We start from the raw sequence: 288,358 nt of genomic DNA on the forward strand, positions 1-288,358 counted from the left end.
AACATTTGTAAAAATGACTTTAAGTTGCTCTTCTACTTCTTGTCTGTGATCACAGAACACAGTCAGAAGGTCTTTCACATGATTACACACCTTCAGGATATCAAGCTGAACAGCTTGTAAAGCCTAGTTTACAGACTCCAATCTCGATGAGTAATCTGAAATTAGGGACAAGCGAAAGAGAAAGCTCACTGTGCTAGAGGAACATTGCAATTGATATTCATTCTGACGTGTGTTCCATGATGTTGCAGTGACGAGTAAGCTTAATTGCTTGAAAATTTCTTCAAAATGTGAGCTAAAAATTTTAATGCTCTTGTATTTTGCTGTCCATCGTGTTTCACTCAGCAATGGCGCATTGGAAATAAGAGATCTTCTTTTTGGACTCTCAAGGAAAACCTTGATGTTGGCTTTCACTGTGCCAGTAGAATTCTGTGTATCAGGAACAGCATTCAGGACTAAGGGTGGGCGACAAATTCCGTTCCGCTTGCGGAACTTGCGTAATTTCATAATTTTCGCGTTCCGCGTGGAACGTTAAAATGTCTAAACTTCCGCAATCCGCGGCGGAACAGAGGTATTGCACAGGATTCATTCTGGCACGATGCTCCTGTCACAAAAATTAAACCTCAACGGGAAGCACTTACAGATATATATAACGCAGGGGCCCGAGTTGAAGCTCAAATTCAGTAACGCATTAATCAGCACAAAACATTTGTGAGCACGGTCGAGGCTAGGCAGGTGTGCTGTCTCCCCATATCTACCATCAACAATTTGCTGTAATCCTTGATGGAGCTCTGTGCATCCATGAGTTTCTCGAGCACAATCCCCGTGTAGTTCCTGACACCAGGAGGTTCTGTCTCCTCATCTGCTGCTCTGATCGGTCTCTGGCCCTTTATAAAAAAGAGGCATGTGAACTGCATGGAAGCCCCGCCCGTTTAGCCCCGGACCACACACCAGCGGTGTGCAACGTCTTCCCGCCCTTTCCCCCACTATGAAGGACAGCTCACTCGAGGGACCCCGGCACCCGTCGGCGCGGTGGCAAGGTTAACGACACACATGGTCACTGTAAACAACTCTTCTGGCCCTTTACGCAGCTGTAGTGTAGGAAAATCACTAAACATTTACCCAACGAGGTAGCGCTTACTGATTAGCCAGTAGAAAGTACTCCAGTTGAGTAGAGGTATTGCAAAAAAAAGGAGGCATCTTCTTGGGTAAATATGCAGGGCAGGATTCATTCTGGCACGATGCTCCTGTCACAAAAATTAAACCTCAACTGGAAGCACTTACAGATATAAATAAAGCAGGTGCCCGAGTTGAAGCTCAAATTCAGTAACGCATTAATCAGCACAAAACATTCGTGAGCATGGTCGAGGCTAGGCAGATGTGTTGTCTCCCCATATCTACCGTCAACAATTTGCTGTAATCCTTGATGGAGCTCTGTGCATCCATGAGTTTCTCAAGTGCAATCCCTGTGTAGTTCCTGACACCAGGAGGTTCTGTCTCCTCATCTGCTACTCCGATCGGTCTCTGGCCCTTTATAAAAAAGAGGCATGTGAACTGCATGGAAGCCCCGCCCCTTTAGCCCCGGACCACACACCAGCGGTGTGCAACGTCTTCCCGCCCTTTCCCCCACTATGATGGACAGCTCACTCGAGGGACCCCGGCGCCCGTTGTCGCGGTGGCAACGTTACAGACACACATGGTCGCTGTAGACAACTTTTCTGGCCCTTTTACGCAGCTGTAGTGTTGGAAAAACACTATACATTTACCCAACGAGGTAGCACTTACTGATTAGCCAGTAGAAAGTACTCTAGTTGAGTAGAGGTATTGCAAAAAACGGTGGCATCTTCTTGGGTAAATATGCAGGGCAGTATTCATTCTGGCACGATGCTCCTATCACAAAAATTAAACTTCAACAGGAAGCACTTACAGATATAAGTAAAGCAGGTGCCCGAGTTGAAGCTCAAATTCATTAACGCATTAATCACCCCAAAATATCTGCGAGCACGTGAAATTTCATGTGTTTGCGTCGATTTTTTGCTGTTTTGCAAAATTTTGTGAAAGGCAACTTCGCAAATTCCTCCCACCCCTATTCAGGACATTAACAACCAAATTAAGTTTATGTGCAGCACTGTGAACAAAAGCAGCTTTAGGATATTTTATCTTTATTATGGCTTGAAGCCCACCTTCGTTTCCTGCCATCGTTAAGCATCCATAATATCCTTGGCCATGACGTTTTTTCCAAATGTAGAACAGGTATCCATATTCATATTTGCAATTGAGATAGCATCCATTTCTTTTAAGGTTGCAAAGCCAAGGAATTATTTTCTGATGACAGCTATGGTGCTACTTGTTTCTACAAAACGTACTCCAAGTGACATCTGGTATTTTCTAGATATGTCGGCACTTTCATCAGCAATGATTGAAAATCTATTTGGCATATTGACTAAGGATACTAGACCTTCTCTTATTATTTCTTCACATTATGTAATCAATTCATGTTCAACTCAAACTTATGTGTAACGTGCATTAATGGTGTATTTTCCAGATGGTTCATTAGGATCACATCTCCTGCTTCGAAGCGAAATTGGTACAGACTTTGCACATTTCCGGTTGTACTTTCCACCCCATGTAAAGCAATGTCATGTGTGGCACAAAATAAGATAGTAGCCAAAATTGGAAAAACATTTTTCTGATTTTCTTCAACATGCCTTTTCACAGTGCTGTCTATTTGACAAACAATACTTGTTTCAAGTTTCATTCTGATCGCCAAAAAGTGAATTGCATCCACTTGTGCGTTCTTATGCCAAGACAATAAGACATGCTTGCATGCAATTTCAAGGAAGTCTTTATATTTAGTGAAAGGGATAGTTAAGAATGCTCTTTTCTATCCCATGATGAGCTGGCTGTGGAAAAACTGTGCAAAGCTTGCAAATCACATCTTTCAGTTGTGAAGAGTAGCTAAGCTATGGTGAATATTGATTAATCCACACATGACGGAAACAGAGTGTTCGACCTGAATCATTCTTGAAGTCATACGTTTCTGGTGGAGTATAGGTATTTATTATAAGATTGTATTTTAGATCATCTGTTAGTTTTTTTGATGAATTAAAATACAATCCACTATCATTTACAGGAGCATCAATATAATGGCTAGATTCTGTTGGGGTTGAAACTGGTCCTGCCGAATTGCTTGTGCTTGCTTCTTCTGCCTCCTGTTAACCATGTCTAGATTCTTTTGTTTAGAAAAAGATGTGCGGATGTCCATTTCTAAAAAGAAATGGGGATCATTAAATACTCTGCTCATTACCAGGCTGACTGTATCGAATAAACTGATTTGTAGATGACTTGCAGGGAGTTGAAAATTCCCTTTAAATTTCTCCTGCAAGGAGAACAAAGCTTTCCTTGCATAATAATTATATTGGTAAGATGAGTTTTGGGAATGTTAAATAAAGCACCTATAATGCACTATTTATTGAATATAAACATCCCTGTACGTAGTAATAGAAGCTTGAAAAAAGAAGTGTATGTGTGTGAATATATGTACGCACATTGATAGACACAATATATATATATATATATATATATATATATATATATATATCCAGATTTCACTTGTCAAAGCACCAGACTTCACACACAGCAGTTGCTACAGCAGCACTAGATTGAACACACAGCACCAGATTGCACCCAAAACCCTTGCCACTGCACCACCACCAGCTGTAAACCCACCGCACTTACCTTGCCAGTGGCACTGGATGGCATTCACATCATTCACCATATATATTCCCACATCACCAGGTATAACCCCACCACACCAGACAATCATATAACCCCCTCATATAACCCCCATGTCGGCACAAAAGACAGACCACTGCTTTCTCCAGCTTTTGTCTCATTTGTTTCTGCTTTGCCCTTCCTCTGCCCCTGTTTTTATGACTGCTTTCTCCTGTTTTTGCCTTGTATTTTAATTATTTTCCCTTCCTCTCCCCATTTCTCAAATTGCTTTCTCTTGCTTTTACTCTGTTTTTTACTGCTTTCTCCATCCTCTCCCTTATTTTTGTGAGTGCTTTTTCTTGCTTTTGTCCTGTTTTTTAATGCTTTTCCCGTTCCCTTGTTATTTGACTGTTTTTTTCCTGCTTTCGTCCCATTTTTTTACTACTTTCTCCTTCCTCTCCCCCATTTTTGTGAGTGCTTTTTAATGCTTTCCCTGCCTCACCATCCATTTTTCTGACTGCTTTCTACTGCTTTAGCCCTGTCTTTTTTTACTGCTTTCTCCTTCCTCTTCCCCATTTTTGGAAGTGCTTTCTGATGCTTTTGCATTGTTTTTTAATGCTTTTCCCATCCTCTCACCCATTTTACTGACTGTTTTCTCCTGCTTTTGCCCCATTTTGTTTATTGCTTTCTCCTTCTTCTTCCCCATTTTTGGGAGGGGTTTCTCATTCTTTTGCCTTGTTTTTTTTAATGCTTTCCCTTCTTCCACGACCATTTTTCTGACTGCTTTCTCCTCCTTTTGCCCCATTGTTTACTGCTTTTTCCTTCCGTTTGACTCCCCACATTTTTTTGAGTGTTTTCTCCTGCTTTTGCCATGTTTTCTACTGCTTTCTCCTTAGTCTCCCCCATTGTTTTGACTGTTTTCTTCTGACTTTGTCCCTTTTGTACTACCTTCACCTTGTTTTTACTGCATTTTCCTTCCTCTCCCCCATTTTTCTGACTGCTTTTGCCTCGATTTTTACATTCCTCTCCCCCTGTTTTTTTTTTATTTTTGATACGTTTTCTATAACAAACTGAGCCCAGACAGCAAACTATAACATATAGCTGGCCGCCACTGCTGCCAGGAGGTTTGGAAGCAGTACGTTGGTAGAGGCCAAAAGGTGCCTACGTTTAGCAAGAAGTAAAGTGAACGTGGCCCTATGCTCTGCAGTGCTGTGCACGGCATAGACGCTGCTTCTCTGAACCCTCTCCATCTCTGTGTCTCTGGAGCCTGCGCAGCTGCAGTATGCACTTGCTGGGGGCTGGGGCCGGGGGAAGGTTGGACCATGATTAGTCTAACTCATGTTGTCACAGTTAGGAAATGCAGGCAGGTGGTTTTCATTAGTTGCGCTCAGCTACCAATGACAGTGCTCCCTGCAATGGCGCCGGATGCAGACCACGGGTGTTACCATTGGTAGCTGAGTGATACGCTACTGAGAGATGTCTCACTGCTACCAATGACAGTGAGGCACCACATCTGGACTATTTATGCCAACAATAGCGCCTGCACCCCCCATTACTAGAATCTAGTTACGGGCAGCTCAGGCGCCATTGTAATGTTGGGCTAGACTAGAGTCGACTTGTGCAGCGTAACACTATGGAGGACTGGATGACGGCCGTAGTGTTACTGCAGCCGGCCGCCCCCGAGTGACCTGGGGGGGAAAGCACCCCTCCTTGCCCCCCCTGGGGATGCCCATGAATATGGAGGGTGCTTCAGGGCCAGTCTAATGGTAAGGGTTTGCTATAATGGAATAGCCCTGAGTCAAAGTCAGGCAAAGAAAGTAGTAAATCTGCTCAGGTTCCGATAAGGCACGTATAGGAGTTCACAAACATGCTGAGTGGCACGTCTGGTAAGCTGTGCTACCCATGGGATTCCAGGTGTACTACAGAACATCTTCCTAGGCTTCTATTTCCCCAATAGCACATACAGTACCCCAATACATAGCATGGAGACCACTGCCAGCTCTCAATGAAGTTTTCCAAGACAGGAAACTTAGTGGTGTATTTTCCAGATGGTTCATTAGGATAACATCTCCTGCTTCAAAGAGAAATTGGTACAGACTTTGCAGATTTCCGGCTGTACTTTCTACCCGGCTCACAAACCCAATTTGTGATTCTGTAATACCTTACTTAATCGCAAACAGGGCTTTGTATATTTAGAAATGCTTTTTTCAGGTTGCAAATGGCCTGATTCTGTGAATCAGGCCGTTTGCAAGCTGAAAAAAACGCTTGGTACATGTGGCCCTAAATTAAGGTCATGAAAAGCTAGTGCTCCATTTGCACCTTCTTTCTGTTACCAGCTTGCTCATACATCTGGCACCATATTCGCCTGCTTCGCCCTCCTTCTGTGTGAATTAGCACAGTTTATTTCTCTGCAGGAGTGGGAAAAATTGATCCGTGGTAAACCCATTCATGCCTGCAACAATTCTTTTTGAGTGTTACTTGAAGGCATACATGTAATTTTTATCTGCCATAAAGAAAAACCTTTGCGAATTGCCCCAACAACGTACAAAAATGATTGCTCCGCTGTGTGTTGCTGTTTCATAAGGTCCTCCCAAACATTAGTTTTTGATGGGCCCGTTCAAAAAGGGTGGAGTTTCAAAGGTGAGTGTGATCTGCAACACGATCTCCCTTCTACTTGTCTGTGGCAGGCACTGCACTGTATTCCATAGGCGACTAGCGCCGCCCCATCGGCTTTCAAAGCAGGAAAAATGAAATGATAGTAACCACGCTATTATCATTTTATTTTTTGCTACCGGGCTGGGTTAGGGTGAGGCGGGACTTGGGTCACAAGGGGAGAAGTGGTTGGTACATTAAGTGTGCATGACGGTTTGCCAGCCGCCTTGGGCTGGCCAGCCATGCATGCTTTGCATGTTCCCCAACAGGCTGTAATACACAGCTGACTCACTGTGCTTAGACCAATCACAACGCTGTATTGCAGCATTGTATTTGGCTTAGAGGGCCTGTGTGCTTCCAAGACCTACGATGAGGAGATGGCGGCCGTGAGGCGTGACCGAAGCTGAGGAGAGACGGCAGCCGTGAAAAAATAAGTGATTTTTTCCCCATTTTTTTGTGTCCAATCCCCTTCACCACCCCGGTTCCCTGCCAGCCGCCGCTGCTGTATGCTTTGTAAAACAGGCTAGGTTCAAGCCATAGAAATATCACATACATACAAACATACATACAGGCAATTACAGTTGCAGTTTTCATCAGCACAAGACACCACTCCGTTTTCATTGAAATGAAACACACAGCACTAGATTTCTTATGATATTCACTCTTCCTCATATGTGGGTGCACAAACGGGCCATGCCGAGCACGGCGATGTGACACATCGTCCCGTGTGTGCTTTTAAACTTCATCTGAAGTACAGTAAACCATGAGCACTGACAAGAAATGTCAAGGAAATGCGAACGCATATTTACTGGACCTACAAAGAAGCTGACATTTTAGGTTTTCTTTCAATTTAGGGAGATTTTGCACCCAAATGAACTCTGATATTAGCATAGAGATGGAAATGCATGGCATGCCACGAGTGATTGACAAATGCGATATATGCCCAGCTGCTTCTTTAAATGAGTTTTACATTTTCACATGAAGGATATCAAAATGTAAAGCAGTGTTCTCTTCTTTTGCTTCTGAAAGTGAAAGAAGCGCAACTGCTTAGCGTAAACTAATCAGAGCTTCTTCTATTAAGATGTGATTGGCATGGGGCCAAAACATCCCCCTTTCATGCAAATAGTCAACTAGCAACCGAATGATGTTGACTTAGTTTTTGCCTTCAGGCTTCCTTTGCTATAACATAATTGATTTATAAGAAACCTGTGCAGAAAGAGAATGGATTTTTTCTTGTCTATATGGAATTCTTGTGATATTGTGCAGTTGAATCTGTTGCAAATTAAATGCGAAAGCATCCTAAGGCAAGTCGAGTTTATTTTAATTTGTGAGATAGTTCTTAAAAATTAATGTTATACACCATGGACTTCCACGGACTTCCACAATAAAACCAGCAATGGATGATGTTTGCCTCCTCTGTTTGTATTAAAATATATTTACACTCTCTATTCTAGGCATACATTAGCAATGCACTGACAAAAGTCGTGTTAACCTTTGTTATATTAAGATTGTGGCCTACCACACTACATCGTACCAGTTTAATCCACAAGACAGTGATATATACAACACCATCTTATATATAACTCATCACAAAGTCGAGCACCACACAGCAGACCACATATATCGAAACATACTGCAGAGCAGAACACCATAACACCCTGCACATGCTACATGACCCAGATAAAAAAATAAAATACGTCTGAAAATGCCCTTCTGACTGTACCACAATGGACTACAACTTAGCATACAACCTTCTAAATGTTGTGCTTATGTTATTCCACAGTTTACCTTTCTTACTACTTCACAAACCAAATTAAACAACACACGCTGCCACATACAGCTTCTGCCAAACCTTTTGTTGCCAAATCCACCATGCCAGGTTAAGCACTTCTATACACATCTCTGGACATTTCTCGTAATACACCACATTTCCAGGAGCCTACATTTCACACTGATCTATAATCCTTCATAAATGTGTGTGCCACACTGTCATGTTACATGCTGACCATCCATTCACATTGCTATACAAACATATGCCAATTTGGGTTTTATAGTAGAACTACATCCATCATAGCAGGTAAAATACTTCTCAAAGCAGTTGTGTATGTCCAAGTACAACACATGAACTGCAGCTTAATTTCATACCACAAAACATCACCCCATATATCTGCACGCCACACTGTCCAGCTACATGACCAAAAGTATGCTTCCAAATTAACCGTAGATGACAACTTGGACTTGTAGATGTGCAACGTTCAATACTTATCAAGCAAATCTTCAGAGATCCTTCATAGAGAAATCTCACACCAAGGCCAGTCTTGTTGTCTCATCCACCATACTTCCAAATGTACCCTTATATTTTGTTTTCGCACAAGTATGCAAGAAATATATCCCACACTCCTGGAGCTTTCAATCTTGAATCTACACTAGGGGTGGGCGGAATTTGCGAAATTCACTTTCGCAAACTATCGTGAAAATGCTGAAAATCTCCGCAAACACGCCGGAAATATCGCGAAGACGCGGAAGTTTTTTTCCCGCCTGTTCGCGGTATTTTTTGCATGATCGCGGCTCGCAAACTTACCCATGTGGTTACTCACGGGCGCGGCCATCTTGTTTTCACTTGTCCCGCCCTCTTGCAGTGCTTACCTCCTGGTCCGGGTCGCGCAATGCATGTTCGCGCCCGTTCGCGGTAGATATTTTCTGTTTGCGAATGCTTTTACTTGATCACGTTGCTTTTTGCTTGCTCGGGGAGAAAATATCGCGCGGACTTGCGCACGTGGTCGCAATCGGCGTGCCCATCTTGTTTTTCACTCTATTGCATGGTTCTGGGGCCTGATTTTGAATCCTCCTTGCATCTTTTCAATCCTTTGTTTAAAGCCACTTTTTTTTTATCTTTCTAATTTATTATTTCTCTAACTATTTTGCTGCTTCTATATTTTTTGTTTTGTCTACTTTTTTTTTGTTTTTTAGCTACTTTTTCACTCTTTCTATTGCCTGCAATTTATTTCCTTTACTTCTATAATTTTATTACCTTTTCTTTCCCGCCCCGTCCCAGAACCATGTCAAAGGGTAGTAGGGCTCGTCGTCGCAGGCAAAGCCGCGACCGCCTTCCTTGCGGAAGGCGGCGCCCACAAGGGGTGCAGGCACGGGCCTTATTTGGGGAGGTGGAGATGGCTGCACTCATTTTCTTTGTGCAGCGCCACCTCCCCTCAACCCTGACAGCAGGTGGCAGGCCTGGGTCCGGGTACGGCCTCTGGGAGTGTCGGCAGCGGTGGGGAAAGGTGCGCCGGGCAGTGTTGTGCTGCTCTGGGGTCCGGCGCACCCAGACACAGTTGACGCACCGGTGGTCCGACATCCTGGACCGTGAGCAGGACCTGCTGGACCTGCTAGGAGTGGAGGTCCCGGGGCTTGGTGAGTAACTATTTAATTATTACTACTTTGTGTCTGTTCTTCTGCTCTGTGTTATATATTGCGAATATCTTTTTTTTCTTCCAACCAGCTAGAATGTTGCTGCTTACATTCCAGGTTAATTACGTTTAAAAGTCTTCTGTGATTATGACACAGGTGCTCCTCTGCGCTACTACTAATCTTACTTGTTTGCAACTTCGCGTTTGCGCTTGCTTAGCGTGATTCTGTTAGAGAATATTTTAGAGAAATTAAGTTACGTAATGCTACAGTGACTCTAGTCCACTCCTTACTTTGTCCTGTCACTGAGAGATAGGGGCGGATTGATACTTAGGTTTAGGTACTTTGTATGAGTTTCTAATTTGTTAGTGGTATGCGTGATGCCCCCTCAGTTACGTGACGTACTGCTAGTACGCCAGTTTATTAGAAACTTTTCTAGTTTGTTCAATGAGTGGTGGTAATTGGCTTAGCACTAGCAGAACATCAGCATCAATCAATCAACCCAAAATTTGGTGTATACAAAAAATGTAGTCATGTGTCCTCCATTTGACCATATGCATTGTTGAGGAATAAAAGATGTGGAAATGCATACTTAATGTACAATTGGCATGCCTGGAATAGGTGGGCTAGGTCGGGTGGTATGTCGTACTTAAGCTTAGTTCTAACTTTTTAGCGTGAGGATGGCGGGCGGACAAAGTCCGTCCGCCATCCGATGTCCTAAGTAAGTATGAGTTGTTGTGAACCTTTGAAGAGTGAACTAGAAGACTAGAATCCCTTTAATTGGCATAGGAGCGGGAGTACTGAGTAACCAATGGCCTCATCTATCTGATTTCAACTCCGCTTTGAAAGTTTTATGGAGAAGAGCACCTGGTGCACTGTTCAACTCAAAAGTGAAAGACGGGTGGAAGGAAGAAGGACGGGCGAGATTTAAAATGTGTACTACTGTGCTTTATAGTGCTACTCTACCATGCCACTATGTGTATAAATAATTAACTTGTCTTACTGTTTTTCTAAGAGTATATTTTACAATTATCTTGTTTTTTTCTTTTTGATACACAGTTACTCCTAAACTCAATCATAAGGAGTTGGCCGCCAAGGCACGGCGCCGGAAGCTGGAGGCAATCCAGCGTGAATACCTGCGGCTGGTGGTCTTGGCAGAGGAGGAGGAGGAGACTGCAGCAGCACTTGAAGCTTCCTCCAGTGCCCCGGGCCCCAGCCACCGCCCTCCAGCGGTACGGCGCCACCGTCTGGCGGCTGCCCGCCGCCACCACAATGCCATCTCTGGTGCCCCCCCACTGTGACTGCAACTGCCGCGCCCTCAGACGCCTCGTCGCCCGTTTAGAGGAGCGACGCGGTCCGCCCCACACCTTAGTCCCTGTCTTCTGCCCCTTTTTAATTCTTGTTTGGGTGGGTGGGAACTGGTTTGGGAGTTGGGTTTTTGCTTTTCGGACTACTATTTTCTCCTGGACTTTCCTACGGACATTGGTTGGGGTTAGGGATGGGGGTGGGTCAGCTTTTGTGGGTTTTTAGTTTATTTTTGTTAGGGTAAATTAAATATATTTTTCTACGTTACATGCAATGTTGTTAATGTTTTGTAGGTGGGGTTACTGTTTTACATCACACTGTTTCCCTGCTGGTGCAGGGCCGCCCATAGCCAGTGTTTGATTTAAATAATTGGCTGACTGTGTAAGACACAAACAGATAGATGCGACACCCCTCACTGATTGACTTGTCCTACTAGTACTTTCAGTCTCTCCTCTAGTCTATGCATTCTTTATCTGGACTCAAAGGGGTGTGTGAAATTGAATTCATTGAAAACATGTCCATTATTAATTCTGCCTCCCCCAAACTTCTCTCTTACCTGTGCTTGATGTTTAACTTAGGCACAGCAATGGCTGCATGGTGAAGATGGTTTCCTTTTTCTAACATGCCATGATTGGGGTGGTGATGGTAGTATAGTAGTAGTAGTAGAAACTGGCAGGGCAGCAGCATTTGCAAAAAAAGAAAAGGAGACAGTCAATCGCCTTTGAGAGACTGTTAGAGGAGTAGTAGAATGAAGTACAGTACAGAACTTACAGACCAACAATAATATGCTAAAATATTTTACAACAAAACATAATGGTGGTTGGGATAGCCTACTAGACAGAGTTACAAACTATAGTTGTGTCGAGCCACTTGACTAGGCCTACAGCCTAACAGTTAGTGCTGTGTATGAGGAATGACAACAAACAAATCCAATCAATGCCGGCAATTAATGCTGAGGTATATGTTCCTTGGTTAAATAAAATAACCTCTAAAATATCCTACTCATGGGTGGGCAAGCAGAAGAAGATCATCGCTCTGCCTTGAAATTGAAATACTGTTGCTTTCGCCACATCCGCCCCAGCAAGCGTGTGATTAAGTATTGGTGTACATTTAATTTAGTCACACCTCGAAAAAAAGTCACACAGCCCGGGGGAAGAGGGTTAGGGTTTGTTGAATGGATGGGAAGGGGGTTTTGGGAAAGGTTTGACATTGAAAAACAGTATGCATGGACAAACGACAATCTTTGAAGACTACCATATCCATATGTTAAGGGAGAAAAAGGAAATGCATGCATGATGATGAGAGTCCCGGATTACATACACTTCTTGTTCTGTTGTTCCGGCATTAATACTTTTACAGATAGCAAATAGAAATTTTAAATATTGGTTGGGAAGAATCGTAAACAGAGAGCAAACCTAATGATGATAATAACAACAACAAGAACACACTGTTGTAAAGATTGTATACAAAAAAATGATTCAAATTATTTAAAAGAAGATAAAAGTTGATACTGTTACTGTGTTATCCTGGTAAAAAACTGTGGACTGGATTTGCATCTCGGCATTCCTCTTGGTCCTCTCGTCCATCAATCTTGGGTGTGTCGCCACTCGCCACTGCCTGGCTGGAAAAAAAAAGTCGATCTATTGGTAAGGTAAGTGTGCATTGTAATGTTTTCCCAAGTATAGGGCAAGGCCCGGCCTGTAATTGTAGATGGAAAAATAAAGGGAATATTGAGAAACAAAGTTGAAACAAATGCACAAGTTATGGTGTAGTGCAAAAAGGACACTTTCCGAGGTGGCATGTATGCATCATCTCTACTCAAGTCTGTTTCCAGCATTGATCTTCAACAATAACAGGAGAGAGCAGGCCTACAGGGACAGGCCTGACGGCACGTTGCTTAGCAGTAGGACACATCCTACGTTTAGACTTTAGAGTACTTTCTTTTTTTTTTTAAAGAGTTGGACAACGGCAAAGCACATTATCCATTCCATAACATAGCATTTTACCGTTTAAGTTAGTAAATCAATGCACCGCAGTCATCCCACCGCTACACCCTATTCCACTTCTACACAGACATTTGGGTCTGCTGTGGTTGTTGTTGATGTGTTTACCTTTAGGCTTTTAAGTTTTATGTCACTCATGAAACGTCCTCCTGACTTGTTATTATTCCATTAATCATCATATCCGATACTTGTACCGACTGACTGTGAAGATCGGCCTGCAGTAGAAGTAAAATTGTTATTACAAAACAAGAGTAGAAATATTATTGACTTGAGTCAGTCTTTAGTGTGTACAGAAAGATAGATTACTAGTACACTTTGACTTCACTTTGTGCACAACAAACAAACAACAAAAACACAAACACCAATTGCTCAGAGTCAAGTGTCCAATGCATGCCATTAATTGTCATTACCTGTTCCTTCTCATCTTAAGTTAACGGGCCGTCTATTTCGCCATCATCATCATGGACGGTGCTGTTGTGTCAATCATACTCATTGCGCAGATTGAGTGAGTCCCCTTCCTGTATTGAATTAAAAGCAATGTATCACCAAGCTGCAGGAGAAGTACAAATTTCTTATTTGCAAGAAGGGGAAATTTCACCTTGAGTTAAGTTTAGTGTGTACTGTAGAAAGATGATTAGTGCACAAATACATAACTTCATGCACAACAAACACAACAAAATCATTCAGTCTGCGACTCTGCGTCCAATGCATGGCATCAATCATTACCTGTTCCATCTTATTTTCAGTTAATGGGCAGTCTCTCTCGGCTCTGAAAGGAGGATTGCTATAGTAGTCATCTGATTCATGCTCCGCTTCTTTTGGCGGGACTAGGAAAGTTTGAATTTGTTCTTCTATTTCATCCAATCATCATTCATGAGGGCAATGGATTTGGGTGGGAGATTCAGTATGATGGAGCGAAGGAGCTGGATTCGGAGGACTGTACTGTCAAATTGCAGACACCTGAAACTTGTATATTAAATAAGAAGAGTAGAAGACAGTGGTAATGGATTTGGTGTGATTCACAAGTTTGTAACCGGAACGACAGACACACAAATAAAGGGGGAAAAAAGGGAGGAAGACAGTAAGTGCAAGCCTAATTGTCAGGGAAGTATAGCTCGTCCTCAAACTCTGGGGGTCAGCCAGTTGTAGGTAATCATGTGACACTTCCGTCACCTGAGCCGCTGTCCTCATCTTCCTCCATTGCTTCATGTATTGTATAATTCGGTGGTATGAAGTGCTGATTCATTTTGATCATTGTTAACCTCTCCATGTTTTTGGGCGAGAGACTGGTCCTTCTCAATGTTACAATGGAACCAGCAGCACTGAAAACACGTTCGGAAGAGATACTTGCGACAGGGCAAGCCAGATAGCTTATCGCCAGCCTGCTGAGCAGTGGCCATTCAGACCTTTTCCTATACCAATTCTGCAATGGGTTTTGATCAATGCACACCTCTGTTGGGTCGCCCAGATAGGCCTGGACCATCCGCTCAATGTTCAGGGGTGCTGCTGGTAAGCTTTCTGGCTCTTTTCTCTGTGCATCAGCACTGTGCTTATTAATGCCTAACTGTACATACCAATCGTCTAACGATTGTACTGGGCCTAATGATCCAGTTATTGTTGCTGTTGTCGATAGTGATGGTGAGTGTTGTGATCAAAAACACACTGCCCTTAGCCGACGAAGTTGCACTTGATCCTGCATGCCCTGCTGCAGTACTTCTTGTGGGTTGATGTTGCGGGCTTTTAATTAGCAGCCGTTTGTTTTCCAACTTACTGGCTGCTTCAGCTATACAATTTTTGTAGCAGGCAACATCAATCTCTGAAAAAGCAAAGAATGTCTTCAGTCCAAATTTTGCACGTGGATCCAGAATTGTGGCACAAATGTAATGTTCTTGTGACAAAATTTTATTTTGTATCCTTGCATTTTCAGCTAAGCGACGGGCTAAGCTCTCCACCAAGTCATAGGCTTCCCTTTTGTCCTCCACACATTTGTATGATTCAGACACCTTATTCAGCTGATGCTCTAGCATTTGCAATAATGGGATAGCTTGGCCCATTGTACAGTCCTCCTTGCTGACTTCACGTGTGAAGACCTCAAAAGGACAAAGCATCTCAGTCAGGCATTTAATTAGGCTCCATTGCTCCATCTCAAGGTTCATGCCTTTAACAGTAGCATCCCCTCTTCTTTTCCAGACATATTCATGGAGTGACCTGTACTGCTCATACAGACGATCAAGCATGTAATACGTTGAGTTCCAACGTGTTGCCACCTCCTGGATGAGTGCCTTGACTGGCATCCTATTTTCACGTTGGATAATCCTCAGCTGCTTCCGAGCTTTAAAAGAATGGCTGAAATGAGTGCATATTCTTCGGCAGATGGCCTGTAAGTTGCTGACTATGGGTTCTTTTTTCAGAAAGTCTTGAACTATAATGTTTATGCAGTGCGCCAAACACGGAACCCTGAAATAGGAACCAAGTTCCATGGCCTTAAGTACATTACTGCCATTGTCTGTGGCAACAAAACCAATACTAAGCCCTCTTGGCAGCAGCCATTCCAAAACCTTGCTGCGAAACTCGTCAAAAATGTTTTCAGCAGTATGAGATTTCTCCATGGCGAACATGGCTACAGTTGCATGTTTCCGAGTACCTTTAAAAATCGCAGCTGTGTCAACAGCAGCTCGTGCATATAGCTTATCTCTAACCCCCACAAAAGAGACCCAGTGTGCAGTGATGCACATGTAATCTGTGGCTTGGCAACTGGTCCACATGTCTGTTGTCAGGTGGATATTGTGAACAGCACTCTGCTGCAAAGCTTGTCCAACCAATTCCAGAACATCATGATGTAGTGCCGGAAAAGCAATTCTTCCGAAATAGGACCGTCTGGGAACCTTCCATTTAGGGCAGATGGCTGACACAAATTCAAGGAAACCCACCCCTTCCACAAATGAAAAAGGAAGAAGGTCCAGTGCTAACATTTTAGCCAGCTTCGCATTGTACAACCGTGCCGTTGGGTGGTTGTGTTGGAACTGCCCCTCTAACCTAAGCATGCTCTCAATGGTAGGCTGGATTACTTTCCTTTGTGGTGCTGTTTTCATTAACCCACTTAGGCTCAACGACACAGTTTGTCTCATTGCGGTACTCGGTCACCTTGGTGTCTCAACCTGACTCTGAGTATGGCTCTTACTGCGGTGCCACTCAGATGTTACTGAGGAGGATGTGGGAGGTACCACTGCACTACTGGGGACAGGGCTAGAAATGCCTCCCTCTTCTTCACCTTCCACCGCAATATCGCTCCCTGATTCTTCCTGACCAACTTCAATGGGTTGAGTTTTTCTACTTTCTTTTAACTGAAGTAGGTGATTCTCCCACACGATAGTGTGGTGTATTCTGAGATGACTTGCTTGGCCTCCGGTACCATAGTTTGTACCAAGCTTACCCCGCCGAACACCTTGCCGACAAATTGAGCATTTAGCAACGTTCTCCTCCTTGGTGCTAACAGTGAAAGAAGTCCCAAACTGGGGAGGAAAACTTTCTGGCACTGCTGGATGTGCCACTTTCAATACCAGATTAACTGGGACCTTCCTTTTCAGAAGCATTGTCGTGTGGCGTATATCACTCTCAGACTGAGCTGGTGGGTGCCAAGTGGCATCACGATCATCTGAAGCGGGGCTTGAAGAAGAAGATGATGGACTAAGCCTCCTTTTCCTTGCTGGTGGTCTGGAAGACAATAGATCTTCTGAAACAATGGTTTGACTTTGCTCCACTTTGTCTGCAGGAAGCTTGATTTCCTGAAATGCCCCTACGTCAGGAGCAACAACTACTATGGTGGGCTGTTGCGGCTGCTGCTGTTCTTGTTGCGGCTGCTGCTGTTCTTGTTGCGGCAGCTGCTGTTCTTGTTGCGGCCGCTGCTGTTCTTCACATCAGAAAGCCCACCCCAAAAAAACACACTTCCCCAACTCAATCCAATGCCATCCATGCCCTAAATGATGTCTAAAATCAACAGACTACACAGAAAACACTTGATTAATAAAGCTGTGGCTACCTGCTCTGATCCTACTGGATGAAAGCAGGCCTGTTGGCAGACAACGCCAGGCAAGCTTGCAGGCCTAGGCTTCAAAATGGCCACCAGCCACATGGCCAGACCCAACAACATCAGAAAGCCCACCCCAAAAAAACACACTTCCCCAACTCAATCCAATGCCATCCATGCCCTAAATGATGTCTAAATTCAACAGACCACACAGAAAACACTTGATTAATAAAGCTGTGGCTACCTGCTCCGATCCTACTGGATGAAAGCAGGCCTGTTGGCAGACAAGACCAGGCACGCTTGCAGGCCTAGGCTTCAAAATAGCCACCAGCCACATGGCCAGGCCCAACAACATCAGAAAGCCCACCCAAAAAAACACACTTCCCCAACTCAATCCAATGCCATCCATGCCCTAAATGATGTCTAAATTCAACAGACCACACAGAAAACACTTGATTAATAAAGCTGTGGCTACCTGCTCTGATCCTTCTGGATGAAAGCAGGCCTGTTGGCAGACAAGGCCAGGCAAGCTTGCAGGCCTAGGCTTCAAAATGGCCACCAGCCACATGGCCAGGCCCAACAACATCAGAAAGCCCACCGCAAAAAAAACACTTCCCCAACTCAATCCAAAGCCATCCATGCCCTAAATGATGTCTAAATTCAACAGACCACACAGAAAACACTTGATTAATAAAGCTGTGGCTACCTGTTCTGATCCTAGTGGATGAAAGCAGGCCTGTTGGCAGACAAGGTCAGGCAAGCTTGCAGGCCTAGGCTTCAAAATGGCCACCAGCCACATGGCCAGGCCCAACAATATCAGAAAGCCCACCGCAAAAAAAACACTTCCCCAACTCAATCCAATGCCATCCATGCCCTAAATGATGTCTAAATTCAACAGACCACACAGAAAACACTTGATTAATAAAGCTGTGGCTACCTGCTCTGATCCTACTGGATGAAAGCAGGCCTGTTGGCAGACAACGCCAGGCAAGCTTGCAGGCCTAGGCTTCAAAATGGCCACCAGCCACATGGCCAGACCCAACAACATCAGAAAGCCCACCCCAAAAAAACACACTTCCCCAACTCAATCCAATGCCATCCATGCCCTAAATGATGTCTAAATTCAACAGACCACACAGAAAACACTTGATTAATAAAGCTGTGGCTACCTGCTCCGATCCTACTGGATGAAAGCAGGCCTGTTGGCAGACAAGACCAGGCACGCTTGCAGGCCTAGGCTTCAAAATAGCCACCAGCCACATGGCCAGGCCCAACAACATCAGAAAGCCCACCCAAAAAAACACACTTCCCCAACTCAATCCAATGCCATCCATGCCCTAAATGATGTCTAAATTCAACAGACCACACAGAAAACACTTGATTAATAAAGCTGTGGCTACCTGCTCTGATCCTTCTGGATGAAAGCAGGCCTGTTGGCAGACAAGGCCAGGCAAGCTTGCAGGCCTAGGCTTCAAAATGGCCACCAGCCACATGGCCAGGCCCAACAACATCAGAAAGCCCACCGCAAAAAAAACACTTCCCCAACTCAATCCAAAGCCATCCATGCCCTAAATGATGTCTAAATTCAACAGACCACACAGAAAACACTTGATTAATAAAGCTGTGGCTACCTGTTCTGATCCTAGTGGATGAAAGCAGGCCTGTTGGCAGACAAGGTCAGGCAAGCTTGCAGGCCTAGGCTTCAAAATGGCCACCAGCCACATGGCCAGGCCCAACAATATCAGAAAGCCCACCGCAAAAAAAACACTTCCCCAACTCAATCCAATGCCATCCATGCCCTAAATGATGTCTAAATTCAACAGACCACACAGAAAACACTTGATTAATAAAGCTGTGGCTACCTGTTCTGATCCCAGTGGATGAAAGCAGGCCTGTTGGCAGACAAGGCCAGGCAAGCTTGCAGGGCTAGTCTTCAAAATGGCCACCAGCCACATGGCCAGGCCCAACAACATCAGAAAGCCCACCCCAAAAAAACACACTTCCCCAACTCAATCCAATGCCATCCATGCCCTAAATGATGTCTAAATTCAACAGACCACACAGAAAACACTTGATTAATAAAGCTGTGGCTACCTGCTCTGATCCTACTGGATGAAATCAGGCCTGTTGGCAGACAAGGCCAGGCAAGCTTGCAGGCCCCATGCTTCAAAATGGCCACCAGCCACATGGCCAGGCCCAACAACATCAGAAAGCCCACCCCAAAAAAACACACTTCCCCAACTCAATCCAATGCCATCCATGCCCTAAATGATGTCTAAATTCAACAGACCACACAGAAAACACTTGATTAATAAAGTTGTGGCTACCTGCTATGATCATACTGGATAAAAGCAGGCCTGTTGGCAGACAAGGCCAGGCAAACTTGCAGGCCTAGGCTTCAAAATGGCCACCAGCCACATGGTCAGGCCCAACAACATCAGAAAGCCCACCCCAAAAAAACACATTTCCCAACTAATTCCAATGCCATCCAGGCCCTAAATGATGCTTGAAAATGAAATACATTAAAAAAACACCAAAGGAACAGTTGCTTCATCATGCACTCACCCATGAGGTCATGACTAGCTCGGGCCTACTACTGACTACTACTACCCACAACATTTTTTAAAAAAGGAATGATGATAGTTACCAAAAATAAATTGTAGTTACAACAACTGCAATGCCCCCAATCAAACAGACAGAACAACCACTTACTTGTAAAATATCCAAATAAAAAATCCTCAAATCCAATTGCAATGATGCAGCAGACAAAAAGAGTGATCTTTCCAGCTCAAAATCTAAAGGCAGAAGGAGCAGGAGATGGACAAAGCACTGGGAGGAGCCTGCTGGACAGGAACAAGAAGTTGGAGATTTCCGTGGCACTTCCTCCCTCTCCCCACCTTTTTTAAAAAAGACTCCTTGCACAAAAAAGGACAGCCAAATGTCAATCTGAGGAGTTGTTTTCATCCAAAATCATCATTTGCAGAAGGTTTCATGCTGCTTGAGCTGATATTCTTCTCCAAATTGAAAATTTTACATGTTTGAGTTCTCGAGCTTCACATTACTTCCGCCGGATGTCGATGGCGTGTCCAAAATGACTCGATCGCGTTATCTCGCTCCCTGTCGCGTTGGGTATGACTTGTTCGGGGTCTCTTTCTCCTTTTCGCGTTCGATAAGACTTGCCCGCGTCCTCACGCTCTCACTCGCGTTGGAGAATGACGTGTTCGAGATCTCAATCGTCTCATACTCTCACGGTGCATGATCGTGAGAAGAAAGATGTGATCGTGCGACAAATGCCGTGATCGCGCTACAAATGACGCTAATGCGTGCGCGAACTGTTGCGAGACAGCGCAAAATGGCTACCAACAATCCAACATCTCGTGGAGAATGCGACGGGGTCGGGAAAACTTGTCGGCGAACACGAGGATTCAGGTAAGGCGATCGCGCGCACGCGAGAATGTATTTTTCTACAGCGCGAGCAAGAAACAAATTACCGCTAAGATGCAGATTGCGGAAATTTTGACATTTTCGCGCTTTCCGCGGAACGCGAAAATGCCAAATTATCACAATTTCCGCGAGCGGAACGGAATTTTGGCCCAGGCCTAATCTACACACACCAACATATGAACTTTATATCAAGCAGTTTATTTTGCATAATTGAAAAAAAGGCCATCACATCTGGAGCACAAACTTCAGCGCATTTGTGAAAAAAGGCCCCAAAAAACTGTGTTGCATAATGGCACGCAGCATATTTACACCCATAACATTACAATGTAAAGATTTGTTTTAATAAAAGTTAAAAATGTGAAATCCACTTAGATGTCCGCAAAAAGATTAATTGTGATGATCTATGAAATACACTCTGTTCTATTTTCTCTGTGTAAAGAGCTTAACTAGGCGTATGCATGTTCTGAAGGACTGCTGCCCTACTGTGCTGACCTGCAGCCTGCTGCCATCTTGCGTGGGTGAGAAGGACTGGATCTGCATCCTTTGAACCCAAACCAGAGTGACTCCAAGGGCTAATTGACTGGCCTTCTGATCTGAATCCTCAGTGACACAACAGCTCCCAACAACCTTGCACATGCACCTGGACTCCGCCATCTGTTAGTCTTCCCTGCCAAATTTTCCCACCCCAGTCCTGGACCATTGGAAGTGGGATTAATGTTCTCTGCCAGCCTCTGTGATCCAGCAGAACCAACGCATCTTCCATGCTGCATGGCACAAACCCAAGCAGAACTGACACGTCATTGCCGCTGGGTATATTGGACCCGTCGCAAAGTCTCACTTCATATCACAGCCCAGTGGAACTCCACTGCACAATGCATTCTCAGTGCAGGCCCCTGCATCCCTCATTGATGACAGCCTCAATTACGTATTCCGCATTGCAACCGCTCAGCGATAGGACCTTGCACCAAAGCCTCACCTCATCTCGGAACTGATGAATTTCTTATACTGCGCAACACATCTTTGACACTGATTCTCGAAACACTCTACAAACCAGGATTTAAGGTACTTGGTTCCACAGGCCTAACTGGATCCCTGTAGCCAGCCTGCCCTCCATTCCAGTCGGCCTGCACTTGTGACTTTGTCCTAGTCGAGCTGTACCAGATATCCAGAGTAAGCGATCTGTTCTTTTTGTTGCTATTTTCACTAACATCTTTAAAATTGCATATCTCTGGTTCTACTGATTGGAGTTTTGCCAATTTGGTCTTGTTTTATTCATAAAAGAAAGCTCAATTTTTCTAGCTTAGTGTGGGATCCTTTTTGTGTGGTGTTTTCACTTTAATAACTGTTTGAAGTGTTGCACAAACACTTAACACATTGCCTCCAAGTTAAGGCGAGCTGTTCTGTTTCAAGCTTCCAGAGGCATGGGCACAGGTTAATTTAGGGTTGGCTTGTACCTTACCCTGACAAGGATTGTGGTTGCTGATTGACCAGGGATCACACCCAATTCAACCAGCATCCAAGTTTCTTACATCCTCCGGCATGAAATTCCGGAGCCAATGGCACTATTTGAGCAAATGAAATCAGATTATTTGGGCAATCCAATTTTGCAGTGTCCATACTTCTCAAAAACATATTTTCAGCCAGTAGACACCTGTGATAGAGTTAGTCACTGCTGTGTGCCAATAACATGAAAAGGGGAAAGAAATAGCTCAACCACAATTTATAACCTAGAGGAACTCAGTACTCCACCATTAGGAATGCAGGAGCATATTTATGAGGTCCTTGCTTCACATTTTCACCATTCAAAGTGGTACATGTATGATGCAAAGCCCCAAGTCATGTTCATGTTAGGACTTGTAAACCTGGGAATGCAGCAAAATCTCATGCCTCCTGAGGTGAGGCATAACAAGGAGTAATATCTTTATTTCTTCTCATTCTTCCTCTTTCTATTTGTGCTGAATTCTGCGTTGGCGCTAAGCTGCTGAAATGGCAGCAGAGCAGGGGGAAAGGACAGGGATGCACCGTATTGGATAAATACAGTGCATTCTGCCCTTTCCTTGTGGTGTAGGGGCAGTGCAGCAAGGTAACTTGCTGCACTGCCCAGTGCCACAAAATCCCATAAACATGCCCCAGAGTGTCTAGGAATTGAATGGTCTATTGAATCCCAACAATACTTTTTGAAGGCCTCCTATTCTTGTTCACTGATCATGTCCCATCAACATGCATCTCTCGTTAATACTAGGGTGTATTTAAGGACAGGCAGGAACCTGGGGTAATCAACATAAGTAAAGAAGATTATTTAATAAAACATGCTATCTCATCAATTCAATGAGTGCAGCAAGTAGTACATATGAACAGACAAAAGTTATTTTAGGAGTCAAAACCATGCCAGATACAAAATAGACCCCAAATGATTTTTTAATAATACGTAGACCATATATTGGTGAATTAAAATGTGCCGAAAAGTGCTTGGTGCTCACATGTGATACACACACAGTATCCAGAAATGGCTAGTGTGCAAATAGCAAAAAAAAAGCTCGGAATGGTCACACAACAAAAACAACAATTTTATTTTGTATCCAATTGCATTCGGATTCCAAACGATTGCCTGGAACAAGTAAAGGATGTTGCTTGTGGATTAGAAGTGGATGGTGTTTCAATTCAATTAGAGTTAAGGCTTAACATCAGAACAGTGTATTTTAAAGAAGTCAGGAAGAAGGCTAAGAATACAAAAGGCGATAGGAAGAATATTAAGAGGGGGTCCACAGCTAGTTCCAGCATGAGAAGTGGAATATTTTTTACCATGGCAGGATGAACTTACAATGTAAGTGGATCACTGCTTCCAAGTCAATAAGGTCTGCTATTCCGGTAAACATGGCCAGACACCATACTGAAAGTGTTAAAAAGATAAAAAATATAAGCAGGTCAGGAGTTCTGACATTTTAGTGTAGAAGCCACACCAAATCAAATTTTACTCAGACTGAAGGTTGCAAAAAGTACTTGATACCAGATCTGCTTTTCCCTCAATGAGAATAGACAAGATGTCCACATGCAGAATTTTCTAAGGAACTTTGAAAGTTAGATACAATAAAGTTGTATGTAGATGTTGAAAATACAATACTATCTAGTCAACTCTGCTTATTTGGCAACTAAATGAACCTGATGCACTACAAAGCATCTGAATACAATAAAATGCATTTAACATTACAATAAAAAGTGCATTCTGACTTACCCCAATAGATAATTTTCTAAAAAAAATATAAAAAATGTGGTTTAAATTCACAAATGATTTTCTTATGTTCATAGATGAGTTTCATATCTACAAGCAATAGCTGTGCCAATTTGCAATTTGTTATATATTAATTGAAAGCATGGTATTTGAACATGTGTGCATATAAACATATAAATCTATGCACCTCAGTTACATGGACATGGTTATGATAATGACTCATTTGCGCATAAAGATGTTTTGTCAGGATTTAATTCCGGGGCAGGTGGTTAAGGGCTACTATTCACATCAAGTTTAGGATGCTGAGGACAGCAACAATCAGTGCCCCAAAAACAACATCTGTAAGTGGTAAGTAAATATCAATAAGCTTCTGTGATTCTTCGGGTAGATTTGGGTGAGTAGTCAAACCCTAACTCAACAGAAATAGTGTGGGTGAGTCTAGGTACATTGTAACATAATTATAATGGTTGCAACGGTTGAGTCTGATTATTGACTCTTCAGAATACTATATCAAAGGGATAGCACAATCTTTCACCGAAAACATTACTTTGCAGCACATGAGTACAGTTTAAGGTATCTGAGCATTTCAGTTTAAGGTATCTGACCATTGTGGTATCTGAAAATCCAGAGCCTGATTTGCTAATAGTTTTGGTGGTCACAATTTCTGAGATTCACCAAAAATCTGACCATAGAATCCCTTTTTCATATGTACTATTCCTATTTTGCAATTTAGAAAGGTTTTTCTGAATCACGGAATAAGGTTTCTTACCTACACGGAATCATAATTGTGGGACGGATTTGTAAAGGACATTCCTTATAAATTGCGAGTTGGTATGATATGTATCAACTACAATTCTAGTGGCAAACCATGAATAAGTTATGGACACCCCAGTTGGGGTAATAACTGATCAGAAAAGGGGAAGAGTATCCTTTGGACATCTTCCTCTTTGGGAATTGGGGTGGCATCTTCATGTGGAGGAGGCAGTGGTCAAGGGATCACTGTCTGCTCTCACTGTCATTTTCCAAAGTAGAAATGTTTTGTTTTAAAACAGTTCCCATTTCCTTTAAGGTGCTTGGGGTGATTTAACAAAACAAATGTTTTAGAATGCTATTACATGGATTAAGGTCTGTCCTCTGTCAAACCAATATTACTGTGATTGTAGCCAATCGTAGTGAGTCACATATTAAAAACTGTCTAATGAACATTAATTGGGAAGGTAATTCAGTGACCCTATGCAATTCCCTATTTTCTGAAGCAACCTATTAGTAATTAGGCTGGTTCTCAAAATCTGAGTCAATTTAAAAAACCTTGGTGAACATTTTGGAACTAATTTTTGGAAATCAAACTTTAGTAAATCTGGCCACTAGAGAGCAAAGAATACACAACAGCAACAGCAATTCAAGTTCTAATTTGTATGGTACATGCAAAGGAAGTGGAAAGTGTCTGAGAGTTCACATGTGTTTATTAGTGCAAAATCAGGGTCAATTTGAAAAAAGTTGGTGAACATTTCGGAACTGATTCTTGGAAATCACATTTTAGTATATCTGGCCCCTAGAGAGCAAAGAATAGACACCATCAACAGCAATTCAAGTTCTAATTTGTATGATACATGCAAAGGAAGTTCAAAGTGTCTGAGAGTTCAAATGTCTTTACTACAGAAGCATAAACAGTCCATCTTAACCCCTTACAAAAGAAGCAAGCTTGCAAACACATAGCATTTAGCACCGGATCATAACATTCGCTAACCAACTTGCTGTTTAGCAAACTGGGTGCTGAATCAGCACATACAGCAGTTTCACATTGACAACATCAAAACAAGAAAAGCGGATGCAGTGAGTGTGGGCTAAACAGAGTAACCACGTGTCTCTGAAGTAGGCATTTCTGTGTGCTTATGTGTCTTTGTGCCCTCAATGGATGTGTATTGACTGGCTGGTTCTGACTGACAGGGGAGAAGGGGTGTGCATTCACTCCAGCCAGTCACAAAGAGGGTTCGAGGTGTGTCATGCCTTTCATGGGTGACTCAGCGCTAGGCTTAATAGACCATGGCTGAATTTACAGTAGCGGTAGGAGTTATCTCTTGTACCTGAATAGCCCTGGTCAGCATTTGGAGTGGTGGGAGGAGTAGCACCTGCACCTGAATAGGGCTGTGCCTGCCTTCCACAATGCTGGCTCCAACCCCCTGTGGTGTGTTAGTGACCGGGGCTGAAAATGTGAATGGTTACGTTGTGCACGTCAATAGTGGCTGAAGTGCCCCCAAAACAAAGACATTGGCACTATGAGTACAGGTGCTTTGAACCCATGAAAGGGAAGAAGTTACTGCGTGGACGTGTGACTGGTAGGCTGCTGGACTGCCAGGAGGAACTGTCGTGGGACTGGATCACTCTATAGTATGGAAGTTCTGATCTGAGGACTCCCATGTGCTGGCCTGCCTGCATGCATCTTGTTGGTGACATCACTGCTCTGTGCACAGCGTGTGGTGAGCGCTTTAAACTCTAGTGGTTGGCTCCACATTGAAAGGGAACTGGTTATTTTAATTTTATGGGAAACTCCCTAGTGCTTTGCTCCAGGTGATTATCTCATGGAGCGCGTGCAGTGCTGCAGCTCCCCGTGGTCCAGGAACCGAAAGGGGGGAGGAGAGCTGAAGCAACATAAGTGCTCACCCTCTCCCCCTGGCAGAATCACTCTTCTTATTGGCAGCCGGGGCTCTGATGACTGGCCCCGGCTGCAAACTATCGTCGTGCCAGAGGAGGCCAATGTGGCCGGTGTGGAGTCTCCTGCCATCATCATGCAAGAGCAGTGATCAGAAGAGGAGGTTCCTCCTCCGAGGGCAGTCCGCCCAGGTAATTTGCCGGTTAGAAGGAGGCTGGAATTGCATATTAGTACAGGACATCCTTAGTCATATCAGGTGTATACAAAATGAGACAGCTGTTTATAATTTCAGTAATGACATACATTTACCTATAATATCTAGAGTAAGCAACCAAGGAAACACCAAAAGAGAAAAGGATATGTGTGTCCAACTTCCCAGCACAGGAAGTTGTGGTGAATGTAAACATTTAGAGGCAGATTTATCATTTTTTCATGCAGCGCAATGCAGCAAGCCATCTTGCTGTGCTGCGTGGAAGCAAAGAACTTTCTTCTCAAAAAGTGGAAATCAGAGAGTGTAAAGGAGTTGTATTTAATTATTTTTAAAAAGGCATGTATAATCCAACGTGTAAACACAAAAGAAGGGGTGCCCGAGGAGATTTAAAGACCAGTGAGGGCGAACTCCCTACTAACAATCACAAAACAAACAATAGCCCTTGGGTCTGTCAAGAGAAAGAAAAAAAGGCCAAAAAGGCTTACTAAGAAAAATGCATCCCTTTAAAGGACAGTTTCCCTCACCCACCAGAGGTGGCATGCTTCATCATTGGAAATCCTCCTTGCACCATGAAGCCTTGTCATGGTGCAGGCTACAACCCCCTTGCTGCGAGGGAGGAGCTCAGGGATGTTTTATTTATCAGAGGGGGTATCACTAAGACCCAATGTGAGCTACAAAGGTGTTGTGAGGGGTGCAGTGCTAATGGCTAGTAAAACTAGCTACACGGTTTAACACATACTTTTATTTTGGATACCTTGTGCTAGGATTAAAAACAGCAACAAAAAAAAAGTTATAAGACATGAACCATTAGACCGAAACGCACTCAGCTTAAATCGACATGTTTCAGCCAGTGGCCTAAAGAGTGTTGTGGCTTTCTTCAGGATATTGAAGAAGCTACTGCTGTAAGAGTGATATCTGAATGATGTGAGAAAAAGTATTGACAACTATGGCAAGTATGTCTTTAAATTGAGTGTGATACCAAACCAGTGATCCAGAGGTATCAAGATGTTTGGAGTGCACCGGTGGTACCTGTAAGGGAACAAAAAACAACATACCGAACAATTTAAGAGAAAGTGTGCAGTTTAAAGTAAGCCAGCCAATTTCTCTCAAGCCAGAAATACATAGTCCATCAAGAAAAATAAATCTATAAAGATGTGTTATAGAGGCAGGATAGTCCCAAATGACACCCACACAATTGGCCAAACTTGGCCGGTGTAGCCTAGTTCCTAGTGATACTTTTGACACCATGAAATTCTGTTTGGAATGGAGGCCACTCACCTGCAAATGTCAGGTGCAATGCCCCAGCTGTTCCTAGCATGAATGCTTAGGGTGCATGCGCATCTTCAACCTATGTAGTGAAGGTTAGGGCGTTAATCTTCTCTGGACTCAATAGGATTTCCACTTCAAAGCAACAAGCATGATAAGAGTGGAGAACATATCAACTCCCTAATGTGTAAAATCATCTCAGATAGAAGGAAATAAATAACCCTAACGACTGTTTAGTTGTAGCCACAGATGGAGGGGTGTGCCTATAATGAGTAGATATGCCTAAATTGGTCTGAATTTGTCAAACGTGTTTTACAAATATAAGTTGGGTTAAAAATGTCACTAACGCAGCAGAAAAAATAGCAGAAAAAATAGGATCTAACCGAACAGGGTGGCAAGGTACCAAGAAAGTGTTTCTCGGGAGTCCTTAACTATTGCTGTTGAAGTAACACTGGAATCCAGTCAGGTCCAAAAATGACATAGCAAAGTTGATGTTATAACCAGTGTGTGGATTAATCGCCTAGGAAGGACAATGCCGAAATCAGTAACAGCTGGAAAACAGCGCATTGAAGATGATGCGCTCGTAATCAAGGCCCATCCTGATCCAGCTAAAGAGCCTGGAACATAGACAGGCACGCCAGAGTCCAGTGAAATCTATATCTACATGGCTACATGCGCATAATGCCCGCAGTATGGATAAATCACCATTAAAAGACATGAGCTAAGGATATCGCCACTGTAATTACCACCAGTAGAACCAGCGCATTGTGGACAAAGTGCTTGTAATCAGGGCTTATCTGAATGCAAGACGAATGCCCAGAACATGGCTGAGGAACATAATAGGTAAGAGTTGGGTGAACCTAATGTTCAATAACCAGAGCATGTACATATGCAGCTAGGGGGTGGAAGCTCCCTGTACAGGAAACTCAATGTGGACAAATGGAGCGGAGTGCTCAGATGTCCAAAAAGTTGAGACATCTAAGGATGATATGAACAGACACCATATTGCAATCCAGCACATGGTAGCATGTTAGATATAATGTATCATCATGTGGCAGGAGGACCAGCTGAAGCGGGGTGCTCCAGTGACTGAAAACCACTGGGTGGAATAAAAGTGCCAGACAGTTGCCATATGGTGTTAAGTAATATGTCTGTGGGGCATGAGAGGCAACACAAGGTGAATGCCTGGTATGCCGCTAAAATTATCGAAAGGGGTATGCCAGGCAAAAATGTGTCAGGCAAAGTAGGGTGCCAAGACACTCCTCTATGGTATTTTAAAGGAAGGTGCATTAAGGGCGCCAGTAAATGCGGTTGAAAGAAATGTTTTGAATGTACTCACCACTCCATTCGGTTATGACTCATCTGCGCTCTGCTGAGAGGAAAGGCTAGCCGGCACGCATGGGAGCCAACTAACCATAAATAATGCAGGCTAGCCCGTGTCCTGACTGCTTCCTAGTTCAGGAGTGGGGTTGACGGATTGATAGTCTTCTGGTCCCGTAGCCAATAGGCGGCATGACATACCGCATGGCGTATCGGGAAATGGAGTTCCGACGCAAACCGAGGTTGTGTCAGGCTGCTTGTTTTAAATAAAGCCTATTGACAACCATTCCTTCAAAAGGAAAAAGCAACACGTATGATAGATGTCTCATGGTGATTACAACGGCTCATTTACATATACCCTTGATAGTCATTGAGAGCGATGTTTAATAATGTCCACTGTGATACATGCAGTGGTGAGTCGTGTCACAGGATAGAACTGCACCCAAACGTCATACAGGGCATTAGTGCTCATTCCAATAATAATAATAGTACTATGGCTTAGATATTTAGAAGGGATGTCGTAAAGCGATGTTCAGTCAGTAGTAGGGGCATATCTTGGCGGCACTGGATACAAACAAGTAAACTGTCACTCCGAAGGACTATGACAGAGTGAGCGCATGTGATGGTACATTATATCACGTGATTAAACTATACCCAGATGTCATGAGTTTTTAATGTCCCAGTAAGAGAGAAAAAAAAGAGAAAAAAAGCTGTTACCGTGTTATGCAAGCGACAGCCAAGATATATCATTGTTGAGTCCATTATCTACTGTTCCGAGCCTAAACACCCATCTCTGCTCAGTCTTCAAAAGAATTTTGTTAAGGATCAGAGTGGCATGTGCCAAATTACGTTTGTCCAGGAAAGTCCAGCTTAATTTTTTCTCTGTGTGATTTTTCTCTAAAAAATGTTTTGTCAGTTTGATTGTTTGTTTTTTGCACCTGCTGGTGCATTTATGTTCCAAAATGCGGACCTTGACTTTCCACATTGTCATACCCACATACCAAAGGCTGCAAGGGCATGTAATCAAGTGTATGAGTTTCTCTCTATTGCAGTTTATATGTTGTTTAAGAACCCAGGGATTTCCTGTCCCACATGCGCCACACGGATAATGTCCTTGTACGGAGGGAATACCCCAAAGTGTGTTCTGTCTAATGATCTGGATTGGACTGGATCTGGTATAGCCTTTATTAAGGATGTGCCAATGTTTGTGAATCACTCTTTCGATCTGGTTGGATAGAGAGCAAAAAGTGTTTACACAGACCAGTCTGTTTGTGGATTCTCTGTCCAATGTTTTTTCTAATAGAACATCCCGGTTATTGTTCATTGCTCTTTTTGAAGATTTCTTGACCAGAGATAATGAATACTGTCTATCCAAAAGGTTCCGTTGTAGATTAGTGGCCTGTTCTTTGTACTTGTCGATACTTGTCGATACTGGTGCAGTTGCATATGAGCTGCAGAAACTAAATGGTAAGTTATCCTGTAAAGCCTTAGGGTGATAACTGTCGTACTGTAAAAGAGCATTCTGGGCCATCGGTTTCTAATAGAATTCACTTTCCAGTTGGCCAGCACTGGGGTAGATGAGAAGGTCAAGGAAGGGTAGAAATGCCTTCCTGTACTCACAGGTAAAGCATAAGAATGTGTTCTGATTATTGAGCCAAGTGTGAAATTGTTCAATCGAGGTGGCATTCCAACGCCAAATCACCAAGACATGGTTGATGAACCGTTTCCATAAGACGATGTGGGACTGGTATGGATTCTGTTCTGTCAGGACTGTCTCACTTTCAAAGCGTGCATATAAAGGTTTGCCAGGCATAGCTAAATGTATTCCCCATTGAAGTTCATGATATCTGTAAGTAAAGGCGCTCTTCAAATTGAAATACATTTTCTTTCATGGCCAACATAGCACATCTTATAATGAATGGAATTGCAAATGAATTAAGTGGGACTGTCCTGGACAAACCTAATTTGGCACCTATCACTCCAAATCTCAACAAAACTCTTATGAAGGTTGAGCTGAGGTGGGTGTTTAGGCTTGGGACAGTAAATAATGGACTCAATTACCGTAGACCTTGGCTGTCTCTTGCATAACACGCTAACAGCTTTTTTTTCTCTCTGTTTTTCTCTCTTACTGAGATCATTAAATACTCATGAGAGAGAAATACTGATTCTATAAATATGATTGTATACCCTTTATAACATCTGGGTATAGTTTAACCACGTGATAAAACATACCATCACATGCGCTCACTCCATCATAGTCCTTTGGAGTGAAGGTTTACTTGTATCCAGTGCCGCCATGACATACACCTTCTACTGACTCAACATTGCTTTATTAAATCCCTTCTGAACACCTATTTATTAATTTTATTAGAATTACCACTAATGCCCTGTATGACGTTTGGGTGCAGGTATATCCTGTGACACGACACACAACAGCATGTATCAATCTGTAATTTCATTTTTGACGTTATCAAACATCGCTCTCAATGGCTATCTAGGGTTCCCGCCGGAACTCCATTTCCTGATACACCATGCGGTGTGTCATTCTACCTTTTGGCCATGGGACCGGAAGACCACCCATCCGTCATCTCCCGCTCCCGAACCAGGAATCAGTCAGGACACAGGTTAGCCTGCATTATTTATGGCTAGCAGGCTCCCGTGTGTGCTGGCTATCCTGTCATCCAGACAGCACGCAGATAGGTCACAATCAAATGGATTGGTGGCTACATTCAAAACATTTCTTTCAACCTCCTTAACTTGCCCTTGATGCCCCTTCCTTTAATAAACCATAGCACAGTGAAATGTCACTCTACTTTGCCTGACACATTTTTGCCTGACACACTCCTTTCTATAATCGTAGCAGCATGCAAGGCATTCACTTTGAGCTGCCTCTCATGCCTTGGAGACATATTGCTTATCCTGGTATTGCAACTGTCCAGCACTTTTATTCCAGCCTGTGGGATACAGTCATTGGAGCACCAAAGGAAAACAAAGTACCTGCCACTAATAGATAATGAGTACGGCCCTGGGGAGGGTCCGGATAGTTAAGAGCTTCAACCAAAAGGCAAAACCAGGACACAAGAGGAACAAGCAGACAAAGTCTAAACAGATTAGGATATTTTTAGAAACGAGTCTTTTTATTTCATCATAATTCGTTATATGGATATAGAATTCATTTTTTTGGAGAGAGTTTATAGAGAAGATTAAGAAAAATTAACAGAGTAAATTCAAGAAAGTATTAATAAGGATAATTGGGATAATACAATTTCCAAATAACAAATTACTAACAGTCCCAAAAACCACTCCTTCAGACAACCTTACACTCAAATTCTCTCACATCCGACAACATCAACAAACAACATACAACATAAATGTATGTAGATTAAAACATGTACAAAATAGAGATAATCATTTTAACAAATCAGATTGGAAAGGATGGACTTTATGCAGCCCATACAGCTAAAAAGCACCAATAGGCACGTTTACAATAACAAGAAATGTGGTGACAGAGTGCCGACGCGCGTTTCGGTGAACAAGCCCCAACGGGGGCTGCACCTTCATCAGGGCGAAGGAGGGCAGAGATGGTGGGACAAGCACACCTATAAACAAACAAAAATGTAGAACAATAAGGGGAGAATTATAGCGGGGATAAACAGTGTGTGGTTATATACATATAGGGCTCCAGTTGCAAAAACACATTAGCAATTACATCGATGAATGCATAATACAATGTTAGACTCTGAACAGAGGTTTATAGAGGATTAGACCTATCATAATAAATCGGGTCTAAATAGAGTCAATCATAAATCATGAACTGGTTAGCCGCAAATGGTTGAAGCAATAATATGAACATTTAAGCGATATGGATATAAATATGGGAACATCGGAATAAAGTGCAAACAAGGAGATCTAATCTCCGTCCAATAATGTGAGAGGGAAAAAGTATATAATAGACATTTGATACATATGACTCAACATACCATAATAGTGAGGAGAAAATAAAATAAAATAAAGAATTACTCCCTAAATGGGTAAGGAATGAATGCATGCTGAGACAGCAGAAAGGAGAAAACGTGAGCCATAGGGCGTGGTCTAATAACACTTAAGATCTATCAGATTTGGAAGAACAAAAGAGAGGGTGCAAAAAAGAAGAATAGTGCTCTCCTTATAACCCTAGGCGATAGTGAGGGTTGAAAGGGCCTCCTCAGGGTGGAGGAAACACATCGGTGCCCTCCTCAGGGAGAAAAAGCCAATACCTAGCGGTCAGTGGATCTCAGGCTAAAAGTTGGAGCCAGGGTCTGGCGATACGTGAGGAAACCTGAGAATTATTAATATATATATATGTCAGGAAGGCAATGGTTAAATAATCATGATAAAACCCCCGCACTCGTGGCTGCACAACTAATAACCTGAGCTAACATGGGGAGGAGGTGGGGATCACCTACCCGAATAAAATCGAGGTTGGTCATCCACGGTGAAAGGTATTCCTTTTTGGAATGGCAGCAGCTAGCCGCTCGATGACATCCTCAATACGAAGGACCGAGTCAGGTGTAGGGGATATCAGCGGAAAAGATGGTCACGCCTAAAACGAGGCAGAAAGATAATATTATTGTAACTTGTGATGAAACAGGTATTGCAAAAGGGGAGCTGAGTCTCAGGGGATTAGGGGGGGGGCGGGGGCGGGGGGGTGGGAGTGCGAAAACGGTAGGTGAACAGGACTTACCCGGGTTCACTCGGTACAGCGATAATCAGACAAGCTGGCGGCACACGTCCTAGCGGGAGCACGACGAGTGAAATGTCTTCCAAGATAGGCGGAAACAAACAAGGTACAGCACCTCCTAATAAGAAGGGATAGGAGGTAGACTGGCCAGTGAGGGGCTAGGGGTGGGGAGTGCTAATCAATGAGAAGCGGAAAAGGATGGGCATAGAGGAAGGACTCGGGGGAAGGCAAATACGGCGGCCATCTTGGAACGGCCCAAATTGGAAGTGCCTAAAGATAAGGAAATGATCAAGTGGAATCATAAGTGGGCAAAGAGGGAAAACGGAGGAACCCACACAATAGGCAGAACAATAAGGGACTATGATGCAGAGACCCAAACACTTTTATGTAGAGAGATGAGAACAGAGGAGAGGTCCAAAAAAATGAACATGGACCAGCAGATGTCGGGAATACATCACACATATGTGGGTGCCCAGAGATGGCATGGGGAAACAACCGAGAAAGCATCTACTGAAAAACTTTAGATAATGGCATTCTCCCAGGGGCAGTGCTCGTTAAGCCCTTTATTTACTGTATTCAGGAAATAAATCCAAAATACCTCTCTTTTCTTACGGATCTGTGTTGGATCTTTTCCAGGGGGAGTTGTGATTCTCTCAAGGATAGACCACTTAAGGTCATGTACGGAATGGTTCATGTCAAGCCAATGCTGAACCAGTGGAGCCGGCAATTTTCCATTTCGGATGTTGGATTTGTGTTCTCCTATCCTGATTCTGCATTCTCGCCCAGTTTCTCCAACGTATATCATTTAACATGGGCACATAATCAAATATACAATGTTGGAAGTGCGACAATTAGTCATGTTGGATAGTTTGATTTTGCGCTCTGGGGTATCAATAGTGTCTCCTGTGATGGCATTGGGGCAAGCGTGGCAATTGCCACAACGGTGATTGCCAAGGATAGGGCCAAGATTGGTGATGCCAGTTTGTTGGGGGGAAGGAACTCCCTGAAGTTTACCTTTGACCAGATAGTTTTTGATGTTCCTGTTCCTTTTGAATGCAAAGATGGGCTTGGGGAGAGTGAAATCCTCATTGCCCATGTTGAGAAGAAACCAACACGAGTTTATCGTCTGTCTCAGTTTATGATTGATGTTCGAATGTTTGGTCACACAGACCAGTTTGTCAGCCAGAGGTTTTTCTTTTGGGTGAAACATCGACTCTCGATTGTAATATCTGGCCCTTTTGAGGGAGTCCTTAATGAGTTTAGGGGGATATCCCCGATGGATAAGTTTACTCTTAAGTACACTGGCCTGGTCGAGGAAATCGTTGATGTTGGAACAGTTTCTTCGAATTCGAATACTGTCCCTTTGGCAGCGGGGATGGTAGCTGCCGTACTGCAAAAGTGTGTTCCTGGCGGTAGGCTTAGTAAATAGGGACACATAGATTTGATTTTCCCTGTGTTTAATCCAAACATCAAGAAACTCCAGTTGAAGGTTGTTGGAATGGGCCGTGAACTTCAAGTTGGTATCAGCCGCGTTAATCCATAGAAGGAACGTGTCCAAAGAGGTTTGATCGCCCTCCCACACAAAGAAAATATCATCTATGAATCGGACCCATGTGCGAACATTTTCGTAAAATGGGGCCAATTCATTATAGATATTTGTATGTTCAAAATGTCCCATATAGAGACAGGCGATGCTAGGGGCACAGGAAGCCCCCATGCTAACTCCCTGAATCTGTTGGAAGAAGCGTTGGTTGAATTCAAAATAGTTCTCGTAGAGAACTATTTTGAGACATTCAATGATAAAGGGTGCATTGATGATGTCGGGCTCAGCGGCCAGGACCTCTTGTGCCACCGAGAGGGCTCCCTCTTGCGGAATATTGGTGTATAATGACTCGAGGTCCAAGGTTACCAGCAGTTCACTATCCGCGAAAAATGGGGTTCCCTCAATTCTGGAGATGAAGTGGCCAGTATCTTTAACAAAAGACTCCAATTTGTTGACCAAAGGTTGGAGAAAGCGGTCAACGTATTTGGAGAGACCCTGCTTTCGCTGGTCCTTCTGCCACATTATGATACCTGATACATTATGTCTTGCATGCTACCATGTGCTGGTATGCGATAAGGCGTCTGTTCACACCACTCTTAGATGTCTCATCTTTTTGGACATCTGAGCACCCTGCTCCATTTGTCCACATTCATTTTTCTGTACAGTGAGCTTCCACCCCCTAGCTACATATGCACATGCTCTGGTTATTGAGCATGCTGCTCACCCAACTCGTGCCTATTACCTGCCTCAGCCATGTTCTGGGCATTCATGTTGCATTCAGATAAGCCTTGACTACAAGCGATTTGTCCACAATGCGCTGGTTCTACTGGTGGTAATTACAATGGCAATATCCTTAGCTCATTTCTTTTAATGGTAATTTATCCATACTGTGGGCATTATACGCACATAGCCATGTATATTTAGATTCCACTGGCCTCTGGCGTGCCTAGCTGTGTTCCAGGCTCTTAAGCTGAATCAGGATGGGCCTTGATTACGATCGCATCATCCTCTATGTGCTTTTTTCCTGTTGTTATTTATTTCAGCATTGTCCTTCCTAGGTGATTTATTCATACAGAGGTTTGTAACTTGAACATCGCTATGCAATTTTTGGATCTGCCTGGATTCCAGTGTTACTTCGACACCAATAGTTAAGGACTCCAGAGAACCACTTTCTTGGTACCTTGCCACCCTGTTCAGTTAGATCCTATTTGTTCTGCTGCAGTAGAGACATTTGTAACCTAACTTATATTTGTAAAACAATTTAGGCATTTCTCCTCATTATAGGTACACCCCTCCATCTGTGGCTGCAACGATACCATGGTTAGGGAACTTTCTTTCTATCTGAGATGATTGTACACATTAGAGAGTTGATATTTTCTCTGCTCTTATCATGCTTGTTGCTTTGTATAGGAAATCCTATTGATTCCAGATAAGAATAATGCACCACCCTTCACAACACAGGTTGGAGACGTGCATGCACCCTAAGCATTCATGCTAAAGACAGCTGGGGCATTGTACCTGACATATGCAGGTAAGCGGCCTTTATTCCAAGAAGAGTTTCACAGTGTCAAAGGTGTCACTAGGAACTAGGATACACCAGCCAAATTTGGCCAATTGAGTGGGTGTTATTTGGGACTCTCATGCTTCTATAATACATCTTCATAGATTCGTTTTTCATGACAGACTATGTATTTCAGGCTTAAGACAAAATGGCTGACTTACTTTAAACTGCACACTCTCTCATAAATTGTTCGGTATGTTGTTTTTTGTTCCACCTGTGCATCCATACATCTTTTTACCTCTAGATAAATGGTTTAGTATCATAGTCAATTTACCAACATACTTTCCATTGTTGTCAATACTTTTTCTCACATTTTATAGACATCACTCTTACAGCAGTAGATTATTCAAGATCGTGAAGATAGCCATACCACTTTTTAAGTCACTGACTGAATTATGTTGATCTAAGCTGAGTGCAAATTGGTTCCGGTCGTGCATCTTGTTTTTTTTGTTGCTGTTTTTAATTATAGTGCAAGGTAGCCAGGGTAAAAGGATGTGGTAAACCTTGTAGCTAGTTTTAATTCACTTCACTATTAACACTGCACCCCTCACAACACCTTCCTAGCTCACATTGGGTCTTAGGGATACCCCCTCTGATAAACAAAACATCCCTGAGCTTATCCCTCGCAGCGAGTCAGTTGTAGTCCACACCCTTATTAGGCTTCATGGTGTGAGGATGATTCCCAATGATGAAGCATGCCACCTCTGGTGAATCCTTCTTCTTAGTCAGCCTTTTTTGCCTTTTTTCCTTCCCTTGACAGACAATGTGCTTTTGTGTTTTTTGTTTTATGTATAATCCAACCCCAATAGATGGATGGCGAAGTCAGTGCTGTTGAAGATAGAGGAGATTCTATTGAATAGAGCATATTATAATTACCTACTGTAAGACAGTAATATAGAATGTCAAATACTGGTGAAAAAAGAGATGAAATGAAAGATTTATAAAAATATAGCCATATGATTTTTAAACCACATTTGTATCAGGTTATTGTATATACGTCATAGTATCACTCACTGTGATAATGGAGTTCATGTGCTGGACGATTTGTTATCCAGATGTGCCAGGAGTAGTGCGTTCCGGCCTCTAAACTGTGACAGTGGAGAGTAAGATGGTGGGGTACTGTATGATGGTGTAATGATCAGGTTGTCTTGTCAACCAAAGAATAATTGTAATTTCTTAGAATATGATGGTTGGAATGAAGTTCAAACTAGAGTTTTTCGGCTATTTGAATAGAAATACATTTGCTTAACAGGTCTGACCTGTGATAATTGTATATAACAGAGGTTAATGAAGAACACGCGAGAAAAAAGTAAAACAGAAAAAAGACAGCAAATTAATAAATAATGAATGGAATATAAATGATTGGCGAACAAGCATTAATTCTGGCTATCCAAAAGTGAAAAGGCTGAAGTGATGTCCATTATACAGTGAAATAGTAGTAGTAAATAAAATATAGAAAGGATCCCATAAAAACGCTATTTCTGGCTACCCATGAGTGAAATGGCTAGGATGCTGTCCATTATAAATATTAATATGAATCAAGAGGGATGGAGTTGGTGAAAGCAGCATGACTAGGTGAGCAAAACGATATATACTTAATTATTTAATTAGTATCCAAGGCATATACATATCTGGAACAAGATGATTTAGGTGTGGTAACGAACTGAAAAGTTTGTAATATGTGTTTGATTTTTATTCACTCATAACATCTATTGGTAGCCAGGTGTCCCATTGACTAAAGTGCAACCTTGATACTTCAAAGGCTCGCCTAATATATGTATTCAGGAAACAATACCTCTGCCTATTATATAAATAAACTAGACACTATTATGGCCATGCAGCTAGTATACCAAATAAATATATACATTTTTAAATTACGTTAGGAATTATTATTAAATAGTTGTAGTAATTGTTTAGCCTTTAATAAACCTTTTTAGTTTTCCTTATACTTTCTCATGTGGAATTCTCCACCCTAGTTGCAGAGACCTCCGCCCACGTGTGAAACGATACAGATAGTTACTTTACACTCATAAATGATGCTCCTCCCCCTTACTTTGTAGTAAATCTATACTTCTAAATGCTGAATTGTCAAAAGTAGTAAATGTACTACAAGTTATAAGAGTACATTTACACATGTAGATTTTACTCATATGTAAGATTACCTTTGTAAACAACCCCCATTATAGTCACTCAAAAAACAATCATGTCAAAAGGGACCCTGTCTGCACCAACCATCTAAAAAGAAGAAAAGGTAAGAAAGGCACAGTAGCTGCTCTTGCTCTCTAAAGGTACCCGAGCTGCGCTTCAACCATTTTTTGCATGTAAACAGAGAATCCACATCTAAACTTTTATCCATCCTACAGCCAGTATGCGGCGAATGAGGTTTAGTCTTTTGTCACAGAGCCAAGCGCTAATTGTGACATTTACTTCAACTCTAAACATTATCCAATTAGCTAACCAATCAGAAGGGGCAAGTAGCCAAGCAGCATGCACAAACTATGCCCCACACACGACCTGTGTTCAATCATGCGGCAAAATGAGAATGGAAGTCTTTATCTATTTCAAAACTCTTCTTTAAAAGCAGGGGCACACTTTGCGAAGCAAGTCTGCGAGGCCAAGAACTAATGCATTTCTTAAATGTAAGTTTTGTTTTTTTGCAAAACGCTCATTAGTTGTATACAAGATACCTCGTACATCTCTTATACAGCTACAGCAGGCCACCAAATTTGGCAAAGCAGCAAAACCTGAGGCATCTTTCCAGCAACATAACAGTATTCATGTACGATTATGTTTTTGTTGTTTTTTGATGGTGCTCCTGGGGCAAAATTATATTTTTTCATCTCAATATTTGTTTTGGTTAAATCATTTTCATTAAGCCCAATATTCTCTAAAATGGCAGTGATTTGTTTTGAAATATAGTTAAATTCATTTCTGCACTGTAACCCTACCATCTTTATCGTTGCTTTCCGGACTTGTACACACATGTTAAACCCATGTTCTATAGTGAAGTCTGCAGTTCTGCTTTTTTCTCAAAGATTTTGCTGAACATATCTCACAAAATATTTACAGTCAGGGGAAACATGTTAATGTGCAGCAGCTAAATAATTAACCTTAGGAGACAGCCGAGGTTTTTAAAAGTTAATGAGGTGGTTCCTGGATTAATTAAGATCCAAATAAGAATCTAAAGCTCGGTAATACCAACAGTGCACATGACAAATGGGACAGCACATGGTATTTTAATGCACTATTAAATTGCAACTGTCCTGGGTAAAAGAAGAGTACACAACGATTGCCAGGAGAACTGAAAGTAATACATCATCTGCTCATAAATAATAGTTACCTGTCAACAAGAAACTGCTTCCAAGGCAATAATTCAAATTAAAGAACACGGTTCTCTTCTATTGTGTGTGGCAACACGAGTTCAACAGCATCTGCACAGAGATTAGGGGAAGAGCTAAATGCAATTATAAGTCTAACTATTAATGCTGCAATGGACGGTCCATGCATATTTATTTTCTTTTTGTTGGAAAATATTCAAAATATACCTTAAGGAAATGTAAATGCAGCCAATGAGTTAGTACCACGTCTAGACAGTAGGACCACAGGGTTACATGGAACTACAGAGGGCTACCAACTCAGCATATCCATGTGCTTGGTAGCCCTTGTCTGAGGATACAGGGTATGATATTATTGACTATTACTTTGCCCAGGACCAAATTATGCTTTCTTGTATTGCTATCCGTATTTATTGGGAGACACGTAGAAACTAACTAAAATATTCCTGTTGTTTATGTATACTGACACTACAGGGATAATGGGAAAGAGCTGCATTAGCCCAAGTCATCAGTGTTGCTTAGATACATTGCATTTAGTAAGCACTGTACATATATGATTGTTTTTAGTACTCTTGGGGCATATGCATCAAGCTATTTTGTGATCGCAAACAGTGCGAATCGCAAAAAACAGCTGTTTGCGATCGCAAAATAGCACTGTGCAATGCATCATTGAAATTGGCAAAATTTGGTCTGAATTCCCTATTTTTGCGATTTTCAATTTTGTGACCATGAAATATTGATTTCCTATTTGCGAATTCGCAAATAGGAATTCGCAAACCAATGCATCAAACATTCGCAGTTTGCGATCATGTTAGAATTCGCAATTTAGCAGATGCAAAATAGCACCAATTCACATCAGGTGTTAACCAATTGAAAACTATTTAAACAGGGCAAGAATGCCTCAGAATGTTTCACAATGGCCGCGCTGTACGTCATGGCGAGGAAGATGAGGATACAAGCAGCAGCACAGAGAAGAAGGAGGATACAGGAATGCGTTTTTAGATTTCGCATTACATTGTTGGGGCAGACAGAGGAAGAGATTTATGAGAAGTATAGGGTTGATTCTTCCACAATCTATGATCTGATAGCTGAATGAAATCCACTGCTGCAGCGGCAGACTCGCCGAACACATGCCATACCCACCCATGTGCAGGTTCTATGTTCACTGCACCGTCTAAACTCTGGTAGCTTCCAGGGGGTAATAGCTGCAGCAAGAGGGGTTTCCCAAAGAGCACTATTGTGTTTCTCTAAATCATTCCTGGATGCTATGTAGCTGAGAATGCACCACCACATAAGATTTCCCTCTACCCCACAGGAATTGCAGGCAACAAAAATAGGGGCATATTAGCAAGACATATTATCGCCGTTTTAGCAGCAGTTTCCTGCTGCTAAAACGGCGATAATGGGCTTGCAAAATGCGTTATAGAATTCCAATAGAAGCCCAGGTTAGATGTCCTGCACATCTAAGCTGGGCTTCTATTGGAATTCTATAACACATATTAGCAAGCCCATTATTGCCGATTTAGCGGCAGTTTCCTGCCGCTAAAACGACGATAATTTTAACGAGGTTCTTGATAATATGCTCCTTGGACTTTTACCAGAATGCCCACATCCCCCTTGTAATTGGTTACATTGATGGTAGGCATGTAGCTATATGTCCCCCCTCAGTGAATGAGTACATTTACAGGAATAGGAAGTCATATCATTCACTAATTATACAAGTTATATGCAATGCAAAGCACATCATCACAGACATAGTGGCAAGATTTCTAGGGAGTACGCATGATTCCTACATCTGCAGACACAGTGGCATACATACACATCTCCTTGGGGGTGAATTTGGCAAAGGATACCTGTTTGGTAAACATATGCCACTCTCTTATGCTGATTATCTGGTCATTGTGAGACATAGCAGTGACTAATCTATTGCCTTTTACCCCATTGGTGACAGCGCATATGCTGTGCGCTCATTCATCCTGACACCATACCTGAATCCAAGTACACCAAGTGAACTGCAGTTCAATGCAGCGCACAGGTCAACGCACTATGTGATTGAGAGGACCTTTGGTCTACTGAAAAGTCGCTTCCACTGCCTACATAAAGCTGGTGGTGCATTGTAGTACAGGCCAGACACTTGCTGTAAGATTGTTGCAGAACATAGCAACTGCTAGAGGCATGACCATGGAACTATCGTATAGTGAACCCAATGAAGACGAGGATGCATCACAACCACAACAAGCAGCAAGCTCATCGAGTGCAGCTGAAGGAAGATAGCGACGTTCAGCAATAACGCAGAATTATTTCTAAGGTGTTGAATGATAAACCAGATACTACATTGTTGCTTTGCCATTTGTATTTATTTAATGAAAAAGACTTACGTTTGTGTTAATGTACATGCCATGTAGAAAAAGTCCAATGTGTAAATGAAAACGCAATAGCAAAACTTTTCCATGGTACTTCTACAACAGTCCAGACAAATATAGTTATGGTTACATCACCAAAAGCTATTCCTGTGCACATCTCCACACTATTTTCGGCAGCCACGCACTCCCATTGCCCGTTCTGGGGGCTCTGATGCATCCCTGTTTGAGCACTCTGATGGTGGAGTATTCCATGTGCTGCGCCTCCTGCATTCCATCACTGGTGTCATGCTGCTACTGCGGCTGGAGGCATTTTCACTATCCTCTCCACCCATGACACTACTGGCAACAACAGAATTAGTTTGCATTTGTTCCCCTGCATTGGTGACCTGTATCAGTCCCCTGGCCTCATCACCGCAGCAATATGTAATTTCCAACTGCATGCCTACAGCACGTCGGGATAGTTGTGCAGTTGATGTGCTTAGCCGGTTGATGGCCCTTGTGTACCCTTCCAAGCGTCCAAGAAATTGATGGTGTCTTTTGCGATAGAACACCTGGTCTGTTTTCATCACCTGGCATAAGTCCCTGAGTGCTAGTATCATCTCAAAAAAATGTTGATTGGTTTCCCAGCGACCTTCCTGCACAGCTGTTCCGAGAGTTTTGATGCTGTCACTAATCTCTCCTATGTTGCTTGCAAGAGATGAAAGGTGTGCCTGCATTGAACACATGTATACATTGCAGCCGCTGTACCCTCAACATTGCGTTCTCCAGTCCAGCAAAGGACCTTGAACTGTCACCTTCGTCAGCTCTCATCTATGCAGCTGCCCTGCATCTCCTGATGTGGATTTTCCTACGTTGCAGCAGGACACATGGTCTTGATGTTAGTATCTGCACAGGCTGTGCTGTTGGAGGGTCAGGTTGTCCCTCATCCTCTGTTTCTAGTGCAGGCAATAGTGGGACAGTGATCATGCGTCTTATGGATGCAGGTGTGGTGGGTGATGGTGACACTGCAATGTCTTCTCCTGACTGTGACTCTCTCTCCGAGGGGTGCATGCCCTTCACTGTCATCTGTCTCCTGCTCAGCTGCATCTGTGATGTGCATTTTTAGTTTGCATATTTGGACATGTTTTCAATTTTGATCATTGTATTGTTAAATAAATGTACTTAGAAACACACTGTGTGTGGAGATTACCTTGCTTGTCATACTTCAATGCAACAATGCTGGTTTGCTACCCACTTGCCTTCCCATTTGAATTTGCTGACTGCATTCCCCATAATGCATTTGTGTGTTACAAGTAAAACATGGTCTGGAATACTATTTTCTACACTAATCCGGATCTGACTTACGGAGTATGTTTAGTGATTCTAACATTGAATGGTAATCTGCATGCATTTTACCTTGTGAGGTACTGGGCGGTGCTGAGGAATCAATCGACGTCTCTCCAACAACAGTGTCCGGCTGTAGGGTGGACCCCACAAGGTCCTTTAAGTCTGTGGGTGCTGTTTGTGTGGATGGTCCTCCTCCAGTGATTTTTGACTTCAGCAAGCTTTGCAGCAACGCTTTCCTTGGCCCGGCTCCGCAGGTCATACCACCATTTATGCAAATCAGGTATGGAGCGCTGTGTGACCCCAACTGCACTGATTTTTGATTGTATACCCAGCCATATTTTTTGTTTTCCTGACTCTGGGACCTGCAGTGACTGTTTGCCAAAATGTTTTGCATGGCTCCTCACAACTTCCTCAATGAGTATTTCCAACTCTTTTTCACTGGATTTCAGCTTTCTTTTGCCCTCTTTCTGTGGTGTTTCGGATGCCATGCTGGTAACTGCACATCTTCAGATGTCCCAAATGGCTTCCTAATTCTGTTCTCCTGCAGTCTGCCTCCTCCTCCTCACTCTCAGCACAAAGGTAACAGCATGGATGGGTCACTTCCTGATTGTGACATCATCATGCTGCATCAGATTCTTGGGATCGCTATTTTAGATTCGCAAATAGCGTATTCGCTATAATTGCGAATCGGTATTTCATGATCACAATTAGCAATTGCGAATTATACCGATTCGCAAATAATTGTGATATTTTTAATCATTTCTATTTGTGACTCGCAAATTGCTAATCGGTAAAATTCGCAATATGGGAATCGCAAAGCATTACATTGATGCATATGCCCCTTAGACCTTGTTAGAACTGGGGTCACCAATTCTGACACGGTAGATTGGCGCGAGGTAGGAAGGCACCCAAAGGCAATGTGTAAAGCAGTTGTGCAGCACTCAGCTCACACGGATCCAGCCATGCACACACAATGAAGGACACAACTCCATGTGGTTTGGTAAAAACAAGATTCTTTATCTACTTCAAGTCGTGGTAAATCAAGTCATTTCAGGAATAATGCATATATGATCACCAGAACCATGAATTCATTTAAGTAAACGTTCCATATAACCACAGGGCAACAGTTAATTTATCACAGTATATGAGTCAGTGCACTTTAGGAGAACAGTCATTTCATTTGGTAACTACACAGATGTATGCAATTCATTCAGTTGATAGAACAGGGCATTGCAGGGCACCAATTAACTTGTACAACCAAATGCAGTAGTGCCCTTCAGAGTAACAATCTAGGCATGTTCGGGAGCAAAAAAGTGCATTTTGCAGTAACAACCAGTTTGTTTCAAGAGATAAACCAGGGCATTTCAATGTAACAATCAATGTCTTTCCCCAACCATGGATTCTCAGGGCTCAGGGCAGCATTGACTTCCCCTCAGTGACCAAATCTGGGGTAGCCCAGAACAGACCACCCCTTCTCTGGAACTTCAGGCCCCGGACAGTGAGGTTCTGCTAAGTGGGGCAAGATGGGTGTAGCAGGGGCGAATCAGGGTCACTCACAGGGTCCAACAATCCCGCTGGGCGTAATCACCGGTCCCGCCCAGCTGCTCTAAGGTACCGGGTCTGAGAGGGCCGGCCGGCCAAGTACCGGGTGTAGTCCCTAACGGGGGTTTACCCTTCTGCAGGGCCTCCCGGCCAGGCGAAGCCCGCGCAGGCAAAGCAGGCTCCCCGCGGCGTCTGCACAAGGCGGGGGCGAGGCCAGGGGTTCCGTGGCCGGCCTCCACCTCGTGCCGTTCCCTTCGTCCTGTAGGGGAGGGGCCCCATGCCCGGATCTCCAAGGACGCACGCACAGCAGCCTATCTCTACGCGGCTCGCTGGGGGGTGCGGCGGTCTCAACCAATGGGGGCACGGCACTGGCGGGGGTGTGGCAGATGACGCGGCCGGCGCCCCTGTCACATGGTCTGGGCCGCGATGGCTTCCCCGGGCCCACAGCAAGCTTACTCAATACCGCGGCGGCCCTCCCCAGGCTTCGGGGGCTGCAGCTGTGATGGCGCCACAGGCGTCCGCAGGGGCGGCAACTCCCTGGCTGCGGCGGTGACCACAGCACTTCTTCTATGCGGAGCAGGGGCCCGCGGTGGTGTCTGGGGGTCCCCAGCGTTTCCAGGCGTCCAGCGCTATACGGTAGGAGCTTGGGCAGCGGCGGTGATTGCAGCGAGGTGCGCTCGCATCCATGCAGTACTAAGACACGGGTCCCGGGTCAGCGGTGGTGATTGGGGACTCACAGCGCTTAGAGGAAACAGCGCTAGAAAGGAACAGGGTGGGACCAGCGCAGCGCTTGACAGCTGCAGCCCTTGGCAGAAACAGCCCGGGTCGATGTTCCACCCGAAAGTCCATCCCCTGGAGGGAAATGGACCACCTCAACAATTTGGGGCTTTCGCCTCTCATTTGCATGAGCCAGCGAAGGGTTCGGTGTTCGGTCTGAATGCGGAAGTGAGAGCCAAAAAGATATGGCCTCAGCTTCTTCAGGGCCCAAACCACGGCGAAAGCTTCGCGTTCTATGGTACTCCACCGCTGTTCCCGGGGAGTAGTCTTCGGGAAATAAAGGCCACTGGCTGGTCTTGGCCTTCCTCATTCAGTTGAGAGAGCACAGCTCCAATGCCATGCTCAGAGGCGTCTGTCTGCATGATGAATTCTTTATTAAAATCTGGAGTCCGAAGCACCGGAGCGGTGCACAACGCGTGCTTCAGGGTTTCAAAGGCCTCTTGACAGGCGGCCGTCCAGATGACTCTACGGAGTTGCTTTTTAGATGTCTACTCTGTCAGAGGGGCCACGATAGTCCCGTACCCCTTAACAAACCGGCGGTAGTAACCCGTGAGGCTGAGAAAAGCCCGGACCTCCGTTTGGGTTTTGGGGGTCAACCAGGCCAGGATGGTCTCAATCTTGGCCTGGAGGGGTTGCACCTTCCCCCCGCCCACCAGGTGTCCCAGGTAGACGACAGGTCCCTGTCCAATCTGGCACTTGCTAGTCTTAATGGTTACGCCAGCCCACTGTAGAGCCTGTAGCACCTCCTGGAGGTGCTCCAGATGGTCCTCCCAGCTGCTGCTGAAGACAGCTATGTCGTCCAGGTAGGCAGCTGAGAAGGCCTCTAGGCCAGAAAGCACCTGGTTAACCAACAGCTGGAAAGTGGCCGGAGCATTCTTGAGCCCAAAGGGCATCACCCGAAATTGAAAGTGGCCCTCGGGGGTGGAGAATCTGCCAATATCCTTACGTCAGATCGATGGTACTCAGATACCGAGCTGCTCCCAGTCGATCAATCAGCTCATCCGCCCAAGGGATCGGGTGAGCATCCGTCTTGGTCACGGAGTTCAAGCCACGGTAATCCACACAGAACCGGAGTTCTGGTGTGGTGCCCGGTGGGGCCGCTTTCGGCACCAACACCACCGGACTAGCCAAATGGCTGCTGGAAGGCTCAACCACCCCCAGCTCCAACATCTTGGCCACCTCACCCTGAAGGCTGGTCTTGACCTTGTCGGAGAGCCGGTAAGACTTGGTTTTCATGAGCAGGCTGTCCCCCGTGTTCACGTCATGGGTACACAGATGCGTGATCCCAGGAGTGAGGGAGAACAACGAGGCGTACTGCTCCAAGACCTGGTGGCAGTCCCTCTGTTGCTCAGGGGTCAAGGATGGGGAGAGGACCACTCCCTCCACCGATCCTTCCTTCTCTTGAGTCGCCAGAAGGTCTGGAAGAGGCTCGCTCTCTTCTCCTCGCTCCCATCCGTCACCATGAGGAGAGAAAGCTCTGATCTCTCGTGGTGCGGCTTCAGGCGGTTGATGTGGAACACCCTATGGGGCTGTCGGGGGGTCTTGAGGTCAACGACGTAAGTGGTCTGGCCTCTCGTCTCCACAATGTCGTACGGCCCAGTCCACCGGTCCTGGAGGGCACTAAGCTCTCCGGGCTCCATGACCCACACCTTCTGTCCAACATCCAACTCCACCATCCGAGCGTTGCGGCCATACTACTCCTTCATGACGGCTTGACTAGCCTCCAGGTTGTCTGAGGCTTCCTTCCACTGCTTGGCCATCTGGCTGCGGAATGCCAGCATGTAGCTGACCACGTCACGGGGAAGCTTCGCAGAAGTCTTCTCCCACCCCTCCTTCACAAGACTGAGGGGCCCCCTAACGGGGTGGCCATAGAGCAGCTCAAAGGGGCTGAAACCGACCCCCTTCTGCGGCACCTCTCGGTAAGAGAACAGAAGACAGGGTAAGAGGACGTCCCACTGCCGTCTCAAGTCCTCTGGTAGACTCCGGATCATCCCCTTCAGAGTCTTGTTGAAGCACTCTACGAGCCCGTTAGTCTGGGGGTGGTAAGGAGTGGAGAACCTGTAGGTCACTCCACACTCCTTCCACATGGCCTGCATGTAGGCCGACATGAAATTAGTGCCCCTATCCGACACCACGACCTTGGGAAATCCCACACGGGTAAAAATCCCCATAAAGGCCCGTGCCACCGCAGGTGCAGTGATGGTCCTCAGAGGGATCGCCTCCGGGTACCGGGTGGCGTGGTCCACCAACACCAAGATGAACCTGTGTCCCGAAGAAGTTGGCGGGTCCATCGGCCCGACAATATCAATGCCTACCCACTCAAACGGGGTACCGACAACTGGGAGCAGTTCCAGAGGGACCTTCAATTTGGTCCCAGTCTTGCCACTCGCTTGACAAGTCTTACAGGTCTTGCAAAATGTGTCAGAGGCAACTCGCATTCTGGGCCAGTAAAAATGTGGGACCAACCGAGCAAAGGTTTTGTCCTGGCCCAGGTGTCCTGCTAGTGGTATCTCATGTGCCAATTCTAGCAGAAAGACCCGGTAGCATTGGGGGACCACTAAGGCCCTTGATGACCCATGCACCGGAGCCTTAGGCTCACTGTAGAGGAGGCCATCCTCCCAGTAAATATGGTAATTGCCGGTCTCCTGGTTCATTACTTGGGCTGCAGCCTGTCGCCGCATACCTTCAAGCGTGGTGCACTCCCTCTGTGCCCGACAAAATTCCTCCCGGGTAGGCCCTCCTTCCACCTGCCATTCTGCAGGGGTCGGCAAGTCCCCCACAGGAACAACATCCACCTCCGGGGACTCCCCATCCATCTTGCAGGGTGCATCTCCCTCAACGTCCTCCTGACCAGCATTGGGTTGGGCCATTGTTCCAGGCTCCAACCCGGGTTGAGTTCCTTGCCGGGCAGCCATGGACCTCGTGACTTACTAAGTCCATCCTGGTAACCCCAGCATCTCAGCATGAGCATTGAACTCCACCTCCTTCCAGGCGGTATGTTCCAAATAGTTTCCGAGCAGACAATGCACTGGCATGGCAGGGCTGACGGCGACTTTCAACTGACCTGAGACTCCTCCCCACTCAAAGGGAACATGGGCCACGGGGTAATGACTCCGGCTGTTATCAGCTATTACTACCGGGGGGAATACTTCAGGAATCACCTGCTCTGGGGACACCAGCTGACACCTTACCATAGTCATGCTGGCACCCGTGTCCCTCAGAACCTCCACCTCCTCCCCGTTAACCCGTACCCTCTGCCGGTACTTGGCAGTGTTTGAGGGAAACTGTGTCACTGGGACCATCTCTCTATCCCCCAGTGAAACCAGGGTCAAGCCTGTCCACTCACCCCCCCTCATCTAGGGACAACTCCTCCCCCAGCGCTACACTAGCCACCCCGGGGCTCTTACCTCCTGTGGGGGCTGGGGTCCGTTTACGGCACTGGGGATCCCCCTTGTAGTGCCCAACCTCCCCACATTCGTAACACCAGACAGTTCTGGGCTGCTGACTCTTGTCAGGGTAAGTGGGTTTCGGTGATCCAGATTGGGGTGGGGAACCTACCCCCTTCCCTTGAGGTCTATTTTGGGGACCCTTGAAGAACTCCTTCTTTTTATCCTCTCTCTTCTGGGGGCGCCCTGTCCACTATTCAGGCTGTCTCCCCGGGTCCCTTTTGGGTGCTAACCCAGGTATCTGCCTCCTCCGCAAGCTTCCGAGGGTCAGACAGCTTGCGGTCCACCAGTTGTTGACGTAGCTCTGGAAAACATTAATCGAGAAGTTGTACAGCCCCTCATAATCGCTCACTTCGCTGCCACGCACCCAACCCTCTAAGGCCTTAAGTGCATAATCACAAAATCCACCCAGTTTTGTGTGGGAAGCTTATGGCTGTTGCGGAACCTTTGATGATATTTCTCTGGGGGGAGACCAAACTTCCTAAGCAGGTCCTCCTTCATGACAGGGTAATTGGTTTGCTCCTCCCTGTCTAAGGCCAAGAGTGTGCCCCTTGCCACGGGAGGCATGTACCGGTACAGGCCACCCCCCAGTAACTCTCGGGCAACCCATGGGCTACCAAGGACACCTCATACGCCGCCAACCACTTATCTACGTCATCCCGACACTAAAACTGGCCACCACCTCCCTCAGTAGATGGAACTTAGGCTCTCATGGAACCTCAGCGGGTATGCTGCCACCATTCCTGTTGCCTTGCGTCCCTAGCTGCAATGCTTTCAACTCCAACTCCTTCAGGCTGAGCTCATGCGCAAGCTTCCTTTCCTCCATGGCTAGCCTCTTCTCTTCTCTCTCCTTCTCCATCCTAGCAAGCTCCAACCTCAATTGCCTCTCCTCCCTCCTGTCCTCGTACTCCTCCACCGACACACTCCTGGCTGACACACTACTGCCTGCCCTGGAACATCTCCCTGGCAAAACATTGTCACTAATGGCAACCTGCAGTAGGTCCAACTCTCCTCGAGTGCCCCGTTCTCCTCAAGCACCCGGCTTCCCCAGAGTGCCCGGCTCTCCCTGTCCCTCGTCCCCTCTCCCTCCCGGGTGGGCCAATACCCATGCCCTAAAGGCTTTCTGAAGCTCCTTTCTCTTGGCGCCTCGCCTGATGGACACCCCCATCCCCTGACTGAACTCCTTCAGCTGCGCCACCGTATACATTTCTAATCTGGCCAGCTCGAACTCCATCCTGACAGGTGGGGCCCCAGACAATTCAAGGGAAAAACAGACACTAAGACGTAGGCAACAGGTCAAAACAGGAGCCTATACACTCAAACGGACAGTGAAGGGAAATTTGCTTGCGTTAAGATAGGTGTCCAAGTGCGGCGCGCACTGAATCCCGGTAGGTTGCTGCACAAGCGCAAGTCCCAATCCCACCGCTGAACACCAATGTTAGAACTAGGGTCACCAATTCCGACATAGTAGCTTGGAGCTAGGTAGGAAGGCACCCAAAGGCAATGTGTACAGCAGTTGTGCAGCACTCACTCACACGGATCCAGCCATGCACACACAATGAAGGACACGATACCAAGTTGTTTGGTAAAAACAAGATTCTTTATCTACTTCAAGTCGTGGTAAATCAAGTCATTTCAGGAATAATGCAAATATGATCACCAGAACCATGAATTCATTTAAGTAAACGTTCAATATAACCACAGAGCAACAGTTAATTTATCACCTTATATGAGTCAGTGCACTTTAGGAGAACAGCCAATTCATTTGGTAACTACACAGATGTATGCAATTCATTCAGTTGATAGAACAGGGCATTGCAGGGCACCAAATAACTCGTACAACCAAATGCAGTAGTGCCCTTCAGAGTACCAATCTAGGCATGTTCGGGAGCAAACCAGTGAATTTTGCAGTAACAACCAGTCGTTTCAAGAGATAAACCAGGGCATTCCAATGTAACAATCAATGTCTTCCCCAACCATGGATTCTCAGGGCTCAGGGCAGCATTGACTTCCCCTCAGTGACCAAATCTGGGGTAGCCCAGAACAGACCACCCCTTCTCTGGAACTTCAGGCCCCAGACAGTGAGGTTCTGCTAAGTGGGGCGAGATGGGTGTAGCAGGAGTGAATCAGGGTCACTCACAGGGTCCAACAATCCCACTGGGCGTAATCACCGGTCCCGCCCAGCCGCTCTAAGATATCGGGTCTGAGAGGGCCGGCCGGGTACCGGGTGTAGTCTCTAACGGGGGTTTACCTTTCTGCTGGGCCTCCAGGCAAAGCGGGCTCCCGCGGCATCTACACAAGGTGGGGGCGAGGTCAGGGGTTCCGGGGCCGGCCTCCGCCTCGCGCTGTTCCCTTCGTCTTGCGGGGAAGGGGCCCCGTGCCCGGATCTCCAAGGCCGCACCCACAGCGGCCTATCTCTACACGGCTCGCTGGGGGGTGGGACGGTCGCAACCAATGGGGGCACGGCACTGGCGGGGGTGTGGCAGATGACATGGCCGGCGCCCCCGTCACGTGGTCCGGGTCACGATGCCTTCCCAGGACCCACAGCAAGCTTACTTAATACCGCGGCGGCCCTCCCCAGGCTTCGGGGGCCGCAGCGGTGATGGCGCCACAGGAGTCCGCAGGGGCGGCAATTCCCGGGCCGCGGCGGTGACGGCAGCCACAGCACTTTGTCTACGCGGTGCAGGGGCTCGAGGCGGTGTCTGGGGGTCCCCAGTTCTTCCAGGCGTCCCGCGCTATACGGTAGGAGCTTGGGCAGTGGCGGTGATTGCAGCGAGGTGCACTCGCATCCACGCAGCGCTAAGACACGGGTCCCGGGGCAGCGGTGGTGATTGGGGACTCACAGCGCTTAGAGGACACAGCGCAGGACCAGCGCAGCATTTTATAGCTACAGCCCTTGGCAGAAACAGTGCTTGCCAGGTGCAGCGCTAGACAGGTACCGGGCTTGGCAGTCACAGCATCTTCAGCAGGGGCCCAGTTCAGGGTAGCACAGCGCTCAGGGGACACAGCGCCTGAGGGCCCAGCGCTTTACCTGCAGTTCTTGGAGGGCCCACAGCGTCAGTCCAGGTCAGCACGTGTCTTAGGGGGGGGAGAAGATGATGGCAAGTTCCCCTGGCAGGCTAATTAGGGGGAGAAGGGGGTTGAGTTGGCAGGCATCAGAGGCAGGGTGGGTCCCCGCAGCACACTGGAGATGGTCCCCTGGGTTTCCCCCTCACCAGGCAAGATCAGCACGCAGGCAGAGTCCCTTATCTAACTTGGGTACAGCAGGGCCTAGACTCAGTCAGTCCCAGTAGTGTAGGTTTCTCCCCTAGGCCCAACCGCCTACGCTCCGGCAGAGGTTCCACCAGCTCCAGTGGTGCCCCAACTGACTAGACAGGTTTCCCTCCTTTCCTCTTATACCCCCAGGTTAGGTGACCCTCCTGCAAAGGCGGCAAAGCATAATCCCTCCCAGGGCGGGAAGGTTCCAGGAGCTTCCACATAATAGTCTATGGGACAAAAAGGTGGGATGGAAAAAGATACTGTATCAGAATGTCCCAGCCTGCTCCTAACCACTAGTGTGTATATGCAATGGCCACTCCGCAGTAGCAGGGGCCTGTGGCAGCCATGTTGTTAGGAGAGAGCACCTGCACATCAGCACTGTTTAGCAGTGGTAAGGCGCCCAGAGACCAAGGGCCAGCAAAAAGATGGCGGAAAAAATTAGGCAACAAGGGCAAAACAACGGGTAGACCACCCTAGGGCTGACAGGTCTAACAGACCTCTTAAGTGTTAGGACAAATTGTTATCCCTAGCCTCAATACTATTTAACATACACAAAGCCTGAAATCAACAACTGATTTTCCTAAACACAAAAGGTCTTCTTCTACTCGTGCAGCACATTATCAGTATTCATCATTTCTACTTTCATTGATGACTGCTTTGACTCACTCTCTACTCACTTCACTTGATCTCCGTCACTGAACCATGGTTAGAGGGAATAGAGGCTCCTTCTGGTAATTTCAAAAGAATGTGACAGAGATGCAATTAATGTAAACATAATACACAAACATGGGGCAAAGGGCTTAATTTACAAAGGTAACTTACACTTTTGAGTAAGTTTACAACTTTTTCAGTATTCACAAACTCCAGGCTGCATTCTTCAACTGCATTTTGTAGTACTTTTTTTAACACTACCAAATGTACTTTTTGTCAATCCTTATGCGGGCAGAGTTCTCCACCCCTACTGTGGTGTCTCTGCACATGTAAGTATAGATTTTAGTAGTAAAATTTGCAGGGCCACAGGGAGGTGGGTCAGAAAAGGAGCAGACTTACTACCAAGGGAGATGGGATTAGAGAAGAGTAAGAGGCGTTTAGGGATGATGTCACCCACCCACACAAGAGTAAGCCAATTGCTTTACTCTAGGGGTGGAGAGTAGATGTGTAACTTACACTTCTGTAGTAAGTTTACACTCAGAGTATAAAGTACTAAAATTATTACAGTGTAAACTTACTCGAAAGTGTAACTTAACTTTGTGAATCAAACCTACAGAGCATAAGTTACTTGTTTTGTGTGGTGAGTGATGTAGGAAGAGAAGAACATATTTTCTGTTGTTCTAGATTATAGGGAATCAAACATAATGAGAGTATGATATCACAGATAAAGGTCATGTGAAGTAAAAAGGGATGGGGGAAATTAGAAGAAGGGATTAGACTGAAGCTTATGGAACTGGAAGGTGTGTAGGTGGTGACTATCATATTGCATTACATGAATTATTATGCAAGAATGGAAACTAATGATTTCTACTGGAGTTGTAATCTGTTTGCTTTGCCACAGAGTTATTAAGAAATATGTGAATAGACATGTGAGTGATATGGTAGGCACACATATGGAAATTGTACATGTGTGTATGAGCTGTCTCCGTGGAGTTGCTGGAAACTAGCTTGGAGAGAATTGGTCAGATTACACGATGAAAATAGCAGGCAAGCCAATTGAATCCATTGTTTGAAAATGATTGTGCTTAGTCATGCTTAGAAGTGGATTTCAGACTATAGATTGACAGATAGTTGTACAATGACAATCGTTCAGCTATTTTTACTAAGTAGTAGAGTCAACACAATGTCTCAGAAGAAAGTATGATTAAATATGATTAAAACGTGTGGTGAAAAACAGGACAGGTACCTATATAAGGGTGCAGAAGGGCTCAAATGGAGAGCAGGAAGTGTTTACAGAATGAAAGTTTGAACAACCAAACCTGGTGGGTTGAAATGAGGTGATGAGGACATGATTGTAGCTTGATTTAGGCAAACCTTTCAAAGTCATGAGAATAGTAAGGGCCTGCTTATAGATGTCTAGATACTCAGGTGTTTCAATTGGTAAACATCCTTTACAATGTACGGTTCACCACGCAGTGCCTTTACCACGCAGCTTTTACTACATATGCATTTACAGTGCATTCATTTTTTGTGCTTTCTCCACACATAACTTTACCACACAAGATAAGTATTGTTAAGGTAAGTATATATATATATATACCCAAACCCAAGAATTTTAGATCAATTTGGGAAACAATAGGAAACCTTTGCTCAGGAGTGGAACCAGAAGAAAATGAGGAGAGACCATCCCTAAGCTGAACTGCTGCTTGGAGGATAGGCCTGCAGTGGTTGCCTGACTGCCAAAGAAAGCGGAAAGGACTTTGTGTGCACTTTATTCAACTTGTGAAGTATCTCCAAGGGCTTGGAAAAGAGCTTGCTGCCTGCTGAAGTCTCAGGGCCAACAGACTTCACCCACCAGCTCCCCAAGAGTTCTTTTGAAGTGCCTGCAGTTGTGCTGGACTTTTTGAGGACTTGCATGTCGCAAGGAGCTGGAAGCGCGACTCAAGAACAGGAAGCGTGTCGCCGAACTGCCACTGCTGCTTCACAACATGAAGTGCCTCGCATCGCCGGAGAAGAGGCTCGACATCGCATCAGATGCCGCCGCATCACCGGAAAGCGCGTCGCAGAAGAATCGTTGAGTCATCCCAGGACCACCGAAGCGCCTCGCATCGCCAGAGAAGAGGATCGACGTCACATCAGATGCCGCCACATCTCCGGGAAGCGTGTCGCAGGGCCTGTCGCGGTTCATCACCGGAGAAGAGGATCAACGTCGCATCAGACGCCGCCGTATCACGGGGAAGAGTGTCACAGGGCCTGTCGTAGCTCACATCGTTGTGGAAGCAACTCGCATCGCCAAGGGAGAGGATCGACATCACATCAGATGCCGCTGCATCACTGGGAAGCGTGTCGCAGGGCCTGTTGCGGCTCTCATCGTGTAAAGAATCGCGCATTGCCGGAGAAGAGGATCAATGTCGCATCAGGCACCGACGCATCACCGGGAAGCATGTCACATCAAGAAGGAAGCGCCATCTTTGTTTCTTTGCACAGGATCTTCAACGCATCACCGTCCTTGCAACACTTTCGTTGTCTTGCGTTACGCATCTTAAGGTACATTGAACTCTGAGTGTCACATTTACCATCTTAAGAGAACTAAGCTAAATTCTACCATTTTAAAGTAACAGTATTGTGGATTTAATGTTGTTTGTGGTCTTGTGATAAGTCTATATAAAGAATACTTATTTTTGATATAAAACTTGTGTGGTGTCCATCTGTACTGTTGTCACTTGATTACTGTATGTGGTCACAAATGCTTTACACACGGCCTCTGAGATAAGCCTGTCTGCTTGTTCCAAGCTACCAAGGGGGTGATATGGGGTTATTTTAGATTGTACCCCCTTACCGGACTAGATGCAAGGGTCCCTATTTGTCACAGGTACCTATCTATGCCAACTAGAGACCCCCAAATCTAACAATATATATAAGTTATTCTCGCATGTACTGCAATAAGTGATGTCTGTGTCCTGGCAACTAGCAAAGGTATAGAGTTTGTAGGGGTAATTTTGATACCAGGGTGTAAATAACCATTGATACCAAGCTTGTGCACTCGCGATTGTAGTCATTAAATCTAGTGGTGGCTCAGATAACAGTGATACACACAAGAGTATTCTCACACACCATATGGGTTTAGGACACGATCAATTAAAATTGTTCTACATTCAGGCACTTAGTGGGAATTAGTGGGATTGTCCATTTCCTTACCCCCGCACAACAATCATCTCAATCTTGAGCACTCAGCTTGAGAGAATAGTATGCATTTTTGGCTGTATGATATTACTATACCCCGGCACTTGCCCGTTAGCACAAAACGCTGCTGCCAGGCAATACACATAGATACTGTGACATAAACGATCAGATATTGCCCAAGAGAAAGTACCCATCTATAATACCATAATGAGCCACGGTAATTATGTTGGATTCTGAACCAGAAATATGAGACACATATTGGTACAGGGAATAACAGCTGTGCTCTACATTGTAAGATCACGTTGCCCGGCACCAAAACTTCTACATTTGCCAAGTCATGCATGAATTCTTTTTTAGTCAGTTACATGATTAAGCATAAATATGTTATACCACTCTTAAAAAAGCAACCATTAATGGCAACTTTTTAACTTTGCACTCGGAGATTCTGTTGATGGAAGCAAATCAAAATATCCCCTTTCATATTTTACTCTTGCTATAGTATTTCTCAACCCTTTCTTGCACTTCAGTAAAGAAGCCCAATCTGGTAGTGGTTTGGGGTGTATTCACGAATTGGTCTCAACCCTCAAGGTGGCCCCGAGTAACTGTGCAACAAATTTGCGAATATGTTTGGGAGCCCAAAAACATATTTAGCTATTTACTCTTCATACTTTGCAAATCGTATAATGTTTATTACATACATGTGACTTAGGGCCTTATTATGAGTTTAGGGGTTCGGGAGTGGGACCGCCTCGCACCGCCAAGCCTGTGTAGGAACCGCCTGCCAGACCAGGAGTTTTCTCCGGATCTGGAGGGTGATTCTTTGGTGTCCCCAGGATGGTGCCTATGAAATAGGCATCGCAGTGGGAACATCAAATGTAGTACCTGCAACACATGGACTGCTGCAGTCCATGCGGTGCAGGTACTGGGGTGCATGCATACAGGGGGCACAACATGTGCCCCCTGTGTGCATTCCCATGGTCTGAGGCACCAGGCTGCCATGGAGCACCCCCTTTGTTTCCTCTCTGCATGATTTTCATGGCGGGCTCATCACCATGACTGAGATGAAACTCGTAATATGCTTGGCTGAACCATAGCAGTCCCACCAAGCATATTGCAGCATCAATACTGCCACACAACTACCAGGGAACAGTGGTTCCCAACCTCCCTAGTCTTCATAGGGCAGTCAGAAGACCGCCACTGTGAGGCTGGCAGTCCATGGACCACCAAACTCATAATAAGGGCCTAAGAAAATATAGCTTCCGTAGTAAATGATGAGTGTAAACCACTGTGATTTTAACAGACAGACTATAGTCTGTTTAATGCCCTGCCCCCCGCTCTCTTAGCAGAGTTTCCATAGAAACCCCATTAGAACCCCCTCGTGAACCAGTGGGTTACAAGTTCAGAAAACATTCTAGAAGCAGCACATTATTGTCCAACTTAACTGCAACAGGTATGGTGACTGCTTGCAATTAAAAGCAAATCCAAGATTGCCCTACATTGTTTTATTCCTACCAGAGCCAATCACAGTTCTATTTATTTTTACAATCAAATATGGCCTTTTTTTAACTCAGGACCTGACATCCATTGTAACTGCCATTCATTTTAAAAACTGTCTAATTCTGCTCCAGCTTTCACCTGTGTACTACCCCTCCTTGCCTTCAAATGGTTAGAGTGTGGATTGTGGGTCATAGCTTTGTGTTTTGGGCTACAGAGTGTGCTACAAAGATTGGCATTGACAGGGACTTGGGTTTGCCTAATGTGGACATTACTTGGATTGGCCAGAGAGGTTTAAAGTGGCATCAAGTGCTGCTTTTGGCTGAAAGCAATGTGGATTGCCGACACCCTGACCTTATAATTGTGCACTGTAGTGACAATGACCTAGGCACTTTTATAGTGGTAGGACTGGAAATCCTAATGAAGGATGCCTTTGCTCAACTAATGGTACTTTTCCCTCAGACTGCCTTGGTATTCTCCAACATATGCCAAAGAAAGAAATGGAAGCGGTCAAACAAATTCTGTCCACAGATAGACTAAGCCAAAAAATATGTCAATAAAATTGTTTCTGCACTCCTTAGAGTCCATATCATGGGTTTCTATTTACAAGAACAACTTGCGCTTTGACATGGACCAGGTCCTACTTACAAAAACACATACACCTACTCAGACTCACTCACACACTCCCTCACATAAACACTCACACACCCAGTCACGCATCTGTACAGCCACTCATACAGCCATGCACACAGGCATACAGTCACTGATAGATCCTCTCAGAGACACAGAGAGCCACACGCACACCTACTCACTGACCCAAATGTTCACTCATTCAGACACACTCATACACCCACTTACATACCTACACAACCACTAACACAACCACTTACACATCCATCCAGCCTCTCAAACACCCACCCAGAGACCCAGAAAACCGCTCACACACAATTACTCAGACACCAATACACCCACTCACACTCTGAGAACAACTCACACCTCCACTCACAGGCCGGCGAAGGTGCTCACATACCCATGTACACACTTATACAATGAGTCACACGCCTACTCACAGCCACTTACACATGAACTCAGACACCCACTTACACAACCACAGAACTGCTCACACACCCATACTGCCACTCACACACCCATAAAACCACTAACACATCCAATTGTAGACCCACACAGCCACTCACACATGTACTCACACACCCACTCACATGTCTTTGAGTGTAAATAGCATTTCTCTATGTGGTCCAAATCTGAAGTTTTTACTTGTTAAGTATAATAAGATAACCCAGGTTAGCATATGAGAGAGAAAGCCTTACAATATTGAAAAACAACTTAAGGAGTTTTTTGCATGCTAGGACACATAAAACTTAAACACACATGTCCTTTTTTTTTATATTATGAACCCTCCCCAGGTACTTTTTGGGGCCCGCCAAGGGGTGACTTGTCAGTATTAAAAAGGAAGGGTTAGGCCTGACAAATTGTTCCCAATTCGAAACTTCTGTTAGAATTGAACTACAGACTGCAATGACAGGTCTGAGGTGTTTTACCAGGCTACTTTGGTTGGTGCCACAATGAGTGCTGCAGCCCACTAGTAAGTTACAGGACCTATGTGCATGCAATACCATGCACTAGGATGTGCAAGTAAACTAAATGTACCAATCAGATGTGCGTCATTTTTCCATGTTTTCTAGGATGGCCACAAACACTTTACCACTTGTCAGCAAGGAAAAAGAGCACAGAGTCCTAAAAGCTTACACAAATAGGTTCAGCAAAGGAAGCAGAGAAAGGTAAAAATCTGGGGTGACCTGCAGAAATGGCCAGATTAAGCAATACATATTTTCACTTAAAAACCAAATGTTAAAGTAGTTTTGTAGTTAGGTATGGTAGTAATATTTTACTTTACATTATAAAAAAAATCAAAAAAACACCCCAAAAAACCCCAATGCATTAAATTACATTATAGTTTTCTAAAAATGTCCGGTAAAAATTATATTGTAAACAAGTGGCGGATGGTGACTTTTCAAAGTGCTGTGGCGTAAAAAATGCATAAGTGCATCATACATGTATAAAAGCATTGTGCAGCAGGAGAGTGAATGCAGAGCTAGTAACCACTGATGGTTTACCATACTTGATCATGTAGAAATTTCTAAAACCACTCAGTGGGCAAACGTGGGAATTTGACAATTGAGTCGAAATCCTTCTGATGTTTAAAGGAGGCGCTGCAATCGCTCCTCAGGTTAAGTAAGGTCACACCAAGTACGGGGCATATCATCAAGGCCCCGCAATAAAAATTATCACCGCTTCAGCGTCCGTTTTCGGGCATAAAGTGGCGATAATTTTATCGCCCTATCAGCAAAGACACGCTAGCGCGTGTTTCAATGCCTTTGTGCCCGTTTCCCCAACGCCCATCTTTGCATCGGTAATGAGATGCAAAGTGGGCGTTCCTCCCCAAAAGAACGTAAGAAATGTCGCTAACAGACATTTCTCCTATCAGCAAGCTGCACGCTAACCTGCGTAGCGATAAGAAAAGTAGTGCTAACCGCGGTTATCGCTACTTTCCTTACACCTGCTTTTAGTTTGACTTAGCCATGATATCCAATGGAAGGTGGATATAATGGCTAAGTCTTCCCTGCCCTATCATCAAGATATCGCCAAACGTTGTGCGATTATCGCTGGATTTCCAGCGACAATCGCACATTTGGCAGCTTGTGCTTGGAATTTTATCGCTTTGGAGATAAGCGTCACTGATAGCGCGCTATCTCAGCGATAAAATCTAGCGATAGCCGGCGATAATTATTCTCGCGCTAAGCGCGCTTAGCGATAAATATCGCCGGCCCTTGTTGATATGCCCCTAAGTTACCTCCCTACGCAGGAAGGCAGGTGTGGTACACTGTCCTATTTCCAGATGATGGGCACTTCGAATATGATGAGCACTCTTTGATTTTGTTTATAAAACACCGTCACCTGGTGACAATTGTTATCGTAGAAGAAAAGGGTTCTCTCTTTGAAGGCACATGCACATGTTAATTGAATTCCAATGAGAAGCCATTGTTCTCTCAGAGCCTGCCAAATAAACGTCATCCTCTGGCAAGTTGCCATTTTCAAGCATTCAAATGAACACTTTTATTCTTAATTAGCACTGCAATAGTGCACAATCTGCCATTACTGTCACACTGCAGTCTAATTCAGTAGCTCGGGGTATGAATTGTCAAGCGCTTCCATCACAGACAACAGGCCTATTCGAACTCAAGCTTCTTATAAATTAAAAACACCACTTTGTATAGAAATTGTTGACTGCTCACACACACTAAATAACTTTTAAAATGTAGCCCATTAGCAGAACAGATTGCAGCGCGATGTTTTTAATTTACTAGCATTAAATCCTTTTTTTTTTTACTCACTGACCTAAGAAAATATATACCCCCTGCAGACAAGTTGCAAAAAGAGACGAGCCATGCTGAGACTGCCTCTCTCTCAGGCCAGGCCTACAAACATACTCTGCAGGACAGAGATGAGCGCGAGCTAGAGGGATACAGCTCCTGGCTTTGCATCGCAATGGAAAGAAACTAGGCCAATGACTGTGTAGCCTCCAAATGAAGACATGTACTATAATCCCCCCCCCCCCTGATGACTTGTGCATGCAGGCCAGAAAGAGACAGAGAGTGGACAGTCACTGTGAACCAATCTGGACTCTGCTCTCGTGCTCTTTTGTGATAGTAGGAGCATGAGAGCAGAGAGCCTGGATTGGTTGGGGGCAGTGAAGCCAGCGTTCCAAAATAGACAGGGGGATTGCAAAGAGCTCCCACTGGGTTTATAAAGCAGCACAGGTTCAACAAGCCTGAAGAGTGCATGTTTGGCTGGTCACAGTGAGCAACAAGTCCAACCTCACAATCTCACTTGAAATCACATCATGGCACAAGCCCTGTTGCCTGCGAATCAATAGAATTGGCCCTACCCCGGCCCCAGAATCACACAGCCCGCGTAATGCCATGACCAGGAATACGGTACTGTAATACTTTTAGGATTGAATCTGTTGTGACTCATGGGGGCGTACAGCGTGGGAAGCGGGGCGACACTCCTACGCCCCCATGAAGGCATTGCCCCTGTTGTAAACTAAAAAAAACACTGAAATTCCCCAGTTACAGTTTCCTGATGGTTTATTGAGGTGGATGAACTTATTTTGAAAAGATTTGGGAATATTTATGATAGGAGTCAAAGTTCTTGGGGCTTGGGTATATCTTATGACATACTGACTGGGACAAGGGACGTAGAGAAAATGGCCTAATTATCAGTATTCTTAACGACTCTTAGGGGCAAATGTATCAGAAGTGGCGGAGCGAGGCGTTAGCCGTCATGGCTTAACGCCTCACTCCGCCGCTTCAGAAACGCAAGGCTGCACCATATTTACTAGGATACGGTGCATCCTTGCGTTTCCCCCTGCGCTGGCGCTACACCAAGCAGTGTAGCGCCAATGCAGGCACCCTTGCACCACAGTGCAAGGGTGTCTGCATGCAGGAGAAGATTGTTTATGTACAGGAAGGGCCTCCTTCCTGCACAGAAACAATCTTGAAATGCTATTTTACCACTTCTATGTGTGTTGCTTAATGCAGCACACATGAAAGTTACAAAATGTCATTTTTTTTAAAGAATTGTTTATGTGCAGGAAGGGGACCTTCCTGAACATAAACAATCCAAGGCAGCACACATGGAAAAAGCAACAAGCATTGGCATACCCAATAGGTCTTGCCTTTGTGACCTTATAAGTGTTTAGCCTGAACTATTGGCTTTGGCAATGTTTTTATGCTATGATGCTTAGTGATACTGAGGTGGTGGTGCTGTATTGGTGCTTAGGTGTAGTGGAGTGTGCAGTGATGCTGAGATGTATTGCTGAAGTGATGATGATGTGGTGCTGCACTGATGCTGAAGTGGTGCTGCGTTGGTGCTAAATTGCTTTTGTGGTAGGGTTGTGCTGGTGCTGAATTATGGCTGCACTGGTGCTGAGTTGTGGCTCTGTTGGTGTTGAGGTGTGGCTGAGGTGGGGCTCTGTTGATGCGCAGGTGGTGCTGCACTGGTGCTGAGGTGGTACTGCGCTGATGCTGATTTGGTGGTGCAGTTGTGCTGTGCTGATGCGGAGATGGTGCTGCTTAAGTGGTATGTGCTGAGGATGAGGTGGTGCTGATTTGGTTCTGCACTGTGACTGAAGGGGCACTAAGTGATGCTGAAGTGGTGCTGAGCGATGATGAGGTGGTGGTGATGTCTTGGTGCGTGTGTAGTAGAGTGATGCTGAGTTGTGGTGAGGTAATGCTGATGTGGTGCTGCACTGATGCTGAAGTGGTGCTGTGTTGGTGGTGAAGTTTGCTGAGGTAGTGCGTTGGTGCTGAGGTGGCGCTGTGCTGGTGCTGGTGTAGGAGAAAGTGAGGGATTGTGTGTGCTTTTAACTAGTGGGGGAGAGGGCCAGGGGAGGAAGCTTGTACTCTTTTGAAGATTGCTGTATATTAAAGCTTCGGAAAATGTTAGATGGGCTGGGGAGAGGTCATTTTGCCTTAGACCTGCACATTATCAAATACTCTTATGGTGTGCGCTTGTAACAATCTATAGGCGAAGGTGAGGGAAGGAAGCTTGCAGTACAATACGATTGTTGGGGATCCATAGTTTAAATATGTTAGCTGAGTTGGGGAGAGGTCACCCTTCAGTAGTAATCTGCAGTGGAATTAACTGAACCTGCGGGTATTTATTTGTGAAATATTTACATCCACACTGTACTGTGGTGTCCGGTACTAAGTATGAACACCGAAAAGCTTGCAACCTTGCACGTTCCAAACTGCAAAGTCTTAAATTGTACAGTTTGAAAGTGCACAATGCGTTAGGGCGCCGTTTAGCCAGCTTGAATGTAACACTGAAGTGATCCCAAAAAGAAATTAACCTTGAGATGGGCTGGGGAGACGTCACGATAATTCACAAATCCTTGTTTGAAAAAGTTAGCGATGCTTTGGAACTTGAAAGCAATGCCTACATTATTAATCATAAATACAAAACCGCTCCAACCTGTGCAGCTCTTAATGCACAAAGCAGTTGTGTACAGTATAATTATAATACTTTCGGAGGCCAAAAATGCCAGACCGCTCCGAAGTGGACAGGTTTATTAGTTAGAAAAGCAACAGCTTTACACGAGCACAAGTTACATTATAGGTCATTCCGTGCAACTTGCAGGTGTCCGTTTCAAAAATGCAGTTAATTATATTTGTTTCCTGGTAAAATAACTCATATATGTGTGCACTATAGGCGTCTGCACGTCTGAAGGGGTCCGTGGAAAAAAACTCACAAGCCTTGCCTTCATTACTTGTTCTTCTGTGGTTAACGAGATGCGTGCATTTGAATGGTGTATAATTACATAAGTTTTAAAAGTGTGGCCGGTTAGCTGCCAGCTGTTGGTGTAATTACATACATTGACTGACTTGCATACCTTGAATATACAGAGAGAGCTGAAGACTGTAAACTCGGCTCTCTCTCGGCTGCCTCCTTCACCAGATAAATGTAAAGCAGCGGCTGTGTTATTGCTTCTCCTTGATGCGCAACTCCCCCGTGTGCACTGAGGCGGGGCATTGTCCGGCTTTGTTGCCAGTGACTCCATGCCTGCCTGGCCAGGACACTGCTGTGATAAAAGGATTACTCATTGTTTTGGATTCGGGTGTTTGAGGGGAAGAGAGGGGGTGAGAAGGGCAGTGGCTGGATCCTGCCTGCTGCAGCTGCACAGGGCACATTTAAGGTGGTAGTGTGCCAGTTTCCCTGTGTCGCTGGGACGGGTTCAGGCTAACCCTGGGTGTAGTTTGTGAAGTACCACTACGCGTAGATATGCAAAGTGCAATTCGCGAGCTACGTGTGGCTACACAAATTGCGTAGTGCACTGTGCAAAATGCTGTTCGCACTGATTGCACAGTGCCGGATGCTTGTCCGCACTGTGCAAGCAGTGCAAACTGCATCTTGCACAGTGCAAGCAGTCGTTTTCTGCCGCTCGAGTAGATTTCTACTCGAGCGGCAGCTTTCTCAACACGGACTGGTAGTTTCTCATCGCGAGCGGTCGCGAGCATATGCGACCACTCGCAATGAGAAACCTGACCTTCCCTTGTTGAGAAGCTCGCGGGGGGGGGGGGATTTTTCACGCTTGTGAATCGGCAACTTGATGTTGCTGATCGGGAACGAGGAAAAAGACTCACCGGGAAGTCATTTTGCTTGCTCGCGGTCGCCAACTTGACGTTGAGGACTGCGAGCAAGCAACAAATGACCGCTGCACTACGCTACGCGTGTTTGCACTGTGCTACATGCAATTTGCGTAGTGCAAAGTAGCGCAAACTACGAAAGCGTAGCGTAGTGCTTTGGCCAGGCTTAGTTCAGGCCTATCGTTTCAGCAGAACAAATCTGCCACGTTTCATTGAATATATTATGCTTATTTAGATAAGCAATGTGCTTTCAATAGGCTTGTTTGTTTAAAGCAATGTCTCACGCCGCACATTTAGGCAGAAATGCTTTTGTTAAAATCTTTACTGCATTATATATATTTTAATTGTTGGTCAGTTACAAACGTGTAGACAAACTTGTTTGGTGCAACCAAGTTAGAAAGTTGTTCCTATTTTTATCGGAGGTATACTTTAGTCTCTGGGGTTAAAGGTGAAATCTGAAAGTTGATGCAATTACTTACATACAATTCCTGAATGTAATGCTGTTATGAGAGGCTGTTTCAAGTGCACCACCACCGTTTCGGTTCATCACACCTCTAACGTGCCTTTTAAAAGCACTTGAGCAGCGCTTGCACACAGCTGTCGCCCGCACGTCTCCTCTGGTGCATATTTGTAATTAGTCAGCCGGCCTACACGATGGGTGTGCATTAAATAAGACTCTCCAAAGAAGACCCCTCCCACCTCTCACATGCAAGTCATATTCCAGTAGGCTAGGTTGCTCATCTATGGAAGACATACTGGGGGGAGGAGAGGCACTCAAGGAGATGAGCCAGCGGCAGCTGTGTGCAAGCGCTGCTCAGGTGTTTTCAAAAGGCACATTAGAGGTGTGATGTTTTCCACTTAAAATGAATGAAATCGTGCATGCACGTAGGTTAAAAAGTGTGACGCCTCGCACCTGGACACTTAAAGCACTAGTGTGGAACACGTTGTTTCCTACGAGTGCAGTCACATGCCCAGCCGGGAGGAGTGGGCCATCCCGCGCAGTGAGAGTAAACAAAACAAGCTTTTGCAATGTAATCGGACTCGCATTTACGAGCGACCTATTGCATTTCAAACGGGAGTGCAGGTGGGCGGGGTCAAGGGGGCGAGAAGGCACGAACAATGGGAGGGGAGAGGGGGGAGAAAAGGCACGGACAGAGGTATGGGGGAGAGAAGTCACGGAAAGAAAAGAGTGCTCATGCAACACTGTGAAGTAAAGGGGCCAATAGCCACAGAAGGATACAAATGATGACATGGCATAATAAGGTGGGACTAACAAGCCTCATTATCAATCAGAAGACAGAATTTACGAAGGACAAACACAGAAGCCAATGAAAAATATGGGCGGAGAGTGAGGTAAGCATGTCTCCCCATACCTGACTACTGCATGCCTCACAGAGCGAGCAGCGCATGCGCACTGCCGCTAGAGCTTGTCCTAAAAACGAGGAGAAATAAAGCATTTCTTCTTGTTTCGCCAAGTTAAGACCAGGTTCTCCCAAATTTGGTGCAGCCTCCTATTCACGCTGCCCTTGTAAATAAATGGCAGCGTCAAAATCAATGGGTGTTGCGGTGGGCAATCCACACCCACTGCCCACTCGTTTCACACTAAGCGTAGCGTAAAAGGGGGCCTTATTTACAAGGCACCGTTCAGCCATGTTAAGTGGCTTAACGCTGCCTTGTAAACAAGGCAAAGCCCATATCACCACGGAAATGTCACAAAAAGTGACGTTCCCATGGCGATAGAGGTTTCTACATATGCCCCTCAGTCTAATCATTCTAATCCCATTCATTACTGTGTACCAAGCCTGCATCTGAGAGCGAACACAGATCATCATTTCATAATGGTTTGGACAAGGATTTGCTGGACTAAAAATAATTAGGATAACTGGTAAGTAAATGGCGATTCTTCACACCAATATGGTCTAAATTAGGGGATACTGCTGCTACCCACATCCACAACCATCCAATATGGGGAACAACCTTTACAACGCAACTTTTACAACGCACTACCTTTACAACGCATTTTTTACAACGCATAATCCTTTACAACGCATGACATTACAACGCATGACACTACAACGCATTTTTAAAAACTACCTTTACAACGCATTCCATTACAACGCATACTACCATTACAACGCATACCATTACAACGCATAATATTACACTACACTATCCAACACTTACCCTACTGTTGCACCCCCTGGAGTTAGAATAGTAATTTTTACCCCTATACTATCCAACACTTACCCTACTGTTGCACCCCCTGGAGTTAGAATAGTAATTTTTACCCCTATACTATCCAACACTTACCCTACTGTTGCACCCCCTGGAGTTAGAATAGTAATTTTTACCCCTATACTATCCAACACTTACCCTACTGTTGCACCCCCTGGAGTTAGAATAGTAATTTTTACCCCTATACTATCCAACACTTACCCTACTGTTGCACCCCCTGGAGTTAGAATAGTAATTTTTACCCCTATACTATCCAACACTTACCCTACTGTTGCACCCCCTGGAGTTAGAATAGTAATTTTTACCCCTATACTATCCAACACTTACTCTACTGTTGCACCCCCTGGAGTTAGAATAGTATTTTTTGCCCCTATACTATCCAACACTTACCCTACTGTTGCACCCCCTGGAGTTAGAATAGTAATTTTTACCCCTATACTATCCAACACTTACCCTACTGTTGCACCCCCTGGAGTTAGAATAGTAATTTTTACCCCTATACTATCCAACACTTACCCTACTGTTGCACCCCCTGGAGTTAGAATAGTAATTTTTACCCCTATACTATCCAACACTTACCCTACTGTTGCACCCCCTGGAGTTATAATAGTAATTTTTACCCCTATACTATCCAACACTTACCCTACTGTTGCACCCCCTGGAGTTAGAATAGTAATGTTTACCCCTATACTATCCAACACTTACCCTACTGTTGCACCCCCTGGAGTTAGAAAAGTATTTTAACCCCTATACTATCTAATACTTACCTTAAATGCAATTTAATATTATGCGTTGTAATGGTATGCGTTGTAAAGGTAGTATGCGTTGTAATGGAAATGCGTTGTAAAGGTATTTTTTTAGAATGCGTTGTAGTGTCCTGCGTTGTAATGTCATGCGTTGTAATGGATTATGCGTTGTAAAAAATGCGTTGTAAGTGCATGCGTTGTAAAAGTGTGCGTTGTAACGTCATACATCCATCCAATATGGCTCTAATCCACAATCCGCAGACAGGGAAATGTTAGAAACTAATCTCCGGCCAAAGAAAACTTCATTAAAGGAGCTGTCGGACAATGCAAGACCACTACTACGCCTCAAGCGCCAATACCAGAATCTACAAGTGAACTGGACATAAAATTGTTTTGTACTGGAATGTTTGCAGTTGAAATTATCTGATTAATTGACTGAGCAATACTTACTTTGTTTGTTACCAGGGTCTGCATTATTTATTGCTTGGTGCTATTTTTGATACGCTGTATCTTTAAAGCCATGCCCTGTGCTTCAGTGATAAATATTGTGCGTTGGATTTGTCCTTTTACCAAATGTCAGGTATTTGGAAACGTCCTATTTTGATAAAGTTAATTGTCTTTCATTGAAAGGATGGAGAAAATCACATATTCTATCTCTTGCTGAATTACATTTTTCAATTATGTTCTCGCTGCATACCTACAGCATGCCACATGAATAAAGATTCGTCCGATTTTGGTTTTTCCAGCTCAATTTGACAGCAAACAAGCACATTGCTAAACTTTTCAGAAAACAAAGAAAATGTTGAACTCCAGAAAGAAGTTGTTAAAGTTAGGACACAAAATATTAGCCACTTACCAATATAGTACCTTTCCGACATGATGGATGGCAGATATTTAAGGTGTCTGCAATGGATCAACATCAATCAGCTCGTAAAGCTGATGCAATCGATCAAGTGTCTGGAATGTGGCGTCCGCGCTAGACTCTGACTTATCCGAGACCAGCACAAAGACGCACCCAAAAAGATGTCTCGGCGGCGTGCTTTAAAGAATGAAGCCTTCCCATTGCACCGGTAGGACGGGATCTATGTGAACACAGTGAAACTGATCCCCGACAAATACGACGCCTGGACCCCATCGCCAGAATCATTACTACAACGTATTTTAATTATGTTTGTCACAATTATTCCCTTTAATTCAGAGGAAACGTCCCAAGGAACTTCCTCGCACTTGTTCATGTGCAGAAAGTATAAACTTGAAATTGTGTTAAAGCTTAATTGTCACCACCCCCACGCAGCAACAAACATCAGGTACCAGGGGGCATATTATCAAGACACGGCGTTAGCATGATCGCCGCTTTAGCGGCAGAAAACTGCCGCTAAAGCGGCGATAATGGGCTTGATAATATGCCCTTGAGAATTCCCATAGAAGCCCATGTTCTGGTGTCAACATGAGCTTCCATGGTAATTCTCTGTGGCATATTATCAAGCCCATTATCGCCGCTCTAGCAGCAGTTTTCTGCGATAATTTTAACGCCGTGCTTGATAATATGCCCCCAGCAGGTAACGTCTGAAACAAGAATAGAACAAACACTTAACACAAAATACCAGAGCAGCATAAGTCAAACAACAAAACAACAACGTACAACACATCCAAACAAAAAACACGATACATAATCACAAATAAAACTGCAAAGCACAATACAAAACAACACAGCAATAGCCACAACATAACACTTAAAAAGGAAATAGAACAAGACAATACTATATTGAACATTGATCGCAGGCCACAAAGACATCACAGAAACACAATCACGCAAAAGGACAAGGCAACTCAATGATATGTTAATAAAACACTAAAGTAAACAATGGTTTTACCTTGAGGCTTTGTGGTGTGCTGTGATGCCACGCTCTTATTAATATACTGTGTTTTGTTTCATGTAGTTGTGAAGTGTTGCTGTCTTGTGATTTTGGTACTGTCACCTGTCATTGCGATATGCTGTTGTGGTTTGCTGCTTTTCTGTCGGAAATGGGATCTATTTTGTGCTGTGCTTTTCAGTTTCACTGTTGGATTTTCTTTTTTGTGTTGTGTTTAGTTCCTTATTTGTGTGGTGTTCATTTAGTTGTGTTTTCTTCTGCAATGTCTGTTTTGCTGTGGTGTGTTTCCTTATTATCTTTTATTACGTTTTGTTTTATTGTGTTTCCAAATTCCATTTTCTTGTTTTGGTTTCTTTTATTCCCTTGGTTGCTGTTCTGTGTTGGGTTATTGCGTTTTTGATTTGTGTTGCTAGATATGTGTATCGTTTGTTTATGCAGCGTTTTTACATACTTTTCCAACAGTTGCTGAGGTTTCCTGCAAAAGCATATTTCCAATTACTTTCCAGTATAAATTTAGGGGCAGATTTATGAGGCCCGTTGCGCCATCGGAACGTCACAAAAAGTGGCGCAGAAGCCTGCGTGATATTTATCAGGCAGCACTGAGCCACTTTTTTTGGCTTAATGCTGCCTCATCAATATCAGTCCCTTTAACGCAGTGTTCTGCGTTAAAGGGGCGTGCAATGGGTGTTGCTGGGGGCGTTCCCAGCAACATCCATGGCCTTTTGACACTGCCCCAGATTTACGAGAAATCGTAAATCTGAGGCAGCGCCAAAAGCTTCCGCCTCCCCAGGGGAGGCGTAAGGGAGGCGCAACAGGGAGAAATATCTTTATTTCTCCTCGTTTTTCCTTTTTCTATGTGTGCTGCATTCTGCAGCACCCATACAAAGAGGAAAAACCTCTTGTGATTATTTTTTTACAGAAAGGTTTCCCTTCCTGTACAAAAATATTCATCCCCGCAACGCAGGCACCCTTGCACCATGGTGCAGAGGTGCCTGCGTTGGCGCAGGCAGCCCATTGTGCGCCGGCGCAGGGGAAAAGGACAGGAATGCGCCACATTTTATAGATATGGCGCATCCCTGCCCTTTTCTTTTGCCGTAGGGAAGCGCAGCAGGAAGGCCTGCTGCGCTTCCCTATGGCAAAACCTCATAAATCTGCCCCTATATATTTATCAAAGCCAAAGGTGGTAACTTGGAGCTACACCAGCAGTAAAGCCTTTAGGAAACCTATGTGGATTTAAACCACTTCAGACATCGTGCACAAAAGCAGTGTTTCCCAAGCTCTCCTAATATGATCGATGATCGGATTCTTTATTTTTTAATAGTAGCAAATGCAACCAATAAATGCGGCAAACAAACTCATTATCAAAAGCAAAGAAAGAGTAAAACAACTGTTACAAGATAATATGAGATGCCTTTTCTTGCCAAGCCTTCCATGTACTTGCGATGAAGCAGCCTCCCTGTGCTGCACTGGAGCACACGCAAAACTGCAAAGGGACCTGGGTGGCTTGCAATGAACACAAGGGAATAAGCCCCAATCAAATTTGCACTTTTTGTTTTAGATGATTTTATTGCTTTATTGGTTCGGTGTATATCTTATAGTTTCACACAGACATTTAAAAAAGCAAATCTTAAAACATGTACGTAGGGGGAGTGTTGGACCTGGCTTTTTTGCAGGGTCATCCCTAAACTTTCTGCCTTCCTCCTAAATTGTTTCTGACCTGGTGTTGGCTGTTTTATGACTCTGGGCACCTTACCACTGCTGATCAGTGCTAAGGTGCATATGCTCTTCCTATGTTAAAATGTTGACATTGATTGGTTTCCATGTTTGGCTTATTTGGTTTACTATCAGCCCCTAGTAAAGTGCACCAGGAGTGCCAGGGCTTGTAAATACAAATGCTGCTAGTGGGCTTGCAGCCCTGGTTGTGCCACCCACAGAAGCGGCCTAGTAAAATGTGTCTAGGGTCTGCCACTGCAGAACCTGCGCGCGGTCTGGTACTGTTGCGCTGATTGCGCAAGTGCACCTACTTGCCAGTCCCCAAACCTTCCCTTAACTACATATTAGTCACCCCTCTGGTAGGCCCAAGGGCAGGGTGCATTGTAGGCATAAGGTAGGACATGCCCTGATGTGTGTGGCATGTCCTAATAGTGAATTACAGCCATTTTCGTTTTTCACTATTGAAGGCTACCTGCTCTCCATAGGCCAGAATGGGCTGCTGGAGTCACTACACGCTGTGACCCCAGTGGACTCATAGAGCATGGTAGAATGTCAAGTTTAGTATGCCTGAACTCAGAATAATAAAATACTTCTTTTAGTAAAGTTTATTTTAATATCCTGTGTTTGTAAATACTACTTTTAGAAAGTTAGTATTTACTGACCTGGCCATTTCAGTCCGCCTCTGCTGTGTGTGTTCTGCCTAGCAACAGTAAGGAGCAGGGCTGGGGAATTCCAAGAGACAGGCTGGCTGCCAGGTGGTGGGTAGAGAGATTACACCAGGATGGGTGGGAGGAGTACACCTTTGACTCTGAATAGACTTGTGCCCTGCCAGCACAAAGCCGGCTCCGCCCCTTGTGGAGTGGCTGATGTCTCTGCCCTGCTGCTGAAAGGAAAGTGCAGAGTCACCACAACAAAGTACTCCAAAACTGGACTGAGCCAGGCCCAGGCCACCTGGCGACAAAGAAAAAAAGAATTGTGCTATAAAAGTAGGAGCCTGGCTCCTAAGAAATCAGATCCTGTTTGCGCCAAGACGAACCTCTGCCTGAAGGAGAAGGACCTGGAGAAGCTGAAGGAGGAATACTGTCTCTCTGCCTAAGAGACTGGCCTGCAGTGGGTGCCTGCTGCTAGAAGGAGAGGAAGAAAAGACTACAGAAAAGACTTTTGATCAACTTGTGCTGAAAACAATCTCCAAGGGCTTGCTAGTGAACTTGCCCCCTGATCTGCGCCCCAGGACCAGTGGGCGCTACCCCCCCCCCTGGAAGGAGAAGAAGCTGCCGTGGGTGATTCTGCAAGCTGACCCCTGAGAACCTGTGCATCCCCTGATCTCGCTGAGCAACGCGACTTCTGCTGCTGGAGTGGCTGTGAGCAACGTAAAGGCCTGTCAGCCCGAGCAAAGTAAGCAGCTGCCCCCCCTCGAGCCGTAGCTCGCAACGTAAGGAGGAGATCTCTGTGTCTGAGCGCCGAGCCACTGTGACCCCCGCCGGGTTGTAGAGACTTTTGTAAAGACCTAAAAGTGCCCTGGTTCGCCATATCCGGACGAAGCTAACAGCGCGCTGCGCTGTGACATCACCCCGAGGCTGCCCTCCTGCTTCTGCCCCCTTCGTGGTGAACTGTGACCTGCCCGAGCGCCCCACGAAGCTTCGCCGTCCCCTGGACCCTTGGGACTTCAGCGCAACGTGGGACGCCCTTGGACCGGACTGCGAGGCCGCCACGAACTTTCCCCTTGAAGCCTAAAAGGTATTGTGACGATCGCGCTAAAAGTACGGCCCGTACTTGCCTCTAATGTACTTGGTTCGAATCGTACTTGCCTCTAATGTACTTGGTTCGAATCGTACTTGCCTCTAATGTACTTGGTTCGACCCGTACTTGCCTCTAACGTACTTGGTTCGACCCGTACTTGCCTCTAATGTACTTGGTTCGAATCGTACTTGCCTCTAATGTACTTGGTTCGACCCGTACTTGCCTCTAATGTACTTGGTTCGACCCGTACTTGCCTCTAACGTACTTGGAATGCTGGTGTCATGTTAGAAAAGGTAGACGGACCGGGAGGGTCGGCCGGGGTCAGGGGGAGAGGTCTCCGGGGAGAGCCGTCTCCAGCGATCGTACAGACAAGTAACTTCCCCCCCACAGACAGATACCACACACGGATAAGGTTCAGTGTTCTTTATAAGCACTCATCAAGGTACGGTTGAACGGTACAAGGAGGTCTGGACTCCGGGGTCCCCTCGATTAGAGTCTCGCAAGGTAGGGAAGGGGGTAGCGGGACAGTCTGTTTACCAATCAGGTAGTCCGGATGAGAGGATGATGAGCTCACAATCCTCGAGCTTGGTGGTTAGGTGGTACGGGCCGCGGCAGCGCCAGCAGGTCCCAGAAAGATGGACGATGTACGGTCCGCGGCAGCGCCAGCAGGTCCCGGTGAGGATGGTCGGTACAACGGGCCGCGGCAGCGCCAGCAGGTCCCAGGAAGATGTACGGTCTGCGGCAGCGCCAGCAGGTCCCGGTGAGGATGGTTGTTACAACGGGCCGCGGCAGCGCCAGCAGGTCCCAGGAAGATGGTCGATGTACGGTCCGCGGCAGCGCCAGCAGGTCCCGGTGAGGATGGAGGTTGTAGAAGGCCGCGGCAGCGCCAGCAGGCAGGACGATGGTTCACAAGAGTGGCCTATGGCAGCGCCAGTAGACCGTCAAGGTTGAGTTCACTCGGTGTCTCTCGACTCCAGGATACAACTGCCCTCCTGCTCCGGAGCTGCCCCAGTTATAGGGCTGGTGCCCTTTGATGTCCGGACCCTCGCACTTGGAGGTCGGAGGGTCCGGGATGAAGGTGTCCAGACACCCAGCAGGGGGTGGAGCCAGTGCCTGGGGGAGCTGGGGGTGATCGGCACCTGGCGGGGGAGAGCCCTTGACACTTCGTTCTCCCATTGACCTGCCAAGTGGTCCGCTCACCTCCTGGGTAGATGGTGGTGCCGGGATGTCGGGGCCGGCCAGGCCCGGGGTTAGGGTCGGGGTGAGGCCACGCGGCCGCGTGGTGCAGGGCCCAAGATGGCGGCTTGACCTGGCCGGGGAAGCCGGTGGGGCTGGAACCCGTGATGAGTAGAGGTTCGAGGGCAGAAGATCCGTCGGGAGACGGGGTACAGGTGCTTGTCACGGGGATATGCCTGGGGGGCCGGAGCTCGGGCCCTGTCGTGCGGGGAGGGAGCAAGCCGTCTGTGTGGCCTGTCCAACATGCATCCCCCCCAGCTGAAGGCGGGGAGAGTCACCCATCCCCTTGGGGACTCTCTTCGTCGAGGCGGAAAAAGCGGGACAGGCCATCCGCGTTGGCGTGGTCTTGGCCTGGTCGGTGCTCCACGGTGAAGTCCATTCCCTGCAGGGAAATGGACCAGCGCAAGAGTTTTGGGTTCTCCCCCCGCATCTGCATCAGCCATTGCAGGGGTCGATGGTCGGTTTGTACCCGGAAGTGGGTACCGAAGAGATAGGGTCGGAGCTTTTTGAGGGCCCACACTACTGCAAAGGCCTCCCTCTCGATGGTGCTCCAACGCTGTTCTCGGGCCAGGAGACGTCGACTGATGAAGGCCACTGGCTGGTCATGACCTTCGGGGTTCAACTGAGAGAGGACGGCTCCGATGCCGTGGTCGGAGGCGTCGGTCTGCACCACAAATTCCCGACTGTAATCGGGGGCCTGGAGCACAGGGGCGGTGCACAGGGCGGCCTTCAGCTTCTCGAAGGCCGCTTGACAATCAGGAGTCCAGTTGATCCGCTTTGGTTGGTTCTTGGACGTGAGACCCGTGAGGGGCCCCACGATGCTGCCGTAGTCCTTCACGAACCGCCGGTAGTAGCCGGTGAGCCCCAAGAAGGCTCGGACCTCGGTCTGGGTGACGGGGGGCTGCCAGGACTGGATGGCAGCAATCTTAAGTTGTAGTAGGGCCACCAGCCCGCTTCCCACTTGGTGCCCAAGGTAGGTCACAGACCCTTGGCCAATTTGGCACTTGCCGGCCTTAATGGTGAGGCCGGCCCGCTGGAGGGCTTGTAGGACCTCTTGGAGGTGACGGAGGTGGTCGGACCAGTGGCGGCTGTATACAGCGATATCGTCCAGGTAGGCAGCGCTGAACTCTTCGAGCCCCGCCAGGACCTGGTTCACAAGGCGTTGGAACGTGGCGGGGGCATTCTTCATGCAAAAGGGCATGACCTTGAATTGATAGTGGCCATCGGGGGTAGCGAAGGCTGACCGTTCCTGAGCCCTGGGTGTGAGGCCGTTCTGCCAGTAGCCCGCCGTTAGGTCGAAGATACTAAGGTAGCGGGCGGCCCCCAGCCGGTCGATCAGCTCGTCTGCTCGGGGGATGGGATGAGCGTCGGTCCGGGTGACAGTGTTCAAGCCCCGGTAGTCGACGCAGAACCTCAGTTCAGGTGCGGTGCCGGGGGCAGCGGCCTTGGGAACTAATACAACCGGACTGGCCCAGGGACTGTCCGAGGGCTCGATGACCCCGATCGTGAGCATCTTGGCCACTTCCTCCTGTATGCAGGCCCGTACCCGATCTGGTACGCGGTAGGCCCGCTGCCGGACAGGGGGACTGTCCCCGGTGTCTACGTCGTGCAAACACCAAGGGGTGACCCCGGGGGTGAGGGAGGACAGGGCAGCGAACTGCAGCAGGAGGTTCCGGCAGTCCTGGCGTTGCTCCGAAGTGAGGGCGTCAGAGAGCCGGACCCCGTCCACGGAGCCGTCATTCTCCTGAGTCTTCAGGAGATCCGGGAGGGGCTCGGAGTCTTCTTCTGCACCACTGTCCGTAGCCATCAAGAGGCTAAGTTCTGAGCGCACAAAGTGTGGTTTGAGCCGGTTGGTGTGGAGGACCCGAAGGGGGTTCCGGGAGGTCCCCATGTCGATGAGGTAAGTGACGGGGCTTTTGCGCTCGACCACTTTGAAGGGCCCCGTCCACTTATCTTGCAGGGCACAGGGTTCGGTGGGGGACATCACCCATACTTGCTGCCCAGGCTCGAATTCAACGGAGGAGGCATTGTGATCATACCACCTCTTCATGTCCTCCTGGCTGGCCTCGAGGTTCGCCTTGGCCAGCTCCCTGAAGCGCCGGGTCTGGTTTCGTAAGGCCAGGATGTATTTGAAGACGTCTGGAGGGGTCGCTAGGGGGGCCATCTCCCAACCTTCCTTGACTAGGCTGAGGGGCCCCCGCACAGGGTGCCCGTACAGGAGTTCGAAAGGGCTAAAACCGAGGGACTTCTGTGGAACTTCTCGGTAGGCGAAGAGGAGGCACGGGAGTAGTACATCCCACTGGCGACGGAGGGGCTCTTCCAATCCCCCAATCATCCCCTTGAGAGTGCGGTTAAAACGTTCCACTAGTCCGTTCCCTTGGGGGTGATAGGGGGTCGTGAATCTGTAGGTGACCCCGCATTGTTGCCAGAGGGACTTCATGTATTTGGATATGAAATTCGTGCCTCGGTCGCTGACGACTTCTCGGGGGAAGCCTACCCGGGAGAAGATCCCCATTAGGGCCCGGCCAACCACCGGAGCTGTCACTGTCCGTAGGGGCACCGCCTCGGGGTAGCGGGTGGCATGGTCCACTAGTACCAAGATGAACCTGTGTCCTTGTGCCGTGCGGGGGTCCAGAGGCCCCACAATGTCTATCCCCACCCTCTCGAACGGGGTGGTGACCACAGGGAAGGGTTGCAGAGGGGCTTTCAGCTTCCGACCACTCTTCCCGCTGGCTTGGCATGTGGGGCAAGATCGGCAGTGGTTCAGGACGTCATTCCTCATTTTTGGCCAGAAAAAGTGGGTCACCAGGCGACTGTACGTTTTGTCCTGGCCCAGGTGTCCAGCCAGGGGGACATCGTGGGCTAAGTTGAGCAGAAAGTCTCTGAAGCGGAGAGGTACCACCAGAACTCGACCGGCCCCCAGCTCGGCGATTCTTTGCTCGCTGTAGAGCAGGTCGTTATCCCAGTAGACCCAGTGAGTTCCGGTGGCGTCCCCTGCGTTTTGGGTGCTGGCTTGTTGGCGGAGTCCCTCGAGGGAGGGACAGGTCTTTTGTTCCTGGCGGAACTGTTCTTGGGTGGGCCTCCCTTCTTGACGCCACTGAGCCAGATCCGGAAGGTCCTGGTGGTGCGCGTCCTCTTCGGTAGTCGGGTCCGGGAGGTCGGCCTCGCCGTTGTCCTCTACGGGGGCCACCGGGGGCGGAGGTGCTGGCCATTCGGGTTCTTCTGATCGGGGGGCGGCACGGGCGGCCATGGACCGGGTGGTTATGCAGGCCCAGTCTGGGAGGCCCAGCATCCCCAGGTGCTCTCTTCTCTCGACGGTGGCCCACGGGGAACTCTCGAGGTCATTCCCCAGGAGGCAGTCCACGGGGGCATCGTCCCGGACCGTCACCTTCAGCAGGCCGGAGACCCCTCCCCATTCAAATGGGACGCAGGCCATCTTACACATACTCTCAGAGTTATCTGCCGAGCGGACGGGGCAGAGAATGTTCGGCAGGATCTGCTCGGGCTTCACCAGGTGACAGCGGACGGCCGTCACACTGGCGCCGGTGTCACTCAAGGCCTCGGCTCTCTGTCCATTAATGGTCACCCACTGACCGTATTTCCTGGTGTTGGCGGGTAGGGGAGCCCACGGGACCATGTCTCTCCCCCCTAAGCATGCCAGGACCATGGCGGCCGGTTCCCACCCTTGCTGGGCCGGCTCATACTCTTCGGGTTCCTCCGATGATCGCTCCTCCCCTAGGGCAGCGGCAGCTACCTGGCGGGGCTTGGGTGTTTGGTTTAGCGGGCAGCTCGGGTCATTGACGTAGTGGCCTAGTCGCTGGCACCGGTGGCACGTGACGTTGGCTCGGAACCCAGGCCGCAACGGGGGGTTGCCCCGGCCGGCCGGAGGCGGGGTGCTGGCCACGGGTGTTGCTGGCAAGGCGTCTCTCCCTCGACCCTGGCCCCCTCCTCCTCCCCGAGGACGGTGTTGGCCTTGGCTGCTTCTGTTCTGGTCGTGTGGCCCTTTCCGGCCCACTCGGGTGCTTTCCCATCGGTCAGCTTCGGCGGCGAGCTGCCGGGGGTCAGTCAGCTTACTGTCGAGGAGGTGCTGCCTGAGCTCGACGAAACAGTTGTTTGACAGGTGCTCCCATACCATAAGGTTGAAGAGTTGTTCGTAGGTGGTGACCTGACTTCCCTTGATCCAACCCTCGACGGCCCGGCTGAAATAGTTCACGTATTCTACCCAAGTTGTACCTGGGATCCGGGTGCAATCTCGGAACCTCTGGCGGTACATCTCGGGCGTGAGGCCGTAGCGGGTGAGGAGGGCAGCCTTCATGTGGTCGTAGGACGACATTTGGTGATCGGGGAGCTGCAGCAGGGCATCGCGACCCTCGTTGATAAATCTCCCCCAAAGTCCGGCTCCCCAATCACTCCGGTCAATCCGGTGGGAGGTCATGGCGATCTCATAGGCTTTAAACCACTGTTGTATGTCATCTTCTCGGACATACTCGCGGACAACATCCTTGGGGATATGAACTTTTTTCTCAATTGGCCCCGGGGTGTGTGGTCGCTCAGGCACCCCCAGTTCCTTATTCTGTTTTCGCAGTTCTATTTCCGCTAGTTGGCGCTCGTGCTCGAGCGTTATTTTTTTCTCTTCTAGCTCTCTCTGTCTCTGCTTTTCTTCTCGTTCCTCTCAAAGCCGCATATGCTCGAGGTTGAGTTTCTGTTCAGCTAACTTGAGTTCCCCATCCATCTTGAGTCGTGCCATCTCCAACTCGTGTAATCTGATTCTGTCTCTTTCTCGGATCTCCTCCTGCGAGAGGCCCGTTCCCCGCTCCTCGGGAGCCGTGGCGTTCCCCTCTGGTGTGATGCTGTTTTGGTCTGGTGTGACGCTGCTTTGGTCGGAGGGTCCTGCGACCCCAGTTTCTGTCCATGACTCAAGAGCGCGCTTTAGATCATCCTTGGTACTCAGGCCGGTGGTAGCAATGCCAAGTTCTATGCAAAATTGTCTCAGTTCGCGGTGGTTGTATTCTTCTAATTTCTCCATTTGGAATTTCTCGGTGGGGCTGCTCTCTTTGGTCGACATCGTGTTTTCGTCGTGGGGTGAGCTACTCTCTGTACGATTACGCGTTGATTCGGATCCCGCCGCTGGCCACCAATGTTAGAAAAGGTAGACGGACCGGGAGGGTCGGCCGGGGTCAGGGAGAGAGGTCTCCGGGGAGAGCCGTCTCCAGCGATCGTACAGACAAGTAACTTCCCCCCCACAGACAGATACCACACACGGATAAGGTTCAGTGTTCTTTATAAGCACTCATCAAGGTACGGTTGAACGGTACAAGGAGGTCTGGACTCCGGGGTCCCCTCGATTAGAGTCTCGCAAGGTAGGGAAGGGGGTAGCGGGACAGTCTGTTTACCAATCAGGTAGTCCGGATGAGAGGATGATGAGCTCACAATCCTCGAGCTTGGTGGTTAGGTGGTACGGGCCGCGGCAGCGCCAGCAGGTCCCAGAAAGATGGACGATGTACGGTCCGCGGCAGCGCCAGCAGGTCCCGGTGAGGATGGTCGGTACAACGGGCCGCGGCAGCGCCAGCAGGTCCCAGGAAGATGGTCGATGTACGGTCCGCGGCAGCGCCAGCAGGTCCCGGTGAGGATGGAGGTTGTAGAAGGCCGCGGCAGCGCCAGCAGGCAGGACGATGGTTCACAAGAGCGGCCTATGGCAGCGCCAGTAGACCGTCAAGGTTGAGTTCACTCGGTGTCTCTCGACTCCAGGATACAACTGCCCTCCTGCTCCGGAGCTGCCCCAGTTATAGGGCTGGTGCCCTTTGATGTCCGGACCCTCGCACTTGGAGGTCGGAGGGTCCGGGATGAAGGTGTCCAGACACCCAGCAGGGGGTGGAGCCAGTGCCTGGGGGAGCTGGGGGTGATCGGCACCTGGCGGGGGAGAGCCCTTGACACTTCGTTCTCCCATTGACCTGCCAAGTGGTCCGCTCACCTCCTGGGTAGATGGTGGTGCCGGGATGTCGGGGCCGGCCAGGCCCGGGGTTAGGGTCGGGGTGAGGCCACGCGGCCGCGTGGTGCAGGGCCCAAGATGGCGGCTTGACCTGGCCGGGGAAGCCGGTGGGGCTGGAACCCGTGATGAGTAGAGGTTCGAGGGCAGAAGATCCGTCGGGAGACGGGGTACAGGTGCTTGTCACGGGGATATGCCTGGGGGGCCGGAGCTCGGGCCCTGTCGTGCGGGGAGGGAGCAAGCCGTCTGTGTGGCCTGTCCAACAGTGTCCGGGCCGTAGTTCGACCCGTACTGATCGTACCTGCTTTGAACTGTACAGCCTTGAAATCTATTGCCGACGCTCACGCGGGAAGCGTGAGACTCGGCAAGCGAAGCCTGAATCCAGTTCGACACGTACCTACGTAGGTACGGCCCGTCTGGTTCACTGCCAGCACACGCGTACTCACGCGAGAAGCGTGAGGAACGGCCCGATGTCCCCAAACAGCGGTACGGAACGTACTTGAGGTGCTACGAAGCGCACAATACCCCTAAACAGCCTATTTTAAACAGAACTGTGCCATTTTTACACCTGTGGACTGCCTAAGCTTTGTAAAGAGTAACTGGATCAGCCTTTTAACAAGAGTACTGTATTTTCGCAACCTGCCTACAAGAGATCTTATATATAAAGAGCTTTTATTTTACTATAAATACAGCCTTGTGTCTTTGTGTGGTGGGGAGGGGATTATTGTGTGGGACAACTTGCAACGCTTAACCTAATGCCCTCTGGAAATCTAGCCTGACTGCTCGGGCCACGTTACCTAGAGGGTGAGCAGGGGTTATTTTTAAAGAGGTGATCCTACGCCCTGACTTAGAGGACAGGGTCCCTGCTTGTCGCAAGTGCATACCTTTCTCCACCACTCTGCAATCGCGCATCCTGGCAGACTACGGGATGGGGGATGAAGTCCACTTTACTCCTTAGGGACTTTGGCGGCCAAAAAGCCCTCCTGGTTCCTCCTGTAAGTTCTATGCAGTGGAATTCCTAAGCACTGGTTGGAGGCTCAGCCCCCTTTCTCCACCACTCTGCAAACGTGACTACTAGTTAAAGAAGCATTTCCAATGCAATGTGTTTTACATTTGCGAGAGTTAGAGCTATTGGCGTTGTAAATGTAAACGTTTTTTACTAATGTTTTTGGAGTGGATTGGATGTACGTTGTGTGTAGTGGAGTATGTGGTATTTAGTGTATAGGAAGTATGTAGAGTGGGATTATGTGTTATGGAGAGTAATTATGTGGTATTGTAGTCTGTGTTGTGGAGTGGTACCCTCAGTGTTAGACCCGGGATCCCTGGTTGGCTGAGGTAGGTATCTTCTTAGGCCAAGTAGGGACCCGCGTTCCAACGTCAAGGAAAGGAAGGTCACCTTCTTAGATAGCCCAGATCATCCCCTCTGTAGCTTGGCAAGAGCAGCCAGGCTTATCTTCAAGGCAAATGTGTAAAGTATTTGAAACCACGCTCACAATAATCCAATGATGACACCACAAATAGACTCTACACAAGTTTTATAAAAACGTGTATAAACTTTATGTAAAAAGATATACGATAAGACCACACCATATAGATCAGACATAGGAGGTTGTGTAATATTTCTTCTGGCCAGTTGTGAGGCCAGCCAGCCCTTGTAAGTTCTGGCGATATTAATGAGCACTTCTAAACATTCTCCTGTACTCCTAATATCATGTCAGACAGTTCGTAATGTTAGAATCAGGCACTTTTGCAATGTAAAAATACTGTAATGCGTAACGTGGCAATCAGACACTCTGCAATGAAAAGAATGCAACATGTAATGCAACAATAATGGCACTTTGCAAGGTAAAATAATGCAATGCGTAATACAATCACCAGATATGTTGTTATGCAAAAATAATGCAATGCGTAATACGCTAATCAGATAATTTGTTATGCAGGAACAATGCAATGCGTCATACGACAATCAGGTAGTTTGTTATGCAGATAAATTGCCATGCGTCATACACTAATCAGGTAGTTCGTTATACAGGAATAATGCAATGTGTAATACTCTAATCATGTACTCTGTTATGCCGAAATGATGCAATGTGTAATACGACAGTCAGGTACTCTGTTCTGCAGAAATGGAATAATGCGTAATACACTCAGGCCCCGATTACCGGGCCTTAGGCGGTCTCTCAGTCTCCGCCTCTCCTTCTAACTTGCAGTCAGCCTCTCACAGTTGCCCCCAACATGGTACGATGTAATCAAAAAGTGCAGCTTCGCACTCCGGCCCCTGTACCACCATTCCCTTGGTAATACGGGCCATGATACGAGCCGAAGCAGAGGCTCGCATGCCAAGACGAGAGAGAGGCCGAGAGCGTCTCCTGCCGAGCCTGCGCCCCACCCCAGGAGTCGACACACGTTACCTGGGGGGTGCGAACTCACTCTCCTCTCCTCGTCCAGTGGCTGGGCCTCCAATGCAGCTTTGTGAATTGGCAACGGCGGCTTGGACCAGCAACTCAGCTCCTCCGTGACTGTCGGTCCGGGCTGCTTCAGTTACTAAGATCTCAGGCTGCCACAAAGCACATGAACACAGCGTCACTGAGTCTTCCTTACGCTTTGGGTGCACGATCACTGGGCACTCCACACACGGGTCTCAGGCTGCACGAAGATCACGCGCACAGCATCGCTGAAACTCACTTTACTTCAGTGCACATGATAACAAGGCAAATCCTCACGAAGGTCACACAGTGCACAACGCACACGCACACAGTGTTGATGAGACTCACTTGGATTCCAGTGCACACGATAACAAGACAAATCCTCACGAAGGTCTCACGGTGCACAACGCACACAGCGTCGATGAGACTCACTTGGATTCTGATGCACACGATCACTGGACAATCCTCACAAAGGGGTTCAGGCTGCACAAAGCACAAGCTCACCGTGTCGCTGATCCTTGCTTGGACTCCAGGTGCCCACGATCACAAGCCGATCCTCATGAAGGTCTCAGGCTGCACAAAGCACACGCACACAGCGTCACTGAGACTCACTTGGATTCCAGGCGCCCACGATCACAAGGCAGTTCTTGCAAGGGTCTCAGGCTGCAACAAGCATGCACACACAGTGCCACTGAGATTCTCATAGAAACTTTTGTGTTCCTGTGTTTCTGAACAGGGAGCCAGCTCACCTCAGGCCCTTGGGGAGAATTTACTTCAGGACACAGTAAACAGCAAAGTCCTTCAATCAGAGGGACACAGCACACAGCAAAGTCCCTTTAGCCTTTCCTTGGTTAAAACAGCAAACTGCAGGCCAGCCCCAGAACACACAGCAAGGGTCAGTCCTATCCGTCAGTCTCTTCAGTTGTTTCTTCCTTGGCAAAGGCTCCTTGACCACAAAGTAGCTCCAGTCTTGCTCACACTTGATCAAGCCTTTCTCCAAAGTCCAGGGGCTTCAGCTCTCATAGTTATACCCCTCAATGGCTTTGAAGTTTTTGTGTTTCAGGGGGCACTGACCCCTGTTCAAACCAGTTATGGGTGCCTCCCTGCCAGTGATAACCTTTCTTCCTTTGATTAGTGGGGGTCCTGATTCTCAATCACTCAGCAGGAGATGAAACAATTGTTTTATAGCAGCAACCCAGGCCTCTTCACCTCTAGGGGCTTCTCCTCCCTCTACAATCCAGATGCAGATCATCCTGTTGCTGTCTCACCTCCTCCCCTGGGTCAAGACTTTCCACAGAGCTTATTGCTGTCAAATCCACACAGTCAATCGACAGCCAGGCAGAGACACACATAAATGTCAGAGCACAAAAACTCAGCCACTTCTTAAAGAGTGGCTTCTGAACAAACAATGCAAAAACCACCAACAGAAAAAGATATGTTATTACATTGTGAGTTCAGGCATAGATAGGCTGAAAAACATATTACACAGCCTTCCCATTCTGTCCTATGGGCAAGATGGCCTTTCAACAGTGAAAAACGAAATGGAGATTATTTCACTGTCAGGAAATGACACACACCTTAGTACATGTCCTACTTTTCACATGCACTAAACCCTGTCCAGGGGTTACCCTAGACCTACCATATGGGTGACTGATCTGCATAGAAAGGGAAGGGTAAAGTCTGGCAGGTGAGTGCACTTGACAGAACAATCATTGCTGTTTAACAAATTGCGCGCGCGCCCTGCAGTGGCAGACCTGAGTTCCCTTTTTAAGGCTACTTGTGGGGGCGGCACAAATAGTGCTGCGGGCCCACTAGTAGCATTTGCATTACCGGCCCTGGCACACATAGTGAACATTACTAGGGACTTTACTAGTAAGGCAAACATACCGATCATGGACAACCAATTACCGTTACTCTTTATACAGGGAGCACTTGCACTTTAACACTGATCATCAGTGGCAAAGTGTCCAAAGCATCTAAACTGGCAAAACAAAATCTATCACAGTACCAAAAATAGAGAAGGTAGAGGCAAAAAGTCAGGGGTAATCATGCCAAGAAGTGCCAGGTCTAACACGTGTCCCCCCATCCACCCTCATGGGAGTTCTCATCACTAAGGAGGAAAAATCTGGACAGACCGTCAGTATTGGCGTGTTCTGTTCCATGGCGGTGTTCCACCATGAAGTCCATTCCCTGTAGGGAGATGGACCACCTCAACAGTTTTGGTTCTCATCCCTCAATAGCATCAACCATCTGAGGGGCCTGTGGTCTGTCTGAGCCAGGAAGTGAGTCCCAAACAAGTAAGGCCTTAACTTCTTCAGTGCCCAGACCACTGCAAAAGATTCCCTTTCAATTGCACTCCACCTCTGTTCCCTGGGAAGTAGCCTCCTGCTAATGAAAGCTACGGGTTGGTCCAAGCCCTCGTCATTCAATTGTGAGAGTACCGCTCCCACACCATGCTCTGAAGCATCTGTGCACTATGAATTCCTTGGAGAAATGAAGCGCCTTGATCACGGGCGCTGTGCACATGGCCGTCTTCAGGGCATCAAAAGCGGTCTGGCTGGCATCAGTCCAGATCAACTTCTTGGACTGTTTCTTTGACGTCAGCTCTGTCAAGGGGGCAACAATGGTGACATACCCCTTCAAGAACCGTCAGTAATACCCAGTGAGTCCTAGGAAGGCCCTCACTCCTGTCTGAGTCTTGGGGGGTTCCCAAGCCAGAATGGTGTCAATATTTCCCTGTAGGGGCGCCACCTGGCCACTCCCTACCTGGTGTCCTAAGTACACCACCGAACCCTGCCCTATCTGGCACTTACTTGCCTTGAAAGTCAGGCCTGCCCTCTGCAAGGCCTTCAACACTTCACAGAGGTGTTGCAAATGTTCCTCCCAACTGGAGCTGAACACAGCAATATTGTCCAGATAGGCGGCGCTGAATTCCTCCAGCCCACTCAGCACCTGGTTCACCAGTCTCTGGAAGGTGGCAGAGGCGTTCTTCAACCCAAAGGGCATAACTCTGAACTGGGAGTGCCCCACTGGCATTAAGAACGCTGACCTCTCCTTGCCCCTATCGGTCAAGGCAATCTGCCAGTACCCTGACGTCAAGTCAAATGTACTGATTTACCGGGCAGCTCCCAGCCGATCCACAAGCTCATCAGCTCGGGGATGAGGTGCGCGTCCGTCTTAGTGACGGCATTGAGCCCACGGTAATCCACACAGAACCGGAGTTTGGGAGTGGCACCCGGCGCAGCAGCTTTTGGCACAAGGACCACTGTGCTAACCCTGGATGGCCCAATCACCCCTAGCACCAGCATCTTGGAAATCTCCTCCTTGATGCTGGCCCTGACCTTATGAGCTACTCTGTAAAATGTTTGTTTTACAGGCAGACTGTCTCCAGTGTTCACATCATGGACGCACCAATGGGTGACTCCTGGGGTCAGGGAGAACAGGGAGGCGAACTGACCCCATCCACTGACCTATCCTTCTCCTTGGCTGACAGGAGGTCAGGGAGAGGTTCACTCTCCTCGTCCGCCCTGTCATCTGTAGCCAAGAGCATGGTCACCTCAGACCTTTCAAAGTGTGGTTTGAGGCGGTTCACATGGAGGACCCTCAAATGGTTCCTAGGAGACCAGAAGTCAACCAGGTAGGTCACTTCACTCCTGCGCTCCACCACCTCATAAGGCCAAGTCCACTTGTCCTGGAGTGCGCAAGGCTCCACTGGCACCATCACCCACACTTTCTGCCTAGGATGAAACTCGACCAGAGTGGCATTCTGGTCGTACCACTGTTTCATCTCTTCCTGGCTGGCTGGCTTCCAGATTCGCCTGAGGATGGTTTCTGAAGGCCAGCATGTAGCTATATACATCCTGGGGGGGGGTTTACTTGGAGCCTTCTCCCAGCCCTCCTTCACCAAACTCAAGGATCCTCTCACAGGGTGCCAATACAGGAGCTCAAAGGGACTGAACCGTAAAGACTTCTGTGGCACCTCCCTGTAAGCAAACAGCAGGCATGGTAAAAGGACGTCCCACTTACGCCTAATGGGTTCCTCAAGACCCATAATCATGCCCTTCAGGGTCTGGTTAAATCTCTCAACCAGACCACTACCCTGGGGGTGGTAAGGCGTGGTGAACTTGTAGGTTACACCGCACTCCTTTCACAGAGATTTCATATACCTAGATATGAAATTAGTGCCCCTGTCGGACACCACCTTTCTGGGAAACCCCACGCGAGACAAAATCCCCATCAGTACACGGCCTACCACGGGGGCTGTCACCGTCCAGAGAGGGATTGCTTCAGGGTACCGGGTGGCATGGTCCACCAAGACCAGTATGAACCTGTTGCCCATGGCTGTCTTTGTATCCAGGTGCCCCACAATGCCAATGTCCATCCTCTCAAAGGGGGTGCTGACCACCGGGAAAAGTTGGAGGGGAGCCTTGTGCTTCCTTACATTCTTCCCACTTGCCTGACCAGTCTGACAGGTCATGCAATGAGTATCAGAATTTTTGTGCATTTGAGACCAGTAAAAGTGAGGGACAAGCCTCTCAAAGGTCGCGTCCTGCCCCAAATGTCCTGCTAAAGGTACATCATGAGCCAACCCCAGTAGTAAGGCTCTGAAGAACTGGGGAACCATCAGCGCACAGGCTGACCCAGGCTCAGCAACCTTAGGCTCACAGTACAGGAGATCATTCTCCCAGTAAATCAAGTGTGATCCAGACTGATCACCTGCTGCCTGGTTTGCTGCCTGTTGCTGCAAACCCACAAGAGAAGGGCACTTCTTCTGCTCCTCACAGAATTCCTCCCTGGAGGCCATCCCTCCTGCTGCCATTCGGTCAGCTCAGGTAGGTCCCCCACTTCAGCCACTTGTTCCCCTGTAGGTTCCAGGGCATCCACCTCAAAGGGTGCCTCCTCCTGGACCGTGTAAACTATGGGGGCCGGTTTCCCACACCCCCTGCCTCTTCTCTTTATGGCAGGCCCCTGGGTCACTGTTTCAGGCTCCAGGTCCTCTTGAAAACCTTTACTGGCTGCCATAAACCGAGTGGTTACACAAGCCCACTCAGGCAGACCCAACATCTACAAATATGCCTGGTGCTCCACCTCCTTCCAGATGGAACTCTCCAGGTAATTTCCCAGCAGACAGTCTACAGTCATAGATGGACTTGCAATGACCTTCAAAGAACCCAAGACCCCCCCCACTCAAAGGGAACCAGTGCTACCTTGCAGAGGCGCACTGAGTTGTCTGCTGCAACTACAGGATGAAGCACATAGGGAATTACCTGTTCTTCAGACACTCACTGGCTCCTGACAGATGTCAAACTAGCTCCGGTGTCCCTCAGAGCCTCTACCCTCTGTCTATTGATGGTCACCCACTGCCTGTATTTCTTAGTACTCTCAGGCAGAGAGATTTCCTAGACCATCTCTTGATCTCTCAACAAGACCAGGGTCATAACTGCTTGCTCCTCCCCATTCCAAGGACTCAATTCCTCCCCCAACGCTACACTCACTAATCCTGGGTTGGGAGCACCAGTGGGTGCAGATGACTTCTTGGGGCATCTAGGAGAAATATGACCCACTTCTTTACTGAAGTAACAAGTAGGAGGACCTCGGTTGTCCCACATACCCTTATGGAGCCAGGCCCTCTTAGCCTTTGGGGTCTTTGACCCTTTCACCTGAGAATTACTTTGGGCCCTTTAGAGAACCCCTTGTGGTTACACTTGTCCTCCCCCACCTTCTGCGGGGGACCCTGTACACTTTTGGCAGTGGTACCTCCAATCCCCATGTGGACCCGGGTACTGGTCCAGCGGTCCGCATCTTCAGCAAGCTTACTAGGATCAGTCAGCTTACTGTCCAAAAGATGGTGGCGCAGCTCTGGAACACACCGACTACTCAAGTGCTCCCAATTAATTAAATCGCATAAGCTCTTAAAATTAGTTGCCTTGCTGCCCTTCATCCAACCATCCAGTACATGGGTGTACGCATTCACACACTCAACCCAAGTACTGGATTCCTGTTTCTTGAAGTTCCTGAATTTCTGCTGTACTGTTCAGGAGTGAGCCCATACCTGAAGCATAAAGTCTCCTTCATATTGGCATAGGTCAGGGTTCCTGCCCTCTCTAAAGGGGGTAAGACATCCCTCCCAGAAGCCTCAAGGTGTTTCCATAGGCCTGCCCCCCAATGCTTGTCAGGCACCTCATTCATCCTCAGTGCGATCTCATATGCCGTGAACCACGCATATATATCATCACCCCTCTGGTAATCTTGCACTAAGTCTTTGGGAATGTACACCTTCCCCACTGGCCCTGGTTGTGTGCTCCCACCATTTGAACTGGACTAAGCCTGTTTAACCTTCATTTCCAGTTCCCTCAAGCTTAACTCATGAGCTAAGAGAATCTTTTTCTCTTCCAAGGCGAGAGCATTCCTACTCTCCTCTGCTCGCTTTTCACTTTCAATGAGCAGCTTCTTCTCCTATGCCTGAGTTTTAAGTTTTAACACCTCCAACTCATGCTCTCTGACCCTTTGGTCTTCCTCCAACTCCTCCAGTGAGCAAGTCCTCCCTGAATGGCTACTACCAGCCCCTTAAGCTGGTCCCTCCACTGGAAAATCCTGTGGACCAAATCCATTCCCTGGGTCATCCTCATCCACCTCAATATCACCCGCCTCCTGAGTCCCTTTGGCTTCCCACCAAGCTCTCAAGGCCACTTGAAGCACCTCCTTCTTGGTGCTACTTTTCATGGGACATCCCAAAGCCCTGCAGAATTGCTTCACTTGATCAACCTTGTAGGTAAGCAATGCCTCAATGTTGAACTCTAATTCTGCAGCCTCACTGGCTCCTTGACTCCTCTGAGACATGATGTGTGGCTTAAAGGTTACTCAAAAACAAAAACAACTAGAACCAACAAATCAAGAAGACAATATGTGGTTGCGTCGCGGTCTGCGATATTTACGAAGTCACCAATCACTGTGAGTGAATTTGCAAATACACATTCGTATCCCACACCCCTGGCCAGCAAAATGTTAGACCCCGGATCCCTGGTTGGCTGAGGTAGGTACCTTAGGCCAAGTAGGGACCCGCGTTCCAACGTCAGGGAATGGAAGGTCACCTTCTTAGATAGCCCCGCTCAACCCCTCGGTAGCTTGGCATGAGCAGCCAGGCTTATCTTCAAGGCAAACGTGTAAAGTATTTGCAACCACGCTCACAATAATCCAATGATGACACCACAAATAGACTCCACACAAGTTTTATAAAATCCAGTATAAACTTTATGTAAAAAGATATACAATAAGACCACACAATATAAATCCAACATATGAGGTTATGTAATACTTCTCCTGGCCGGTTGTTAGGCCAGCCAGCCCTTGTAAGATCTGGCGATATTAATGAGCACTTCTAAACATTCTCCTGTACTCCTAATATCATATCATGCAGTTCGTAATGCTAGAATCAGGCACTTTTGCAATGTAAAAATACTGTAATACATAACGTAACAATCAGACACTCTGCAATGAATAGAATGCAATGCGTAATGCAACAGTCAGGCAATTTGCAAGGTAAAATAATGCAATGCGTAATACAATCACCAGATATGTCGTTATTTAAAAATAAGGCAATGCGTGTAACACTAATCAGGTAATTCGTTATGCAGGAATAATGCAATGTGCAATACGCTAATCAGGTAGTTCGTTATGCAGAAACAAGGCAATGCGTCATGCGACAATCAGGTAGTTTGTTATGCAGATAAAATGCCAAGCGTCATACACTAATCAGGTAGTTCGTTATGCAGATATAAAGCAATGCGTAATATTCTAATCAGGTACTCCGTTATGCAGAAATGATGCAATGTGTAATACAACAGTCAGGTACTCCGTTCTGTGGAAATGGAATAATGAGTAATACACTCAGGCCCGATCACTGGGCCTTAGGTGGTCTATCCTACTCTCCTTCTGACTTGCAGCCAGCCTCTCACAGTTGACCACAACATGGTATGATGTAATCAAAAAGTGCAGCTGCGCAATCCGGCCCCTGTACCTCCACTCCCTTGGCAATACGGGCTGTGATACGAGCCGAAGCAGAGGCTTGGGGTGCCACCATGAAAGAGGCCGAGAGCGTGTCCCACTGAGTCCGCGCCCCGCCCCAGGAGTCGACACACATTAACCGGGGGTGCAAACTCACTCTCCTCTCCTCCTCCAGCTCTCTTAGTTATACCCCTCAATGGCTTTAAAGTTTTTGTGTTTCAGGGGGCACTGACCCCTGTTCAAACCAGTTCTGGATGCCTCCCTGCCAGTGACACCTTTCTTCCTTTGATTAGTGGGGGTCCGGATTCTCAATCACTCAGCAGGAGATGAGCCAATTGTTTTATAGCAGCAACCCAGGCCTCTTCAGCTCTAGGTGCTTCTCCTCCCCCTACACTCCAGATGCAGGTCAGCCTGTTGCTGTCTCACCTCCTCCCCTGGGTCAAGACATTCCCCAAATCCTATCACTTTCAAATCCAGACAGTCAATCCACACCCAGGCAGAGACACACAGAAATGTCAGAGCACAAAAATTCAGCCACATCTAAACGAGTGGCTTCGGAACACACAATGCAAAAAACACCTACTTAAAAAGATGTGTTATTACATTGTGAGTTCAGGCATACTAAATTTCACCTTTCCATCTTAAGCCTTTGGGAAGATAGGCTGATAAAACATATTACACAGCCTTCCCATTCTGTCCTATGGGCAAGATGGCCTTTCAACAGTGAAAAATGAAATGGAGATTATTTCACTGTCAGGACATGACACACACCTTAGTACATGTCCTACCTTTCACATGCACTACACTCTGTCCAGGGGGTACCCTAGACCTACCATAGGGGTGTCCGATGTGAATGGGAAGGGTAAGGTCTGGCAAGTGAGTGCACTTGACAGAACGGTCACGGCAATTTAAAAAACTGCGCACAGGCCCTGCAATTGCAAGCCTGAGTTCCCTTTTTAAGGCTGCTTGCGGGGGTGGCACAACTAGTGCTGCAGGCCCACTAGTAGCATTTGCATTACCAGCCCTGGCACACATAGTGCACATTACTAGTTACTTTACTAGTAAGGCAATCATACCAATCATGGACAACCAATTACCATTACACTTTATACAGGGAGCACTTGCACTTTGACACTGATCAGCAGTGGCAAAGTGTCCAAAGCATCTAAGTTGGCAAAACAAAATCTATCACAGTACCAAAAATAGAGGTGGTAGAGGCAAAATGTCAGTGGTATTCACGCCAAGAAGTGCCAGGTCTAACACTCAGATTTAGTCTTCCTCCTCATTTCCATAGAAGCTCAACTATGAACTCAGTGAGACAAAAAAAGAAGGAATCAATGAGGAGCACTTGTGGACCCAGTCAGAGGTATGAGCAGGGCCACTGGAATTATACGACTGTTTGGCTGCACCAACTTTCGCACAATTATACATTTTCCTCATTAGCCACATAATCTGCAGATTTGAACAAAAAAAGCCTTGTTTCTAGCTCAAAAGGCTCAAGCGTTATCAAAAATTCAGCAACAAGTGTTACAGCGTAGTGGAAGGCCCTTTGCAAACCTAGAATGGTCACCTGTTACTTATTGTTAAATGTGGGTCTTAAATTGGCACTAATGGTGTGCAAGCAACTCTTGCTTCTTTCTGCGCCTCTCTTGCCTCTTTTTGCTTTTCTGTTGCTTCTTTCTGCACATTTCTTTCTTTTTATGCACTTCTCTTGCCTCTTTCTGCTCATCTCTTCTACACTATGCACCTCTCTTGCCTCTTTCTGCACCTATGTTGCATCTTCTGCTCCTCACTTTCATCTTTCTGTACCCCTCTTGACTCTTTCTACACCCTTCTCCCTTCTTTCTGCACCTCTCTTGCCTCTTTCTGTATGCCTCTTCTCTCTTTCTGCACCCCTTTTGCCTCTTTCTGCACCTCTGTTTCTTCTTTCTGCACTTCTTTTGTTTCTTTCTGCACCTCTCTTGCTTCTTTCTGCACCCTCTTGCATCTTTCTCCACCCCTCTTCCCCCTTTCTGGACGTCTGTTTCTTCTTTCTGCATTTCTCTTGCCTCTTTCTCTACCCCTCTTCCCTCTTTCTGCACTTATCTTGCTTCTTTTTGCACTTATCTTGCTTCTTTCTGCACCTCTCTTTCTTCTTTCTGTACCCCTTGTACCTCTTTCTGCACCCCTCTTCTCTCTTTCTGCATTCCTTTTTCATCTTTATGTACCTCTGTTACTTCTTTCTGTACTTCTTTTATTTTTTCTGCACCTTTCTTGCTTATTTCTGCTTCCCTCTTGCCTCTTTCTCCACCCCTCATCCCCCTTTCTGCATCTCTGTTGCTTCTTTATGCACTTATCTTGCCTCTTTCTGTACCCCTCTTCCCTCTTTCTGCACCTCTGTTGCTTCTTTCTGCAGTTCTCTTGCTTCTTTTTGCACCCCTCGTGCCTCTTTATGCACACCTTGTGCCTCTTACTGCACCTCTCTTCTCTCTTTCTGCACTCCTCTTGCCTCTTTCTGCACCTTTGTTCCTTTGTTCTGCACTTCTTTTGTTTCTTTGTGCTCCTCTCTTGCTTCTTTCTGCTCCCCTCTTGCCTCTTTCTCCACCCCTCTTTCCCCTTTCTGCCCCTCTGTTGTTCTTTCTGCACTTCTCTTGCTTCTTTCTGTACCCCTCTTGCCTCTTTCTGCACCTCTGTTAGTTCTTTTACAGTGTTATTGCTTCTCACTGCACATCTCTTGCAAATTTCTGCACTCCTAGTGACTCTTTCACACCCCCTTCCCTCTTTCTGCACCCCTCTTGCCTCTTTCTGCACCTCTGTTCCTTCTTTCTGCACTCCTCTTCTTCTCTCTTTCTGCACCCCTCTTTCCTCTTTTTCCACCTCTGTTCTTTCTTTCTTTCTGCACTTCTTTTGTTTCTTTCTGCACATCTCTTGCTTCTTTCTGCACCCTCTTGCCAACTTCTGAACCCCCTTCAATATTTCTGCACCCCTCCTGCCTATTTCTGCACCCCTCTTGCCTCTTTCTGCACCTCTGTTCCTTCTTTCTGCACTTCTTTTGGTTTTTTTGCACCTCTCACTTCTTTCTACACCCCTGGTCTGTCTTTCTGCACATCTTTTGCCTGTTTCTGTAACCCTCTTGCCTCTTTTTGCAATTTTCTTGCCTTTTTCTGCACCTCTGTTGCTTCCTTCTGCACATCTCTTGCCTCTTTCTATACCCCTCTCGCCTCTTTCTGCACCTCTGTTGCTTCTTTCTGCACTTCTCTTGCTTCTTTCTGTATATCTCCTGCTTCTTTCTGCACCCCATTTGCCTCTTTCTGCACACTTCTTCCCTCTTTCTGCACCTCTCTTGCCTCTTTCTTCACCCCTCTTACCTCTTTCCGCATCTCTTTTGCTTCTTTATGCACTTCTTTTGTCTCTTTATGTACTCCTCTTGCCTCCTTCTGTACCTCTGTTGTTTCTTACTGCACTGCCCTTGCTTCTTTCTGTAACTCTCTTGCAAATTTCTGCACCCCTCTTCCCTCTTTCTGCATCCATATTGCCTCTTCCTCCACCTCGGTTCCTTCTTTCTGCACTTGTTTTATTCCTTTCTGCAACTTTCTTGCTTCTTTCTGCACCCTCTTGCCTGCTTCTGAACCCCTCTTCCCTCTTTCTGCAACCCTCTTGCCTCTTTCTGCACCCCGCTTGCCTCTTTCTGCACCTCTGTTACTTCCTTCTGCACTTCTTTTGTTTTTTTCTGCACCACTCACTTCTTTCTGCACCCGTTCCCTCTTTCTGCACCTCTTTTGCCTGTTTCAGTAACTCTCTTTCCTCTTTCTGTACTTTTCTTGCATTTTTATGCACCTCTGTTGCTTCCTTCCTTCTGCCCTTCGCTTGCCTCTTTCTGCACCCCTCTTGCCATTTCTGCACCGCTGTTGCTTCTTTCTGCACTTCTCTTGCTTCTTTCGGCACTTCTCTTGCATTTCTGTACCACTCGTGCCTCTTTCAGCACCTCTGTTGCTTCTTTCTGCACTTCCCTTCCTTCTTTCTGTACCCCTTGTGCCTCCTTCTGCACCTCTGTTGCTTCTTTCTGCAATTCTCTTGGTTGTTTCTGCACTGTTCTTGACTCTTTCTGCTTCCCTCTTGCCTCTTTGAGCACCACTTTTGCTTCAATCTGTACTTCTCTCTCTTCTTTTTGTACCCCTCTTGTCTCTTTCTGCACCTCTGTTGCTTCTTTCTGTACTTCTTTTGCCTCTTTCTCCACCTCTCTTGCTTCTTTCTGCACCTCACTTACCTCTTTCAGCACCACTGTTGCTTTTTTCTGCACCCCTGTTCCCACTTTCTGTACCTTTCCTACCTGTTTCTGCACCTCTCTTGCCTCTTTCAGCACCTCTGTTAATTCTTTCTGCACTTCACTTTCTTCTTTCTGTACCTCTCTTGCTTCTTTCTGCACCTCACTTGCCTCTTTCAACCCCTCTGTTGCTTTTTTCTGAAGATCACTTGCCTCTCTCTGCACTTAATTTGCCTGTTTCAGCACCTCTGTTGCTTTTTTCCGTATATCTCTTGCCTCTTTCTGCACCCCGTCCCCTCTTTCTGCACCTCTTTTGCCTGTTCCAGTAACTCTCTTTCTTCTTTCTCTACTTTTCTTGCATTTTTATGCACCTCTGTTGCTTCCTTCTGCCCTTCGCTTGCCTCTTTCTGTACCCCTCTTGCCACTTTCTGCACCTCTGTTGCTTCTTTCTGCACTTCTCTTGCTTCTCTTGGCACTTCTCTTGTTTTTCTGCAAGCATCTTGCCTCTTTCTGCACCCCTCTTGCCACTTTCTGCACCTCTGTTGCTTCTTTCTGCACTTCTCTTGCTTCTTTCGGCACTTCACCTGCTTTTCTGCAAACATCTTGCCTCTTTCTGCACCCATCTTCCCTCTTTGTGCAACTCTCTTCCCTCTTTCTGCACCACTCTTGCTTCTTTATGCACCTCTGTTGCTTCCTTCTACCCTTCGCTTGCCTCTTTCTGTACCCCTCTTGCCACTTTCTGCACCTCTGTTGCTTCTTTCTGCACTTCTCTTGCTTCTCTCGGCACTTCTCTTGTTTTTCTGCAAGCATCTTGCCTCTTTCTGCACCCCTCTTGCCAATTTCTGCACCTCTGTTGCTTCTTTCTGCACTTCTCTTGCTTCTTTCGGCACTTCACCTGCTTTTCTGCAAACATCTTGCCTCTTTCTGCACCCATCTTCCCTCTTTGTGCAACTCTCTTCCCTCTTTCTGCACCACTCTTGCCTCTTTCTGTACCCCTGTTGCTTCTTTCTGCATTTCTCTTGCCTCTTTCTGCACCCTTCATGCCTCTTTCAGCACCTCTGTTGCTTCTTTCTGCACTTCTCTTCCTTCTTTCTGTACCCCTTGTGCCTCCTTCTGCACCTCTGTTGCTTCTTTCTGCACTTCTCTTGGTTCTTTCTGCACCGCTCTTGATGCTCTCTGCATCCCTCTTGCCTCTTTGAGCACCACTTTTGCTTCTTTCTATATTCTCTCTCTTCTTTCTGCACCCCTCTTGCCTCTTTCTGCACCTCTGTTGCTTCTTTCTGCACTTCTTTTGCCTCTTTCTCCACCTCTCTTGCTTCTATCTGCACCTCACTTGCCTCTTTCAGCACCACTGTTGCTTTTCTCTGCACCCCTATTCCCACTTTCTGCACCTTTCATGCCTGTTTCTGTACCTCTCTTGTCTCTTTCAGCACCTCTGTTACTTCTTTCTGCACTTCTCTTGCTTCTTTCTGCACCTAACTTGCCTCTTTCAGCACCTCTCTTTTCTCTTTCTGCAGCTCTCTTGCCTCTTTCTGCACCCCTATACCCTCTTTGTGTACCTTTCCTGCCTGTTTTTGTACCTCTCTTGCCTCTCTCTGTACCTCTGTTGCCTCTTTCTGCACTTCTCTTGCCTCTTTTTGCTCCCCTCTTGCCTCTTTCTGCACCTCTGTTGCCTCTTTCTGCACCTCTGTTGCTTCTTTCGGCACTTCTATTTCCTCTTTTTGCACCTCTATTGCTTCTCTCTGCACCGCACTTGCCTCTTTCAGCACCTCTGTTGCTTTTTTCTGTAGATCTTTTTCCCCTTTCTGCAACTCACTTGCCTCTTTAAGCTCCTCTCTTTTCTCTTTCTGCACCTCCATTGCCTCTTTCTGCACCCCCGTTCCCTCTTTCTGTACCTTTCCGGCCTATTTCTGAACCTCTCTTGCCTCTTTCTGTACCTTTGTTGCCTCTTTCTGCACTTCTCTTGCTTCTTACTGCACCACTGCTGTTTCTTTCAGCAATTCTCTTGCTTCTTTCTGTACTTTTCTTGCCTTCTTCTGCAGCTCTGTTGCTTCTTTCTGCACTTCTTTTGCCTCTTACTGCACCCCTCTCGCCTCTTTCTGCACCTCTGTTGCTTCTTTCTGCATGTATCCTGCTTCTTTCTGTACCTCCCTTGCTTCTTTCTGCACCCCATTTGCCTCTTTCTACACCCTTATTCCCTCTTTTTGTCCCTCTCTTTCTTCTTACTGCACCTCTTGCCTCTTTCTACACCCCTCTTGCCTCTTTCTGTATTTATTTTGCTTGTTTATGCACTTCTTTTGGTTCTTTCTGTACTACTCTTGCCTCTTTCTGTACTTCTCTTTTTTCTTACTGCATTGCGCTTGCTTCTTTCTGTACCTCTCTTGTAAATTTCTGCACCCTTTTTCCCTCTTTCTGCACCCCTCTTGCCTCTTTATCCACCTCTCTTCCTTCTTTCTGCACTTTTGTTTCTTGCGTCACCTCTCTTGCTTCTTTCTGCACCCTTCTTGCCTCTTTCTCTACCCCTCTTCCCCCTTTCTGCATGCCTGTTGCTTCTTTCTGTACATCTCTTGCCTCTTTCTCTACCCCTTTTGCTTCTTTCTGTACCTCACTTGCTTCTTTCTGCACCCTTCTTCCATTTTTACATCCCTCTTGCCTCTTTCTGCAGTTCTCTTGTCTTTTTTTGCACCTCTCTTGCCTCTTTCTGTACCTCACTTGCCTATTTCTGCACTTCTCTTGTTTCTTCCTACACCTCTGTTGCTTCTTTCAGCAATTCTCTTGCATCTTTCTGCACTTCTCTTGCTTGTTTCTGCACCTCTCTTGCATCTTTCTGCACCTCTGTTGCCTCTTTCTGCACTTCACTTGCTTATTTCTGCACCTTTTTTCCCCTTTTGGCACCTCTGTTGCTTTTTTCTACACTTATCTTTCCTCTTTCTGCACCTCTGACTTAGAGGTAGTTTTAATCCCCCTGCCCTATTATGTACAAGGGCCTTACAGGGGAGGGCATGTCAATCACAGGGGTACCCCAACCCATAGTGTACCTTAGTGTATGTAGGTGTTTTAACTGTATTCTAAGTGTCTTTCAGCATAGCACTGGCTCCGGGCCTGGTTAGTCAGAGTCAGTTACCACCAGTACCAGTCAGAAAAAAGTTAGGGGCACAGAATGCAACAAGGCCTCTTTCTGCACTTCTCTTCCTTCTTTCTGTACCCATTGTGCCTCCTTCCGCACCTCTGTTGCTTCTTTCTGCACTTCTCTTGGTTCTTTCTGCACTGTTCTTGACTCTTTCTGCTTCCCTCTTGCCTCTTTGAGCACCACTTTTGCTTCAATCTGTACTTCTCTCTCTTCTTTCTGTACCCCTCTTGCCTCTTTCTGCCTCTGTTGCTTCTTTCTGTACTTCTTTTGCCTCTTTCTCCACCTCTCTTGCTTCTTTCTGCACCTCACTTACCTCTTTCAGCACCACTGTTGCTTTTTTCTGCACACCTGTTCCCACTTTCTGCACCTTTCCTACCTGTTTCTGTACCTCTCTTGCCTCTTTCAGCACCTCTGTTAATTCTTTCTGCACTTCTCTTTCTTCTTTCTGCACCTCTCTTGTTTCTTTCTGCACCTCACTTGCCTCTTTCAACACCTCTGTTGCTTTTTTCTGAAGATCACTTGCCTCTCTCTGCACTTAATTTGCCTGTTTCAGCACCTCTGTTGCTTTTTTCCGCATATCTCTTGCCTCTTTATGCATCCCTCTTGCCTCTTTCTGCACCTCTGTTACTTCTATCTGCACTTCTTTTGTTTTTTTCTGCACCTCTCACTTCTTTCTGCACCCCGTTCCCTCTTTCTGCACCTCTTTTGCCTGTTTCAGTAACTCTCTTTCTTCTTTCTGTACTTTTCTTGCATTTTTATGCACCTCTGTTGCTTCCTTCTGCCCTTCGCTTGCCTCTTTCTGTACCCCTCTTGCCACTTTCTGCACCTCTGTTGCTACTTTCTGCACTTCTCTTGCTTCTCTCGGCACTTCTCTTGTTTTTCTGCAAGCATCTTGCCTCTTTCTGCACCCCTCTTGCCACTTTCTGCACCTCTGTTGCTTCTTTCTGCACTTATCTTGCTTCTTTCGGCACTTCACCTGCTTTTCTGCAAACATCTTGCCTCTTTCTGCACCCATCTTCCCTCTTTGTGCAACTCTCTTCCCTCTTTCTGCACCACTCTTGCCTCTTTCTGTACCTCTGTTGCTTCTTTCTGCATTTCTCTTGCCTCTTTCTGCACCCTTCACGCCTCTTTCAGCACCTCTGTTGCTTCTTTCTGCACTTCTCTTCCTTCTTTCTGTACCACTTGTGCCTCCTTCTGCACCTCTGTCGTTTCTTTCTGCACTTCTCTTGGTTCTTTCTGCACTGCCCTTGACTCTCTCTGCATCCCTCTTGCCTCTTTGAGCACCACTTTTGCTTCTTTCTATATTCTCTCTCTTCTTTCTGCACCCCTCTTGCCTCTTTCAGCACCACTGTTGCTTTTCTCTGCACCCCTATTCCCACTTTCTGCACCTTTCCTGCCTGTTTCTGTACCTCTCTTGTCTCTTTCAGCACCTCTGTTACTTCTTTCTGCACTTCTCTTGCTTCTTTCTGCACCGCACTTGCCCCTCTCAGCAGCACCTCTGTTGCTTTTTCTGAAGATCACTTGCCTTTTTCTGCACTTCATTTGCCTGTTTCAGCACCTCTGTTGCTTTTTTCTGCATATCTCTTGCCTCTTTCTGCACCCCTCTTTTCTCTTTCTGCAACTCTCTTGCCTCTTTCTGCACCCCTATACCCTCTTTGTGTACCTTTCCTGCCTGTTTTTGTACCTCTCTTGCCTCTTTCTGTACCTCTCTTGCCTCTTTCTGCACTTCTCTTACCTCTTTTTGCTCCCCTCTTGCCTCTTTATGCACCTCTGTTGCTTCTTTCAACACTTCTATTTCCTCTTTCTGCACCTCTCTTGCTTCTCTCTGCACCGCACTTGCCTCTTTCAGCAACTCTGTTGCTTTTTTCTCTTGCCCCTTTCTGCAACTCACTTGCCTCTTTAAGCTCCTCTCTTTTCTCTTTCTGCACTTCCCTTGCCTCTTTCTGCACCCCGTTCCCTCTTTCTGTACCTTTCCGGCATATTTCTGCACCTCTCTTGCCTCTTTCTGTACCTTTGTTGCCTCTTTCTGCACTTCTCTTGCTTCTTACTGCACCTCTACTGTTTCATTCAGCAATTCTCTTGCCTCTTTCTGTACTTTTCTTGCCTTCTTCTGCACCTCTGTTGCTTCCTTATGCACTTCTTTTGTCCCTTACTGCACCCCTCTTGCCTCTATCTGTACCTCCCTTGCTCCTTTCTGCACCCCATTTGCCTCTTTATACACTCTTCTTCCCTCTTTTTGTCCCTCTCTTTATTCTTACTGCACCTCTTACCTCTTTCTACACCCCTCTTGCTGTATTTATTTTGCTTGTTTATGCACTTCTTTTGGTTCTTTCTGTACTCCTCTTGCCTCTTTCTGTACCTCTGTTGTTTCTTACTGCATTGCGCTTGCTTCTTTCTGTACCTCTCTTGTAAATTTCTGCATCCCTTTTCCCTCTTTCTGCACCCCTCTTGCCTCATTATCCACCTCTCTTCCTTCTTTCTGCACTTTTGTTTCTTTCTTCACCTCTCTTGCTTCTTTCTGCACCCTTCTTGCCTCTTTCTCTATCCCTCTTCCCCCTTTCTGCATGCCTGTTGCTTCTTTCTGTACTTCTCTTGCCTCTTTCTCTACCCCTCTTGCTTCTTTCTGTACCTCACTTGCTTCTTTCTGCACCCTTCTTCCCTTTTTACATCCCTCTTGCCTCTTTCTGTAGTTCTCTTGTCTTTTTCTGCACCTCTCTTGCCTCTTTCTGTACCTCACTTGTTTCTTCCTACAACTCTGTTGCTTCTTTCAGAAATTCTCTTACCTCTTTCTGCACTTCTCTTGCTTGTTTCTGCACCTCTCTTGCATCTTTCTGCACCTCTGTTGCCTCTTTCTGCACTTCACTTGCTTATTTCTGCAGCTTTTTCCCCCTTTGGGCACCTCTGTTGCTTCTTTCTACACTTCTCTTTCCTCTTTCTGCACCTCTGACTTAGAGGTAGTTGTAATCCCCCTGCCCTATTATGCACTAGGGTCTTACAGGGGAGGGCATGTCAATCACAGGGGTATGTAGGTTTTTTCACTGTATTCTAAGTGTCTTTCAGCATAGCACTTGCTCCGGGTCTGGTTAGTCAGAGTCAGTTACCACCAGTACCAGTCAGAAAAAAGTTAGGGGCACAGAATGCAACAAGGCCTCTTTCTGCACCTCTGTTGGTTCTTTCTGCATATCTCGTGCATCTTTCTGCACCTTTCTTCATCTTTCTGGACTTCTGTTGCCTCTTTCTGCATTACTCTTGCTTCTTTCTGCGCTTTTCTGAAGCACTATTGGTTTCAGGGATGTTATAGTTAGAAATTATCATTTAAAAAACCTTCGAATTTCACTGAAAAACCCTATAGGTTTCAGGGACATTATAGTTAGAAATTAGCATTGAAGAAAACTTTGAAATTCACTGAAAAAATCATAGGTTTCAGAAACGTTATAGTTAAAAATTAGCATTTAGAAAACCTTAGAAAGTCACTGAAAAAACACAGGTTTCAGGGACGTTATAGTTAGTTGGACATTTTACTTTTACAAAACCAGAGAAATTTGGCTGTTATAGTTAGTTGAGCTAACTATAACTCGTGCCCCCTCAATGCACTGCTGATGACGTCACATATTATATCATTCATGACATGGTCAGTTACATCACCGATGACATCTCTGATGACATCTCAAATGCCATTTGAGATGTCATCAGAAATCTCATATGGTGTGTCATAAATGATAACATAATTTGTAACTTTGCTGTTACTAACATCTGAACAACATTAAATGCAAACTTTTCCTTAAACATGAATTTAAATAAAATAGTGTATTGTACATGTGTTGAACTACATTTTGTACAGTGCAATCAAAGCAAAATTAGTTCGTCATTACAAACTAAGCTTAGGTTTTCTTAACATAACTTAGTATTCTTTTATGAAGACTTACCAATCACTGACCTTCTAATTTACTTGCAGTACCTGTAAAAAAAAGTTAGGAACAGCACACAGCTATAGAGTTAAATGAATTTGAAAATAGTTCTAACAAGAACTGTTTTTTTGTAAATAAACTGTAGGTCAACAGGAACAATGAAAATGCAAAACAGAAATGCACCTAACAGGGTATGAATAGATGTTCTGAAAAAACACCCCTAAAAACCTAAGGGTTCTGGGGAGGAGAACAGTGAATAAGAACCAGCTCACAGTGAATGTTCAAGTCACTCTACCCTGCCACTATAAGCACAGGCAATTTGTTGCTATACATGCATATGGCTCAGTGATATTGAATTCCTGGCGAAGGCAGTTCACATGGGAGTCAGACTCTTGTGCAAGCTAGTACTCTGGCTACCAGCAACATAAGAAAAATGTTGCTGGCAGCCATTACAGGACTCAGAGACAATTACTATATAGAAGGGGCCATGCGGCCATTAATGGTCCTGGGGACCCCATCCTCAGGGCATATCGATTTCCCTGCTGGCACCGGTGTGGGCAGGAAAAGCTGTGTTTGCTCTTGCTAGGTGGGAGCATTTATCTATCTCTCATCAAGCGGGAACAGACTTTTGATCTGTTTCCCTGCCCGCACTGAAGAGGGCAGGGAAACAGATCTTTATATTGCTCCCACTCAGAAGGAGCGACATTAGAAACTGCTCCATCCAAATGGGAGCAAAGCAGCTCCTGCTGGGGTCACCCACATAGCACCCAGCAAGAGTATGGTGAGGGCCACATGGGATGTGGTCCTCGGGCCGAAATTGACATGGACAGGGGACCACCCATGCCCCCTCTCCTTTATTTAACAGAGTGGCCCTGGGGGATGGGGTCATGCAGGGCTCAGGGGAGCCATGCAGACCCCTCCCTTTTTTAGATATATATATGGCCCTGAGGGATGGGGTCCCTAAAGAGGCTCAGGGAGCGGTGTGCTGCCCTTCTCCTTTATTTAAAAAGTGGTCTTGGGATGTGGTTCTTGGAGCCGATAATGGTTTGGGGAAGGGGGACCCCGTCCACTTTATTTTTAGAAATGGCCCTGTGGATGGGTGCCCCAGAGCATAACAAGGATGGGTGTGTGGGCTGCATGGCCCTCCTCCCCTTTAAATAACTAAGTGGCCATGGAAATGGGGTCCCTAGGGCCGATAATGGCTCTGGGAGTAGGGCCACATGGACTCCTCCCCTTTGTTTTTTGAAATGGCGCTCGGGGATGGGATCCCCAGGTCTAACAAGGTTCATGGAGAGGGTCCACACAGCTCCCCTCCCCTTTAATTAAAAAACAAATGGCACTGGGAGATGGGTCTCCAGGGCCTAAAGTGACTCTGGAGGTTGGGTCACACAGCCCCCTCACCTTTAATTAAAAACAAACAATCTTGGTCATTGAGGTCCCCAGGGCCTTATACAGCTCAGGGAGGGCCCCCCTCCCCTTGTAACATATGTGTATGGCCCTGGGGGTGGGGTTCCTAGGACCTAAAAACACTCAGGGAGCAACACCACCTCCACCCCTTTACAAAAAAGACCTTGTGACCAACGCAATTTATACATGGCCTAAAGCCATGTGTGGGTGGCTGCCTTTGTGGGGGTTGGCCACCTTGTAGCCAACCCCTTACCACACATGGCCAAAGGCCATAGCGTTGGCTGCATGCAAGGGGTTGGCCACAGTCCAGGACCGTTAGCCAACTCCCCACTATGCATGACGAAGACCCTACGCAGTATGGGTTGCCTACTTTTATGGGGGTTGGCCACAGGGCATAGCCAGAGGATCAACAAAATCACAGCCAAACAATCAATGCCACAGCAGGGAAAGTTGTTCCAAGACATTACGAGAATCCACCCATTCTACTATATCATTGATCGAAAAGCCAGGAAAAAACCATTTGAAATGTGAGAATTACTTTCCCATCTCCCTTTTTGATCAGACCTAAAGATCCTACCCAAAGTCCATCCGGTCCTTGAGTCATAACAATTAAAAGGGATCCGTCCCATGCTGTTATTGCACAGTCATTTATAGATGTTGTCCCACCTCTTTTGGAATTCTAGGCCTGACAACACCAACCCAATAGACCTATTCATTGATGCTGAAAGACTGCACAGGACTCTGAAGAAAATGGTCATAGGACCAACCTACCTTACATGGCTCAAATGGCTGTACTATACTTGCATTGATTAGCTGCAACAGAGTCTGCTCAACCCCCTGAATATCTGCAGAGTAGCTATAAAGGGGTGCCCACTCTCCCATCTGTTTCTTGTACTGTCTCTAGATCCCCCGGTCATGCCCATCCATAGGGCACCCGCTGTGGAAGGTACACCTATGCCAGTGGGTGAACTGAAGCTGATGCTTTATGCAGACTACATGCTATTGATTCTAGCCTCACCCTCCACTTCTACCCCTGCACTGATGGAGATTGTCAATTGTTTCTCTGTGTTTTGGAACAACTGGGTCAACAGGTTAAAAAACGCGAAGTGCTATCCATGACTTCAGTCCAACAATAAATTGTCCGAGTGGCTTACAGTTCAGATGGATGCAGGATGAAGTACCTGGGAGTTCTGATCAATGGCAACTCTCATCATATGGTGATAGACAACATTAAGGTTATCACTGTTCAAATGCAGAGGCTTCATTAAACAGCAGCATTTACAGATATACTTATAAGGAGCAGATCAAATGATAAAAATGGTGGTAGCCCCTCATTTCAATTACGTTTTCGGCAAGCTACTGATACCTGTCACCGTGTCACAACTTCATTAAAATGACTTCCCGGTTTACACTATATCTGATGGGGAAAGCCCCAAGACTCTCAGCTGCCAACCTATATGAAAGCACTACAGTGGAGGACTCTGCCTACCTTGCCTTGAGTTGTACCATACAGCGATCCACCATTATCAACTCCCATACTACTTTCTACCCACCCTGACTGGCTACTTCTGGGAAAAGATATTCAGGAAATGTCAAACAACATTTCAACTGTACATGAAGAGTGCATGGCTTCCGCTGGTACTTACCCTATTTTTCAGGGCACATTGAAGGTCTGGGTGTCAGGCCACAAAAAATTGAAACAGAAGGGAATCCTTAGTCCCTATTTGGGAAGGCAGATATCACCCCAGAAGGTATGCCAAGTACCTGGCCTCTTCAGTCTGGGAAGGGTATTTTGACTTTAGATCACCTAATATCCATCTGGTCTACAATTTGGACAGATCGTATTTTGGTCAGTCTTTTTGATCGATCTGTAAAAAGACCCACTTTTAGAATCTGATAGTGTTAAGTACAGAAATTGATCATTTGAGTGGTAGACATAAAAGAGTACTGTTCACACTCATGGTTTCATGTATAACTAAGTCCAAATAAGTCTACAAAACATATTTCTTCTTCTTCTAAAACTCCAATGATGGCCATATGCCAGATCTAGAATGCCTGAAGCACAATGTATTACAGCCCTATCACTATATGAACGTTGCAGCAAACCACGCAGTGCGGAACATAATCGCTTCTGGGGGTTCTGTTCAATTACATTTACAAGATGTGGTAACTGAAAGAGTGCATTAAGAACAACATTTGCATAGCAGTTGATACCAGAAGGGTTTGATAACTGGTAACCTTGAATATCTCCCTCATTCTCCACTTTTTTCTACTTAACAGATTCCTTGTTATCCTTCTTGTCAGCAATAGCCTTACATTCCTTTGTAAGCTTTTACTTTGGATAGATTATCTGTTTTTCATAAATGGGATACTGTCCTAAATGAGTAGCATATACATTTCTTAACCGATTGTGGGGCATATCATCAAGCCGAATACCGCCGCTTTAGCGGCCCTTTTTGGCCGAAAAGTGGTGATTTTGTTAACGCTCAATCATCAAGGGCACGCTAACGCGTGTTACCTTGAGTAAGCAGCCGTTCAAACGGCACTTTACATGTCAGCGATGAATATCGCTAACGACATGCAAAATAGGCGTTCCCTTACATTTCTCTGAGGAAATCGGCGCAGACACAGCAGGGCAATATTATCAAGCCACGAGGAAATCCACGTTAAAATGAAAAAAAAACGGCGCTAACCGCGGTTATCGCAGATTTGATAAGCCTGCTTTGTAACTGACTTAGCCATACTTATTATGGCAGGTGGATTGTGCGACTGAAGTCTTAGGGGCACATCATCTAGGAAAAGCGATATATATCCCACTTCCCGCTTTCCGGGATTCTGTTTCATGCCGTTATCGCAGGATTTAATCGCCGTGGAGATACGCCTTGGTAATAGCGCGATATCGCAGTAATTAAATCCAGCGATATGCGACGTTAAACAGAATCGCGGAAAGCGGAAAATGCGATATTTACCGCGTTTCCTAGATGAAATGCCCCTGAATTCTTTGAAACAACTTGCATCAGCACTTACTTTCTGTTATCAAATTCAACCAAAAACAAACCGGACAGTGTTCTAACTCGAGATAATAGTACATACGACATATCTTGTTTAAACACAGAACTTTCATATTAATTAAAGCTGTATCTACACCTAAAACTTGAGATTTATGGATAGTCACAGCGTATGCTAGAGAAACTGGAACCTGCTGCAGCAGAACAAACAAGTTTTTTAAAAGCAAACTGTTAGACTTGGGGGTCTCTAGTTGGCACAGGCATGCACTTGTGACAAATAGGGACCCTCGCCTCCAGTCAAGGTAAAGGGGTACACTCCTAAAATAATCCCTGCTCACCACCTTGTTAGATTGGCACGAGCAGACAGGCTTATCTCAGAGGCAGTGTGTAAAGCATTTGTGAACACATACAGTAATCAAGTGACACACTACAGATGGACACCACACAGGTTTTATATAAAGAATAAGTATTCTTTATATAGATTTACCACAATACCAAAAACGACAAAAATCCACAATACTGTTACTTTAAAATGGTAGATTTTAGCTTAGTTCTCTTTAGTGCTTAAATGCGACACTTTAAGTCAATGTACCTTTAGATGCGACACACAGGGCAACAAAAGTGTTGCAACGATGTGGATGCGATGAAAGTATGGTGCAAAGAAATAAAAATGTGTAGATCTTTCAGATGCGGCATGCTTCTCCGATGTTGTGAGAAGACTTGTTTCGATGCGTCAGCTGCAGCGGCGACACCCCTTTACGCGTTGCGACGACAGCGGCTTTGGCGGTGACACTCTTCTCCAACGTTGCGAGGCGCTTCTGCTCGATGCAACAACTGCCGCGGCGACACCCCTTTATGCGATGCGACGACAACAGCTCCGACAGCGGCAAGCTTCTCCGTGGATGCGAGGCGCTTTCCTTGATGCGGTGCAATGCATCAGCTACCATGGCTGCGATGGCAACACGCTTCTTCGGCGTTGCGAGACACTTCTTCAAAGATGCAAGATGCTTCTGCTCGATGCGACAACAGCAGCGGCGTCACCCCTTTACACGATGGTGGCACCCTTCTCCTTCTTGAGTCGTGCTTCCAGCTCCTTGCGACATGCAGTTCCTCAGAAGGCCCCCAAAACAGCAGCAGGCACTTCCAAAGAACTCTGGGGAGATGGTGGGTGAAGTCTGTTGTTCCTGAGACTTCAGCAGGAGGCAAGCCCTTTTCCAAGCCCTTGGAGATCCTTCACAAGTTGAGCAAAAGTACACACAAAGTTCCTTTCTCCTCTCTTTGGCAGTAGGCAACCCCTGCAGGCCACTCCCCCAGTTTCAGGGATAGTCTCTCCTCAGTTTCTTCTTGGTTCCTCTCCTCAGCAGAGGCTTCTTCTTGTTTTCCCAAAGTGATCTAAATTCTTGGGATCAGGGTCCCGATACTTATACCCCAAAATCCTTTGTCCTCTGAGGGCAGAGGGGCCTTTGCCTTGTTCAAACCAGTTCTGGTCAGTCCTGGAACACTTTGTTTACCTGACTCCTTCTTTCCTTTCAGAGTGCAGGGCAGAGACATCACACGCACCACAGGAGGTGGAGCCAGCATTGTGGAGGGAAGGCACAGCCTATTCAGGTCCTAGGTGCAACTCCTCCGACCCATCTAGATGAAGATCTCTCTGTTCACAACTGGGCCACCTCACCCTGTCAGCTGGAATTCCCCAGCCCTGTCACTCAAACTCCAGACAATGAATACACAGCCTAGCAGAGGCAGGTTTGAATGGTTAGACAAGAAAATACCTACTTTCTAAAAGTGGTATTTTCAAACACAGAATGTTAAAACCAACTTCACTAAAAGATGTATTTTATCATTCAGAGTTTAGGCATAGTAAATTCGAATTTCTACCATGTTCCCTGAGTCAGTTAGGATTATAAAATGCAATAACCAAACTGCCCATTCTGGCCTATGGAGAACAAGTAGCCTTGCAATAGTGAAAAACAAAAATGGCTGTAATTCACTATTAGAACATGCCACACACACCAGGGCATGTCCTACCTTATCCTTACAATGCACCCTGCCCTTGGGCCTACCATAGGGGTGTCTGATATGAAGAAAAGGGAAGGTTTAGGGGCTGGCAAGTGAGTGCACTTGCCCAGTCAGCATGACAGTACCAGACTGCATGCAGGCTCTGCAATGGCAGACCTTAGACACATTTTACAGTTTGCTTCTGTGGGTGGCACAACCAGTGCAGCATTTGGATTTACAATCCCTGGGCACTCCTGGTGCACTGTACTAGGGTCTGACAGGTAAACCAAACCAACCAATCATGGAATCACAAATTCATACATCAATTTACAATAGGGAGCACTTGCACTGTGGCACTGGACAGCAGTAGCACAGTGCCCTGAGCAACAAACACCAGCAAAAACATATGAGGCAACAGCAAAAAATGGAAGGGAGACCCACGCCAAGGTGCCAGGTCTAACACAAATAATATATAATTCACCTACCAATCTGCTTTACTCCATCAATCTGATCAAATGTTATGGCCAAGTATTCAATATCAGTCCTATTGGAAAAGTTAATGAAATCTATCACTTTGCCCATAGCATCATTTAAAAATCATTCCTCAACATCTAAATTTCTATTTAAAATTGCTCTACAGTTCTTGAAAACACTTACACATTTCTTTAATCCAGCAGTTCTGCATACAGACTTTTCCAATGAATCCAGTTTCACTTGAATTTCATTTAGGAGTTCTGTTACACACTTTGGTTTCATTTTGTCTATTGTGGTAAGGTGCAAAATGTTTTCTTTCTTTCTCCAATTTTAGTAATTCTTCGTTAAAACCAGAGCACTCTTGAAGTGTAGTCATTAGGCAGACAATCGATTTTTCAACTTGAATGAAAGTAAACATTAGCTCTGCTGCTGTCTTGGTTGTGGGAAACAGTTGCTTAACAAGTCGACTTTCTAATTGACTTTTTTCCTCTTTGCTGAGAACTCCTACTCTAATATCCTTGAGAATATTCCTGTGTTCCACAAGAGATTCTTGACACATATTCCTATGTAGTTCCTTGTATTGGAATTTTAGCCTACTGTTTTACATTTCCAATACTTCCCAAGGAATTTCGAGTTTCATCATGGAGAAGCGTCTTGAATGCAGGCTGTCCTTTTATGGGGATAGTTGTAGTAGGTCGCTGAAAAAGTACTTTCCTCCACGTCATACTCTGATTTTGAAATCTGTTGAATTCTGAAGTGTACAAAGGCAAGCATTATGTTTGTGACCTGGCTCACCTCATCAATTATTAAAAGTTTCAGTTTCTTCAGTACTCTTGAGACATCATGACAAGCTTCACTGGATAACATTTGGTACTCCAGTTTGCTGTTCTACAGGTAGCATGAGTAGTCGATGTAAAGTAATTCTTTTAATCTTGTGTGCAGCTAATCTAGTTGTGCTGTTACTACACACAACAAATTTGAGTCTGTAGTCCTCTGTGGTAAGCGGTGATAACTTCAATTAAAAAGCTTTTCCCAACTGCCAGCTTGACCACCGACATATAATAATATTGGCTTAAAGGATAAGCAATTACATGCATTCTACTTGTGGAGGAGATCATGCTCTATTTTCTCTTTTACCCCATATATATTTCTTTCTTCTCATCATCCAATTGTCCAACTAACTTCTCCAAATCAACCTTTTCTTGTCTTGGTTGTTGCATTGCCGTTTCCATCTCATTCATGTCTCTGACAGCTTCATTTTCAACAGTTAGTTGTCCAAGACGATATTGACATAGAGGTCCTGAGCTTTGGATGTTTTGTGAACTGTCTCTAGCTATGTCAGCAGCAACTGTTTCCCCTGTTCAATCTCATCCTGTAACATTTTCATATAGTTGGGGAAGACTAAACACTGAAATATGTCTTTCACATGGTTGGAAGAATCTTCATAGCAGTCAAAGTGTCTGAGTAACTCCGATTCAGAATGCCAACTCTTGAACAGTTGCAGAATTGCCCCCCAAAAAAATTCTCTTTTATCATTATGGCAACTAAGGGGCATATTCTCAAGGAGCTATCGCTGAGTTAACATCACTTTATCGCAGCCAAACTCACAATAAATTTACCACCCCAATCACAAGCCGGTGCTAACAGCCCATATCACCAGTTTCCCGGTGATAGCATCCTCAAAAAACATCGACACAAATGAACCCGGCAACTATCGCTAATGAGATGCAGAGTAGGCATTCCCGTGCACAAGCCGTGACAACACCACTCCACAACATTCTCAACGACCAGCCAGATCAGTGATAAGATCACAAAACATGCGATAAGGCGCGCTAGCAGCAGGAAATTAACACCTGCTCTGACCTGGTGCAAAGTCAGACAACAACCGGCACCAGACAAGGGAGCACAGCCCATAGCCAAACATGAAGAACAACAGATGCCCCCGGGCAACTGAACATGCAGCCCAGAGCCCCAATAGGACAACAATACCCACCGCCACCACCCCCAGGAGCCCCCCCCGGACCCCTTGCGCCCCCGCCCGGACAAACACTGAGGCAGTGCAGACAAAGACATCGACCTGCTGAAAACGCACCAACCCCACAGACCCAACACCAGGGAATGTCACTGCCCACCACAGGCCCAATAGTACAACCATCCTACGCATCCTGACCACCATTTCCCACAGGCCGACGGTACCAACACAGCAGACAACCAACATTCCTCCGCAGACAAAGCTGCTGGCTGTGCTGCACCTGTTGGCCTCTGTGACCTGCCAAACAACAACCACCAGAGTTGGAGGAGTGTCACAGCCATCCAATCCAAGCCCCCCACAACTGTCTTGGATGCTATCATCAGCTTAGTAGCACACTACCCATCCTTCCCCTACACTGCGCAAGAACAGCTGGAGACCAAGCAAGGCGTCTACGCCATAGCTGGCTTCCCTCATGTGTCAGGGGACATTGGAATGCACACATGTCCTACTTGTGCCCCCTGGTGACACTGCACACAATATCCGCTACCGAAAGCACACGCATACCATCACTCTGGAGGCAATAGTGGACTACCTGGGAATCTCCACCAGTGTCCACGCCAACCACCTTTCCGAGTGCATGAGCCCTACATCTTCCGACAGTCCATCATCACCCGGCGCTTCCTGGCTGGCACCTACGGAAATGCGCTGCTCGTTGGCAAGTACCAAATGAACACACCACACACCTCAACTCCACAATCATGCAACTCACAACACTGGGAATGCACATGTAACAAACTCACATACTACATGCCAAACAACATGCCCACCCACCAGACACGACAGCACAACTTACTCTGGCAACCTGGGCCAGCCATGCACATAAGTCATCAACTTCATGGCACCTCAGCCACACAATAGCAGATTGTGGGAAAAGGTGGGGACCAGGCATGTTCCAAGTGTGGTGTGGAAGCCATGTCCAGACTGCAGTATGCAGACAACACACATATCCATGTTGACATACACCACTGGTGTATGGAGTGCAATGGACAGTGGACGCAACCATGTCACCCCAGCCAGTGGGGAAGATCCCAGAAATATAGCTTGTTACGTCCCTCCCTGTAAGCGTGAGTGGAGAGGGCTGGCCCGGCATACGCCAGGCCAGTGTAGGGGTGTGAATAAAAAGCACGTAGCTTTAGGCGTTGTCTTCTTCCAGAATACCCAACATCTCTGCCAGGGCGGCACCCCTCACCCTGCCATGAGGCCGATGCCATCGCCATGAGCGGTGTTGCCTGCGTTCCTGTGCGCCTGCTGCACATTGGCCCACTGGACCCCGTACCAGTCCTGCCAGGCCCTGTGCACCGAGGCCTCAATGCACACCTGCCGACACTGGCGTGTGTCGACGAGGGCCCATCACGTGCCGGTGCAAGCTCCCAGCCCGAGTGCCATGACCCTGGTAGCCTCCTCAGACCATCCTGGCCTCCGCGACACAGGCCCGCAGTATTCCCTTCTTGTCGGCGTACTCCACCGGCATACACGGCGGACCAGTAGGTCACACATTTGGAACTGAGTCTTGATTACACCATGGTAGAGAACATTAATGATGGCTGCTTTTATCTCACTACACTCCCTTCGATGTGGTGACACCAAGTCTGTGTATAGCATTCCAACCACACATGTGTGTGTGTGCCCACACGGACTACTGCCCTCGGACCAAACTGCGCTGGGGTAGGTCACACATTTGGAACTGAGTCTTGATTTTCCAATGGCAGAGTATATATCATTGCACGCACGGAGAGGTGTTAGAGGATGACATGTTTCAGTCCGGAGCAAAAAAGGATCATCGTTACGGAGGTGATCGAACACTACCGACAACTGCCCTGGTGTCACTAACTCTGTGCATCGCAAGCCGATGACACGTGGCTGTGGGCCTCTGCTGACCGCTGCCTCCGGCCTACACTGCGGTAGAGTGGGTCACACATTTCGAATTCAGTCTTGATTTATTTATGGCTGACTTGATATCATCATACAGGCCTCATTGCAGACTGCATCCCCTTTCAGCTATGATGCCACTAAGTCTGTTCCCCGAGATCCATGAACACTTTCTGATTGAACTGTGGTGGCAACTGAGTCTATGGACTGGGGGTTGTCATCACCATCATGTTGGTGATACTGACTGTGTGGCAAAAACGAGGCCGTAGCATTCCACTCCTCCATTTGCTGCTTCCGGAAGGCTTCTACCCTCTGCTTCATGCCCTGTGGGACACCTTCCACTGTCCCCCGCAAACCTCCGCTACAGTCACCTTGGACATCAACGAGGACCCGCTCAGCTCGTGTGGCCCATCTGACTGTGATGAATACAAGCCCCAGCTAGGCCCGCAAGAGACAAGGGTTCGCTCTTCTGTAACGAAATCTACAAGGAAGTTGGCACGGAAACTGCAAAGTACAAAGACAACGTTTATTAACCCTTAAGGGTGGTCCTACAATCCACACAACACTCTTCAGTATTGCAAGGAGTAGCACAAAGAACTTACATACACAGTCCCCTTATATACACAACAGAGGGGCTCATGAGTGGGTGGATAGCACATGGAGTCGAAGAACATTACCATTTAGGGTCATTCCCAATTCTAAATCAATACATGGGCGGAGCTAACACGCTCCTTGAGCTCGCAAAAACACATGGTCAAGCAGAACTAATTATAACAGACGTGGTCAGTTCTGGGCATGCGCCAGATGGACAAGAGGGCTATTTATAAACTGTTGCTAGGCAGATAACAAGAGCAACTAACATAGAGACCGGACTCTCCTCATGGCGAACACGTGGCAGCATGTCAATACAAAATGGAGTCCAGACTTCGGCCAACATACTGAAGAGAACACGATAAAGGGAAGCATTAATGTTTTCAGTAAATGCTTAACCACGATCTGCTTTAATTTACAACAGACGACCCTTTCAGCATTTACTGAAGACATCTGGCTTCCAGGAATAATCATCGTATATATCAATTATCATCATCCCTTTAACCTCCTTAGCTAGACCCTTCTGGCGAGCAACCTCAGCAATAGCTTTCTTATCTGGAATGCAGAATGAAATGCATACAGAGCAGCATAATGGTCCACATTGAATACACATACAGAGAAAAAACAAAATTGCTATGATGATACAGAGGCCAGTTAGAACCTTCCAACCCCAGGCAGTAATCAACGCCCAAAACCATCCAGAAAAGGACCATGTGCCGTTTTCTGTGTGGATTTCGGCGGCTATTTTATGCAACTTATTAATGGCACTATAAACAGATGGCGTATGATCAGGGATAAACACACAGCAGCTACTTCCGATAATTTTACAAGCTCCTCCTCGATCAGCTAACATCACATCTAGCACCATACGATTCTGCAATGCAACTATTCTGGTGATTTGCAGTTCTTCCGTAAGATTCCCAAGAGCAGCAGCGGTCTGATTAGTCACAGCTTCTACTACTCTCGTTAATCTTCGGATTTTCCTACTGTTCAAAGCGGCTCCAACAAAGAAGAACAGTCCCAAGTTGAAATCAATATACTGTTGCAAGCTAGTGTCCGTCTGATCTACTTCATTAATAGATAAAGTACGTTTATATCTATTTACAGTCACATTATTCAGCAATTTCAGATCTTTATGATACGATGCAGGTGCTAGGAATACAGGGGGTAATAGGAATGATACATAGCATACCCCAGACCACCCAGCTGGCAAACGGTAATAACCTTTATTCCCGCACACAAAGTAGGTATTATGGGATGCTAGGAAGGTGCTGTTGTTCAGCCCGTCAATATTTAGTACTTTTATACAGTCACTGACACCAACAGGAATAAAACCCACACTCTGGACACACAGGTCCGCTTGGGCTTGTGCCACTTGGATTACAAACTTATCCTTCCCTACAGTGTCTCTAGTGTTCGTGAAGATATAGGGAATGGATTCATTGTCTGGTCGGTACTCTTCCCATTCCCAAATTGTTCCATTCGCTTGTGGGTACCCATTTCTGTCCTGATGACATTCTTTATTAAGTCTGAACAGCAATCGTCCCACGGTCGGCTTCCGAGTAGCAAACAACAAAGTGTACCATGCTCTACAAGAGCCATTATGAGAGAAAGGAAGTGGTATGAATGGCGTACCTCCTTTCTTCTGATGAGCTGGCATCATCCCACATATCCAACAGTTCGTAGCGTTCGTAGCAACGTGGGTATGATGCAGCATCTGGATAAAGGTGTTATTTAAATAGGACTGCCGATGCTTCAGTTCTTGATACGGCAATGTATAAAAGTAGTGCTCCGCAGGCGCCGGAGTCGTCAGCACAAGTGTGTTCCGAGCAGGGGTAACCTCCTCCACAAACCATGTCGTTATACCAACAATAACTATTGTTAGCATAAACCCCAACGCACAAAAGATTTTCTTCTTCTCCATGTCGAAAAGAAACAATACTCTGATATCTTCCTGAAACTAAAAGTCTGTCAGAACTCTTCCCCTTGGGCAGCGGTTGATTTCTTCACCAACGGGCCAAGACGGGTGTCACTACACTAATGCAGGGCTGATCCCCCCCCCTTGCCACAGCGGCTCTCCGTTTCACTAACCCAAGGGCCGTTCTGACAGTATGTCCCGGTACTGAAAATCTCACTTTCTTGGTCGCAGATGATATCGCCTTCCTCCAGAAGTCGTGTAGTCCGAAAAGAGCTCCTCAGTGTCGTTTGGCTTTGCAGCACGGCCTGTCTCTGCTGCTAGGACTTCTCGTTGATCGGTCAGCACGGCAGACTCCACCAATCCGAGCGGCACCTTCCGACAGTGCAGGGAATGGATCCAGTTCTTCCTGTTCGAAACTCGCACTGCCGTCCTCGTCGCAAGAAGAACTTGCTCAGGGCCGGTCCATCGGGGCTCCAGACTGTTCGACCTGTCGAAGACCTTGATCATCACCTGATCTCCGGGCCGGAGACCATGTCCTTCGCCAGTAGACCGATCAGGGAGCGCCTCTCGGACCTGTTGATGAATAGAAACCAAGTTATCCGTTAACTGTGCCAGATAATCACTCATCATCACACAGGGTACATCGTACACAGCCTTAGGTCTCGGTGGACCCCAAATATTCATTGGGCGTCCAAACACAATCTCATAGGGTGTAAGGCCGGTTCGAGAGTGTGGCACCGACCTAATGGACAATAACGCCAGTGGCAAGGCGTCTGGCCAAGTCAAAGATGTCGAAGCTTGGATTTTGGCAATTTTAAGCTTCAGTGTACCATTGTACTTCTCGACTAGTCCTGCAGACTGGGGGTGGAACACAGCGTGGAACTTCTGGGTGATGCCTAGGCCCTTCAAGACATACTTTATAACATCCGCTACAAAGTGAGGGCCATTATCACTCCACAGAAGTCTACAGACGCCATATCGAGGGAAAAACTCTTTCAGCAATAGCTTCGCTGTAGTCATTGCAGTATTGTCTTTCGCAGGGTACGCCTCAACCCATTTACTAAAGGCGCACACCACTACTAGAACATACTTCAAATTATTACAGCGCTCAAGCTGGATGTAATCCATCTGCAGAACCTCAAAGGGTGCAGTGGGCGTCGCAAATCCTCCTGCTGGAGTTCGCGTGCCTTTCCCTGGGTTATACTTCAGACAGATCATACAGGTCTGTACCACCCTCTTTGCTGCGCTAGCAATCTCTGGATGCTCCCAGACTTGGGTAAGCAATTTTACAATTGCGGAAGCTCCAACATGTGCTAGCCCATGTGCCATTTGAACCATAGGTTGTACGAAAGCCGTGGGTAACTTCCATCTATCCATCTGTTTATTTCTCCAGCAACCCTCGTCATCCAACTCTCCCTCGCTAGCCCATTGCTCCCGCTCCTTATCAGAAGCTGTTCTTTGTATCTCTCGCACTTCTTCCTTTGCATCACGCCATCTCTCCATCTGTGATTTCACTACATACATGGCAGTAGCACCAGGCTGCATCGCGGTCTCCCGTGCCACTCGGTCTGCTAACGCATTCCCTTCTCCAACTTTGTCAACTACTTTCCTATGGGCGCTACATTTAACAATAGCAATTTTCTTTGGGTACGTCAATGCAGTTAAAAGATTGTGAACTAACTCTCCATGCATTATCTGTACCCCATGTGACGTTAGAAATCCCCTCTCCTTCCAGAGTAGACCGAAGTCATGTGCTACTCCGAAGGCATAGCGGCTGTCTGTGTACACATTCACACACAATCCTGTACTGAGCTCACATGCTCGTGTTAACGCTATTAGTTCTGCTGCTTGAGCTGACTTCTGTGGTATGCGTGCTGTCTCTACTATCGTTTGTAACGTGGTAATTGCATACGCTGCTGAAGTCGTACCATCTGGTAGCTTCAGACATGACCCATCTACCCATAGTTCTCCATCTACCTCTGAAAAGGGCGTATCCTGGAGATCGATACGACCCTTTGTCTGTTCCTCAGTCACAAGAATACAATCATGCGCTTTCTGTGCCTCCGGCTGGGTCTCGGGGTATGGCAACATGTGGCCGGGTTTAATGTCACGGTTTTTTCAACGTAATATGAGGAGCCAAAAGCGTCAACTCATATCCCGTTAAACGGGCACTGGTCAAATGCTGCGTCTTTGTTTGGTTAAGCAGGGCATCAACAGCATGGGGAACTAACACCAACAGTTTATGGGACAACACAATTCCCTCACTCTGCCGTATTGACACAGCTGTCGCCGCAACCGCGCGAAAACACCCCGGCAATGCGCGGGCGACAGGATCAAGTACGGCCGAAAAGTATGCACAAGGGCGCTGCTTATCACCATGCATTTGCACTAAAACTGACAATGCACATCCATCTTTCTCATGCACATATAATGAAAAGGGTTTTGCATAATCAGGGGTCCCTAACACTGGTGCTGAACAAAGGGCCTGTCGCAATTGCTGAAAAGCAGCATCACACTCATCTGACCAAGGGATTGGGATGGGCGTATCTTTTGTCAGGAGAGCTAGTAATGGCTTAGCCGTGTGTGAAAACCCCAATATCCACTGTCTACAAAAAGAAACGAGACCCAAAAATGCACGCACATCCTTCTGCGTGGATGGTCTCGGTGTGTCCAAGATCACTTGGATACGGTCTGGTGTGAGTGCACGCCCCTCCTTAGACAAAAGGTGACCTAGATAAGTCACCTTTGGTCTACAGAATTGCAATTTCTTCCTAGAGACCATATGATTGTGGGAGGCTAAAAAGGAAAGTAAGGATAGTGTGCTTTTCTCGCACAACTCCAGGGTGTCAGCCGCCAGCAAGATGTCATCGACATATTGAATGAGGGCGACCCCCTCGAGTAAAGCAAAGGAATCCAACTGCCGCTTCAAAGCCTGACTGTAAATACTAGGGCTTTCTGTGTAGCCCTGGGGAATTCTACAAAAGCGATAAGATCTATTGTTTAATGTGAACCCAAAAAGAAATCGGCTATCAGGGGGAATGGGAATAGAAAAGAAGGCATTTTTCAAATCAATCACTGAGAACACGGTCGCCGTAGGCGGGACCAAGGTAAGCAACGTCGTGATATCGGAAACCACCGGGTACTGAGGTATCACGATCTTGTTTACCTCCCTCAAATCAATAATGAACCGGTAAACCTTTGCATCCGTGTCCTTTTTAAGAATAGGGAGAATCGGACTGTTACAAATATTGTAGGGAACTTCTTCCACTACTCCTACTGCGATCAAATCTTGCACAATCTGTATGAGAGCCTCCTCGCCCTCCTGGGAAATGCGATACTGCGGGAGGCGTGGTAGCACCGCCCCCTCCTGGACACTAATGTGGACCGGAGGAATCACCATTTGTCCCACATCCGTGTCCGAAGTCGCCCATAAGGCGCGGGGGAGGGTAGCCAACAAAGCCTCCTCTGAGATCGTACACATCCGCTCGGATCGGGGGTAATTGTCATTCAGAATCACTCTCACACCCTCAGGGGAACAGCGAATCGTAGCCCTAAAGTGTTTTAACATGTCAAGGCCCATTATGTTATCCGGTGTATACGGGGCAAGCAAAAACGAACAGGGTGCAGAAAAACAATCAACCTGAAAAGCAAGGGGCTGCGAAAGAGGGCTGCGGGAGAGCGCACCGTCAAACCCTACCGATGTAACCATTGAGCCGGATGGGGGAGCCCCTGGAGCCAAGTACCTAGACAATGCACTACGTGTCGCTCCTGTATCCACTAGGAACTGATCAGTAGAACCTAAAACCTCAGCCGATACATAAGGACCCGTCTGATCGACCGGCACCTCAACTGCTTCAGACCCCCATCCAACGCATTCCTATGCATGCTGAGAATCATGATATCCCGAGTGATCGGCGTCCGATACATGATACTGGTGCTGACGATCGAACACATTTGAGCTATCCCGGTGCTGCCCCGCAGTGTCGAAGCGGACATTATCATTAGAATTTCCTCTAAAGTTCGAGAAGCCCCCTCTACCTCTCTGGCCACCCGGGGTGTGCCCTTGCCGTGAAGCATGCAACGCTGGGCACTCCCTGGCCCAATGGCCCAACTGCTTACAGTACGCACATTGGTTTTTATTCAAATCAGATCGGCCCGAAGGGGGACCATAAGATCCGCCCCTGCCCCTATTATTAGTATTACCCCGGCGGGGCGGGCCATATACTTGTGCTAACATTACTTTTGTTTTTAGATCTTTCGATTTCTTCTCCTCCTGGCCCTTCGCCTCTTGCTCCTGACGCTCATAATACTGGGCGATGGTTAGAAGGGCCGTCGGTGTCGCGGAGGACCAAGAACTCTCACTCGCTTTTAACCGGGCCGCAACTGCCGGCAGCAGATTGGCCACATATTTGTCCGCGAAGAGGTGGCGGCCTGTGTCGTCGGTAAGCGACTGACCACTAAAGTCATGGAACGTTTCTTCAAAGCGCGTGAAGAAATCTGCCACTGACTCATCAACCTTCTGCTTACATGCCGCCAGCATATTCCAATCAATCTTTTTAGGGGGAATTATTGTTTTTAATTTGGCGACAATAGCAGCCGGAAGTTCTAGAATATTCTGGGGTGGTTTCTGTGCGGGCTTCCGCTCCCTATCCTCATCCTCAAGGTCAGACCACCGGGCCTTAAAAGCAACTATATCATCCACTTTTCGGACAGAGCGCCACGTGTCTGGTGGTAGAATAAGGCCAAAGAACAGATCTATATCCGCTAAGGTCATAATGCAAGAATTCAAGGCCCCCTCAACTTCTTCATAGAAGGCCGCTGGATTCTTGCGGGGGTCAGGCAATGCATTCTTTAATGCCATAACGTCAGCCCTATGCCAAGGGGTATAAACCCAGTTATACACAAAATATCCCTTAGCATCGGCGGAGTTAATATCGGAACTAGTCCCCGCTCCTTTAGGAGGAACGTACAAAGGCGCCGCTTCTCGCATTGGCTTAACATGCACTACAACATCCTTATCTGACTGGGAGGTGGATGAGTGGCCCCCTGCTGCAACCGAATCCTGCTGCTCCTCCTCAGCTCGTTGACGTGCTTTCTCTCTAAGCGCCAGCACTTCGTCCCGTAAGGCGAACAGTCGTCGAGCCGCCTCTGGAGCCTTAGGGGGAGAAAAAACACCATCATGTAATGCTTTAACCTCCGAGGTCACCTCTGCAGGCTCAAAAACACCGGAATATTTTCGGAAAGCAGCAATTACGTCGTCAGCAAAATGAGACAAAAAATACACCCTCTCTCTATCTTGCCATGACCCCCAAGTTTGAAATAAGTCCTCTATGGACATCCTGCCCTTAAGTGCACGAAAGGAAAGTTTCCGAAGGTCAGCCATGTTCTCGGCCGATAACATGGACCGCGTGTCTACCTTACCCGAAGCTGGGCCAGAATCTTGCGGCCGTGGAGCAGATGCACCAACATAAGGAGGCGGAGAGCGATCTAGTAGATAAAAATCATCATCAGGATTATTAAGGACAGGATAAAGCGGCTGGCGAACGACATATTGACCCGAAACTTGGAGCCTACGCTCTTTCTCTTGTTTCTCCGTCTGCTCTTTGTCCTCCCGACTCTTCGCTTCTTGTGCTCGCACATGATCATTCTTTCGTTGCTCTTTATCAAACAGCGCTTTCTCACGTTTCTCTCGCTCACGCACTTCCTTCACCCATAATCGCACACACTCAAACATATCCTGACGAGCACGTCGCTTACACAGACACTGTTCCACATACTCAATCTTACGCATATCAAACGATCCATACAACGGCCATCGCAACTCAGGATCCTTCTTGGTATATTTCCTCCACAATGTGCTGTACATTATGGAAGAAAGACCATGCTTCACATACATATCCCTATTAGGAGTCCCCTCTGGGGGAGCTGGAGCAGATTCCTCGAGGTTCAACCGGTTTCCCAAGCAGCAACACCACTTACGGAGTGCGCTAAAAGCAGGCATGCTAAAAATAATGCAAAATATGCAGTATTATCAAATAAAAATGGCACTTAATCGTTGCGCCGTTCCAAGTTCACACAGCTCCGGAGAAATTTCTCCACATTACCTGCCTATATGTGTTGCAACGCATATATTTCACAAAGACAAATTCAAAATATGACTAGTCATCACAAATCAAACTCAAATAGCCAACCCAGGCTTCAAAAACTCGGAGCAAGTACCGTACAACGGTTCTTACCAATCAAGAGTCCAGGTTCCAACTGCCAAGCTCCACAATCGCCCAAACGGCTCTCACGGCAGGACCGACAGAAGAGATCTCAGTCGATGACCGGCGCCACCCAGACGGTCAGCTCGGAAGGGAAGGAAGAAAAACCTCGGGATGCCAGGGCTAAGACGCCGCTGGCAGTGATCACGTCCCCGGCCAAACTCCTCACCTTCGTCGCGACCAGTCCTTCGAGCATCCGAGTCGCCGATGAGCCCCACGTGACGGGCGCCAATTGATGAATACAAGCCCCAGCTAGGCCCGCAAGAGACAAGGGTTCGCTCTTCTGTAACGAAATCTACAAGGAAGTTGGCACGGAAACTGCAAAGTACAAAGACAACGTTTATTAACCCTTAAGGGTGGTCCTACAATCCACACAACACTCTTCAGTATTGCAAGGAGTAGCACAAAGAACTTACATACACAGTCCCCTTATATACACAACAGAGGGGCTCATGAGTGGGTGGATAGCACATGGAGTCGAAGAACATTACCATTTAGGGTCATTCCCAATTCTAAATCAATACATGGGCGGAGCTAACACGCTCCTTGAGCTCGCAAAAACACATGGTCAAGCAGAACTAATTATAACAGACGTGGTCAGTTCTGGGCATGCGCCAGATGGACAAGAGGGCTATTTATAAACTGTTGCTAGGCAGATAACAAGAGCAACTAACATAGAGACCGGACTCTCCTCATGGCGAACACGTGGCAGCATGTCAATACAAAATGGAGTCCAGACTTCGGCCAACATACTGAAGAGAACACGATAAAGGGTAGCATTAATGTTTTCAGTAAATGCTTAACCACGATCTGCTTTAATTTACAACAACTGCACCGCAAGTCACCATCCTGTGGCAGGGTGTCTTTGCCAGCCGCTGTGCATCCGGGGCCACTAACTCTGTTCAGCTCAAGTCAGGGCCCCTGGCTTTTGAGATATTGACTGGCCTCTGAGACGATGGCTTTGGGGTCATCGACACCATGTGTATGTGGCCCTGCACTGTCCGCTGCCTCTGGACTCAACTGTGTTACACCATGGTTCACACATCACATTGAGTCCTGACCGGACCGGATGATGCATCACTGCAGGAGGCACACGCCACCACACCAGGTCCACCTCCAACCACCAACTGCAGGAGTCAAAACAGTCGTACTGGCAGACTGACAGAGTTGCTCACACCTGTGGTGGATGCCATCATCTGCATGATACCCTGCACTCCTCTCCATGTGCCCCAACCTCAGTGCACTGCAACTCACGGACACCACTGTTTGCATATTGGATGACATCTGTACTTGCTCCGGCTAACTCCATGATGCTCCGCAGTTGTCTCTGACATGATGGTGTATTCTGTTTCCGTTTCACTGGTGTTCACTGTTCATTTTTTTGCAAGCACCAACCACTCCTTGCGGGCTGGCTTACACTCACCCCACACACATCCAGCACAGGTGTCACTCTACAAGTGGTCCTGCCAATAAAGGGGCCGGGCTCACGTGCCCATGGCCAGTTCCACAAACTATCTGCGTGTGGTCATGATGTATGCATGTGGGCCCCGGGCCCGACAACTTTACATTGTGTTGTGTATAGCGGATGCCAACATGTCACTGTCTTCCTTTCACTCTTCTCCTTGGCCTTCCTCCTTGCCCATTGTTCCTTGCTTGTGGCTTGTGGGGCTAGTGGGGTTTGCTTTGGCCTCTGCACTGGATCCGGGAGCATCCATGGTGCTATGCAGTTGCTTTTTATCTCCCTTTTATTTCCGTGGCTTTTATGGTGCATTTTCTCGCATGACGCTTGGGAATTACAGGCCTGTGGCTGGTTTTCGCTGGTTTTTGTGTCGCGATTGGCCTCATCGCAACTTTTTGGGCGTTGGTGTTTCGCGTTTTTGAGGCGTCGCTTCGACTTTATCGCTGACATTTGACATGTTATCGTGGGCCTATCGCATGGTGCGGCAGTGTTGAGAATGCCACGTTGACAAGGTGTTATTTTCACGCGATAGACTGCGATGTGAGTAGTTGCGTTAAGCTACTTTTGCTGTAGTTATCACACGTTCTTGAGTATACACCCCTAAGTTTTGTGTGGTTTGTTCAACTTCCTTTTGAATGTCGAACCAAACAACTGTTGCAACTAACTACAGCATATTACACTTCATCTACATTTTCTGTTACAATGTTTTTATATCTATAGTGATGAAGTATTTCATAGTCGCTAATTTTCAAGGTGTGGACTACATCTAGGAGAGTAAGTATTCAACATATTTGTTTTTATACTATATATTGTTTCTGGCTCTAACTCTGTGAGGTACTGAATTTCCGGGAAAGACTTCAAGATTCAGTTCTGTGTGCTTGCAAGGCCTAGACTTCCCCAATTTCCCCAAACAATTCCCTTTGACTTTGGGTACAAACTAGTTGAGCTCAACCAGTCACAACTTCATAGGCGCCTGTCTCTCCATGCGAAAGCATTTTCAAGCTGAAGCTAAAGCTGTATAATTACTTAGTTAGAGACTTTTTAGCAGAAATCTCCTCCAACATTTCTTTCTTCTCTGTCTTCTCTGATTTTATAATGTACAAAGGTACATAACTAACCCCGTGCGGAGACCTGCGCTCCGCCCGCGGAGCGTGCAGAGATTTGCCTTCTCTGCGTTCCACGGAGAAGGCAAATCTCCGGACACTCTGCAGCGAAGCAGAGTTGGCCAGCCCCCATCTCCACCCCCCATTATAACAAGTAATTAAACATTAATACATTTTTTATTTAAAACCACTTACCTGCACTGCAGCGTCCCCAGGCTGCCCTCCTCCTCTACTTCACTGTCTCGCTAATCCTTGTGATAGCGAGACGGAGCATAGTGGAGCTCCACGGAGTTTGTTTGCCACTCCGTGGACCTCCGCGTGGCCCCGCTACGCACAATACACCCGGGGTTATACATAATGAACAACAGCGATGGTTTTGTCTGTAACAAATTGTATCTCCATATTTGCATTCTACATTTTCAGAATCACAGGATTATAGTCCTTAATATACTTGGAATCCTCTTTTTTCCTGATGTTGTATGTGTACTTCAGTGATTGTGTATCAGTGTATGCCTGACTGCAGATAAAAAGCTGCTCACTCTTCCTTTGGAAATGACTCTTCCTTTGGAAATGACAGGTCTTAGAAATTCAAAACGAAACATTGTGTAAAATTTTCCTTTACACCAGTTTTTCTGAAGACAGTACTTGTCACATATATGTGTTTGAAAGTTCAGAACTTGTTGTTTTAGGCCTTTTTCATCATTGTCTCTTGGGACGGCGCATGTCACGTTCTGTTCTCTGAAAGAAAGTACATAGTCATCACTGTCTGTTGCATCGTTTATCCATAATAGCATGTGAATATGAGGTGTACCTCTTGCATGGTACTCTTTACACTAAAAGAAGTCAGTAACTTCACCAAGAGGAGTATTTCTTTATTGAAGATGAAAGCCACATGACTTGAAACCTGTCATTAAAATACCTACAAACATTAGCAGCATCCAAAGAGCAATGATATACTGCTGTCCTTAATGTTTGAATTTTATCTCTCAAATACTCAAGTAAATCATCCCAGGCTTACTCTGCATAACTCAGTGTCACAAACCAAGTAGGTGCACCTACATTTTGCAACATTCATTTCAGTTCTCCATGACGATGATACCAATACTCGTTGGTCCCACGTTGGCATGTCATCAAATTCATAAAATTATATTCCAACTTTTCATCCTTACCTTGAACTTTTCAACAAATTACTTGGCAGAGCGATTTTGAAGATTAACTCCTATCAGCAGATGATAGTCCAGGCAAGTCACTCTCAAATAATAGATGGAATATGTACGGAATACACTGTTGAAATCTAGCATCCTATGAATATAATCTGGTTGACCTGTACTCAGCTGCTGGTATTTGTACAGGCGGTCATCAAATTGGCCTCCTGTTCCAGTGGGAAATTGTTGTGGAAAACCGTGCACCTCTGCACTTTCCTCCCACACACTCATTTGAGCTCCTTTTGCTTGTTTCATTTGAAAGAGATCAATAGCATTGCAAATAACGTTTTTGGAATGAAGTGGATGGATACTATATTGTGTATATTTATTTTTTTCTGATTTGGATCTGTCCTCTTTTTCACTCTGTCCACTTGTTGGTAATGTTTAATCCATCTTACATCAACATTTTCATAATAAATATTATTTAGTTTTGGGGTATAATGAAGCTTTTTCTACTTTACTAACACACACTAACTCTTGCCAGATTTTTTGTTTTTGGTAGGGGCTAGGCCAGGGCGGTGCCCGCAGAGTTGTACTTCTTGAAATTCAGCGGAGTTCCGAGCCCTGGGGGAGTAACTTGAACCAAGACGTTGCAGACCTTCGATGCAGTCCTTGCTTGTAAAGTATATAGCCGGGGGTCCCACAGTCTTTGCCAGGCATGGGCAGGGTTGGTGGCCATGGCTGGCCCCACAGCCTGAGGTCCTGAAGTGTGTGTCTAGGCATATGCAGGGCTGGTGGTCTGGGTAGGCACCACAGTGTACAGACACAGACCAAATCACTCATCTTGTCAATCACCACAGGCCTTGTGCAGGAATGCACCGATTCCTGAAGCAAAGTCCATCAGATTCTTGGGTTGTTTCTGCCTGTGTGTGTTGTCTGCCACACAGGGGCCCCTGTAAATGCTGAAAAAAACTATCTTTCAAATACCACCAGCCTTCAGTGATCCCTGGAAGCAACTTGGGGCTACAAGATGCCATCAATGTTATTTGCACACTATCTATGTGTGCAGTGCACATAAGTGGCGGAATGCAATGTTCTCTATTGCTGCAAAGCACAATGGCATCTTTACAAAGTGGATTGCTATAAGGGCACATGACGTGGAGTTACAAGACTCCTGGTATGCTACATGTGCTCTCTTTTTTTTTTGCCCTCATTTATACGATCTTCATGGTTATAGAAACAGGGTCACCTCCTAATCGTAATCGGAGGAACGCCCAGGGAAATGAGGTAGGACCGTGTCTTGAAAAACCAGCAAAATTCATTGAGTTTAAGGGTCGATGTACCACCATAAAGAAACTCATGAATTTGCTTGATCGCGTTAGTTTAAATCATTGGACATCCCTTCCTGGCCTACCACATAAGCCATAGCCCAGAGTTCCCAGTGTTTTGTACGTTTACTTCTACCTCTTAGTTCATCCAAGTTTCTAAACTTATCGACTGCTCGAAACCAATCATCTACCTTAGGAGGTGATGGAAAAATCCAGTTTTTGCATACCTCACGTCTGGCTACTAAGATAAAAGTAAATAAAAGATGTTTCTGATTTTTACTTAAAATAATATTAGAATCTTTGGTGTCCAAAATACCAAATATAATACTAAATATTTAAAACGTTATCAGCAATCTTACCAATTGCATTCCAGTAGGCATCAAGGTGGACACATGTATAAAACATGTGTATATCATTTGCTTTCATCTCACCACATTTAGGACACTTTTTTGTCACCTGTGTATTCATTTTTTTCAATTTTTCAGGTGTCCAGTACGACCTGTGCAAAGTAAAAAGATGATTTCTCCTAAGAGGTGCAGAAACAATAATGTGCCATAAAAAAGTGCAGGGGACTTGCCAGAGTTGTTGCAAGTCTTGAGTTGGAAAGGTGTTCTTCCATATAGCATCTGGAATATCGAAATCGACCTCATTCTCCTCGATAAGGTACCAATACCACTTTGATACTTCTTTTCGAGCTGGATCTTTCTGTATTTCTTCCTCTAGCTTCTGATAAGGGTCTGGTAATGTCACTTGATCTCTAGACCAACTGGCCATCTGATAGTATTTAAATCTCGATATTTCATTAATAGTTCTTTCCACTAAAGCGTCCCAGTACTTACGGTTTCCATTTTCAAGAAGATCCCCCCACTTCTCTATTCCTGCTCTTTTCAAGGAACTTGCTAGGGAGTCCTTCAAACAGACTGGTGATCCCGGCGAATTCCATATTGGTGCTAGAGGACTATAATACGAGAACTTCCATATTTTCCTTATCTCGGACCATGTTTTATATGCTGATCTCAGTACCTTCAACCTGATCTTTTTAAAATATTTGGGGTGGCCGAACTTATAAAGACACTGATCATGATCAGTTACAGCTTTCCAGTAGGCAGGATAAAACTCATGCGCACGAAAAAGAATTCTGACATTCTTGAAGTGAAAGGCTTTATAATACATAGCAAGATCTGGGCTGGCGATCCCCCCCAGATTTTTCTTTTGGCAGAGCTTTTTCCAGGCTATCCTTACCCCTTTGGAGGCCCAGATAAAGGTATTAATTTCGCTCTGAATCTTTTTTATCCACAATAATTTGAACTCCAGGGGAATTGCATGAAATATAAATGTAAACTTTGGTAGAATAACCATTTTAATAACGTTAGCTCACCCCATAAAGGTAAGAAGTAAGCAGCTCCATCATTTTAATAATTTCCTCATATCTTTAATTTTGGAGTCCAAATTTACTTGAGCAATTTCATCAATATTTTTGAGGACTTCAATCTCTTAGGGCCTCATGTAGGTAGCATACCAGTTACCACTTCTAAAATACCGAACGATACCGAATCGGTATTTTAGAAGTGGTAACTCGTATGTAGGTAATGAGTCGGTATTTTTTACCGATTCGTTACAATTCGGTATACCTTCCCATTGATGGGAAGGTATGCCTCATTACCGAATCGGTAAATACCGATTCGGTAATGGGTGGAACACATGCAAGGGTGGCAGGGTGTCACATTGACACCCTGTTGCACCCCTGATTCGGCCATGTGTGCACATGTGGCACACATACATGCCCTAAGGGCATGTATGTATGCCACATTGCACACTGCTACGCGCTTCAAAATGCCCATACACAACCATTAATTATTTACCACCAACTATTAGTTGGTGGTAAATACCGACTCTTAAACACACCCACACACTCCCCCTACATCTCGATTTTGGTTTCGGAATTTACCGATTCGGTAAAATTACCGATTCGGAAAAGTTACCGATTCGGTAACATTACCGATTCGGTATTATTACCGAATCGGTAATTTTACCGATTCGGTAAATTCCGAAACCAAAAATTGGCCCCCTACATACCAATAGCCAAAATACCGGTCGGTAACGGTATAATTAACGAAAATCAGCCGTTACCGACCGGTAATTGGCTACCTACATGAGGCCCTTAGTATTTTATTTTATTTTTGGATTCCATCAGGGGCGTCGTTACGTTCCAATGCATAACTTCGGTTTTTTGATGATTGATTTGGTAACCAGAAATGCTCCCAAATTCTGTTAATAGGCAAGTTATGCTATCAAGAGACTCATTCAGGCTGCTTGTATAAATCATTAAATCATCGGCATATAATGCCACTTTCAAATTCCAGCCGTTAAAACTGAAGGGAATAATTTCTGTAGAGGACCTTATTGTGTTAGCCAAGGGTTCTATATATAGATGAAAAAGATGGGGGGAGAGCGGGCAACCCTGTCTAGTGCCTCTTTTAATCTGTAAACCTTTAGATACTCTACTGTTAACGAGTATTTTCCCCACCGGAGCTGAATATATATTCGCGATAACCCCTGAGAAATGTTCCCCTAGACCATTATGGTGAATGACCTTCTGCAAAAATGACCAGTTTACGCGGTCAAAGGCTTTGGCCGCGTCAAACGTAAGAACCGCAAGAGGGACTTTCGCCTGAACTGCGATGTCGATGGCTCCAATGAGTTGGTGGATAAGGTCATGTAATTGTTTCCCCCTTATGAAGCCCTTCTGATATTTATGAATGAGGTTATCAGAGAGGGACCCAAGTCTTTTTGCTAAAATCTGTGTGAATATTTTATAGTCGGTGTTGAGAAGTGATATGGGCCTATATGACTCACGTTTTAAAGGATCTTTCCCAGGTTTTAAAATCATGGTACTAGTCGCCTTGTTCCAGGTTTTTGGGCTTGGGGAGCCCTCTAGGTAGATGGAGTTAAAAAGATCTGCTAATTTAGGGGCCAGCGGTTCCTTTAAAGCTCTGTAAAGCTCGTTGGGGATTGCATCAGGTGCCACCGCCTTCCCTCTTTGCAAACTATTTATTACTTCAGTATCCTCCTCCACTGTGATAGCAGCATTCAATGATTCACAGGAATCTACACCCAGCTTCGAAAGTTGTGATTTTTTTAAATATAAGTCCACCGCAGAGGGTGAAGGGGAAAGGTCTTCCTCATACAATGACTGAAAGAAGTCAACAAAGGCATCTTCAACATCAGCCCTGTCTTCTACTTTTTCCCTTCCATTACCCTTATAAATTGCCATGATCCTATTTCTATTGGACTCGGTTTTGAGCTTCCAAGCTAAGAGTTTACCACTGTTTTCCCCAAATTCATTGTTCGATAGAAAGCTGGCCTGCCATCTCTTCCTTACCCTTTCCTCCAGGTAAGAAGCTAACTCCTGTTTCCTTTTTAGTATAACTTCCTTTACTTTGTTCTGATCTTCCTCTGTGATACCTGCTTCTAGCCTCCCTTGTTTTTCTGATATGTCAGCCTCTAACTTTGATACCTTATGTCTTTTTTCTTTATTCTTTGTTATTGCTAGACCAATTAAGACTCCTCTGAGAATGGCTTTAAAAGCGTCCCAGATTACCATCTTAGAGAGTTCCCCATCAATGTTGTCTTTAAAATAGTTTAGTGTAGTATCTCTTGTCTTATCTATAACTTGATGGTCCATCAAAAGAGTGCGGGCCAGAGTCCATCTTTTCTCTCCCTGCACGTAATTGGAGCCTAAGTCGAGATGGACTAAGCAATGATCTGAAAGGTGGGCAGGCATATGGCACACCTTTTTAACATTATTACATCACATTTTATCAATTAAGAAAAAATTGATTCTCGAGGCATGACCATATTTATGATTCCTAAAAGTAAATTTATTGGTTATGTCTCCTCTAAGTTTCCAAATGTCAGTTAGCCCCAAGTCATCTTTAAGTCTATTCAGACATTCTCTTATTTTAGGGAGATGTAGGACCCTACCAGGTGGGTGTCTATCCTTTTTGGTGTCCAATAAGATGTTAAAATCTCCTCCTAGTATGATTGGTATGGACGTTGTTATCAACTGAACATAAAGGGACTGAAGAGCAGCTGGGTCATCTGTGTTAGGGCCAAAGTACCCGACCACAGATAAAGAGATATTGCCCGACTTTATGTTAGCTATGGCCCATCTGCCTCTTGAATCTACAATTTCCCCTAGTAATGATAAGTTGGATGACTTTTTTTTATAATAATTGCTACTCCTTTGATGTTATAGGATTGATTCGTGCAAATGCTCTCCCCAACCCATTTTTCACGTTTTATAATTTTGAGCCACTCTTCTTTGAGAAGGTGGGTTTCTTGTAGTATGATTATGTCACAATTTTTAAGCTTTAGGTACTCAAAGATTTTTTGTCACCTACCCCTTGTTCTTAGCCCATTCACATTCCATGTCACTAATTTTAGATCACCCAGCTAGGTAGGAGATCGTCAACCTGCCACTCACATTGACCCTGTTTGCTAATGATTTTATATATCGGACAATTGTTTTTTATTTTTTTTCCCAAATGCTCCCCACCCAAAAAATATTTATAGTGCTCAAACAAAAGAAGAGAACCCTACCACCCCCACCCTGGAGAACCCTCCCTACAATCATTGGGCAGACCTGGTTGCCCTATTTGAGATCCGCAGTTGAGAACTTTTTTAAATTACCAATCATGGCTCAAATAACTCTTATTGCTTGTTACTGTGTGTTTTCATTTGTTCTAAAAGCAACTCCACTCCTTTCGGTTCTCTGATGTTATATGTTTTATTATTCCACATTATTCGCAAGAGAGCTGGAAATTTCATTTGGACAGTTGTGCCTTCTGCCCTCAGATCTTGCATATATTTGCCCAAGGACCACTGCCTACCTGCCGTTGCTTTAGAGATATTGGAGCGGATTTTATAGTAGAATCCATCTTTTGTGAGAGTACCAGACTTCAAGGCCTTGTTCAAAATATGTTCCTTTAAGATGTAGAATTTTAAATTAACAAGCACTCTCCGAGGATTTTTCCTGTCCCTATTTAGTCTAAAGGGGTCCCTATGTACTCTTTGTATGTCTTCATGAAGTGTTTTTTCATCCAAGGCAGGAGTAAAGCGCTATTCTTAATATCCTTAATGTCCTTAATATCTTTGCTGTCGTAGGGCGAAGGAGCTAGCTTATCCTGGCTAAGCAGCGGTTGTAGCGATGTATCCCCTTGCAAAGAAGTCCCCGGAATTGTGTTCGAAATGGAAATCCCCTACGTCTACCTCTACCCTTTTTCTTAGTAGAATTCATACAGATAACGTAATTTACTGCACTGACTATACTATCACCGGCTTGAAAGTCAAATTCAGGATCCAGGTTATTTTAACCAATCCCTTTGTGTGAAATCCTAGTGTTTCCCCTGGGGAGTTGCCTGTCTTTACTACCGGGTTTTAAAACTGCGGAAAATATCTGTAAAAAACAAGGGGACTTGCATATGGGACCCCTGAGACTTACTCTTATTATCGCCCCATGCTACCCGAGCGTTATTTCCAGGCAAGACACGGATACGAGAAACTCCACTGCTCCAGAGCCACCTCCGTCTTCCCGTCTTCTACGACATGTGCACTCTTGATATGTACAGTGCACATAAGAAGCAGAATGTGGCATTCTCAATTGCTGCCAAGCACAATGACATCTTTACAAAGTGGATTGCAGCAAGGCCACATGGTGCAGAGTTATATATATATTATCCCAGGCCAATAGGCCGAAGTGAAGTTGTTTCTGTGTGTAGCCCACATGGGGCTGCTGGTCTGGCTTGTGCAACCCCCCACATTTATTTACTGCATTAGTTTCCAATTTACCTTACCTTCACATGGTTATCCACATCAGCACAGCCACCAGTCTATAATAGCCTTCTCTCTGCCATCCTACTGCATAGTTCACACTGCATTGTGATTCCTGAGAACTCTCTGCTCCCGCTCGGACTAGGAAGTGCCCAGTAGCTGACAAGAGCAGGAAGAACTGCATTGTGCGTGCCATACTGTGTGAAGCCCAAGCCTGTCCTAAGGGAATCCCATGATAGGATCAGGCAAAATCAAATATTTGTGGCAGTAATCTCCGCTCCGCCAAACTTCATACTTCAAGCAGAGTGTGGAGTGGTAAAAACTGCAAACTCTACTGGTGGAGCAGAGTTAACCGCCCACTACTAGTAGGGACACCATTTACAAGAGTGATAAGTGGTTCATCAACATCTCTCTCTACACCAAGAGTTTTAATATTGCATTTAATTTCTAAAAGTCACTGGACAGCTCGTCCTTTAAGGCCTTTCTGTAGGTCTGTTGATGGTACTTTCCCAGTCCTAAGCTCCATATGAACTATTGTTTGAAAAGGATGCATACATTGTATGAGAATTGATTTATAAACATTTAATTCTTGAAGTTCTTCTGGAATTGATACCAATTCTAACTTGTTATGTATTGCTCTGGCTGGCATTTTGCTACCCTCCAACTTATAAAAGCAATAATTAAATATAATATGCCATCTAGAGAAATTGAACCGTTCTTCCACAAATAAATACACACCACAGTCTAGCCACTTATCAATGTTATCTTGCTCAATTTTTAAGAACAAACCTACATTTCAAATTTGTGTTTATGTAGTGAGTGCATCCACAGTATAAACAAACAAAGCTTAGTTTCTCTGTAGAAACTGTATTACACTTTATTTTTTGGGGCAAACTTATCAGTGCTAATGCCTGTGTTCTGTTTCTCAACACTTGGACAAGCCAACTCCTTATTTTCACCGGACTCTACTTCAGGAACAAAGAAACATAATTATATATCATCACAAACATGTTCAACGTCTGATACTGTACCATGCAAAAGCACTTGGTTAAATTGTCCTAAACACAATGCAGGAATGTTTACATAGTAAAGTCTACTAACTAAATTTTGCATCTTAGAATGATGAACAGCCAACATTCGAATATAGTTAAATATTCTTGTGCACACTTTTTTTGATAGATACTCCAAAGAGTGTCCCTGTAAATTAGTCAATTTCCTCACTGCACATTGATCTAAACCATGCAAGAGTGCAATTTTGTGATTCACGCTTTTACTTGGAAATTTTCTCAGAAAAGCTCTAAATATTTGAATTGATTGCTGGTGAAATCTGCAAATAGTTCTGCAGTTCCATTTATATACAGGATCCTGTCTATGCGTTCCTTGTACTTCTTGAGCTATCTCCTCCTCTACATTTCTAGAAACCATCTCCTCTTTTGCAATGGGACTACCATCTGTTGCCTCATAGTGTCCAGTTGATTCAACAGTATGCAATAATGTGTTCTCTTTAAAATAGCTTTCTTCATTAAAAGAAGGCTCAGTACTAGATGTAAGTTTCCACTCCCCTCTGAAAACTTGGCAAAAGTTACTTTTTTTAATATTACTCCTTTGGCATCTTTTGTTTATAGACAACACTGTTTTATTCAGTGTTCTCATTCTATTTAGTATCAGGAGAAATCATTTCTGTTTCAAGGCAAATGCTGTATCTGCTATACTTTCTGAGTTCTTTTTGCTTCAATGCTGCTGTTCTTCTCTTATTCTGCTTTATATTTCTTACCAAATTCTATATGACGCTACTTCTAAACATTCTTCTTCTTATGCCTCTGTTCTGTTTCTGCCATGCCGCCAGATGAATTGTTTTTTAGAACATTTTCCACTTTGAACATGAGTTACTGTTTTTCATTTCTGAGTTGTGGGCAAATATTCCTTTTTGTTCACATCATTTTCCATATTTTTCATTTTTCCTAATACTGTTTTGAGAAGCTCCTTAGTTCTCTCATCAGCAGTTGTTTTTTCCCCACTATGTTCTGTCCATCATCTACTTTTTTGTTCTCATTTTTTTGCAGGTAATGCTGTTTCTTTTGTTTTTTCCTCCTCCTCTGTTCCTTTCTTGCTATTGTAACTTGTTTTATTTGAACACAAGTAGGTATCGGAAAACAAAATACAGTATACATTTTACATTTCATACTTCAAGTAACTAAGAGGCACATTTGCTAAAATATGTCGGAGTGCACTGTTATACCAAATTTGGCAACGCCACGATCCAACATTTTTAAAACACAGGGATGTGCCGTATTTACAACAATACAGCACACCCTTGCGTTTCCCCTAGCTCTGGCTCTAAAAAAGCAGCTCAGCACCAGCTCAGGCACCCTTGCGGCATGTTGCAAGGGTGCCTGTGATACAGGGGTGATTGTTTATGTGCCGGAAGGAACACCTTCCAACACATAAACAATCAATAATGGCAATTTGCTCTTTATAGAAAGAGCAAAAAACGAGGAGCAATTATTATTTTCTCCTCTTTTCCCCATTCCAAGACCATGCATTACCTGGCCTTAGTTTTTTGGTGCTGCCCCAGCCTTGTAACTCTGTGGCAGCGTCAAACAGCAATGGGTGTTGCAGTGGAACGCCCACTGCAACACCCATTGCCCACACCTTTGCCGCAGTAGACTACGAAGGAAAGGGGCATATATAGAATGTGGCGTAAAGCCACGCTAAGATGCTTAGGGCCCGATGTAGGTGGCTAAATACCGGTCGGTAATGGTGAAATTCGGTAAATTTCACCGTTACCGACCGGTATTTAGCCAATTGCAATTTACGTAATACCGAATGGATTCGGTAATAAGGAATCGGTAAAATAAGGAAAACCAGTTACCGATTCCTTATTACCGAATCGGAGATACCGAAAACCTCAAATACTGATTCTGTAAATTAGAATCGGTAAAAGAGATGTACCAAAAATTGGTAAAACCGAATTCCATGAAATTCGGTATTTAAGAGTCGGTAATTACCACTGACTCAAAGCAGGTGGTAATCATGTGCACAGCATTTAAACAGCCCCAAAATGCAACAGTTTCAACACAATGGCGGCCATCTACGTTATTGCAAGGTGGCTACGACTACGGGCAGCAGGAATGAGGATCTGGAGAAGGGAGGAGCGCATATACAGACAGCGCATCACACTATTTCAACTCACTGAGGCGGAAATTCATGAAAGGTACAGGCTACACCCCCAAACTATCCTGGACCTGGTAAGGGACCTGCACCCACTCCTGGAGCATCTTACACCAAGGGCGTACGCTATACCACCACATGTCCAGGTGCTCTGTAGCCTCCACTTATTAGCATCAGGAAGTTACTAGAGGGTGATAGCTGCGGCAGGTGGCATGTCGCAGATCTGCCTGTCTCGGTTCCTTAACAATTTCCTGGACGCCATGATGCAAAGGATGCATCACTACATACACTTCCCCACCACACAGGCCGAATTGCAGAAAACAAAACAGACTTCTACCATAAGGCACAGTTCCCGCATGTTATAGGGTGGATTGATGGGACACACATACCTATCTGCCCACCTGCAGCCAACGAGTACATCTACTGTAACAGAAAATCCACCCACTCCATCAACGTGCAGGTCCTCTGCGATGCAGCCAACATCATCACTGACATCGTGGCAAAATTTCCTGGGAGCACCCATGACTCCTACATATTCCGCAACAGTGGAATATACACACGTCTGGCTGGGGGAGAATTTGGAGAAGGATACCTGCTAGGTAAATCACTGTGACACACCCTGATGTATACTGCTGATGAATGTGTTGGTGTTTGTTACTAATGGCACTTTCTTTCTCACCTAGGCGATAGCACATATGCCGTACGAGCATCCATCCTCACTCTTCACCTGAACCCATCAACCCCAAGTGAGATACGATATAATGCTGCGCACAAATCAACACGCAACGTGGTGGAGTGGACATTTGGAATGTTGAAGAGCAGGTTCCGCTGCCTCCACAAAAGCGGAGGCACCCGTCAGTACCGACCCATCATCTGCTGCAAGATCATCGCTACATGTCCTATGCTGCATAACCTGGCAACTAAGAAAGGAACAGCAGTCGATTTGACCGACTCTGAGGACGATGATGATGACTGTCCACAGCCAGTGCCCAGCGCAGCAGGAGTGGCACCAGCACCAGATGGGAGACAAAGATGGGCTGAGATTACACTGAACTATTTCTAGGTAAATAAGGAGACACAGCCAGTAATTGTGTGTGAGTGACGTAGTTTAATAGCATGACACTACGCCACATCATGAAGGGCTTAACATTTCAGTCCCAATTCCAAACAGCCTACAAAGCTGTCATGGGTTAATTCACCTATGTATCAAGAACAAGTGTGCCTGGCATTACCTCCTGTGCCCACGCACAACATTGCTGCTTCCTCTGTGTCCACTGTCCTCACTGGCAATGTGTCCTGTGCCACCACTTTGCTGTCCGCTGCACCTCCTAGACTCTGTAACAGGGGGCATTTCACTACTCCGGCTATTTGTCTCCTCACTGTCCGCCACATCACCTGCACCAGTATTGGCAGTCAGATTATTCTGTAGCACTTCAAGTGCAGTGGTCACTGTCTCCAGCCCCCTTGCCACATCCAGGCTGCAGTGTGCCATCTCATCCTGCATGGCCACCGAGCGCCTGCAGAGCAGAGAAGTGGCAGTGGAGAGGCGGTTCACCGCCTTGGTGTAGTTCTCCATTTTCTGCCTCTCCCTGCGCCTTGCCATTCTGTCCTCGTCCATCTTGCTGCACAGCCATGTCCCTCATTCCCTCAGCCAGTGTTGTGTTCATGATGCTCTTATCTATACACTGCAAGTGTGCTGACATGTGCCCCATCTGCCGCTGAACTGATTGGATAGCCTTTCCTTGCAGGCGCTGCACCTTCAACATGCTCACCTCCAGGCCTGCATAGACACCCTGATCCTCGCCCTGCGAAGTTGGACTGTGTGCCCTAGCCCTGCGGCGTCTGGCACCTGTGTGCGGTCGCTCTGTGGGGGACTGTGTGCCAGCATTATTGCCATCGTGTGGCACCGTTGGCTGTTCTTCCCCCCTGCAGTCCTCGTCGGATGACTCCATCTGTTGGAGGCTGGCAACTGCATGCCTCCTGGGTCTTGTAGATGGTGGCATTGGGGACGCTGCTGGTGATGCCGGTGTAGATGTAGCTGGTGGTGGTGTTGATGGTGGTGGTGTTGATGGTGGTGGTGTTGACGGTAGTGGTGTTGTGGTGTGGTCTGCAGGCGGAATGACATCCTCCGCTCTATCTCTCCGGGGTGCCTTTCCTGCCTTGCCTGGCGCAGCCCTGCGCAATGTCTCGCCTGTGGAGACAGATTGTATGTTAGTTCACTTGTCTGGCTGCAATTGCATACAAATAAATGTCATGTCTGTCAAAGAATCTGACTGTCCTCTGCTTGCTTTTCGCTGATGTGCGTTACATGCCTTTGGGTTCAGTGGGCTGACTGTTATGATAGGTGTGACACTGACTACATCTCCCATAATGCATTGCTGGTGATTAATAAAACCTGCACTGGAGTGGGATTCACACTGCCTCATTGGGGAATGGGGTTAGGGAGTGGGGGGCGCAGCTTGGTGTGCATGCATCTTACCTTGTTTGGTTGCAGCTCTGGCTGAGCTGTCTGCATCCCCGATGCCGCTGACACTCTCAGGCTCAATGGTGGACTCCACAAGCAGTTCCAGGGCAGTCGGTGCAGGTGCTCTATTTTTTCCTCCACCTGTCAGGTTTGCTTGCTTTTTCCTTGCAGACATCCTCTTCTTCACCATACTCCTGAGGTCATACCACCTCTTTTTTAGGTCGTCCACGTCACGGTTTGTCACCCCTACGGAATTGATGAGGTCCTGGATTCCAATCCATATTTTTCTTTTTTGTGACTCAGGCTCTTGTAATGATTGTTTACCAAATAGCTTAATGTGTTCCTTTGCCACCTCCTCAATTAAGATCTCCAGCTCCCTCTCACTGAATTTCATTTTTCTTTTCCTTTCTGCACCATCAGTTTCCCTGTCCTGACTGTCCATTCTGTTGCTTGATGTCAGGTAGTGAAGTTGCTCCTGTTTGTCTTTCTCTGCTGCCTGCCTCTCCAACAGCTTCTGGTTCAGTGCAGCTGCTTGGGTGTAGCCACTTCCTTTTTGGGAGTACATAGGATGCACAGGATTGGCTGATTCCTCAGTTGCAGGAATTTTGAATTACCGATTTGGTATTTACTGATTCGGTTATTACGAATGGGTAATACCGATCGGTATTAAGGATTCGGTATTTATTTTCCAAATTTGACTGATTCTGTAATGATTACCGAATTTTTACCTACATCGGAAATACCGATTTTTTTAATACCGAATCGGTAAAATTCGGTATTAAGAAATCGGTATTTCAAATTTACCTACATCTGGTGCCACCTAGTAAATATGTTAAATGGCGCAACACCACAGGAGCATCAGAAAATGTGATGTTCTGGTGGGGTTGGGACTTATAAATATGCCCCTAAATTCCTACATACACCATTATAATAGTGTTTCATTCCATTCCATAGCCATCAAAGCTAACAGCTCTATTGCCTCCCATAGTACATATCTTACTTCTAAGCACATATCACCCTGTCCAATGGCCTACCTACAGCCTTACTTAGGGGTGCTTATATGGAGTAGAAAGAAAATGTAATGCTTGGCATGGAGTTTTAACTCCCAAGTTGACCTAACACTAAAACTGCACACACAGGCTCTGCAGTAGCAAGCCCCGGACATATTTAAAGGGCTACTTGTTTGGATGGGTGACGTGGTAGTGTCAGTTCTTCAGTTCTTCAGTAATATGTGAATGAATGAAAGAGTCCCTCTGTGGGTGTGTCATTGGACATGTAACTAACTATATTAGCATATGACTGGATCTCTTACTAAACGTTAATGTGTATGCTTATTGTTGTGTTGGTGAGTATTGTGGTATGTAACTGTGTACAAGTTCCTCTGTAACTGCTGGATACATGAGTGCTGTGAGTGTGTGTGTATGTGTATGAGTGAATGTGTAAATGCCTCTGTCATTGTCTGACTGGGTGTGTTAGTGGCTCTAAGCTTTTCTACATAGCTATATGAGTCACAGTATGGCTGGGAGACTGGATGCATAACTGGACATATGGCTCTCTAATTGCACGTGTACCTCACTGCAAGTACATAACACATGTCTTACCTTTTAAGCACATACTATTCTGCCCTATGGTTTACCTACAGCCTACGTTAGTGGTCACTTATATGTAACAAAAGGGGATTTTTAAGGCTTGGTACGTGGTCTGCCTGGTAGTAAAACTGCACACGCAAGCTCTGTAGTAGCAGGCCTCAGATGTTTAAAGGGTGATTTGTCTGAATGACTGATTTTGTTGTGGCAGTACTTGAGTACATATCTGAATGAGTGTTCCATTTTCTGTGAGTGTGTGTAACTGGATATCTAGGTAACTCTGTTGCAATATGGCTGGTTCTCTTAGAAACTTCATGGGTCTTTTAAATGTGTGTCTAAGTAGCTGTATGGATTGATTACTCGCTGTATTAGTGACTCAGGTTGTGCAACTGCATGTGCAAGTGGCTCTGTAAGTGCTGGATACGTAACTGCTGATTGGGTGAGTGAGTTGATGTGAAAATGCCTCTGACTCTCTCTGGCTGGGTGTGTGAGTGATGCTATGCTTTTGTAAATACGTTTATGAGTTGCAGTATGTTTGGGAGACTGGATGTTTAACTGTTCACATAGGTCTGTAAGTACACATATAACTCGCTGAAAATTCAAAGTACATGCATTACCCTTTACCCCATAGCAGGCTGTCCTATAGCCTACCTACAACCTACCATTCAGGTGACTTATATATAGAAGATTGAGAAGTGTACAGCTTGGCAAGGGGATATTTAAATGCCAAGTCAGCCTAGCAGTAAAACTGCACACACAGACTCTGCAGTAGCAGGTCCAAAACATGTTTCAACGTTGACTAATCTGGATGGCTGATTTTGTTGTGGCAGTACTTGCTTACATATTTGAGTGAGTGTATTATTTCTTCTGTGTGTTTGTCACTGTATAAGTAGGGAACTATGTTGCTTTATGACTGGCTCTCTTAGAAACTGTATGGGTCTCTGAATGTGTATCTTAGTAGGTGCATGGATTGGTTAGAGGCTGTGTGACTCCTGTGGTGTGTAACTGTGTGTGCAAGTGGCTCTGTTAATGCTGAATACATGACTGCTGTATGGGTGATTAAGTTGATGTATAAATGCCCCTGACTGACTGACTGGGTTTGTGAGAGACTCTTTGCTTTTGTAATAGATTTATAAGTTGCAGTATGGATGGGAGACTGTATGTTTAACAGGACATATAGGACTGTAAGTGTGCATGTAACTCACACTGAAACTTCAAAGAACGTGTATTACCTTTAACCTCTTCACTGCTAGGCCTTTTCCACCCCCTGTGATGAGCCTTTTTTAGGCTATTTGGGGTAGTTTGCACTTAGGCCCCTGTGTACACATAAGCTATCCACCAACCCTGGGAGGAGTTTGTAAAGTTGCACTACCCGGCACTACGCGAAGTGCAAAAATAAACTCCGCCACACTACGTAGAGCTACCGGAGCAGTGGAGTACAATAGAAAAATGCTGTTCACTGTGATTGCACAGTGCCGGACGCTTGTCCGCACTGTGCAATCATTGTGAACGGCACCATGCACAGTGCAAGCGGTCCCTGCTTTCCTTTTCTGCCACTCGAGTAGATTTTTACTTGATCAGCAGCTTTCTCAACGCAAACGGACAGTTTCTCAACGCGAGCTGTAACGAGCATACGCGACTACTCGCAATGAGAAACCTGAACCCCCTGCGTTGAGAAATCTCGCCGGGATGTTGATTTTCCGTGCTCGCTAACTTGATGTTGGCGATCGTGAACGAGGAAAAATCTCGCCGGGAGGTTGATTTTTCTTGCTCGCGGTCGCCAACTTGCGGTTGACAAACGCGAACAAGGAAAAAAACTTTTTGGGAACTCCGCAATCTCCGCGTAACGCGGAGTGCAGGAAACTCCACACACTGCGTAGGCGGAGCGGAGTTCACCGCCCACGGTTAGTATCCACACCAAATTTGCATCCTTTTCTTCCAACTTCCTGAGGATTTTAAAGGTACCCAGGGTTTGTAGATTCCCCTAGAGGGGACCCAGACATTAGCGAAAATACAGCAACATTTTTATTTTGTAAAATTGGGAAAAAGTGCTGCAGCATAAAGTGTCTGTTTTTTCCCCCCTGCAAACGGTATCAACAAAGGGTTTATGGTGCTGAATTCACCATCTTCCCAGCTTTAAGGGACAGGCAGACTTTTGTCAGAAAACCAACATTGTCCACTCAGTTTTGGCATTTTATTGGGACATTGCCTATTTTTAAAAATGTTTGTGCTTTCAACCTTCTTCCAGTTAGTGGTAGGGATGGGTGTGAAACCAATAATGGATCCAAGAAAGCTATAGATTTATGAAAAGCAGATAAAATTCTAAATTTAGCACGGGGTCATTTGTGTAGATCCTTCAAGTTTTTTTTATACAAACTAACAGTTGAAATTAGAAACTATTGAAATTGAGTTGGAATAACAACCATGTGTGCCAAAGTTTTCACCGGTAACTTCTTCTAAGTACGACAGATTTTTTAAAGCAATATATATCACTACATCTGCTGGACACTTCTGGTTGTGGGGATATATAGGACTTATAGGTTCACCATGAACCCGAGGAACCCAGAGCCAATAACTGAGCTGCATCTTGCAATGGTTTTTCATTGTGTACCGGGTAAATAACAATTCATTTGGTAAAATATAAAGGGTGAAAAATAGGTACCAAAGACACCAATATATACGTGAAATTGAAACAAAAAATAGAGTTTACAAGCAGTGGTTATTTGCACATCGCCAAACTTGTGGCACCCATACAAGCCTGTGAATTAGAGTTAATTTTTCAAAATGACTTATTTTTTTAGAAATTGTCTAACATTTGGAAAGAAAAAATGCAAACAAAGACAATTGGTAATAACCCTTGTTTTACTATTATGTGTTCCCCTAAGTCTCCCAATAAAAATGCTACCTCGCTTGTGTGGGTAGGCCTGGTGCCCACGATAGGAAATGACCCAAAACGCAACGTGGACGCATAACATTTTTCCAGTGAAAATGGACCCTTCTTTTGCATATGCCTAGCTGTAGGTTTTGAACCCTAGCTCAGCTGGCACTTAGGGAAACCTGGCACACCTATACATTCTTTAAACCTAGACACCCATGGGAATCCAGGATGGGTTGACTTGTGTGGCTCTCACCAGATACTGTTACCCAGAATCACTTGAAAACCTCAATCTTTCTAAAACAAAACACATTTTCCTCACATTTCTGTGATGGAAAATTCTTGAATCTGCATGGATCCACAAAATTCCACATACCCTACATTCCCCATAGTCTCACGATAAAAATTATACCTCACATAGGTGGGTAAGCCTGGTGTCCGCAATAGGAAACGGCCCAAAATGCAATGTGGACACAGTGCATTTTTACAGTGAAAACCAACGCTTTTTTTTTGCAAAGTGCCAAGCTGTGGATTTTGAACCCTAGCTCAACTGGCACATACGGAAACCTATCAAACCTAGATATTTTTTTTAACTAGACACTCAGGAAAATCTAGGATGGGGTGAATTGTGTGGCTCACATCACTACATGCACTCGCTTACCCTCTTACTCATACATATAGCCACTCACACAGTCACTCGCTAACCCATACATCAACTCACTCACCCAATCCCTCACCCATACATCACTGAAACACCCACTCACCCATATACTGCTCATGCACCTACTCACTCAACCATAACGCTACTCACACACCTACTTATCCATCCATAGATGAACTGACACACCCACTCACTCACCCATACCTACACACATATTCATTCATTCATACAGTGACACACGTACCCACTTACCTAGGTATACAGCCACCCATATACCCACTCACTCGCCTACCCATACAGGCACTGGCACATCCACTCACTCATCTATACAGGTACTCATAAACCCATTTGCCCATACAAGCACTTACACATCCAATCACGTATCCATACAAACAGTCATATACACACACACACACTCCCTCAAGCATGCAGCCACTGACACACCCACTCAGTCAGTAATACTCTATCCACACAGCATCTCATTCACTCACACAGATATTCACATAGCCACTCTCTGACCTTTAAACCATGTATGCACCCACTCACTCACCCATACTCTACTAATGCATCTACTCATTCACCCATACAGCTATCAACACACTCAGTCGCATACCAAAACAGCCCCTCACATGCCTACTTATAACCCCATGCAGCCTCTCATATCCTCACTCATATGTCCACAGAAGCAATCACATACCCACCCATAGACACACACAACTACTCACATGCACACTCACTGACCCATACAGCCACTAACTAAGCCACCCAGTCATTCATAGAACCACTCATACACCAGTCAAATAGCCATACAGAAACTAACACACCCAATCATACACCCATGTTATTTATTTATTTGCATACGGTTAATTAAAACCATTCCATTTAAAAGACATATGAACAATATAAAATCACAAATCGGGACCTTGTACTTTCTCCAAGGTGCAAGTCATGAATGTTAAAATTACTGTTGTGTTGTTGTAAAAAATTACGGATGCAACATTAAAATTAACAATAAAGTGCCTATGCAGAAAGAATGATAGCAGCATGTAATTATTTTTAAAGAAAGCTATCCCACATAAAAAGCACATTTTTCATTCAAAGATTTGCAAATAATAAATAGCCCAGTCAATTCAAGAGATACTCACAAATAGATGCATCAAAAAGAACAAGGCTGACCTTGAGATATAGAAAAGTGTTGGTGCGAAAACCCAATATGTCGGAACTATCAACCTAAGGCAGAATTACATGACTACAAAAGGTACACTTATTGAAGCTATCCACCCATATTTGTCTGACACTGAGGTCCATGGCTCTATGTGTCAAAACTCAAGATGAATTTACACAATTTGCGAGCTGGACTAAAATTTGAAAGTAATAAAATGTTGTCCTTAAAAATAAATATGACTAGATTTGTATTGTGGCAATACAAGGACCCTGATTGTGTGATATATGAAAAGTGTTTGTGCAATTGATAAGTACTACAGTAGATCACTAAAGGAAACTATCAGATCCACCACCTGATACTGGGATCTTCTGCTCATATTGAAAGACACATTAAAAACCTTGGGTCTAACTATTTTCAAAATGTCTGAGGTAGTGCAAAGAGCATTACAATTGACTGAGCTTACAGTTTAGTATAAAAAGTGTTTGCGCAAAAAAGTACTGATGCGGTTGCAGATATTGGTGAGATAATCTTGTCATCTGTACCATCTTTTCAATGTCTTGAGGAAGGATCGACAATCATGTGATCATTGTACTGGTGCTTGCTGATGGGAATCCTAGGTGACATAGTTTGTTATGGGCTAAAGAGACATACTTTGTCAACTGGATGTTAAGATAAATGTTATCAGGGTTAAGCAAGATGAAAATGACTTGCCTGCACATACAGACTCCTAGAGTATTCCATTCTTGTTTTGGCTTGATTTTACATTCGGTTAACAGTGCAGGACAAATACACACAACATCTTTGAAGGATTCCTCGCACTGTCCACAACCCCCAAAGATTGCACCTTCCTTGGGCTGACCCCAACTGGGAAGGTGTTACAAGAATGGCCATTCACCCAGCTTCAGAGCCATGAATCTTGCCAAATGGCCATTCACCCAGCTTCAGAGCCATGAATCTTGCCTTCAGTTGATTGGAATAAGTACAAGCAAGGTAAGTGACGGGAGATGCTGGTAGATAGGTGTTAAGGACTGCCCTGGAGTGCTTGCGTTTAGTAAAGGCATCCCTATCAGAAAGGTATGACCAGGTACAGATGCCTTTTTTGATGCCCAGCTTTAGGGCTTTATGGCTTGGATTACTGTCCCAGAGATTTTTCACGTCAAGAATCTGCTGACACTCCTCAAAGAACTGATGGTGTGCTTGACTTGGGTCTTTAATTTTAATTTCAGCCCATAGCAGTAATTCTAGTCAGGCTCCCATGGCTGCACGCAGCTTGTGACACAGATTGAGGTAGGAAACGGCATTCACAGCCCACTGATCGAGTAGGCTCAGTTCCAACCTGATTTGGGTAGCAGACAACCTTGGCAGGTGAAGAATTATTTTGTATATTATTGTGATATGTTTCTTGAATACACTGCTGTGTTTTCCCAATTGTATTTTCCTGCCATAAGACAGTGTGGGTGAAATGTTAGCTCTCATGACTTCCAGTAATGGGGATAGTGTTGGACCCAAAAGGGTCCTTGAGATTTTTATTAGAACCGTCTGAAGTGTCAGAGTCTTTGCTTTGACTTCCTTCTGATGCTATACGAATGAGCTTCTTGCATCTATTAATACTCCCAGGTACTTATGTGATTGAGCCACTGTGACCCTGTTGTTACAAAACCAGTCTCCTCCGCGATGTTTTTCCTTTCTAGTGTTACTACCTTTGTTTTCTTCAAATTTCCTGCCAGGGTGTTGGCAGTTGTATAGGCTTGTAGGTGATTTAACAGATGTAGTAAACCTGAACATGGCAAGGGCATCAGCATATAGTTAGGTTGGTGATCCTTTCACCACCTAACTTGGGGGGTAGGTTGGCTGTTGAAAGATTCAAGGGTTCATGACAGATCAATAATTAATAAGTTAAAAAGCAGGGGAGCCAACATGCATCCCTGCTTTACTCCTCACATTGTGGGCATTTTCCTTGAAATGCAGGCTCCATCACCTAGTTTGATGTGAATCCACAGGTTGGAGTGTAGCTGGATAATTGCTTCCAGGAGCTTTGGTGGGATCCCCCAGGTCCATAATTTGGACCAAATTGCCCCCTTTGGTACATGATCGAATACTGCTTTGAAATCAATGAAACAGCAGTGGAACTAAGAGTTTGAGGAGATTGCGTTATCCAGTAAAATTGAGATTGCCAACAGGTTTGATGGCATACCAGATTTTGTGATGAACCCAGTTAGATTTATGGAATGAGGTTCTTCGACTTCACCTATTGCCATAGGTCTTCCAGGAGCAAATTGGTGTAGAATTTAGCTTTGCTATCAAGAAGCGCTATTAATCTACAACTGACAGGAACAGATTTAGAGCTCCGTGTATAGAAGTGATGAATTATAGCCACTTGTCATGAGTCAAGGATTGTTGAACTCCTCAGACAGTAGTCAAGGAGTGGAGAGAGCCTTATGCCCAGAATGGGATATTGGGAGTTAAAAGGACTTGACAGAGGCAGTTAGGCCTAGGTGCCCCGTCTGTTCTGGCCTTTGTTATCATGCGGTTCAACTGCCTTATCAAAAGGGCTATGTCCATCACTTGGCCGGCAGGACATTCTTGATCTTGAACAGTGCTAGAGGTGGTAGTTATATCTGAGTTTTGAAGAACTTCATGTGAGCCTGGGTCACCATCCCCACTTGCCAAGAAGTGCCCAGAGAGAACGTACATCCATTCTGGTTTGGAGATGTTCACACAGTAGAGCCTGCTGGTTCTGTCCAGTGTTTGGACTCCTACACCAATACAGCCACGCACACATACATTCACTAACCTATACAAGAAATTACACATGCACTCATCCATCCATACAGGCACTAACACACTCACTCAATCACCTATACAGCCACTCACACACTCAGTCACTTACCCATACATGCACTCACACACCCACTCACCCATATAACTACTCACACACCCTCCCACTACCCATACAAGCACTTACACAGGCACTCACTCACCCATACAGAATATCACACAGGTACTTACAGACCCATACACCCACTCATACACCAGCTCATATACCCATGCAGCCACTCATACATCCACTCAGTTTTACATAAAGCCAATCACACATGCTCACATATTACATCACTCATGACATGGTCAGTGACATTACTGATGACATCGCTGATGACATCTCAAATTACATCACTGATGACATCATTCATTGAGTGTAAGTATGTTGTGAACATTTCTGAGACTTAAAAATATATACTAAGCTACTGCTTCAGGTAATTTATCATTTTTTCTGTACTACTAATTACTTATACTATTTCTAACAGATGTGATCTGAATGGCTGTGTGACTATCTGTATCCATGTGTGAGTGTGTGCGTGAGCGGCTATATGGATATATAAGTGGGTGCATGAGTGGCTGTATTAGTGTTCAAGTGGGTGTGTGAGTAGCTGTGTGGTGAGTGAGTGGCTGTGTGAGTGGCTATATTTGCGAGCGAGAGGGTATGTCAGTGGTTGTATTGGTGACTGAGTAGCTGTGGGAGTGGCTGTATGGGTGGGTGGGTGACTGACTGTATGGGTGAGTGGGTATCTGAATCAATCAATAAATCAATTTATCACCCCTTTGGGTATCTGGCACTGAGGATGCTGTAACTCCATCAAAAAGCCAAGATTTGAGTCTCTTCCTGAAGTCTGTTAGAGAGGGTGATATTTGGAGGTAGAGGGGTAGGTTGTTCCGGGTCTTCCAGTGATGTAGAAGGAGGAGTGGGCAGCACTATGGCTGCGGTGGATGTAGGGCATGTGGGCCAGGGCAAGTGAGGAGGAACATAGGTTGATGGAATTTCAATCAATGATTGATGTAGGATGGTCCTCGATTGTGGAATGCCTTGTAGGTGAGCTTGAGGATCTTGAATTGGCATCTCTTCTGGAGGGGCACCCAGTGGAGGTCTCTGAGGTGAGGGGTGATTCGTGACCTTTTGGTTATACCCAGGTTTAGTCTGGCTGCTGAGTTCTGTATGGTCTGGATTCTCTTAAGAAGATGGGTGGATATGCCAGTGTAAGAGCATTGCCGTAGTTGGGGCAGCTGGTGATGAGGGCCTGGGTAACAGTCTTTCTGGTGTTGATTGGGATCCATCTGAAGATTCTGCGGAGCATAGTAAAGAGTGTGGAAGTAGGAGGAGGAGACAGGATTGACTTGCCATTTCATGGTCAGTTGGTTGTCGAGGATAACCCATAGGTCGCATGTGTGGTCTGTTGGTGATGGAGTTTTTCCAAGTTCAGCTGACCACCAGCTTTGGTACCAGGCAGAGGTGTTATTCCCAAAGGTCAGTACTTCTGTCTTTGCCGGAGTACAGTCTGAGGCAGTTGTCTCTCATCCAGTTGGCTACGTAGATCATGGCATTGAAGAAGTTGGTTTTGGCATTAAAGGGGTCCACAGTGACACGAGAGGATGAGCTGAGTGTTGCTGGCATAGGACATTATGTTGAGCCTGTGGGATCTGACAACACCTGTGAGGGGGTCATGTAGGTGTTGAATGTGGTGGGACTGAATGATGAACCTTGGGGTATACCGCACATGATGTTCTTCGGTGCCGAGGTGAAGGGAGGCAGTTGGATATTCTGTGTACATCGTGTATGGAAGGAGGCAATCCATTTGAGGGCATCTTGTTGTGTGTTGATGTTGTGAAGTCTGTTGATGAGGGTGTTATGGAAGATGGTGTCAAACTCCGCAGATAGGTCGAGGAGAATCAGGGCCACAGTTTCTCTGTGGTCAAGGAAGGTTCTGATTTCATCTGTGGCAGTAACCAACACAGTCCTGATTGTAAGGTGTCCAGTGTGTGGTTGTGATCCAGGAATTCAGTGAGTTGCTGGTTGATGGCTTTCTTGAGGACTTTGGCTGGGTAGGGGACAAAGGAGATTGGTTGATAATTTTTTAGATTGCTGGGATCCGCTGAGGGTTTCTTTAAGAGGGGTCTGACTTCTAAAAGTTTCCATCTCCTTGGGAAGGCTGATGTGGTGTTGGAGGTGTTGAGGATGCTGGTGAGTCTGTGTTGATTATGTTTGTTCCTAGGTTTAAAAAGAGGTGAGAGCAGGGGTCAATGGGTGCCTCAGAGTGGATGGAAGACATGGTGTCTGTGGTGGTCTGGGTGGTGAGAGGAGACAAGTTGGTGATTGTTTGGCTGGTGTTCACTGGTTGGTTGTGGTTGTTGAGGTTGACGGTGGTGGGTTGGGGGTCAAAATGGCTGTAGATGGTGGAAATCTTGCTGTGGAAGTAGTCTGAGAGGGTCTTTCAGAATTCTTAGTAGGGGTGGACGGTGTGCTTCGTGGCCATTTGGGTTGGAAAATTCCTTGACTATTTTGAAGAGTTTCTTAGTATGTTTGGCCACAGTGTCAATACTGACAGTGATGGCTGCTTTTTTGGCTTCCTTGATGTGCTGGTGATAGATGCTGAGGGCTGTTTTGTGAGTGGCTCTGTCAGCTGAGTTTTTCATGATGCACCAGCACTCCTACAGTTGGTAGCAGTTGTGCTTGGTGGTCTTGAGTGTATGCATAGTAATGTGCGTGTGGGTATGAGTGGATGAGTGAATGTGTGAGTGCTTGTATGGATGAGTGAGTGGCTGTGTTGAGAGGCTGTAAAGGTAAGTGAGTGTATATGTGAGTGGCTGTATAGGTAAATAAGTGTGTGAGTAAGTAGCTGTATGGGTAAGTGTGTGGCTGTGTGAGTGGCTGCATGGGTGAGTGACTGGTTGCATGAGAAGCTGTATGGGTAGATGAGTGGTGTTATGAGATACTGTATGAGTGAGTAACTGGGTGTGTGAGTAGCTCTATGGATGAGTATGGGTATGTGAATGCATCTGTGAGTGGTTGTGGGTGTGTGTGTAAGTGTGTGACTGGGTATATGAGAGGTTGTATAGGGGTAGGAGAGTTGTGAGAGTGGTTCTGTGGATGATGCCATCAGTGATGCCATTTGAGATGTCATTAGAGATGTCACTGACCATGTCAGGAGTGATGTAATATGTGAGGTCTTAAGCACTACATGGTGCAAAGGTTTTCTGCATTGCGGGGATAATTATTTTTGTGCAGTAAGGGAAACCTTCCTGCACAAAAACAATCACAAGATGTTTCTTTCTCTTTCTATATGTACTGCAGAATGCAGCACACAAAATGAGGAGAAATAAAGATATTTCTTCTTGTTGTGTCTCCCTTGCACCTCCCCTGGGGAGGTGTACGTTTTTGGCACTGCCTCAGACTTATGAATTCTCGTAAATCGGGGGCAGTATCAAAAATCCATGCATGTTGCTGGGAACGCCCCCTGCAATACCAATGGAATGCCCCTTTTACACAGTTTTCTACATGAAGGTGCACATATTTATAAAGCCATGAAAAGCCACGTAATGTGGCTTTACGTGGGCTTCTAAAAATGCTAGCGGCCACCGGAACATCAAAAAATTGACGTTCGGGTGGTGCATAAGTGCTGGTAGAGGCCTGAATGTATAAGGGTGGCCTCCGGTCTTGAAATGCAATCAACTGACAGGCTGCGACTGTTGAAATACAGAAAGATATTTGAACCTCACTTAAAATGTGTCCTAAATTTGGTACCTACAGCACTAACCATAATTTCTAAGACAAAGTGAACCCCCTCATTTTGTTCCTTTATATTTAAATATTTTAAGTTTCACCAGTTGGATTCAATCAAGATGGCTTTAGGTGTGTCACACTTTTGTCATGAGCATGACTGTTGATTCCGTTGTGTGCTACTGCAGCTTCCCAGAGTGTTCTAAAGAACAACTAGACCATTAGGTCTAGGTGTTCTTTAGAACACTCTGGGAAGCTGCAGTAGCAAACAACAGAATCAACTGCCGGGCTTCTCCACTTGGAAGTACTTGTTTTACTGAGAATGTCAGACTTCATTCTCATATGCTGAAAAAAAGTGTGAATTTACAGAAAATATGCTCTAATTTTAGCTTCTTGGGGGGCATATTATCAAGCAGCAGAAAACTGTCGCTAAAACGGCGATAATGGGCTTGATAATATGCTCTATGGAATTCCAATTGAAGACCATGTTAGATGTGAAGGACATCTAACATGGGCTTCAATTGGAATTCCATAGAGCATATTATCAAGCCCATTATTTCCTTTTTAGTGGCAGTTGTCTGCCGCTAAAGCGGCGATAATTTTATCGCCTGTCATGATAATATGCCCCAGAGTTTCTTGTATAACCTCTATGGGAAAATCATGAGAAAACTGCTTTCTCTCAAAACACGATTCTTGAAATCCCAGTGCTGGAAAACGGAGCAGTATCTGTGAGGCCTGCACAAATAACATGCCTACATTTGTCCTTTACTGGGAACCAAACACCCTATTGTAGCGCCTGACTCTCAGAGGGTAGCGTTGCAGAGCAGTCTGAGGCTTACTCAAGGGAGATGGTGTGGGCTAGTAATCGCCATATGCAGGTGCGCAGAAAAAACACTCAATAATTGATTGTCCAGTCTGTACTTTGCTTTATAAAAGTAAGAGTACATTTATTAAACACAAACACTACTCAATACTATGCACCAATTTACAAATATACATAAGCTGTTGGAATTACTTTGCATAACATTTCCACCCCTCCGCAGGGGTGTCGGGTCTAGTACCACCACTCCTATGTATGCACATCATCTTGCCCCGAATGCAGTTAGTTGAACATAACCTTCAAAACTGGTTTGTTCTTCACCTAAGCGCAGCAGAAAGAATACATGTTTAAGCATCACTTTAGAATGACAGTACTCATCACATTTGTTGGCCATTAGAATGCATGACAATTACAGCCCCTAAAGACATCACAGATGAATCACAGGATTACGCATACACAGACAGTCTGGCATCATAACCCCACTTTGCTTATGACATCACCGTACACAGATACTCCACATTACACATGTGACCTCCAGTCCCTCTAAAAGAAATAACCTTAGTAAATGAAGTTCTGGTGCTATTACACCTCTGCACCCCCAGGCAATGCCCATCTGTAGACATCCCCAGCTCAGCCCTTCATCCCTTGGTGCACTTCTCGATACACCCACAGCTGTAGAAAAAAGTTCCAGCACAGAAGGTGTTATAATGCTGGCTGAGCCCGTGAAGGGTTATCCTTTTCAAGTCCCCATGAGACTTAGGGAGAGACGTTCTCTTCATGCTGGGGGGAGACTGCACTTCTCCAGCAGCACCCCCTGCACCTTTGCACACCTTTACACACGTGTGGTGGTGACCCCGTTCTCCTGGGGCCGCCACAAGCAGAAGAAATGCTGTTTGCACTTGCAGGCCGGTTCTGGCATGCAAGGCATTATGGGAACTTTTTTATTTTAGAACAGCGGCTCTCCCGCTGCTCTGGGGAGAGCCACGATGTGGGCCTCCAGCTGCGTCTGCTTGCCGTTGGAGGGTCCGGTCCCACCCGGACCCCCATGTGAGTGATATGCTCAGGGAGCCCACTGCCGGCCGCTTATGCTGACATTCGGGGGCCAGGTCCCACCCAGGCCCCTTGCACCACACTCTGTCCTCCTCAAGGTCCCACCCAGGGACCCCGCGCCTCCGGCTCGCTGGAAAGCCACTCTTTTTGTTTCAGGGAGGCCCGGTCCCACCCGGGTCCTCCCATATCATCAGGCTGAAGGGCAGCCCGGGGAGCCCACCCCCGGCTGCTCCTGCCGGCTCCCTACTCGGCCCGCACCTCTGGGCCCATTCTGGTGGCAGACGGGGGGCCTCCTCAGCCTCGCCGGACCTCGGGGGGAGTGCGACGGCACTCCCCCCTCCATCCAGCACTTCGGGGCCCGGAGATGGGGTCCCGGGGCCCTCTGCTCACCTTCGTGGGGAGTCGCGCTCCCCATCCTTCGCTTCTTCGTCGGGGGCCAGGGTGGGCTCATGGCACCCTCTGCGGGAAATCTTCACAGGGAGCGTGACGGCGCCCCGGGATGGGGTCACGGGCCCCTCGAGACCTCTCCACCGGGAGTGCGATGGCAGTCCCCACCCCTGCTCCTCTTCTTCTTCGGGGTCCATGGATGGGGTCCTGGGCCCTTTGGGCACATTTTTACGTGGGGGGCTCGACAGTGCTCCCCCGACTTTCATCATCGCGGGGGCGCGACGGCACTCCCCTGCCTCTTTCCTCACACACGGCCCGGAGTGAGGATCCCGGGTCCCTCCCCGGCACATCTTCACCGTGAGCGTGACGGTGCTCCCTGGCCTCATGTTTGGTGGGGGCCAGGGTGGGCTCCTGGCACCCCACAGGGGTACCTTCACAGGGTGCGCAATGACACACCCCGACTTTACTTCTCTTGGGGGCAACCGCTGGTACCTGACCCACCCCGAGGGCTCATCATGGACCAACGATGGAGCCCCACACGCTTCGTGGCCGGTCCATCCGGATGTCAAAGGTCGCCTACCTTCTGGGGGGCGTATCACGGCCCACGGTACCACGATTTTGGTGATCTTCTTGCTTTTGGTGGTGCACCGCAGCCACTGGGAGCAATTTCCTTTGCCCTCCTGGTCACACGGAGGGTGGATTCAGCAGGGAGCTGTCTTCACTGGCTCCCTGCACGAGCCTTTCGTCTGGCTCTCCTCCTGGGCCTCTCTTCTCCCTGCGCGGGGGCCCCTGCTTCTGCGCACTGGTCCTGGTCTCTTCTGGCACTGGGACAGTCAGGGGGTTCCTCCTTTCAACTGCCCAGGCTCCAGCACCCTCTGCCCCAGCAGACCACACCCCAGAGAGAGCTCCTCTTTCTGTGCAAGTTGTTTTAATAAGTTGGGGAGGGGGCTGGCAGGAAGTCTCTGTTTGCTCTATCAAACAGCGACACATCACTTCACTGCCCCTGCTCCCTCCTTCCTGCCCAGGCCTCTGGGTTTGTTCAAAGTGGCGTAGTCCAGGGTCTCCTGCCACATGGTCTCTGAGAGCCCCTTCCCCCCAGGGCTGCCTTCTCCCTGGTGCAGCTTGGTGCCTGGCACCCAGTGACAGCTGCTGATGGATTAGCCTGTATCTCCACCCCTCTTCTCTCCTTGGAGGGAAGGTCTTCGCTCTGGGAAGAAAGGTCATTAATCCAGGCTGCTGGGGTCAGTTCCCAGCCAGGCCCTGGTTATGAGCTGACTCAGAGAAATTTTACATTTCTGGATGACCCAACAGCAGTACAAATATGACTCTGGACTCTGCAGAATACTTCTTCTCACACCCGTTACAGTGGACTTTAGTGCATGTCTGGAATTTGTAGGCGTTAGGAAAGTAAAACTAGCCCATGTGCTCCCTATGCCCATAAGAGAATAATGGAATAAACACTGTAAAGCACACTGACTTTTCCTGGCATGCTTCTTCCCCCTGTATAAAGCCGATTCCATGTCACCCCCCAATTCTGCATAAGTCCTGCCACACCATTCACTTTGTAGCTGCTCCTGGACTGTGCACGCCAGGAATCTCCCCTGCACAGCCCACACACGTGTGCACACGCATGTACACATGTGCCTACATGTAACCTGCACGGTACCCCATACTCCAGCTGCTGCAGAGCAGCCTAGTCAAGATAGGGGGACACCAGTAAAATCCACATGCAGTCTCTTTCATCATGAGTTCACTCTGGGTGAGTCCCAACTTATGAGGCTCTCCCCCAGTAAAAGCTCTTCAAATAGGTGCTCAAATAGCGAAAAATCTGGCTGGCGCAGTGTCAGAACCTCCTTGTCACACCCAGCAGAAAGCTTTTTCACAGGAAATATCACGTAAGCAACACATTATTATATTGTAACTAAAATCTGTTATCACCTTTTATATGTTCACAACGTATTTCAGTGGGATTCTATCATATATATTGGTCCCAAGACAGTTTTCACCACTTTCTAGTTGAAGTGCTGACAGCCAATCAGATCTCACCACAAGATCTGTTCTTAGGCTCCACCCAGATGTACAAATTTGGATTTTATTTAGTTTATGGAAATCTACTGAATGTATTTACACCAAATAACAGAAATTGTGATCTGTGGAGCAAACTCTACCTTTCTGCCAAATTTGGTGTAATTCAGTAAAGTGGTTTGGGCTGTAGCTGTGTCTAAAGACTCTATGGGAATTGACATGGACTGCACACTTTTCTTGACCCCCCCTTGTTCTTGGCCCCACTTGAGGGATCACCCCGAAACTTTCCATGCACAACTTGAATTACCATTGCACTTTTTTGGAAAAATGTGTGAAGATTCGTCAAATAGCGCTAAAGATATCAACAAGTCAAAAAACGTTTTTTCTATGGAAACATGGTCCTAACTATATCTACACATTGGATACCGCCATTAGGTAAAATAATATATACAAATATATAGGTATTTATTTATCTATTGTTAGAAATGGGATTTCTGGTTGGCTAGGGCTTGCGCCAAAGCCAGGCAGAAACCACCACTCTAGTCAGGGCTGGGGAGTTACACGCCAAAGATAACCCCTGCTCACCCCCTTTGTAGCTTGGCACGAGCAGTCAGGCTTATCCCGGAGGCAATGTGTAAAGCGTTTGTGCGCGCACCCAGCAACAACACCCAAGGCCCACCACAAAGGAAACTCCACACAAGGTATTATATAAAAATAGCCTTTCTATTACCAAAACACATGAGATAAAAACACACACTTTACAATGTGCCAACAGGCACGGGCAGAGTTTACAAGGGATTATATGTACAGGGGACAGGGCCACATGGACCACTGTCAGGAATTAGCACTTAGAACATAGTATATGAAATTACTGTAGCACAAAATAACACATGTAGCACACAACCAGTAACTACTGGTATCAGGTAAGTACCACCTACGCAACCCTAACCACCTTAGGAAAATATTACGCAGGGAATCAGGACCTCACTAGCACCACCTGTACTACGAGAAAAACAACCACCTAAGTATCACAATACCTGTAGGGGTCTAAGCACATTTACACATGATGCATCACAACACATTCAGAGGTGTAGGGAAGGGAAACACATGATGCATAAAATACATTCAGCGGTGTAAAACAAGGCACATAACGCATAAACACACATTCAGAGGTGCAGGAAAGGAAAACACATGATGCATAAAGACACATTCAGCGGTGTAAGAACAAGGCACATGACGCATAAAAACACATTCAGAGGTGCAGGCTAAGAACAATAGCGCAAAACTCACATTAGCCACTACCTGTGGCAGTCCCTAGGCCAACTGGCCTTGTAGGGGGGCTAGGACGCCCTAGGTCCAGAAGAGTCAGGGCAAGACTGCGCACGCAGTCAGGGCAAAGCGTAAACCAACGCAGCGGCCACAACCTAAACGTTGCAGCTGCCCACTAAGTGCTGGGCAGCTGGGAAAAGGAGCAGGGGCACCACTGTGCCTTAAACACGAGTTTGTCCGCCCTTGGAGCCTTCTAGGCTCTGTACAACTATCTGCCCCGTCGTTGGAGTCCCTCTGGACTCGAAATGGCCAAAAGAAATGCCCCCTGGGAGCCTTCTAGGCTCCTAAAGAATGCGTCCGATTGGAGCCTCGTGGGCTCTGAGAACGAGTAATGCCCCGTCTTGAAGGCGGTAGCCCTTCTGGGCTTTAAACAGATACTGTCCCACGTTGTTGGAGCGCACCAGCGCTCTAAAATGACATGCCCCACGTTGGAGCCTCGGGGGCTCTGTAACAAATATCGGCCCAAACAACGTTGTGGCGGCCTGCTGCCTTCCGGGGCCGCCCGCTCCTGAGATGCCCGGGTGCCTCGCTCAGTCACAACAGAAATAACCCCAGCAGGAGGAGCCTCTCGGGGCTCCAAATCCCAGCACAGCACGGAGGAGAAACCGGCGGGGACACCCCCCACTTACCGGACTGGCGAGCGGCTCCTCCGGTTGGGTCTTCTTTCTCCTTGAAGACCTGCGGGGCTCCCTCCACACACGGGGGCCCTGCGCAGGGAGCCGCTGTCCTCACTCTCCCGGTTGTCTTCTGCGGAGCAGACGTGCTCCTCACCCGGGCCCCCTCCTGGGACCCGGGACCTTCTCCCTGGAGCGCAGGGAGGTGGGGTAGGCTCCCGTCCTCCTTTGTATGTCCCGGCGTGGGGTAGGCTCCCGCCCGGGTTTTCAATGATCTCCCCTCAGGGAAGCGCGGGGTAGGCTCCCGCCTTCCTATTTCCTGTTCCTGGCTGTCCCGGAGGCCCGCCCCCGGCCCGCCTGACTTCCTGGTCGGGTGCCGGAGGGGCGGTTCGGCCTGATTTGCGGGCAAATGCCGGGTGGGCACCGGCGCTCTTTTTAAAAGGCAATAAATCGAGGTGGGCACTCGATATGGGCAGCAATGTCCCTGGCAGGGTGGGCACCTGCCAGGGGACTTCAGACTCAGCGAAGACGGGGCAAATGCCGGGTGGGCACCGGCTTGCAGCAAATAAGCGCTCCTAGCGCTAGGACAAGCAAAAGCGCTTCCAGGCGCTTAGGGATGCAAAGGATAACAACAAAGTCCAGCAAAGTTCTCCCCTACATACAGCAAGGCAGGGGTGGGGGGCAAGGCTGGACCCAGAGCCAGCTCACTGGGCCTCCAGGCAGGGAGGTAGTCCAAGTGGCGGTCCTCTGGTCCAGCAGCAGCAGCAGCCCCCCTCAGGTAGGATCCTGGAAGAGAACAACTTCTGTGGGGACACAGCCCCATTTTTATACAGTAAAACCCTTTGTCTCAGGGTGCAGGGAAGGGGCGAACCAGTTACAACTGGTTCCTGAGCACTTTGTTTTGCTCAGCCCCTCCCCCTATTCAGAGTGCAGGCCAGGGTCATCAGTCGCACCACAGGGGGCGGAGCCAGCATTGTGTGGGGAAAACCCAGCCCTATTCAGGACCCAGGTGGACTCCTCCCACCCATCTAGGTGCTGATCTCCCTATTCACCACAGGGTGACTCATCCTGACTCGGGGGATTCCCTAGACCGTCACATGACCTCAACCAGCCAATCGCCAGACAAGCTACACATTTCACACTGCACACCGAAGTGCCCACTTCTAGAAGTGGCACTTCCACACTAGGTACATGCACGCCGCACACATCATCGCGCAGCATTCAATCACACGAGTCTGCACATACCAAACTCGAGCCTGCACACCCCACGCATCAGGAACTACCAGGGACACATACATTCCCCATGCATTCCTATGGGAGGGCAGGCCTATCTCACCACATGCACTCAGAATGCGCACGCACTTTACTCTGGGACACAGGGAAAGTGCGCAGAAACCAAAAATCACTAACACAAGTCACCAGTAAAAGCAAGAAGTTTCAGGGGTGAACCTGCCAGAAGGGCCAAGTCCAACACAACCCTCTTCCAGCCAAAATGCAGGGCAGACCAATCACCACCGTGATGGACTTCCCTGCTTGGGGCGATAAAACACGGACGCAGGCCCGCAACGGCAGGGACACCCTCCGGTTTTACGCCACTCTGAATTCACATGGTTCCCTCTGAAAAAACTCAACGGACCAACAGGGCTACCCAACTGGTACTCCTCAGCTGTCCGTGGCCAGGACCAGGCCCTAGGCCATCTAGGCGCCATTGGTCCTTGCCTAACCACGGAGTGGGGGGTAGTAACCCCTGGCACATAGCAGCCATTCTCCACTCTACCCCTCATCAGGGCAGTTCTAATCTGCCACTGATCCTCCAGCCTAGGGTCTGTACCCTCAAGCTGACCAAAAGTCACAGGAGAGGCTCTCCTCCCCCTACCTCTTCTTCTAGGGTTCCGCCCTCTCTTCCTCTGAGAGGCGACCCCGTAACGCAACTCACCTACCAGCTCAGGACCCCTCCCTGAGAACTGGTCTCCCAACCTAGGGTTTAACCCCTCAGGTTGCACCGGGGTCAGAGGTGGGCTCTCCCACCCTCTGCACCCCCTTCCAGAGTCCTGCTCCCTACCAACTGGGGCGGTACCTCTGGAAGAAGAACTGGTCAGGACACTTGTTACAGTAGTCCTACCCTTCACGTCAGGCTGATCCTGAACCTGGCCTCCCAACCTCGGGTCTAGGACCTTTGGTAGAATAATGAATAATTGCCTGGCACTCCAGGACTTCTGGGGACTTACACACCATCCCCCCGAGAGTAACATATTCCTCATATGTTACGTGACAGTCTGCCTGGCGCAGATCTCCCGTCCCCTGTCCACCTGACAGTGCGCGAAGATCCCCCAGGACAGATGTGTGGTCACCATGGTCACCTCTAGGAGACTCAGCCCTCCCGGCTGGTCCCTGACCCACTGGCTGCTCCACCGGGGAACACAGCCCCATGCCACTCCTCTCGCTGGACTTCTGTACCCTCCCTACTGGAGCGGTACTGCCAGACATCAGAACCACTGGAGCTCTATTTACAGACGCTCCAGGTCCTCCATACACTAGGTGATCCTCCTCAAATGGACTCACAGGACAGCCTAGGCCCCCAACCTGGTGTTCCCTGAAGAAACCACCCAGGTTCTGAGACTGGGTTTCGGGCCTCTGGGGACTCGAAGTCACACACTCACGCCTACTCCATTCAGATAGGCCGTGAGCCCCTACACCCCTCTCACTACTCTGGGACCTAGCCGGGCTGCTCTGAACCTCCACCCCCATCCAGGACGGGAAGATACCTGAGCCACTACTGCTGGAAGTACTCTCCCATGCCTCATCAGAACCTTGGGCACTTTCCCAGCGGTCTGCTTCCTCTGCAAGGTCCCAAGGATCCAAGGCGTCACATCCCAACAGGTGTTGGCGCAATCCGGGATAAAAACTACTGCATAGCTGCTCTTTGATAACCAGAGCATACAGTCCGTCAAAATCCCGTTTTGTGTTTACCCTTAACCAATCATCCAGTGCATCCTCACATTCACCCACAAACTTGTCCCAAGAGTGGTGAGACAGCTTCCTACTGCCCCTGAATTTCAACCTATTATCCTCTTCTTGGGAAACAGGTACCAGACTGGGTGAACTGGGAATAGGACGCCCTGCACTGGACTCTATTTCGCTGCCACCACTGGACTCTACCCTCCCTGGGGAATCCAGAAAACCAGAACTGCGCTCAGGGGACAACTTACCCTCCAGAGGGTAAACACACATTCAGAGGTGCAGGAAAGGAAAACACATGATGCATAAAGACACATTCAGCGGTGTAAGAACAAGGCACATGACGCATAAAAACACATTCAGAGGTGCAGGTTAAGAACAATAGCGCAAAACACACATTAGCCACTACCTGTGGCAGTCCCTAGGCCAACTGGCCTTGTAGGGGGGCTAGGACGCCCTAGGTCCAGCAGAGTCAGGGCAAGACTGCGCACGCAGTCAGGGCAAAGCGTAAACCAACGCAGCGGCCACAACCTAAACGTTGCAGCTGCCCACAAAGTGCCGGGCAGCTGGGAAAAGGAGCAGGGGCACCACTGTGCTTGAACACGAGTTTGTCCGCCCTTGGAGCCTTCTAGGCTCTGTACAACTATCTGCCCCGTCGTTGGAGTCCCTCTGGACTCAAAATGGCAAAAAGAAATGCCCCCTGGGAGCCTTCTAGGCACCTAAAGAATGCGCCTGATTGGAGCCTCGTGGGCTCTGAGAACGAGTAATGCCCCGTCTTGAAGGCAGTAGCCCTTCTGGGCTTTAAACAGATACTGTCCCACGTTGTTGGAGCGCACCAGCGCTCTAAAATGATGTGCCCCACGTTGGAGCCTCGGGGGCTCTGTAACAAATATCGGCCCAAACAACGTTGGGGCGGCCCGCTGCCTTCCGGGGTCGCCCAATCCTGAGATGCCCGGGTGCCTCGCTCAGGCACAACAGAAATAACCCCAGCAGGAGGAGCCTCTCGGGGCTCCAAATCCCAGCACAGCACGGAGGACAAACCGGCGGGGACACCCCCCACTTACCGGACTGGCGCGACTCCTCCGGTTGGGTCTTCTTTCTCCTGCGGGGCTCCCTCCACACACGGGGGCCCTGTGCACTCTCCCGGTCGTCTTCTGCGGAGCAGACGTGCTCCTCACCCGGGCCCCCTCCTGGGACCCGGGACCTTCTCCCTGGAGTGCAGGGAGGCGGGGTAGGCTCCCGTCCTCCTCTGTACATCCCGGCGTGGGGTAGGCTCCCGCACGGGTTTTCAATGATCTCCCCTCAGGGAAGCGCGGGGTAGGCTCCCGCCTTCCTATTTCCTGTTCCTGGCTGTCCCGGAGGCCCGCCCCCGGCCCGCCTGACTTCCTGGTCGGGTGCCGGAGGGGCGGTTCGGTCTGATTTGCGGGCAAATGCCGGGTGGGCACCGGCGCTCTTTTTAAAAGGCAATAAATCGAGGTGGGCACTCGATATGGGCAGCAATGTCCCTGGCAGGGTGGGCACCTGCCAGGGGACTTCAGACTCGGCGAAGACGGGGCAAATGCCGGGTGGGCACCGGCTTGCAGCAAATAAGCGCTCCTAGCGCTAGGACAAGCAAAAGCGCTTCCAGGTGCTTAGGGATGCAAAGGATAACAACAAAGTCCAGCAAAGGGCTCCCCTACATACAGCAAGGCAGGGGTGGGGGGCAAGGCTGGACCCAGAGCCAGCTCACTGGGCCTCCAGGCAGGGAGGTAGTCCAAGTGGCGGTCCTCTGGTCCAGCAGCAGCAGCAGCCCCCCTCAGGTAGGATCCTGGAAGAGAACAACTTCTGTGGGGACACAGCCCCATTTTTATACAGTAAACCCCTTTGTCTCAGGGTGCAGGGAAGGGGCGAACCAGTTACAACTGGTTCCTGAGCACTTTGTTTTGCTCAGCCCCTCTCCCTATTCAGAGTGCAGGCCAGGGTCATCAGTCGCACCACGGGGGCGGAGCCAGCATTGTGTGGGGAAAACCCAGCCCTATTCAGGACCCAGGTGGACTCCTCCCACCCATCTAGGTGCTGATCTCCCTATTCACCACTGGGTGACTCATCCTGACTCGGGGGATTTCCTAGCCCGTCACATGACCTCAACCAGCCAATCGCCAGACAAGGTACACATTTCACACTGCACACCGAAGTGCCCACTTCTAGAAGTGGCACTTCCACACTAGGTACATGCACGCCGCACACATCATCGCGCAGCATTCAATCACACGAATCCGCACATACCAAACTCGAGCCTGCACACCCCACGCATCAGGAACTACCAGGGACACATACATTCCCCATGCATTCCTATGGGAGGGCAGGCCTATCTCACCACATGCACTCAGAATTCGCACGCACTTTACTCTGGGACACAGGGAAAGTGCGCAGAAACCAAAAATCTCTAACACAAGTCACCAGTAAAAGCAAGAAGTTTCAGGGGTGAACCTGCCAGAAGGGCCAAGTCCAACATCTATATTTATTTATTTTTGTCACCTCGTGGACTGTGCAAAGCTCTAGTGAAGCGATCACTGTGAGGTCAGGAGCGGCTGGTGAAAAGTTCCTATAAATCATACAGCAGCTTTCATTGCAGAATCAAAAGCCCATGTTGAGTTGTTTCAGTGTACAAAACATGGGGCAATGTCACTTGACCGCCGTGTTCTATGATTTTGAAAAAACATTTTGAGTGAGCAACCTCTAGCATGCTGGGGCATTCTTTCTGCAACTAATATGTGTATGATACCTGCAGTAAAAATAAATATGGCCAACAACACATTATTTAGAGAAATTGTACTAAAAAAGGCACGTTCCCACAAGTATTAATACAAACCTAAGGTCAAATTCCGGATTATTACCAGAGTACAGCACAATTGACATGAGAAAATGCTTTTTACTACCTCACAGATTGCATTTAGCAATTACTTTACATGGGGAAACAACTCTCTTAATAGTCAATGTGATTTATGATACTGCACAAGTCGAACTCCTTTTATCCTGGTTGTTGTACATATATTTACTTAAAAACCAGTAAACTTGAAGAAACGACCTAACCATCTACCTATGTTGTTATATTCCATGTTATATTCCATGAGGTGAATGTGGATAAATGTTCTTGTTGGTAATGTCTCAAGTTGACCACTGTTGTAAGAGGACTGCACCTAATTATGTGTAGTGACTGTGTGATGAATGCTGCTGTAATGGGTTGAAGTGATAAAGTTGCATATTTGATTCAGTCAAGCAACGACAGATCAGAATATTTCACTTAGTTCCTGTTTCTTTAATCATTGTTTACAATGCTTCATTTATGTTAATGTTTGTTTCGCTGAGTAGTAAAAAAAAACAGATCTACTCTTAATGGCAATCATCTGATTTACCTACCTTCTTAATGTAATCTTAAACTCTGGAGGACATGCTGAGATGCAGTTTTGTACATGGTGGGAACGTTATGAACAACAATTAGGCACTTTGGATTAGCATGGACACATAATTATAGCGATGCAGCATTTGGTATACAAAATACATCTGGGACTACTTTATTCATTCTATGTATGTTTTCAAAACAGGCACATCCAAATGATTCCAGTTTGTTTAATACTTTAAAACTTAACAGCTGCAGGAGTTTCAGAACGAGCCTCCAAAGACCTATCAGTCTGAGGAACCTTTGGATGACCATCCTTTATCTTTTACAGGAGTCTGGCAGCTCTGGCTCCAGAAGCCATCACAGAAACAGACAGGCAGACAGTATCAATAGAGTTAGAGTGAGAGAAATTACAGTCAGTTCAGGATAAAGGTGGCATCGGAATGATGCGAGAAACCAGAAAATAGATGTGAGAGGTGGGGGCAGATGATGGGCAAAATATGTGAGAACGAATGAGGTCAAAGGAAAATAAGTATGATATGAAACATATCTTTTTCCTGTTAAGACAATACGCGTATGCCAACAAAAAGCCTTTCTGAACCTAACAAACCCAACTGTGAGAGAGAAAAAAATGCTTTACATTTTATCCTCCACCAATATTTACACATTTTTTGAAACCGTGACAAATATTTATCAAAGACAATGTAAAGGCTTCAGTGATATTTACAAAGCTAAGCAATGCTTGTTTTGCCAGGCCTTTTCTGGCTTTGTAAACAAATGTAATGCAAGGCAGTTGCTTGCGCTGCATTATGTTATATTTCAACTTGGGAGGCGTTCCATGGGGGGAGCATGGGTGTTCCCATGCATCCACTGATGGATTTTGATGCAATGCCAGATTTACAAAGACTTGTAAACCAGGGAATGCCTCAAAATGCTACCCCTTCCCAAATGAGGCAGATCAAGAAGTCATATTTATTTCTCCTCGTTATTTCCTCTTTCAGCATAGGAAAAATGCCACTAAGAATTGTTCTTGATAAGGAAGGTGGCCCTTCCTGCACAAATCAATCCTGCCTGTAATGCGGGCACCTTTAAACAATGGTGTAAGGATACCTGCATTGGGGCTAGGCTGCACACAGTGTGCCAGTGCAAGGAGAGAGCAGATTATGTTCTCTCCCCTCCAGGCAAAAAAGCACTACGCAGCACAGCAAATGTTCTTGCTGCTCTACGTTGCGTGAAATGTTTAGTATATATGCCCCTGTTTGTCCAATGAAATGCTGAGATATTTGATTTTAGGTTATGGGCTTACTACCATAATACCTAGTTTGAAATACTGTGCAACAAAATTTCCTACCCAGACTATTGTTTCGAAAAAATATTGCTAAGTTGTGTATACAGAGGTAAGTGTAGGTTTACTACACTTCCTACTATATATAGGCACTTTAACAATATACATACCTTGAAGGTATGTAAATGTGAAGATAAGAATATTACATCTATACTTACCTTTATATATTTACCTGCTCAATATTTCAGGAGTCAATATTTTGACAAGATATTCATAGCACAATATTTTTTAGCTTGACCTCCTTACCTACAGCAGATTCCATTACTACTTTGCCCCTCTTCCTTATAATAAGATTTTCATTATTAGGATGACTTATCAAAGAAACAGGCAATAGTGGTAGCTCTATAAATATGGCCAAACATTTAGCATTCACATCACAGTAGTGCTATCAATTTTTGGTCTGCCATCTGTAAGTCCTGTTTCTTTTCTTGACTCTGAGTGAAAGACAGGTTTAGCATCTTGCCACATTCCCTTTCTTTCGTTGCTTTTTGTGTATTTTCCGTTGCTTTGTTTAGTATGATGTTTACATAGTTGAATCTCCTTTCGCAATTTCTTTTTTGTTCAATGTCTGAAATAAATTAGTTTTCTTTGTGTTTTTTTTAGCTTGATAAACCAAACGTCAATGTCATGCAGAATGATATCCAGGAGTGATATCCAGAACGAATTACATTTATTTGGAATACTTACAGTGAAACCCAGTACTTACTTAAGTCCACTCAGTTGTCATATGCTATTTGATGGGGTGTGTATACATCACAGTAAAGGTCATATTTAAAAACATTTTGCTTTGTGTTTGCATCACAAAAGTGATACAAACCAGCACAAAATGTATTTTTTTGTTGCTATTTACTTTCCGGCGCAAATTTTGAATTGTGCTGGAAATTTGCGGCACAATTGAGGATCCGCCCGCCAGATGGTCCCGTATCACCCTATGCCATATTTGGATGGCATGGGGCACCGCGGCGGACGGAAAGACCGTCCACCTCTTTTCCACCGGTCGGGTTTCCGACCAGGCGGAAAAGGCCCTTAACATGGTGGCCATCCATATTATTATGCTGCTTTTTCACTGCCTTTCCATGGCGGAGACTCCGCCATAGAAAGGCATGCGGTTTCACTTCGAGGCCTGTTGGGGGTCCCCAGGGGGGTGGGGGCTGCACTTGGGGGGTACCTATAGTACCCCCCAAACATTGGCATGCACAAGGTGGCAGTCACCGTGCGGTGCCTGTCACGTTGTGCATGCCAATGCACAACATGCCTTTTTAACATTGTGGCGGGTGCTGAATACAGCACCGCCCGCCACAATGTTAAATATGCAGGATGCGACCGCCATGGTGTTAGTCGCATCCTAATAGGCACAGCGGGACCGCCACACCTCTTGCGGTCGGTCCTGTTTACCATTAACCCACCATCGTAATGGGCGCCATAGTTTTCATTTCTCCTTTCTTTTTTGACTGCACTGTACAGAAAAAATACAAAGTAGGAAATGTTTTAAACATTGTCTAGGCATAGTAGTTTGTACTGGAAGGGAATCCTTCAAAAGTACAAACCTATGGTAGACTCACACACACACATCCTTTCACTATAACCACTGTTTATAATGGACCATGATTGAGAGATTTGGGTTGTGCCTAAGGGCATTTTTGGAGTGCCTGAATGTGGGTCGATATTTATTCTCCTGATCACACCACCACTTTCAAAAACAAACTGCCGCCACTGGGGTCATATGAATCATTCTTGTTTCTGTTAAGTTCTTCTTCTTCTCCAGTCAAACTATTAGATGGAGATCATGACAGTCCTCATGAAATTACTGAAGTTCGGAAATGTCATTTTCTCTGGGCTCCAAAAGATACTAATGGACAGGCTCACAAGATTTCGAAACCTGATGACCTTGATGTGCCTGAATCATCTCAAATGCAATTAAAATTAGATCTTTACGGGATCACTGCACTGGCTCCAGTGGATGCATGATAAAGGGAAAGGTCCTCTGTAATGTGCATGAAGACATATTGATTGAAAGGCTGACTATCTTTGTAAACAGTAAACTGCACACAAAAACATTAAATGATGCTAAAAACATTGAACTGCAGGGCAGATCCCCTGGTAGGCCTTAGCCCTAGGCTTTGGAATCAGCTGAATACAAATCTAAGAGCCAAATCAAGCTACATGTGGTTCAGAAAACGCTTGAAGACATAACCTTTCAAGCATGCCACAATTAACCTTTTTACACATCAAAATGGTTGTGACAGAAGAACATTGAACAAGGTTCTGTCTCTCTCAGAAGACTTATATATCTAACAACGTCCAAAGTGGGCCTTTATTCTCAAAACCTTCAGGCCAATGAGGTTCCCAACAGAAAATACACAGTCGTCTTTTAAACTCAAGAAAGAAAGAAGGAAACAAGCAAAGAAAGAAAGAAAGAAAGAAAGAAATGAAGAAAGAAAAGAAGGAAAAAAAGATTTTTTATTTTGTATGTATTTATTTATTCATGTATTTACGGCCCAATTCACAGAACTAACTTAAGACAGAATCCTAAACTTACTACAGTTTTGGTATGGTATTCACAGAAGGCACTTACTCATTTTGGTATTCACAGAAGGCACTTACTCATTTCGGTATTCACAGAAGTTAGGAGTCCTAACTTTAGGACTCCTAAATGCCTTCTGTGAATACCGAAAGTCTTAAAGTTAGGATTTTTCTCAGTTTAGGAGAAGTAAAATTAGGACTCCTAACTTTAGGACTTCTTAATGCCTTCTGTGAATACCGAAAGTCTTAATGTTAGGATTTCTCTCAGATTAGGAGCTAAACTGAGAAAAATCCTAACTTTAGGACTCCTAACTTCTGTGAATACCGAAATGAGTAAGTGTCTTCTGTGAATACCAAAATGAGTAAGTGCCTTCTGTGAATACCAAAACAGTAGTAAGTTTAGGATTTTGTCTTAAGTTAGTTCTGTGAATCGGGCCCTTAGTCAATAAAAACAATTACACAATAATTCATTCCTTACATTTCATAAAATTTGATTTAAGCTTAGGTTTCTGACAAATGTCTTAAAACAGACCTATAAACTACAAATTAAAATGAATATGAAAATGTCATTAGTGCAGTTCTTGTGAGGCCTTGACCCGAATATTTGTTCTTTATTTAATTTTATTTTATGTCCCGTTATTTAAAGTGTAGTGAGGATACGATATTGCCTCCAGACATTGCTATGTTAGCATGAGTGAACTATATGCTTAAACACCATCTTGCCACTTTTGCACACAACACTTCATGCTTCTGTTCTCATAAATAAAACTGCTTGCTTTACTTCACATGGGAAGGGTCTGTTTTTCACAAATACAGGCTTACAAAGTGACATCGTTCTGTACGGAGTGTTCAAGGTCGAATAACAATGTATGCTGTTAATTCATATTGATCAGTCCCACTCACTTAGACATAACACGAACACAGCTGCAAATAACTGGAACTTGGGTGCTTTTAATATTGCATTGCATGCATGTAGGGAGCACTTGGAGAAAACCTTTCCATCTACAAAGAGCTGTGCTTGTCCTGGGATGTGATTCCCTTCATCTGATCTTGGAGGTATGGGGTTGCCCGTTTAAACCTAGAGATCTTTTATTATTATATAAACTAGCTCCTAGCCTGGAGAGGGTGGTACACCGCGCTATAGTCCTGGTTCCACTATCATTATAATATGATTTCTCCTTTTGTGTTTTATGGAATTGTAACAATGCTGATTGTATTATTTGTATGCATCTTTTTACTAGTATTGGCGAAAGTACTGCATCTCAGAGCACGTACTGAAAATAAACATTTTAAACGATATTGTGTCTCTGATTACTCATGTTGTGGACTGGTATAAGTGTTAAACCGAAAGAGTGTTCTTGATTCCCACTATTCCTGAGAGTTCACTAATTTGCTTGTTCTGGGTTGTCTAATCATTTGTACTTCGGTGTAGCATGGAGAACGAATGAGACACTGATGCTAGTCGGATTGGGGTTCTGGGCACTTAAGTAGGTTTTTGGTACACCACAATACACCGAGTGCCTGGTTTCCTGCACATAGTTCTGTGCATGAGAAGAATCCCTGCAACAAAAGTGCTAGAAATAATGTTTAAAGTGCTGTTGTGCCAAGGTGCATTTTAATTCGAGTGTCTTCCTTCACGTTGTCCCAGGGTTTAAAGTGCACAGTCTTTATTCTTCGCTGTTATAAAACTAAATTGTATTGATTGACTTTCAGTTCTTTAGCTCAGATTAACTACTGTTTTTCCTTTTTACATTACGTGCACCCCGAGTTAATGTGGAAATGCGATGTAAATATATTCTAGTTATGCTTCCCAATTGTAATTCTTTGTCGAGGTGCTGATGCCCTAATTGATTGCTCTAGTGCTTTCATGTTTGCTTTTACAAATTTTACTCCCTGACATATGAGCGATATAGAGGAACCACCCAACCACTGGGTTACCGCTTGCCTTCATGTTTGTATTTCTAGCTCTCTAAAGATTCTTTTCAGCATTACCTTTCTTTCTGTCGGGTAATTTGGGCAAACAAAGACTATATGTGCAAGACTTTCTTCCTTATATTTGTGACATTCTTTGTTCAGTGTCTGTTCCTTCCAGGATGGCATTAGATCTTTTGTTTTATTTTCGGTGAAGAATGTGCTGTAAAGTAATCCTGGTGCCGTATTTTTTCATAGGAATTTATCACTGTCTAGGCGTAACGTTTGAGAGCAAGTCTTGTCATGTCTGAAGGAAAAATATTCAAGATTGATTATAATTAACCTTTTTGATGTGTCCTCTCACTTCATACATTGGGCATGTGTTAGACCTGGCACCATTGGCGTGAGTCTCCCTTCCCTTTTTCGCTGTGTCTCCTCTGTTTTTGCTGGTAATAGATGCTCTGGGCGCTATGCCACTGCCATTCAGTGCCACAGCGCGAATTCTCCCTGTGTAAAGATGACATGTGAATTGGTATATCCATGATTGGCTTATTTGGTTTGCCTGTTAGTCCCTAGTAGCATGGCCTGTGTGTGCCCAGGGCTGGAAAAACAAATTCTGCTGGTGGTCCTGCAGCGCTGGTTTGCGCCACCCACAGAAGAGGCTTGTAAAGTGTGTCTCAGACCTGCCACTGCAGTGTCTGTGTGCAGTCTAGAACTGCCATCTTGGCTGTGAAGTTCACCCACTTCCCAGCCCCTGAACCTACCCTTGGCATCATGTAAGCCACCCCTATGGTAGGGTGCATTGTATGTGTAAGGTAGGACATGCTCTGATGTGTGTAGCATGTCCTGGTAGTGAATTACACCCAATTTCGTTTTTCACTACTGTAAGGCTACCTGTTCTCCATAGGCCAGAATGGGAGTTTTGACTATTACATTCTATACGAATTTAGTATGCCTGAGCTCAGAATATTAAAATACATCTTTTAGTAAAGTTTATTTTTATATTCTGTGTTTGAAAATACCACTTTTAGAAAGTAGGTATTTTCTTGCCTAAGCCTTCCAGTGTGCTCTGCTGTTATGTGTATTGGCTGTCTGGTTTTGGAGGGGCAGGCTGAGTCAGACCTGGGTTGAATAGAGAGATCTGCATTGGAGTATGGGGAGGGGTAGCTCCTGAATAGGGCTGTGCCTGACAAGGTGATTGCTGGCTCCACCTCCCACTGTGCGTCTGATGGCAGACCCCCTCTTTCTGAAAGGAAGGATGCAGCCGGGTAAACAAAGTGCTCCAGGGCTGGGCAGAACTGGTTCTGGCTGGGTTCAGTGACTTGTGACTTCTTAGATCAAAGACTTTAGGGGCATGAATATCTGTGCTCAAACCCCTACAATTTGTTTTGCTCCTGGACAACAAGAAGAACCTCTGTCCGTGTAAATTAAGGAACCTGTAGGAGAAGGACTGTCCTTGTGCTTGTGTGCGGTTTCTTGGACTGGCCTGCAGTGGTTACTACTGGACTTGGAAGAAGAGGAAAAAGGACTTTGAAGGAACTTTTATTTTTGCTACAGCAATCACCCAAGGGCTAGAAGAGAGCTAGCCTCCTGCCGGAGTCTCAGGCACACCAGACTCCACCACCAGCCTCCTGTTTCCTCCCAGCGAGGATTTCTATCTGCAGGTGAGGCTCCTGTGAGTTCCAGGGCCTCTAGTTCTACTGTGGAGAAGAGAGTGCTGAAAATCGTCGCTAACGCCTGTTAGCGAGCCGCTGCAGCTGAACAGCGTAAGGAAAATCGTCGCGCTGCTGCCACCGAGTGCTCGCTACCGGAGATCATCGCATCACCTGTCTGCGGGCTGCCAAACGCTCGCTAACCCGAAGATTATCGCATTGCATGTTTGCAGGCCTCAAAACGCTCGCTGACCAAAGATCATTGCATCGAGTTCATCGCTTCATGACATCGCACAGCGGACGCCGAGCGTTCGCCATTTTCATCGCATCGCATCAGGATCATCGCTCCCACGCAGAGCGCCATTTTCTTTCATCGCAACAAGATCACACATGCAACAGGCTCAGCGCATCATCCTCCCTTCGCGGCAAGGATTTTATCCCATCGTCGGCTTAGCGTGCGGAAGTTTTTCGCTCAGTCCTGTACACAAGTCAGCGCATCATCCTCCCTTGCGGCAAGGATTCAACGCATCGCTGGTTAGCATGAGGAAAATCATCGCTACAACTCCTTAGCGACATTTTGGTTGCTTTGCTACAGAATCCAGGTATCTTGTGAGTAAAAGGGTTGCCGAGACCACTGCCTTGAACTGAACTCCTCTTTGCATCACCTTGAACTATTTTTGAAGCATTTTAAGTGTAACCCTATTTTTCAAGTATTGTGGATTTTTACTGTTATTGGTCTTGTGTTAAGTCTATATATAAAGATACTTATTTTTATAACTACTTGAGTGGTGTCCCTTTGTAGTGTTCTTCACTGTGTTACTGTGTATGGTCATAAATGCTTCACACACTGCCTCTGAGATAAGCCTAGCTGCTCGTGCTACGTTACCACAGGGTTGAGCAGGGGTTATCAAAGGGTGTAGTTTGCTTACTCTGACTTAGGAAGAAGGGTCCCTACTTGGACAGTGGCCACCCATTGCAAACTAGAGACCCCCATTTCTAACAGCGTGATTCACAAAGGTAAATATACAATTTTGTATACATTTACAATTGTTGCTATTCACAATAGGTATTTTACTAGTAGTATCTTTAGGAGTGTGGTGTCTCGCACATAAAAAATAGGACAGTCCTATCTTTTTAAGTGCGGAGACTCCGCAGCCTTAATGATACTGCTAAGAAAGTACCTCTGTGAATAGCAAAGAATTGTAAAGTTCCACAAAAGTGTAACTTTACCATTGTGATTCAGGTCCTTTATATTCTATGCGGTGTTAATCTTCCTCAGTCAAGCAATTGATGGGCAGTAATGTTTCGCAGTTCACAAAGTTCTTGCCAATATGTATGTGGTTTGCCATCTCCAACAAGTCTTAATTCACCCTCTTTTTGTAGGTCATGTTTTCACAGGCCTATCTAGACATTTAATGAAACTTAACATATATTTTTTAAAGCCTTTTAAAGACTGGTATTTTTTGCGATGATGGGACCCAATAGGAGTCTCTTCCCAAGTAATTCCACTCATACTGTATTACCGATACTGGGGGTACTGGTAATTCTGGAGGGTCAGAGTTGCCAGACACATAAGTGGGTACATGAGGAATTCCTGGGGTAATTAGTAGTTCTGATACCATTTCCAGCAGTAATTTTTCATTTTTTCCAATACTTCCTCCAGGGAATCCTACTTTCAGAAGGTTGAGTCTCCAGCTACATCAAAACAGATCTGACCAGTTGCTATAGTTCTCGTAATCCCGATTTGGCTTTTAACACTTGTTATTGGCAAAATTAAATAATATAGACCTCATAATGAGGTCCTAAGAGTTACAAGTTCAGGTTGTGCCACATTTAACTCAAGTGACTACCCATTCATTTATAATGTCATTTGAACTTCCGTAAATCTTTTAGCTTTGGTTTCTATTGAAACCAATGATGAGTTTGTTGGATATTTAAAAGGTTAGCAAAAAAGCTTGAAACATTATGTGAACATTCTAAAAGCCTTCAAAAATGACATACTTTGAATGGAAGGACAATATTGGAATGCAAAAATGTCACCCTTCAAATATATGCTGGAGGGGGTGTGCATAAGAGTTGAGGAATTCACACACTTTCCATGTTAATAATATGAGGAAATTGCATAAAGAGGCCTGCAGTCAAGTGTGCGTTCCAAACATTTGTATTTGTCTTATTTATATTTAAACAGAAAACTCTGATTTTTAGAGAGTAGAAAATGACCAAGGCAGACTGGCTCTTTTGAACTCTGGCATTTCCCCAGTGTCCTTCAGATTAGGGACTGCTTTCAGAGCAGCATGACCCAACCATGCCTCAGAGCCCCATATCAAATGTAGCCTGCTGCAGCATGGGGAAGGTTTGCCAATTTTTGTCAGAGCTGATCTTGGTTTCTCATCCCGCCCTCAAACTCACTGTGAGCCACTGTCTCATTTGTATTACATACAATAGCTGTCCAATGTTCTAACCCTATTTGAGGCTTATGGGTATTACGTTTACGATGACCCATGCTTTTTCTATTTCTACATGACAAGTTTAATTCTTTCTTTCCTGGACTCATAGAAGTAAAATTTGTCATTCATAAAGGAGATAAAGGAGCATTATTCACTACAGAAAAATAGTGAATAAGGAGATTAAGTTACAGGCGGGGCTGTACAGATTGCCCAACCACTCACCTTTACACCTGTTATGGGTGGTCCTGATGAAGGTGGTCGCAAATTGAAAATTGCCCAAGCCTTCAATGCTCTCACTGACATCTTTTGAGTTGTGATTTCCGTGTGATTTAAAGCGTATGTTATTTAGGTGGGGTGGTGGATGTATGTGATGAGAGAGTGGTGATGTGTGGTGGTATGATAGGTTAGAATGTTTGTTTGGTATATAAAAAGATGTGGGGGACCTATCACATGTATTGATATATGATTTATTCTTTGAAGTGATGAAATATAGTTATGCAATGATCATTGGTATCAAGAGATGAAATTGTTGGATATTTGAACCAATGTAAATTTTAAATATGTCTTTTATACTTTTTGTACACTTGAAAAAAGGAGAAAAAAAGAAAGTAATAATGTAATAAAATAATAACAAGATAGATAACACAATAAATAAGAGTTTGGAATGTCAAATGGATATAAGGGATAGCCCCAGAGAGCTCTAGTGAGCCTCTGTATAGCTATTTAGGTTATTGGGGAGTGTTTGGTACGTTTGATGCAATTAAGGGAAAAACACTTTTTCCACTGTATTGATTCTCCAGCCTGGTGGTTGCTGCTAAATCCTTTACTAATGAGATGTGGCATCGTGAGGTAAAAGCCTATCTTAAATCAGACAAAGGCGAGCATACCGTGGCAATGCCTTTGAGCAATACTGACCCTCCAAGAGGGGTTGGTAAGGAAGCTATAGACAGTGAGTTAATATTTTGGCTGGCTGGTTTTAGGACCAGTCTTCTAGCCGTACCCCTTCTAATTTATTTGTTAGAATATCTAGTTGCAGATTCTCTTTGAATCAATAATGAATAATACTCCTGGTTATTTACCTCTGGTTGAGGTGGAATTCTTCCATGTTGCAACAGTGGGAGTGCCAGATGTAAAGGCCGATTTGGTGTATTTACATTTAGTTAAGTAGGAGGATGAACCACACAGCTGGATTCACAGGGCAGCTGACCAAAAGGATGAATGTAGTTTGACATGTTCAATATCCTTTAATTTGCACATCTTTGGTGGAAAGTCAAAACCAGTCTACTGTTTTGTATATTGTCTTTTTTTTTGCATATTTATACTGTGTGTGTTTTATTTTGGATTTTTCAGTAGTTGGTTTTGTTTTGCTATGATACATTTGTAGTGCTGATATCGTTACTCTGGCTGTAGAAGTTCCTGGAGTGTGGATGGGCTGAAATTCTAAGTCAGTATGATAGGGGTTCTCTTCATGGATACTTGGAAGGCCTCTAGAAAAAGTCTGGCCATTCAATTTCTTCAGGTGCTGTGTTCATTCATAAAGAAAAGTCACAGCAGATTATTAATATTGTCAATGTTTCATTTAATTTTTAAATTGTGCCTAGTACAACATCAGGAATCTTTTCCTAACACTTTACTCAAACAATTCACGTTGATACAATTAGAGAGCCCTTATCTGGAGCGGCTTCAGCAATAAAATCAAAGTGCTAATGCCACATCCTGGTTAAACAGATGGATTGTTTGTCTGGTGCTAGAAAGTACCTATGTCAGAATGAAGAGGCAAACTGCTAATCAGGAACCTACTAGCGCTAAAATTGCCTTGTAGCCTGTGCCAATTGTAGACCTACTTTAAATTCAATTGAAGTGGAAAGACAAGATAGACACAGTGGGCCCGATTCACAGAACTAACTTAAGACAAAATCCTAAACTTTCTACCATTATGGTATTCACAGAAGGCACTTACTCATTTTGGTATTCACAAAAGGCACTTACTCATAAATGAGTAAGTGCCTTCTGTGAATACCAAAATAAGTAGGTTACTCAAAATGAGTAAGTTAATCATTTTGGTATTCACAGAAGGCACTTACTCATCAATGAGTAAGTGCCTTCTGTGAATACCAAAATGAGTAAGTGCCTTCTGTGAATACCAAAATGAACCTACTAGCGCTAAAATTGCCTTGTAGCCTGTGCCAATTGTAGACCTACTTTAAATTCAATTGAAGTGGAAAGACAAGATAGACACAGTGGGCCCGATTCACAGAACTAACTTAAGACAAAATCCTAAACTTTCTACCATTATGGTATTCACAGAAGGCACTTACTCATTTTGGTATTCACAAAAGGCACTTACTGTGAATACCAAAATAAGTAGGTTACTCAAAATGAGTAAGTTAATCATTTTGGTATTCATCAATGAGTAAGTGCCTTCTGTGAATACCAAAATGAGTAAGTGCCTTCTGTGAATACCAAAATGAGTAAGTGCCTCCTGGGAATACCAAAATGTTAGTACGTTTAGGATTATGTCTAAAGTTAGTTCTGTGAATCAGGCCCAGTGTAGGTAAAAGCTTCAATGTATCTATTTATTGGGGTTGATCAGGCTTATTCCAACTACAAATACCTTTTTCAAGTTTTCTATTTGTATTTTAATGTGAAGCACTTTATGACCTGCTAATGATTTGTTGCCACACAAAATGAGTACGTCTACTCTCAATCTGACATGGCACAATAAATAGATGAATCATCATAAGCTAAATGACACTTGTTGGAATGGGAATGTCCCCTGAATGGAAAATAAGTCTGTGCCTTTGCCCTAAGTGACTTGACTGCATTTTAAAGTAGTATCCTGACTTTTACTTTGACCCAGCTAACTTGCTGATCTATTGTGTATGTTAAGGTCTATGACTATCCTTGATGATTTTGAGGTCCAGAACACATTCTGTGGCATGAAGGGCTGCCCCAAGCATGCCCTCTATCTTGACAGGGGACTAATATCCATGTCCTAAGTTGTTGACCTAAAGCAGGGTGCAGCATAATGGTTTTTGTGGACAATTTGACTTAACAGTCCTTTTTCCTGCTTCAGGTGGACTGCAGTGATAACTGGCCACACTTGTGTTACGTTCTGTTGATATGTGACACTGAGGCCGTTGCACTGACATCCAATCTGCATGTCAAGGGCTTGTGTGTGAGGTATGGTTGGATCCATTTTGAATTGCCCCTAGTCTAAAATGGCACAAGGTGGGTGGGGAAGTACAGCTTCCCCAGATAGTGAATGTGTATTGTTTACATTCTTAGAGCTGATGGGAGGAGAATTCCCTTTAAAGTGCTTGAAGTTTCCTGACTGCCCTGCCCTGGCTTCAAGCTGGCTGCAAGAACAATGCAGAGATGACAAGTCATTTGTGTGAAGTCAGAGCACAGCCTATTCAGTTGCAAGTGGAGCTGTTCCTTACTTTTAACACCTCATACTGCCAGTTGATAGCCAATCCAGGTACCCATAATCCCAACATTGTGTGGCTTTCCGGGAAGAATAAACACAGTCCAACTGCCAACGACACCCAGTCATATGACTCAGGGTAAGCTGCAGGCACCAAATAGATGAGGGCAGGAAAATGTCAACTTTCTAAAAGTTGAGCAATGAAATACCAATGCTGATAATTATTCACTTACACTATTTGTATCTGTGATCAAGTATTTTAATTTAACTTGACCTTTTACTTATTTTCTGTCAGTTTGTTTACATTAATTTCATTATTGCACTATCCATGAACACTTTACATTTTTGACTGACAACAGTATCAAAACATTGTGCAAAGGCTTTCTTCTATCTTAAACAACATATACTACTCATTCTACATTAAATCAAAATAGCAAAACATTACAGTTTATCAAAACCAATGACATTAACCCAGTAACCAGTGCATTCCATTCTGGAGTATTCCTTGTTGCTTTTTGGTCTAGATAGAGCACACTCCTAGTAGGTGCACACTTAAGGGGTTAATCTGAAACAAACTCAGCCACCTATTCTTTTTTCAGAGTTCCCTAAGTTTGATCACTATTTACTCCTGACTTTGAAGTGCAGAATCAGGTTGACACATTTCAAATTTCCCTTTTTAATTTGGGTTATCTTCAGGACCAAGGCTAGTTTCTGGCCCTCTACTGCATTTTCAAACTTGTCTTCTCCTGTTCCATTTGTTATTCAATTAGCCACTGTTGTTAAAGGATATTTAAGTATTCAGAAAGGCCAATTAGTGTTTATATTTGCTCCAGTTCATCCAGCTCATTTTGGTAGTGTTTTTACTTCTTAACTGAGCGCAAATGCAATGGAATTTTCCCAATGTAATACTTTTTTCACTTCTGAACCCGGCTTAGTTTCACAATTTCATGTTTAAATGTGAAGTTACTTGCATTGCTCTGTTTTCATTGTTGAAGTACGGCTTGGCACAGGAATGGAGTTTTGAAATACTGCTTTCTATGATTCTTTATAGTTTGTTAGAATATGTGTGTTTTCAACATTATAACATCTAAAGTCGTCACAGCAGTTTTTGGAAACTCCATTCCTGTGTCAAGGAAGCAAGATAGCTGTTTTCTTTTGATTGGTGGGAGCTCACTGCTCTCAACAAAAGCATAACATAACTCTGCTTTCTGCATGCTTAAGCTGTCAAACAGCTCCAACTTGCAAAAAGCGGAGTTTTCGTCTGTTTCCCTGCAGGCAAATATGTGTGCAGAGAAACAGATAAAAAAATTGCTCCTGCAAGCAGGGAGCTGCTATTTCAAGCAGCTCCCTGCTTGCAGGAGCGATGCTGGCTTCCGCAGAAACTGGGAGCCAGCTGGGACCACAGATGCCTTGAGGCTAGCCCACAGTACCCTAGCACACTGGGTGCCCTGGGGCACCCAGGAGACATGACCGGGCCCCGGGAGATGGGGTCCTTGGTGTCAAAATCGGCTTGGGAGGAGGGTGTGGCCCCCCCACCCCCATATGCTTATGAACTGATCACTCACTTATGCAGTCAGTTACGCACCCTCTGAATCATCCATACAGGCACTCATACACCCACTGATTCACCAATATACCTTGGTATATATATTTAACACTCATAAACTTTTTTAAAAAGGTCACTGGATGATGTCATCAGTGATGTCATTTGAGATGTCATCAGTGATGTCATCAATGATGTCACTGATCATGTCATGAATTATGTAATATGTAAGCTCATAAGCAGTGCATTGCGGGGGCGTGAGTTATAGTTAGCTAACTAAAACTGCTGAATTTCACTGGTTTTGTATGAGTGAAATCGAAGCCTAACCATAATGTCCCTGTAACCTTTGTTTTTTCAATGAAATTCTAAGGGTTTTTTTTGTGAAGTAAGATGTCCATTGCAATGCAATGGGGATGGGGTTGAACTTAGGCCCTGGCCTGGCATTGTAACGACCCCATCCAAGCCTGTTTCTCCTGCCCTCTCCTCCTCACTATCCATTGTCCATGTCCATGACCCTGCTCCCTCTTTACAGCTGTAGTGACCACTGTTCTGGCATGGCCCTTCCTGCCTGCCCTAAACAGTTAGTTTGCTGTCCCAGCCACCTTCTGCCTACCCTCTGTTGTCTGAGTCAGTGCACCAGCCCCTACTTCCTGAACTGCATGGTCCGTTGTGCTGCCACTGCCTTCGAATTTAGCTTCATGTCCTTGCCCACTCCTCGTAACCTCCATTTCCCAATTCTATGCAGCATAATTTTCCTCTGGCTTAGCCTCTGTGCTTAACTTGCTATCCCTACTGTCCTTTCCCCTTCCCTCCAATTTCTGTGTGCATGCTCCTGCTCACTCCTTTCTGCTGACCATATTCCATTGACCTGCCACCCTCCTCTCTACTCTGAGTGTTGTGTTGAGCTGCCACTGCTCCTCCCACCTACCTAGCATGGTCAGATGGCTGCTGTCTGTCCTTGCCACCTCCATACTATCTGCGCAAGTTCCATGCCCCTATCCCCTCACAGTTGTCCTTCATGGTCCATTTTGCTGCCACTCACTTCTGCCTCCATGTTCTGTTGTGCTGCAACTGCTCCTCCGTTCTGCCCTGAATGGTCTGTTGTGAAGTACCTTCCCCAGACCTCTTGTATCATTCCAGCCCCTACCCCTCCCTTCTCTCCTCTATGGTCTTTTGTGCATGCACCCTCAGCCACGGCCCGTATAGGGCGTGTTAGCAGGGCGCTGACATGGGGCGGAGGAGGGGCAGGGTGGGGGGTTGCAAAATGCGGCATACGGCCGATTTCAGGTAAGTTACGAAAAAATAAAATAAAACAAAATTCGTTTCATTTATTTTTTTCGTTTTCCTCCGCCCCATGTCACCGCCCCGCTAACATGCCCTATACGGGCTATGGCTGTGCACCCTCCATCTTGTCCACCATTGCCGTTGTGTGGCCACTAACCCTCCTGCTTGCCATGCATGGTCTTCTGTGCTGCCACAGCCCCAACTACCTGCCCTGTGTGGCCAGCTTGCTTCCCCTGACCCCCTCCCATCTTCCCTCCATTGACTCTGTGTATGCTATTATAATCTCACTGTTGCCGCCAATGTGTGTTATGCTTCCAGTGCCCATTCCACCTGCCCTACATGGTCACCATGTTGCTCCTGCCCTGCCCCCTTTCCCCATGCCCTCTGTTTTCCATGTGCAGACTCCTATCCCCTCCCTGCTGCCTTGTTTGGTCTGCTGTCACCCCCCCTCCCTCCTGCCATTTATGGTCCTTTATGCCGCAACTTACCATCCTGTCTGCCTGCTATGGCCAGCTTGCTGCCCTTGCCTCTTTCTCCTCTGCTCTCTGTTGTCCCTGTGCGAGGCCCTGTTCTCTCCCTATTGCTTTCCATGGTCTGTTTGCTGCACTGCCATCCCACTTGCCCTGTGTTATGTACTGTGCTACTGCAACCCTTGACGCCTGCCCTGTAAGGTGAAATTGGTGACCCTGCTTTCTTTTATCTGAGTCTGTGTCCTTACTCCATTCCTCCTGCCCTCTGTGATCCAATTAACAAAACTTGCCAACATTTTGAACTTGGTAAGAGGGAAATTTTGGAGGAACAACATGGGGAATTGATTTTCCCAATTGACTTACATTGAAAAAAGAGGAGATTTTAGGTAGGAGACAAATAAAATAAAGGCCTTTTGGCTTAAAAACATTGGGAGTCTCCTGCCCAAATTGGGTCTGTTGAAAAGTATGGTTGTACTGCCACTGCCTCTTCCTTCTGCCCTCAATGGTCTTTTATATTGCCACAGTCTCTCTTGCCTGTACTTCATGGTTGGTTTGTTGCCCCTGCCCCGCTTTTCCCTGCCCTTCATCATCCATTGTCCTGCCACTGCCCCTCCCATTGTCTCTACACCCTCCTCCATGAGAAGGTCTTATTCCCATAGAAATTAAAGTTAGTGCTCTAAACAACTAAAATGATGAGTTCTCAAATAGCAACAAAGACATTTTAAATAATTTGCTATCTTTAACTTTTTTCATCCAGTGGATCACTTGATTATATGTTACATGTAAGGTATGTGGTGTTACAGCCAGAGCAGCAGAGTTTGCAACAGGAAAACCAGTTTCGAGTTTCAGCGTCAGCTTGACATCCTGTGATTCTGGGCAAATCTACTAATCTCCCAATGCCTAAAACCAAAATGAATGTGTCCTTGTGTAATGTGACTGATGCTCATGTAAAGCACTCCAATAACTTTGGTTCAAGTCTGCGCTATATAAAGCTTCAAACACACTAAATAATTAGGTGTTTTCACCCTTCTGTCATTTGGCTTCACTTGGGCTACATTTGGGTGACATTTGTGCTATAATTGTGCTCTTTTTTTCTCTGGTAGCCATCTTGGGAGACTTATTTGTACGAAGTTCCCTAATTTTATCATTTACTGCAGTATACTCAGTAGAAAATGCTTTAAGTTTTCTACTTTGATTCCAGCAAGATGGCGTTCATTTGTGCCACACATTTGCCGTAAATTCTGAATGTTAGAACTCTAGTTGCTCATTAGAACACTGTAGTAAAATTACTCATTACCAGGGAGTTAACTGGAAGTCTGCTGCTGGTGTTGAAAGTGCATGTTTCAGTCTACATGAGTTGAAAGTGCATGTTTCAGTCTACATGTCAGAGGGCCAGATGTACGCCCCTATATTGCATGCACAAACGGGTTTGCGACCCGTTTGGGCATGCAAAATGTTACAGGGCCATGTACAATGCCTAATTAGCGAGTCGCAATTTATTTGCAACTCGCTAATTAGGAAATGTGAGTGTCTATTGGGAAGGGGCTGGCCAAGGGCATCCCTTCCTAATAGCGAGTCTCTACCCTGTGTAAGAATGTTTTGTGACTGCAATTGCGGTCGCAAAACACTTGCAAATTACCGCACTCTCCAAGAGGGTGGTAATGGAGTCGCAAATGGGAAGGGGTCCCCTTTGTGACTGGCTCCAAAAATATTTTTTAAGGGCAGGCAGGGACCACTAACTGCCCTTAAAAAATGAAACAAAAAAGTTTCATTTTTTCCTTTTTAAATGCATCCCGTTTTCCTTTAAGGAAAATGGGCCGCATTTAAAAAAAAAAAACTGCTTTATTGAAAATCAGTCCCAGACATGTAGGTATGCTGAGCCCAGCAGTCCTCCATCCCTGGGAGGGCCAGCCATTCTCAATGAGGTTGCAAATTGCAAGTGCCTCATTAATTTTCATGAGCCTTGCATTTTGCGACCCCATTGGTTATCGCTAACAGTGTCTCTGACAATGTTGTACATTTGCTTTTGTGACTCACAAATGTTCACAATTTGCGAGTCGCAAAAGCAAATGGTCGTACATCTGGCCCAGAATGTTTTATTGAAATCGAAGAGGAAGGTGTTTGAGAACTCACTAACAATGTGTCTTATTTTTTCTTTCTACAGCACTAACTATAATTTCTATGACAAACTGAACCCCTTTATGTGTTCCTTTCTAAATTAAATGTTTTAAGTTTTACCAGTTTGAGTCAATCAACATGATTTCAGGTGTGCCATACTTTTGTTATAAGTAACACCATTAGTGATCTAGTTGTTCCTTAGAACTCCCTGGGAGGCTGCAGTAGAACACAAGGGAATCAACTGTCAGACTTAGTTTTCATATGGCTGAGAAAGATAATGTGAATCTACAGAAAATATGCTCCACTTTTAGCATCTGGAGCACCTTCCATAACCCCAAAGGGGAAATCATGAGAAAACAGTTTTCGCTCAAAACATGTATCGTGAAATTCCAGCAGAAGCCTTTTCAACATGGTAAAATCCCCTTGGAATACACTACAAGTCCTAAAATGAGTATGATATCATCAACAAATGATTTACATTGTAACTAAAATCTGTTATCACCCTTTATACCTTCTCCTTTTTGTGACCTTCAAAACCTGCCATTCACTACAATGCATTTCAATAGGGTGCTATTTTGTATATTGGTCCCTAGAAGGCTGTCAACACTTCCTGGTTGAAGTGTTGGCGGCCAATAAAATTTCAGAAGGATTTTTGGTTCCCGTATATATATATTTTTTAAACCTAAATATCTCTGAAAGTACTGAACGGATTTAGAGCAAATTACAAAAAGCACTCTTTCTGAACCAACATCTAGCTCGCTGTATATTGTGTGTAATTCTGTTGTAAGTTAGGATTGTAAATTAGGATTCAAGAGAAACAAAACATGAACCAGTTGACTCTTCCCATTTGAAAATTACATGTATAAAATGTAATAACTTCAATGTTATCCTATGGAAGAGATAGGCCTTGCAGTAGTGAAAAACAAATCTAAGAGGTTTTCTCTACCAGAACATGTAAATCTTAAAAGTGCATGTCCTACTTTTTTAATACATTGCACCCTGCTCTTTAGGCTGCTGTAAGAAATGTGTATGCACGGGCGCGTGCACATGCGCAGCTTTCTCAAGGATTACCGATACTGCGAGGAAGAGGAGGAGGGCAGCATAGGGAGGCCGCGTGCCAGGTAAGTGGTTTTTTTAATTTACAAGTACGTAATGTAGATTTAATTGATAATATAGGGGGGATGGAGGCGGGCAGCAGAGAGGAGAGGAGTTTGTTTGTAACTCTGTGGACCTCCTCGTAGCCCCGCTATGCCCAGGGTTAGTGGCAACTGCAATCAGCTTATGGGCCCCTTTTTAGATCTCTAACCAAGTTTTTTCCTAACATAATGCATAAGACCTTCCATAAAGCCATCTCTTTTAGAGGGCGATAGATGTTTGGAGAATCTCTCACCCAGATGTTCTAGAGTTCTCCTTTTTCTTTCCTTCGCAAAGATCCCACTCTAGAATATATTACATATTTTGCACACAACCTACTCTTCAATTTTCGCACACGCTGAGATGGGTTCCATACTTTTTTCAGATCACGCCCCGGTCATAGTAGATCTGGATTATCCTACTCCTATACTCACTTCACACAGATGGAGATATAATTATGCCATTTTCCTTGACATTCAGTTTACAGAGCAGTTTACATCATTTTTTCAAGAATCTTTTAAGAATAATCTTTCCTCAGACTCACAGATTAATTTTGTTTGGGATGCATTTAAGGCAACTGCCAGGGGATTCATAATAGATTTTGTTGCAAATTAAAAGAAGAAGGCACTCAATTAATCGACTCTACTTATTAGACAAAATACATCTTTAGAACATGAATACTTTTTTTCAAATCACAATGACACTCTGTCTAAACTTATCAAGGAGAAAATGCAACATAATAAACAGTCCTGGGATAATGCTTGTGATAGCTTGCTTAAGTTTAATGCTAAAATGTATAGGGGGTGGAATAATTGGCAAATCTCTAGCTAACTACCTTAAAATTAAAAAGTCTAAGATTGTTGCTATAACAGATACAGCTGGGATCAGACAAGTTATTGACTCCAAAATATTAGAATGCTTTACTGATTAATACATCTATTTATATACTCCTTTTCTGATTCCTCTCGGTCAGAGGACCAGATAGATGCTTTCTTTCAATCTTTTTATAAGTCCCCTTAAACTATTATTGATCTATCCTCTTTGAATATTCCAATTCTGGAGCAAGAAATTTCAAATGCCATTAATCACCTTCCAAAAGACAAAACGCATAGATCTGATCGATTTTACGCGTGCTTTTTATTACATTTCAAACAATTGTTGGTTCCTAAGCTGTTGCTTCTTATTGCTAATTTTTTAACTAATGGAAAGACACAGGGCTCCTTTACTCAGGCTATGGTTTGTTTGATCCCAAAGAAAGGCAAGGATCTCTCTCAGTGCAGTAATTATAGACCTATCTCACTGATTAACACAGACTATAAGATTTTAGCCAAATTATTGGCACTTCATATTAACCTGGTTGTCCTTCACTTAGTTGATATACGTCAATCGGGGTTCGTGAAGGGTCGTTCCATCATGGACGATTCTAGAACTTTCCTTAATATAATTCATTTGACTTCAAAGTTGAACTCCCCTCGGGGGCCATAATTCTGGATGCAGAAAAGGCATTCAATTGTGTGAATTGGGCAAGGTTGTTGTTTGTTATTGTTGACCTGCATACTGCTCCATCAATAAAACTTCCAATGTGTATGTCATAGCTCCGCGCTAACAGTGTGACGCTCCGAACACAAGCTGCCTGCCTTCGGGTTGTTGGCTAAATAGCAGTGTACACTTTGATGATACAATAAAGGTTTTTGAAACGCAAAAAAAAAAAATTGTGTGAATTGGGAGTGGATTTTTAGAGCATTGAAATGGCATGGTTTCAGTCCTCATATTCTTCAATATATTAAGTCATTATATTCTGATCCCTCCACATCTATTTAGGTCAATGTTCTTCAATCCAGTTATTTTACACTCCACAGAAGGACTAGACAAGGTTGTCCTTTATCTCCACTTTTATTTATATTATCTCTAGAATCCTTTCTGGAAAATATGTGTTGTTCTTCACAATTCACAGGTTTTCAATTTAAAGATATAGATATTAAACGTACTGCTTATACCAAGGACAAGCAGTACAAGGCTTCTCAGGGGGTTGTGTTGTAATTAGAGACTCAGAACTCAACAGTCAAACAGCAGACAAAATAAATCGCAGTCCAGCCTATAATTGCCTTAGTACAAAAGAGAAGTACTCTAATACAATCAAAAAGGACTACTGGGGGTTCCGTTTAGCTACAGTGTTATTGAGTGTACACTAAAAGAGTCCTGGTAATGATTTACAGTTCTCATACCAACATTGAGGATCTAGTAGCAATCTCAAACAAATAGAGGGAAAAAGGGGGCTTTACAATAATAACAGTCAATCTTATTATTATTATTATCAAAGGTCCAGCATACATGCCCAACAATAAGCGAAAACAAAAGGTATGTAGTTCCTAAAATTAACGCAAGGTGTGTTAGAGTCACTATAGGGTACCAGGGTGATACTGTGAAAATTGATGTGAAAGACAGGAGTAAAGGTTACTCTTTTTGGAAAAGAAGACCCTCACACACCCAACAAGCGGGTGTCTTGCTTCATCACCGGGTCTTTGCTCCTTATCGATCAGGCACCCAATGGGGCCTTCCTATCGGAGATCTTTATTTCCAACGCCGATGAGTGAGGTGTGTGTGGGAGGAAGGGGCTTAATTATAATAGTGGGTGTAGGTGCAAATGAGGTGAAAGCAAGTGTATTAAAACAGGGGTAGGTGATCCACTGTAAACAATTTTAATAAAGCATGGTCACCATCCTGATTAAAACCAAAAATAATCCGCACATCTCTCACCTTTAGGTGTGTGAGTGAACGTGCTAAGGGGATCAATGGGTCAACATGTTTCTTGCCTTATAATGTATTAATTGGCAATTCTTCAGGACCGGGGGAAAGATGCGGCTACCTACACCTTTTTGGTGGTGCCCACAGCCTGTGCTGGGTTCGAGGCCAGGGTGAGAGAGCACTAAATTTTATTGTCGATTCCGTAATTCCAGAAACACCGTACGCCTAAAATCTCACCAGACTGCAGTGGCTGGTGAGATTTTAGGCGTACGGTGTTTCCGGAATTACGGAATCGACACTAAATTTTAGTGCTCTCTCACCCTAGCCTCGAACCCAGCACAGCCTATGAGGGTTGTGTTCTTTTACCCACGGTACCACACATTTTTAGGGTGCTGTATGTGTGTCCACCAGTGTTACCTCTTAGAGGCTGTGGGCACCACCAAAAAGGTGTAGGTAGCCGCATCTTTCCCCCGGTCCTGAAGAATTGCCAATTAATACATTATAAGGCAAGAAACATGTTGACCCATTGATCCCCTTAGCACGTTCACTCACACACCTAAAGGTGAGAGATGTGCAGATTATTTTTGGTTTTAATCAGGATGGTGACCATGCTTTATTAAAATTGTTTACAGTGGATCACCTACCCCTATTTTAATACACTTGCTTTCACCTCATTTGCACCTACACCCTCTATTATAATTAACCCCCTTCCCCCCACACACACCTCACTCATCGGCGTTGGAAATAAAGATCTCCGATAGGAAGGCCCCATTGGGTGACTGATCGGGCATTGCACCTGCCGGCCCGATAAGGAGCAAAGATCCGGTGATGAAGCAAGACACCCGCTTGTTGGGTGTGTGAGGGTCTTCTTTTCCAAAAGGAGTAACCTTTACTCCTGTCTTTCACATCAATTTTCACAGTATCACCCTGGTACCCTATAGTGACTCTAACACACCTTGCGTTAATTTTAGGAACTGCATACCTTTTGTTTTCACCCAGATCTAGTAGCAATGAAAATATGTTACAGTACAGAAAGTGAGTGGTCCCAGTCTTTCAATTAAAAAAACACATAATTAAATGGCAGCCGGCATTTATTCAAATTACACAACACAATAAAGCGATCAATATTATTTAATCATATTGAGCATCAGAATACATCTGGGACAGCGTATTATATCAAGTGCCCCACATAGTGGGGGAAGATAGGGGAAATTGTAGGGTGCGTTTTTGAGCATTGGGGGGTGTGAAAGAGAAAGGTAGTGACGTCAAATACATTAAAATTAGAGCCGGTTTCACTCAGCTATACAATAATCATGGAGATATGTAAAAGGCCATTGTTTGCAATACACTATCGCAGTGAAGCAAGCACTGTTGATCAAACTGGCATAGGGCAGTGATGTAGTCGACGTTTTGACCCCAAAAGGTAAGTAGGCTGTTTGAGTCCTTACGCCGAGGTCTTCCTCAGGACTAAGCAGGGGGCACCAGAGTACACCCTTTACTGGGTGGAGGATTTAAATGTTGATGGGCTTCTAGGGCTTCGAAATAACAGAGAAACGGAGCAATGTCACTTATAACGTGTAGTGGGGGAATCCTCCTCACATACACTACTTGAATCAGGGAATTAATGTAGAAATCTGCTAAGGCCCAGTGGTTCCGTAATTACTGAAAAGGAAACACAAAATCTTGTCCTTATTCCTATTCAAGAGAGTTACCAAATCTTCGTTAATGAGTCAGTCCCTTCGGGTAGTGCTATCCTGTAAAGTTTAGAGTCAATCCCAAAAGAGAATTTCCACAGCCACCCAAGCACTGTAACTTTCTGACTCCATTATAAGACTCCAGGAAAATTCAGTGTTTGGTGGGACAGGGGAATTGGACAATAAAGAAATGAAAATAACTGTGCTCCACTAACTCAATCCCTCTGAATGTGAACACTTCTTCGTCAGTTAATATTACTTGGTCTTGTATGCACCTAACAAGTACAAGGGACATTGGTAAGTGACCACACCATACAAAGTATTAAGGGCCACATGCATCAAACTTTGAGACGATTTGCAGATTCGTCCCATTTGCGTCCAGAAAAAGACCTTTTACTGTGCATCAAAGGCTTTGAATTCGCAAGTTAGGTAATTGCAATTTATTGCGATTACCTAAATGGAGAATGCATTTAGGGAATAGCAATTTTCTAAGGGGCTAAATTAGAAAAGCAAAATCTAACTTGCTCTTGAAAAACGACTGCAGAATAGAGTAATCCAGAAAACAAAGGTATCCAGCCCAACACAGGAAATCCAGGACAAAAAATGCTGGGAGAAATCGTCACTAAGTATCTCAGGTAAGAATTCAGGTAAGTAGCACCAAAAAATAATGGATAGCAGGCAAAAGCGTGAGGCCCCAAGCTCTGTTTATAGTTCCTCAATTTAGAGGCCAAAACTGCAAAGATGGGTGTCCACTAACAGAAATAGAGTCACTGGTTTAGGGCTGTTGCTTTTCAAACTTCATTTTATGGCTGTAATGCATACAAAGTGTTTACACAAGGTGATTGCTTTGACAAGAGGTAGTAATAATGCTGGCTTCAAGCAGGAGTATCTAAAACATGGAATAATAGAGTGTGAAGACCCTGCACCTAGCTGTCACCATCCTTCCTGAATTTGCACTAAGGCAAAGATAAAATGGAAGACCCTGACTAGAAATCTTAACTTCATTACCCCCAGCAAAAGCCTCTGTTTACTCACCCATATTTCACTGCCATAAAGCAAATAGCGCAAACACAAGGAGATGATGGACGGAGCACTGAAACTTTTCAGACACTCACCCCCAGTCACAGATATGGGTTGAATCCATCATCATTCTTTAGCTCACTTTGCCACCTCAGTTCAGACCCAGCTATCTGCAAATCAGTCTTGACCCTGTGCCTCATGCGAACAGTCCAGCCTGAACTGCCAAGCCAGGTCTTCCCTGAACCGGAAACAAGCATCCTGGGACCGGTTTCTGGGTAACACCCTTCATCAGCCAGGCTAGCTCGAATTCAGTGGCAAAGTGAGCAAGGGACCCACGTCTGGGCATACCCAGCTAACTAAGGGCAAACACAAGAAGATGATGAACGGAGCACTGAAACTTTTCAGACACTCACCCTCAGTCACAGATCTGGGTTGAATCCATCATCATTCTTTAGCTCACTTTGCCACCTCAGTTCAGACCCAGCTATATGCAAATCAGTCATGGGAACAGTCCAGCCTGAACTGCCAAGCAAGGTCTTCCCTGAACCGGAAACAAGTATCCTGCTCACTGCACCACTGGATTCAAGCTAGCCTGGCTGATGAAGGGTGATGCCCTAAATCCTGTCCCAGGATGCTTTTTTTCTGGTCCAGGGAGGACCTGGCTTGGCAGTTCGGGCTGGACTTTTCCCGCAAGGAACAGGGTCATGACTGATTTGCATATGGCTGGGTCCAAACTGAGGTGGTGTGGTGAGCAAAAAAATGATCGATTTAACCCAGATCCTTGTGACTGGGGGTGAATGTTTGCATTGTCCAGCATTCCATCCATCAATTGTTTCTTTTGCATCAAGCAAATAGCAGCGCTCAGGATGGAATAATCAGCAATCTACTGCTAATAGGACATTAGTGAATTTATGAGGTTAGCCTGTCGCTACCCTTCCGCACCTCAGTGTCTGGGCTCCTCCCTCCAGCTCCATGAATTCAGGCACAATATGTCCAATTCTGCTGAAGCAATACTTCCACCTCCAACTTGAGCTATGTCAAACCAGATGAAATTCTAAATGGACTCCGCCAATTGCAGCAATGATATTCTCACCGCAACCCATAAAACAGAGAGATGTAGTGAACATGAACATACAATGTCAACCAAGGTCCTGGTCTCTGCAGTCCACTTAAACCAGGAAAAAGGTTGGTTCAGAACTATATTCTGCTAAAAGCTGTATGGTTCTACCACTGCTTTATATCAACAACCCAGGACATGGACAGTAGTCCTATGGCATTAAAGAAGGCATGCTTAGTCTGCCCCTCAATGTTATTGAATGGGTTTTGGACTTCACAATGGTCATGGACATGCCTAGGCCTCTGTGCTCATGCTAGAAACCAGTAATAGGATTCTTGTTTCCAATCTAGGGAAGACCTGGCCTGGCAGTTTGGGCTGGACTGTTCCCATTGGGCGCAGGGTTAAGACTAATTTGCATATGGCTGGGTTCAAACTGGAATGGCACGGTGAGCAAAAAACGATGGATTTAGGGCAAGATGTCTGTACTGGGGTGAACGTAAGACATGGTTCTGCATTCTGTCCATCAATTGTTTTTTTTGCATTTGTCGCCTCGAGTGGGACGGGTATGCCCAGACGTTGGTCCCGTGTCTCCATGCCTACTGGAGTACAGCTATCCCGGCTGATGAAGGATGAAACCCTGAAACTGGTCATGGGATGCTTGTTTCCAATTCAGGGAGGCCCTAGCCTGGCAGTTCGGGCTGGACAGTTCCCATTGGGTGCAGGGTCAAAATTAATTTGCATATGGCTGTGTTCAAACTGTAATAGTATGGTGAGCAAAACATGATGATCTCTGTACTGGGGTGAATGTATGACATTGTTCTGCATTCTGTCTATCAATTGTTTTTTTGCATTTATGTAAGATAATAACATTAGCTAGCCCAAAGAAAAAGTCAGAATCCTACTTTCACATGCAGTTGGTTCTTTCAGTGTAGGGGTACCCACCTGATTATCATGCAGGGGGCATTCCTGTCCCAACACATAGATAGCAAGTTGATGCGGAATGTGCTCCATACAGTACTCAGTGAAGGTAATATTTTCACCCAGAGGGTTATAGAGAGTATTTAATATTATTGTGGAGGCGTTTTGTAAGAAAACACTCTAAAGTATTCATTGGAAGGAGTATAGTACTCAGAAGGTAGCATCTACTGTGAATTGGCTTCCTTTGTATTACCGCTTCCTTCCTATCAGAGAGATCTAAAAACAAAAGCTTCCAAATCCTCAACTCGTCACTGGAAAGAAAAGAAAGAAACACCCCAGACCACCTTGCCTCTCTCACAATCGGCAGACTAGCAACCAAAAGCTCACCTAGGCTTTGGTACCCCTGAACTCCTCTTATAGGAGGGTATGGTATTCACAGCCTCTCTCTTGGGGAGGCAGGGGCCTCTGTTGAGAATTACCCTATAGAGAGGAAGCCTACAGCAATGTGCCCCATCGATTGGCCACGGGGACTGTGGTGGACGGAGCTTGGGCCGGCTCCAACGTGAGCACTGAGCTCCTTGTTCACTCTAACTGTCCCCTCAATGCCGCGGTATGTGTGAGTTCATGGGACCCACACTGCCACAGCCTGATGTTCTGGCGAAACCCCCTTGTCTCCCTGCCCACCCCCTCAGCGGGGTGTATCAGGTCAAAAGAACCATGCAGCAGCTCTTTCATCAGCGCTGCACCTTCGCCGCCTTCCTGACTATGCTGGCCGTACTAGGATTGGTTGTTCGTTGGGGTTGTGCCCTGCCCTCAGGAGCGGTTGGCATTGCTCTAGCAAGGCGGGGGCTCCGGCCCTGGCTTCCTCAGTTTTATCTCTTATGGCTGACTCCTCCCTCCGATCCCTGGAGTTGTAGTCGCGATCCTTTGCAGCCCGGGGCCACGTAGCAGAGCCGCAGCTGCAGGATACTGCTGGAGTAGCCAAAGGCCACCAGGGAGAGTGCTTCTCCTGCCTCAGCTCCCCACTCCAGTCCCTCAGAAACCACAAGGTTAGGTGGCATGGTAGTGCAAACAAAAGCACTTCACACACGCTGAACTGTATAAGATGCCCTTCTCACGAGCTTTCACTTTGAGGCTGTAGAAATGACAAGGGAAGAATCCTCAAGCACTCCACATGCTTTCTTTAGAAATTAAAGAAAGGAGGGCAGTCCAGTGCTTTTTCTGCAGGAGCAACAACTGCAGACCACCCCACCCCCTACAATGTATAAAGAAAAAGGGGTAGTGCTCCTCACGCAGCTCTTCAGCTTACTCCTCAACAAGCAGGTTACCATTAGACCCAACGAGGGGCTTTTCCCCTTAAATCTTTTGTATGCCTGAGATTTTCAACAGGAGGCCAGCACACACAAGCCCTTGGAGGTTCTTCACAAGCAGAGTACCACAGCAGGGCAGAAGAGTTAGTCCTTTCCCTCCACCACAGACAGAAGCAGCAACTGCAGGCCAACCCCACACAGCACACAGCAAAGGGGCAGTACTCATCCTTACAGCTCTCCAGGTCTTCTTCTTGGCAGGGTCCTCTTGATTATTGAAGTCATCTAACGTCTTGGAGTTTTAGATGTAATACTTACCCCAAAATGTATTTGTTCTCTTTGTGGCAAGGGTCTCTGAGCCCAGTCTAAACCAGTTCTGCCCTCACTGGTGCAGCATGACCACAGGGGATGGAGACAGCATTGTGCAAAAGTAGACACAGCCTATTCAGGTGTAATCACAACTCGTACTTTGGAAAACGACAACACCTTGGCACAGTGTATTTGACATTAAGCAGACATAGAAGCTATAGACTAAATTTGATTACACATTCATATAAAAACGTCCATAACCAAAGGATAGATTTATTAAATCTATTTTGAAATTTTTCTTATTCTTGTCTTTTTTTAAGGAAGATGTTTTATAATATATAGACAGAAATATAAATATATAACAGTGTTGATACTAATTTATAAACCTCATGTGTTATCCTCTTTTGACAATTGACACATCTTATATACTCATTGCTCTATATGTCAAGTAGCAAGATTATCATATTTTCAAATCATTTTTACATTCAACAATTTTTCCATTTTTCAATTGATCAAAAGATGTCAATATTAAAATGGAAAAAATGGAAACATTGTGTATGTAAAAATGAATTGGAAATATAATTGGTTATGGACTGTTTTTATATGAATGTGTAATCAAATTTAGTCTAGAGCTTCTATGTCTGCTTAAAGTGAAATACACTGCGCCCAGGTGTTGTCGTTTTCCAAAGTAGTAATTTCCCTGTCAGGGTAGTTCTATCCTAAATTCAGGGGCCCCGTTCCTTTTCCAAAAAGTGATCACAACTCCTGTCACTACTCTAAATGCAGAACAGGTCTATTCAGGCCTGCAGTGAGTCACCCAGGCAAGGTAGGGCACACCTCAAACCCCCAAATGACGGTCTAGAGTGAATGCACATCTAAGCTCCTGTCACTCACACACCAGACGCTGAATACACAAACAGCCAGAGGCACACAGAATGGTAAAGTAAGAAAATGCCCACTTTCTAAAAGTGGCATTTTGAAACACAGGATTTAAAAACCACCTTCACCAAAAGGTGTGTTTAATAAATTCTGAGTTCAGAGAGTCTAAAAGTAATGTTCCTATCTTGTCCCTATTGCAAGTTACACAAGTAAAAGTGTTACAGTGCAACTCCAATTATAAGCCTGTGGGACAGGTAACCTTTCAACAGTGAAAAATTAAATACACATTATTTCACTATCAGGATATGTCACACACAATAGTAAATGTCCTACCTATCACATACACTGCACCCTACCCATTGGGGTACCCTGGGCCTACCTTAGGGGTGACTTACATGTATGGAAACTGAAGGTTTGGGCCTGGTAAGTTGGTGCACTTTGGGCCTGGTAGGTTGGTGCACTTGTCAGGACAACATGGCAGTTTACAACTGCATGTGCAGATACTACAGTGGTAGGTCTGAGATACATTTACAGGGCTACTCATATGGGAGGCACAACCAGTGCTGCAAGCCCACTAGTAGCATTTGATTTACAGGACCTGGCCCACACCGTGCACTGTACTAGGGACTTATCAGTAAATCAAATATGCCAATCATGGATAACCAATCATATCACAATTTATACCGAGAACATATGTACTTTAGTACTAAAGAGGAGGCAAAAGGCAAAATGTTTGGGGATAAACCTGTTAAAAAGGCCAGGTCTAACAGTATCGTTGAGGTTTGCACTGCTGTCTGTGATTCTTGTTGCTTTCTTCAGTATCACTGTTAGTCTCTCCTAGTGATCTGACATATACGCTATCACAAGACATTCTCAAAGGTGCCTAGAAGCAGATGCTTCTTTAGAAAAGCTTGAATTGTTTACTCCAAAAAGACAAGCATGTTTGCTTATTTCATTTGTAAACATACTATACTTGACATGCCCATGGCACACATGTAGACCTGTGTTACACCATGTGCCCACTTCTTAGCACACTGACTTGCATACCCATCATATTTTACGTCTTTATCCTTATCCTATAAAACACAGAAATGCGATGACTTTATCATAACAGTATAAGGACTGATTAAAAACATATACGGACCGATTTCAATGTAGACCAGAAGATCAAAGAGGCGTGGCCACATGGCAAAAACAATTAGCTAAAATACATGGGGATAAATAGTATACCACCTATGCTACTTTTCTCTTCAGTGGAAATGTCTAACTCTTTACAAAGAATGTCTACCCAGATGTTGGTGGTGTGCAAAAACTGGAGTGCGTCAGTTTTGAGACTGCCTTTCTGTACATTGTGATATTGGTCTAAAATGAGTTTTCTGGGCACCTCTCTCCAGACCTTATATTTAAGGTTTTTGGCAGCATATTTGGAGAGGTTAGGAGGTAGAGGATTTTAAAGGTTATGGGGCCTGACTTGATAATGTGTTTTCTAAGAGAAATGTGACAAAACTCATCCATTATGATGTATGCGGTCAGAGAGAAATGAACGAGGGACTAAATACGAAGGAGACGTTAGGGCTTTAGAAAGAATGGAAAGCAATTAATACTTCCATGTTAAAATTAATAAACAACTACAACTATACAACTATACATGATAAAATCCAATGAAACCTAAACACAGCAGAGCCTAGTACAAACAAGTGATAGTATATAATAGGCTGACAGCATGCAGGACTGGTTTGGACATCAAGCTGCAATAGGTAGCTGTTTTTCAAATTTTACAAAGACGAGGTTTGGAGGCATCTTCCTTTCCAGCAATAACTGTAACAATGTACACCATTTAACCAGCCAGAACAAAGACACATCCAGGCAAACCAATGGAAGGCTTGGGCCTTAAATTGATTTAACTTATTCATTGTAGAGTTATAGTGGAATGGTCAACAACCTAATCAAATTACACTGTCTTAGATTGATGTTTAGGGACACTGCTTATCTGCTATTGTCCCAATCAGAAGACTGAAATTGATAGTCTTTTTAATGCTGTTGTGCGGACAGACCTAGCAAGTCCAGTCCTACTACAGCTGCCTATGACACGCATGCACAAAGGTTCCCTTCCAGGAAGAACTAAAAAAATATATACCACCCGCACTATGAGAGTCAAGGAAAGAATGCAAGTGAATAAATTGTTGAGGGTACAGCAAGATGGATGCTATACTAGAAACCAAACTCCCTGGATGACCTGCATAATGCAATCATCACAACAGCAGGCTCAGAGAGACCTATCCACACCTCTTCCATAGGCCTGGGCGGTGAACTTCGCTCCATCCGCAGAGTTTGCGGAGTTTTCTGCACTCCGCTGAGCTTGCGGAGTGCAGAAAACTCCGCTTTGCGATGTGGGGCGGAGTTTTTTCCCCGCTTGTAATAATGAATGGTAAGTTTGCGAGCACGAGCTGCTGCTCGGGTAGAATTTATACGCAAGCTGCAGGAATACCAGCACAAACTGCAGTTCGCACTGGACACCGCCAGTGCGAACTCTACTCTTACGCCTACTCTTCCACAGTCTCAGTTAGTAATCCCAGTCACCATGCTTTCCATGCTGGTGGATGTTGTGGCTAAGGAGATAAGAGCCCACTGGGCATCCTATACACTTGAGAGATATGTGAGCAGGACTGCATGGGGTTACACAAGCCTCCAGGTCCACAATTGTAGAAAGGCGGCTGCCTCCCAACCAGGAGCCTCTGAACTCAGCTTCATATGAGCATTAGCACTCCACTCTTTCTGAGGCCCCACTGACTGTGAAAAGCATCATAAGCCCAGGAAGCTCTATAAAACCAAAAAGCAACCACTAAAGTGGAAAAAGGAAAACACAGATATTATACAAATTCATCTAAACAGTATTCGCAAATCAGCTCTTAAAATCAGAACAAGCAAGTCCTTACCTCTGAAATGACAGCATCTTACCTCTCTCTAAAATCAGGAGTTAGAGGAGGAACACATGAAGCAGTAAGTCTTGGATGCTATTTATATGGTAGTGATTAGTCAATGATGGTGTTGGTTCTGGACCTCCCTTTCAGGTGACTGGATCATTTTCAGAGCTGCTGCTAGACATAGGACCAGGAGTTCTTTTTGTCACACGTGTCCTACTCTTCTTCCTTTTTACTCTACAGCACTGTCCTACAGCGCACACTCCGCGTTTCACTTTTCTGTGCTTTAAAACGTAGCAACATTCAAACAATACATGCGCAGCTGTGAAACTCACATCCTGAATGGTGTAGTTATTAATAATGGTGCTCTGACGTTATTGAGTGCCCTATATTTTACTCCGAAAAAAATCACATTCCATCCAGCGATGAGAATCCGGAATTCACTTAACGCCAATCTTAATTGTCGTTTGCACTTCCAACTGTTTAGCACATCAGATTTTGCAAAGTAAGATTTGCTTTTCGTATAATCAGCAGAAACATTATTGTGTGTTACAGTTTACAGAGAAAACACGTTTTTTGGAGTTGTCAGAAAATCACAGTTAGTGTAGGTTACTTTTGCATGTGCTGACGGTATACTTAAGCAGAGATACATTTTCAAATTATTTTACATTTTTTTTTTCTTTCAGATTTTCCTAGTGGCTGTGCTTGTAATAGGTAACGCTGGATGGAAACGGGCTGATAATTGCTGCTGGCCATGTGAATAAATCACCTTATCAGACAGTAATTAATTCGGCAGATTCGGTTCCTGGAGATTTAATTAATCATGTATTATAAATATCAGCACTTTCTAACTGCAATCAACCTGATCAATTTAACAAGCACTAAGTCAGGTGTTGTAGATTAAAAAGAGTGGAAAAATTAAAAACTACTTGAACTTGAAACAGAAAATGTCTAACTGTATTCACTCTCACTTAAACCGCTGTGTTTTTACCAATCAAGTAAAGTACAGTGAAAGTACAATTATGCTGCAGAATAGAACCATCAGCTCCTGGCGATAATCAATTCCAAACAACTGCTTACTGGGTGTAATATTGCTGCATTGATCTGTGTTTGCCACCTCGGATTGGGGGTTAACAAGGTACCGGTGCATAGTTCCCCATTGCAAGGTAAATACAATTTGAATGTGTGGTTTTGCCTGCACACGTTTATTCATCTGGTGGAAATCATGCAGACCAAAATCTCTGGGTAAAGTCATTACAAGACTTCACAGAATCCCAATTCAGGCATACAATCCCATGTGCTGCAGAAAGGTCCCAAGGCTGCAGTAAGAATTAGGTTAACGCACAGTAGCCTAATAATATATTTAAAACGATACCTATAATTAAATGATTTATTTGCATAAGATTATAACTATATGGAAAAAGGTTCTTAACCAGCTTTGCAGCTGATCTAGCCACAACTCATTTCCTTTTGTCTTGGAGGTTTCCACTATACTTACCATTTAAAAAAAAACATTTGGTTGGTCCCATATTCACAAGGTATCCATCAAAATGCATATCTTGTTCGGACTGGAGAATATGCACCATCATTTCAGAAAAACCTTGAAAACATTGTTTTTTTAGCTTTGTGATTTCTGAAGTTTTGTTTTTTAACCTGTTTTTTTGTGTGCTTTTGAAGCATTTTATAAGTATTAGTAAAGTTTACTGATACCAACACTGGGGATAGTAAACTGGTCTCTCTGTAGTGTTGAACCATTAGTTATGGGCAGTGTTTATAGTTTAAGTAGAGCAGTACCTATATTACACTACTCACCACACCTTGTAATAAAGTACAATGACCACTAGCAAACTGTGAATAGTCATGAATTTGTTGTGTAGTAGTTTGATAGTAAATTCGGCGAACATCAGAAAAGGTGCAAGCAGAAGATTGACTCTGATCACCTTTCGATCACCAGTCATTTGAGTTAATCTCCAATGAATGCACACATTTGTTAGATACAAAGTAGTTGTCCCCTAGTTAGTGCCTTTCCGTCTTCTGTTTTATTTTAACTGCAAGTCCTTTCTGAGGGGAATGCACTGGGTTTCCCACCTGAACAGGTTCCTCAACAATGCGCCTGTCCAGTTTCATGAAGCTAGAAGTCCCCAATATATCTCCTGGGAGACGGGGTCAGTCTGACCATTGCAAAAACCCATATGAGAAGCAAAACTCTGTCCAACATGGTTGCTTGGGAATCCACATTTTGATGATACACACAAAGTACTCCATAGCAGCACAGTGGTACCTTTTCTATGCATGATGTCTATCATTATTTTTTGAGGCCCGAATGATTTCATCTACCGGCTGTCAAGTCATTATTGGGGGCTTCTGGTGAGCCGTTACTTAGGAGTGAGTGCGCTACGCATCGGCTAAAATGAACGTCTCTGCCACTACTGGCCTTAAGACATAGAATACTCCTGGCTTATGTTTAGTCTGTTACTGCACTGCTGCCATATTAAGAGAATCTTTCTGCATACATTTTTTTCTTTTTATCACATCCTTTGGCCTTCTTGAGGAAAACAGTTGCATTGTATCTCCTTGTCTATTTGTCTAACAGTGCATTCACCATCTTGAGGGTATTCGTCAAATGTTTCCTGGCGATTTCGTCATCACGTAAATGGATATTTTAGGAGACCTATTTCGGTTTCCCATGGACTAAGTCACTGAGGCTGCACTGCATGTCGTTACATCATCAACCGGCCATTTTGGGAGTACTCAACTGTTTTCAAAGGCTTTAAGTGCAACATGTGTACCGTATTTTCAAATTAGTTTGTGTTTATGTTTCTTCAGGCAGTGCCATTTATGGAAGGAACAGGTTCTTCTACCAGCTCCCCCATGCTGCTCAGCAGCATGTCTCTCCTCCCATCTGACTGTCCTCGATTGGCTGCATTGCCAGCTGTAAGGTGCTTAGCAACAGGGGACTGATTAGCCTTAGTCGGCCTAATGTTTAGTTCATTTTTCAGCATTAGACTTTATTTTGTTTATTTGTGTGTCCATTTGTGCTGTGTGACAGTTTGCTCAGTGAGACTTGTTACTTGCTTGCCATTTCTCACCACCCGCATCCCACGTCCCCAGCAAACCTGTAGGGCCTAATTAATGGAGGCTGCAGTGCTGCTGCACAGCGTCTGTGCTACTGATGCACCAAAGATGTGTCAAAGTAAAGCCCATCTGGACCCGTATGCGCCTAGACAATGCCCAGCGTGAGGAACCCTGGCTCTCCTGTACCCTGAACCCTGGATGCCAAAACAACTGCTGCCTTGCATTTCCCCACTTCACAGCAGGACCGTTCACCTGCCATCGCTGTTTCTTCATCAACAACCTAGGACCTCCGGCCCTCACAGAAACGCATACGACTCCCACGCGATGACCAACAATACCCTGGAAACACTCTGATGCCTCCTGAACAATGCCAGATTGCTCTTGAAACACAACACAGAAGTCTGGGACACCATCTCCACCATCGCTACTGACATAGCCCTCATCACAGAGACCTAAATCAACTCCTCCTTGCCCCTGACATCGCCACTGTGATGCCCAATGGCTATAAGATAACACACCGGGACTGCACCAACAAACACAGAAGTGAAATCGCCATCATCCACAAGGAATCAGTCTGCTGCGCCACAACCAAAGACAACAACACACCAATCATGGAACATCTTAATTTCCAACTCCACACCGATGACAAAGCAATCATCAAAGTCACCCTCGCCTACAGCCGGAGATAAGATGGCGAACAAGCAATACAGACCAAGTCACCTTCAAGTCAGCCCTCAACAAATACCACCAATGACTCAAAGACACGTAAAAGGACACCCTTGCAGACCACATTAAGGCTTGCGCCACCTACAACAAGGAACTCTTCACCATCAGCCTGCCCACAATCCACGAGAATATTACCCTGCCCTCACAAAAACTCTGTTACACTCTAGCGAATCACTTCCACAACAACATATCCACCATCTACAGGAACTTCGAACACCAACCCACCAATGTCCTCAGTCTCTTCACTCCAACAGACGCCACCTATGGCCAAAATCTCACATTAACAGCTTATCACTCCAGACACCACAGCCATCATGAACTCCATCCGCTTGGGACCACCCACGACCCCTGTCCCCACTGTCTCTTAAACCTAAGAAGTAATAAGATCAGCCACCAACTAGCCACCATCCTAAACACATCCATCACCACAACCACCTTCTCTGATGCATTGAATTACACAGAGGCAAGACCGCTCCTCAAGAAACCGGCTGCGGACCCCAGTGACCCTCAGAACTACCACCCCATCTTGCTGCTCCTGTTTCCCGCCAAAGTCCTGGAGAAGACACTCAACACCAGCTCACCGAACATGCATCGAAAACAACCTGCTAGACGCCTTCCAATCTGGTTTCTGGCCAAACACTGCTCTGAGACCATCTAGATCACCGCAATGTATGACATCCACTCCCTATTCAACAGAGGAGAATCAGTGGCATTAATCCACTTTGACCTCTCAACAGCCTTCGACAAAATATCCCACCACACTCTCATCAAGATGTTGCTCCAGATCACAATCAAGGGAGACACACTCAGAAGGATTGCATCATTCTTCACAGCCACACGTAGAGAATCTGCCTAACTCCCTTCAACTTGGAACCCACTAGCACCATCTACGGCATCACTCAAGGCCCTACCCTTAGCCTCACCCTCTTTAACACCTAAATGACGCCTCAAGCGAACATTGTCAGAAACCACAATATCAACAGCACATCCTATACCAACAACACCCAACTAATTCTCTCGTCTCAGCTGATCCCCCCACCACCAACACCAGCTTCCACAACGGCATGAAGACCATTGCAGCCTAGATGAAGGACAACTGTCTGAAGTTCAACATGGACAAGACCGAAGTCTTTGGAAACCATACTTTGCTCTGAAAGGGCACTTGTTGGCCCGCTGAACTCGGACCCACCCCTACACCAAAAGATCACGCTGCGCCATCCTTGACCATGAAATGACAGATTAACACAGTTTCGTCTACCTACTACCACACTCTCCGCATGCCCTGAAGAATCTTCAAATGGCTCCCCATAAGCACAAGAAAAACATACATGCAAACCCAAATCACCAGCCTTCTGGACTATGGCAACAAACTAAATGCAGGAACCACCGACAAATCCATGAAAAGGCTCCAGACGATACAAAATTCAGCTGCCAGATTGATCCTCAACCTGCCCAATTGGACCCAAATTACCCCACATCTGAACCTCCACTGGCTCTCCATCCAGAAAAGATGGGAATTCAAACTACTGACACACAAGTCCTCCTCGAACAAGAACCAGCATACATGAATCGCTGGATGAAATTCCACCAACCTTTGCTCCACCTCTCTTGCCCTTGCAGACACCAATCATTTTCAGTAGCCACGGTGGAGGCAGCTCCTTCTTCCACCTCACCACCAAGACTTGGAACATCCTCCCTCACCACCTCCGGACATTGCCCTCACTGAAGAGGAAGAGACTCAAGACCTGGCTTTTCAAATGAGCCTTAGGTCAGATAAGTTGATTCCTCCACATCATTTATGTGAGAAGAATCATTAATAGCATTGCCCACGAGGGACATCTTGGCTTGTCTTCAAGGAAATTACATATTCGTGAATCCTTTTGATTGCCAACAATGGACATTGAGGAGGAGGAGCCTAGCGCGCAACAAAGATGGCCGCGTAGGCTTACGGCTCTCGAGGGCTCCGCAACCTCCCACGTCTATCCTGACTTAATCCTGGTTTACTTGACGGGCTTTTGCAGATGAACTTGCGCTGAGGTGCCACCCGTTTTCTAAATTCAGATCGGACGCCAGGACCCGGAATGGTTGGACTCCGAAGTTTGCGGCCTGCTCTTGCCTTGGTCCCGATCTCGAGCTGGTGATGTGCCCGGGCACGAAGTGAACAACAGCAGCTGGCTGGGCTTGACCTGTCACGGACCCCGCACTTTCGCTTTCGTTTTCAAGCTTGCTCTTTGATATCGGCTGCGCAACTCTGGTGTTTCCGAGGGGCGCGGATGGCGAAGTGTCTGGCCTGACTCTCGGATTATACATGGGTTGACTGTCGGCGACGGCTGTGCTCAACTGACTTAGCTACCTGGTCCCCTTTTTCCTGGTGCGGGCGGGTGCCGGCCTTGGTGGCCTCCGGATGATGGCGGCGAGACTAGACGGAGACAAGTCGAAACCCAAGTCAACCCGAAGGGGTGCCTATACCCAGGTCAATAACATGGATCGTTATGCGCTGGCAAAGGGATCCCCTGGTGGCTCGCATACATCGCCTGAGAGGTCTAAGGAGGTCTCCGGCCCATCGTCGGAATTGACCCTGCTGGACGTTATGGGCGCCATTGAGGAGATGAAGACTGCTGTGGGTCAGCAGTTTGATACCCTGGCTCATAAACTGGACGCGGTCCTGATCGATGTGAATTTGGTCAGGGCAGACCTGTCCAAAACTAACGAGCGGGTCGACTCCTTGAGTCAAGCGGCGTCGAGTCTAACTGTGGACATGGCCGCCCTGCAGACGGAGGTCCGTAGGTTGCGGCTAGCCAGTGATCTGACGGACCGTCGACTTGAGGACTCCGAAAGCAGGGCTAGACGGAACAATGTCCGTATCATTGGAGTGCCGGAAAGATCGGAGGAATCTGCTGCGAGTCTTTTTGTCGAGGATCTGGTGACTATTCATCTCGCGCCCAAGGGACTGAGTAAGTTCTTTGCAGTGGAGCGGGCCCACAGGATTCCGGGTGGTGCGCCCAAGGTGGGTGCTCCCCCGCGGCCTAAAATCGCCCGGCTCTTTAACTTTCGGGATAGGGATGCTATCCTTCAGGCGTCGAGGGTTGCCGGGCCGCTGAAGTTTGAGAACTCTAATGTCAGCTTTTACCCGGACTTCACGCAAGCGGTCCAGAAACAACGGCTGGGATTTTCGGGTGTCAAACGGCGCTTGAGGGACACGGAGCTGAAATATGCGATGCTATTCCCGGCGAGGCTGCGGGTTGAGTTTCAGGGTCGTTCCCACTTTTTCGACCGGCCGGAGGCGGCTGGAGACTGGTTGGATGCCCTGCCACGGGGACAGGATCGAGACAGTCGGACAGCCGAGAGCGGACGGGATTTGGTGACGCAGGACTAGAACTTGGTTCCTGGTGATGGACTGAACTGGTGATGTTTTGTACCTTGGCTCAACTGGACCCTAGATTGACACATTCTGCCCTTCAAATGTTTGGGGGTTGTAGGGAGCTTATTGGGGCCTTTTCCTCCTTCTGGGGTTCTTTTTGTGGTATATGTTAGGGCGACAGGCACACTGCGAGTTGGGGGGGCTGTTCGGGCTCAAGCAGGGGTGCAGGGAGGGGGGAGTTATGGTTTGGGGATTGTGGGGGAGGGGGGTTGTTGGGGATTGTTTGTTTGTTTTGCAAGGCAATGTGAAGTTCTCTGTCGGGTTGTGCTTTCCGGGATGTGGGTATCATGCACAGGAGTGGGATGGGGGGTAGGGGATTGAGAATCCTTTTGTGGAATGTGAATGGACTTGGGGAAAGGATCAAGCGCGGGGTGGTGCTGCAGTTTTTGAAGCGGATTTCGCCCGACATTGTTTTCCTGCAGGAGACACACGTGATCGGGAACTCCTTCCATGCCCTAAATAGGAGGGGTTATCGCCTTGCCGCTCACTCTGGTTTCACTTCTGGCTCTAGGGGAGTGGGCATTTTGGTTAGGGCCTCTCTCCCATTGGAAGTTGATGAGGTGCTTCACGATGATAGGGGGCGCTATGTGGCACTGGTGGGGAGATGGGAGGGCAGGATTATCTCGCTTGTTGCTGTGTATGTACCCCCGGGGTTACAGACGGCTACATTTGCTGATTTGGGGCGTTTGGTCCTGGGACTCCCTGGGGGGGTTCTGGTGTTGGGGGGTGACTTTAATGCCGTTGTCTCCGGGTTGGAGGACCGTCACCCCCCCAGAGATCTCCCTAGGGCTCAGGCCTGGTTGAGTGGCTTTTTGGACACGTTGGGACTTGTAGATTGCTGGAGATTGATGCACCCGGGTCAGGCGCAATACACCTTTCACTCGGGGGCCCATGGGAGTCTCTCGAGACTTGATTACATGCTTATGCCGGCGATCCAGGCTGGGTGCGTCATTTAGCCCGAGGTATTTCTGATCATTCCCCTATATGGTTACAACTGAGGGTTGTCCCTGGGGCGGAGGGGAGAGTTGCGCCTATTAGCCCCTGGTATCTACGTAACCCTAAGATCCGCGCGGAACTGGTCAAGTCCACTGATCACTACTTTAATGATAATGTGGGGTCAGTGCCGTCGGCCGTCTCCCTATGGGAGGCTTATAAGGTGGTGGTCAGGGGGCAGGCCTTGTCCCTTATCTCCCATGCTAAGAGGTGCGAGAGAGCGGAGGTGGTTCGCCTGGAAACTGAAATAGCTGAAATGGAGGAGGACTTGGAGCGGGGAGTTACTGATGAGAAAGTGCATGTTCTCAGCCTCAAACAATCAGATTATAGAGCGCTGGTTACGGAAGCCGCTAAAGGGATGAGTAGAGAGCAGCAAGGACGACTGTATGATGTGGGGGATAAGGCCGGAAAGTTGATTGCTTGGTTGGATAAGAAGGAGAGAGCGAGCAGGGTGGTGCCCGTTGTGGAGAGAATGGATGGAGTGCGTGTGACTGACCCGGTGGAGATCGTTGACTGCTTTGCGGCCCATTTCCGCGGGGTATACTCTCCGGTCTCTGTGCGTTCGGAGGAGGATTCTCATCTTTTGCTTAGAGACATTACATTGCCAACCCTATCGGAGGCTGATGCAGTATTGATGGAGGCGAATTTGTCGTCAGATGAGATCGCTCTGGCCACCCGCTCGATCGCATCGGGTAAAGCTGTGGGTCCTAATGGTCTTCCCATCGAACTATATAAGTTGCGTCCCGATAAGATAGCGCCGCATCTTCGGGACATGTTTCACGCGGCACGTGCGGCGGGCTTCCTCCCCCCAGACCAACGCCTCGCCAACATAGTTGTGATACACAAGGAGGGTAAGCCGCGAGATCGCTGCGCCTCCTATAGGCCCATTTCGCTGTTGAATGCGGAACCCAAAATTCTGGCCAAGGTATTGGCTAATCGGCTGGTTCGGGTCGTGGGCGACTTGATTCATCAGGATCAGTCCGGTTTCATACCTCATCGGAATACCGCTCTCAATTTGAGACGGTTGCACGGCGTGCTTGCGAGAGCGGAATTAATACGTGAGCCGGCCATCTTGGCATCTTTAGATGCTACTATGGCGTTTGACACTTTGGAGTGGCCATATATTTGGGCCGTGTTGGCGAAATTTGGGTTCGGCCCTGAGTTCATTGGTTGGGTGAAATTACTATACGCTGACCTTCTGGCTCAGGTGGTGGTGAATGGTAGGGTATCGGCTCCCTTCGCACTGGGGAGAGGTACGCGGCAGGGATGTCCGTTATCACCCCTTCTCTTTGCGCTTTCTTTGGAGCCTCTCGCCGCCTGGTTGCGTTGGGAGCCGTCGTTGCGAGGCATTAGATGGACGCCGGATTGAAGGCCGACGTTGCGAGGTGGCGCCGACTTCCGCTCTCGCCACTCGGACGGGCGGCATTGTTTAAAATGATGTCGCTACCTCGCTTTTTATACGCTTTGCAAAATACTCTAGATGTCGTGCCAGCCCGTTATTTCCGGGAGGTGGAGGGTCTTCAGCGCCAACTGTTTTGGGATTGGCGGCCGCGGATTGCTCTCGCCAGGTTGACGCTCCCTTGGTACGATGGGGGGGTCGCCCTCCCCGATATTAAACGATACTATTGGGCGTCTCAGTTGGCATCGGTGAATCACGGGATATACGGTCCTGCCTTGAATCCGGCCTTCGAGATGGATACATTTCTGCTCCCGGGCAGAGACTATAATAGAGCGCTGTACTCGGTGACCCCGGACACGCGGTTGACAGGACCCACGCAGGTTGCGGTACGTGTGTGGCACGCGGCGAATGCTGCGATGGGGTGGAGGGATCGTTTGACTCGGGCGACGCCGTTGTATGCCTCTGCGCGGTTGGGCTGTTTGTGGAGATCGAAAGGTTTTGAGAAATGGGATATGATTGGTATATGTAAGGTGGGTGATCTTTGGGCGAAGGGGTCATTCAAAACGTTTGAAATGCTTAAAACTGAATATAAATTAAATGATAGAGAGTACTTCCGGTATGCTCAAGTCTACCATGCGCTATGTTCGGCTTTTCCAGACGTTGCTGCTATCCCTGAGTAATCCCCACTGGAGGATAGAGTGTTGGATGGCTACGTGCCCGACAGCACCATCTCTCTGATTTATAAGAAACTCATTAACGACCGCGCGGACTTGCTGCTCCGTCTGCGGGAGGCATGGACGGGCGATGGCTTGGAACTGGACGATGAGGACTGGGTCTCAGCGGTGGCCTCCCCGAAAGAGGTGGCGATCCCGGCCCGCTTACGATTCGTACAGCTAAAGATCCTTCATAGAGTGTATGTCACTGGGCCTGGTTTGCTGCGCATGGGTTACTCGATGGATGGACTGTGTAAGCGGGGATGTGGCCTGTCGGGTACCTTTCTCCATATCTTATGGGAATGTTCGGAGGTTGTACGATTTTGGAACGGTATCCACACCGTAATGGAGGAGGTCACGCACGTTGCTCTGTTGCCAGAGGCTAGGAGGTGTTTGTTGAATGTCTGGGAACCAAATGATTGTAATGCGGCACAGACGCAGTGGGTGACCTTGGGGTACATGGTGGCTAAGCGTAACATTGCACAGCTGTGGGGCTCCCCGAGGCCGCCCACGATCGAGGTATGGAAGGAGAATATGGACTGGTGTATGTTCAGGGAAAAGACGGTGTATGTGGCGAGAGGCAAACCAGGGAAGTGGACTAAGGTATGGGATCCATGGAATTTATATCAAGGACGTATCTGCACCCCGCCTCTGCCATTAGAGATCGATATTTCTTTGTCCCCCTAGCCACGCATTCTGCGGGATGGTGTGAGGTGTGTTCCATGCTTTGCTCTCCCGTTGCCCCCCTCTACCGCTTCCAGACAAGAACTGCTTTGGACACTGTACGTTGTTCGCCGTCCTGGGAAGAGCACGCTACTATTTCGGACTCTCATTGCCTTGAGTGTGTTTTATATTTAGTAAAAAATGAAACTGTTTATTCCGATTTCTATTGGCCTATGGCCGCGGCCTGTTACATGTGCTTACGAACTGCCGGGAGCTTTGCCTCTGGTTCAGTTGAATGTGTGGTGTTGCACTGCGGGCCCTCGGGCTCCATAGCGGCCGGCCCTGGTGGTTGTAGGCCCTTGTCTGTATTTTATTGTGTACCAACGGTTTCTAATAAAAATTTTAACAAAAAAAAAAAACAATGGACATTGAAGTGGATGAGGTCGTAGAAAATTGTTTGGTGTGCAAATCAGCCGAGCTTGATTGTGGCTTATCAGCCTCTCATGGCTACTGTGTGTCCTTCAGGTGAATGTGTCATGATTGGGATTGATATCACGGGTCTGTATGATTCCTTTTCAAGTGGTGCCAAATATATATTCATAGTCCTGCTAGATTGTTGTTCAAAATGACCGGAGCTCAAGATGTTTAAGAAGCCGAATGCTGGTGTTGTTGTAGAGTTTCTTAGAGAACTTTTCTAGAGGGAGGGATTTTCTAGATTTTTTCTCTCTAACAATGGCACACAATTTATTAGTAGAGAACTGCAGGTTTTCCTTGATTCATTTCGGGTCATACACCTGAAAAGTTCCTTTTATCAACCACAAGCAAATTGGTGGGTGAGTGCATCAGGTGGGCAAACTGTGGGAACCATGATGTGGTGAATTCTGCACATGGCATGTTATGGTTCTACAGAACGACACCACACTCAACCACCATAGGCTCTCCTTTTGAACTATTGAGGGGTAGAAAAGCCAGCAATTGTTTTTGACCAGCGTGGATGGCTAAATGGCTTAAACGTGAGTCTGATAAGAAGCAGTTGATTGGTTGGGTAAAAAAGAAATATGAGTCATACACAGAGAAGCAAAAAAGTTGGTATGACAAAAAGAAAGGTTTTAAGCTTGTCAAGGTAAAGGTTGGTGATATGGTTCGTATCAAGTGTGCTGTCCATGTGTAAATAGGGAAACAATCTGTGTTGATGCCATTAACATAAATGGACAGTGGTGGAATCTAGCATCTAGTTTGGGATGTCCTTGTATCTGACCGATGACTGACCAAGGTTGGCCTTAACTTTAACTTTGCTACAGTCTTACTCAACCAGTTTCATGCAGTTGGCACAACATTTGATTCAGCCTATAAAACTTCATGTCTTTATTTCCCCTTATTGAATTTTTGTCTCTGTTTGTTCATTTGAACATTCTCTAGTGTTATCAATTAGATAGGGCATTTTTTGTCGCGTTTCTGACTTTGTAGTTGTTTTTGTACTTCAAAATGCTTTGCACATTTTCTTAAGTTAAGCCGGCCAGCTCGGTGCTATAGCTATGAGGGCTTGAGGTTTAAATTTCCGAAACCTTTAACGGACCTAACAATAATAGTGGCATTATTACTTGAGGAGGACTGCTATCCACCTAAACTAATAATCAACTTTCGTACAGTTAGAATTTTCAGTGCAATAATAACAACCTATTAATTTACTGTCTGGAAAATATTGATGAAAAAGTATTTTCAAGATATACAAATTTAGAGATTTACAGGTTTACTTTTCCTAACTGCACATTTACTTATCTTGATGATATGTTGATATCAAATACTGTGGAGTCAATTTAAGTGCAAATCAGATTATTTTAGTAGAACATCAGGATCAGCGACCTGGCTGAAGCTGTGAGGCACAGTACAACCTAAACCAAAATTACACAAGTGTGGAGTTTAAAAGGCACAAGGAACGCACACTGGACTGCGTAGGCCTATCACATGCCACCTTGTGTGCATGCCTACTAGTTGCTGGCCCAATATACACAAAGCAAGCTCAGATTTTAGGGAAAAAGGCAACATTCAGTAAAAGGAGGAAGCAGTGTGTTCACCTGCAATTGTAGCAGCAGTTTCTTAAGCCAGACTTTGTTTGATCGCCGGAGAGGAGCAGAGAGGACTTCCTGTTGCTGAATCTTCATGCCTGGACTAACTAGTATGTCTCACGGTTTGCTTAAAACATTGTCAGCAGCATCAGGGCAGATAACAAGACATTCAGCAGGACCAACAATAAATGGGCAGTGCAAAGCTTCATATTCTGGTAGGGCTAGTGCAGCAGGGCCCATGCAGGTCTGATCCAAAGAAGGTTTTCTTTACAATGGAGTGCAATTATTACTTTTTTTTTTGCAGAGTTTTATATAGCGCGAACTTGACCCAAATCCAATCAGGTATCAGAGCACTTTATATAGCACCAGTTACGTTACATGAGGACACACATTCATTTTTTTGTTAGGCACGGGGAGATTAAGTGATTTGCCCAGAAACACAGGATGTTTAGCGTCGTTACCGAGACTCGAACCCAGTTCCCCCAGGTCTCAGGTCGAGCACCCTAACCGTTAGGCCAACTCCTCTCCCCCTTATATTTCTAACTTCTAGCAGTTTTGCCGCAGCCAACCATATTGGATCTGGGTTTCCTGCCTTAGAGAGGTTTCTGATAAGCACAACCCCTGCCATATACCCAGAATTCAATATGGTGACCGCAGACTATGGGCATTTGGCCATATAAAATTTCTCATTAAAATGAGTCTTAGAAAATTGGAGCCTTATCTATTTGATATTTAGGGATTGGCTTATTTCAGGTGTTCTAGTATCAAAAATGACACTCAACGTACAAAGGGACAAGAAATATATTTTTTTGTTTTTAAGTTAAATGCAATTTTTATGAGAGGGTCTAAAACTTCAACAAGAATGCAGTGACTGATGTGATCACAACTCTGACTATAATATTGTAATGCATGCTCAAAACATCATTTGCCTTCTTCAGCTGAAAAGGTATGTAGATACATTCACAATGTTACCAGCATCACATGGGAAAAACTTCTAAATGTTTGCCAGCAAAAAAAATAAAATGACTCAACTCATTTTCTACTTTTCAATGCAGCATTTGTCCATGAATTGCCAATAAAACGTCTGTCGGAATTGGTCTCTGTGGGAGGCAAATTCTGGGGACACTACGTACTCCAAAAGGGAGGATGCTGAACATCCTAACAACCGGTACTCCAAAACCAAGATCTGTAGCAGAAAATAGACATCAGTAATCTTCTTTTACTCCTTGTATAAACGTGGATGAGCTATCAAAGACAATCTCATGTTGGTGAAGAACTTGTCTTGGTACAGCACAAACAAATTGTAATTTTTGTAACTGAGTATGAATGTACAGCCAGGGTTTTGTATTACTCTCCACTTTTACTAAATTATCATAATGTATTAATTATATTCACATTAAAAACAGGAATCAGAAAATAGAGACTAAACAAAATGGGATACACAAATGTAAGACAGTAATCACACAATTAAACTGATAATGTCACAATGAGAACAATTGCCTGTAAACATTAGTGATCACATAAAGCAGATTGTAATAGCATTATACTGCGCTGAAACCTGTGCTTTTGATTAAATAATTCGAAATGAATTCAATTAGTAATAAAAATAGAACCCTATTATTATCTCTCTACAATTACAATTATTTTGAATCACTTCATATTCTTTAAAAATCCCAAGACCATTTTCGACTCCAGGTACTGTCAAAATGTGACACTACAACCTTCTGCTTAAATTGTTACTTTATAGCAAGTCATATCTTTTAAGAGTCATTAGCTTAGAGCACTGGTCCACGGAGCCCTGATGGTATGCATGGCCTACTCAGGGATTCTGCACCTGTTTATAAAATCATAATGAATACAGTATATCTACCAAACAAATCACCAAATATGTTGTTTAATTCACAATCAAATGAGATATATACATATAAATATATATATATATATATGTATATATTATCTACTGGCGGTCGCCAATAGATAGTTATAGTTAGGACCGTGTTTCCATAGGAAATCTCAAAATTCTATTTTGAATAACTTTGGCGCCGGTTGACGAATCTTCGCGAAATTTTCAAAACTAATGGGGCGCTCTGCTCAGCTCCTACCCTGAAAGTCTCGGGGGGATTCGTCAAGCGGGGGCCGAGAAAAAAGGGGGTCCCAAAACATGTTTTCCCCATGCATTTTCCCATAGGACCTTTAGTCGAAGGTACAGCCCGAACGGCTGAACAGAATTACTTGAAATGTGGCAGAGAGGTAGTCCTCAGGTCAGGGATGTGCCTTTTGCATATATGAAGTCAATCTGTTCAGTAGTTCCAGAGAAAATTGCAGTAAAATGCACATACATATCTATAGCCGTGCACCGTGTGCGCACCGTGCGCGCACGGTGCGCGCACCCTAACGTGCGCGAGCGTAATTCTGATTGGTTGTTACATGTCAGTCAACGTTCGAATCGGTCGAAATCAGGAAGTGTAGGTCGCCATTTTGTTTGTTTTCAGTGCGAGAGTGGAAAAGGAAGGTGGCGAACGTGAAAAGGGAGCAGGGTAGAGAGTTCCTGACCCCCTAGCCTAGGTCAGGGGGCCCCTGAAGGACCCCGAAGGCAGAAATAAAAAAATTTTTTATTTTTTTTTTAAATTGCGGGGGTGCGTAGTTTATTGAAAAATAAATATATAAAAAAAAAATAATACATACATAACTTAGCATTTAAAAAAACATACAAATTCACTGAAAAAACCATAGGTTTCACACACGTTATAGTTAGGAATTAGCATTTAAAAAACCTTCCAAATTCACTTAAAAAAACATAGGTTTCACACATGTTATAGTTAGGTGGATATTTCACTCGTAAAAAAACAATGAAATTCCCCCATTATAGTCAGTTGAGATAACTATAACTTGCGCGACCGCCACTCTATCACAAGGATGATGTCATCAGTGATGTCATGAGTGATGCCACTGACCATGTCATGAATGATGTAATATGTGACGTCATGAGCAGAGGATTGCGGGTACGCTAGTGATAGTTATCTCAACTAACTATAACGGGGGAATTTCATTGTTTTTTTACGAGTGAAATATCCACCTAACTATAACATGTGTGAAACCTATGGTTTTTTAAGTGAATTTGCAAGGTTTTTTAAATGCTAATTCCTAACTATAACGTGTGTGAAACCTATGGTTTTTTCAGTGAATATATATATAGATACATATATATTCACTAAACAAATATAGGTTTCAGGGACGTTATAGTTAGTTGAACATTTGACTCATATACAACCAGAGAAATTCGCCTGTTATAGTTAGTTGAGCTAACTATAACTCGTACGCCCGCAATGCACTGCTGATGATGTCACATATTACATCACTCATGACATGGTCAGTGACAAAACTGATGACATCACTGATGACATCTTAAATGACATCACTGGTGACATCACTCATTACATCATCCACGTGACAATCTGATGCACATACTGATGCTCTAATATAAACTTTGATAAACCCATTGTAAAATGCTGTCTACAATTTTGGAAACCATACACTGAAGAATGCCATATACTACATAGCACTCACTATTTCCTAGGTCTACACACACATCCAGTCACTTATACATGTAGTTACTCATCAATAGAGTACTATAATATGCACTCATACATCTATACATGCAGTCACACGCTGCAACTCATCCATAGAGTTACTCACACCCCTAGTCAGTAATGCAAGGAATGAATCACATACCCATTTAATCATGTATACAGTTATACACACCAACACCGTTATTTTTAGACATACCACATCACTTATTTATACAGATACTAACACATATTTACTGTCTTATACAATCCCTGATAGAAGCAGACACTTATTTATACACCCACTCTTGAAATAACTTAGTCTCACGTATACTCATTTATATACTCCAACACTCACATATAGTGGCTTAAAACATATTTTGTTAGTCACAGATATACCACTGAGACATTTATTCACTCACCAACAGACCCATAGACACACTAACTCACCCATACAGCCCTTTCCAGATGCGCTTTTTAATCCATACAACCACTGAATCACCCACTCAGACATCTATGCACAGACTCATACACCCACCCACCCACACAGACACTCAGAGACCCATACAGATACTCAGACAACAAATCAATAACCTATATAGACACTCATGTAGGTATTCAGCAACCCATGCAGTTGCTTACACACCAATGGAGAGACGAATATAGACTTTTACACAGTTTAGTCAGTAACCTATGCATTCAGTAAGACATGTTCAATCACTCACTTATACAGTCAGTCACATACATTCAAAATAATTCCGTTAGGCACTTGTAAATGCATTCATTCTTCAATACACCTTGGCATATATATATAAAACATATTTACATTTTATAGAAACACACATTCACTGGATGATGTCTTGAGTGATGTCATGAGTGATGTCATTTGAGATGTCATCAGTGATGTCATCAGTGATGTCACTGACCATGTCATGAGTGATGTAATATGTGACATCATCTGCAGTGCATTGCGGGCGCGCGAGTTATAGTTAGCTCAACTAACTATAACAGGCGAATTTCTCTGGTTTTATATGAGTCAAATGTCCAACTAACTATAACGTTCCTGAAACCTATGGTTGTTTTAGTGAATTTCAAAGGTTATTTAAATGCTAATTCCTAACTATAACGTCTGTAAAACCTATGGTTTTTTCAGTGAATTTCAAAGGTTTTTTAAATATTAATTTCATATTTTAATATTTATAAAACCTATATTTTTTCTATTATATTTTTAAATATTTTGGAACTCTATTATACTTCTTGTTTTTAACTTTAAAAATCATGTAATGTTTTATATCTTCCCCCCAAAATATGTATATTTTTTTGGTGGGGGGGAGAAAAATGACCTCCCATACCGGTAGCGTACCAAGCTCCATCACCACACAAATCCTATCCGCCATATTGCTAAACTCGTAAATGATGCGCATTTCGTATCCGACGAGTTTGTCGCACCACGTCCCGCGTAACATCATATACGCATGAAGTCACCCCAGGGACTACTTTTATATCCGACGGGTACGCAGTACCAAGCCACGCGTTACGTCATGTATGTATGGGGTCCCGCCTGCTGCGTGTTGCGTATTCGACGAGTACACGCTGCCAGGCCCTGTGTTACTTCACAGACGTATATTATCGCGCCGGTATGCCATTCCTTTTTTTTTTGTCTCAAAAGTATATCTAAATACCTTTAAACAGTATATGAGAGCACGCGAAAATCGAAATTATTTTAAACATTTATATATTTCTAACTATAATAAACGTATATTATGTGTTAGATCTGGGGGTCTCTAGTTGGCAGGGTAGGTACCACTGTCCAAGTAGGGACCCTTGCTTCTAGTCAGGGAAAGGGGGATACACTGTTAAGATAACCCCTGCTCACCCTCTAGGTAGCTTGGCCTGAGCAGTCTAGGCTATCAAAGGCAATGTGTAAAGTATTTGTACCAACACTCACAGTAACACAGTGAAAACACCACTAATGGACTCCCCACCAGTGTAGATATATAAAGTACTTCTATATAAACTACACACGACCAAAATGACAAAAATCCAACATACACAGTTCAAGAATATGGTTTCAAAAAGAGTTCTTAGCTTAGCGACAAAATCATTCACCTTAGCGTCAATTTTAGCCAACATTACCTGGTGATGCGATAAAAGTTCTTAGCGGCGCTCAGGCGTCGAAAAACAAGCAACAGCGTCAGTCCTGAGACCCTGGGGAGGCGAGGCGACAACCCTGCTGCACGCAGCGGGCGTGGGCGTCGAATCCGGTCTGTATGGGGAGTGAGGCGATGCTTGTATGGATTCCAAGGCGTAGCTTTTCCGGTAGAAATGTACTCGCTAAGGCACGATGCGACAAAATTCGGCCCGCTAACGAGCGGGGCGACAATTTCACCAGCGATGATCTGGGTTGGCCCTGCGACGATATTCGCAGTGATAAAATTTGGCACGCTAATGAGCGGTGCGATGATTTTGGCTGGTTCTGCGACGATGTTCGCAGCGATCAAATTCTGCACGCTAACGAGTGGAGCGGGGATCTGGGCTGGCTCAGCGACGATGTTCGCAGCGACGAAATTCGGCCCGCTAACAGGCGGGGCGACGATTTCTCCAGCGATGATCCGGCTCAGCAGCAGCAGGCTCTGCGACGATGTTCGCAGCGATAAAATTTTGCTCGCTAACAAGCGGAGCGACGGAAATTTTCTCGCTAAGCCGGCTGTGCGTGAAAAAGTGTAGATCCTTTGCTTCTTTCTTCTTGGTCAGCTTCCCAACAGCAGGCACAACTTCCAGAGGCCCCACAATGGGATCAAGCACTCTAGGAAGGGCAGAACTCACTCAACAGAGTTCAGGGGGAAGCTGGGGGTGAAGTCCTTTTGTTCCTGGGACTTCTTAACAGGAGGCCAGCTCTTCTCAGGCCCTTGGAGATCTCTTCAAGCAAGGGGACACAGCAACAGCAAAGTCCTTCCCCTCTCCTTGGCAGCAAAGCAACTGCAGGTCAGCCCACAAACACACAGCAGGACAGTCCTTCCTCTTCAGTCTTCCAGCTTTCTCCTTGGCAGAGGTTCCTTCTTGATTCCAGGATGATCTAAAGTTTAGGTGTCTGGGGTCCTCTTCTTATACCCCTCCAAGTCTTTGTCTCTCTTTGTTTCAGTGGGGGGGGATTCCCCTGCTCAAACCGGTTCCTGGGTGTGCTCTGCTCTGGAGCACCTGGTTCCTTTCAGAGTGAGGGCCAGGGTCGTTAGACGCTCAGCAGGAGGTGGAGCCTTCTTTGTGCTGGCAGAGGCAGAGTCCTCAGCCTGGCCAGCAGGGGGTGGAGCCAGCATTGTGCTGGCAGAGGCAGCCCTACTCAAACCCAGGGGCTACTCCCCCCACCCATCTAAAGCAGATCTCCCTATTCACCCTGCTGCTGACTCATCCAGACTCCTGGAGCCATCTAGCCCATCACATGACACCAGTCAGCAAATCTGCACACAGGCACACAGGAAGGTTAAACAGGAGAAAAGCTACTTTCTAAAAAGTGCTATTCTCACACAGTGAATTTAAAAACCATCTTGCTAAAAAGATGTATAATTAAATTCTGAACACAAAGATACCAAACTTGGATTTTCTATCTTGTCCTTATGGGAAGATAGGCATGTAAACAGCCTCCCCCATTCTGTCCTATGGGCAAGATAGCCTCTCAGCAGTGAAAAACGAAAATGGCTGTAATTCACTACCAGGGCATGTTACACACCTCAGTACATGCCCTACCTTTCAGATACACTGCACCCAGCCCAGGGGGGTACCTAGGGCCACCATAGGGATGCCTGACATGTACAGAAAGGGAAGGATAAGGCCTGGTCAGTGGGTGCACTGGCCAGGACGACATGGCAGTCCTGGACTGCACATAGGCACTGCAAGCAGGCCTAAGACATCATTTTAGAGCTACTCCTGTGGGTGGCACAATCAGTGCTGCAGCCCACTAGTAGCATTTGAATCACCAGCCCTGGCACACTCAGTGCACTTTACTAGGGGCTAACAGGTGAAACAAATATACCAATCATGGATAACCAATCAATATAACAATTTACCTTGGGAGCACTTGCACTTTGACACTGATCAGCAGTGGCAAAGTGCCCAAAGCATCTAAACCAGCAAAAACGAAATCCAGCATAGCATCAAAAATACAGGAGGTAGAGGCAAAAAGTCAGGGGTAACCACGCCAAAGATGCCAAGTCTAACATTATGATAAATATATTTTGTCAAAATCGCGTCGGGTGCGGCCTCCTTGCGCGCTTGGTGCGCGATTGCCATGTGACCTTAAAAAAAAGCATTTTATTGGTTCATAGCATTTCCAATTGTAACAGTGGTACGACCCCACCCATTTTACTCATTCTCTCTACAGCGTTTGATTAGAAACACCTCTTCTGCTTAGAAAGCTTTTTTGAAAAGTGTTTTCCTGTATACACATATCTTATACTACACACAACATGCAACGATCATCTTGATCAATATTCATGCTCTGTACATTAGCCTTCAACGTGTGATTGCCATGCATCTCAAACATTCCATCAAAAAACAAATATGTGTTACACAATGCCCTGCACATTATTGTGCTGCCTTTCGGCCTGGGTATTGCTGGCTCTAAGGAGCATCATCAGCCACAGGCAGACTGCACATCCTAGATCACATACCATCTCATTAACGATAGTTTCCGCCCTCCCGACACATGCTACACTAATCTAAATTGCACACTCTGCGAGGTTAAAACTCCAAAAAGAAACACACATAAGTACACTTCCTGGCCAGGCAGGAACTGAACAACGCCCAAGTCCCTGGAATAATTATTCACACCCCTGTGCTGGTCTGGTGTACGCAAGCCCAGCCCACTTTGTGTATGTATAAATAGGATAGCCATGACGCCACACGTCCCTCTTCTTCCACACTACCTCAAATGATTTGCCGCATCCACCTCGCATATCACAATGCGCAATAAAAAAAGAAATGGATCCATGAGGTGTACTCCATCCTGACAATCAACACGGGCTCTAAATTGTGAGCCCTACTGCCCGTCGTCTACGAAAGGGATCCATGAGGTGTACACTCTCGTGTAATCAACACTCCATCTGAATTGTGAGCATGGCTGCCCGAAAGTGTTTGCTCACACAACAATTACAGCAGGTAAGTAGAGCGGCCTGGGTGCACAGGGCCTCCAATTGAGCGCGCTGCGGCGATAGGAGTGGGGTGCTCAGCCTGGCTGTGCAGGTTCGAACAAACGATATTGCCATGTGTGATGATGTGATCTTTGACCTCATTCAGTCACATCTCTGTCTCATTTTCAAGACCTGCTGGACTGTACTGTAGGCCTGAGCCAGCGGGAGGCGCTGCCCTACAGACACCTCTTCAGCGCACTGCTGCAGGAGGGATGGGATGCATCAGCCAGACTGTGCACGTGCGAATAGGCGATATTGCCATGTGTTATGATGTGATCTTTGACCTCATTCAGTCACATCTCTGTCTCATTTTAAAGACCTGCTATACCATAAGGCAGGCCTGAACCTACGGCAGCGCTGCCCTACAGACACCTGTTGAGGGCGGTTCTGCGGGAGGGGTGGGGTGCATCACCCTGAGTGCGCACGTGCAAAAAAGCAATGTTGCCGTGCGTAATGATGTGATCTCTGACCTCATTCAGTCACATTGGTCTAATTTTAAGGTCCTGCTGGACCGTACTGTAGGCCTGAGCCAGCTGGCAGCGCTGCCCCACAGACACGTGGTGTTGGCTTTTAGGACACTGTAGCGAGCTCCTTACTAAGTGTAAATGCATACAGGCTACCGCCACTGCATTACACGCGCACATTATGCTTCTAGCATGTGCTCTGTTCCTTTGTATGTGAACGTTGGCATAACATATTATTATTTAACCTTATGTATTCTCGTGCACTCCAACTCCTCTTTGAACCACGATTGCCACTAACAGTTGGTAGATCGTACTTCAAAAACGAAGGATGCACTCAACTCCTATTTTCTATCAAGCTTGAAATAAACCTTCATTTACCTCCAGACGTCTCCACCATTAAATTATTTCTCCCTTTTCAGACATTCCATTGATTGGCACCTTCCATAGTGGTATCAAGACACCGTCCCCGACCAGAGACCTGGTCTATCGGACAAACATATCCCGGACTAGGAGCTTGCACCAACACATCGTGGGACACATTAGTGGTGGCAGGTGAGCAGTGAAGCCTCGGTGTGCAAGACCTACAATTGAGCACAGTGCGGGGGAAGGGGTTGGGGTGCAGCACCCTGGGTGCACAGGTGCATGCAAGCGATTTTCCTGTAGCTAATAATGTAGGACTATATTATCAAATAACGGCGATAACATTATCACCACTTTAGCGGCAGAAAACTGCCGCTAAAGCAACGATAAGGGGTTGATAATATGCCCTTGTAAATTCCCATAGAAGCCCAGGCGCACACCAGAACCTGGGCTTCTAAGGGAATTCACAAGGGCATATTATCAACCCCTTATCGCCACTTTAGCTGCAGTTTCCTGCCGCTAAAGCAGCGATAATGTTATCACCCTTCCTTCATAATATGGCCCATAATCTCTGGCCTCATCTATTTAATTTTAAGGACTTGCTGAACCACACTCTTTCTTGCAGACTCCAGTGTCCTAGACAAACGGGTGACGGAGGGTAAACACTAAGGGCTGGATGCAATAGGACAACGCTCTGTCTCCTCCTCCCTCTCTTCTTTTGACTCTCTCTCCCCTTCTCCCTTCCACCACTCCCCCTCCTTTCCATTCTCACTATGGTCCTTTCATTCGGACTACCTTTCTTTACCGGTTCCACATAGCACACATACTTATGTTCATTTTTGACTTGCAGGTTCTCTACGCTGCTTCCACTGGAGTCCAACCCACGTTTTTTCTATTATACTGTTCTATTAAAGTTACATTTCTATTTATTTCTGTTTTAATAAAGGTTACTTATTTTTTCAAATAAATAACTGAGTGTATAGGTCTTCTTTTTCTGACGACACTTGTCTATTGTAAAAATCATCTGTTTATAGGAGATTTTAAGGACAACATTATTTAATATTAGAATGTACCTACCAAACATAATCTAACTGACTATTAGACAACTGAAGCCTGGGTAATTGTACAACTGCAAGAGTTCTATGAGTGTATCACTTTATAACACCATAAGTACTGCCTGTGTGATTACAGAACAAAAAAGGCACTGCCTAGGACCACCGAGGCTTCAGGGACTGCCGAGGCTCACCCTGCATATTTAAATAAAGACCCGGAGTGTGGCAATCCCCGGACTTCAGTTGGCCTTGAACCCCCCGAACAATTAGTAAACAATACCCGGTAAGGTGGCGCTCCCCTAGGCTGAAAAATTTCTCAGTGCTCTTCTGCACCTAATTTACATGTAACATTAAGATCCCCAGTCCTACAGAGACCCCGCAATATAATAATTGGATTGGCCACGGAACATTACCCACCCACCAGGGGCCTCATTTAAAAGAACAGGTGAGATCCAGCTTTTTTTTTTGTGGTTATTTTCTCTCCATTTTTACCATCTGCATCCCCTCTATTACAGTGATACGAGGTTTTCCTCCTCTCGCTTCAAGTAGTCGAACAAGTATTTGCTATCACAGGGTGGAAGCCATGCACCAACCTCTAAAAGCAAACACAAATGTCCAGCGAATGCATACCCCGGGACATTGTATGAGCTGTGCCTGAGAGGTCGCCCTCCCTACTACCATGATGCATTTGTTAGTATAAACGCATAGTAACACTACTTACACACGTGTAGCACAGCGCCCAGAATGTAGTGAAGAATCAGAGGAAGTGCAAAATCTAAAAATATAAATCCTACCAGAAGTCGGATGACATAGTTCAATGAGCTGATGACCCTGGCATGAGTAGAAACAGCTACACGAACAAAACGGGTCTTCAGCACAACGCAAGCAATTTTGAAATATTGCTGAGTGGCGCCTTCTTTTTACCTTCTCCCACTCGTCGCCATATTTATGTAGTGAAGAGGCAGACAGCAGTGAATCCAATAAGTAGATTTATTACGAGAAAACAAGACACCTGAAACAAGCACCAACAGGAGCAGACAGCAAAGCAACCGTCTAATCCAGCACCGTGTACAAACTCCGCAAGGTTCCCCTCATGACAGCCCTACATTCTAACATTACATACTGAGGGCCATATTATCAAGTAACGGCGTTAAAATTAACGCCGCTTTAGCGGCAGGAAACTGCTGCTAAAACAGCAATAATGGGCTTGATAATATGCCGTAGAGAATTCCAATAGAAGCCTGTGTTCTCGTGTTAACATGGGCTTCTATTGGAAGTTTCTACGGCATATTATCAAGCCCATTATCGCCGTTTTAGTGGCAGTTTCCTGCCGCTAAAGCGGCGATAATTTTAACGCCGTTTCATGATAATATGCCCCTTAGATTCTAGTAGAATTACATACTAACATTCTACTATGACTTACAATTGAATACTAAACAGAGAACATGACTTTACAGCAATGAGCTCCTAGTTTCATCCACGAGTCTTGACACGAGTAGGGGTAAGACTTTCGCTTCCCACTCCCTATATTGTATGAACGTAAACTAACACTTCTTCCACAAATATGCTAGAGAGCCCAGAGGACATCACTTTACAGCAATGAGCTCACAATTTAGGCTCACGGTGTAATCCCCGAGTCTTCACACCAGTAGGGATCAATAGATCGCTTCCCACTCCCTATATACTATAAACGCATACTAACACTACTTACACACTTATAATACAGCGGATACTATCCTACACCGTCCAGAGCCCATCACTTTACAGCAATCAGCTCGGTTTCATCCCCAAGTCTTCACACCGGTAGGCGTAACTACTTCGCCTCCCGCTTCCGGTATACTATCAACACACAGTAGCGGTCAGTAGTTCACTTCCCACTACCTGTATGGTATAAACGCCTACTAACACTACATGCACACGTATGCTACAAACACCAGACCACATCAATTTACAGCAATGACCTCACGGTTTAGACTCTCGGTTTCAAACCTGAGTGTAGCACCATATCATATCACCACCATGCTACTCTAAGCAACACCGCACTTTCAGACCGGTAACAGTGATAACTACCTACTGTCGACCGCCAGTAGGTAATCCAGAACAAATTACAATAGTTCCTTGATTCTTTTAGCTTTCAAAGATTTTCTCTATTACTGTCTTTCAACTTTTCCATATAAATAGTTTTTTTAATATTCAAGTACACATCGAAGTCAGAAATGCAATGTATTCTATCAACACACTTTCTAGAACATTCTACAACACGTGGAGGTTAAAAGTTCATCAATTTTTTTTAAACCTAACGATATTTTTTTGCAACATTTTCTCGAACATTTAACGGCACGTGCAGGTTAAAAGTTCACGATTGTTTTAAGTTCGAACAGTGCCTTCCAAATGCAAGTAGCAGGAGTGGTTGAGTTGAGCAAATGTTATCCTATAATATGTACTATAATATGTGCGTGCAAACTGCTTTTTCTTAACCAATCACAAACATACTTTTCCACAAAACGAATGTGCACCCTACTTTTGAAAAACAATGCTTTTCATCTCCCAATCAGGTACCGTTTTGTATGCGAAAAGAAACTAGTTCCCCATCTTTAAACATATCTCTTATTCTACGAAGGAACTGCATGAGCTTCAGACATCTTTCCATAACTTCCAGCCATACCTTCAAAATGCTAGAGTGGATCGTAGGACATAGCTATGTTTTCTGGTGCAAGAGGTATGCAGAACAGAGACGTATTGAGTTAGACCTAGGTTTACAAAATGTGGACATTAAATGGTATGGACAGAGACGATTGAAGTGGCACCAAGTGTTGCCTTTGGATAAAACCTGTTTGCATCTCCAACACCCTGACCTCATGATTGTGCACTGTGGATGAAACGACCTAGGCACATTGACTGGGGTAGATTTGGAAATGCTTATGAAGGACACCTTCGGATAACTGATGCTACTTTTGCCTCAAACTGTCTTTGTATATTCCAAAAAAGACAGAAGTGGAAATGGTCCAAACAATTTTGTCCTCAGATTGAAAAATCTCGGAAAAAAGTCAACAAAGCTGTCTCTGCATACCTCAGAGACCACAAAATGGGGCTCATATACAACAACAACATACGTTTTGATATGGCGGATATATACAGAAGTGATGGAGTACACTTCACAGATCAGGGAAACCGAGTTTTCCTGAATAACTTGAAGCTGTGCATCCGCACTTATATGTAGCTCCAACTAATGAACACAAGGGCTCTTTTTAGAGCCACCCTTTAACTTACAACTTAGGCCTGCTATTTTAGGGCCAGATAACGCCAACTCCCGCACCCTTGCCAAAATTTCTTCTCCACACAGCTGTGGTGCAGCGGCCAGACCATCTCACTTTGCAGCACAGACCTCTCGCTTTGATCCCCAGCTCTACTCACCCATAGGGGTGAGTAGTTTGTGCTCTACAAATACCATATTGATTTACCTTCGCACTCCCTATACTACAACACCTAAGCACCATACACAAGCTACAATGTTCTAAACAAAAGTTCATCCAAGTACCTATAACTACATGCTGACACTACTTGCACAGATGTGGCACAGCGGCCAGAGCACATGACTTCACAGCATATGACACGCAGTTTGGGCTCACGCTTTAATTCCCCGACTCCGGCAGCAGCTCAGCTTAGCAACATGAGACTCTAGACAATACCTCACATATATTCCGTACCCCAGGTCTTTCATACCAGTACGGGTCAGTAGTTCGTCCTAGTAGTTATAAACACATCCGAACACTACTTCCACAACTGTAGTGCAGCGGCCACGGCACATGACTTCACAGCATAAGACACACAATTTGGGCTCACGCTTTAATCCCCGAGTCCGGCAACAGCTCATCTTACACGCATCAGACTCTACCCAATACCTCACTTAATTTCTGTAGCCCACCACTTACACAACGGTAGGGGTAAATATTTCACTTCGCACCCCCTCTATAGCACACCCTGAAACACCCCACAGAGGTTACAGTGCTCCTACCCTCCTATTTCCCACTTTTTCCCCCTTTTTTCACCTTAGTCGCTTCAACAGAATCACAAAATGGCGGCCAACACTTCCTAGCTACAACCGCTCCCACCACTCGCAGCCAATCAGCAACAAGCTTGTCCTTGTAACGCCTCAGCCAATCAGATGGCAGAATTCCCAAATGTCGATATATGTAAATTTCGATATCTCTCAAAAACTACTGAGCGAATTTACACCAAATTAACAAAAGCGTGCTTTCTAGACCAAGACCCTTCTCCCTGCCAAATTTGGGGCAATTCCATTCACCTGTTGGACCTGTAGCCCTGTCTAAAGTTTCCTATGGAAATTAACATGGAGAAAACACGTTTTGGGACCCCCCTTTCTTCTCGGCCCACTTGACGAATCAACCCCAAACTTTCAACATAGGAGCTGCTATCAACAAAGAATTAGTTTTGAAAATTTCGTGAAGATTTGTCAATCGGCGCCAAAGTTATTGGGAATATAATGTTGCCATTTTCCTATAGTAACTAGGTCCTAACTATAACTACCTATATATATATATATATATATCTCATTTGATTGTGAATTAAACAACATATTTGGCAATTTGTTTGGTGTACTTGTGCCTATATTTTTGGTTATTTATTGAGGCTCAAATCATAGAAATGCTTGGGTCAGGGGTCCACGGCTTCCAACAATGACTTAGTGGGGATGCCTGGCTCCCAGTATTGATTTAGTGGAGGTCCACAGGATTCAAAAGTTTAAGACCCACTGCCCTAGAGTTTCGCAAAAGCCTAAAAGCACCCATAACACACAACTGCAATCTCAGACCCAAAACACCTGGTAACCGTGAAGGAATTGGACAGTGACTCAATGTTTGTGTATGTTGTTACTGTCGAGCCCTGCCCACAGTGAAGGGTGCACACCCACATGCACACACAAGTTAGAAATAGAGTAGATGGGTCACTGGATGTTAAAGGCTGTGTAGCCAATGGGGTGGTGGACGTCCACACATAGCAGTGTCAAAGCAAGGAACAAATAAAAAAGCTATTACAGAGCAGGGGTGGCTCCTCTATAACATAAGGGAGCATCGCACCACAGTCCGCGCCAGCAGATGATCAATAAAATGACAATAACACGGTTATTATTTTATTTATGCTTTCTGACTGAGCCTCGCAATAACTATAGGGGGGGCAGGGCCGAGTACGTCAGTGAGGAGGAGTAGAGTGCACTCATTAATGCGCATGTGTGCTTGGCGGGAAGTCCTAGGCAAGCCAGACACACATGGCCAATGATGTTTCTCCAACATCATTGGAGTGTGTTGCAGAGCAGGGCACAGGCTCCAATGCATTGTCTCAGCAGCAAACTAGGTCACTCAGACCAATCCTGGCACTGCTCCCATGTGAGAACAGCGTCTGGATTGGGTGTGGATCCTGTGACCTGAGGTTCCATCCCTTTCCTGCCCGACGCGGACGATATGAGCAGCGAAGTGGCAGTCAGCGGGAGTGGAGCAGAGCGGCAGGTACGTTTTATTCTTTTCTTTTATATTATTTCAACCCCCCTCCCCAAACGCCTGTCCCCCCCACGGCCGCCGTACCACTTAAGATAGGTGGCGGCATCCACTAGTACAGAAAGATGTGCTCACCAGGCAAAGACACCTCCTTTCTCAAATAGATTTGTAGTAGTCAATCTCATACGGTATGTGCAATCACTATTGCAGACTGAGAAACTCACATGGCTACTTCTTCTGCGACACAAAATCGACCAGGGAGCCTGGAAAAGATTCTGGTGAAATATTACTAGGAAAACCTGGGCAGTGAATCTAAGCTGGTCTATCATGCATTGTATCCCTGATTAAATTTAAAGCTAAGCCAGTTACAGACACGTCGTAAAGAAGAAGAAATATAATAAAACATCAATCTCCGGTATGCCTTAAACAGCCTGTTTCCTTGACATGAATAGCTATGCTTTGCATGAAGTTAAAGTTTAAAATCCAGCTGTAATGTCTAGCTTTCCCTGCACTCTTCTATTCTGACAAATACAGAGGGCACGCTGACTATCAGAATCCTGATCGTCTAGTGAGCATTACACTATCGAAAACCTCACAGCTCTAGTACATGACAGACCTCACAAACTAGAAAGAGTTGAGCAGCCTTTCAAAGTGTACATGAAACGAGAGTAAGCACAGGTAGATGGTACCTGTTATACTAATCCAGGTCTCACATCTGCATGACATAGTGTCATCTAAAGAACAATATTCAGTGAAAGAGGTGGGAACCTAACTGTGTGGCAGGCCTGAAAACGTATAGGCATGAATGATAATGCAGGTTGGTCCTCCATTAGAATAATGATTCATTTATTTGTAAGCACGATTGATGATACAGGTTGGTCTTCAATTGGAATAAGGCATTTATTGTGGAGGTGTATCGATAGATAAAATATTGCTGGTAAAGTATACCTGTACAACTAAATATATAAAGCAGATATACAAACCATGACGCTAACTAAGAATAAAAGTAGGGGAATTGGGATCTAATATTAGACTCACTGTAAAAAAAAGTGTAGGTAAAATAGAGCCTCGCCTCAAATCCCTCGGTATATATACTAATGGACCAAAATCCGCGCCAAATGAGTCGAGCTTCCATTTCATGTCGGACTGCGGATTCACACGAAAGGGTTGCAGTAGGTCACCCATTAAATTTCGCAACTCGACAGCGAAGAGGAAAACTAAAAGCATAACACCAGGAAGTCAGTGAAGCTAAAAAGCTGTACGTGCTGTACGTGCTGCACGTGACACGCAGAAGATATTCAACGTTATGGAAGCCGGGCTATATTTGTATCAGATACTGAAACGTTTCACTCATTCAGATGGCTGATCCCGGCCTGATCCTGCCACCTCATTTCACACAACCTCTTTAGTCCCTTGCGCGGACCGACTAAAGTCCCGACGGCTTGCGAGGCGTCAAAGGATTCCATTTAGGTGTGTGCTTTATTGCTTCTCTGCTTTGGTGTTTGTCAGTGGGTTCTGTCCTTAGTCCTTTTATTCACTGCTGAGCGCTGACGTTTACTTATTGCTCACAATGATCCTTCTGTGAGATGGCAGTCTCCGTTTAAATAAAAATAAAAGAATTTAAAAAAACTTCATTTAAAACCGGTTCTAGGTGATGGGTCATTTCTTTTAGATCGACGATGCACATTTTGAAGATTTCCTTCCTAATCCTCCAAGCAGAAGATTTATATTTTTAGCACTCTTGATGCGGTTTACTTCTATCGAAACTGAGGTTTCTCTCCCTATAACACATGGTTAAATCGAAAGTAAAGTGTATGGCTCTATAAAGAGTATTAATGTCAAATCAAATGCCATTGCCCAAATAGAATCTGTGAAAACAAGCAAAGCTTTTATTTTTTTCACACTCCAAATTGAAAAATAAAAAAATCTGTTAAAATAGGTGTTTATAATATTCAAATGAAATTCGTATTCTTCATACATGTCTACAGTACTGTGAAATCGAAAAAAATAGGTCCACAAACGTAAATATTGATATGTTCAATGCAATCACTTTGAAATGAAATGTTGGAGGTTAAAACACCTCTCTAGACATTAAAGTGACTGAAAACAAGCTAATGCAATTATAAATCGTAATTCTTCGGTAATGATGGGCTCGAACCAGAGTAACATTGGATTGCTTAAACAATATTTAGCAGTAACAGTTGCTTAACTGTTTGCTTCCTGACGGTCAGCCCCCTAGCATCAAGGTACTATTCAGGTAATTCCCCAAAACGGGTCCTTTCAAAGTATAAAAACATTTATAGACAATCACATATTGCAGGAAATAGGAATATTAGTTTATTGGAAAGCAAGGTCACAGGCTCGGAAAGATAGGTAGCCGAGCTCCCACAAGGTCAAAGCAACCTGACCCATATCGGTAAAATGTCAACAGTGAGAAATGCCTGGCTTCTCACATGAGTCATAACTGAACAGCATTACTACTGGAGTACTTTGTGTATAGGGTATACTCTTATGTGCCTTTGTGAATCGACCCTGAAACATCCAACTATATTAGGAAGAGGGCACCGTTCTTAGAATTTGCACTAATTTTATATGTTAAAATTTCTACTTTTTTTCCATTTTATTTAAATTATAGCTGATTTAGGGCTAATTCACAAAGTCCTGCAAGAGTACATGAACAACTACTGAAGAACTACTCTTTTAGGTACTTTTGCTTGACTTTGTGAATAAGCACGCAAAATATGTAAAAGAAAACTGAAGTTCTTTTGCGTGGCTTTGTAAAGCAGGACTGTTAGGCTCATGGTATGTGTATAATATTAAGGCAAAGGAAAATATGCTTAAGATCTAATATTTAGGTGCAATGATACAAAGAAAACAAAAAACAGCCTTTAGTAGGGCTCAGAACTAGGTTTATATTGAACTCCTCCTTGGTCAAAACCAACTGTATAAACATTCTTCCCAAACTTCACAAGTTCATGGCCATATTCTTTCTATCTTACAAACATGCATCTTTCTCTGTTTCCAGTAGCATTTAGGTACGAGCTAGCACGTCTAGATTTCAGGCTCCAAACAGAAAATTTCAGGCTATACAGCAAGCAAAGGTTGCTCTGATCCTCGGAGTCAAATAAGGATTCTAGCTCCTCTGGCACTCACATCATTTCCTAGTCCACCAAGGATTATTCAGCAGTGCAGAAGAGTCTCCTAGTATTCTTGGCAGGAAATTAGGAAACTTTACCTATTTCTCAGTGGCTTATACATAGGATAAATCGTTCTCTATTAATAAAGGCATTAAAGAAGGTCACCCCCATTCCCAAACGGGTTGTGCCAAAAAGGCACCAATTACTATAGGATCACTGTGAAAGTTTTAGAGAGAGCAGATACTTTTTTTAAGTAGGATGTTAAAAATAGGGAGCTGCAGGGAGGCTGATCTACCATCAGCAAACCTCTCCACTTAACTGCCTTTACTTAAAAAATATCCATTCCACTCCTTCTTACCGCGGAATCTACATTGGAACAATGGATACCACACCGATTTTGTGGAAACCCTGAGATAGGTTTATCAATAAGTATTTGCTAAAACGGATTAATATCTTGAGGTATGTAGGTTTGGATTTAAATCTACTATGGACAATAACATAAAATGCTCTCCTAAACACACTGGATTATACCCTTGAAATATTGTATGAAAATGATGGCTTGATGATGCTTCTAGGACTCTCTTCAATGTTGAACACCCTAATCAACAAGATGATCATGGACATCATTTGTAAAGAGACTAGGATGTTGAAGGCAAAGTAGAAACACAAAATCATAGTATGTGAAAGAGTACTACAGAAGTACTTATTTACATACTCCATAATGCCTTTGCAGATAAGCCCTTTGACTTTATTTTATATTTACCTTAGGAAAGCATTGAACTCCATCCAGTGGTTGACTAGGAGGAACACAACATTTCACATAGTTAAATGTGTACCTTCAATGGCCACTCTTACATTTCATGCACCACAAAGCTCGTGCCTTCCTGTCCTTTATGTGAAATCACGTCATAAACTGATCCCAGCAACAGTAGCTAACATCAGTATACTGAAGACTTGTGGTTAGTATTCAGTCTATTGGGTTGTAACTCTTAATATACTACCATTGAGCATGACTAAGTCAGAAAAATACAGTCATATAAGAGGAACATGTCTTAACCACACAAACAACTCGTGCAGTTCCATCCCCTCACCTTTCACAATACTTCCCTTATTTACAGTAGAGAGGGTGTGGGTGGCCGTAACTGTGAGCTACCACAGGCTCCGCCCATAGGAGGACCAAAGAACAGTGCAGCCACTGGTAGACATGACATTGGAAGGTCTGTCCTAATTAAGGATCTTTATTGTATGCCTTTCCCATTCTTTTCTGTCCAGGCTTGCCATGTAGAATGTGACAGCCCTGAAAAAATCAAAGTACATTAAGAACTTTCACTGTTTTCAGTTGAAAGACCCTCCCTATGTGCAATTTGCAGGACCTGTTTCTGGTAAAGATAAAGTGAGAAGAGGGTGTGCAAACAATGCTAGCCAGTGTGTCATGGGCCCTAGCGCAAGGGATGAAATGGATCCCCTTGCTCGTATTTGAGCTGTGAAATACAGCAATAATAAGATTTTTTTTTTAGCCTCTCAGACCTCTAGTCCATGATGCCAATACACTTGCTGTACCAATGGAAGCTATGCCCCTTCCACTATACTGCCTTGGTAGGATAAACCTGACATCACAGCTTAAGGTAAAACAATGGTCTAGATATTTATTTTCATTATACCATTAATAGTCTTTATTTGAAACGGATATACTTCTCTAGTTTTGCAGTCTACTGTTGTTGTTAAAATCAAATAGGGAGATGTAATACATATCGGTCTAACCACCAACTTCATAGGCTGCCTACACCTACTGTAGATCTTTACTGCATAACTTTGCTAATACGTCCTGAGATCTGGGGAACAGGGTTCATAAGCCTAGGCTGGCCTGAATCTACAGAACAATATTTGAGAAATTTGCAACAAAGTGGCATAAGGAAATACCCCTGAGTAAGATAGATATTGAACAGCCCCACACTTTCAGAAATTGATTAAAATCACAACTATTCTATCTCCAGTTATTGACAACAACATGACATCGATTATTTACCTTAACTTGGGGGTGCATCACTTCATCAACTGAAAACGAACATAAGGTGAGAAAACAGAAAATTGGAATTCTAAGAAACAACTTCTACCATTGTGCCCAATGTAGACGTGATCCTTAACATTTTAGTAACTTAGTTCTAATCCTTGGAGATACTGCAGGTACAGGTAGGTTATAATGGACCAATCTAAAGTATTTTAATATATGCAGATAAAAAACCAACTATTAGCTGAACTCAAACAGGAATGTCAACAGTTTCTATTTTCTGCCTAAGATGTCAGGGGAAAGGAAAGGATCTGGAAGTAGAAAGGGGTGAATAGAGTCTTGTTTACTTCCCCTTGCAGATGATTTCATGACCACTGAAACCAAAGGTGGCAAGTGAAGTACAAGGCCTGCCAAAGGGTCAGCAATTGCTACACTTGGCTACCAACATTTAACGCTCATGTCTTCAGTTTGGCTGCTACTTTTTGCTAGCTTCATAAATCACAATTCGCTTACTGGAACCACAATGTTCCTAGGCATTTACAGGTGTAAAAATGTACAACATACTTACGAGTTTGAGTACACCTCTGAAACTCTAACTGTATCAGCTGTACAAGAGTATTCCTGCAATTTTACATGCATTCCAAAAAATCGCGAATCTAGTCAAAACACATAAGTTAGAACTATCGTTGAAAACTGAAGATGTATTTTTTCAAATGCTCGATATGATTATATTTTGGCCACTCAAGTTTCGATTGTTGCATGTCCGAATATTCTATGGGAAGTAATGTGAAATACTCTCTTTACAATCACTGAGCTGCACCATTGATTACTGTTCTGCTTTACTGTAGCCAGAGTCTCCCAGTATCCAACGCTGTCTCCTTGTGTGTCACATTGTAATTTATTAATATTTTAAATATTTCCTCTCATGCCCTTCATTCTCAAATGATCTTCTATGGACGAGTAAGTTATATATGCATTTACACAGCTATTAATAGTGCAGCTAGTGCATATGAACCACTGCACCCCAACTTTGGTTGTATTTTACTACCAAAAAATGGTATAGGGGCTAACGTTCCTTTTTCACATTAGGGCCCATGAGGACCTTGGTGCACTACTTCATATATGTTTTTACAAATTAATCTCAAAATATATATATCTACTAGAAAATAAAAGTAGCATCTTACTTCTATAAAGGCCTACTTGAAAAAATATACTCCTTAAAGGGTCAGTCGCAGATATGTTGAAAGAAAAAAAAATGCTTCCCCTAGATGAAAATAGAACTAGTTCATTCCACTGTCCCCTTAAGAGGCACATTTATTTTATATCTGTACAGGCATTATTGCTTTTTAAAAATACATTTTGAGATGTGAGCGCCATTATTGCACAGCGTAAGACTTTAGTAGACGTGTGAGGAAATGGAATGCTAGGATTTATGGAAAAACAACCAATACTGCTTAGAACAGTTGTTTGTTTTGTTTGTAAAAATAGATCAATGTGTTAACTTGAAATAGTTTGCTGTAATGCATTGGTTTTATAGTAGTTTTGTCAGAAACATAATAGAAAGGGGCATTCCGGAAATCGGTTTTCTACAAAACGACATAAATGGCTTTCTTTGAACTTTTTTGAAAGCAGTGGAAAAATGGATGGCATTAAAATGAGCAGAGAAATGTGCTCAGAACACTGCAGTTATCAGGCTGTGACGAATCACTTAATGAATTTGCAATGGACGGGACCTATGTGAAGCATAAAACAATTTAGTACATCTAAGGCGGGTTACACTGTGCACAGATGCATAAATTAAAAGTGTAATGTAGTAACAAACGTTTTATAAGTACATTGATTTTTTTTCACATTCAGCTATTAATATTTGAATCACATCACGAGGCCAACCTTTTGCATTGGCAGTAGTGCAGCAAAATGTTGTTTTTCATTTATCACATTTACTCATTCTGCCATACAAATGTTAATCTGTGTACATCGTATTAATTGGTTAACAGGAGGTGGCTGCATTTACACGTAGTTTGAACCACATCTATAGCTGTATCATAATCAATGTATTCTTTCATGCCAGCTGTATTCGTAGGTTGCCATCTTTTTCTCTTCTGGATGATGTGACTCGTGCTTAGGCCTCAATCATTCGGTTTTTTTGTAATTTGTTCATAAACGCATTGCATGTTTCTTACTTCTTTTTCCTCTGCAGGTGCCTTATTGATGAAGAATATGGCAAATGTTAATTGTAGAGAATGGCTAGATTTTGCTTGCCTACTTACATTTTGGCCGTGGACATGTAGCATGTAAAGATGGAACGAGTCCCCTGTACCAAGTAAAGGTTCCTGTTGCAAATTTCAAGGCTACACATCTGCACATTCTTTGTTCAAGGCTGGGAACTTGAGGAGTCTACCTGCTTCCAGAGAACCTCGTCTTCTGATTAGACCATACAGAGGAAGTAGGTGGGACTGAGTTTCCAGAATCACTGTGTATTAATTTTGTGTTTCTTAGACTGGTGTAGCAGATCATGTCCTGAAGTTGCTGAGAGACCTTTTCCACAGATTTCCACTACCCAGGGTGCTGAGCTTCATGCGTGAATGCCCGATATGCCCGTGTTAGACCTGGCATCTTTTGGCGTGGTTACCCCTGACTTTTTGCCTCTACCCCCTGTATTTTTGATGCTATGCTGGATGTCGTTTTTACTGGTATAGATGCTTTGGGCACTTTGCCACTGCTGATCAGTGTCAAAGTGCAAGTGCTCCCTAGGGAAATTGTGATGTAATTGGCTATACATGTTTGGCATATTTGTTCTACCTGCAAGGCCCTAGTAAAGTGCACTGAGAGTGCCAGGGCTGGTAGTACAAATGCTACTAGTGGGCTGCAGCACTGATTGTGCCACCCACAGGAGTAGCGCTAAAATGATGTCTTAGGCCTGCTTGCAGTGCCTATGTGTAGTCCAGGACTGCCATGTCGACCTGGCCAGTGCAACCACTGACCAGGCCATATACTTCCCTTTCTGTACATGTAAGGCATCCCTATGGAGGCCCTAGGTACCCCCCTGGGTTGGGTGCAGTGTATCTGAAAGGTAGGGCATGTACAGAGGTGTGTAACATGCCCTGGTAGTGAATTACAGCCATTGTCGTTTTTCACTGCTGAGAGGCTATCTTGCCCATAGGACAGAATGGGGAGGCTGTTTACATGCCTATCTCCCCCTAAAGGCAAGATAGAAAATCCAAGTTTGGAATCTTTGTGTTCAGAATTTAATTATACATCTTTTTAGAAAGATGGTTTTTAAATTCACTGTGTGAGAATAGCACTTTTTAGAAAGTAGCTATTCTCCTGTTTAACCTTCCTGTGTGCCTGTGTGCAGATTGGCTGACTGGTGTCATGTGATGGGCTAGGTGGCTCCAGAAGTCTGGATGAGTCAGCAGCAGGGTGAATAGAGAGATCTGCTATAGATGGGTGGGAGGAGTAGCCCCTGGGTTTGAATAGGGCTGCCTCTGCCAGCACAATGCCGGCTCCACCCCCTGCTGGCCAGGCTGAGGACTCTGCCTCTGCCAGCACAAAGAAGGCTCCACCTCCTGCTGAGCGTCCAACGACCCTGCCCCTCACTCTGAAAGGAACTAGGTGCTCCAGGGCAGAGTACACCCAGGAACCGGTTTGAGCAGGGAAATCCCCCCACTGAAACAAAGAGAGACAAAGACTTGGAGGGGTATAAGAAGAGGACCCCAGACACCTAGATTTTAGATCACTGTGGAACTAAGGAGGAACCTCTGCCAAGGAGAAAGCTGGAAGGAACTGAAGAGGAGAAGACTGCCTGCTTGCTGTTTTGCTTTGCTGCCAAGGAGAGGGGAAGGACTCTGCTGTGTCCCTTTCTTTAAATTCTAATCTCCAAGGGCCTGAGGAGAGCTGGCTCCCTGTAAAGAAGTCCCAGGAACAAAAGGACTTCACCACCAGCTCCCCTGGAACTCTGCTGAGGGAGTTCTGACCTGCCTTGGAGTGCTTGCCTAGTCTTGGGGCCTCAGGAGGTCGTTTTGCTGTGTTTGGGAGCTGGAAAGCAGAAAGCGTGAACAAGAGTAACTGGTACCCATCGCATCATCCGTTTGAGGGTCGCATCATCCGGTTGCGAGTTACAAGATCGAGAGTGCGAGAAGAATTTCAGTGCGGCGTCATTGCAGCACCCGGAGTCCCCGCATCGCCGAGTGCGTCGAGCATCGTCCCGATGCGTGAAGATTTCTGACACTGCGAAGGTCGTCGCAGAACCAGTTTGCGGGCCGCACCACTGCCGGTGCGTGAAAGTATCCAGTCGCTGCGTGCGTCGATGCAGAGTCCCGCCCCGTGGCGCATCGAGGGTTGCGGCGCCAGAAGTCAACGCTGCGCCGCGCATCGCGCCACATCGAAGAGCGTCGCACCGTACCTGTGCGTCAAGCTTCCCCCTAAGAAACCTACGCAATGAAAGCCAAAGTCATCGCTTCCTTCCCCTACAGATCGGAGCCAGCGCATCCACCTCTGCTGCGTGAAGCAGGGCTGCTGCAAAGCCTCCCCAAGGTCTCAGGAGTATCGCATCGCCTCTTCATTGTTAGCTTTTGGGAACCTTAGCGCAACTACAGGTACTGTTGGGCACAAGAGTGTCGCATTTTGTGCATTGAGAGTTGCATTGTGCAGGACACTGATTTTTACATCCTGGAGTACTTTCAACAAACTCTCGAACTATCTTTAAAGTAACCTTTTTAATTGTATGTTGGTTTTTCTGTAGTATTTGGTCTTGTGAAGTTTTTAGTAAAGATACCTTATTTTTCTAAAACTGGTGTAGAGTAAATCTGTGGTGTTTTCACTGTGTTACTGTGAGTGTTGGTACAAATACTTTACACATTGCCTTTGATAGCCTAGACTGCTCAGGCCAAGCTACCTAGAGGGTGAGCAGGGGTTATCTTAACAGTGTATCCCCCTTTCCCTGACTGGAAGCAAGGGTCCCTACTTGGACAGTGGTACCTACCCTGCCAACTAGAGACCCCCAGATCTAACATTGGTGGTCAGCGGTGAGGATTGAACTTGTATTTGTACTTGACCCACAGTAATTGGTGTACATCACTAGGAGAGCAGACCATTACACAGCCACATACTGCTGATTGGTTCTATTTTTGAGGTAACTATTGAATTATCATGGCTCCAAGTGAGAAAGCAGCCAGTGTAGAAAGAGAGCTAGAGTTCACCATTGAGGATTTGTATTCATACAAGGTGGAGGAGCTCAAGCGGTTCTGCAAGGATTTTGGTTGTCCCATAAAGAGCAACTTCAGAAAGGAGGAGTTGCAGAAGGTTCTGAAAACCTGGTGGGAGGCTAAAGAGGCTGAGGGAGCAGATGATAATAATGAAGGGAATGGGTTTGGGGCAAATGATTTGCCAGTGGGTAACCCCACCAGCGGGGCGGGGAGCCACCATTCCAGCAGGGGTCCCTCCCCAGCAGAGGAGTTACAAGAGAATCAAAGAATCAGAGAACATGAGCTGGAAGTAATGAAAATAAAAATGGAAATAGCAAAGGAGGAGAAGAAGAATGCCCTTGCTTTTGAGGAAAGAAAATTGCTTTTGGCTCATGAGTTGAGCATGAAGGAGCTGGAGATCAAAGCCAGAGAGGTGGAGATCGGCTCAAATGGTGGCAGCAAACAGCCAGTGAAGGGGGTAAAGTATATATCCCCAAGGATGTGGTTCAGAGTTACAGAGTGAGTGATGATGAAATCTATGGGTTGTTTTCTGCCTATGAGATTTTGTGTAAGATGCATAGAGTGCCTGAAGAAGATTGGGGTGCAGGTCTGTGGAAGCATTTTGAGGCCTCAGGGAGGAGTGCTCTAGAGCCCTTGGAAGCAGCCGGTAACCTGACCTATCCCCATATGAAGGAGGCCTTATGCCTCAGGTTTGGGTTAACCCCAGAACAGTACAGGGTACAGTTCAGGAACTCCAGGAGGGAGGGATCCCAGACTTGGGTAGAATGTGTAAATCTGTTCTCACGTGCACTGGAAGGTTGGATAAAGGGCAGCAAGGTGAATGATTATAAGGGGTTGTTGAATTTTATCATTTGGGAGCACTTGAGTAGTATATGTGTTCCAGAGCTGCGCCAGCATCTTTTAGACCGCAAGCTTACTGATCCCCTTGAGCTTGCACAGGAAGCGGACCGCTGGGTCAGTACTAGGGTCCATAGGGGTTTTGTGGGTACCACAGCCAAAGGTGGGCAGGGGCCCCAGCAGAAGAGTGGGGGGGGACAAGGGTAACCAAAAGGAGTTCTCACAAGGGCCCCAAAATAGTTCACAGGGTAACCAGTCCCAGCCCCCCAAGTCAAAACCCAAACCAACCTGGCCCCCTAAGGGCAGGTCGGATTTCAGAGGTCCCATTAAGTGTTATCACTGTCAGGAAGTGGGTCACAAATCCCCTATGTGTCCCAAGAAATCCCAGGCACCCTCTGGTGCTCCAACACCGGGTATAGCTAGTGTAGCTTTTGGTGGGGATTTAATTTCTAGTGATTTGGAGGGATTAGCAGTTATGTCCCTTGTCTCTTTAGGAGACACAGAGATGGTCTGGGAAACCCCTGTCCCTGATAACACTAAGAAGTACAGGCAGTGAGTGACCATCAATGGGAAGAGGGAGGAGGCTCTCAGGGACACTGGAGCCAGTGTGACCACGGTCAGGTGTCAGTGGGTCCCTGAGGAGCTGATCATTCCCGATGTACTTCACCCTGTAGTGTCAGCTGACAACTCCGTGCACCTTTGCAAGGTGGCACATGTTCCCTTTGAGTGGAGGGGGGGGGGGGTCTCAGGGCCTCTAAGAGTTGTTGTGAGTCAATCCATGCCAGTAGACTGTCTGCTAGGTAATGACCTGGAGAGTTCCCCATGGAAGGAGGTGGAACACCAGGCTCATTTGGAGATGTTGGGTTTGCCTGAGTGAATCTGTGTGACCACTCGGTCCATGGCAGCCAGACAGGGTTGTGAAGCAGACCTGGAGCCTGAAACAGTGGCCCAGGTCCCTGCCAGAAAGAGAAAGGGCAAGGGGTGTGGTGCGTCCACCCCTGCTGTTCCCACGGTCCAGGAAGGAGCAGACCCTGAGGGGGATGCCCTGGAGCCTACAAGGGAACAGGTAGCTGAGCTGGGAGACATACCTGAGCTGACCCATTGGCAGCAAGAGGGTGATCTCTCCAGAGAGGAGTTCTGCCAGGCGCAGAAGACATGCCCTTCTCTTGAAGGTCTGCGGCACCAGGCTGCAGACCAGGCAGCAGGTGCTGATCCAAAGAACTTCTTTCTCTGCTGGGAGAATGACTTGTTGTACAGTGAGCCTAGGTTTGCTGAGCCCAGTGGATCACGTACCATGGTGGTACCCGCAGGGTTCAGAGACTTCCTATTGGGTCTGGCTCACGACGTGCCTCTTGCAGGACATCTCGGGCAGGACACGAGGCACGGGTATACCACGGAGTCTCAATGCTGTTAAAAGATTTGCAAAAAAGCTGGGAGAAAGCCCACTGGATGTAATCAAGAATATTTATTTAGCTAAAACAAAGTCCGCTGTAAGATATAGTGCAGGAGTTTGGGGGATGGCTAATGCTACCTTGCTACAGCAAATGGAAGACTCGTTCTTTAAAAATCACGTGTCTTTACCCCAATCAACCCAAAACTACATTTTACATCTTGAACTGGGGATTCCCTATTTGAGTGAAACCATAAGGTTGGCTCCAGTCCTCCTGTGGCTCTCAATATACTCAACTATATCCATTATTACTCCATTGCTTATGATCTGGTCCCACCAATTCCGGGAGAAGGTTTTCATTATTTATCTCGCATAAATGATGTGCAGCACAGATTCATTTTATTGTGCTTCCGATTGAATATGAATCCGTTACTCCTGGGATATCCACAAAAGAAATACAGATTAGCAGATCTTGCTCCCTGCCCTTGTAACAACCTTGCCGTGCAGTCAGACCTACATATTGTATTGTTCTGTAAAAACTATTCAGAGGAAAGGAAAATATTTACACTTTCAATCTTGTGGCACCATAACTTTAGGCAATGCCGGGTCGCCATGTATTTTTTAAGGCCTTACTGGACCCATTCATATGCATCTGTGTTGCTTCATTTTTATGGGCCTGTTATAGGAAGAGGAAAAAGGCGGGTTCATATCCCAGTAGTATTATGTGATTCTAACTATCAACAGTTTTAAAAACAATGATTTTGATGCTCTTATCCCGATCACAGCAAACCTGCTTAATGCTCATTTTAACTTTGTATACATGTATATTTATTGGCGTGGCACATTTTTATATGTACTTATGTGCTTTTATGGTCTGTTTTCAAAAGATCAAATAAAGCTGTGTGAAGCCAAGTGACTGTGTTAAAAACTACAATTTTCACCACTGTATATTTTATCTGTTGCGAATTGAATGGAAATGGAGTGCAGGCATCAAATGTTTATAGTCATTAACTTTTTATATGTTGATATGATTAGTACCTGTAATTAGTTCGATATTTGTTGGTTTATCTGCAGTAAATAGTCTTTCTTCTAGTTCCCTTGTCAGATTAATTTCTAAAACTGATACAGATTTTCGGCAATACTAGTTTTCCAGTCATGTGCATTATTTGTAATTCTGTTTTTTTAAGTAATACTTTGCTTTAACATTGTACATTGTATCCTCTCTTTTAAAGAATTACAGTTCCAAAGTTTCTCAATGGAGATCTTGCAAATCATGTGATTGAAGGGTGGCCATTTTTCATTCTTAGGGCCATCTCGATGTTCATTCCTCCCTTGCTTTAGGACCCATCCACACACGTTACGGGATAGTGGTGCCTAAACAACAGCTAAAGGAATATTAGACCTGACCTCCTTTCGTTCTCAATGGTCCCGCCTAATAAATTACTGGTGATGGGTCTTTAAATTATCTCCTAGTAGGGATGTATTAATCGCATCGTTCTCTGGAGGTATTTTATTTCAGATACATATGGACTCCCTTGGATTGATCTACACATATATTCTGTTACTCCTAGTCATGGACATACAAAACATTACCCATGCTAATTGGATGTTTCTATATTGACAGCTGGCATGGGCTCCAAACTTGCTTATTCATGATAATGACCTGATAATCATTCCAGGTTTAAATTGCATTGATGACCCTGACACTTGGTCCCTCATTATTAATCCTTACATTCAAATTGAAGTAATGATTGTATAGCCATACCATTACTATGCGGTCCATTGCTAATCTGTTATACACGTTGAGCTGATGCTTTTTATATTTCACTCTGTGATTACATGAGCACTGATCATTCATTCTGATGAATGAGACATGAAATATTTGTTTTTGCAATTTCTTGGTCCCTTTAATTGTTGATATTATATGTCTTTGGTTGATATATGTCTTTTAGGATATTTTGTGCATGATTAGAATTGTTACCACGAGGAACCCCTGTTGTTATCACAGCCAGCAACTGAAAGCATGCTTTTTCCTTCAACTGTCTATGTTGTTTGATGCAACTTTCAATGTAATAAATACTGATTGGAATATATAGCAATTGACCCCATTGTAGATAAGACAGCTCCACTAGGCAAGTGTCATAATAATGGCAGGGCATTCTTGACTGTTGCCATGGGGGGGGGCACGGTTTCATTGATATCTGGCTATTTAGTCTTCAGATTCTCTCCTGTAGCACAAGGTACAGCCTCCATACATTGATTACTTTCTGTTCCCGGGCACCTTATAACATGTAGGCTCACTCTGTAAAGTGTTCAAAGATTTCATTAGGGATCATTTTCCAGACCTTGAACCTGGGCATGTTTCTTCCCCGTATATGCTCTGGCGAATGCAGGCTAGTAAATATAGGCTCGCAGATGTGAAAAATACCCTCAGGTATGACACCAAACTTCCAACGCATGTCTTTATATATCATAATTAGAGCCCATCTCCAGTGCCATCAGCCATTATCACTTCTGAATATTGATAGTAAAATACCTGCAAGAATCATTGCAAATAGGCTAATGTGTGATTAAGGCATTGGTACTCCTGGGCCAGTCGGGGGTTTGTCCCTGCTTGATCCACTCTACATAATATTTGCTTGCTATTTGGATTAATTATTCGGATACGTCTCAATACAGATGTGATTGGTGTCCTTTTGGATGCTGAAAAGGCTTTTGATTCACTTGAGTGGCCCTTTCTATATGTTGTCCTATGGAAGATGGTTCTGGGTGCACAAATTATCCGCATGATTTCATTACTGTATGTGTTACCGATGGCCCAAGTTCTTATAGATAAAATGCTATCAGCTCCTTTTGTGCTTATAAGAAACAGAAGGAAGTGTTGCACCCTGTCTCCCTCTTGTTCGTCATTGCAATGGAGCCATTAGCATGTAAGCTGAGGAAACACCATGTACAATGGGGGTTTGGCAGTACCACAGAGGCATTTAAATATACTAGTATTTGATCATTCGGTTCATAAAATATTCAGATGAGGACTTGGCACCTACACTTCATGAGATCACAAAATGTGTTGCATTCTGTGGAATTGTGATTAACTGGAGAAAATCAGAGGTATGTCCATTGATACCCTCTGCCCGAGTTTTCACAATGGAGTACCCAAATATGAGGGAAGAATTGATCCAATAAAATTCATTTGAATAAAGAGATTTATATGCGTGACTACAAGTAACAGCATCTGGTAACTATTGCTGCCAGCCTTTCACCACTTAGGTCGCTTCAGCAGCCACCGATCACCCACTCTGACTGCACAAGCGTGCAGCACAGTTGAATGCAGGCTGTTTTGCCTCTCTAGAACATTGCGGCTTGTCTTTATGTCCTCAGGGCCCAGCCGCCATTCACTGACACCAAGTCGACTCCACTCTGGCGGTGGCACTCAGTTGTCAACAAGTCTCCACTACACTAGTCATGCTCTGCTGCAGCTAAAATAGATGGTGAGGTCATTAGGGACTCCGATCACTTAATCTCATCTATTGATGGTGAACTAAAATCAGGATATTTGGTGAATAAACAGCCCCGCCAGCATGCCGTGGGCTCTTTAGTACCCCAAGCTTCTTGACTTTGAGTCTTCAAGAGATTGGGCTTCATATTATAGAATACATACCAGTAGTGATCCTATTAGAGGGGGATCTGGGTGGTATATGGATGTTCATAATTGGTCTTATTGTTCTGCCCAATTGAAAATAATTTCCAAGAATTATAAACACAAATTAACATGCTTTAAATTTCTACACAGGTTGTGTTACACTCCTGCTACGCTGCATAGGATGGATAACATAAGGTCTCCTAAGTGTCCCTGTTGTCAAAATTCAAATGCTTATTTCTTCCATCTAGTATGGGAGTGTGGATTTATTGTTGACTATAAGAGGGCAGTATAGAATGTGATATGCTGTGTTGTTAGGCGGGAGATTCCGGGTATGCCGGATATTGTAGTGATGGGATATGTTGCTAAAACCATAAATCTATATATCGCCTGGTGACACTACTTCGGTTGCTGGCAAAAAGGGAGATAGCCCTCTACTGGAAGAAAGGCAGGCCCTCCACACAGGAGAACTTACTCAGGAGCGTTGTTGCTTGTAATACTAATGCTGAACTGTTTGCAAATGTGCAGTTTGTTGCACCCAGGCTCAAGGATATATGGATGCTTCTGAGAATGTATCTGACTCAATTAGAAAACAATGCATCTGATCATTGATCTATGTCTTCTCCAGAGCTTACTGTTTAGATTAATATGCGCTATTCATGATGCTATGGGTGCCTCTTTTTTTATGGCCAGATTTCATAGTCAATAACTATGTTTGTGCTTGGTATTATTTATGTTTAGGTTTGGTCTGAGTTCCGCACTAATGCTCTATTGATGTACTTGATGCACCGCAGCACTGCTTACCGAATAATAAAAAGGACTGTTAAAAAATGGGATTTCTGGTTGGCTAGGGGAAGCGCCTAAGCCTGGCAATAACCACCACTCTAGTCAGGGCAAGGGAGTTGCACAAAAAAGATAACCCCTCCTCACCCTCCTGGTAACTTGGCAGACCAGTCAGGCTTATCCTAGAGGCAATGTGTTCAGCGTTTGCACAACACACACACACAGCAGCAACACACTAGGCACACCAGAAAAGAAACTCCACACAAGGTTATATCAAAAATAGCCTTTGTTTTACTCACAAAAATCATTAGAATGCAATGACATATATACACTGTGCCACCTGGCACTAGGTATTAGTTTATAGGGGATTGTATACATTACAGGGCCAATCGGGCCACTGTCAGAACCATTAGAATGCACAGTTACCAAAGCAGCCAGTAACTACTGGTAAAACACTGTACTTAGCATAAACACATTAGGCATACATCATAGTCATTAGCATATCACCGAAGAAAATACATGAATAGCAGTGTACCATAGTACACATCATTAGTGTGCACTTCAAAACACTTATCGCAGTGTATTCTTTAAAGACCCATCCTGCCCTTCGGAGGCATATGCAGGTCACCCTTTACTGCACACATGGGTGCCTTCCCTGCCAATCGCAGGTTATGAGTCATATCATCACCTCAGGTGGCTTCCTGTAATAATAAGCCGTATGCCGATACAGGAATGCCAAGTTCACCTAAAACTTAGTATCGTGTGGTGACAACACTGCACTCCTGCGTTCCTTGTATAACACCTCTGATCATAGACTCAGGCCCCCGAAGGTGGGGAGACCTCACACAGTCCCTTTCTACCTGAGCAATGACCCCCGATAGTCCTGCAGGCATGCAGAGTGACTGCCATGTGGCGGTCCAATAATGGGGGGGCTCAAGTGGATTCACCACACGTGAGACCTTTTCCGGTCTCCACCACCCCCCCGCTGACCTGGTAATGTTGTTCTTTTTCTGCCGCCGGCCGTGATGATGCTGCCTGTGGAAATCCCTCCCCTCTCTACAAGGCCAGGTTTGTTATTCTCCTTCCTTAGGGGAACAACGCTGATGTGAGCAGCCGTGCTTTGGTGTAGGCAACCTTAGCCGGTTTCTCTGCCCTCACTCTCGACTTCGGCAGACACGCGGGGCTCTCCTCTTTCACACAGGGAGCTCCACCCACCATCAGCAACCGTCACGCCTAACTTCCTCACTGAGGCGGGAAACAGCTTGTTTGGCTCCGTCTCTCCTGTCGGCCCACCCTGCCCAGAGTAAGGCTCTACTTGACTTCCTATTCACGTTGCAGCTATTCTTGCCACACTGGAACATGAGCCCTCTTCGGGATTGTGGTGAAATGCGCCCACCGCCCAGTCCTGGTGAGTGGACACAGAGGTGAAGGCCCACACAAAGGCTTGGGGACCACGCGGGGCTCTCCTCGTCCTCACGAGAGCCCTGCATACAATAGGCAGCCTCTGCCTACTTCCGGTCCGCGTTGCTTGCTTACGAGCAAAGTTGGAGTCCCACCTCCTTGGGCTTGAAGGTGACACAATGGTGAAGCGCCCACAATGTGCTTTGAGTGGGCAGGACCCCCCTTCTTCAAGGGGCACCAGAATGCAGCAGGGCAGCGCTCCCCACTCGTCAGTTCCTGGATCAGGCTAGAGCACTGAGCCCTTCTAGCAGAGTGCTGGGGGGACATGCAGGCAGGGCATAGCCAGGCAGGGAAGCACATGGGGCAGTGGGACAGTCCTCATGGCTCACTGCAGCCCACTCAGTGTCCCCTCTTTAGTCCCAAGAAAGCACCACGCAGGTTAAATAAACATGGGGTCACAGCCCCAATATTTATATCAGCTGTGTTTTTTGTTCTCCCCTGACACAGGGCTCTGTGCCCGGTCCAAACCAGTTCTGGAGGGTACTCAAGCATTTCTTTACTGTGCTCAAACACCCTCATTGTTAGTATAGGCTCTGGCCCAAGACACACCTTGGGGGGTGGAACGAGCATTGTACAAGGCAGGCAAAGACCTATTCAGGGTCAGGGGCTACTTCTCCCACTATTCCAAATGCAGATCAGGCACATTTAGCCTAGCGCTGACTCACCCAACCCCTCTGGAGCCACTGCACCTTCCCAGTCTTTCTCACTCCGGAGTCAGACATGCAATACACAACAGGCAAGCGCAAAGACACATAGCACACAGAAATGCCCACTTCTAAAAGTGGCATTTCTAAAATAGTGACAATAAATCTGCGCACAACATTACACAGTATTTATAACCACTATTCCAAACATACCAAACTTGATCACGCTACTCCTCTCAGATCAGAAATTACCACTGAAACACTTATCAGGGAATCCCCAATGCATTCCTATGAGAGGGCAGCCTCACAGTAGTGAGGAACCAAAATGGCTGTTTGTCACTACCAGGACATGGCACACAGTTACGGCACAGGTCCTACCTTTTACCTACATTTCACCCTACCCATGGGGCTAGCTAGGGCCTACCCTAGGGGTGACTGATATGTAGTAAACGGGGAGTCACAGACATGGCACCAACTTTATGGGCCCCGTCACAGCAGCCGTAAACTGCACGTATAGGCCCTGCAATGGCAGAGGCCTGAGACAAATTTTAAAGGCTACTTTGGTGGGTGGCACAACCAGCGCTGCAAGCCCACCAGTAGCATTCAATTTACTGGCCCCGGGTATATGAGATACCACATTACTGGGGACTGATAGGTAAATGAAATATGCCAAACAGGTGTAGACCAATCTTACTACGTTTCACCATAGAGAGCACATGCACTTTACACTGGACAGCAGTGATAAAGTGCCCAGAGTCCTAAAACCAACAACACCAGGTCAGAAAAAATAGCAGGAGGAAGGCAAAAAGTTCAGGGATGACCCTGGAAAAAGGGCCAAGTCCAACAAGGATCATATCTATATCACAACCAACTGTATGGGTTCTTAAATCGATCCATGTACATGCAATACATGCACACGTGCACAGGAATATGGCAGTTGGTACATATATTTTATCACATTACTAATTTGTCCTTAACTGTGATAATATGAATGTCATAATCTACTCCTCCAGGCTTAAGCCTATACTTGAAATACATTTCTATCATGGTATTCACAATTGATTCTACAACTACTTCCAAGAAGCTGAAATAGTCATCAACTTACAGAAAATTGTTCTGGATTTCTTCATGAATTCCACGTTGTTTTCATTCAAAACCCTTTTCACATTCATAAATATATGAAGAGTGCATTTTCACATGGTTAAATGTGATGAACAAGTTCAGTTGCAGTTGCGTATTTTTGGTTATCCATAGGGAAAATCTTTTTCCCATAGAGAGAAATATGAAGTGAGATCGAGGAGCCAGAAATATTTTGATATTTTGTGGAAGTCACGAATAATAGCGAACAAAATAAGTTTACAATTGATTTCATACTTGAGTAGAACATCATAAAAGTTAATTGACGTCTTGACAAAAACAGTCATGTTTTGGGTTGCAAGGCACCGTTAAGGTCTATGTTTTTTGTCAAAGGAAACTAACTATTAATATTCCTGATTTTTGACAATTTGATATTGTGAATCACTGATTGTATTACACGAAACACTAGAATAAGTTGACAAATGATTGATTAAATGTGAGTTTATCATTTATATTTGAAGTATTATATTTTTACTAAATAGAATTTGAAGCAAGTGAATTTTAAAAATGTTGCAGTGATTAATTGTAACTCAGTATTGCTGTACTCCTCACTTCCTAATGGAATTCTAGATAATGGCAGGAGTATCACAAGAGTAAGTAAAACCAAAATCTGTGTGAATTGGGTCAGAAAATAATAATTTATTTTCTTAAGCCAGACCATGAGACAAAATGCTTGTATTGACCATTCAGACATATTCAGAGACTGTTTAATTCTGTGATGTACTATGAACCTGTGGACATGAAAAGAATCATTATTTTTTCACTTTTAGACCATCAGCTATACTGTCATACAATTAGTGGCACATATAAAGTGGCATATTTTTACTACTTTACTTGTCCCATTTTGATGAAGATCATTTATTCACAAAAAGGATTAACATTTGTATGATGCTGGCCTTTAATCACAGATGAATTTGTGCACTTAAGTGGTGCGGTGGAGCACAAAAATGCATTTACTTGTGTCATTACTATATCCTGGGTCACAAGATCAGAATTTCATGAATTTCAAATTGTACTTAAACCCAGCCACAACCCGTACAGGTAAGAGTGGGGGGGGGGGCAGGTGGGGGGGATTTCGACAGACAATGGCAAAGGAAAATTAATTATTATTTAATTTTCCCATGTGGTCGTCTGTCGAATCCCCCTCCAAATCCCGCTCCACTGCCCTTACCTGCACAGGTCATGGCTGCCTAAACAAGAACTACACATTTTCTTCCTTTACCCAACATTATGGTTAGTGAGGTATCGAAAGCTCTTTTTATACAGTTGTCTAGCACGGGACCCATAGGAGTGCTAAATTTCAAACTTACTTGCTATACTTTACCAGAGAGGCATTGGTCCTCTGATGGAACTTTCTTCTTTTTAGGAAGCAGTGAAAATTTAGGATAAACCACTACTGGGCTACCCAATTAGGACCATGTATTGGTGGCCAGCTCACAAGATTGACTAGGATGCCGACCCCACAGGCGTCTATGGGGAGGCCATTTTCTCTATGTTAGGCTGCATGCAGCCTACATAGAGAAAATGCAGAGCGTGCATGACTGTCTTTGTCCGCCCTAGGGCCGACCAAACAGTCGGTGCCACCAACAGTGGGAAAGCCACTCCTCCCCTGCCTAGAGCAGGAACACCAACCAAACCCTGCCTTCTGCTTTCTCGCAGTGTTAGAAACAAAAACATAAAATGGTATTTAAAATACCATGTTATGTTTCTGCTTCACGCACTGCCAGAAAGCAGTGGGGCGACATTCCTCCGCCCACGTAGAGGAACCGCCCCTGAAAAAACCCAAACATTTAGCTAAATAAAATCTAAGAATGCAAAGAATGGTTTGCAATGTAACACGATGGTTCAATTAGAAATCTCTCTAAGAGAGACAGAAATGAAGTTAAAGTCCGCTAGGGGAAAGTCCATAAGTATAGGAAAAGGGGAATTGAGCATTTAATCAGAAAACTGAAGTGTGGATTCTCATCAGACTGGTCCAAATAGTCAAGCAGGTAGGTTTATTAGCACAAGAAAATGGCAAAAACAAGATAGTTCGCCAGGCTGGATAGAATCAAAGATGTGATGGAACAATGGCAATGGCCACAGTTCTCAAGAGCATTGCCAAAAGAGTCCTTAGAAAGCCAAAACAGGTTAGGGAGAGAGAGCGGAGAATGGAAGGCCACTCCTCCTAAATTCTATAGTCTTTATAATGCATATTTGTCATTATGACGTTGTTGTCAATCCACTGTGCAGTGATCTCATGTGATCACTCTTATGTTTAGCAGGTACAAATTGATACTCCAGGGTATTTTCCAATGTGAATCATGAGAAAGAACAGTACATTGCATCCTCACAGGTTTGGCGACAAAAAGCTTTAATATTGTTGATGTCCACGGATGCGGTCAAAAGGTTTGATTCACATTAAATCCACTCAGAGGAGAATTAAGGAAAAGTGTCCGGTTTGTTCTTTAAGGAATGTGGCATGATCAGAAAAAATAAGCAACATTTGAAAACGTGCCAAAGTTCATTGCATCAGGCCATGGAAAAGACACAGCTTATAGTCAATTCAAACATCTTTTCAAAACTCATACTTAATTTAGTGTAAAACTCCTAGTTTATGTTAAAAAGCATTATATGATCACACAAAAATATTATATATAAGTATTCTGTAATGATTGTCACTGATAATACACATAAATGTGCAACTGTGATTATGGCCTACTACTACAGACTCAAAAGTAGAAACGTAAAATATTTGTAAAAATCATTTGAGCAAAATCGTTTTCATAAATCTAGACACTATATAATATTAGACATCTATACTAAAAATGCCAAAGCTCTAACACGTAACATAAACATTTTGCACTGATATATGTTGTCAAGTCACTCTGCTAAGAAATGCTACGTTTTCATGTTTCATCTTCACTACATATTTGTTAGAAACATAAGGTAATCAGTTACTAAATCATCTCAAAATCACTATGTTTATTGGTTCTTACCATTCTCTAACTGACAAAGCACACTTTTACAGTGCTGGATGGGTCATCTTAACTCGTTTTCAGTACTGTTTTTCTACACACATGCAAGGTACACTTTTAATGTAATTGTCCTTTACGGTGGTTTTGTCTTAATCAGAATAATCAGTATTTTCGCCCTAACATTAGCATTGTGGATAAGGCTGTTGCCAGAGTTGGGTCACTAGGTGACCAATCTGTGGAACGAGTACTTCCAAGTGGGGTAAAAAAATCCTCAAAGCTCCATTATTAGGGGGCAACATCTCCTGCTTAGCTAACCTTTGTGCCTGAAGACAAATATATGCTTCAGACCAAAACATGAAGGGCCTGATTCACAGAAGTAACTTAAGACAAAATCCTAAACTTACTACCATTTTGGTATTCACAGAAGGCGCTTACTCATTTCGGTATTCACAGAAGTTAGGAGTCCTAACTTTAGGACTCCTAAATGCCTTCTGTGAATACCGAAAGTCTTAAAGTTAGGATTTTTCTTAGTTTAGGAGTAGTAAAGTTAGGACTCCTAACTTTTGGACTCCTCAAAGCCTTCTGTGAATACCGAAAGTCTTAAAGTTATGATTTTTCTCAGTTTAGGAGTAGTAAAGTTAGGAGTCCTAACTTTACTACTCCTAAACAGAGAAAAATCCTAACTTTAAGACTTTCGGTATTCACAGACATCTGTGAATACCGAAATGAGTAAGCGCCTTCTGTGAATACCAAAATGGTAGTAAGTTTAGGATTTTGTCTTAAGTTAGTTCTGTGAATCGGGCCCATAGTTTACACACTTTACAGTGAAATATTTAGCAGCAGTAATCTAGCAGACCCGGTAACATATGCATGCTTCTATTTATTTCTTAAGGTGTTATTTAAATAAAATGTCAGTATTTGTTGTATCTCATGATGGAAGCATAGGGCGCTGCCATGGTGTTATATTTGCAGTTTGATGCCCTTCTGCTTAATCACTGCACCTGGCCAAACCAGTGATCTACAGGAAGGTTAAACAATGCAGTGCAGCATTTCATACTCATTGGTGTGAGCATAATGAGATGCTGGCAGATAGCCAGTGTCATCCTCACGCAGGGGCTGCTGGAGGGCACTAAAACCAACCGCCTGGATACTGAAATGCCATGAAACAAGCACATCTGTTTTCCTTAAAACCATTCTTATTTTAGCTTAGAACTGCAATTTACGTCTTATGGAATTCTCAGCGGGGTCATCAGGCTCGGTCTTTGCAGAGTGTTGATTCATTTGACCAGATGTTCTCAATCTCCATGCAGGTAATTAGACAAAAACAGTGGAATCGAGAGTCTTTCACGCCGTCACTAATGATGTGTTGTCTTTCTTTACTAATGCTTGGAAATGTTATATGGCACACTTCTGAAATACTAAGAGAAACCCATGCCTCTTGCGTGATTAACTTTCCACTCAGCACTGCTCGACCACCAATTAAAGGAAGTGTAAAAAGATAATTATTAGGGTTTAGTATAGTATAGTACAATAACATATTTGTGGAGTCATGTGTGTGTTACTTGTAGACACGACAACAGAAATTCCCAAATCCTTGCATGCACCAATTGGCATTATACCTCATAAATACACCATGTAGCAAATTATTAGATCCAAAACTATAACCTAGGGAAAGAGCGCTTCCTAGCTGACTGGAACGATACCATATGATTCGATTCTGCCAGTCGAACCGATATATTTGCCTAATATACCGTCAAAGCATGTTCATTTTGCTTCTTGAAGCAAGCAGGACGCTACTGCCGTTTTTTGTGCTATGTAAATCATAAAACAAACTTTAACAATTGCTTCAAGCATTTGAGAAATGTGCTTAATTAAATCTTTTTGAAAAGTTCTAGCTTTCAGCCACATGTTTTACTCAAGAGATTAAGGGGCATATTATCAAGAAACGGCGTTACAAATTATCGCTGCTTTGGCGGCAGTTTTGCAGCAGAAAACTGCCGCTAAAGCGGCGATAATGGGCTTGATAATATGCCCTTGAGAATTCCCATAGAAGCCCATGTTTTGGTGTCAACATGGGCTTCTATTGGAATTCTCTGCGGCATATTATCAAGCCCATTATAGCCGCTTTAGCTGCAGTTTTCTGCCGCTAAATCGGCGATAATTTTAACGCCGTGCTTGATAATATGCCCCTCAAACCTTCAATCTTCAGGAAAACTCGTGAAACATAACTTGTGTGCTGCAAACGGATTACGGAAACTTTAACTAACAAAGGAACGGTATTGTTTACATTGAAAATTGTGCAAATATATTCTAGCTATCTTTTGAAATGGTTGGTCGCTTATATGCAACCAAGAGGAAGAAATTGTTCCTCGTTTCTCGAACCGTCTTCCTTTTGAAAGAAGTTTGATGAAGTAAGTGGGGTTTTTGGAGTGGTATGTGGTAGCTATAGGACTAGTAGTCCTGGCTGTTTTTTCCTTAAAATCTAAACCCTGAACACTAAGGTACGTTTTCATAACCCAAATTTATAAAGGACAATGATATAGATTAATATATAATAAAAGATAGAATTGTCAGGCAGCCCCAAAGACGAACTGAACGCTAAATATGAACGAATCTTGAACAAAATAAAAATCACTTTCTATACTGCATCCACTAAGTGGAATTCAATACTTTCCAAGCAGAAGTGTGGGGGGGGGTGCATTGCTGCAACAAACAAATTAGTAGCTGGCAACCCCAGGTTTAGAAGAGTGAGAGTCCAATGACCACCTACTTAGAATACAAGGGGGTGGAAATCGTCTGATAGCAAGAGCAGAGGGTTGAGGGGGCACGTACTTCTCTCCCCGAGCAGAGCACTGTATAAGGGAAAGACACCAATCGCAGGAAGCGGATGAAGGAAACCAACATCTGAGCATTGCCTTTAGAACAAAAATTTGAATCTGTGGGGAAGACACATGTGCATTGTAGCATGGTAGCTTGTGCAATCAGCAGTCCCTTTTGGCCAGCTCATGATCCAAGGGAATCAATACTGGTCCTACTGCATTGAAATATGAAGATCATCTTTAGGAAAATTAATGACCTTATCACTACCAGATATGCCATGAAATATTCAGTCACATATAGGACCTATAGGAAATAAACTACATTGTAGCCAGGTATGGGGGTCACATGATGAATCAAATATCTGTAGAACCTGGTGAGTCACAAATTTAGTGATTGCTTCCTGACCAGTGGTGCTGGAAGACGTTTCTGACTGGGGGCACTGGGCAGGTGGAACCAGCCAGGTGGAATCAGCTCATGAAAAGTATTAAATTCATAGGTGCTCTTCATTTCTAGCGTTACGGAATTTATGAGTAAAGCAAATGTGCAGAAACTGTAAATAGTGGGAAGGTAGGCAATAGAAAAAATGGTTCTTTAAGTCATTTTTTAAAAAGATGTTCAAAATGCATCATGAAATAATATTCCAGGATTCAAATAACACAAATGTTACCTCAGCACTCTTCTAGTTTAAAGCACACTACCATTGAATAGTGTTAACATTCTGTATAGGTATCTATATAGCAATTCACAGGCAAGTAATCCAATAAGTCAATATGAGCAAAAAGACAATGTTTTTTAACATACTAATAATGTTACCTTACTAGTTGTGGTGATATTTTGCAACACAATATGATCAACAGTTACAGGTAATGTAATTTTATGGTTGTAATTATCCAGAGGTCCTGTTCATGTAGCCTCTACGTTATCTTAGATGGAAACAGCCGACACGTGTTTCGTTACATTAGTAACTTCTTCAAGGCTTGTATGACGTTACTACGCATACATTTACAAAGCGGTATTCTACATTGCGTTCGTTACAACGACTTGCGCTGGAGGGCGCTGGACTTAGGAATAGTATGATTTAATATTCCAACTCCCGTCTACGTACAGTAGGGAAGGTGTTGGAATAGTAAATCATACTATTCCGTAGGTTAGAGCACCATCCAGCGCAAGTCGTTGTAACGACTTGCGTTTTAATGACCGTGATGTAAAGGCATTGCGATGCAATGCCCACGTTGTAATGGATGTTTCCAAAACTTAAGTTAAGTGACACAAAAGTCTAACTTTACTACTTGTAAATGCCCTTTGTGAATACCAAAAGTCATAAAGTTAGACTTTCGTCTCTGTTTACCTTTGCAAATAGGGCCCATAACATGTAGATATCAAATTGTGGTCATTAAAAATTAGACATTTTGGTTGCTGCTAAATTTGGGCTTGAGATTGGTTGCCTTGCAGGGAAGCCTGCCAAATCCAGACATTTCTGAAATCTAGATACACAGGTAAGTCTGATGTGGTGTGACCTGTATAGATCCCTCTATATTTTCTTACCCAGAATGTCCGGCATTTGGATAAATCACACATTTTGTCTTTGGCTAAATCACACGTTATTGTCATATGTTTTGTAGCAGGGAGTTTCTGAATATGCGACGATCCACAAAATTCCAACCACCCAGCTTTCCCATGCTTCTCCCAATAAAAAACAGTACACCACTTCAGTGGATAAACCAACCATCCTAATATGAAAAACCCCAAAATGCAATGTGGAGAAAACAATTTTTAGTCATTAAAAAATAACCCAATCTGGCGATGTGGGTAGTGGGTTCCTGGAATCAGCCACCTCAAACTGAAACTTAACAAACCCGAATTTTTCTGAAAAATAGAATCCAGCAGACTCCAGGGTGATATGAATTGCATAGATCTCAATATATTTTATTAGGCATAGATCCATACAAACTTCTAATTTTGGCAAAAAGCATGCATTTTCCTCAAGTTTCTGTTGGAAAAATATCCAGAGTTTGTGGTGACTCATATATTACCCATTATGGTTCCTCTCTGTGTCTCTTCCTCTCTCTTTCTCTCTCTCTCTCTCTCTCTCTCTCTCTCTCTCTCTCTCTCTCCCACACATGTACACCCATTGCCAACCGCATGGGCCTGCTTATCAGCATACACTCACCCTGCCGCTGATTATTTTTTTTCTTTCTCCCTTCATATTGCACAGTGTCCCACATTGGGTCCTTTCTTTTTCCTTTAATAACTTTATTTGAAAGCATAAAAAACATCAATAAAAGCATTTGCACAGAACCTACATCAATATTTGTTTCATGCCATAAGATAAAAAATATGTGAATAAGAAAAAGTACAGTATAAACACAAGCTAAAATAGTTCAAATGTATAGCTGCCAATTTTCAAAGAACGTTTCCTTAAATACCTTTCCTACCCATGTGTTTTCATACCACCTGCCGTATAAGTCACTTTCCTTACAAATCGGTATTAAGAACGTATACAAATATGTTACAGTTATTAAAGTGTGATACATTCAATTCCAATTTCTCTCAGCCCCGTATATTAAACTTCCTAGACCGATCGGATATATATGCCTTATGCCCTGTTCTAGACTGTGACTAATGACATATTCTTCCTGGCATAAAGAACTGCCTATTAAAAAGGTGACATTCAACAGCAGATCTCTAGAGTAGGAAATGATTGCAAACATATGACCACATTGGGTCAAATAGTCGTGTTTTCCATAACTGAGCAAATATTTCTATAATGAAACATGTTTTCAATAATTTAAAAGTGAGTGTGCAGTACTTGAACATCACCCGACTAAAAATACCTTATTTTGATCAATAGGTCTACATATGAACATTTGCCAAAGACATTTGGTTTTATGCAAATTTAGTATATGGGATGAATAAATACATTAAGTTGAAAAATAGGGTTTCAGTAAAACTATGCTGTCATGAAGTGTCAGTTGCTTTCCTTTAACTGTGGGTCTTGAGGCCCCATCACATAAAGTGACGATTGAAAATGTCATATTATTATGGGTCTCTCTCACAGTTATGGACTGACTTGTGTCTTAAGTAATTGAAAAGGGGATCAGCACTATTTTACCACTTTGATAGTTGTGAATAGATTTATGACACCTGAACTTTAAAGGGGCAATGCTGCTTTGCTTTGGAGATGCAGCATCATTTTTGTCATATTACAGTAAACAACAGAACACACCAATACACACATAGCAACATAACAGAACAGAGTGCACCAAACCTAAATATTAAAAACAGAATGCAACACACCTTCAGTACAACATATCCCATTGCTAGAACAAACACACAGAAGCACAGAAAACGTCACCAAACAAAATGATAAACAACAAATATGTATAAATATTCTTTTCACACATTGCCGCCTCAAGAAACTGGTTTTATAATACGGTGTCGAAAGTAGTGTGCACTGTTTACTGCCTTACCGTGCCAGCAATTACATGAATTAGTGCCATTGAAAAATGTTGTGGCATGGGGCCCCAGCTCGCAAATAAATTGTGAAGTAAATGTAAAAACTCTTGCTCAAGAACACATGATGAATTATTTTCAACATGGAACATAGGGCCACTCTCTGAGAACCCCCTTGTTTTAGGTCTACAGTAAGCACTGAGCTCCAGTTTGCCCCACGAGATGTCGAATTATTTCAAGCAAAAAAAGATAGAGATGAGCCAGAAGAGAAATCGCAGAATTCATGAACAGATTGTCCAGCAGATTGGAGTAACATTCTTCCAAGCAATCCCGCTGTCCAGCAAATTGCTGTTTTAAATGACTGATTATTATGGTGACTTGGCAGAATATGCTAAATTACAAGTTAGGTTTCTCTGGACACAGCTTTAAATTCGTAGAATAATCGTACGAGGCTACATTCTGTTCCTTCTCAGGGAATACACACATTTCTGAAGAGATAATAAGTTTAAAAATGCATCTTTAGTAAATGTTAGCACATGAAGTGCCTCAAAGAGCGTTTTTTTCATGACTTCATGTCAAGGCCTTATGTTCTTGTCTTAATAGTATGTAAATCAGGGATAATGGTTCCTTGGATCCTATCAAACAAAGTTGTTGCGCTGCACTGTGTGAAAAGGAGACGAGAACTACATTGTATTTTCAAAGCACTTTAGGCTGCCTAGCAACAGCACGGGGGCCCTTGCGTCATACATCTTGAATTTTGGTGGGGAGCTCTGTGTTTAAAAATAACTATTGGTTTAAAAACAAGAGAACTTCCTTGAGCGTCCAGCAGTTTTCAGGCAACAATAAAAATGTCAAGATAAATCCAGTGATTAATGTTTTTACTCACAAAGATATGGATTTTGTCTGTTAACAGTTTAGACTCTTCATAAAGTAGCACGGAGGGTTAATGTGCCTGCTTCAATGAATGTGTACTATGCAGATCACAGAAATGAGTGTGAGTGAACTATGAATAACTCTATAAAAACAAGAAATATATAATGGAGAGAGGCCATGAAGAGATGAGGTGCACTGCTGCAAAGTGGTAGTGAGGGAGCTCATGGAGAAGGAGGTCGAGGGTGGGCACCAAACAAACCTGTTGCATTGGGCGCCACCAGTGCTAAAGCTGTTCCTGATCAAAATAGTTCTCCTAGTTAGGGCAGCCTCAGGGAGGCACACTTTGTTGGTGCTGGCCCATGTCAATATATACTTCTAAATATGGGTTTGTGTCAAAATCCACGGGTGGATGCAAAGAAACACTCTGCAGCACCCCTGGAATGCCTCCCTGACACAAGGCAATGCAAGGTAGCTCAATGCCCTTTATCACTTTTTTTTTTTCAAAGTCATGTCATTCGAAATTTGTCTAGCTTTATAAATCCCGAAAATGTTTTTGCACCAGGACTGTGTCAAAAAAATTATGCAACCTCGATGCAAAATCTTTGTAAATCTTGCCTACATTTGGACCAATTCATTTGTAATTGAAATGTGTATTTATTATCAAGAGACATAATGAATAGTGTTTCAAAGTTAATAATTTGCTTCTCTAAATAGTACATTTTTTTAATTAAATAATGTATTTTCATGTGCTATAGTGGAAAATAAACATACCTCTTACAAATGTTCTAGAAGCTTCTCAGTGTATGATTCTTTATAGGTTTGCAGAATTGTTATGAAAAGACAACTCATTATATGCATTTTATAGCTCAATTCTAATATTTCCTTTCAAGACAGTATCAATCTTCATTCTCCATATTGATTTGGGAATTGGGTAGTTCAAACCATCTAAAATGATGAATAAACATAGATTCGGTCTGTAGGAAAGTAGATTATTAATAGGTGGTGGTATTCACCTTCACCTAGTAAAAATACCGCAATCACTAATAGGTCCAGTCAAGTCTCAATAAATTAAACCTTGGTCAACCCTTGGTAGCTCAGCAAACAAGCAATCAGGATTAAATTGTGAGATAGGTATGTGTAAAGCATTTACTACCACCAAAACAGTACATAAGTAAAAGGAAACACGATGAAATAAAAAGCCATAATAAAACCAATTAATAAAAATTGAGAATATGTTTATCTTTAAAATGGCATCACTGACAAAATCCAATTTAAGGGAACCAGATTTCTTAATTCTTAAAGGTGGAATAAAGAATTGTGCATTCTAGTGCCAAAACGCTTTAAGCACCACCCACAGCTATCTGGTCATGCTGGACTAGAACAAAATCATAATTTTAGGCCGACCACGATGGTCTGATAGGTTGAGAGCTAGGTCCCGATCAAAAGTTTACCTTTGCACTTTGTGTTATTCTTGGAGATTTTCTCTTGTTAATGGGCTCATCGGAGGGTCCTCAGGCTTCTCAGATCCGAAGGATGATTTGATGACGGTGGCCTTCCGCATCGCAATGCCTCGGTGAGTATCTGGAAGACTTTGTCCTCAACATCAATGTTGAGGAGCTCTGGAGATTTCAGCCGGACAAACCAAAGCGGTCAGGCCGAATCTACAACAGTGGCTTGGTTCTCAACATCTAGTTGCTGTCCTCCTGGAGCTCTTCTGCAAATCTTTGCAGAAAGTTTATTTCTTTGCATATCTTGTAGTTTCTTGGTTCATTTCAGAAAAATAAAAATTGTCCACTAGCTCATTCCAAGGGGTTAGAGACTCTGGATTGCCTCTTGTAGGCCAGAAATCTATTTCCCATAATGCACCTACACAGTCCAGGAAAAATCCAGTTGCAACTGGTCACCTGGGGTGAACCTCTCTTTGGGGTTGCAGGTGACTTCTTCCAGCTTTGTTATACTTGTTGATGACCAGGGCGTCCACTCTTTTTTCTTTGAGTCATGCAGTCCTGTCTTAGTGGAGCCTTGAGAATTCAGCAGGTATAGTCATGTTGAGTGCAAACCTTCTGTGGTGCCACCGAGGGGCCCAGCAGGGTATTCCTTCTTCTTTTTTTGTTCCAGGCAGTTTTCTGAGGAGCTCCTGCAGCTCTCCCATATTTACCCACCATTCCGGGCTGACAAGAGGAGGGTCAATCGAACCAATGTGGGTAAAGTAACCTCCCTCTTCTATGAACACTTCCTATGAAGTGTGGCTTAATTTTGACCCCGAATGCACTGTTTTCACAAAACTCTAAGTGAAGAAAATCTCTTGTTGGTGTGTGTTACTATGTACCCCAACCCAAAGGAGTGGCTAACAATATACTACACTCCCCTAACAGTCTCTTTCATAATATATTTAGAAGGTTGTTATCTGGCTGGGGATCAAGGAAGTGGGCCCTGTGACATCTGTTGTGTCTCTCTCATGCCATGAATAGAATACATAAATAAATATTGTATATATATTTTTTTAAGTTATATGCCAGTAGAACCATACTGTTGCATGAGCCAACCAAGCAGAAGAGGTTGCTACATGGCTGCTTTAGGTAACTTCAGGATAATACGTTCTAAAACAAATTTCCTGTATTAGTTATAATACATCTGACCTTGGCAAGTTGTTAAATTTTTTGTAAACAGTATATTGATACTGTGAATGAGATTGCTAGATAGCTCCATTCAAAAGTTAGACTTTATTAACTTTAATAATTCCCTTCCCATGTTAGCCTAGGGGGCTAGCAGCACTACAATAGTGAAAAACAACTTTGGCTGTTTTTCCTTACCAATGTATATACAATTTTTTTTATATTGTACCAGCTTCTTTTTTAACTTGTTTTTATTTTGGGATACAATTAGCAGCAACATACAATACAAGCATATATCTCATACATATAATTCACAGCTGCATTTGTAAAACATGTGACAGTTGCTTGTCAAGACCTATTTTATAGTCAAGATGGTAAAAAAAAGCTGCACATCCCAATTTTTTTTGCCAATTAAGCAACCGCAGTGCAGATTAGATTATCTATTGTGCCAGCTTTATTAAAACAAGGTGCCCTAGGGCAGACCTTAGGGACGACTTATAAGTTATGAAAAAGTAGATTTGGAATATGAAAGAACTATTAATTCCAAAGTTGAATTTGGATTTAGCTTTATTTTGAAATGACACCAGACAACACAGCAGTGCACACTTAAGTGCATTAAGTTCACTGGGCTCTCTAAACCTAAATGCCCTACCATATACTAAGGACTTAGAGGTACGTTGTCTTTTCCACCTGGAATTATGCCAATTACCATATACCTATTGATGACAGAGCACTGTACCTGGGATGCTCAGGGCAAAAAGGATGACTTTCCTACAAGGTCTTTGTCAGAATTAAAAATGTCTTCTATCTTAAGTTGACTTTTCATATGACATAAATCTTAAAATGAATGCAAATATTCAATTTTAAGAGTATTTAGAATTATAATTAGATGCAAAAGTGGGTCCCCAATTGTCTCTAATTTTGGTGTTAGCTATAAAAGACTTTCAATAAAGAAAATAATTTGGTAAACCTAAATTTGGCTTTAGATTATCTATTAACAAAGAGCTGTGAATTAAATCTAATGCGCCTCCTAAAATAAGAGGTTCATTGCCAATATGAATAATTTCTGAAGTCATATCTCTTCAAAAATAGAATCGTTATTTATACAGCCATAAGTATTAAATAGGAAGAGAACAAATGTATCTAATTGAATCTGACAACATAAAAAATGTTTCAGGGAGTCATTATGATGGCTTAACAATTGGATCCACACTTTTCAAGAAAAAAGGAAAGCAGATAAATGTTTTCCCTCCTTTAGCCGGTGAAGAAATAAAATCACTAATCCACCCTTTGGCCATGCCGGATGAAACAACATGAGTATGATGAAGAAAGCGCTAAACCATTTTATAGTTAGATAATGTTGAAAACAAAATATTACCCCACAAAAATCAAACAAGACAGACAATATAAAGAACGTTTCTAAGCAGGAATCATGTATAGATAATGGTGAAAGCAGGGGCATGAACCATTGAATTGCACACCACATAACCCAGATATAGAAATGAGACCCTTTTATGGAGCAAATGTATTTAGCCAAAGCCCTGTGTTTTTAGAAGCCTTAAGAAATGGAATATGTTACTCTAATATAATCTTTAGGTGCAGCAAAAGATGTTGAAATGTAATCTTCTTTGTTGCTCCGTTGATAAGACCATATATATACAGCTTTTTGAGTCTGCGCTTTTGATGCAAGAATTGTTTTTTAAGAGTCACTTTTTCTTATGAAAGGGTAGATGATGGAATCTATTATTAACTTCCTCTACTAAAGAAGGAATTTCTCTAACAGCCTTCCTAAAGAAAGTCAGATGGTGATGCTGCAAATTTTAAAAACTCAGTTCTCTAGGTTTGTCTTGGTTAGATTTTAGATGTAAGGGAATATGCTGAGCTTTAACAATTCAAATGTGTTTGGAAAGCTTTATGGTATGTTCTACAGATGTACTGTTCCACATTCTCTGGTAAGTTGAAAACACAAACATTTCATTGCATGTTTCTGTTCTCTAAGATAAGGAGTGATTTATTTCCCAAAAGGAATTTTGGAAACCATATGAGTAATTTAGTCAATTGTTATTTTATTGTTTCTGATTTTTAATTTATTGTCAGCAACTTTTAATAATAAGCAACCTAATTCTATTAAACATGTTTAATATATGATGTGATAACATCAGTATTATTATGAACAGCTTGAATTTCATCAAGTATTTTGCTAAGCCATTCTTCTTGTGAATTTACAGGTTTAGATTTAAGAGGTAGTCAAAAAGAAGTTTGTTTTCTTTTGTTTGGAAGGGCTGAAAAGTTAAATTTCGAATAAAAAATGGAGACTTTTGTTTTGACCAGATTAATAAAGAGTCATAATATGAAATGTCTAACAACACCAGTAACCCCTGTAAAAGTATTTACTCTGACATAAAATTTGTAAAGGAAATCATAAATATTATATATACTTCAATAAAACATACTCTGGCATTGATATATGTCCTAAGGAATTTTTTGTAGTAAATATAGGAGAAAGCTTTACTGTGACTAAAGCAAAGCCACCATTGTCTCCTTATTGTAATTCAACTTTAAAAAGAGGCATATCAATGTGAAAAGAGTTTTCACTGTCTCTTTGACATTACGTTACAAAGCCCCTTCTGACTGGAAAAACATGTACTCTACCCACCATGCCGGTGCAAACTTGTCCCTATAACATGACCCTAATCTGTAGGGGCTAACTGGCACACTCCACCAGTTCTAAAGTGAATAAGGACTCTTCTTAAAATATAGTAGAATGGAGCTGTAACTTGTCATAAATGTTCATTGGTGAACAGGTGAGGAGGAGCCCCAAGGGCAAGGGTCAGCTGTGTGCTTGCTCTACTTGTCACCATCCATGTGATCCAGGGTAAAAAAACCTTCATAGGTGGGCAAAGAAAGATTCAAGTCTAATCATTCAGTCTAGCATATTGCTGACGTCTCAGCCTGCATTCCTGTGCCCCCAGGCCTTCTTCGAAGTAATTACAGGTGTATCCACTAATTGTGTCCCACAAGCTCTGTCCATTCTATCTCCACATGTACACTCTGCACCCCAGCCATTAAACAGCATACTAACAGTCTCCAAAGTGTGATCATAGCATTTGACTGAAACAATTCTTGTAACGGTTTTCATAGTGCTATTCTAAGGCCCCTGGAGTTCCTTGCATGAAAATACAGATGAAAATGAGAAAATCTTCCACAAGTGTCAGTTTTTGCTTATGGGTAGCACATGTCTAGTACTGATGAGCACATCGACAAAGTGTGTAGACTTGAAATCAATTACGGAATACATATTTAACAATTATTTAAAGAGAAATATCAGGTGAAGTTCTGGGGTATTGGTATGTTGTGTTGGAAGGAGTCAAGCCCTAATGAATGAGGTGGAGATATTAAGGATAGAAATAATTTTGAAAAGTATATGTGATCAAAAGTGGGGATGGTCACCCTTGTGGAATTAGTAAAGGATGTCAGGGTTGTAATTAGATTATTTTTTAGTTTTGATGGGGAGAGGAGAGGTGTCTCAGATAGGTAACAGAGGTTGACTGTAAGTCAAGTTTTGTCAATTTTAGGTAAAAGAGAAATGTTTGTCTGGGGGGCATGCCATCTTCCCTTACTAGACACTCCCCTCAGCACATCTACCATATATTGACAACTAATTGCAGAGAGGAATAATATATTCAAAGTGGCAACTCTCAGAACAGAATGGTAGTCTAGGGTGAATTCCACAGATGCATATAGTTAACGTGGGCCTCCCTCTGAGTCATATAAAATTAACTGATAGCAACTATCCCTGGTATACCTCCCTTCCCAAATGCATGTTGTGCAGTATAGTAGACCTAGCTGTTTCTGGCTAGCTAGGATGCACTGAAGCCAGAAAAAATCCACCGTCCTAGATAGTATGAGTACGATACACTCATCAGATAACCTGTGCTCACCCTCTGGTAGCTTGGCACAGAGCAGTCAGGCTTATCCTCAGAGTCAAAGTGTAAAGTATTGGCACATCACCACCCTCTCAATACACTGAGCAAACTACAAAAAGACTCCTCACCGTATTTATAAGACAATGGTCTTTGTATTACACACACATTGAAATCAAAACTACATACACATTAGATATATGCTTTACAGTCATATGCAATTGTCTAACTCTCCCATTAGCAGCAGAATGGCATAGACATATATGTAACTTTCATTGGAATTCACTTGCGCTGTTATCCCCTCAACGTCGAAAGCAAAATAAACCCATATGCATCCTTCCCCGAGGTATTTTTATCCAAGCAATCCCTTCCACATCAGATACGACAGAAACATATATGAAGGCTGTTAAGAGGTATTCCACTTTCCTGCTATCACATTAACATAAACCATGACATTGCAAAATACTGCATACCCCATAAAGTTCTAATGGTCAAGAAATCACAGGTTTTGACTATGCCTCATGACCAAGTCCCTTAGCCACTCAAACTACACCACCAACGCTGCATGTTGCACCGACTGGTGATACTTTGATTATATTGTCTGGACCATCTTAAGTGGAATGAAACAGTCCTTAGTTTTGTCCATCCAGACTAGGCCATTAAGATACCCAGCGGCACCTACACGAGTGCGGGATCACTATCCCCCTGTAGGCAAAAGACTGCAACAAAGGAAGCTGACATGCTTCCAATTTGGAGAAAGGTTCCCCCCAGGTGAAGGTGTGAGTCACAGTTGCTCCAGGCAGCCAGTTGTGGGTACACACGGGGCACAGTGAGACCCCTCAGGTCCAGTCATGATGTTACCAACAACAGAGCACATTGTGGCTTGCGTCAGGGGAGGGAGAGCAATGTCAGGCACTGTCATCCTCCCGATCTGGTGGGGGAAGACAGTCCAGGCTTCTGGCTTGGGTCCTGTGAACTCAGCAAATGTCCTCCAACACCCCTCGGACACCAGATGCTACAAAGTGCCAGCTTGCACATGTTTCAGGTTGCAAGCTCGGGTCCCTCGGACTCAGCAAACTTCCCCAGCCCTCCTCAAACTCCTCATGTTACAGCACCCCAGGTAGGCCACTGATCTTTACAAGCGCACCCCTCTGCACAGTGTGATTACTGCATCCGTCAGGACGGTCCTTGTTCCAACCAACAATAACTTCAACCCATTTCTGCTGCACCCTGGGCGGTCCTTATGCTCTTGTGAAAATGGGGAGATTTTTTCTGTCGCTGGGATTGTGTGTACAGGAGGCCAGCCAACCGACCCTTAAAGAGTGCTCAGGTATTGGGGCCATAACAGTTGGCAATTAGTTGCAGGCCAGTTATATCCAGGAAAAACCCACCAAGTGATAGTCCACTTCTTTGACACAAACCCCAGGCCACCAAAATTCTGTGGATAATTCAGTTACAGTCCCACCAGCCCCAATGATTCCTCTTGTCAATGTCCCAGGGTCGAACCAGCATAGTATGGTTCCAATCCCAAAAGAGTCTCTAAACTCGTGAGGACGGAGCCCTAGGAGATATACCTGCAATGGACATTGAAGATGAGATCAGTTCAAAAGGCCACCTTTGAAATGCACATGCTCCCTCTAAATGTAGTTCTGTCTGCCATGCAACCCTGGGAGTATTGATCAATATCTCTAGTGGGGCCAGGACCCTGCTCCTTGAAATGCAGGCACCAATTCCAACCCCTGTGATCCATTCCAGGAAGGCCCCTCAGAGTCAGAGGTGGGCAATTTCCCCTGAGGGCCCCTAGTTTATGGTTTTCTATCAGAAATGCACAGATGTAGCAGTCCCCCAGCACAAAGATGTGGATTGGAGACAGGCTGACAGTCACACAGAGAGCCACTAGCACTGCAAAGCCTACTTTCCCAAAATGGCATTTCTACATTAGTTATGTCAAATCCACTCTCACTACCAGAGAGGATTTGCCATTACTATTCCATCAATACCAAATACCATACTGCTACTTTTCTGCACATAGGAAATACAGCTCAATAGCCTTTCCATTGAACCCCCATGTTAATCAATGCGAGAAACCGGCCTCAGAGTACTGACTACACCATTCGCTGGTATTCACTACTAGGGAATGTAGAGCACATGTGCACATGCCCTCCATTTTTCCTACACCGTACCCTGCTCCCAGAGAGAACACAGATGTAGCAAGAGCATGCAGAACTTTGGCAAGTAGCTTTTGAATGCCAAGCTGAGTAACAGTAACCTGCACACTCTGGCCCGGCCATTGCAAACCTGTGGTATGTTTGAGGAGCTACCTCCGTGGGTGGCACAACCAGTGCTGCAGGCCCACGGACCAGCATTTGAGTTACATGCCCTAGGTACATGTCTTACGACTGGATAAGGGACTTATAGCTTACTCAAAACAGTCAATCATTTATACACCAATAACCAGTGTGTATATGACAAGCATATCACCTTGGCACTGAATGGCAGTATCGAAACACTCAAAGTCCTGAGGCTAGCAAGTAGATTAGCGGAAAACCAGGAGTGAGAAAAAGCAAAAAGTTGAGGGAAGCACCCTAAGAAGGGCCTTTTCCAACAATCATCATATGCACTAATGTTGTAACTTGTTATTATTGATGGGGCATGATCGCAGTGCATACATTTTGAGCAGTTGAAGTCATTAACATGAGGTGAAATCTATGCTATGAATCGCTATTCCTTTCAGCAATGAAAATTATCTTGTCATTTTCCAATAAACAATTAAGTACAAAAAACGTAAACTTATAATAATGTGCAAATATTTAATTTTTGACTGATTTCTTCTCTTTGGTGTGCTGACATATAAACCATCATTTCCTCTGATCAATTCATCAACATATATTTGTTTTCAACTGTTCATTGACAAACTCTTCAGCCTGTTTGGGAGGAATGTTCATGCAGCCATCCAAGCATGCCAGGATCGGATGTATGACGTTACAACGCACACTTTTACAACGCATGCACTTACAATGCATTTTTTACAACGCATAATCCATTACAACGCACTACACTTACAACGCATGACACTACAACGCATTTTTAAAAACTACCATTACAACGCATACCATTACAACGCATAATATTTAATTGCATTTAAGGTAAGTATTAGATAGTATAGGGGTAAAAATTACTTTTCTAACTCCAGGGGGTGAAACAGTAGGGTAAGTGTTGGATAGTATAGGGGTAAAAATTACTATTCTAACTCCAGGGGGTGCAACAGTAGGGTAAGTGTTGGATAGTATATGGGTAAAAATTACTATTCTAACTCCAGGGGGTGCAACAGTAGGGTAAGTGTTGGATAGTATAGGGGTAAAAATTACTATTCTAACTCCAGGGGGTGCAACAGTAGGGTAAGTGTTGGATACTATAGGGGTAAAAATTACTATTCTAACTCCAGGGGGTGCAACAGTAGGGTAAGTGTTGGATAGTATAGGGGTAAAAATTACTATTCTAACTCCAGGGGGTGCAACAGTAGGGTAAGTGTTGGATAGTATAGGGTTAAAAATTACTATTCTAACTCCAGGGGGTGCAACAGTAGGGTAAGTGTTGGATAGTATAGGGGTAAAAATTACTATTCTAACTCCAGGGGGTGCAACAGTAGGGTAAGTGTTGGATAGTATAGGAGTAAAAATTACTATTCTAACTCCAGGGGGTGCAACAGTAGGGTAAGTGTTGGATAGTATAGGGGTAAAAATTGCTATTCTAACTCCAGGGGGTGCAACAGTAGGGTAAGTGTTGGATAGTATAGGGGTAAAAATTGCTATTCTAACTCCAGGGGGTGCAACAGTAGGGTAAGTGTTGGATAGTATAGGGGTAAAAATTACTATTCTAACTCCAGGGGGTGCAACAGTAGGGTAAGTGTTGGATAGTGTAGTGTAATATTATGCGTTGTAATGGTAGGTGTTGTAATGGTATGTTTGTAAAGGTATTTTTAAAAAATGTGTTGTAGTGTCATGCGTTGTAAGTGTAGTGCATTGTAATGGATTATGCGTTGTAAAAAATGCGTTGTAAGTGTAGTGCGTTGTAACAGTTGCGTTGTAAAGGTTGTTCCCCGCCAGGATCCTGCCATAATCTACTCCAAAGTTCAACTTTTCTACAACTAGTCTTCCAATGACTTGCTTCAATATGTCACACAGTTTTTATTTGTAGAGGCTTGTGGTATCATCAGCTCCAGATGGTGCAGGCCAAGGTGGGGGTTAGAAGAGCGGGAAGGTATTGTACGTTCTACACAGGAGTTGTGGAGATATACCTGAGTACTGCCACTCAGCAAAACTCCATTTTGCAATTGTAGCACATGCTGGGTTGTTGCTCCCGGTCAGAGCCACAGGACTAATGTTACACTATGGAAAGGGATAGACTGGAGGAGGGTATGGGAGATGACACAAAGCAGGCTATTTGGGGAAAATCACCACACAGAGGTGCTGAAGGAAGAGAATCAGAAACATGTGGGTCTCGGATCCAGAAAAGAGTCTATATATAAAAAAATATAAAATACCCATACATGCAACTATGACCCTGTCTGTCTTGGGCTGGGTTCCTGAAGGGAAAGTCTATTCTTTCAGCCCAATGAGGAAAGTAGATACAGTCATGTGACGAATCGCCCTTACCCCTCATGCATAAATGTCAAGATTTGTTTCCTGTTCAGTTGGACACTTTACCGCAACTGTGGATGAATGAATAATGACACAATGCTTTGTCAGTGAATATATTTTAAAATGATGTGACAGGTAGTAAATGCACCATGCATATACAGAATATGAAACATCCATCATATTTGCTGAGAGTAGTTAAGACTAATAACTTGGTTGTTTTAAAAGCTATTCCTAGTGCACTTCTATCAGTTCTATGCACTATAACAGATGGTACTGTTAGACAATTTTTGGCACTTAAATCCAAACTCAAAATGAGCTACTACTGCTGTGTATGCATTTCCTGGATTTGAATTCATGATCTCCAGTGCACTGCTTCTTAAGACTACCGGCTCACTGAGCCATACAAGCAGCACATGTGTAGCAATCTGCCACTGTATATGTTATATCAACATCTGGTGTAGTGTGCACAGAGCCCAGTGGATCCCCAAAGGCTTACAGAGGTAAAACAGATAATACCTTACTCTCTATTTGTGGTAGTGTGGGTGAGCAGGGAGACTTTACAGAGGGTAGTGTTAAGCATTTATTATACACACTCAGGCAAGAAATGATTTAACACACCTAAAGACTGAACTCTGACCAATTGTTTTGAATAATAATATTTCATAGTTGTATTTTATTTTTAGAACCAAGCTGAACTTGGTGCAGGTAAGTAAAATAGTGCTTTTCAAGAATAATAGAGTTGAATGCAATTGAATGAAGTTGGCTTTGTTACTCAAAGGTAGGCTAAATGTTCAGAAACAGCAGAAATTACTTTGCAGTCACTTTGTAAATACATTGTGATTACTTTTTAGATTACTTTTCAGATTCCTTTTTCTACTCAGTGTGAGATGTCTAGATATCACACTGGGACATTTCCTAGATAGAAGGTAGGTAAAACAATATTTACAAAAACACAGTTTCTTATGTTTCCATACAAACACCCTCAATACAGAAGTCTTTCAGAGGAAAACAGTCAATGCAATCCTAGGGAGGAAAATTAGGTTCTTAGTTTGCATGTCTTTGGGGTTGAGTTTCTGGGGTTAGAACTAGAGTTTCCAAGGGTCTGCTGGGTGCAGAGTGCTATGGCCTAATGTCAGCCAATGGGGGAGAGGGGGCCTGAGGTTGGTGGCTACTCACAGGCACGCTGCATTGATGTGGAAGCAAAGCTCCAAGGGTTGAGTTCAGGGCAAAGGGGGATCCAAGATAGCACACAAAGTGCACCCACTGTGGCACTGGGGAGGCTGGGTGCAGGGTACTGGATCAAGTTGGGAGCCCTCTTGGTTTCAATGGGAAAGCTCCGGTCAGAACAAACACTGCAGGCTTGGGCACAAAGATCTTCTGGAGGCGACCACCAGTTGGAGAGGTAAGTTGGGATGTCATGGGATGCCGGAACACTGTTGAATTGGGGCACCCAAGACCCCCGGGCGTCTGGTGCAGGGGTGTCTTTTGGCGTCAGGTTTTCCTAACTTGTTCCAGTAGCCTTGAGGTAGGTTGGAGATTACAAAATCTCATGTCAGGATCACCGGGTAGTCCTCCTTGTGGTGTTGGGCCACTCAAACTTGGGCTGTGGGCATCGGGTGTAGAGTGGTGCAGACATGCAAATTTGGCCAGAATCAGAGTCTGTTGGTGAGCAAATCCGGTGCTCTCAGCAGACAAAGTCTTTTTAGTGAAGGTAGGTCAGGTCCTCTAGGTTCTGGAGGGCTGCTGGCTGCAGGACACACCGGGATTCCTCTGGAACAGGTTGAGGTTGGGACAGGACGGTAGGGCTGGTGCCGTCAGTTGGGGTCCTCATCTTCTTTCTTCAGCACGGCTCTTTGGTCCTTCGTCTTCTTCTTTCTGCTTGTCTGAGGAGGCAAGTTCGGGGTTGCCCCTAAATACTGAATTTAGGGGTGTTTCAGGTAGGTAGAGTTTGGGACCAATGGGTCCCTTCCTTGGGGTGGGTGGCAAAAGCCTCACTCTGGTTGGCTGGGTCCCCGTCTTCAAGATGGCACATACTGAGAGCTATGCTTCACCTCGCCTTCCCCACCTGGGGGTTAGGGTTTGGCAAAGGTGGGCACACCCCTCCTCCTATCTTGGTTTTCCCACCAATTCTCCCACCCAAAGTGGGGCTCAGAACCAGTGGGGGGCAGTTGCTGGGAGCAGCAAATGGCTGGGTCAGCTCACAAAGGCAGCAAGCCTTTGTATCTTCCCCTTCGTGGACCCTACCCATCCTGGGGGAGGAGGCTTGGCACCTCTGCCCAGGATGTGCTTTGTTTCAACACCCCGAGAGTGTGAGGCTCTTGACCCAGGGGTCCAGAATCATGTCTGGGGTGGTAGATGGTGAGCCACCAGTCAGCCAGGACACTAGAGTTAGGTCGTTTTTCAGGGGACATCTCTAAGATGCCCTCTGTGTGCATTTTGCATTAAATCCCACATTGACATCAGTGTGGGTTTAATGTGGTGAGAAGTTTGATATCAAACTTCCCAGATTTCAGTAAAGCTATGATGGTGCTGTGAAGTTTGTAATGACAAACTCCCTGACCATATACTCTTTATGGCTTTCCTCCACTTACAGTGTCTAAGAATGGAATTAGACACTGTAAGGGTTCAGGGATCGTGCACCTGTACCCTCACCAGTGATATAGTGCCTCCACCTAGAGGGGTGGCTGACCTATGCCATGAGCAGTGGATTGCAGGCATGGCACACAGGGATGTGTGCCATGTCGACTCTTCACTTTGCTCTCCACCAAAACATGCAGCCTACAATGGCAGTGTGTGTGTGTGTGTGTGTTAGGGTATAGGGCCTCTAAGGGTGGCACAATATGTGCTGCATTCCTTATAGGCCTTCCCCATTCACAGTGCACTTGGTACCCATGGTAACTTTTGCAAGGAACTTACAGGTGGCCAGAGAGTTGCCTGTTGGGTGTGCAACAGTACAGTTTTAGGGAAAGAAAATAGGCTGTTGGTACCTGGTTGGTAGGAACCCAGGGCACACTTAGTCAAAGAGCATCAACATCAGGCAAAAAGTGGGGGACAACCATGCAAAAAGGGGCACTCTCCTACAACATGGCACACGCCCTCATTAAATAATGTGCAAATGTATTTTTTGGTTTTGCTTACAAAACAGGTTCATGTTTCAGAGTCTAAATACCTGGTCATTAAAGATAGTGCTACACAGGGTACACTTGGCATAATTTGCAACCCACATTTGCTTCCATGTAATAGTTTTTCTTTCTGTTTCACATGACGTAAAATAGCAATGTCTTCTTGCTTAAGCAATTTAGGAATCTAAAATAGAATATGTGTGTTTTGAAAGGCCTCCATTGAAAAAGTGCTCTCACTCTCAAACAAAGGGTTCATTTTCTTAAGACATATAGACATTTTTTCACTTCATCAGTACAAGTATGCTATTCTTTTATTCAAGGTATAACAAGACCATAATAATCTACTGAGAACATTACATGAATCATCATGAGAGTAACCTCTTCCAATTTATTGTGTCAAAAATTATATTGTACTCACGTGAAAGAAATTGGATTGGTGGGTGACTACCCATTTCAAGGAATAATCACGACCCTTGTCAGGGTGAACCATTAAAGTCACTTAATTAGCCTGCATTATGGCACAGAACAGCCAGGCTTAACTTATGGCAATGTGCAATGTACTTAAGCAGTGGCAAAACAAAAATAAAGACAAAATGCAAAAAAAAGAAAAATTAGTTCATAAATTAGTTTTTCACTACTGCAAGGCCTATCTCTCCCATGGGATAATGTTGGGTTTAACTTATCACATTTTATAAGCATATTTTCCAATTGCGAAGAGATAAACTTTTTATGTCTGGTGTCTCAGGAAACACTGCTTAGAATCCAAACTTATTGTGTAGTCAGATTTTAAAGTGCGATTTTGGAAAATGCCACTTTTAAAAAGTTGGCATTTTCATACTTTCGTGATTTGGTGCCTGCTACATGTCTCTGATCACAAGCCTGAGGTGGGTGATAGCTGGGCTTTTTGTATTCTTCCTAGAGAGCTATAAAGAATGCAGCTTAGGTATAACTTGATGGGCCATTCTGGCAGAATGGGAGGGAGGAACTGGACCCAGTCACACTTAGATCGAAATAGGCTGTGTCCTTACCCACACAAAGGGCAGCCTAATTCCCCCCCCATAGTTATTCCGGAGCCTGAGCAGGAAGCTCAGGGCCTCTGAACACCTTAAAGTCCTATCTTCTCAGTCTTCATCGCTTCAAAGCACCACTGTGTATAACTACTGTACCTCAGACACAACCACTTCTGGACCTGTAGATACTCTGCCAAGAACTGATGTGCCCATGACCTGGATGGTGCCAGCCCTGCTGCCTCCACAGCAATTGAGTGTGAGAGGCCAGACCAGATATAGCTCTACCGGGTTATGATAGGGATGCAATGGCATAAATGAAAATTTGGATCTTGTCAAAAAACAGCTGGGGATGACCTTGGACATGAGCAGCTGGGGTAAATTTGTATTGTCTGATTTCCTTCAAAATGTGAATACGTAATGAATGAATTAATGAATCCAGCATTTATAAAGCGCAACTGTCACTCCCAGTTGAACATCCTGGTGCTAGGCGGTAGAGAAAAATCTAATGTCATATCATTTCGCAAAAGGAGACCATAAATTATGTCAGCAGGACAAGGCCATGAGCAGAACATTGTGGGTTTTTTTTTCTCCATGTTATTTGGTTTATGGTTTTTATTGTGTTGTATTTCAAGTGGTTTTTGAGGCATTCTGTGTTGTACATTATGATGGCAATCATTCAGGAAACCTGCACAGTGACACTGGTCATCCGATCCTGAGAAGGAATTTATTTATAGATATGGACATAATGGACGATGTTACTGTGCACACTTTTGAAGTGTATACTACCAAAATCCCCCCCCCCAAAAAATATATATTTTTTAAAAGAATGCTTTGCTGCTAACATACTTCCACTCTGCTGGACTGCTCGTTGTTTGACTCCTGCTTTGCTGTGCAGACTCCTACTTTGCTGTGCTGACCCCAGAATCAAGAGTAACTCCAAGGGCTAGTTGGCTGGCCGCCTGATCTAAAATATCTGGGACATTAGAGACTTTCTACCCCTGCACCTGGACTCTGCCATCTGTGCGTCTAGTCTGCCAAATCGACTCCAGTCCTGGGCCATTAAAAACGGGTCTAAGGTGCTTGCCAGAGGAGCTGCAGCATCTTCACTGCTGTGTGACGCATCCTTTAGCAGACCCAATGCATGTCCTCAGCTGAGCTGCGCATCCCCGAGCAGAACTGACATAACACCACTGTTGACAGGATTGGACCTGTTGCAAAAGACTTGCATCGCCACAGCCTCCCAGATCTTGAGACCAACGCATGCCTTCAGAACTGCTGCTGCACAATGCTTATCCTGGGGCAAGCACCTTGCATCCCTCATTGACAGCAGCCTCGAGGACGACATTGAAACTCTGCATCGCAACTCACCACTCATCGAAATCAATGCATCAGCATTGCTGCACCTTGCATCCTCACACCGGACTCCGCATCGCAAGCCCCGTTGACAGGATCATCGGCATTGACGCCTGACCACCATCTCGTCGCACCTCAAAACCAATGCATTGCCTCAGCTGCGGGACGCATCTTTAACATGGATCCACACAACGCTCCACAACCAGGATTAGGCACTTTGTTCTGTGGGCCTTATAGGGTTCCTGTACTCTACCCATGCTCCAGCTCAGTCGGCCTTTAATTGTGATTTTGCACCGATCCAACACAACCAGATATTCCCAATAGTGCTTTTTACTTCTTGCCGCTACTTTACTTAAAAACTTTGAAATTCAATATCTCCACATCTACTCATTGGATTTTTGTCATTTTGGTCTTGCTTTATTTATTAAAGTCTACTCAATTTTTCTAAAGCTGGTGTAGGATCTTTTTGTGGTGATTTCAATTTTTTACTGTTTGAAGTGTTGCAGAAATGCTTTACACATTGCCTCTATGTTTAGCCTGACTGCTCTGTGCCAAGCTAGCAGCGGATAAGCAAAGGATAATGTAAGGTTTTCCTGCCTCTTACCCTGATTAGCATTGTGGTCGCTACTTGACCAGGGCTTATACCCAAAGCACTGAAACAACAACAACCCAATTTCTAACATCTTACTTCACCATTGAATTTGACTTTCAATACATTTTAAAAGGAAAGATTAATCATGCTTCTAGCTGGCCCCTACTGAGATAGCAGATGTACTATTCAATATTGCTTCCAAGTTTCTCCACAGGCCAGCCAGCCTTACTACAGTAGCAGCAATAGCTTTTGGCTGATCCTCATTGCAAGGACATGTTAACATCAAGTTTTTACATGCTCAGTGTTTAAATCCCATGCACCCTGCCTTGCAGGCTAGAAGGCCTACATAGAGATGACTCATTAATATTTAGAAGGGAGGTTATCACCTGTAAATGAGTTCATTTTGATAGATCAAACTAGGGTTTTTAGACTGCTGCAGTCAGGCTCTTTCAGGTTGCTTTTCATTCCTGCTTTCTCTCTTTGTCACTGTTGTCCAACTTTTTGATCATTCGCTCCCTCTTTTGTGCTTTTTTTTTCTATGATGAGCCCCATCTGCAATCAGAGGCTAAAATGTATCACTATGCCTATGGCAGCTCCTACAGTGTATCACGTGCATTGTTATATTCCACTTATGTTATGTAATATTCCACTTATAACGCGCTCGGCTACTCACGAGTATCCTGGCGTGAAGCCTGAGGCAGACAGAGACAATCAGACAAAGAGAAATGTTTTGAGCTTACTTTTAAAAGCTGCAAGCTTCTGAGTAAGACGAAGATCGAGGGGAAGGGCATTCCAGGCCCTACTGGCTCTGACCACCAGAGAGCAGCCTCCAATCCTCTGAAGTCTAAATCTCGGGATTAAGGCCAGGCCTAAAGAGGCCGAGCGCAGGGCCCGCGAAGGGACGTAAAAAGAGAAGCGCCTCTGAAGGTAGAGAGGACCCTGATCATGGAGAGCCCGATGGGCCAGAACCAATGATTTATATTTGATTCTGGTCGCAACTGGTAACCAATGGAGGGAAAACAGATGAGAAGTGACACTCCTCCTCGAAGAGAGGCCCAGGAGCAATATAGCCGCTGTGTTCTGAACTACCTGCAGTTTCTTAATTAGGTAGCCAGGAGACCCAATATAGAGAGAGTTTGCGTAATCCAGCCGAGAGAGGATCAAGGCCCAGGTAACCGTGACTCTGGCTGCCTGCGGAAGGAGAGGAAAAAACTTTTTCAGGGTTTTAATGAGTCCAAAGCAGCAGCCCGCAGTTTTCTTGATGTGTGTGGGCAGATTCCCCTCGAACCAAACGCCCAAGTTCTTGGTGGACTGACCCTTGGACGAGGGAAGAGGAAGCTCCTGCGGCCACATCTGTTGGCGGAAATCAGACGGAAAAGTGCCGAACAGCAGGATCTCAGATTTTTGCTCATTACACTTGAGCTGAGCGCCTGCCAGCCAAGTGAAAATGGAGCGGAGGCACTGTTGGGCCACAAGGACCGAGCTGGAGGCCTTATCCCAGGTGAAAAGCAGCTGGGTGTCATCTGCATAGGCCAACACCTTAGCACCAAGAGCTTCAGCCAGATGGATTAAAGGCGTAACATAAATGTTAAAGAGCAAAGGGCTAAGGGAAGAACCCTGCGGGACACCCGTGGTAAACTCGCGGGAGGAAGAATAGAATTGAGGGAGCCAGATCTGCTCAACCCTTTCCTCCAAAAAGGACCGGAGCCAGTCCCACAAGGCCCCTGACACGCCAATCTCCGCAAGACGGATCAGGAGAAGATCGTGCGGGACCGTGTCAAAGGCCGCCGAGAGGTCCAGCAGAATCAGAGCAGCCCTGCCCCCAGCATCCAGACATGTCCGGATGGCCTCCACAACCTCAACAAGGACCGTCTCAGAACAATGGCCCGACCGAAACCCAGATTGAGATGGATGAAGGAGAGCCTCTGACTCCACAAAGTCAGACAGTTGTTTATGCACCACCTTCTCACAGACCTTTGCAATAGCTGGTAGGAGAGAGATGGGTCGATAATTGGCAGGATTAAGCGGGTCCAAGGAAGGTTTCTTAAGCAGTGGCAAAATCTTAGCCTCCTTCCAAACCCGAGGGACCGCCTTGGACTGTAGGGAGAGGTTAATAATCTGGTTGACCTCCAGATAAATGCTTTCCGCTACAGCTGCCAACAGTCTAGCCGGGCAGGGATCTACAGGTGACCCCGATTTAAGTCCTCTGAGGATTTTAAGACTTTCCAGAGGGTGAACAGGGGTAAAGGCGTACAGCAAAGTAGAAGGAGCTGGCCGAACATGCTGTGACCCTGCCAGGTCCCGCAAGACAGGAGAGAAGGAGGCCTGAATGGCCGTAATTTTATCACTGAAGGACCCAGACAAGATGTTGCACCAGTCAAACGAGGAGGGAGTCACACTTGTTTGGGCCAACGGAGAGGTAAAACTCTGGACTATAGAAAAGATTTCCTTAGAGTTGTTCCTAGCAGCCTCAATACGAGAGGCATAAAAGAGACCTTTCGCCATAGAGATAGCGGTGTAGTAGGATCTTTGGGTTTCTCTAAGCCGGATTTTAGCCGCCGGGCAATAGTTACTCCTCCACCAATCCCGCTCCAGGATTTTACACTCCTGTTTAAGCACCTTAAGAGCTGGAGTAAACCAGGGTTTAGAGGGAGTGATTCTAGCCGGTCTAATGGGTCGGGAGGAAGTGATAGAATTCACCGCTGCAGACACCCAGCCTGTGAAGCCTGATATACAATCCTCCAAGCCCCCCGACAGCGGGGGCCTGGCTATGTCCAAAGCCTGAGCAAGTTTTAAGGGATCCACCTTCCCCAGAGCTGGTTTAAAGAAGACAGGTTCCCGAGCCTCAACCCTAGAGACGGTCCAAGAGAAATGAGACATAAAATGATCAGACCACGACACTGGAAGGGGATCATGAACCAGAATGGGAAAATTGGTACAGATAGGATCCAGTATATGGCCAGCCAGATGGGTAGGGAGGCCAACGTGCCGGGCAAGTTGGGCAGTATGAAGATTGTCCAGCAAGTCGGAAACCTCCCTGACCTCAGGCGTATCCATGTGAAAGTTCAAATCTCCTAACACCAAATAATGAGAGAACCTAGCTGCCCTAGAGGTAAGAGCATCTCCCCATGCCAGGATGTTGTAAATTGAAACAACGATGTGATTAAGCATTTACTGAAGACATGAATTCTCCTTCCTTAGAGCATGTCTCTTCTGTTATGTTGACTAAAGTTTGGACTCCATTTTGTATTGTTATGTCTCCACGTGCTCAACACGAGAAGAGTCCTACCTTCGTGTTAGTTGCTCTTGTAATCTGCCTAGTAACAGTCTATAAATAGCTCCTTTGTCCATCTGGCGCATGCCCAGACTTGACCACATCTGTTATCAGTTAGTCCTCGCTTGACCATGTTTTCGCGGGCTCAAGGAGTGCGTTGGCCCCGCCCATATATTGATTCTGTATCAAAGATGACCATAAAAGGTAACATTCTTTGCCTCATGTTGTCTCCACCCACTTATGAGCCCCTCTGTTGTGTATAAAAGGGGACCGTGTATGCAAGTTCTTTGTGCTACTCTATGCAATACTGAAGGGTGTTGTATGGATTGTAGGACCACCCTTAAGGGTTAATAAACGTTGTCTTTGTACTTTGCAGTTTCCGTGCCAACTTCCTTATAGATTCCGTTGCAGGAGAGTGAACCCTTGTGTCCTGCGGGCCTAGCTGGGGCCTGTATTCATCAATTGGCGCCCGTCACGTGGGGCTCATCGGCGACTCGGATGCTCGAAGGACTGGTCGCGACGAAGGTGAGGAATTTGGCTGGGGATGGGATCACTGCCAGAGGCACTTTAGACCTGGCATCCCGAGGTGTTCTTCCTTCCCTTCCGAGCTGACCATCTGGGTGGCGCCGGTCCTCGACTGAGACCTCTTCTGTCGGTCCTGCCGTGACAGCCGTTTGGGCGAACTTTGGAGCTTGGCAGTTGGAATCTGGACACTCTTGATTGGTAAGAACCGTTGTACGGTACTTGCTCCGAGTTTTTGAAGCCTGGATTGGCTATTTGAGTTTGATTTGTGATGACCGGTCATATCTTGTATTGGTTATTGTGAGAATATATGCGTTGCAACACATATAGGCAGGTAATGTGGAGAGATTTCTCCAGAGCTGTGTAACTTTGAACGGCGCAACGTTTAAGTGCCATTTTTTTTTGACAATACTGCATATTTTGCATTATTTTTGAGCATGCCTGCTTTTAGCGCACTCCGTAAGTGGTGTTGCTGTTTTGGAAACCGGTTAAACCTCGAGGAATCTGCTCCAGCTCCCCCAGAGGGGACTCCTAATAGGGATATGTATGTGAAGCATGGTCTTTCTTCCATAATGTACAGCGCAGTATGGAGGAAATATACCAAGAAGGATCCTGAGTTACGATGGCCTTTGTATGGATCGTTTGATATGCGTAAGATTGAGTATGTGGAACAGTGTATGTGCAAACGGCGTGCTCGTCAAGATATGTTTGAGTGTGTGCAGTTATGGGTGAAGGAAGTACGTGAGCGAGAGAAACGTGAGAAAGCGCTGTTTGATAAAGAGCAACGGAAAAATGATCATGTGCGGGCACAGGACGCGAAGCGTCGGGAGGAAAGAGAACAGGCGGAGAGACAGGAGAAAGAGCGTAGGCTGCAAGTGTTGGGTCAATACGCTGTTCGGCAGCCTCTTTATCCTGTCCTTACTAATCTTGATGATGATTTTTCCCTCTTAGATCGTTCCCCGCCACCTTATGTAGGTGCGTCTGCCCCGACGGTTCAGGATTCGGGATCGGGTAAAGATAAGATAGACACGCGCTCCATGTTGTCTCTTGAGCGTTCGGGTGAGCTTCGGAAACTTTCTTATCGTGCAGTTTCAAATAAACTGTCTTTGGCAGACCTGTTGCCGGATCTGGAAGGATGGCAGGATAGGGAGAAGTTGTATTTTGCTGCCGTTTTTGCTGATGAAGTAATTGCTGCTTTTCGCAAACATTCTGATGTTTTTGAACCACAAGAGATAGCGTCGGAGTCTAGAGCACTACGTAATGGTACTTTCTCTCCCTCTCAGGTGCCTGATGCGGTCCGACGTCTGTTTGTGCTACGGGATGAAATGCTTCGACTACGGGACGAAGCGCGTCAGTCCAAGGAGAAGGGGAGCTCGACCTTGCAGGTGGACGATCAGCAGCCATCTTCCTCCCAGTCAGATAAGAGCGAGCTAGTGCATGCTAAACCCATGCGAGAGGCGGCACCTTTGTATGTTCCTCCTAAAGGAGCGGGAACTAGTTCGGATATTACGTCTGCCGACGCTAAGGGGTATTTTGTGTATAATTGGGTTTATACTCCCTGGCATAGAGCTGATGTTATGGCATTAAAGAATGCGTTGCCTGATCCCCGCAAGAATCCAGCGGCCTTTTACGAAGAAGTCGAAGGGGCCTTGAATTCTTGTACTATGACCTTAGCGGATATAGATCTGTTCTTTGGCCTCATTCTACCACCTGATATGTGGCGATCTGTCCGGAAGGTGGATGATCATGCCGCCTTTAAGGCCCGGTGGTCTGAGCTTGAGGATGCGGATGGGGAGAGAAAGCCCGCGCAGAAACCACCTCAGATTATCTTATATCTCCCTGCTGCTATTCTGGCTAAGTTGAAGACAATTATCCCCCCTAAAAAGATTGACTGGAATATGTTAGCTTCGTGTAAGCAGAATGTTGACGAGTCAGTTGCAGATTTCTTTACGCGCTTTGAGGAGACGTTTCATGATTTTAGTGGTCAGTCGCTTACGGATGATACGGGTCGACACCTCTTTGCTGATAAATATGTGGCGAATTTATTGCCGGCGATTGCGGCCCGTCTCAAAGCGAGTGAAAGTTCTTGGTCTTCTGCGACCCCGACAGCCCTCCTGACTATAGCTCAGTATTATGAGCGTCAGGAGCAAGAAGCGAAGGGACAGGAGGAGAAGAAATCGAAAGATTTAAAAACGAAGGTGATGCTAGCGCAAGTATATGGTCCGCCCCGCCGAGGTGTTAATAGAGGTAGGGGAGGATTTTATTGTCCTCCCTCGGGCCGATCTGATTTGAATAGGAATCAATGTGCGTATTGCAAGCAATCGGGACATTGGGCCAGAGATTGCCTGGCGTTGCATGCTTCGCGTCAGGGACATAATCAGGGTGGGCCGAGAGGTAGAGGGGGTTTCTCGAATTTTAGAGGGAATTCTAACGATCACGCTCGTCTTGACCCTGCCGGGCAGCAACGAGATAGACCTAATGTCTTTGACCGACAAAACCAGTATCAAGTGTCAGGGATTGACCGCTCTGGGTACCATGATTCTCAGCATGCATAGGAATGCGTTGGATGGGGGTAAAAATCAGTTGAGGTGCCGGTTGATCAGAAGGGTCCTTATGTATCAGCTGAGGTTTTGGGTTCTACTGATCAGTTCCTTGTAGATACAGGAGCGACTCGTAGTGCGCTGTCTAAACAATTGGTTCCGAGGGCTCCCCCATCTGGCTTAATGGTTACATCGGTAGGGTTTGACGGTACGCTCTCCCGAAGCCCTCTTTCCCGGCCCCTCACATTTCAGGTTAATTCTTTTTCTGCGCCCTGTCCGTTTTTGCTTGCTCCGAACACGCCGGACAACATTATGGGCCTTGATATGCTCAAGCACTTCAGAGCTACGATCCGCTGCTCCCCTGCTGGAGTACGGGTGATACTGAATGACAATTACCCTCGGTCTGAACGGATGTGTGTGGTTGCAGAGGATGCTGTGTTAGCGACCCTCCCTCGTACTTTGTGGGCCACTTCGGATACTGATGTGGGACAGATGGTGATTCCGCCTGTTCACATTAGTGTCCAGGAGGGGGCGGTGCTACCACGCCTCCCACAGTATTGTATTTCCCAGGAGGGGGAGGAGGCTCTTATACTAATTGTGCAGGATTTGATTAAGGTGGGAGTAGTGGAGGAAGTTCCCTACAACGTCTGTAATAGCCCGATTCTACCCATTTTGAAAAAGGATACGGATGCCAAAGTTTATCGGTTTATAATTGATTTGAGAGAAGTGAACAAGATCGTGATACCCCAGTACCCAGTGGTTTCTGATATCACGACGTTGCTTACTTTGGTCCCGCCTACGGCGACCACGTTTTCAGTCATTGATTTGAAGAATGCTTTCTTTTCGATTCCTATTCATCCCGATAGCCGATACCTTTTTGGTTTCACTCTGAATAATAGGTCTTATCGATTTTGTAGAGTCCCTCAGGGCTACACAGAAAGCCCTAGCATATATAGTCAGGCTTTAAAAAAACAACTGGACTCCTTTGTTCTGCCCGAGGGTGTCGCCCTCATTCAATATGTCGATGACATCTTGCTGGCGGCTGACACTCCGGAGTTGTGTGAAAGGAGTACGTTGTCTTTGCTTTCCTTTCTGGCAGCCCACAATCATAAAGTATCTCGGAAGAAATTGCAGTTCTGTAGACCTAAGGTGACTTATCTGGGTCACCTTTTGTCTAAGGAGGGGCGTGCACTCACACCAGATCGTATCCAAGTAATTCTGGACACGCCGACGCCGTCCACACAGAAGGACGTGCGTGCATTTCTGGGTCTTGTTTCCTTTTGTAGGCAATGGATATTAGGGTTTTCACACATAGCTAAGCCATTATTAGCCCTTCTGACAAAAGACACACCTATTCCGCTTCCTTGGTCAAATGAGTGTGACGCTGCTTTCCAGCAATTGCGACAGGCCCTTTGTTCAGCACCAGTGTTAGGGACCCCTGATTATACAAAACCCTTTTCGTTGTATGTGCATGAGAGAGATGGATGTGCATTATCAGTGTTAGTGCAGATGCACGGCGACAAGCAGCGCCCTTGTGCATACTTTTCGGCCGTACTTGATCCTGTTGCCCGAGCATTGCCTGGTTGTTTTCGCTCGGTTGCGGCGACAGCTGTGTCAATACACCAAAGTTAGGGAATTGTGTTATCTCACAAATTGTTGGTATTAGTCCCCCATGCTGTTGATGCCCTGCTTAATCAGACAAAGACGCAGCATCTGACTAGTGCCCGCTTAAAGGGATATGAGTTGACGCTTTTGGCTCCTCATATTACGTTAAAAAGGTGCGTAACATTGAATCCGGCTACATTGTTGCCGTTCCCGGAGACTCAGTCTGAAGCACAAAAGGCACATGATTGTATTCTTGTGACTGAGGAACAGACAAAGGGTCGTATTGATCTCCAGGATACGCCCTTTCCAGATGTAGATGGAGAACTGTGGGTGGACGGATCATGCCTGAAGCTACCAGATGGTACGACTTCAGCCGCATATGCAATTACCACACTGCAAACAATAGTGGAGACAGCACGCATACCACAGAAATCAGCTCAAGCAGCGGAACTGATAGCATTAACACGAGCATGCGAGCTCAGTACAGGATTGTGTGTGAATGTTTATACAGATAGCCGCTATGCCTTCGGAGTAGCGCATGACTTCGGCCTACTCTGGAAGGAGAGAGGGTTTTTAACGTCACATGGAGCACAGATAATGCATGGAGAGTTAGTCCAAAATCTTTTGACTGCATTAATATATCCAAAGAAGATTGCTATAGTTAAATGCAGTGCCCATAAGAAAGTAGTGGATAAGGTTGGAAAAGGGAATGCTTTGGCAGACCGGGTGGCGCGGGAGACTGCAATGCAGCCCGATACTACTGCCATGTATGTAGTGAAGTCGCAGGTAGAAAGATGGCACGATGCAAGGAGAGAAGTGTTGGAAATACAGAGGACCGCTTCTGACAAGGAGTGGGAGCAATGGTCCAGTGATGGAGAATTGGATGATGAGGGTTGTTGGAGAAATAAGCAGATGGATAGATGGAAGTTACCCACAGCTTTTGTACAACCTATGGTTCAGCTGGCACATGGGCTAGCACATGTTGGAGCTTCCGCAATTGTAAAATTGTTTACCCAAGTTTGGGAGCATCCAGAGATTGCTAGCACGGCAAAGAGGGTAGTGCAGACCTGTATGATTTGCCTGAAGTACAGCCCAGGAAAGGGTACTAGAACTCCAGCAGGAGAATTTGTGATACCCACTGCACCCTTTGAGGTTTTGCAGATGGATTACATCCAGCTTGAACGCTGTAATAATTTGAAGTATGTTCTAGTAGTGGTTTGTGCCTTCAGCAAATGGGTTGAGGCATACCCTACGAAAGACAATACTGCAATGACTACAGCCAAGATGCTATTGAAGGAGTTCTTCCCTCGATATGGCGTTTGTAGACTGCTGTGGAGCGATAACGGACCTCACTTTATAGCGGATGTTATAAAGTATGTCCTGAAGGGTCTGGGTATTACCCAGAAGTTCCACGCAGTGTTTCATCCTCAGTCTGCAGGATTGGTTGAGAAGTATAACGGTACGCTGAAGCTCAAGATCGCTAAGATCCAAGCTTCGACTTCTTTGACTTGGCCAGATGCTTTACCACTGGCATTATTGTCAATTAGATCGATACCGCATTCTCGAACCGGTCTTACACCGTACGAGATTGTTTTTGGACGCCCAATGAATATTTGGGGCCCACCTAAACCGAAGTCGGTGTATGATGTACCTTTTGTAATGATGAATGATTATCTGGCACAGTTAACGGATAACTTGGTTTCTATTCATCAACAGGTCCGAGAGGCGCTCCCTGATCGGTCCACAGGCGAAGGCCATAGTCTCCGACCCGGAGACTATGTGATGGTGAAGGTTTTCGAAAGGACGAGCAGCTTGGAGCCGATATGGGTTGGTCCTGAGCAGGTCCTACTCGCAACGAGGACGGCTGTGCGAGTTTCCAACAGAAAGAATTGGATCCATTCCCTGCACTGTCGCAAAGTACCGCCCGGATTGGTGGAGCCTGCTGTATTGACCGTCCATCGAGAAGTTCTGACTGCGGAGAAAGGCCATGCTGTGGAACCGAACGACACTGAGGAGCTCTTTGCGGACCACGTGATTCCTGGAGGAAAGCGATATCATCTCAGACCGAGGAAGTGAATTCTTTAGTAACAGGACATGTTGTCAGAACGGCCCTTAGGTTGGTGAAACGGAGAGCCGATGTGGCAAGGGGGGGGGATCAGCCCTGCATTAGTGTAGCGACACCCGTCTTGGCCCGCTGGTGAAGAAATCAACCGCTGCCTAAGGGGTAGAGTTCTGACAACCTCTTAGTTTCAGGAAGATATTGATTTTTCATTCTGTCATGGAGAAAAAGAAGATCCTTTGTGCAACTGGTTTTATGTTTACAGTAGCTATTGTTGGGATAACTACATGGTTTGTGGAGGATGTGACTCCTGCTCGAGAGTTGCTTGTTTTGACTACTCCAGTGCCCGAGGAGCACTATTTTTATACATTACCGTATCAAGAGTTAAAGCATCGCCAGTCTTACTTGAATAATACTTTTATCCAGATGTTGCATCATACGCATGTTGCCACCAATGCCACGAACTGTTGGATATGTGGCATGATGCCAGCTCACCAGAAGAAAGGAGGAACTCCGTTCATACCTCTTCCTTTCTCTCATAATGGCTCTTGTAGAGCATGGTACACTTTGCTTTTTGCCACCCGGAAACCCACAGTGGGACGATTACTCTTCAGACTCAATAAAGAATGTCATCAGGATAAAGATGGATATCCGCAAGCGAATGGGACAATTTGGGAGTGGGAAGAGTATCGACCGGACAATGAATCGATTCCCTATATTTTCACGAACACTCGAGACACTGTGGGGAAAGACAGATTTGTGATTCAAGTGGCACAAGTTCAAGCGGACCTGTGTGTCCAGAGTGTGGGTTATATTCCTGTTGGCGTTAGTGATTGCATTACCGTTTTGAATATTGATGGGTTGAATAACAGTACCTTCTTAGCCTCCCATAATACATACTTTGTATGTGGAAATAAAGGTTATTACCGCTTGCCAGCCGGTTGGTCCGGAGTATGTTATGTGGCATTCCTATTACCTCCTGTATTCTTAGCACCAGCATCCTATCATAAAGATTTGAAATTGTTGAACAATGTGACTGTAAATAGGTATAAACGTACTCTATCAATTGATAACGTGGATCAGACCGACACTAGTCTGCAGCAGTATATTGATTTTAATTTAGGATTGTTCTTCTTTGTTGGAGCTGCCCTAAATAGTAGGAAAGTTCGAAGGTTAACAAGAGTGGTAGAGGCTGTGACAAATCAAACCGCTGCTGCTCTTGGGAATTTTACGGAAGAATTGCAAATTACTAGAATTGTTGCATTGCAGAATCGTATGGTGTTTGATGTTATGTTAGCCGACCGAGGTGGAGCTTGTAAAATTATTGGAAGTAGTTGTTGTGTGTTTATTCCTGATCACACGCCATCAGTTTATAATGCCATTAATAAACTGCATAAAATTGCAGCTGAAATCCATACAGAAAACGGCACTTGGACCTTTTCAGGATGGTTTTGGGCATTGATCACCGCATGGGGATGGAAAGTTTTAACTGGTCTCTGTATCATTGTAGCAATTTTGTTTTCCTGCTGCATCTGTATTCAATGTGGTCCCTTCCTCTGTTCCTTATGTGTATCATTCTGTATTCCCGATAAGAAAGCTATTGCTGATGTCACTTATCAGAAACATTTAGCTAAAGAAGTAAAAGAAATGATGATAATTGACATATACGATGATTATCCTAACAAACCGGATGTCTTCAGTAAATGCTGAAAGGGTCGTCTGTTGTAAATTGAAACAACGGTGTGATTAAGCATTTACTGAAGACATGAATTCTCCTTCCTTAGAGCATGTCTCTTCTGTTATGTTGACTAAAGTTTGGACTCCATTTTGTATTGTTATGTCTCCACGTGCTCAACACGAGAAGAGTCCTACCTTCGTGTTAGTTGCTCTTGTAATCTGCCTAGTAACAGTCTATAAATAGCTCCTTTGTCCATCTGGCGGATGCCCAGACTTGACCACATCTGTTATCAGTTAGTCCTCGCTTGACCATGTTTTCGCGGGCTCAAGGAGTGCGTTGGCCCCGCCCATATATTGATTCTGTATCAAAGATGACCATAAAAGGTAACATTCTTTGCCTCATGTTGTCTCCACCCACTTATGAGCCGCTCTGTTGTGTATTAAAGGGGACCGTGTATGCAAGTTCTTTGTGCTACTCTATGCAATACTGAAGGGTGTTGTATGGATTGTAGGACCACCCTTAAGGGTTAATAAACGTTGTCTTTGTACTTTGCAGTTTCCGTGCCAACTTCCTTATAGATTCCGTTGCAGGAGAGTGAACCCTTGTGTCCTGCGGGCCTAGCTGGGGCCTGTATTCATCAAGGAGAAAGGGGCCAGAGGGGCCCGGGGGCCGATAGATCAAGGAAGCCCCAAGTGTAAAGTGGGCTGACAAGCGGGCACTAAAATCAGGCGCCTCGCAGCCAGCCAAGTCTCCTGAATCGCCCACATGAAGATCCCAGCGATCTTTATAGATAACTGCAACACCACCCCTGACGGTCCGCTCTCCGGATCTTGTAGCCCACCGGGGTAGTCAGGGCAACTATAGGAGCGGAGGATGGATCCAGCCAAGTCTCCGTGAGGAACAGCATATCTAAGGTGCCATCCTCCAACAGCTCATGAACGTCCGCATGATGTTTCTTCAACGAACGCACATTAATTAGTGCTGCCGAGAACGTCACGGGAATGGTCCGCTCAGAGGGACCCGAGATTGTATTAGAGGGCCGTCTACAACTCACCCCAATCTGAAAACCACAAAGACTGCAAGAACCCAGAGACCTCTCTGCCACATCCAAGGAATGAGTTTTGCGACAGGGAGTCGAATCCAATGCCCTGAGAGCCGCACCGGAATATGGGAACAGAGCCGCGGGCTGGGGAGAACCTCGGGCCCACGAAAATGTCTCTCTAGCGCTGGGCGCAGTTGAGGCGCGGACGGGCGCAGACGGGCTTGCCTTAGGCGCGCCTTCGGCGTGCCAGCGGCACGTCCGCTGCGCGTTCGTTCGGTGCGCATTAATGCCCTTGGTGTCAGAACGACTAGAGCGCTGACCAGCGTCAGTCGTCAAAATGGCGCCCAAATTATCTGTGAATCCCTCCAATCCTCGCCGAGAACGGCGCTACAGAGGGGTAAGAGGAGGAAATTGTGCAAAAGAGCGAGATATTTTTAAAGTGCGGGTAAGCGAAGAGAATCAGTAAATATAGCAGCAGGTGAGGATAAAATAATAATAATTCATACATGCATGCCTAAGTCTTGTTGCCGGACTTCATTAGGGCTGATTCTCGCACCTCCCAGAGAAGGGCCGCAAAGTATTTTGCACAAGCAAAATACTTGCATTGATGAATGCTCGAGAATAAAATTATTTATGCACACTGCAACACTCACAAATGACAAGAGACAATTTCAGTAAGAGATGCAATAAAGAAATACCAGTAGAATAACACAACGTTGCATGTCAGCCGAAGGTTCAGTCCTCCAAACGATCCAAGGTAAATGTGATTATTTGTGTATGCAATCAAATCTTTTACTTTCCATAAGCGCAAATATCTATAGAACCAAAGACCCACAATTTACCATTGTGTAGAATGTATTACTAGTAGTCTCGTCATTCTAATACGTCTATTTTTTTCTTTCTTTCCTGGTTAATATATATATATATATATATATATGGCTTCCACTGTTTGAGTTATATGTAAGTAAGACAAGTTGCCCTCTCGCTCTCTTTCATCAACATTTAATGGAAAACGGAAAATCCATGCTGTTTGCTGCTATATTTACAAATGACTGGGTAGCCTTTTATTTGTCTGCTCTTGCTTCATGCACTCGGGGGACATTTTTTAGAATTTCAGTAGATGGAGGTTCAATCCTGAAGTGACATGACACGGTGTATCTTCCTTAAGAGATCTTGACACGATATTAAGGCCTAGTTACAAGCCAATACCTGGATGTGGGGCCCGGGGGAAATCTTTCAGAACTGAAACCCGGCTTTTACAACAGGAGGCAGGTGTCTGCATCAGTGAAGCAAACACAAATATGATATATTTAGTATCAAAAACGGAGGCAGACAACTGTCCCTTTTCCACTGGGGGACAATAGCATAACCTGAAAGAGAAACATCCAGCCGTTCCGGCCCTGGAGAATGTTAATGTGCTGACAGAATGAAATATTGGCCCATCATGGCAGGTGCCGCTGGTGCCAGGTGCTGCTCACAATATTGTCACGGAGTTTATGTGTTTCCCAACCAGTGAGAGGAAGTGGAGCATATGTACTAACCATGTGGAGAGAAAGCAAAGAGCTTTTAATTAGCAATCAGAGAGCTGCTAATTTATTTTAGACGCTTCTAGCCTCGCATTTTGTATCAGATTCACAGCAGGGGCTCTGCCGCACACCGAAATGTGTCTAGATCTCAGAGGAAACTGGAAGCTGCGAGTTTTCTGGACACAAATAAAAAACCGCTATTTGAGGTTGAGTAATGGGATTGCCTTGAGATTTTATCGCGAGAATAGAGCACCGTAACTAT

The sequence above is a fragment of the Triturus cristatus genome, chromosome 8, assembly GCF_964204655.1.
Source record: "Triturus cristatus chromosome 8, aTriCri1.1, whole genome shotgun sequence".
Taxonomy (NCBI): Eukaryota; Metazoa; Chordata; class Amphibia; order Caudata; family Salamandridae; genus Triturus; species Triturus cristatus.